Raw genomic sequence first — 252,975 nt, 5'->3', positions numbered from 1 at the left:
AAGATGGTTAAAATTGATGGGAAGATGGATGGAGCCAAATACAGGACCATTCTGGAAGAAAACCTGATGGAGTCCGCAAAAGACCTGAGACTGGGACGGAGATTTGTCTTCCAACAAGACAATGATCCAAAACATAAAGCAAAAGCTACAATGGAATGGTTCACCAAAAAACATATCAAGGTGTTAGAATGGCCAAGTCAAAGTCCAGACCTCAATCCAATTGAGAATCTGTGGAAAGAACTGAAAACTGCTGTTCACAAACGCTCTCCATCCAACCTCACTGAGCTCGAGCTGTTTTGCAAGGAGGAATGGGCAAAAATATCAGTTTCTCGATGTGCAAAACTGATAGAGACATACCCCAAGCGACTTGCAGCTGTAATCGCAGCAAAAGGTGGCGCTACAAAGTATTAACTCAATGGGGCTGAATGATTTTGCACACCCAATTTTTCATTTTTTATTTGTTAAAAAAGTTAAAAATATCCAATAAATTTTGTTCCACTTCATGATTGTGTCCCACTTGTTGTTGTTTCTTCACAAAAAATTACAGTTTTATATCTTTATGTTTGAAGCCTGAAATGTGTCAAAAGGTCACAAAGTTCAAGGGGGCCAAATAGTTTCGCAAGCCACTGTATATGAGTGAGTATAGCTGATGGGGATCGATAGGTGAAAAGCAGTCAAGATGAATATCTGTTTCTACTGTTGGTTCTAAGACACTAATGTTTGATGTTACATCAGGATCAGCTGAGGTCAGTAGGTGCTGAATTTTGTCTCTGATGTTTAAGATCTTGTCGTTAAAAAAGGTTATGAAGTCATCGCTGCTAAGGGTCACAGGGATACAAGGCTCGATAGCACTGTGGCTCTCTGTCAGCCTGGCTACAGTGCTGAAGAGAAACCTGGGATTATGCTTGTTATCCTCAATTAATTTGGAGTAATAGGCTGCTCTGGCAGTTCGTAGGGCCTTCCTATATGATCTAAGACTGTCTTGCCAGATTGAGCGAGATTCAATAAGTTTGGAGGAACGCCATTTCCTCTCAAGTTTTTGCACATTTTGTTTTAATTTGCGAACCTCTGTATTATACCAGGGTGCAAGTTTCTTTTGCTTTATGAGTTTCTTTTTTAGCGGAGCAACAGAGTCTAGAGTTGTCCTTAGTAAACTTGCAGCACTGTTCACGAAATGGTCGATTTCAGAGGGATTATTATATTGTTCACTCATATGGGGACATGATACTGAAGTTAATGACAATAGAACTGTTTCTTTAAATTTAGCCACAGCACTATCAGACAGGTATCTAGTGTAGGAGTTTTTTCTTGGTGGTATGAAGTCAAATAGTATAAATTCAAAAGTTATTAAACAATGGTCAGACAGAAGAGGATTTTGTTCAGAGACAGTTAAATGTTCTACATCTATACCATATGTCAGAACAAGGTCAAGAGTGTGATTGAAGCAATGAGTGGGTTCATGTACACACTGACAGAAGCCAATTGAATCTAAGAGAGAGATAAATGCTGCGCGAAGGCTATCATTACTATCGTCCACGTGGATGTTGAAATCACCCATAATAATAACTTTATTAGTTTTAAGGACCAGACTCGATAGGAACTCTGGAAATTCCAGTAAAAATTCAGAGTATGGGCCAGGAGCGCGGTACACTACAACAATAAAAATTGGTTGTATTGTTTTCCAGGTAGGGTGTGAGAGAGTAAGAATAAGGCTTTCAAATCTCCTGAATCATTTTCCTCTGAGGGATGCACTTTCGTGCCGACCATTGTTCCCCTTTGTTTTAACAGATTTTGTTTCCAGATAAACAAACTTAAGATGTTAGGCTGGCAGTAATGAGAAGAGAGTGAGACTCATCTGTAGCAGGCGCTAGACAGGAGTGAAGGAGGGAGACAGAGGTGTGTTGTGTTCAAGTGTACCTCGGAGAAAACCAACTTTTTTTCTTTTTTAATTCTGCTAAATTGCCACAGCAACAACTCACTTACAGCAGAATACAGCATGTAACAAGGAGTGTATAAAACCCACAGTCTGAGAAAATGCATGACTCTCATTGCGACAGTTTGTGAGGGAACAGTGCATGTTCGGTGTGCCCTCACTGAATGTACTGTGGGGTATACGTTCAGCGAACGGATCACTCACCGAGTCTAATTTGCAGAGTAGACCAGTTAAATAGCATACCATAGGACAGGACACTTAAAACATCATGCTTTATGAACGAGTTCATTTTTACAAATGTGTTTGTCAAAGCAACACAGCCACAACACTTTTGTCTCCCGGAAGCCGTAAACTGAATTGAAACCTGAACCGTTCAGCCGCGTGTCATTTCGGGAAGTCGGAGTTGCAGACTCCTCCCACCAAGCACTGAATGATTCGGTGAACAAATCCTTTGAAAAGATGGCGCTGGTGAGGTCGGCCGCTGTCGTACCTGCTCCCGAGATTTGCATTCAATACCATAGTCCCCTCCAGGCTGATAACTAAGCTGTGTGATCTTGGACTGAACTCCTCCCTGTGCAGGTGGATCCACAGCTTCCTTACTGGCAGACAACAGGTGGTACGCGTGGGCCCCTATAACTCATCCCCCCTCACCCTCAACACTGGATTCCCCCAAGGCTGCGTGCTGAGTCCCCTGCTGTACTCCCTGTACACACATGACTGTGTGTCCACATCAGACAGTAACACCATCATAAAGTTTGCTGACGACACAGCCATCGTGGGGTTAATCTCCCACAACAAGGAGGAGGCCTACAGGAATGAGGTCACCCACCTGGAGAGCTGGTGCCAGGAGAATAACCTCCTGCTGAACGTCAGCAAAACTAAGGAGCTGATTGTGGACTACAGGAAGGAAGGGGAACATCCGTCCACTCTGCATCGGCGGGTCTGAGGTGGAGAGGCCGTCGGTTCCGCTGCCTGAGAACCAACACTGAGAGGATGAGGAAAAGCTTCTTCCCCCAGGCCATCCGTCTGTTCAACAGTGAGCATTAAACTGGACAATCTCACTCACTTTTTATGATCTCACCTTATGGCACTTTTAAATAAGGAATATATTTGATAATTTTGCACCCTGGCCTGTGGGATGATTTCATCCAGTCATTCAAACATGGGTTTGTCAACATTGTTATGTTGTAAAACAGAACTCCTTCATTCTCATAAGCAATAGGAATGAAGGAGTTCTGTTGTTGTCTTCTTATTGCTTATTAGCCTTAAGGACCATCTTTCCACAGACTGCCCTTGCTGTAGCCACCAAAATTTTCTAAATATTTACAAAAAGTCTCAAAGGCATGTCAGCGGGATAGTTTCACAAACAACCCACCCCCATTTCGTGAGAACTCTATTTAGCATTTCCTGTAATCTGGCATAGCTGTCATAGCAGGATCTGTTTTTCCAGATGTTTGATTACAGTAAGATGTGAGACAATGTTGAAAACTGTGCCCTGAGAGTTCAGACATCGTCTAGGTCGTCCAGGGCTCGTCTGAATAGTTCTGTGGTGCTTTGAAAGAATCAGATGCAAAATGGTCCAGAAAATCTGATGATCACTATTCTTGTGCTTTGATCTTAATCAACACATTTAAGTGCTTCACTGAAAATTGCAGTTCAGTCAGGGCCCTGAGCCACAGCCAAGTCCAGTCTCAAGTTTTACATCTTCATGGTTTTTCTGCCCTCCCAGAACTGTCGGTCTTGTCCGTTTTCTGACTTTAAGACTCTGTGATATTGATAAAGCGATGAGGTCTCTTTCTTAATTTGGATCTGACTGGATACAAACTTTGGAAAAATGTTTGTTTTTTTAAAATAGGACCACAACGTAATACCAGTCTTCCTTCAGAAATATTATATGGTTGATGATTATGAAAAAGAAAATGTTTTTTTTAAACTTTCCACTTGTCAACACCTGAACATTTCAGATCCTTGTGTGGCTTTGGCACAAGCTTATTCCTTAAAATTCTACTGTTTCTAAAAGATTTATACATGTCATATCATCACAAGCGGACACCTCTAAGCACATCATAATCTTGTTTCAGCTTTTTAATTTAATCTTCACTATATGGCTATCCTTTACTTTGTGCCAGACATTAACAAATTCCTCTGCTTCCACCTGCTGATCCAGTCCTCTACTAGATGTCCTACTGTCCACAAATACTTGGATACTGGATTGTCCACCAGGAATTTTCCACTGTCTTGGTTGCAAGTGTGGCGAACTGGTCCAGACAACGCCATCTGGGCGGTCTCCCCCCAGGAAATACTATATCCCATATCAATCTAAGACCTCAATTACCTGACGGACAACCCAAGCTCGTTCACTGAGACCGAACAGAGACGTGGTTTCAAAATCAAACCAAGTTTATTAATATCAATTAAAATGAACTAATAAATTTAAATATCTGCAAAGAAAGAGAACAACAACAACAACAAGGGTGAACCAAATTATGAAAAGGTAACAATTTTAATCAACAAAGGATTCTTTTATAAGAGAAACACAAATGATTTATTTTTAAACACAAAATTAACAAAAGTGAGTGGACAGACACCAGTTAAAGGGAGGCAGCCTACTGTAGGATGTGTTCCAGGAGTGCAACCACTTACCCACCATGCGTGCTCACTGCAATCACTGCAAACTGTGTCTCGGTGAACTTTAACACTACAAACAGTGAAGGAAACCACACTACAGGGCCTAGCCTCCACTGTAAGCCCACTAATGCCACAAAAGAAAGGAAAAAAGAACAAAACAAACAACACTACAACCAATTAAAAACACCAGCAGACCAACATGTAAGGATCAATAAAGGGCAACACTAGTACCAATGCAAAACAGCAGCTGACAACAACCGATAAGTTCAGGAAAGATGAATTAATAAAAAACATGTACTTACATTTATGATATCCTGCCTACAGATCAAAATCACATACCTTAATGAAAAGGTACACCGGCTAACCCAGCTTAACCAGTGCCCACAACACTGGAGAACTACAGTGTAAAAGGACTGAAGTTCATGTTCGTTAAAGCCACTTCACATCACATCATAAAACAGTAGTTCACACAAACCTTGAGTCACTAGTGAATGCAGACACCAATACGACCAAGCAACAAGAGGAGAGCTCAGAGTCAGATGAAGCCCACACAACAGCCAGAGAAGGACAAAGAGGCAGCCATGAGGCCACAGGTGGCTTAAATGCCCTCAGTCTAATCAGGAAGCAGTAGGAGGGGTTTGGCCTGAACACAAGGGTGTGTTCAAGAACCACCCACTTAATGAAAGTAGCACTGGTTTCCCCATCACACAAGTAGTAACAATTCAATTCAATTCAATTCAGTTTATTTATATAGCACCAATTCACAACAAAAGTTATCTCATGACACTTTCCATTTAGAGCAGGTCTAGGCCAAACTTTAATTAAATTGTAATATATAGAACCCAACATTCCCCCTTGAGTAACAGTGGTGACTTCTGTTGCATTAATTTTCATCCTTCTTGTTGTGATGCGATCTCACTTCTTTCAGTTTGTATTGAAAGCACTGCCAGAAATCTCTGAATGTACCAGACTAGCAGCAATAAAAGCAGACCCTGTGACAGTGGAAATATGTCATATCATGTTTCATTGAGTCCCCGCGACCCTGACGGATAAGCGGTATAGAAAATGGATGGATGGATGTTTCATTGAGTTTTTACAGTACAGAAAAGCTTACTGAAAAATTAAAACAATGAAAATGCAACAATCTGCCTCATAGAACTGCAGAACAGTCTGACATGAATGTCAACGAAGATGGCTGGTACACAAACTCAGCAGACATCGTTACTATTACTAAATCAGGAAAGGTATATAAGTCAAATCAAGAGTCAAGAGGTTTTGGGGGTTTTTATTGTCATTTATTTCAACTGTGAAACAGTGAACAGTAAAACGAGACAGCATTCCTCCAGGGACCACGTGCTACACTTGAATTGAAATACATCTATAATACTGTACATAGTGCTAACCAATGCAAGACCATACATGAAGCACAGGAGTATACATAGTTCACAAGGACTGTGCAGACTATACACACAGCACAGAGAAATTAGCAAACATTTTTTTTATTTTGTTTCATGTATATTTTAGGGCTGTGCAATTTAACATATTATTATCGCGTATGCGTTAACACGATAATTAATTAACACCGAAAATTATTTTATCGCACTGTTGTTTTCATTATAATAATTCATTTTAAAGTCTGTTGCTCACTAGTTATCTAAATGTTGCTCACTAAAAAACTGAGTTAGTGCGCAAAAAAATAAAAAATAATAATTGTCTACATTGACTTGCCCAGCCCTAATGCGTTAGCGTGCGAATGATGATTGGTCAGCTAAGCTTCAATGGATCAATCACCAGCACAACCTGACTACACAGGTGGATCCACTATAGGAGCTCGCTGTGGAACACGAGAGAACACACATGCACACACACCTGCCTGCACGTAACACTGCCAATGCAGACTTTCTGAGGTCCCTCAGTTAGAAAGTCCAGGATCCAGTTGCAGAGGGAGATGTTCAGGCCTAGCAGGCTCAGCTTTTCAACCAGGTGCTGAGGGATAATGGTGTTGAATGCTGAACTGAAGTCTACAAACAGCAATCGAACAAAAATGTCCTTGTCGTCCCAATGAGTGAGGATGATACTCAAACGATGTCTGTGACGACATCAACTAGCTGGTCTGCACATCCCCTGAGCACTTTCCCAGGAATGTTGTCTGGCCCAGAAGCCTTCCATGGATTTACTCTGCATAGAGTCCTCCACACATCTTCTGTAGCGAAACATAACACATGGTCGTTTGGAAAAGGAGGAGGTGGACTTCCTCACTGCCACGTTGTTCTGTGCCTCAAACCATGCGTAGAAGTTGTTCAGCTCCTCTGGGAGGGAAACATCACTGTTACAGGTAGGTGTGGTCATCCTGTGGTTGGTAATGGCTTGGATTCCCTGCCATAGGCACCAAGTATTCCCACTGTCTTTTAAGTGGCCATGGATTCTCGCTTTGCCTCCCTGATGGCCTGGGACAGTTTGGCTCTCGCAGTACTCCTGTACTACTCCTCCAAGTTGGTGTGATCACTGTTGGTTGCAGCCTGTCTAAAAGAATTTCCCTTTGGGGATAAATAAAGGAATTATGATTCTGATTCTGAAATATGTACCAGCATATATATATTTGGAATATGCCTAGTCTTATTTGTTTGAGATGTAGGTCCTGGTAAATTTAACGTATGTCCAGTCTTTGTTTAAATAGTCTTGATTCTTCAGTTTTTGCCCTTTTTTTGCACTGCCTATGTAATGCAGTTGATTGTGACCACTGAGTGTACTGTCCAATATACTGAGCAGTATAAAAAGAAAAGAAAATGAATGAGATAATTTGAGTAAAAGGAATTTATTGTGAAGAACAAAACAGACATGCGCTTAGACCCCGGCAGGAAGTAGATCACCACTTGAAACTCTCTGACAAATGAGGTGCTTCCATGTGAAGAAGACTTCCCCCCCAGAGCCTAAACACTGGTGGTGGTAACAAGGAGCGACGCTGACTGCGTGGAAGGGTAACTTAAAAACGGAGGATTTAATTGAAGAAGGTCAAACATCACAGTAGCGGTGGTGAAGGGGTGGAGGTGAGATGTTCTCGGGGCTGAACAGACAGCTGAGTGACAGTGGAGAGAGAGAATGGGCTGTAGGAGAAATGTGACAGGCTGTGATTGGAAGAGGGAAGAATAACATAGCGGAACTAAAGGATCGCGGGAGAACGCTTGTGACTTAAAGGGCATGCGCAAAGGGATAATCTTCCTGATTGAATTTTTTACACGAATAGTAGAAATGTCACACACAGCCTGTGATCTTTTTTTTAAAGAAGATTAGTCACCATTTGATCCCAATGAAAACACTTGATTTCATATTTAGTTTATGACATGTATCCTACAAAATCTAAATCCTGTGTGTCTCTGTGATTCTTATCTCTCTGCAGACTGAGAGAAGATACTGTTTTTGTTAGTAGGAGGAAAACATGAAAGCAGTTCCACATTCACTGTTGGCAGCCTAACCTTCTGGCAACATTGCTGCATTCTTTAGAAACTTGGTGACTAGCACCAGCAACACAAAAGTGAAAGACATACTTTGTGCAGCTAACAGGGGACCTGGGATCGAGCAAAGCTACTTTAATCAGTGCTTTGGACAGACTTCCCAGAAGGTACTGGGTTTGGGTCATGAAAAAAACAGTTTGAAGGAAGTGGGAGAGGTATAAAAAGTTATGACTGTAACATTATTACTGTCTTTACAATGTTTATGTAGTTACTCAATTATTATGACACTGATGTTGGCCATGGCTCACAAAATGCCCCCCATCAATACTCTGACTGTGTCCAACAGTTAATGGCATGTTCAATGTGTCATGACTTTGTGAAATACAGGAGTTGACTCTGTACTGAGTCAGTATCACAAGTTGAAGTGATTCAAGCTTCTGATACATATTGTGCACTGTACCTCTCAGTGTGGGAAGGCTCCTTCTACCTCCATCACTGTCCTGTCACCACCTGTCCTGTCATATTTGAATGAATATATCACGAGTGATGTCAGGTACAGATGGCAATAGTAACATGAATTAACGGGGCATAAATGTGTGCAGAAGGAGAGGGAGTGGAAGAGAGAGCTCAGTGCATCATGGGAGATCCCCTGGCAGTCTCAGTCTATAGCAGCATAACTAGGGGCCGGCCTAGGCCAGCCCTAACTATAAGCTTTATCAAAGACGAAAGTTTATAAAGTTTGCTGGCGACACAGCGATCGTGGGGTTAATCTCCCACAACAAGGAGGAGGCCTACAGGAAGGAGGTCACCCACCTGGAGAGCTGGTGCTGGGAGAATAACCTCCTGCTGAATGTCAGCAAAACTAAGGAGCTGATTGTGGACTACAGGTAGAAGCAGCAGAGGGACATCTGTCCACTCTGCATCAGTGGGTCTGTAGAGGGTGGACACTTTTAAATACCTCGGTGTGACCATCACACGGGACCTGTCCTGGTCATTACACATTAAAAGGACAGTCAAGAAGACTAGGCAGTGTCTGTTCCACCTCAGGCGCCTCAGAGACTTCAGGCTTCCCCTCAAGGTGCTCAAGAACTTTTACACCTGCACCACTGAGAGCATCTTGAGTGGAAGCATCACCACATGGATGGGCAGCTGCACAAAGCAGGACCTCTTGGGCCTTAGGAGGGTAGTCCACTCAGCTGAGGAGCAACTCTACCCGACCTGCAGGACATTTACACCAAACGATGCAGGTCGAGAGCTGAGAAGATCCTCAGGCAGCCTCATCATCCCAGACACTCACTCCTCTGAGGGAGGATGAGTAAAAGTTTCTTCCCCCAGGCCATCCGTCTGCTCAACAGTGAGCGTTAAACTGGACAATCCTACTCCCACCTGCACTAGATGTAAATACTGTACTTTTATCATGTTTAATTTTACTCATTTTACTTTTTGGTAGCAGGGACAAAGAGAATTTCACTGCACACTGTACTGTGTATGACTGTGTGTATGACAAATAAATTTATCTTGATCTTGATCTTTAAGTCTACTCTTAAACGTAGAGAGGATGTCCATTTCCGGGACCGAAACCGAAAGATGGTTCCATAGTAGAGAAGCTTGAGAACTAAAGGTGGCCCAGTCTACTTTTGAGGACTTTAGGAACCACAAGTACCCAGAGTACGTAAAGCTCTGGTGGGATAATAGGGTACTATCAACTCTTTATTATATGATGGTGCCTGGCTGTTCGGGGCTATATGTGAGGAGAAGAATTTTCTCCAGGTTAGAGAAGAACTCTAACCTGGATTTTACAGGCAGGCAATGTAGAGAAGCCAATACTGAAGAAATATGATCTCTAGCGCTGGTTCTTGTGGGTAATCATGCAGCAGCGTTCTGGATTAGCTGGAGAGTCTTTAGAGATTTAGAGAACCTGATAAAAAGGAGTTACAATAATGCAGCCTGGAGGTAATAAATGCATGGACTATTTTTTCTGCATCTTTCTGACTCAGAATGTGCCTAATTTTTGCAATATCGGCAAGATCGAAGAATCTTTCATTTCAGTCTTTGAAATGAAACTCCCAGATTCCAAGATTCTTGAGGAAAGGTTAAGCCATCCAGAGGTGCTATATCATTGGACAATTTGTTTCTAAGGTGTTTAGGACCCAGAACAATAACTTCAGTTCTGTTTGAACTCAGAAGTAGGAAATTACAAGTTACCTTGGTTTTTATGTCTTTAAGACATGCCTGAAGTTTGGCTAGCTGATTTATTTCATCTGGTTTCACTGACAAGTACAATTGTGTGTCATCTGCATAACAAATTAAAATGTATGTAGTGTTTCTTAATAATGTCACCAATAGGGAACATATAAAGGGTGAACGGTATTGGTATCCTGTAATTCCAGTTAAGTGTTCCAATCAGTGTAATAAGATATCGTGTCAAATGCAGCACTGAAGTCTCACAGTACAAGGGCAGATATGAGTCCCTCGTCTGATGCAAGTATAAGGTCATTTGTGACTTTGAAAAATGCCAAAAATGGCTGCAACTCCACTTCCTTGGCCGGTGTCTCAAGGAATGTGAGTATTAATATGACTGGGGGGAGTGGATTCACTTACACCAGTCCTTCTCAAATAGTGGGGCGCTGCCAGGAGGGGCGCGTGGGGAACATGCTTTTTTGCCGTACTAGAATAAAGTGTAATTGCACAACCACTACAGTAGTTGGCAGTGGCGCTCTCATTGTCAGAGTGTGCGCAGGGAGTATTAGCTCTGTGGTGTAGCGGGTTTTTTGCACTGAGCAAGCGATATGAAGTGCAGTAAACGAAACCTTAAGAGACAACAGGAAGAAATTTTTAACAGGGATGAAAAGAAAGGCGGAGAGAGACGAAGATAATGAGACTAAAGTAACTCACCCGAAAGCTAAGACAAGGAAATATGACAAAGCATATGTAGCGCTTGGCTTCACTGTGACTACAGTGGGAGACGAAAGACCGGTGTGTTTACTGTGTCTAAAAATGCTGGCAGCCGACAGCATGGAGGCAAATAAATTAAGGCGTCATCCCAATCATGCTGATAAGCCGCTGGAGTTTTTTCAGCGAAAACGTGTCGAATATTGCCAACAATCATCCCACTTTGTGAATGCGACTTCAGTAAACCAGCGAGCACTGTTAGCATCATATTATTACATATTATTATTACTATTATTTATAGTCGCGGCGGAGAGTGGGTGGTGGGGTGGGGGGGCGCGAATTGTTTTCTTCTTGCTGGGGGGGGGCGCAACAGAAAATAATTGAGAAGCACTGACTTACACTGACATATTCATCTGGATATAAAGCCAGGTTTCGGTTAGACAGAATAAATCTACCACATTTAATTTTCCCTTTTGTTGGAACTGTGGAGCTGTTGGTGTTAATCTTTTTTAGATTTTTAAGTACAACTTCTCTTTTTGTATTTGATGTAATTAATTTACGTGTGCGGGGGACAGACAGAGCGTGTCTAGAATTTTATTCTTGAGGGGGCAAGCCAGGGGCACAGACTGTGGAAGGGTGGCACACTGAAATGACATTTTTTATTTTATTTTTTTAAATGTTCCACAGTCTTAAATCATAATAAACAGTAGGCTGAGGTAGTAATAATAGAACTATTGTGTTTACCCAAATAATACACAGAAGAGTGTAGCATCCAGCATTTAGAAATTTTATCTGAGAAAAATGTTTTTTGTTTGTTTGAGTGGGTTGATCTGTGTATACTGGTTTCAGCTTGTGTTTAATAGGCATCTAAGCCTACCTCTTTGTTACCTTACAGAGACAAAAACAATCAGTTTAGTTTAGTTATGAACAACTTTATTACAACTCTAACAACATGTTAGGAAACCATGCAGAACACATCACAAGCGTCGTCAAGAGCTGAACCCCAATGCAGAGTGAGAAAGAAAAACAATAGTCTTTATTTAGTAAAGCTAAACTAAAAAAACACACTTACTGTGGCAAGAGATGAACAAAAAGACTGTTGCAAAAAGTCCTGGGCAAACATGGCATGGCAAGACTAAACAAGGCAAGGCAAGAAAAAAACAAATGATCCTGGCATGGACACTGAAGACAACATAACACTCAGACAAAGGCGGCTGGGAAGACAAGGACTAAATAGACATGACAACGAGACATGGGTGACACTCATCAGGAGGGAGAAAGCAATCAGGAAAACCAAAGCAAAGTTAGGACATGACAAAAACCTTGAACATAATACATGGAAACAAGACACACATGGAACATGACACGAGGACTCAAAAACCAAAAGACAGAGAGCCAAGACGTGACAGAAACCTTGAACATAATACATGAAAAACACATGAGAGACAAACATGGAACATGGCACGCGGACTATCAAAAAACAAAGCATAACCAAAAAACCAGGCATGACATATACACTTAAACAAATCAGTCTAATACACCAAAGCACTAGGATTATGAAAGCTGAATACGCCTGTTTTGGTGTTGATGGGCGAAGCATTCAATAAAAGCATCCAAGTTCAACAACCTTGCCTCTCAATACTAAGCAGTTCAATATTGCTAAGCCTGTCATCATTCATTGTTGTTCTCAAATGACTTTTTATCAACTTAAGTGCTGAGAAGTTGCGCTCGCACCTGGCACTGCTAACGGGCAAAGCTATAGCTATCCAACACAAGTGAAAAAGCTGATGAATAACCTCTTTGAATGGTTCAAGAAAAGACGTGAAATCCAGGATACTGGATAGTTCAGTCCCACACTCTGCCTTTCTCTGAATGACCTTCTTTGCTTGATACAGCTCATGTCCTCAACATCACAGTCAAAAAGACAATCAAGACATAAAACTGTTTTCTCTTCTAAAAAGCTTTCACCCTTGGGGTTAATTGCCTGTATGCCCCTCATTATATCACGGTTGTTTTGCTGAATCGTCTCTGAAGTTCTGCATTCAAACGATCCAGGATGGGGTAAAATACACCAATCCTGAACTTGTCTTTGTCCCCTTCCTTGCATCTACGTTTACCAACAGTATATTCTACAAGACACTCAGTAAGTCTAGAGGTTTGTGTCCTTTTCTCAATAGCCTCAGCTGCAACATTACATTTATTTGTAGTCTCCACAGTTTGCTGCCAAAGATCATCAAAACAAGATCCAGCACTACAGTCCTCTAAAGTCTCCTGCAGGGCATGGATTAAGTCCACAGGCCTTGCAAGGTCAAGCGATGGTACCTGAAGCATGTCAGAGGCACACTTAGCATCACCAAGAATCTTTCTGAATACTGCCAATGTTGCAATAAATGTCAAGTCTATCTGGATGAGTAGGCCTCATGCTTCCACAGATCTCTCACCACTGTTCTCTACATCTATCTCATGCAGAACACACAAGACAGCTGGCAGTCTGTCCATGAGATTTTTGCAGGGATTGAACCGACATGCCCACCTCATGTCACTCAGTCGCTGTAGCTCTCTGGGTGCATGTCCTTCTGAACTGACAACAACTTTTCATGAACATGAGATCCAGGCATATACACATACAATTGTTCACTGCTGCCCCATCATAACCTTGACCTACAAGATTAGACTTGTAATCAAGGCCATATATTTCCAGACACTGTATTATTTTCTCACTGAGTTCTTCTGCATCCAATTCACTGGCTCTCTGGATTTGCTGTGTGTGTGCACGTCACTTGGGTGGGTTAAATGCAGAGCACGAATTTCGTTGGAGTGAGTTCCCTCCAATGACAAAATATGTCACTTTCTTTCTTTCATAAATTTCATTGTGGATTGTGTTACTGAGATACTTGCCTGATGCATTCATTTTTTTTATTTTTTTTTTTGCAATCAGTGTCTTGCAATTAACTCAATCAGTTCTAGGAAATTTCCTTTGTTTTGTGAGCCTTCAGTTTCGATGTGTCCCCTTTGAGCAACGTTCTGCATGGCTGTAAGACAAAGCACTTCAGCAACTGTTTTTGTGTATGTCGGGTTCTCCTCAACTTTTTTTTGTAAACATGGTCCAAAGCGTCTTGTATAGAAGAATGTGTGAGAATATTTTTTTTAATTCACTCCAAGCAAACATTGCATAAACATGCCTTTCTGATTTCTCATGCCATTCAAACCCCCCGTCTTTGTACATGGTCTTTTTCCAATTGGAGTAACCTCCCTGTGCTGTAAAGGTTGTTTCAGGGGTGTTGGGCAAGCTAAAGTGTCTACATGCAAAGCAATAGGCAGAGTCACAATTTTGTGAGTACTCCAACCATGTGAAGTGCGTTAGCCATGAATTGTTGAAGGCTCTCTTTCTATCCCCTGGCTGTGTTGCTCCATCTGCTGGACACTGGGATATGTCTTGGAAAGAAGGGGAACAAGAAATACCATGCATAATATATGACTTTTTATTTATAATATACAATGTAGAAGTCAGCGAAACTGAATTTGAGGATTTGAAGGATTGCTGCTGGACTTCCTGTTGCAGTAAGCGTCCTACGTCATTTCCTGTTGTTGTGTGTTACGAGCAGCTCCTTCTGCGCTTTAATTTACAATTCTTAACAATTGTTAAAACATTTTTTGAATCCTCCTGTCCTTTTCTTAGAATTCTAAAAACAAAACTTTTTGCTCAAACTACATTCACTAAACCTCTGATTCTTTTTGCACAATCATATCACCAGCTCAAAATAGTTTTACATGTGTTCAGAACTGAATAACTTCTGAGCAGTCATTAAACACTACACCAAAAAGATTGAAAACACAGTGGTCAAGGCATGTTGCTTATGGAGAAATGTTTATTGGTCACAATGATGTATAGCACATTCATTTTGTATCTCCAAAAGTAAAAGATTTCACAACTCAGATTTAGCATTTACTCTGCATTCAAACAAACTATAGTATAATAGGTACTGTGGAAAAACATCATCCTGAAATTGTACAGCCTACGTTCAAAGGGCACTCTGTAGACTTGTTTCATTCGTATCCTGTTGCGATGGAGGATACGGTCAGTGGTGGAAAGGCCCACACTATTGATTCCCTCAAAGTCTGTATGGTTCTCAATAATTTGTTGCTGTATTTCCTGTAGTGTAATGGCATTGTTTTGACGGACAATGTCAGCTACAATGGACTCCTGCTGTGGTGTGAACATGGGTGTCCTCCCACCCCCGTATGGCAGTCTTGCAATTCTGCAAAAAGAGAATGTGCAAAATATATGTAATGTAATGTTCTGAAATATATATATACAGTATACAGTAGTACTTCAAAGTTTCAATGATAAAACAGTAAAGTAGACTGTATCTGTTCTCATGTCTGAATCTCCTGATTATGGTGGACACAGAGAATTGGCTGATGTTTGGCTGGATTCTTTGGCCTGCCTCCCTCATGGTCATGTCATGCACCAGTACATGGTCTATGACTGCAGCCTAAATTTCATCAGAAATTGGCACTCTTCCTCTTCCTTTTCCTCTTTCTTGTCCTCCACCTCTACCTCCTCTTACACTCACTCGTCCTCTGTGTCTCTGATCCATTGCTGTCATGAGCTTGAAGGACCAACCTGCTTGTACTCCGAACTGGCTTATATTGGTTGTCATGACATGATGAGAAATAAGTGTGATCAATTTTGAATTGTTGTGTTCAATGAATGACACATGTTTTATTTGTGTTCATATTTTGCCACTTGTTGTTACCATTATGCATCACAAGTGCATCACAGTGAGAACTGTGTTTTATTGCATGAGAATGTGTTCAGAGTTTTGCAAACGGAAGGACTGAGATCTGCAAATAGTGTTTTACGAGGTGAAGATAGTTTATGGTTTTGTCAAAATGATGCTCAATTCAGCAACTGAGTTTAGACAACTGAGCAATTGATTCACACAACAGAAATTAGTGTTTTAGCAATATAATATAGCTTAAGTTGTTCTACTATTCACTATAGCTAGTAATTTCACTGCTGCTGTGTCTGCTTGTAAATTGGCTATACAAATAAATAAAGTTGTCTTTAATATTGTTACTTTTAACGCCTGTTCGTCTATGGGTGCCACCATAGACATAATAAAGAGTAGACGTCGCATCCACCGCTACTGCCCATTGCCGCTGACGAGCCGTGCGGCTGCCATCTTGGACCGGTCACCCGCTCAAGTCAGTGTAAGCTGTTTGTGTCACCATATTTAATCAGTAATAACTCGCTGAATACTTCACTGATTTTCACAAGGTTTTTTTTGCTGCAGACGTCATATATGTAGCTATGATACAGGAAACATGGAGAGAGAATCAAAATGTAGACTCTCAAGTTAAACACAAGAAATTGACACCCCCTCGCCCCAAACCATATTTACACATGCACAAAGTTGCTAATGAAAGTTTTAATTTTTTTAAACATGAAAGTTTTTTTTTGTTTGTTTTTTTTTAATTTCCCTCAAATCCCCCAAAGGAATCTTTGCTGTGGTCTTTGCTTACTTTACTGTGGTCGAGGCATAGCCATGATCCTGGTAGAAAGACGGATGGACATGGTTTGATTGTCTCACTTCACACACATCAGTTTGACACCACTAGAGTGTGACCCACATTCTTTATTATAGTCATCACCTGTCAAAGCCACTGCCAGCACTGTGTGTGTGTGTGTGTGTGTGTCATGGATAGAATAGCACCATCTCTGCGTCAGACAATCTGACCTGTCCTATCAAAATCTCCCTGCTTAACATGTTGACCGCAAAGCACGGATGAGTCACTTGCAGTGAATCTTTCCCTCCTAAAGCCACTTCCCACTTCTTCCTAATGTCTTGTCTTCAAAATTAAAACGGGACATTTGGGAGAAACATTTTACAAAGGAAGTCAAGCTTATTTTTCCACTTTCTTCTTCCTATTTTTCTATACCCTATCTTCCAATTTTCTATTATTTACATTTACTTCTTCTTCCTATTTTCTTCCTTCAAATGTCTTAGAACCTTTCTTCAACAGAACTCCTATCTTGATGTTGATAATGAACCAAAGCTGCTGAAATTGTGAGTAAGCTAGATTGCATTTGATTTCTACAGTCAGATGTTCTGTTGTCTGATTTTGCTGGTGGACATAAATAAAGTACAGTAATATTCTATAATAATACGGCGCACAGTGTTCAGGCATTTGCTTCGTTGGTAGTTTTCGGTAGAATAACCGGTCAGCCAGTGACTGAATGATGACGTGTTTAGTCGCATGTCAGACTGGTCATTGATTGGTCCAGAGAAAACTACGGCTGCTCAGGAGCTACACTAGATAGGTCCGTAGCGGCTACTGAGGGCTGGCTAACTACAGCAGCTTAAGACTTTGTTTCCATGGTGCGGAGCCGCGCTGCAAATAAACTGCATTTATCACATTTGCCCTTTCACTGAAGGAGGCAGGGGAACAGCTAAAGATGTGACACTGCGCGGGACAGTGACAGGTAGACAGATAAGCCATCGTAAGTACACAGGCTAAGCTAGCTAGCGGAGTTTAACGAACGCCAAACGATTTTAACGTTAGCGTAAAAATCGCTATAGTGAATGAATAAGTGTTTGAATCGAACAGCTGTTCAAAGTAATAATGTGAAATTATTAGCTGTAGAGGAGGGTAAAACAACTTTAGCGTGGTTAAACTAAGGAGCAGCATAGAGCTAGTAGTAACACCAATAACACACAAGAACAGGAAGTGACGTAGGACGCTTACGTTGCACCGCAGCCAATCTGGACACTGATCACTGTTATTGCCACGAAATATTTCTGCACTATTATAATTATTAATATTACTATCATTATTATTTCTATTAATCTTTTCCTTTCGGCTGTCCACTAAAGGGCCCTATCATTATTATTACTGTTAATCTTATTATATTTTTCACTCTGTTACAGGGCTCTCAAGTTTTGAACTGAGTTCAGAGTGAGATTTTGGTGGCGGCAGTGGTGGGGCTTTAGTTGGGGTGAGGATGGGCATCTGATCTAACAAATTACACAAAAATTCATACAAATAAAAATATTTATTCAAGTCAGTTTTAAAGGTGGTGGGATCTTGAGGCATGGGGATATCCATGTCCTCTTCCTGTGGCTCATGGAGAGGAAGTAGTTCCTGAAATCTAAAAAGAGCACCATGTGTAAAGAACTGTTTAAGGATTTGTTTTGTGACCACGATCAAAATTAAACTTAACAAGATATTCAATATGTTGAAATCCTGGAAAATGTGGAAACCCTTGCCTGTCTCCAAAGTACAGGGCATCTTCCACCCCACACTCAGCCCTCTGCTGCACATCAACAAATCTTCAGCTTCAGAAGAGCCTCCTTCAGGGGGAGGTTGCAGAGTCCATAGTCAGTAGCCCTGACCAGAAATGGCAGTGCTGCCTGCTGGAATAGCTGCATCTCCTGAGCTGTGATTTCTCCATCCTCAAGGAACCTGTGGAGGGTAGCTCTGGTGGTGAAGCCAACATTTAGCTTTTCTCCTACCATACAGAAAACAGAAAGAGATAAAGCAAATTAAGTACATGTAGTTTAAACAATATGTCAGAATCACAGCCACTTTTTATTCACTAAATGTGAAGAGACACAGGAATTTGACTGAGCAATCAGCACTTTAACTCAAAGCTAGACAAACAGTAAGTGCACATAGATTCAGCAAGTTATGCACAATAAGTGCAAGTGATTGAAGTATTTCTCTGTAAGCATGCCATTTTATCCATAGACTACATGTATAAGCCTACATACATTTTATGCCTGTTCCATCCAATCAAAGATATCACCCAACTCAAAACAACAAAAAGTATATTTGAGGTCAATGAGCACACAGGTTTATCTCCTCCTTATGTGACACTTGAAAGTATTACCTGGCATTTGGTTTAGTGGGTCCTTGTAGGGGATGTCCTGGACTTCCTGGCCTAGCTGTCTCCTCCTCTAACCTGGCCACCTTGTTTAGGGAGCTGATCCTTCTGAGCGAAGCATGAAAGAATGGTCATTTGCCTTCCCTGACATCTTTGAAGACAAATGCAATAATTAATACCATGCATTGTCTGGATAAAATATAATTAAATAGCCATCAAGCAAAGCAGAACTTTGCCGACTACGGGCGAGGGGCGGGGTACACCCTGGACTGGTCGCCAGTCAATCGCAGGGCTGACACACAAAGACAGACAACCACACACTCTCACACTCACACCTAGGGGCAATTTAGAGTAGCCAATTAACCTAATGTGCATGTTTTTGATATTGTGGGAGGAAGCCGGAGTACCCGGAGAAAACCCACGTAGTTTTCAATATCAAAAATAAAAGTATTCATTATGCAGAATAGTCCATTAATACTGTTACTGGTATTATTTAATAATTAATAATTACTAATACAGTCCATTAATGGTCCAGTGTTAATACTATTCTGTTCGTCATCCATTTAATGTTGTAGCTGAGGGTATTGGAGGTAATTTTAAAGCTAGGTTTGGTAATTTATTTTAGAAGCATTTTTACATATTTATTTACATTTATATTTGTGGAAAACCTGTTACCATCCAGACAACAATCCACGGGTCAAATGTTCTAGTGAAATCCAAATGTAATCCAGTGCCATTTGAGCTGAATGAAATTATTGAATAGGCTGGATGAATGGATGGCCTCCTTGCCTGTCAACCTACATGACTGGATACCCACGCACAATGCCAGTGCACAAATTGTGCATAGAGCCTATTAGTGAACTAGCTGCACAAGCCGCCACAATTTCCCAGTTAAAGGCTGAACTGGCTTTAATGGACCTCCGATACATGCACATCTGGGATATGTGACAATAAGTACTGCACTGTTTACAAAGTGGGTCAGACATTGTATTTTTGCTTAAAACTTTGCCTAAACTTAACCAAAGTTTTTTGTGTTAATTGTTTGTTGGAGAGGCCTCGTGACGGGGAGGGTTAGAGCAATCGAATATCATATTCAGCTTTTTCATATTTAATTACTTCAACCAGATCTTCAAAGACAAATCTGAAATATTCTTTTAGTCATTATAAACTTACTACATTTTAATCAGAATCAGAATCAGAATCAGAAAAGACTTTATTGCCATGTAAGTGAAGAGGTTTCACATTACTAGGAATTTGTCTTGGTTCTGGCACCTTATTTTTAGCCAAGTGTCAATCATGTAGGTATTATTTATCATTCCAGTTTTGCTGTTGATTATCATTTTACTGTAACAAAGCACAATATGTTTCTTATCAACTTCATATTGTTTCAAAAATGAGAGCTTTTGAAACGTTAATATAAATATATGAATTATTTCAGGTTGATTAAGCTTAAAATTTAGATCTTTGACTGAATTGCGTGAATGTACTGACTTTAGTACATTTTAACCTAACTCATGGTTGTTTGTTTTCACAGTGATGAAAACACTGTGAACTACAACAAGTTATATTGAATCCAGGCTCTACCCCCTTACACTCCACAGCTATTTCCCCCAATCTCAGTTGAGAAAGAAAAGAAAAGATGCGAAGGTTTGAGGATTTGTGCTCTCAGTTCACAAAGCTGTGTTTTTTTTCATTTTGGCTACAGGCTAACAAACTGTTTCCTCAATTTTAGCAATCTGTTCCCTTAATTTGGTAAATTGTTCCCCCAGTTTAGCAATAATGTATGACTAGAAATCAGTCATGGTGTCAGTACACAAACATTATCAGTGACATAACATTCATTATTTATTTGTTCATCCAAGTAAATAGTGAACACTTTGTAAATTCTTCATTTGTCTGTAATAATCATTACCGAATGAAAAATTTTGTTATACATGTAGGCCTAAAAAAACAAAGTAAATATTTGGATCTTCAAATAAAAATATACAAAACAAAAAAAATAAATAAAAAATACTTACCAAAATTATTTTCTCAGCATTTTTTGAAAATACTGGCAGGATGTTTTTGGGTCTAGATACTTAAAAACAGGAGTGAGGAGTGTTAATGCGTTAGCAAAGGTACAGTCAAATATAATTCTGCAGAAAAACCACAAGAGGCCAGTATCATCACAGACTAAACGCTGAACCTGCAATCTAACCACTAGATGGTCTCACTGGATGGCCGTTGTGCATGAACTGTTTAAATCTTTCATTCACAATGAGTTGTGCTTTCCTATAACTTACCAGTATTATCTTAAATGTCTACAAAACCAAAAGAAAAAGCCACATTTTCAAGAAACATCACAACATAACTAATATTATGATGTTTATCCCTCCCATGATCTGCATTGTTCAGATTTCCTGCAACAATGTGTGCATGGGCACACTTTAGGCTGCAGGCAATTCTGCTGATGCTTTTAAATATCCAATATTAAATATCTATAAAATTGCTAGTTTATTTATACATTAAAATTCATACATTGATTAAAGCATCAGTCAAATCCACTCATGTTGATCCTCAGGAGCTTTATAGCTCCACATAGATAACTTGGAATTCACTGCCAGTTAGTTAACACATGTTCATAAAAGTTGTAATGATCTCTTGGAGAACATCAACCTGTGTTCAAGATCAGTTCTGATGTTCTACTCGCCTCCAGGAAACAGACGAGATCATGCCATTGTGCTGCTGTTCTGAACTTCACCTCCTGCCTCACAAACTGGATTAGCCACTGCGATGCTATTGGGAGTCACACAGCTGTTAAGAGCACACTCTCATTGTTTCTCTTCGGTCTGTAGATCAGCATACAAGTCTACACGTTGACTGCTTTCCTGCAAATCACCATATTATCCTGAACTTTTGTGTGTGTGAGAGAGAGAGATAGAGAGAGAGAGACCTTTTGGATGAGTAACTTTAACTTCAAACTTCAGTATATTTTTATACATGTAATTACTGATTGAACACATACATGCAACATGCTGTGAAACACACAGGAACTGTGGGCTGCCATGTCAGGCCCAGGGAGCAAGTGGGGGAGGGGCTTGCTCAAGGGCACCTCAGCCTTTACTAATGGAGGGGGAAAGGGTTGATTAATCAGTAACTCCCCCCCATCCAAGTTTTTTCCTGCAGGTCAGGTGACCCTCCGGTCCCACGCGGCTTCTCCAACCTCTAGGCCACGGCTGCCCAGTTGTAGAAGCTGTTGAAGAACATAAAACATCAACTAACATTATATCATGACCGACTGTGTGACCAAGTCAATGAGGTTAAGGCTGCTGTGCCTCATGCATAATGACACAGTGTCTCTCTCACTGGGGAAAACTTCTTATCTTTTCTGCAGGTGATGTAATTAATATTTTTCTCATTCAAGATGTATCATCTCACTCACCCAGACCCATTAATCAGAATGATGATTTTTATGGTCCTGCCCTGTCCTCTTATGCTATGGGGGAGTATACCCTCAGGTGAGTGAAACAGTAAATGGACTGAACTAGAGGCACCCTTCTAGTCTGACTGACCACTCAAAGCTTTACAACACAAGCCAGCATTCACCCATTCATACACTGGTGGGATTCCATGCAAGGTGCCACCTGCTCATCAAGAGCAATAGCCATGTCAGCATCTTCAATGTCTTGCCCAAGTACACTTCAACATCTACACCTCCTCCCCTTCCGATTGGTGGATGACAGCTCTACCTCCTGAGCCGCAGCCACGCTCTGAGTACTTCTGTCGGGAGTGAACTCTTGCCAACAGTTGATCAGTTTGATACTTATGAATGCATGTTATTAAGATTGTGAACATTGTTAAGCAAACATGCAGGTCTTCTCAACAGTTCACAGCCATGAAGCCCTACAATTCTGAATGCTTCCAGTTTATGTTTTGAGAACAAACAACATGCTAAATTGCCTAGTTTTGCATTTTGTAGTAATGGAAACTAGATTTTTTATGTTCAGAACTTACTGTAAGAAAATCTGTTATTAGGAATCAACACACAATTCTATTTTGAATATAAAACTGAATGGATAAATACTCTACTATATACTCTATACTATTTCTATTTTTAAAATGTTTAAAAAGTGTTTCAAATGAATCTTCAGCGTGTTGCTCCTACATGATGATGGAAAATCGAGGGTGGCCCAGCTATTTACAGGAGGACTGTAGAACTGTTGTTGAGGTGATGTCAGAGAAGCTTTGGTCATTCTTACTTACACTATCTGAAGGATTGGACATGGCAACCATGTGTTCGTCAGAGAGGTCAGCTGTGTAGAGCCTTCCAAGACTTTGCACACATGTTCCACAAAATGTGGTATTGTCTCGTTATCAACTGAAAAGGAGATGTCGTTCCAGACTCCCTTGTGGTTTGAGAGACTGCGGAGCTCCTAATCTGGAGGTGCATATTCTTCTTTAAGTTAGAATGATGATGTCATCCATGTCTCTGACCTGTCTGGGATCTGACTCCTGAGATCGTCTTTATCCCTCCAATCAGAATGACCTCAAATGCTGCTATGAAATAGATGGAAAGATAGAGCAAACCATGTGTACCAGTCATGAAAGTTGTTGAAGTAATTTGCTGCTAGGCTGTGGATGCATAATTGCAGGGGGCTAATGCTGAACAGAGGTGTGATCTGCATCTCATTTCCACGTTTAGCAGGATGATGCCCCTGAATTGGCTTATGTTATAAGAATCTTTCTCTTTGGGATCAAGTTACCAGAGACCACTCTGCTCCATAGTGATGGGACAGACTGGGTATACTAGACTGTCCCATCGATTATATTCAATTTTCAGTTCAGTTTATTTATATAGCACCAATTCACAACAAAAGTTATCTCATAACACTTTCCAATTAGAGCAGATCTACATCATACTCTTTAATTAAATTTTGTAATACAGAGAACCCTACATTTCCCCATGAGCAAGCACTTGGCGACAGTGGTTAAGAAAAACTGCCTTTTAGAAGGTGGAAACCTCAGAACAGACCCCAGCTCCTCAGAGCAGACCTCAAGAGAAGGGGCACACAAACAGAGATGCGTAGCAGCAATAACAGCAATAATACCAGAAGTACTGGAACTGTAGATAATGATAATGATGAAGTATACAGAAGGTACTATGGTGATTATGATAACAATAGTAGTAACAATAATGGTAGTGGCTGTAGTCATAGTAGCAATACATAAATTAGGACTAAACAGTAGTAATCACAGTAGGTTTCAAGTAGGACCACAGCAGGAGGTCCAACCACGATCCATGAGAACCTGTGAGATGAGAAAGCACAAAGACCCTGGGGAAGAAGTTGGGTTAGTAACATGCATTAATGGGACATAAATGTGTGCAGAAGGAGAAGGAGTGGAAGAGAGAGCTCAGTGCAACTGCAAGGAGAGAAATGGAAGAGAGAGCTCAGTGCATCGTGGGGGATCCCCCAGCAGTCTAAGCCTATAAGAGCTATATAGCAGCATAACTAGGGGCTAGCCTTTTAAAGACTCTAGGAACCACAAGTAACCTCAGACGCCTCAGAGACTTCAGGCTCCCCCTCAAGGTGCTCAGGAACTTTTACACCTGCACCACTGAGAGCATCTTGAGTGGGAGCATCACCACATGGATGGGCAGCTGCACAAAGCAGGACCTCTCGGCCCTTAGGAGGGTAGTCCGCTCAGCTGAGCGGACAATCAGAACAACCTTACCCGACCTGCAGGACATTTACATCAAACGATGCAGGTCAAGAGCCGAGAAGATCCTCAGGCAGCCCCATCACCCCAGACACTCACTCTTCTCCCTGTTGCCATCAGGCCGTCGTTTCCGCTGCCTGAGAACCAACACTGAGAGGATGAGGAAAAGCTTCTTCCCCCAGGCCATCCGTCTGCTCAACAATGAGCGTTAATCTGGACAATCTCACTCCCACCTGCACTACATGCACTAGTTGTAAATACCACTGATGTAAATAATGCACATTTTCACTTTTTTTTTTAAATTTAATTTTAATTTTATTTATTTATTTATTTTTTTTTCTTTAAATTAAAATTTTTTTATTTACCTATTTTTTGGTAGCAGGGACACAAAGAATTTCACTGCACATTGTACCGTGTATGATTGTGTATGTGACAAATAAACCTATCTTGTATCTTGTATCTGGCCCTGCGATTGACTGGCGACCAGTCCAGGGTGAACCCCGCCTCTCGCCCGTAGTCAGCTGGGATAGGCTCCAGCTCCCCCGCGACCCTGACGGATACGCGGTATAGAAAATGGATGGATGGATGTATCTTGTATCTTGTAAGCCTGCACCTTGCCAATGTAAAGCTCTGGTGGGATAATAGGGTACTATCAACTCTTTAATATATGTTGTTGCCTGGCCATTCAGGGCTTTATGTGTGAGAAGAAGAATTTATCCTGGATTTTACAGGCAGGCAATGTAGAGAAGCCAGTATGGGAGAAATACAGTATGATCTCTCATGCTGGTTCTTGTGGGTAATCATGCAGCAGCGTTCTGGATTAGCTGGAGAGTCTTTAGAGACTTATTAGGGCAACCTGATAAAAAGGAGTTACAATAATCCAGCCTGGAAGTAATGAATGCATGGACTAATTTTTCTGCATCTTTCTGACTCAGAATGCGCCTAATTTTTGCAATATTGGTGAGGTGAAAGAATGCAGTCTTTGAAAAATATATATTATGTGTGAGTTAAAGGACATGTCCTGATCAAAGATAACTTACAGTGGAGCTTGAGGCCAAGGCTAAGCCATCTAGTGTTGCCATATCACTGGATAATTTGTTTCTACTTGTGTTTAGGGCCCAGAACAATAACCTCAGTTGTGTCTGAATTTAGAAGGAGAAAATTGCAAGTCATCCAGGTTTTAATGTCTTTAAGACACACCTGTTTGGCTAGCTGATTTGTTTCAGTACAATTGTGTGTCATCTGCATAACAGTGAAAATGTATGTACTGTTTCCCAAGAATATCACAGATGGGGAGCATATAAAGGGTGAATGGTATTTGCCCGAGCACAGAACCTTGGGGAACTAACTAACTTTTGTGAGTATGAATGATGCATCATTAACATGAAAAAATTTAGATCGATCTGATAAATAGGACTGAAACCAGCTTAATGCAGTTCCTTTGATGCCAGTTAAGAGTTCCAAGCTATATCATAAAATAGAATGGTCAGTGGTGTCAAAGGCAGCACTGAGGTCTAACAGTACAAGGACAGAGATAAGTCCCACGTCTGATGTAAGTAGAAGGTAATTTGTGACCAGTGGCGTCGATGTTATGATGAGCTCTAAAGCCAGATTGAAAATCCTCAAATATACTATTACAATGTAGAAAGTCATGCAGCTGATTGGTGGATCATGGAGAGAAATGGAAGATTAGATATTGGTCTATAGTGTGTGCTTTTTAAAGAGAGGTTTGACTGCAGCTACTTTAAAGGACTGGGGTACATAGCCTGTTATTAGGGACAGATTGATCATGTCTAATAGACAGGTGCTAAGTAAGGGTAAAACTATTTTGAGAAGTTTAGTTAGGATGGGGTCTAAGAGGCATGTTGTTGGTTTAGATGAAAATATGAATGAATTTAGCTGATTAAGGTCAATGGGAGAAAAGCAGTCAAGATTATTATCTTGGTTCTATTGCTGTTTCTAAGGTTCCAGTGTTTGAAGGTATAGATCAGTACCAGCTGTTTTACTTTAGACCATTTTAATGTAGTGGCATTGAACTGCAAGGATAACTCAGGTGGGCGGGCTATGTGCCCCAGTGATCTGAAGACGTTCTCCTTTGACCGCCACTGCACTGGTCTTAAATGTATTCCTCCAGCTTCTGCTTATTGTTCTGCAATGTTGCAGATTTCTTTTACTTCAGCAGGCCTCTGCCATTCTTGTAGAAGCTCGCTCTTGCTTTTTTCTTGCAGTTTCTGTGTTTTCTGATTATTTCAGATCATCTCAGGTGTGTGAGTCTGTAATAGAGACAGGAATGTGTTTCTTGTGGAAGTTATTAACAGCATGTTCATTATACTAATGTATATTAAAATATATGGTATTTATTCTAAATCTGTATTTTGAGGGACATGTTTTGTCTCTCAAAAATATTCGAATATTTGAAAACTGAACTAAAGTCAATACCCTGAACAATTTCTTCCAGTCAGCTCAAGAGGCTTAAGGGATTAACTACAACTCCCTTTACATTATACTTTGCAACACCGCTACTATTTTGCAGTGCTTAGTTTTAAGAATTATGGTATAATATGGAGATCCATAAGCACACTCAAACTTAGAGTGGCAATTACAACTGTATCTAAAGGTTACATTTTTACCTCATATGTAAATGCAAATGCAGTGTAAATATTTCAAATCAATCAAAATCAAAAAAGTCGAAACTTACAGCATGCCTTCAGTAATAGACAGTGGTTCCCTCCACGGTTCTTATTAGAATCAAGACTCAAAGGATAGAGGATGTCTTATACTATACAGATGGTAAAGCCCCTTGAGACAACTTTTTTGTGTGGTATTGAGCTACATATTTATAATTTACTGAAGTTCATTAGCCAATATTTAACATTCTGAAGAAGTACATAAAATAGAATACAATTTGCCGATCAGAGCTGGAGGGGCCAGAGTGTTCTCTGAGAATAGATGTTGAAAAATACAGAGAGGACATTCAGCTGGCTGTTAAAGCTGCTACATTTAAGACTTTTTAAGTTATTGTGTTGCACTCACACAGACAGAACAAGAAAAAGGAATGCTTCAGAGCTCACATTTGTTCTATCAAACACTACTACAGATTTCTCTTGACAACTTCCCCAGTCTTTCGTTGCCCCCTTTTGTTGCACTATATGTTGCCATATATTTCCAAAAATCAAGAAGTCAGATCATCAAATTGCTAGAGGACATCATCCAATCCAGCTGGGGCAGAGATCAACCCTCCAAAGTTCTATCTTTAGATAAAGAGCCCTGTAAACTTGGAACAGAGTTTTACACGCCAGACATCATTCTCATTATCTCAACGGAATTTTTGTTTCTCATTTTGTTTTACTTCAAATTGCATCTGGTGTATTAAACTACTACTACAAGGAGTTTTTAGCTGATACTGATGCCTCTATAGGATCTACATACGCAAAGGAGACCATCAGCAATAAATTTTTTTCTATATAGTTATTCTTAGAAATAATAATAATAATAATATAAAAATTGTTTTTATGGTTAAGTGTGTATTTCCTTCTTTCCAGGGTTTCCTTCTAATTGTGTTGCTGCCATTCACATACACTATATTGCCAAAAGTATTCACTCACCCATTCCAAATAATTCAATTCCGGTGTTCCATTCACTTCCATGGCCACAGGTGTATAAAATCAAACACCTAGGCATGCAGACTGCTCCTACAAACATTTGTGAAAGAGTGGGCCGCTCTCAGTGAGCTCAGTGAATTCCAGTGTGGTACTGTGATAGGATGCAACCTGTGCACCAAGTCCAGTCATGAAATTTCCTCGCTACTAAATATTCCACAGTCAACTGTCAGTGGAAGTGATTGGGAATAACAGCAACTCAGCCACGAAGTGTTAGGCCATGTAAAATGACAAAGCGGGATTGCTACAGACCTCCAAACTACATATGGTCTTCAGATTAGCTCAAGAACAGTGTGTAAAAAGCTTCATGGAATAGGTTTCCATGGCCGAGCAGCTGCTTGCAACTCATACATCACCAAGTGCGATGCAAAGCGTCAGATTCAGTGGTGTAAAGCATGCCACCACTGGACTCTAGAGCAGTGGAGAACAGTGGAGGTTATCTGGAGTGACGAATCACGCTTCTCCATCTGGCAATCTGATGAATGAGTCTGGGTTTGGCGGTTGCCAGGAGAACGGTACTTGTCTGACTGCATTGTACCAAGTGTGAAGTTTGGTGGAGGGGGGATTATGGTGTGGGCTTGTTTTTCAGGAGCTGGGCTTGGCCCCTTAGTTTCAGTGAAAGGAACTCTGAATGCTTCAGCATACCAGGAGATTTTGGACAATTCCATGCTCCCAACTTTGTGGGAACATTTTAGGGATGGCCCCTTTCTGTTCCAACATGACTGCACACCAGTGTACAAAGCAAGGTCCATAAAGACATGGATTAGTGAGTTTGGTATGGAAGAACTTGACTGGCCTGCACAGTCCTGACCTCAACCCGACAGAACACCTTTGGGATAAATTAAAGCAAAGACTGTGAGCGAGGCCTTCTTGTCCAACATCAGTGTCTGACCTCACAAATGCACTTCTGGAAGAATGGTCAAAAATTCCCATAAACACACTCCTAAACCTTGTGGAAAGCCTTCCCAGAAGAGTTGAAGCTGTTATAGCTGCATGGGGTGGGCCAGCGTTATATTAAACCCTATGGATTAAGAATGGGATGTCACTTAAGTTCATATGTGTGTAAAGGCAGGTGAGTAAATACTTTTGGCAATATAGTGTATTTGTAACCTGGTGTTTGGTACAGGAAAAAAAGACTTCTAACCTACTGAGTCATTTCTTCTCTTACAATGTCAGTGTGCAAAAAAAGAAGCCTGGAGTACAGCACAGTTTGATAGACTTCAGGCCTATTCTCTCTTCATTTCATTCCTTCATTAAACCTCTGTCACAGGTGATGAGGTGGAAGAGTGACATCCTTTCTTCTTAGAAAGGATGTGGCAGACCACACATCCATCCATCCATCCATTTTCTATACCGCTTATCCGTCAGGGTCGCGGGGGAGCTGGAGCCTATCCCAGCTGACTACGGGCGAGAGGCGGGGTACACCCTGGACTGGTCGCCAGTCAATCGCAGGGCCAACACACAAAGACAGACAACCACACACTCTCACACTCACACCTAGGGGCAATTTAGAGTAGCCAATTAACCTAATGTGCATGTTTTTGGTATTGTGGGAGGAAGCCGGAGTACCCGGAGAAAACCCACACAGGGACAGGGAGAACATGCAAACTCCACATAGAAGGGCCCAGACCGGGATTCGAACCTGGAACCCTCTTGCTATGAGGCGACAGTGCTAACCACTGCACCACCGTGCTGCCCCAGACCACACATGACAGGCTTATTATATTTTGTCCACAGCCCCAGAAGCCAATCAGTACTAGATTTATCAATCTGTCTTTATAGACCATGTACACATATCAACTAAAATAATAAAAGTAGTAAAACTTAATTTTGACACACAAGTCCTGTGCAAGACAGTGCCTTAAAAACTGCAGCAGCAACTTTATCATTTCACTTTTCGAGTGGTACTTAACTCATTAGAATACAACTAGTTTATATGACAGTAAACTATCTGTTACCCTAATTACCTATAAATCATACACCTAAATATTGCTATAATTACAAACTGCATATGCCATATTAGAACCAGAATATACAACTTAGACACTATTATATCAGATTATACACTGTTTAGAAACTAAATAGGTGATTGTACTACAGTATTAGACACCATTTTACAAGATCATAGTCTAATTAGAGCATGTTCTCCCTGTGTCTGTGTGGGTTTTCTCCACGTTCTCCGGCTTCCTCCCACAATACCAAAAACATGCATTAGGTTAATTGGCTACTCTACATGCCCCTAGGTGTCAGTGTGAGAGTGTGTGGTTGTCTGTCTTTGCGTGTCGGCCTGCAACCCTGATGGATAAGTGGTATAGAAAATGGATGGATGGATAGTTTAATTAGAAATCAAAGTGCCATACCAGAGCCAAAATATGCTACACTTAGACATTATTCTACCCTTTTTACTAAATAATGCTGTAATCATACAAACACATTTACTGCTACCAAAATGATAATTTAATTAGAAAACACAAGCTAATTGGACAAATGTGATGCCATATTAATATTCATAGTCAAACAAAACACAAAGCTCAGATTGCTTTACATTTATTTGGCATTTATTGACCTAATTTCACTTTCTTTTAGACTTATTTGTTGTTCTTGCTCTGTCAGCCTTGACCACATCTCTGAGTCCAGATAACTAGGTCAAAAGGTTTCATCAGTCAGGTTTCATCAGTGTATTTCTGTATTTCCTGTGTTTTCCTTTGGTTTTCTCTTCATGAAATACGCATTCTCCTCCAGAGAAGTTTAAGGGATTGAAGCAACGTTATGGACTAAAAGTCTAAAGCAACAGTTATGGCTCTGTAAGGCTTCAATGCTCTCTATCACACTCTCTCTCTCTTTTTCATAAAAAATTACATCTTTGTAGGCACCTGCGGGCCTTGTGGCACTAGTGTCAGGTGGAACTGCTCTTCCAGAACTGTGGGTACTCAGCCTGGCCAGTACAAGGTGCAGCTTAGGACAGTAGCTCATGATGATCAGCAGCTTGTCAGTTAAAAACATATGTGTGTCTCTGCCTTCTCATGGTCTCAGTAACCAATGTGCAAAAAGACCCGGAACTCCCAGGGTAACAGTGCTCAAACCATCCAAGCTGAAAGTGTTTGTACTTCCAGGACAGGCAGCATTCATCATGTGTACTGCATTCTATGATAGTCATTGTCCCACTGAAAACCAGGAACAAGCAAAACATCAGCGAATGAGTTCGAACAGAATGCTAACATGGTACCAACTTCACACAATGTCAAAATATTCATACTCAATGGCCACTGGAAATGATACTTTGCACCATTTCATCTAATTTTGAGCAAAAACTATTGGTGTGTTGTTGGCCCTTATAAGCATGTGAGCAGTAGGAGGGTATCAAAGGGTTGTTTTTTACTTTCAATAAGTCAGGCCTGTAGGACTGGTTGTGCTTTTATGCTTTAAAGGCCCTCTGTGGTTGCTGCTTTTTTGGACTTTCTCTTGCGTTTTCACCCAGGATTCCGCAGTCCTACACAAAGCAGTGATTATTCCTGAGCAGTGGATAAATTTGGGGGAAGGGGGTTGGAGTTGAATGAATCCCATTACATTCTCATGAAGCCCATTAGCTGCTTACTCTTTTTCTTCAGCTTTCTGACTGAAGTCACAGAACAGACACAAGCTTGTTCGATTCACTCATCACACAACTCATTGTGATGACTGAATTCAAACAGGAAGAAGGCAGCATAGCAGATCAATACACCATCATAAGAGGAAAAAAAAATAATTCTTCAGGGCTCTTCAACCAGTCGTTATTTTATTTGACAGCAGCAAACATGCATGTAGCAGAAAAACTATGAGATGGGGCGAATGATCATCAGAATTTGGGTCACTGCAACATGTTTTGCATTTACTGACGGTCAAAAAGGCCACAAAAAAGAATGATTTTTAATCTCTCGAACAAGTAACTGAAGAATTTACTAATTGTTTCAGCTCCACTTTATTACTGAAATTATGGGGGCACTCTTAACAATAGCTTATGAGGGAAAAAAAACATTTGGAAATAATTACCCAATATTAAAGATGCAAATATGGGAAGGGTTAAAAAAACTCTCTAATAATTTTCAGTATTAAAAGGTGATACTATAACTGGATATGAAACAGGCATCCTCTAAAGGCCCAGTTGTTCGCAAACAAAAACGGGCTTGTGAAACACAGTTAAATAAAAGATATTAATCACTACATGGGCTCAGCAACATTTGTACAACCACTATTGCTGAAAATAGTTATGTGCATGGTATTTCTAAATAATGTCCCTAATAACCTCAGACATTTTGGCCTGATGTGAAAGTGAGTCAAATTAAACTACAGTATGTGTTAATGAAGGAACAACAACAATGGAGCGCTACATACCAAGGACAAATGCTTACCTGTTTTTATACACTGATAAATTACATTAATTTATTGCATCATAATACATTACAGATTCAACGGTTGTTTATCTTTCTTACATTGTCATAGCAGAGCTCTTGTACTTTTCTTGTACTTTGTTTAAAATAGTCATGACATACATTTGATTCATATCAGTATGATTGCTATAGACAGTTTTTTTGGGTTTTGTTTTTTTCATTTGTTTTTTGCAAATCAGCCCCCATGTTACTATAACTTACTAGGGTCAGTCTTTCCAAAGTATAAAATGCAGCATGAACTGACTTTGTTAACATGTTGAGGAATGTAGCACCTTCTTCCAGTACAGACATGTAATATGTTTGTAACAATAGTGCGCAGACAGGCTTTGAGCATTTAAGAATTTAAGGCTTTATTTATAATCCAACTTTTTCTACACCAACCATACAACAGTGGACTTGTGTAGTAATTCTAATAAATACAGTTTGGGATACAAAGGGAACAATATGAAAATATATGTCTTGAGACGGAAAACAGAAGCCTAGTTTTTAAAATCGAGTCAATGTGAGTTTGGTCATCTGCACTATATTAGTCATTGTGCTCAACATCATAAGAATTGAAAAAAGCAAAAACTAGTGATTAAATGGAGCAAAAAAAAAAGTGTACAGAATACAAACTGTGGCTGGGTTTATGATTACAGAAAGGGGAGGTGTAAGACTACACATGGGAATTCCTTTCACATGGACCATTAGCACAGTTTCAGTCCAGAAATACCAACACCGGAATGCAGCAGTTTCACCTGATGCTACACCATTGGTCCACAAAGTACTCACTACTTCAGTGTTCCATCATAAAGACATCTTTTTTTAAAAAAGTAGGTATTAAAAAGAATGCTCTTATGCTTTTTTTAAAAAAAACATTTCCATTACTGTATCTCATTATTCTATGGCACTACAACTTCTTACAACCTTTGCTTTTCAGAACAAAGAGTCTAGGTAAGGAAGAAAAGCACTCAAGGCATTTCATTTTATGCTTCAAGAGAAAAAACAGACTAGTGAGGATAGCAAAAGACTTGATCTGTTCTGCAGTTTATAATATACCCTTGTTAATACTGCTCTCTAGGTGGAGGATTCCACTAAAAGTTGATGCCCTGATCGCTGTAATGGGAGCTGTAGTCGTCATGATAACCTCTGTGGTAATCATCATCCTGGAATTCGGCCTGATAGTCACTGTCGCTGATCTCTGAGCCATTGGTGCCGGTGCCTTGGCTGCCATTTGTGTGGATGACCGGCTCTGTTGGGGGGGCGCAGTATTTGGGGTCATAGACCTGTCGACCCAGGCCGTACACACTCATACCCCTCTGAGACGCGACTTTGTTGGTGCCCATCTGGAGGGAGATGGTGGAGTTGTCCACCGGCTGCAGCGCAACCTTCTGGTCAAAGATGTCCCTGCGGGTACCAGGGGCTGACATGCCTGCCTGCAGCAAACCACATTGCAGCACAGTCTTTACAACATGATAAAGACAGTATTATATATATATATATATTTATCTTTTTTATGGAATATATATATATATATATATATATCTATATATAGATATATTTATCTTTTAATGGAATTCTGTTATTTTTGCTTTTTTTTTTATACAGAGCAAAAACACTAATTCACAACAAAAACTAATTCTAAAGATTTTTTTTAGGATTTTAATATGAAATTTAATTGATGTAAAATATGTCTTACTTGGCTTATTAATATTTTAGTATTTTATTCAGTCATGTTGTGATAATTATTATCAAAAATAATAACTGGAGACCTAGAGAGTTTACTTAAGAACTTGAAACTCTTAAAACTTGAAATGGTTATGACATTGATTCACTGAGTCAGTGCAGTAAGATGCAGTTAAGGTATCAGAATTTACAGGCTGTAATAAGAGTCAGTCAGTAAGATCAGTTTAAGCCATTTTCTCACCCATAAGTAGTAATTATAATACACAGAAAATGCAAAGTGGTTAAATAATGTTAGACAATGTTAGAATGTTAGGTGCAGAAATTACTTTTAACATGGGATAAATAAAGAATTTAAAAAATACATTTTAAATTACTACTACTAAACACTTTCTCTGTGTTGACAACCCTAATATATTATGCCTGGGTCGGGGCAAAAAGTAAACAGGATGACGCTGTCTCGCTGTTGCTCCTGTCATCATGACAAAGCAGTCTGGGATCTTTTGTGTCAAGTGTAAGTACACCGCGGTTGTACTGCTGTGATAAGTTATTTCCATTTGGCAGAGCTTACAGAGCACCACGTTGTTGAGTCTACGTCTAGAATACATCCATACATCACACTACACTAATCAGCAAAGCACCTGTCAAATGTGAAAGGCTGTCAAAAAAACTGAAGGACACACAGACAGAGTGGTTCCTTCCTTCCTTCCTTCCTTCCTAGATAACACTTCCTCACTTCCCTCTGCTGGTTATCTGTCTCTAAAACAACAGAGTTTTTGTACAGGGGCCAGATGCATACTTATGAAAAGATTCCCAATTAAAAATCTGTTTAAGCACAAAGACCAAACACAAAACAATATTAAGTAATGGGAAGAAAGCTGCTGTGTATGCTAGTGGTACACAGCAGATACTTTTGTATATTTTGAAAGACTGCAGCAGGATGAACATGCTGTGGCTGGTGGGTGTTGTCTTTTAATATCCTTTGGGCTTTGTGCAGGCGGTTCATCTCATAAATATTACAGATGCTCAGCACCCATGATGTTCTCGGTGGTTTTAATCCCATGATGCGGAACCTTCCCTGTCCTTGTTCGTGCACATCTCATGCTAGTTTGCAGAGATTCCAGTCAGGATGTTTTCTATTACTCTTCTGTGAAACCTGAGAAGAACTTGGCACAGGAATTTAGCCTTACGTTTATGTGTGGGAAAGGCCCATGCATGGTTTTGGTATACATACATGGTTTATACATTTTGCTCCAGGTTTTGAGATATGTGACTGAGATTTCTGCCTTTAATCTAATAAATTTTAATCTTTAATCCAATATAATTATCTTTGTACTGCTCATAGCTTTGAGAAACAACATTAAAAAATGTACACAGAGGGGGTTCTAGAGGGATGGCAGCAGTGTAGAATAACAGCAAGCTAAAAGTGGAAAGAAAAAAAAAACACAACTTGATTTTTTTTCCCTGTAAATTGTTAAGACAATTGTTCTACCTGTGGACCGAAAATGCCTAAAAACAGAACGAAAAGTTTGGTGCACAGAAAAGAATATTTCCACAATGAAGACAGCCAGCTGTCACAAGCTAGCGGCAACACGGAGGACGACATGTCGCCTAGTGCTGAGACGGAGGAACGAATTAACATGGCAGAGTCTTGAATCCAAACGTATGATGTGGATGGAGGCTAAGCTAACCGACCTGGAAGGGCGCTTTGAGATGTGACAATATCAGAGTACATGGAGTAAAAGAAGGGCGGAAGAATAGAAAAAGCAGTCAATGAGGGTGGGATGGGAATCACAATAACAAAAGAGCTATTTTTATAAGTAAATATGTATTCAACTTATTTAAAAAAACAAGCTGAATAATTAAAATGAATCATTTTTCCTATAGGAGTTGAGACTGTGTATTGTGGCTACTGCAAAACAGGAGCAACACCAGCAGGAAACTGTGTTCCCAGGCTACATCTGCTTTTGAATATATAAAAAAATATTAGTAATATTAGTCATATTAAGTACTAGATTTCAAATTTAACATCCAAATAAGGCAGCATTAGACAAGTGGATCTTAACCTGGCTAGCTCCTTTGTTGGTTCCCATCTGCAGGCTGATGGTGGTTTGGTCATAGGGTTTGTCCGTCTGAGTCTTTGGATCATACAGATGTCTTCTGGTTCCATAAGCAGTCATTCCAGCCTGACTTGCACACTTGTTTGTTCCCATCTGAGGACATAAAACCAGCAATAGGATCTCAGAAAATTCCATCGCATTCCAGTCTAACTTGTTTAAAATAACCATAAATTGAACCATAGATATTTTAAATGAAGGTTACTGAAACCAGCATCAGTTCCAGTGAATCGGTTCTGGAGGAACTATTTCTTGATTTCAATGCAGTAATTCAAGATATCTATGTTTCAAAAATATGTGTGTCTTTCTACAGCATACACGGCCCAAAAGTCCTCACTCTAGGGAAAATGCTGAATCTATACATTTCTCTAGCAGTGCACCAAATAAATTTAAAGCTATAAAAAACAAAACAAAACAAAAAAACATTAACCTAAAGATATCAGTTCACATATTGGCCTTCAGAACCACATCAACAGTCAGAATTTTTTCCAGTTGGGTGACTGCTGCTGCTAAGTCAAACCCTCATTTGTGTTCACTGAATACTCGATCTAAACTGAAATCATGGTCAACCTCAAAATGGTGTTGTGGATCACACTTTCTATCATTCTATTACCCATCAATGGATGAACTTAACTATGAAGACATTCCTCTCCAGCCTCCAAGGCACTTGGTCACTTCATCACAGACCACAAACTTGACTCTTTAAGTCTCATGGAAACCTGAAAAGCCACAGAATGCTGTTCCATAGCTAAATTCAGCAGCCCAACCTCTGTTTGTTTTCATATGAAACTCTGTTTTTCAGGCATATGAGGCTACCTCATTTTGATTTACCTTGAGAGTATCATCACTCTTTCTACTTCATACCTATCAGTCTTCTCTCTGTCCAAGTTGCTCAGCTGCTCTGTCCAAGTACACTCATATAGACCACCCAAGTCATCAGTTATTTTTAAAACACTGATCTTGACGGTTTTATCCACCCTTAGTACAATGTCTCCTCACATCATAAAGGATGATTTATTGTTCATTTTGATAACACAGATGCTATGTTCATTAAAGCTTTGTTAGATTACTTCAATCTAGCACAATACATCAGCTTTGCAGCCCACACTGAGAGCAATATCCTTGTAAGTTTGCTGTGTGTGGATCATAACACACATAACATCACCTCTGCTGAATTACCCATCTAAGACCATAAAGATGTTTTTCAACACCAAACCTACTGCTCAGTTTATCAGAGGTGAGTTGTATTAGTACCACACTGTACCAAGTGATATGTTTAAGCAAAACAAGTTTATATTGACTTGCTCACTTTAACTGAATCAACTACAATATAAATTTCAAAACACTGCTGAGCTAAATTCTGCTTTAAACTGCTTACTCCATTACCTTAACATTGATTGTATTGATGTTTTATTACTGATGTTCTTGTTGTGGTGGATGTGATGTTGACTCTTGATAATTTTTGGGACTCCAGGAACTTTTTACCTTCGCAGCAGTTAATTGTTGGGGAGGAGGTTCAGACTTAAACTCTGGCCTGGACCCAAAAATCTCTACTCCTACACTTTATTGTTACTGCTAATTTTATGTGTAAGGTGACCCAGAAGGTCATCATAAAATTAAATAAAATGTATTTTTTGTTGGTGTTATTAATATATATATTTACCTGCAGTCCAATGACACACTGACCAGCCTTGATCTTCTCATCGTCAAAATGTCGAGCTTGTTTGTCTGCATATTTCACCCCGATATCAATTTTTGTGTCCATACCTTTGGTCTTGGCCTAACAGAGAGGACATCCTGGTCAAAGTACTGATGTGACATTAGATTTAACAACAGAAACTGTGTTCCTCAGTAGACAACGACCCTGTGTACTGTGTGTTCATTCACCATGCTGGCCAATGCAAGCAGTGTGGTCTGGACTTGAGTCATGTTCCCATTTTCAAACAGGTCATTGGCCTCAAAGATGTCATTGGGCTTTAGGCCATAAGCCAAGATAGCTTTGATGAAATTCCCAAGGTTTTCCAGCTGCGGGAAAAAAAAACATGAAAAAAAGAGAAAAAAGAAGTGATGGGCTCTGGGACTCAAACAAAAGGAGGAAGCAATGACACCACACAAAGCGGTTAGTAAAAAGCAATAAAAACGTCATGAATAAGCCCACCTTTCCTCAAAGTCTAATGTGCTGTGACTGGAGTGAAAGGAGCTGAATGTCACTTTCTTGATGCTTACTTTTAAATTGCTTTCTTTCATTGACTTTTTATGATCAGCAGGCAATGAGGAAACCCTGCACTGTTTCCAGTTCAGAACTTACCTTGTGCCAGTTCGGTTGTGAAAGGTTGATTTTCTTTACTGAACCAGGTTGCAGCTTATTAACCAGTCTAAGAGAGCAAAGAAAACACAAAATATATCAGAACATAATGTGACCCATCAACCATGGAAGACACCTTTACGAATACTAAGTTTTGCCTTGTCAGTATCCCTTTTAGCAATAAAGGTTTGGGTTTTCTGAAGGAGGGTTGCATGAGCGACCTTTGACAGGAACAGTAATTCTACCTTGCAGAACGTTGAAGTAGCTGGTCTACTGGTGCCTTGATCAGTTAGTTTGTTTGTGTTGTTGTATAACTTTGGAGTTTCTTTCAGTTGAGGTTCACCAAAGGGACACAATGACATAAGCAAACTAACTGACTGAGGCTGTGTCGTTTTACAATTTAAAATTACTGTTTATGTCAAAACCACAGGGAAACTCTCCCTCTCTCTCCTTGTCTGTCTGTCTGTCTGTCTGTCTCTCTCTCTCTCTCTCTCTCTCTCTCTCTCTCTCTCTCTCAACCCAACCGGTCAAGGCTGATGGCCGCCCATCTTGAGCCATCATCTGGTCGACAATTCAGCAACACAGCCTCTGACTGGTCGACAGACTCATCCTAAGCCATCATAGACATTGACACTAACAACCATGCTGACAACAACAATAATAACTGAGAACAATCAGTGTTGGATTTATGATTATGGGTTTATATTACAAAGTAATGCCCTATTCCTTTAAGGAACTACTCTTTGAGCTACTCTTTCTACAGTATCCTTTGGTTCAATATCCATAATTATTTTCAGTTTTTTTTTTTAGGTCCGCTTTTGATGAAGGCTAAAATGTGTTTTTCTGCTGCCCCTTCCACAGGAGTAGCTTAGGTTGCGTAGTAGTATTCTTGCTCACAAAAATCAGGCACATCCTATCTCAATAAGAGTTTAAGAGATCATATTTCTCCCATATTAGCTTCTCTACAGCATTTAAAATACATGTTTTCACCAACAAAGCATTTAATGGTCTGACACCTTCATATATCAACAAGCTCAAAGTACCCTGTTATTTGACGAGAATGCTAAGCTCCCACGGTGCAGGGTTCCTCATCTAGTCTCCAAAAGTAGAAAGGGAACCAGAACCTTCAGTTATCAAGGTCCCCTTCTGTGGGACCATCTTGCAGTTTCTTTTCCAGGAGGCAGACACCCTATCCGTGTTTAAGAGCAGGCTTAAAACTTTCCTTTTTAATAAAGTTTAAAGTTGGAACTGACTTAGACTGCCAGGGGACTTCCCATGATACGCTGGCCATCTGAATCCTTCTCCTCCCCCTCTCTTTCTACACACATTCATGTCCCTTAAAAGCATGTTACTAACTTGGCATCTTCGCTAGAGTTTTGGTGCAGGTCTCATTTTTGTGAGATTCCAATGGATTGTGGCTGGACTATTTGGAGAAGTCATAAGATAACTATTAAAATTGAAATGAACTGAATTCTTTACACTGGGGGCGTCCCAACCGCCATCTACTACAGGTAATACGGTGAATACAGATAAGGACTTACAAAAATCTAAGTTCACACATCTGCAACACACATGCACGCATGCACACAAACACACGACTTACTCGCAGAGTATGACTCCATCTTTCAAGCCCTTCTGGAAGTTCTCTCCAATAGACATTCCTGTTACCTCCTCAATCCAGAAGCGGAGTTCCTCCTCCTTCTGTGGGTCATATTTCTGAGCAATCTGAAAGACAAAATGTCATGTTAATTCTGTATTCCATTTTGGAAAAGAAATATAATAATTTGAACCAATAAGTTCAAGTTGCATTTGGTCACTATGGTAGTCACAGCCCTATACGATAATGAGAAGCAACAAGTTTTAAAATAATGTGCATTTGTACTCTGTTCTACTTTTCCATCAGAAACCCAGCTGGTATAATCCAACTATGACCTTCAGTGACAAGAGTAGGATTAAGACTAGGACTGAAAGAAAGTCCCTTTTTTTATTTATTAATCTTTTTTTGTTTTACTAAACTGAGAAAAAGACTGATGATACAGAGATGAGTAGCTGTTCGGATTGCACATATTGACACACAGACTAGAAATGTGCAATAGTAACAACAGGACCAGGACCGGGACCGGGACCAGGACCAGGACCAAGTCCTGGTTTGAGTCTCTGTGGCCAAGAACAGAGATCATTCAGGATTTTTTTCCGGCCACATTTCTTCCTCGGTGACGATGGGTCCCCACTATCCTTCCAGTTTATAATGGAACAGTTCTTAAACCAATATTAGTAGTTTCTGCAGTGTCCTTATATGCTTTCTCTGGTTGATGCATACCAATGATTTGACCCTTCTCAAACAGACTAACATCTTTTCCACGACCACGGGATGTGTCTTTTGACATGGTTGTGTAAGAAATGAGAAGCAACTCTTTGCAGCAGTTGGGGTTAAATAACTTGTTGCCAGCTGAAAGATAGGAGGCTCGTACCTATTTTCTGAGTTAAATCCAGGTGGCGACTTTTCTTTTGGCCAGGCAGGGTATGTGTGTCACAGGAGCGGCACAGCAGTGCAGTGGTTAGCACTGTCAGTTCATAGCAAGAGAATTCCAGGTTTGAATCCCAGTCCGGCATTGACTGTCAACCAGTCCAGGGTGTACCCCACTTCTCACCCTTAGTCAGCTGGGATAGATCCCAGCCCCCCCCCCCCCGACCGTGACAGATAAGCAGTATAGAAAATGGATGGAAATGTGACACACAAGAGATTGGAAATTTTCATTTGGAATTTGCAGAAGTACCACAGGACACCTGGAAGGGCATGATTGGGAGGAACGGCCTCCCCGATCTGAACCTGAGTAGTGTTTTGTGAACTTCTGTGTTAGTCACAGTATGTCTATAACAAACACCATGTTCAAGCATAAGGATGTCCATAAGTGCACGTGGCACCAGGACATCCTAGGTTGGAGGTCAATGATCGACTTTGTGGTCATGCCATCTGACCTTTGGCCGTATGTTTTATGCAAGGCAAAGTGCTGGTGGGGGCATGTTGTTTCAGGCACCGGTGAGACATTAAACACTATGAGAAGGGATTGTACCCTGTAAAGTTACTACATGGGTAATAATTTTACCTTTCACACCTTTTCATGATCATGAGGTAAACAGCAAAGATACAGACACAGCAAAGATCGTTCATTTTACAAAGTAATCCACCAAGAATGTGTGCTTGCAGATGTTTAAATGGCCATCACCTGGTATTGTTAGGTTAAGTGTGGCTATGACAAAGTTTGAGAAATGTTCAACATCTTTATTCCTCAGTTGGTAGAACTACTCCATCACCAAGCGGATTCCATTCAATAAAGCTATATGGACTATTTTTACATTTTACATTTTTTCATGTTGGTCTGAACATGAAACAGACAAGCCAACATTTAACGCCACTTCACAAAAAAAAAAAAAAAAAAAATAGATGGAAAGAGATAACGACTCACAGATTTAAAAAGGTAGTGTGTATCGCATCAGGTCATAGCTTAATCTTAGATCATGCTAAGGAGTTACAGCATTCACTGTTTACAAAAGCAGTGGTCTGAAATCTTCAATCTACCCTATCTGTTTCACAAGAAGATGTGAACCACATGCAATCTAGTTAATATATTTTGATGATGACACATTTTTTTGATGAGTACCACATGCTTCTCCTTCTGGGAAGATCTGGCAAAGGCCAATGGGTCAGTCACCACTTGAGGTCATGACCCTGGTGAAAAGATGTGGGCTGAGCAGAAGACATCATGGGGAAAAAAAAACACGAGACGATAAGAAGAAGAAGAGATAGACCTGAAGTGACCTGAAGTTAGGGAGCTTAAGTTTAAGGTTTCACTCTTCGACACAACTGGTTACTTCACTTTATGAGTGTTATGAGGATGTAATGATACAAGAAAGAGTTGGCTATAATAAGGAATGTTTTAAAATGTTCCAGGCAAGTTACTTTCTACAACCAGTAGTGTTTCTCCAAACACTGCCTCAGTAGAGTAGTGGACTGGGATTCACTTTAAGATTTATTGAGTTCTTTAGGTTCCTTGGCCCATGCTATGACCTTCAGGCCTGCAGTTTATCCATTATCCTGCTGACAAACTGCCAAACCAAACCTAAAACATGTACTCCTTGGTGGAGAACCATCGCCCTGACCTCTGTGCTCATGAAGACTTTTGAGCACTTTGTTTTGTTCCATTGCAAGACCCTCACAGAAGCCTTCCTGAATCCCCTGCACTTTGCCTACAGAGCCAACAGGTCTGCAGACAGTGCTGTGAATATGACCCTCCACTTCATCCCTGTGCACCTAGATTCCTTAGGATCCTATGCCAGGTTCCTGTTTGTGGACTTTTGCTCTGCTTTCAGCATGATCATCCCAGCTCTGTTGAAGGACAAGCTTTCCCAGCAAGTGGATCATTTGAGTGCATCCACACCACTTCCATCACAGTCTGCTATGCTGAGGACGAGAGCAGCCTGCGCATGGTTCGCACCACTGAGAATGTGATTGGCTGCAATCTGCCTTCCGTGCAGGGCCTGTACACCACCCGGACCCTGAAGTGGGCAGGGAAGTTTGTGGTTACACTGCACATTACATTAACGTGTATTCGTATTCATTTATGCATTATTCATTAAACTCATTCCTGGTTCTCCTGGTTTTTTTTCTTTCAATGCTGTGAACACTGCAGGATCTTAACTTAAAATTCAAGTCATTTGACTGTAAGCACTTTTTTTTCTGATAACCTGAAAACACATGTGTGCTACCCAGACTGTACTGTAATGCCATTGTCAAGGGTGAAAAGAGAATGGGGGTAGGCTACAGGCCTGGAGGATGAGGTCTTCATCAAAATGTTTTTTGCTGAAGAATTTCAGGAATGTGATGTATGCAGCTTGGAGAAGAGCATGAACATACTTGATGCAATGGTACGCAGTTGGGCCCCCTGCCTGTCGTGTTCATATTGTGTTCACTCTGTGACAGAGGAGGTTTTACTGCAAAAAACTACACCACTGCAGATGTAGAAGAAAACCAGATACATCGTATGTAAAGTGGAGGAACTGTAATGTCAAAACAGAATTCTGCCAGGTGAATGTAGCTGTCTGTGATATTTTGTCTGGAAGAATCATGAAAGACACAAGTGGACAGAATGGATACTAATACTTTTAAGGGACACTTGTGTTTCTATTTCATTCTTCCTGACCGCCAGAGACGGTATGTAATACCTGGATGACATTGTCGCACATGTGCTGAAGTGCGAGACCTAATGCCAACAAAGTCACTTGTGACCTGGCTGATGTAGGCACGTAAATACCTTAAATACTTTTTATTTTCCTGGTGGATGCACCCTGCTACCACTGAGCGTCTCCACTCACTGCTGGTTGATTACCTTGTGTACAGTTTAAAGTTTACTCCACCCATCATGCAGAGGTGCCTGATGACTGGAACTGCAGCTGAGTATTTCTTGCTCTATAGCTACTTTGTCAGCTTGGCATATCTGCGAAATGATTGCATGCTAGTATGCAATGAGGTGTGGCCGCATTACAGCTATTGGTTTGCTGGATATTAGCCAGCACCGCTGTAAATGCTATTGGTATGGAACTCCTGTTTGGGTCCCCTCAGCCCTGAGGATGGCCATGACAGGTGACCACCGTGTCTTGGCATTGAACACCTAAGACAGGAACTAATCGAACAAGCCGTTCAGTTGGCCATATCACGTCTCAGTCTGGACGCTGCCCTCAAGTGCCTTTTTCAAATGCACTCCATAGCCATTTTGCCTTCAATATGTCAGGTGTACCAGTTTCAAGTGCTCCCAATTGGGCTCTTGCTCAATCCTCGGATCTTCTCGAGGTGCACTGCAGCACTGTCTGCTTTGCAGTCAAAGAGTACGCAAATTCTTCTTTACCTGGATGACTGATTGATATGTGCCCCGACTCAGGAGCAGAAAATCAGTGACACAAAATTTCTTTTGGTACATGTGACTCAGCTGGGGCTCACTGTTAACCTTCTAGTTCCCAAACAACGAGTTATGTTCACCTGTGTTTTCCTTGACGCCATGTTGATGAGGGCGTGTACCTCTCCCCAGAGGACTGCAGACATTCTCGCTGTTCTAAAAAAGCCTATTCCTCAGGCTGCTTGGTAAACTGATGACAGCAGTGCTGGTCCCTCAAGAGCTTCTTTCATTGCATTGCATTTCATTGCATCCCTTACAGATCTGGATCAAAAACAGATGGTGATGGTTTCAGGCTGGTGTCTTCTGTCTCTGAAACCCTGGAGAAACAAAGCTTTTCTGTGTTGTAGCATTCACCTTGGCTCACTCTCCTCCCACAGAGAGGGAGTGGCAACAGACTCTTCCCTTTCAGGATGGGGGTTGTGTGGGACCACAGAGCAGTCAGGGACGAACTGGAGTTCTCAACAGAGACTACTGCACATAAATGTCCCGGACCTGCGTTCAGTACACCTAGCACTCAGACATTTTCTTCCCCTTTAGGACAGGAAAGTTCTTGACCGATTGGACAAAATTTTAATGGTCTATCATGTAAGCAATCGGGGGGCACGAGACGCACCCAATCCCTGTGGGAGGCTCAGAGACGCCTTCAGTGGGCCTCACCTGCTTTGCAGGTCTCAGGGCAATGCATTTCCCAGGTGTGCAAAACAAGGCTGCAGATATGCTTGCAAACTGTGCTTCAGATGATCTGGGAGAAGTACGGCAAAGCAGAAGTCGACCTGTTTGCTTCGGAAGAAACAACACACTGTGGTTTCCCTGTCAGAATCAAATAGCCCACTGGGACAAGATGTGCTGGCTCACCCTTGGCTATACTGTCTTCTGTATGCCTTACCCCAATTCCACTGCTCATGCTGAGGCTACACTGGATAGTATGGGCCAGCCACAGTAAGGAAATGGTTGGATGGGTTTGGTGAGGAAGAATTTGACTGGTCCACACAAAACCCTTACCTCAACCCCTCCGAACACTTTTTGGGATGAACTGGAACGAAGACTGCAAGTCAGTGCCTGACCTTACAAATTATCTACTGCATGAATGGGCAAAAATTCACATAAAAAATCTTATGCAAAGCCTTTCCAGAAAGCTGTCATAGATTCAAAGTGGGGACCAACTCCTTATTAATTCTCTGTTGGTGTAATGGTCAGGTGGGCCAATACTTTTGTCTATATAGTGTATTTGAGTTAACATGCATCTGACTCACCTCATTTTTCACTACTAGAGCTAATTGATCAAAGATCTGAAAGTTCGGATTAAAAATTATTGAAGTGGTCATCTTAAATTAAGCTTAACTGGGAGAATGTGACTCCTGAGTTGTTAGAAACCTTCAGTCCACTCTGATTGTACAGTAACAGGGTCAAGCTTCTTTCCACAAAAATGATCACAAACGGACAACAGACATGTTTCATTTTGGCCTGCGATAAGATTACATGGTCAGCATTAATTACTGACTCAAGATACAAACTGCTGCTGGTGACATTTGCCATTTAACCAGTGCAAGCAATGGTAGTGGGGACTGAAAATGAGAGGCTCCTGGCTGAATGTTTTGTACACACAGTTTCAACGACGGATTCTTTAGCAACAGAGCTTAGTAAATGTGTATTTTGTCAATCCAGGTATCAGAACCCAGTCACTTGCATCACTGTGGCTAAATAATTTTGCAAATTAGCACACATGTGCAGTGAAATGTGGCACTACAGAGCCCCACTGTCATAAAAAATAGCAGCTTTGCAGGACTAGCAGAGTGAAGAGAAAAAACATAGTAAGATACAATCAAGAAATGAATGGCATTAGATCAGATATATTCAGACCCACACTGATCCGTTAAAATATGCCCTGATCAGCTCAAATACTGATGTTTAGGATACTCAGGTTCAGCTTGGGACATCTTCAGTGATGTGATGCTCATGCTATGAACAATGATTTCTACAATTAGCAAAGGATTTCAAAACAGTAGGTTTACCAACTATATTAAAGATGACTGGTAACATCTGCCTGACTCTCCACATTTTGGGGCAGGACATCCCAAGGCTACTTCCTTGGGAATAACAACATTCTCTTGTTATCATTTGTTGCCTGCAAAATATCTCACTGGGGCACCAAGTGTCTTGGTGTATATTCGTATTGTGCTTTATGACGTCACCATGCATTGTAATGGGAGGCATTGATATCTCTGACGGCAGAGGAATGTAATGTTAGTATGCGACTAATGTAAAAAGTTTGGTATATACTGTATGTACCTCAACTGGGAGAGCAGACTTCAGACCTGGCATGGCAATACACTGATTAACATCAGTCCCATGTTCACAATATTTCTTCTCAGTCTCTAAAATGAAATGGGAGGTTTTGTTTTAAAATAATTGCAGGAGAAAAGCAGCAAAAATCTTGAATTAGACAAAAGAATATTTGCACATAACTAATGTTCCAAGTTCTACAAGCATATTCTTCACTCTCTAAAGCTATTGGGCCCTGCATACATTAGGGATAAACTGATTGGATGATTACTGGATCCAATATTCAGTAATCAGCCATATTCACTTTTCCAATAAGTGGTATCTTGAAAATATTCCATTTGCATTGCATGTCACTATGTAGAATATTGTAAAGGAGAAAGACGGTGGCAGAGCTGGGGATTTGGGGGAAATAAACTACCAGCAGTTTACCAGCTGGAAGAGAGCACAGAAAATTAAACATCTGAGGTATAAAAGCAGACTGCACTCTCATTTCTCAACTTGTCTGCAGCACCAAGCTGAAATGTAACTGTAATTAGTATCTGTATCTTGACTGCAGAGTGATGGGTAAATCTACTTGGAAATAGAGGTTGGAGAAAGAAGACTGTGGAGTGAAATTAGTCCTTGGTGTACAGTAAGATTAAGATTAAGATGAACTTTATCGATTCCACAGTGGGGAAATTCACTTGTCGTGGCAGCTCACAAGAACAGAAAAAGAGTGCAAAAACAGTTACAAAAATATAGAGATGATAAATAAACAATTTACAAGTAAACACAGTACAATATACAGTACAAGTCCGCATAAGGGAGGAAAAGGGGACTAGACTGTTGAGTTGTACAGTCTAACAGTAGTGGGAATGAAGGTATGTGGGCTGTTTGTGGCAAAGAAATACAAATGATCTTGCTGTCAATACACGGCAAGCAACACAAGTCAAAAACAGAGTTGTTTTCTGTGTGAGCACAAGTGCATGCTGAATTGTACTAAAAGTTGAAGCAACTGTGAAGAAAGACGTCTGATTGCCAACTCTAATTCCTATGTCCTCAAAAAGAGATTCTGAGTTGATGATGCACATGAAATGACAAATAGTTGGCTGAAGCAGCGGAAAGAGAAATGATATTTTCTCATCTCATTTAGGGGGAGTGGCTATCTGTGACAGTGGAACAGTGAGTTCTCACATTTTTGATGATCTCCAGAGGAGAAGATCATCAAAATGAAGTGACTGCTTGTCTGTGGTGATAAACAAGCACACATTATCGGTTCATTATCTATTAGTTCAACCAACTTAATTACCTATATCTGCACCTGGAATGGGCAGGCTTTAATAAGAACTGGGCTGATCTACCTGGAAGTTGTTCATTCAAGCCTTTCTATTCAAGAATTCAGCATCAGATTTATGTTTTTGATCACACAAGTAAGAGAACTACTTACAGAACAAAAACAATAAACTTCAGTAAGCTCCTCGATGAGGATTTTCTTTCATCACTGACACATTATACTATGATGATATTCTTAAAAGGTACATTAGATGTAACTGATACTTCAGCTAAGTATGCCCAAACCTCGAATGCGAGCACAACATGGGCATGATGCCTGAGGTATGTGCAGTCTGAGTGTGCATCACACCCAGGTAAGATTCACATCTGCCATGCAGATCAAGTACAGCCAGTTTTATCACACTGGAAAATTCCAGACACTGCTAGCTAAACAGGTTTTTTGCTCTTTTAAGTTGTTTTATTCTTGCTCTTTAGGTTTTGTTTCCCAAAGCACTTGTAGCAGTAGCTGAATAAAAAGAAACTGGGGTCAATTGCAAGCTCTCAATGCAATTTATGAGAAATTGTGTGCTGACCCATGCCACAGGTGGATATGGAAAATGTTTAAGTGCTGCAGAGATGTGCAAAGTAGGTTGACAGCTTGCCTATTGGAGACATCCCTGCTAGCCCAGCACACGTCCACGAATGTAATAAAATAATTTAGTCACCCAACTAAATACTCCATAAATGTTAGTGGTAAATTGCCTCTCTGCTTCCTGGGTGGAGCTCCAGTTTCAGCCAACTCACCAGTGACTTTTTGAAAATAAAGAAGCTGGCTGGCCTGATTTGGATAACCATAACCATCAGAGTGAAAAACAAGGGCATGCTAAAAAGACATGTTGCTCCTGAAAGACACTACTAAACATTTCAATTCAGAGTGTGACTACAAACAGAATTTACTGCATGGTGGAATGTGAATGTGGATGGTTTGGTTTGACCACTGTCGTGGTTAGGGAATTTTTCGATTCAAAGGGATACATACAAGCCAGTTCTGAGCAAAAACAGCAGCCGCTACACATGCGTATTATTGAAAAAAAACATTCTGCTAATATAATTAAATCACTTCATTATAGCAGTGAAAGCAGACATGGTAAATAAATGGTAAATGGACTAGCACTTTTTCCTACTCTGACAGTTCAATCAAAGCACAAAGCAACACAAGTCAGCATTTACATACACTTAAACACACAGATGGCAGAGGCTACAATCCAAAGTGCTGTCTGCTCATTAGGAGAGGTAACCATTCACACAGACAGACACACGGATAATAGCAACTTTGTGCCATCTTCAGTTCCTCAGTTTTGCATAAAAAGAAAAAAATAATAATATTATCTAGCAGTTAAGTCTTGCTTCAATATGTAGTTCTCATATATATTCAATGTAGTTTATTTCTATAGAGCCAATTCACACATCACACACACAGTGGCTAAGATAAGTAGGCCCATGGATATATACATGAGTGGGGCTCAGAAGGATTTGGTAGCAATATAGCAATACCAGGGGAGCTAAGCACTAACTACTCGTCGACAGAGCAGTCACTCACGACTGCAAGACTAGGGGCACAAGTAGGGTCTCTACTTGTGCCCCACGTGGACTGACTGCCTCAGACTCAATGCCACACACATGGCTACTGGAATGCCTAGAAATGTACAACATCAACAGGACACTAAAAGTCTTCATAAAGAACTCCATGGGACTGTGGAAGACAACTCTAAAGGCCATCAAGTGCGGCATATACCAAGGTGTTGCACTATCCCCGTTGCTGTTCTGCATAGGAATGAACCCCCTCAGCGAGATCATCACAAAGAGTGGTTACAGATACCAGTTCTGAATGGGGCAACCATCAGCCACCCCCTCTACATGGATCAAGCTGTACACCAAGGATCTACAGCGATGACATTGGAATGTCATTCCGACTAGATAAGTGGTCGCATTGTTAACAAAGAGAGGGAAGATGATCAGAATGGAGGTGGTTGAGCTACCAGAAAGCAACATTACAGATGTTCAGGATAGTTACAAATACCTTGGGATCCCACAGGCAAATGGAAACCATGAGGGGGCTGCAAGGAAGTCAGCTGCAGTCAAATCCCTACACAGAGTGAGGTAGGTCCTGAAAAGTCAGCTAAATGGCAAGAACAAGGTCCAGGCCATCAACACATACACCTTGTCAGTCATCAGATACCCCACTGACACAATAAGCTGGCCAAAGGAGGAGATATGGGCCACTGACATCAAGACAAGAAAGCTTCTCATGATGCATGCAGGGTTTCACCCCAATTCAAGCACAATGAGACTGTACACTACGAGGGAGGCTGAGGACTTCTGAGTGTCAGAGTCACTGTCCAGGATGAAACAACAAAGATCCAGGAATACATCAGGAAGATGGCCCCCAGAGATGAACTGCAAAGCGAATACCTCAGGCAGCAGAAACCTGGTAATGATGAGGAGGAAAAGGACAAACCATCATCAAATAGAAGAAGCGGCTGATATCAAGAAATCCTGCCAATGGCAGGACAGGTACTTAGTACGAGATCAATGGAGGATGGGGTCCACCACACCAGGCAGGACCCCAGGTGCAGGTTGAGCAAAGATGCCCCTGAGACAATTAAGCACATAACAGCAGGGTCTAAGATGATGGCAGGAACAGTGTACATGGAACGCCATAATGAAGTGGTTGGCACAGTATACAGGAACGTCAGCATTTAGTATGTCTGAATAGAAGACATCTGATTGAGAATGTGGTTGAGAATGACCAGGCCAAGATCCTGTGGGACTTCCAGAGCCAGAATGACATAATGCTGATGTCGAACCGGCTTTTTCTGAGTTGCTAAAACACTAATTCCTGTTGTGTGAATCAATTGCTCAGTTGTCTAAACTCATTTGCTGAATTGAGCATCATTTTGACAAAACCATAAACTATCTTCACCTCGTAAAACACTATTTGCAGATCTCAGTCCTTCCTTTTGCAAAACTCTAAACACATTCACATTCAAACACACAGTTGTCACTGTGATGCACTTGTTGATTCCAGCTGATTCTCTGTGTCCACAATAATCCGGAGATTCAGACATGAGAACAGGTACAGTCTACTTTACTGTACTGTTTTATCATTGGAAATATAAAGCACTACTGTATACAGTATTTATATTTCATGATTCAGAATCAGAATCAGAATCAGAATCAGAATCAGCTTTATTTGCCAAGTATGTGTGACCATACAAGGAATTTGACTCCGGATTTTTCTCTGTCCTGTGCACCATACAAAATACAAAAAAGCAATAATAATAATAAAAGAAGAATAAATATTTACAAGAAAAAAAAAAATATATATATATATATATATACATGTAGTGCAAACAGTGGAATGAGGTAGTGCAATCAGTGTGATGGTTCACACAATGGCAGGTGGTTTATGGGGAGATCAGGGAGACAGCCTGGGGGAAGAAACTGTTTTTGTGTCTGGTGGTCTTGGCATACAGAGCTCTGTAACGCCTACCAGAGGGAAGCAGATCAAACAGTTTGTGTGCAGGGTGTGAGGGGTCTGCAGTGATGCTTCCTGCCCGTTTTTTGACCCTGGACTGGTATAAGTCCTGGATGGAGGGCAGGTCGGCCCCGATGATTTTTTCTGCAGACCTGATTGTCCGTTGCAGTCTGTTTCTGTCCTGTTTGGTGGCCGATCCAAACCAGACAGTGATGGAAGTGCAGAGAACAGACTGGACGATGGAGGTGTAGAAGATGGTCAGCAGCTCCTGAGGCAGGTTGAACTTTTTCAGCTGTCGCAGAAAATACAACCTCTGCTGGGCCTTTTTTCTGATTAGGTCTACGTGGGACTTCCACTTGAGATCCCGGGCGATTGTAGTTCCCAGGAACTTAAAGGAGTCCACAGTAGACACTGTGTTGTTGAGAATGGTAAGAGGAGGTACGGTGGGTGGGTTCTTCCTAAAGTCCACTGTCATCTCCACAGTCTTGAGCGGGTTAAGCTCCAGGTTGTTCTGACCACACCAGAGGACCAGCTGGTCTACTTCACGTCTGTAGGCAGCCTCATCACCATCCTTGATGAGGCCGACTACAGTTGTGTCGTCCGCAAACTTAAGTAGTTTTACGGACGGGTCCCCTGAGGAGCAGTCGTTAGTGTATAGGGAGAAGAGCAGCGGGGAAAGAACACACCCCTGGGGGGCGCCAGTACTGATGGTTCTGGTGCTGGAGGTGATGCTCCCCAGCCTCACCTGCTGCCTCCTGTCAGTGAGGAAGTTGTAGATCCACTGATTCAAGATTACATTATATATATTTTGCACATTCTCTTTTTTGCAGAATTGCACACGGGGGTGGGAGGACACCCATGTTCACACCTCAGCAGGAGGCCATTGTAGCTGACATTGTCCATCAAAACGATGCCATTACACTACGGAAAACAAAGCAACAAATTATTGAGAACCATACAGACTTCGAGGGAATCAATAGTGTGCGCCTTTCCACCACTGACTGTATTCTCCATCGCAACAGGATACGAATGAAACAAATTTACAGAGTGTCCTTTGAACGTAATTCTGAAAGGGTAAAGGAGCTGCGATTTCAGTACAGGTAAGTGTACAGTTAGCTATGGTACTGTACTATACTACTGTCATGTTCAGTGGCATCACATTACAATGTATGTTAGTTAAGAATGCACACATTGTACTCCACAGCATAGGCCTGTTTCTTTGAAGCACTTACAAAACTATATCCGTCTAATTGCAGAGAATGTTTGAACTGGATGCCATGGAGAGACCCCATGAACTCATTTTTGCTGATGAAACTGGCTTCAATCTCACCAAGAGAAGAAGGAGAGGCAGGAATATAATTGGCCAATGAGCCACTGTTGACGTCCCTGGCCAGCGTGGTGGTAATGTAACACTGTGTGCTGCTACAAGCAACTGGGGTGTTCTTCACCATCATGCCACTCTGGGGCCATATAACACCCAGCACCTTGTCACCTTTCTTGGTGGTCTTAAGAGACATGCAAGTAAACAGCAGGAACAGGAGATGATTGAGCGACCTATTTATGTTATAGTTTGGGACAATGTCAGTTTTCACTGTGCTGTCCAAGTCAGAGAACGGTTCAATCAGAATTTCATTAACCTATACTTGCCACCATACTCTCCCTTCCACTGCCCGAGTCCAGAAGAAGGCAAGACGCATTGCCACAGACCCCACCCACCCGGGCAACAAACTGTTTGTACCGCTTCCATCAGGAAAGCGGTACAGGAACATTAAAACCAGCACCAACAGACTCAGGGACAGCTTCTTCCCCAGAGCTGTTAAAGCAATAACCCCCCTACAGTGAAACACTCATACACATAGTCTGGCACTAGTGCACTTTGTTTTATCTACCTCACTCTGTATTCTGCATTTTGTACTTTGTATTTTATATTTTTATATTTTCTTCTAAGGTGTGCAATTTTTTTATTTTCCTATTTATAAGTGTGTTTTGAAGCTGAGAATCTGCACAAAATTTCGTTATGCTTGCATAATGACAATAAAGACTCTTGAATCTTGAATCTTGAATCAATGCAATAGAGGAGTTTTTCTCCACTTGGAGATGGAAGGTGTATGAGCGACAGCCCTACACCAGGCTTAACCTTCTTGAGGTCATGGAACTAGCCTGTGATGACATTGGCGAGGAGATGTGTCAGAGCTGGGTACGGCACTCTAGGGGTTCTTTCCCCCCGTTTCTTGGCAAGGGCAAACATAGCGAGTGATGTGGATGAAGTGCTGTGGCCTGACCCAACCCAAAGACAGCATGATGCTCAATGAAGCTCAATGATCGCCGTTTGAGGTTTTGTTTGTTTGTTTGTTTTAACCTTTTACAGTACATTATAGTTTGTACACTTTCATTTGTATTCGTCAATTTCAGGATGATTTTTTTCCCCATAGTACCTACTATACTATAGTTTATGTTGTATGCAGAGTAAATGCTAAATCCACCGAGTTGTGAAATCTTTTACTTTTGGAGATACAAAAATGCATATGTTATACTTTATTGTGACCAATAAACATTTCTCCATAAGCAACATGCCTTGACCACTGTGTTTTCATTTATTTGGTGTAGTGTTTAATGCCTGCTCAGAAGTTTTTCTATTTTGTCCGATTTCTGCAAGATCTGACAACATTGTTCGGTTTTGAGCACATGTAAAACTATTTTGAGGTCATAGTATGAGTTTGCAAAAAGAATCAGAGGTTTTGTGAATGTAGTTCGAGCAAAAAGTTTTGTGTTTAGAATTCTGAGAAAAGGTCAGGAGGATTCAAAAAATGTGTTTTAACAAGTGTGAAAAACTTTAAGACCTCATATCATTAAAATGTATTTACAGAGATCAATAAACACAAAAAACATTTCAGATTTAAACCAGATTTTTAAAATTTAATAGAATTTTGACAGCATGAAAATCTGTCTTGTAGCAAAAACTGACATGGAGTTTGTGGTCACATGATTACATTCTCTTCATTCTTTCATGAATGGAGATAAAATGATTTAATCATGCAGCTCTTCTCAGCTTTCGTAATGTTATTGTCTTGAATGGTTCACAGGGATGTTGACACTGAAAAATGCAACTACTTTTTAACAGGCACTTCTTTCACAGTGTAAGCTCATGGTAAAAAGTCTTTGTGGGACCAGCATGTGCCCCATGAAACAGGAAACAGAACAGTAATAGTAATAGAAAATGGTACCACGGTGATTTACATTTGACTCTGAGTCTTGCAAAGACATGGTGAATTCAGACAGGACAGGACTGAAAGGGAGGGTAGGCACCAGTGAGATCTACAGCCAGATGCCTGAATCACGGTTATGGCCTAAACCAAAGCAAACAAGAAAACCACCTCAGTACTGTTGGACTGAGGACAGATTGGACACTGCAGTGATTCATTATGACTTCTAGGGTGAAATGTCATATTATAAGAAAGGGAGACAGGACCAGCCAAGGCTTGATGGTTATCATGCTGACTTCAGCAGATATCTCTATACATACAGACATAACAAGATACATAAATGTCTTTACATAATGTCAGTACACAATATTTCTCCTCATTTTGTTGATAATTTTAGTTCACTTCTGAATAGAAAATTCATAAAATATTGCTTCTTTAAATCATTTAACACCACGGTGAAACCGGTGGCAAACCGTAGCATGTGCATGTGATGGAAAAACATTCAGAATCCTCTTCAAATAAGGTTCCCTATGCCGAGCCGTATCAATATAATGAAATGTATGTGTGGAGCATGCACTCCTCCCTCAGGATCAATAAAGTATCTATCTATCTATCTTTGCAATAAGTGCACTCTGAGCAGAAGATAGGAAGGATGTGAACTTTATGGAGGCTGTGCTTGTGTAGTGCTGCTCGTTCTGATGATGTCATCCTTCAGACATTTCCTACAACAGTCAGCATTTGTCTCTAAGTAGCCTAATGCTGTTAAAACACCCTTCATTTGTGTTTATTTCAAAGAAGGAAAAATGATTTTGTCGTGCGGCCTCATGATACACAGTTTGCATTAGTTGTCATTTTAATACCAGAAGGCACCTACAGTCACAATACGCCTTGTCTGCGTGGCAATGCTGCTATAAATCGGTGGAACGTATGCAAGCAGGGAATCAATAACCCACGTCCATATGCCAGGAGGCTGCCTCACATTCCCAGCTGGGGCACGGCTCCTCCCTACACAAACACTAATTTCGACTTGGATTTTTTTTTTTTTTTTTAAATCGTCCATTCACCCCTATTTACAATACAAGCAACCTACAAGCATCATAAAATAAGTTCGGTTCCATATTCGTTTGAAAACTCCTCCTGTGATCCGGTCCATAAACAGGGGCGAACAAAAGGAAAAGTTGCTTCCCCATCATCGGGGGGGAAAAAATCATGGTGCCTATTCGCGTTACACCCGGCTTACTTGTTGGCAGCATAGGCACAACGTTTGGACAACCTCCGTCAAAGCTTTCGTTTTGAACATTTATTTATTTGTTGCAGGTTACATCCAATCCTCCGCGGGAGATAGGCCTAACTCCGCTAAAAGTGTTAACTTAGTCTCACGTTACTTTCCTCTGTATTTGTTGATGCAAGGTTATACTTAAAAGTTTATTTTACCCAAAGAAGAGCGTTCAGATTGTAATTTCATTTAACACCCAGCTGAAAAGAAGCTCCATTCGGTGAACTCTGGAAAGTCTGGCCAGCTTTTGATGGAAAGCCAATGGACCTAAAAGTGCCAATTTGATGGATAATCTTGTAAAGCGTGTGCTTTTCATTGGCAAAATGAACGAGGGGTGACGGGCTTGTGGCTTTATGAACACAATTCAAATACAAATGCGTTGGCTAAACGTCAACGTTAATTTTTGAAACTGCCTGAAAGATGTTTTCCCTCTCGGACACAAAACGTAAAGACACGGTTGGAACACTTACTTTGCTTCGCACTTCAGCAGACAATCCGTAGGCTGGCCCCTTATTGAAATGTGTCATTTTCTTGCTTTTGGACGTAAATCCAAACGAATATCTTCAGCTACAGTGTAAATAAGCACGGAGCATTCAGTGGAAAAACTCCTATGAGGCTGCGGTCGCTTCGACCCCCTTGAACCCCCACACCAGAAGAAAAGTATTCCGTCGGTATTCCCTGCACTGCTTCACAGAGCCCCACAGCCTCACTCCACTATCTGCAGGACAGGCTCACACCGCAAAAAACGTCGTGAAATGGTTGACGTAGCCTCAACAGCCAATCGGAGCAACCACAGCGCAGTCCTCCTAATGCTCTTTAACTGTGTGTCATGCTACAACTTTTGATCTTGGATGTTTATTCACGTTAAGCTAACAGTAGGTTTGTTCGGGATAAACTCCGCCTCGCCTGGAAAGCGGACGAGAGAAGAACAGTTGGTAGATACAACAAAAAAAACTGCAGCCAAGTCAAACATTTTCGACCAGCCATCAGTCTGAACAACAGGGGCGTTCCTGAGAATTGGCAGGGTCGGAGGGAGGGGGGCTAGGCAGTGGTTACATCCCATTCTTAAACTGCAATCAATGTTTCCTTCACTTGTGTCCCTTGCATCTTAGTCTCCTCCAGATGCATGAAGAGACACAAGAAAACCATTTGAGGAGAGAGGAAACAATGAAAGTTGTTTAAGAGATACATTCTTTCCTTCCTCTGAAACTTCTCAAGCAGTGTCCAGCAGAATAATAAGTTTCTGGTGAGGAGCTGTGAGAATTATACTGTCTTTGAATTCTGGAAACTATTTATGAGGCTATATGTTTCACAGAAAACATTAATTATGTAACATATCAAGCTTAACTCTAAGGAATTATCAGCCTTGCGTGTGACTAATTGGAAATTAGAATAAATGATGTAAAAAGCATTTCTTGCTGACACACAGACTGTCCCATTCTCTCTGACTTTAATTGTATCATAAAAAACTAATGGAGGAAATAATGTATCATAAAAAGAAAAAGTTGTTTGTGGCCACAACTAAAACAGATTTTTCACGAGGTAAATCAGAAAGAAAATATAAAACTTGCAAGTACACTTCAGTTTAATCTGCCATCTGTATTTGTATGAAATTCCACTAATGTTGGAGATAAGATGTACCTCATCTTGGGCTTGGTCCGCAAGGACACCACATTTTGTTTAACACCGTTGCCAAAGTTATATTTAATTTTACACGTGTATACTGCAAACATTACATTTCATATGAAATTTAATTTTTAATCATATATTAAGATCTGGACTTAATAGACATCTGCAGAGCAGTTGAGATTTTGTGTTTGTATTCATACTTTTTATTTTTAGATTTTCCATGATTGTACAGTCATAGTCTGACACAGTAACAATGATTTTTGTGATCTGCAGTTTAAGCTGATGGTTTAGGTTTAAACTGATGAAACATGATTTGATAACTACCACGGGAGTGTTCCATCAATGCGACCAATCACAACATCATTTGTTCATTGATCAGTATCTTACGCGCTAAAGCTTCAGACAGATTTGTTTAATTCAAGCAGTTGTTATTACAGTAATGTAGGGTAACTGTATCAGTGCAAGGGAACTGGTCAACCACCTGACTGCAGCCTTAGTGTCTACAGAGCTGAAGTGTTATGAAGAAGAATATAGATGAAAAACACAGATTTTATTCTGAGCTGAGTTCACAATGTCTACAGATCACTGTCTCTGATCTTACATACACCAATAAGCAAGACATGGTACCAGGATACACTATGGGAAGAAGACAAGCCGGCAGAGGCAGTGCGATGCTTTGAGCAATGCTTTGCTGGGTAACCTTGGATCCTGCCATTCATGTGGATGTTACTTTGACCACTTATCTATCATTTTTGAAGACCAAACACACCCCTTCATAGACATGATATTCCCTGATGGCAATGACCTCTTTCAGCATGATAACGTGTCCTGCCACACTGCAAAACAATGGTTCAAGAATGGTTTGAGGAACACAACAAGTTTGAGGTGTTGACTTGGCCTCTAAATTCTCCTGATCTCAATCCAATCAATCATCAATGTTATGCTGGAAAAACAAGTCTGATCAATAGAGGCACCACCTCATGACTTACGGGACTTAAAGGATCTGCTACTAACAGCTTGGTGGCAAATACTACAGTATACCATCAGAGGTCTAGTGTCCATGCCTCAACGGGTCAACGCTGTTTTGGCGGCAAAAGGGGGACCTACTCAATATTTGACGGGTCTTCTAATGTTATGGCTGATCGGTGTAGATGACAGATGGATTATAAAAGTAAAGTTAGTCCTTGTACAATGAACTATTTCTAAAGATGTAAACTTCTACAAAATAATTTCTGATATGTGCTGTGCTATTGAATGAGGAAATGAGACGGTGTGTCAGACAGCTGCTTCAGGCTTAGCAGGTTGTTTGGAAATAGAGTACATTGTGTTTCATTACCAGGACAATACATTTAGGATAATAATACCACAAATAGACCAAAAGCTATTGTCTGTCTCACATGCAACTGACAGGCTTCTGTTTCAATCAGACCAGCTGTTTACATACATTGCATTAAGCAGCTTGTTACATGTACATAAACATAACCTGAGACATCCATCCATCCATCCATTTTCTATACCGCTTATCTGTCAGGGTCGCGGGGGAGCTGGAGCCTATCCCAGCTGACTGCGGGCGAGAGGCGGGGTACACCCTGGACTGGTCGCCAGTCAATCGCAGGGCCGACACACAAAGACAGACAACCACACAATTACACCTAGGGGCATGTAGAGTAGCCAATTAACCTAATGTGCATGTTTTTGGGATTATGGGAGGAAGCCGGAGTACCTGGAGAAAACCCACACAGGCACAGGGAGAACATGCAAACTCCACACAAAAGGGCCCAGACCGGAATTAGAAAATGGAACCCTCTTGCTGTGAGGCGACAGTGCTAACCACTGCACCGCCGTGCCGCCCTTAACCCGAGACATGCATTTTTATGCTTAATATCTATTTTCTTCCATTTTATACACATAGTTACAGCAATCGTGTTGCTGCTGCCCTGCTACTGTGCAAACACTATACCTTCTGCCTCTTACATTTTGCACACTAAATGCCGGCTCTCAGTAACATTCCGGAATGCCTACTACAACTGCTAAAGCCTAAAAATCTTTTTAATGAAGTCCCTGTGACCAACTTATATTGGAACCAAGGATGCTGGAAGTAGGTGGGCCTTGACTTGCCCTCTACACACTTGGTTAATAATCATGTTTGTTTATTTTCATATACCTTACCTCTCAGGTTGATGGATTATATTGGCAAAGTCTCCAAATTTTTGCTTAAAAGAGAAATCAGGAACATGCATTATTTTTTGGGTGTTCTCTCTGTCAAGCTTGCCTTCATCCACCCCCAGGATGAACAGTATACTGATCCTAATGTATCTGCTGTGTTTTTACTAAAATTCACTTGTGCCATGTAAACTTGCCATCTGTCTCTCTCCTGTGCATGTGTGTGTGAGGAGTATGTGTCACGCATACTGTATAATACGCAAGGGGTTTGTAGTAGATGGGTATGCCTGACAACCTGAACAAGTTGAAATAAGATGAAAAGTGTTACTCAGTGGTAATGACCGTGAAAAAAAAGTCAGTGCAATAACCTAACCAAGTGTTTCCTATCCAGGGACACTGGTACTGCAGGGGATACTTATACTGTACCTGGAGAGATGAGTAACTCAACAAATTTGAAGAAGTGAAATAAGACTTCATCAAAAAAAAAAAGAAAAAAAAAATCACATCCACATGTCGAGTTGGTTGCAACAATTAAATATAAATATAGATTAAATAATCTCCTTCTCCTCCTTTATGTCCCATTAACACATATCACTAACCCAACTTCTTCCCTGGAGTCCTTGTGTTTTATCATCTTGCAGGTTCCCATGGATCGTGGTTGGACCTCCTGCTGCGGTCCTGCTCGAAACTTACTGCGATTATTACTGTTTAGTCATAAACTATTTTAATTCTATTACTACTCTGCTGCAGCTGCTGCCATTATTACTGTTACTAATATTGCTATCATAATCACCACAGTACCTCCTGTATACTTCATTGTCATCATTATCTACAGTTCCAATACTTTTGGTATTATTGTTGCTGCTATGCTTCTCTGCTTGCATCATGCCCCACCCCCCTCTCCCTCTCTCTCCTTGTCTCTCTCTCTGTCTCTCAACCCAACCGGTCAAGGCAGATGACCGCCCATCTTGAGCCGGGGTCTGCTCCGAGGTTTCTGCCTTCTAAAAGGCAGTTTTTCCTCATGGATTTATATCCTAGAACTATCATGAATATCCATAGCAATGTCAATGCAAGTTGGCCAGTAGGTGTTGAAAAGCTTGCTGTGGATCACAAGTTGGACATGCAGATTGACATCACTGTCACTGCAGTAAACCTCACTGCTAATGAAGACACAAAAGTAACAAAATCACTAGTTGTCTTAATTATTGTTTCACCACAGCTTTTTAAAAATAGTGTCAGCTAAGTAGCATACACTGCAATTTCATTTTCAGGCCTTCAATTCTTCTTACTCAACCAGCAGCAGAAAGAAACCTGTCAGTGCAGAATGGACTATATTTCCCCCCTCTTTGGTACTGTACTTTTTGATTTAACAGTACCATCAATTTAAAATCAAGCATCCTGTGGTATTAGACCTCACACTGAATGAAATGTCACACCCACAAAACTGTTCAATTAATACTGTGTTATCATTTAGAAATAAAAAGTATTTATTCACAAACATCAATGCAAACATTGCAACATAAAACTGTGTTTCTAAAAAGCTGGCAAACTTTGTAAAACATACATACTGATATGATAATTTATCAAAACAGTATAGAAGACAAATTATTATTGTTTTACCTCCTCAATTTCCTTGATTTTTGTAAATATATGCTTATTCTGGATTTGATGCCAGTAACACCTTTCAAATGTCTTTCAAACAATTTGGTCCTGTCCCAAATTGTTTGGGGAAACAAACAAAAGACTGAGAAAGTTGTTGAAAGCTCAGAAAATACTTGTTTGCAAGATCCCACAGCATAAGTAACTTTGGAATCCGGGTGGTATAATTGTGCGGGTATTTTGCGCTCATCTGTAATAAAAGTTTTCAAACTATTCTTCCAAGGAAAATAGATTTGGGGTAACTGTCCCTCAGAGAGGACCACTGCACAAAGAAATAGTCTGATATCGGGTACAGAATCTTCCCTGTGAGCGACAGCGTCTGCACCCGGCAAATACTTTCAGCATAAACTATCAGGACTTTCTTCAATCCAAGAATTCCAAGCATGAGTCCTGCCACACACACAGGAATGCAGGTCCCTGGACCATTACACAGCACCTGAAAAAACACACACACAGAAAGGACGGGGGGTGAGTACATTTCCTGGAAGCGACATGCACTGTTAGCTTCTGAGGTTGCTCAGGACATCTATGACAAGACTCCCACGTCACATGGCAGAAACTGGTCAAACAAACAATTTGGGGCAATGTGCATTTGTCATCTTAAAATGATCAAGATCTGTTTAATCCCTGTGTCCACCAGATTGCAAACTGAATTGTTTTTCATGCAGATGTCTAGTTTTACCTGTTTTATATGACACAGTGGATTTTAATTTCCAGCAGGGATATGTTTGAGTCAAAAACAGACAAACAAACAATGCAAACTATGGTAACAGCACAAGTCTGTCACCGAATATTTTTTTAAAATATGTAAAATCACTTAACATCTATATTTCCACATGTCTTCCCTCAAATGCTACCAAAATCAACAGACACTGTTTCCACATTAGATATCACATTTCTAATAGTATTCAGATACGCTATATAGAAAAAAGTACTGCGACACTTGACCATTATACCAACAGGGACTTTGATGACATTCTAAATATATACACATTAATATGGAGTTGGTTCCCCCACTGCAGCAATAACAGCTTGCACTCATCTGGGAAGGCTTTCTACAACATTTTGGTGTGTTTCTGTGGGAATTTGCTTTGTGCACTGGAATAGAAAAGGGCCTTCCCCAAACTGCTGTCCCAAAGTTGGAAGCATAGCAATGTCCAAAATGTCTTGGTATGACATAGTATTAAGTTTTCCCTTCATTGGAAGTAAGGGGCCTACCCCTCCCCCGAAAGACCCCAAACCTGAATTCAACAATAACGAGGTGTGTCCCAATACTTTTGGACCAAATTCTCGATCAAACTTCACTTCAGATCCCAGTTATTCTAATGTGATTTCATCGTCTCAGCTTGTGAGCCGTCTCTCAGAGGGTGCAATCAGAAAGTCGTCTTAAAGGGGTACAAAGTTCCAGTGTCCAAGTCCCGCTTGACAATTATGTGGCAACTCATGTATAAGCTTGTGGTGTGTCTTCAAGCATTTCCCCCAATTTCCCCCAATTAAATAAGCAGCAAACATTCATATGCTCACAATCTGCTTAGAGCCAATTATTGATTATGCACTGTGATGATGAAATAAGTGTTAATGGTCTCCTTCTTTAAATAGAATTGAACTAGATGAAGTGACACGCGCTCAAACAGTGGGTAGATTCACCTCTTCTAGGGCTCTTAAATGCGTCTACTGATATGACACAGTACAAATAACTCAACAATAATAATATTCCCACTGTGGTTGAGGGCTCATGGGAAGACTTTGACTCCTTCTATTCGAAAAGGTTAAAGGTACAGAATAGTACAGGAAATGATTCACTGTGTGCTTGCTGTTGGGATCTTGGGACTCAGAAGAGGCACATGGAATGTTTCAAGCCAAACCAGAGCGAACTGTCCTTCAACAGTCAGAGTGAAGAAACATGGTAAATACATAGGTCTAAATATTAAAAAGGCAAAAAGTACAGAAACTGAAGTTATGTTTATGACTCAGTGGCAGCAGTGAAGGCAGCTCAGTGAGACTAAGACAGAGAAAAGGGGAGGGGACTGGGATGGAAAAATGGCCTGAGGGCTGAGGGAGGCTGAGGGAGTTTGGGTTTACAGGAAACAGAGCTGCTGTGGAGTCTGGAGAAGTCATCATACGGCTCAACAGTACAGACGCAGTACTGTAAGATCCACTCCACACTGCTGGAAACTGCACAGATCTGCTCTGCACTCTTTCGCATTCACAAAGCATAGATACAATACACACAGAACAGTTACTTTACCCTCTTAAAATGAAATGGTTTATATAGCAGCAGATGTTAGCATCAAGATTTAGAAACCCTTAACTTGTTCACTTGTGTTCAGGTGGTCTGTTAACAAATTCTCACTGTGCAGTGCATAGAACTAACATAAAGCCATAAACATCAATGGATTTCAACACTCAGGCTTAACCTCCCTCCAGCTGCAGGGAATAGAAGTCAGAGGATGGAAATCTCATTTCACAGAGATTTCCAGGCACTGGACTCACATACACTTACATAATCTGAATACTTTTAGCTTTCTTCGAGCAACTTTATTTCTCACACCCTAAAACGAGAAACCCAAGTAACATAGTTAGATTTCTGCTGGAGAAACCTGATTTCAGAGTTTCAACATGTATACCTATGTATGACCCCCCCCCCCCAAAAAAAAAAGGGGGGGCGCAGTGACAGCAGTGTGAAGACAGGTATGAACCTAGTTTCCCATGGATCGTGGTTGGACCTCCTGCTGTGGTCCTGCTTGAAACTCACTGCGATTACTACTGTTTAGTCATAAACTATTTTAATTCTGTTACTACTCTGTACAGCTACTACCATTATTACTGTTACTAATACTGCTATCATAATCGCCGTAGTACCTCCTGTATACTTCATTATCATTATCTACAGTTCCAATATTTCTAGTATTATTACTGCTGTTATGCATCTCTGATTGTGTGCTCCTTCTCTCATGCCCCACCCCCCTCTCCCTCTCTCTCCTTGTCTCTCTCTCTCTCTCTCTCTCTCTCTCTCTCTCTCTCTCTCTCTCTCCCTCCCTCTCTCTCAACCCAACCGGTCAAGGCAGATGGCCGCCCATCTTGAGCCGGGGTCTGCTCCAAGGTTTCTGCCTTCTAAAAGGCAGTTTTTCCTCGCCACTGTCGCCAAGTGCTTGCTCAAGGGGGAATGTTGGGTTCTCGATTACAATTCAATTAAAAAGTTTGGTGTAGACCTTCTCTAATTGGAAAGTGTCATGAGATAACTTTTGTTCTGAATTGGCGCTATATAAATAAACTGAATTGAACTGAATTGAAACTAGTTATGGAGAAATCTGGTTCATGAGTTGCTGCATGGTAACACAGTAAGCTGGTTATTATAGTGCACAGTGAAGCTTTAATGATATCCTTCCTTCACCTGATTTGTCCTGGCAAACTGTTTCTATGCAGCCTTGACTACAGTATTTAACTGTAATCAATTAATGCATTCATAAATTAAACTTAAGGTATGATAGCTTGTAACTGCATTTTCACTGATGAACAATTTTTTTTTCTTTAAATGATAAATATTTCTTCAATGTTTGCTCTTACCTAATACTGTCACTTTTACTACTGCCATTTACATTCAGTCTACACATAAAACATCATGACATCAATTCAAAAAAGAGAGATGCCTCCGCTGTTGCTCTTTTCATATTTTTAAATATTCAACATATATTTAAATACATATGTATTCTTCATTTTTCCTGTTTTATTTTTTCTTTCTCAACTTAACTTCTCAACTAAAATTTAAGGTTGTAGGTAGAGTATGTTGTGCAGGTAGTAAAGCCATTTGTGGTAAATTTATTTCTTATTTTTTTTATTTGTTTTTGGGTTAATGTGAGGGTAATCTGACAATTAAAAAAAAAATTAAAAGGGAACTGGAGAATACCCATTTGCCACATGAAATTAAATGTCCATGATCATACACGGAGCTGAAAAAAAATACTCTCATGAGTAACAAGCATAAATTTAGCACAAAATGGTAGATTACTATGAAAATCCCTGGGGGACAGGATACATTCCTAACTACAAGTTACGTTTGTAGATAAACCTACAAATTAACCTACATTGTAGATAAATATAGCAAGATAGCAAGGCACAAAGTCTTGATATGACAAATCCGATTTCTGTTTTCTAATACCTGTATACACTGATGAAGTGTCGGCCCATTGAGCGGCTCCTTCAGCGATACACTCCTTCACCCCAAGTGTGTGAAGGAGAGATATCGTAGGTCCTTCCTTCCTGCCGCTGTCACACACACACACACACACACACACACACACAAACTTAAGGACTCATTCACTTAATAATAATAATGTACAATAACTAATGTGTAATAATTTTTTTCACTATTCCACTGCGGTATTTATTTATTAGCCATGTGCAACTGCTGCTTTCTCTTCTAGATAGTGTTTACATGTTATATTATATTACAATTCTCTCCTTACTTATGTAGGTGAATTTGACAAGGTGAATTTCCCCATTGTGGGACAATAAAGGAAATCTTATCTTATCTAAAGTGCTGAAATTGCGGAGTCCACAGCTGGCTATAGATGATCTGGTTCAGCAGTTCTCAGTAAAATCACCTTATAGCAGAATTAGTACCATTCTCATGAAAGTGGCTAGAGGCTTATTCCTGTTCCTCTGCCGTCATAAGCATGACTGGAACATTCCTGGCATGATTGCTCTGGCACTAAGTCCCCATTTTTGCTTCCAACCAGCCACCAACAACTAGAGGATTCTGCTGGACAGACATCCAGCGGGACCTGTCACAGGTCTGGAATTTGCTCTCCCTACCTTCATCAGCTCAACTGAAGCTCTCACTGACAAAGAGTTCTTACTGTTATGTTCCATTATCTAGATTATTTAGGTTCCACACAAACTGTGCTCTGGCATCAACTTTTACTTTTTACAACCAAAGAAGTAGTTCCTTTCCCCAGTGTGTTCTGGTTAATGGTTTCAAGTGGTTCTTATATGCATTATTTTTTGGACATTGTTTAAACATCTTATATTTAGATTAAATTGTGCTCAATTTGACTGTTTTCTGTGTGCTTTGTTACTTTTTGACAAGTCTACTAGTCAAAACTTAAAATCCTGTTTAAATGTGAGGGACATTAGGTACATCTTTAAATTCAACAATTAATATCTGTATGATTAACACTTGAGGGAAAAGAAAACAGAAAATAGACTTCATAGTAATATTCCAAACAGGTGTTTTTTTCCAGCATGCCTCAACTTTCTCAGTCCTGCATTGCCCCTGTCCAGAGACATTATAAGAGAGGAAAGAAACAGTCCAAGCATTCTGAATAGGAAAGTCTGTAACAGCAGATACAAAGCACACAGCTGAGATTCACGAGACATTCAACCAGTTTTGTGGCAGGTAGCAGCGGGGTGGGGGCAGGCTTTGAATGAGCATGGAAGAGGAGGATATTGCTCTAAGGATTACCAAGAAAGGTGAGCAATTGCAAAATGGCCATAAAGATGTTACCCACGTCATCTTATAAGCTTGAGCTGATGGCGTTAAGCCACAGCACTCTGGATTGGGCATCACCGAGATGACTGCTGACTGATGAGACTATAAAGGACATTGCCCTGTCCCAACTTGTTTAAAACATACCGCTAGCAATTCAGAATAAGCAAAAAATCTTGGGTTAATGTAATAATTAGCTGGCCAGCCCATTTACTATCCAGTAAATTTTCAGACATACTCATAAATTTATTCACATTTTTGTTTATCTATGTGTTCAGCAACTTGCTGACAATGATGTCATTTCAATAATACAACCAGATTTTTAATAAGCTTCTCTTATTCAGAGGCCAAGGAATGTACATTATTATTGCTCTCTGAATCCAGAGTACAGAGCTCATTGAGATGAATTAATTTGTGCTGTACTCAGGACATCGTCACCCCTTTTCAAGATTTATTTGCTCATTCATATTTTCAGAGAGAAGCTCTGTTCAAACCATAAATGTTCCACATATTTAATATATCTGACTGATAGTCAACTTTCAAATCACAATAGTGAAGCCAGTAGCCAAGCAATGCAAGTTCCTATCTTACACAATATTTTTGAATTTATCGTCCCTTTGCCACCTTTCCAACCACTGATAATCTTCAGCTTTCATTAACTCATTCATTCTTAACACCGCAGACTCCATTCAAGCCCACTTACATCATACATCTTTGATATTAGTTTTATTGGATCTTAAAATCCCATTTATTCGAAACAGACATTTCTTCACTTTTCCATTACTTTATAGCCCTTTGTGTGCTTCATACAAATTCAAGCCAGCAATGCGGGTTAGCTCCTGGCTATTAATGAAGCTCTGCACTTTAGCTCCCAGCTTATAGTATACTTTGCATCCTTCAACCTCTTTCAAACATTATTTTTAACATTTCACTTTTAAAGCCAGCATTGCAGTCTATCATCAGCTCTTCAACAACAAAATTCATACCCTCAGTTTCTTCAAAAATTGCCTTCTCTAATTTTTTTAAGGTGTTAAACTGATTTTAGTGGATACAAGAGAAATTCAACAAAGACGAACATGATTTTGATGGAAAGTAAGGCTGCACGATATCAGGAAAACTTGCGATATGCGATAACACATTTAAATATTGCGATGGCGATATGATTTGCGATATATAAACAAATGTTGAAGTTTAGTTTAAATGTATTTCTGCTTTAGGTTTGCTCTGTTGACAGGTGAAAAGTGAATGAACACTGAGCAAAAAAATGGCTAACGCTAGCTTTCTTGAACTCCTCCATCTATTTCAATTCAATTCAAAAATCTTTATTAGTCACCAGGGGGCAATTAAAGTAAATGCGTTGAACATGAAATTATCCCAGTTCAAAGACTCTTTTGCGGTATCATTATCGCACGTTATGTCGCGATGAAGATAAATTTTCGATATACCGAGCAGCTAATGCAAAGGATCCAGCATGTCGCCTCCACACTGACTATCTCTCAGGTGTTGAGTGGCTACTGGTTTGCACAGCTGCACAAAACAAACACCTGTCTGGAAATGTGTAACTTCTTGTCTAAATCACAGCTGACAGCTGGTATAAGGTTTCAGTTTCAGTTCTCTCTGAGGCTCCAAACCTACAAATACACAAATACTGTGATACAATTTTAACCTCATGTATGGTATATTTCCATTCAGTTCAACACATTTTAAGTATGTTAAGCCAAACTACCTTTATTAACTAAATAACACAACAAAAACATAGGTAATGGGTTTGAATTCACTCTAAGATAATAAAAGTCTGAAACTGAGATTTCAAACATTATTAGCAGCAAACAACTATCAGCTATGCATAGATACAGCGTTGAATAATAGAGAATGGTGTCACACTCACTCTGTGTATGTTGTAATTTGGGCTTTGTTTGTTTTGTTTTTTCACTGGGCTGCTTGTATATTAGTACATGAGAGTATGCATGTGAATGAATCCTTGCCAGCTAAACAATACACTAAAACATGTATCTGCAAATATATGAGGCAAGAAATAGGCAATGCAGTAAGAGAATCTTGATCCATATTTGATCAGCTCTGCCTAGTTTGTCGGTTTGTCTGTTTGTAAGGTTTGATGAAAAAGGAGGAGTCACATAAAGAAATGCAAAACATAGTGAAAATGTTCAGGTAACACGGAGGTTATAAACCCACAATTTACGATACATATTTATACTTAATACTACCACACACACATTATGCACTGTCTAAGAAGCTGCCAGTACACCAGCTTTTACAAATGTATACTTGTAAAGACTATCACTAGTCACCAGTTGCACTATCAAAGAAAAGTCTCTCGATTGTGGGACAGTTTTTGAACTATTATCAGATTACTCGCAAATAAAAAAAACCCAACCTTTTTTCTGGTTCACATTTATCTATTTTTAGGGGCAAACATGAATGAAATACTCCCACTGTCAAGCCCTAGTTTGATCTGAGTTTAGTGAGCCACGAGCAGTAAATATCTTGAATATGTTATTGGAATAAGAATCTATTTTTAAACAGTTTTGCTTGGGAAAGACTTTTTTTGTGCTCACGAGGGACTCAATTGTCTCTGATTTTAAGCACATTTTTTTTTAAATCTGTTTTTGTGAGCACTTCTTGTTAGCAAAGATAATCCATCCACCTGTCAGATGTGGCATATCAATATGGCCACAAATAGCCCAAAGAACAAGGGGAGTATGGATCAGAAAACGAGTGTGTATCTGGGTGAGACCACCATTTGCCACATGCAGTTTGCCACATCTCCTTCACATATTGTTGACTGTGTTGTTGACTGCGTCCTGTGGAATGTTGAACCACTTCTCTTTAATGGCTGCGCAAAGTTGGTGGATATTGGAAGGAACACACTGTCTTGCATGTTCTTTCAGAGCATTCCAAACATGTTCATTGGGTGACATGTTTAAAAAAAAAAGTGTGAAATAGTTTGATTCAACTTGTGAAAAAATGGGAAGAAAAATTAAAGTTGATTTGTATTGTGTTATTCGTTAAGTGTATTAATTAGACAAAGGTTGTGCAATTCGACGAGCCTGATCAACCCAAGTTAAATGTCAGTACTGTACATCTTACAAGGAAGAAAATTTCAGTGTTCACATTTGTATCTGCAACATGGACCTTTGCACATGCAGGATGGAGTTGGATGGATCTGTGCTCTTCCAAAGTGCAGGATGGAGACTCACGTTATAGATATGATGAAAAAAAATACTAACTTTCTGTGCAGTAGAGGCTGAGATATCCTGTCTCTTGGACTCAAAAACCCCGGGGATGCTGCATTTTCGATAAAACAACCAATAACATTACTTAAATAGACACCCCCCCCGTCGTACAGGGTGTGTGTGTAAATATCTGGTCTCTGGGTGCACTCACCATGTCAGGTCTGATTCTGAACACTAGAGGAAGAGCGTAGCATAGGGCATTCAGGGTGCTGATAACAGAAGAACCCCAAGACTGATGCACCTCCCGACTCCGTGGGATCCGGCAAATGGTGAACTGGGGAACAAGATCACATGTCTATCAGACACCATCAAAGATGTTTCAATACATACTGCAAAAAATACAGATTAATCAGTTGTTTTATATGCTTATTTATCTTTAATCTCTCATGTCTCAGATTTCAGAGGCACTCACCTCTGTCTGCTCTTACTCTAAATGCCACAAAGGTTCAGTCCAGTTCAAACAAAATACGAAAAACATTTTCACATTTGCATCTTGCCATGCAAATACATTTAGTGAAATTTATGTCTCCAGTTCAGTACAATGAATATGGGTGAATTTTCAGCCCCCACTGCATAATCAGTAGTAAGACGTCCTTGGTTTGGTTCTGGCTGGGAACTTTTATTGCATCATCGCTATATCTGCACTGGCTGTTCAATGAAGGCAAAATGTCAAGAAAAGGAATCTTTGAAAAAAAAAAAAAGAAAAGAGGATTAGTCTGGCTCTCAGCTCAGTTTTTATCAACTTTGTATGTCTTCATCCAGATATCAAAACAGAAATACATTTGTACAAAACACATATAGAGCTGCAGACACTTAGTTTGCTAATCAATTAGCTAAGAGAAAATAAGTCTGCAATAAAATCTTTCAAACAAATGCACAATGACAATAACTTTGAGATAAAACAAAAGTACCAGAGAAGCACATATGAAAGGTGTGCTCATGCCACCTGCTGGTAAAGATTAGCACCGCACCACAGACATTTACAGTATATTACTCATTTCAATAGCTTTGTAAACTTTGTTACTTTTTTCTCAGAAGTTGAATATGTGCCTGTACAGACAGGCATGGATTGGCTTGCTGCTGCTAGGGACAAAGAGAGACAGAGAGGGAGAGAGGAGAGATGGGGAGTCAGCTCAGAGGAGCAACACCAGGTAAATTAATCAATTTCATTTTTTAATTTATTTATTTATATAGCACCTTATACAATCAAAATTGTCTCTAGATGCTTTACAGAGACCCAGAGCCTGAACCCCTGAGCAAGCAGACAGTGGCAAGGAAAAACTCCCTTTTAACAGGAAGAAACCTTGAGCAGGACCCAGCTTGCAAGGGCGAACTATCCTGCTGATAGTCGGCAGTGTTGTTTTGTGTTGCATAGTCACTCTCTCTCCTTTTATTGCAGTAGCTGGCTGGAACTTGGTGTCACTCACACACTAAAGCCCGGCAACCAAAATGGCTTGGAGCAAGCCAAGTTTTGAAAAGCTGGACTGTTTTTCGAAATGTGTCTGCAAGGAATCACAGGGGTATACATTAGGCCAGGGTGGAGTCAGGCTGTATGCAGTCTATAATCCACCAGAACCTGGTTAGGCCCACAGCTTTGGTAGAGGCGGATATTAAATGTGTGTGTGGGGAAGTTCACAGTTCTTTATCTCAAGACAATTTACTCAGGTGCCCGAAAATATCAGCAGTGCCTGTCAGAAAAACTAGATGAAGATAGTTTGCACTGGGAGGCAAAGTGTTTGTATTACTCCTTTTAACTAGTTTTAGATTATTCAAGCGACAAAGGTGGAATGGGTGAGGTTGTGTGTTCTGACAGGGGTGGGCAACACAGGTTCACCATCTCAGCTTCCTTAAAGCATGGAGACAGGCAGACCCTGTTTCTCTGGTGAGCATGGTTATGAAGGGAGATGAGTTGGGGCCTGAGGTGACTCCTTTATGATGACCATCTCCCGCCACTGCAGAAAGCAGATGCTGTCAGGCTGCAGCAGTATTTAGCTCGATCACAAAACAACATCACAATGTCAAGATTAACCCAGGCATGACAATGCCTTCATGGCCATATTGGATAAAAGTGCTTAGATTTTCACCACATTTGGTGGGATCATTGAACTCATCGTCACTCAGCGTGTCTTTATGTATTCCCTCTCTGTCTCTCTCTCTTAGTCCAACCAGTCAAGGCAGATGGCTGCCCGCCAAGAGCCAGTGCCTGCTCTGCAGTTTCTGCCTTCTTTCCTCACCACTGCCAGCAAGAGCTTGCTTATAGAGGGATGTTGGCTCTCTCTATATTAAAGCCTAAATTAAAGTATGTGGTGTAGAGCTGTTCTATTTCAAAAGTGTCACAGAATTTTTTTTTGTTTGAAATTAAATTAATAAATTGTACTGAATTTAATTGTACTTAAAACATCTTTAACAGATATTTTTATTTTTTGATGTCTGTCCCCATGCATCTGTTTTGTCAATAACCAAGCTGTTGTCAAGATCACTTGTATTCGCAGATATGCTTCTCCTTTCCTGCATCAATGTAACTCATATTATGGGTCCAAATCTCTCAAAACACTAATTTTCTAAATTAAGATAGAAAGTCTCTTAGAGCATACGATCAATCCAAGAGGAAATGTGGCACTACGAATTTAGAGTTCTGTTTTTATTTTTGTTTTGTTTTTGCAAATGAAAGATACTGCAATACTAACAAACTCCCCCAAGAGAATTAACCAGGTCCAATCCAAAAACCACTGAGATGCTAAACTGCAAAACGATTGTTAAGTCTTCATTTAAAGACGATGTGTCTGTGGTGATGTGTCAAATGTCAAGTTTTTCCTTCAAACAGTAAGTTAATGAAACTTAAGTGCTGCACTGATCACAAATTAGCAAACATCTGATGCTTAAATTTGAATCAGTTGACAGTGTTTGAATGTTTAAACTGTAATAGTAACCATTTCAAGCAGCCATTCAATAATTACCACTCAGAGTCAGCTTCAACTAGCTGACAAAGTGCAGCACAGAGGTTTGCCAGACCATTAGGTCAGGTATCCCCAATATCTTGCTTTTGAGTTTTCGCTAAACTATTTCAATTCAATTCAATTCAGTTTATTTACATAGCGCCAATTCACAACAACAAGTCAAACTCGTTTTCACGAGCCAGGAACGCGAGCGCCTTGCTCCTTTATTTTCTTACTTGACAGGTAGGTGAAGCGAGTAGAGGCGAGTAAGAAGCGAGTAAAACTGCAACAACAAAGATAGAAAAGAAACTTAAGAGTGTGCCTCATAAGTTCAAGAGATCGCTGGCTTAAACCAGTCTGATACAGTTATGTTAGCTTAGTGCTAGCAAATACCACTGAGACTAGCAAGCTAACGGAGAATCAAAATTATGTCAATTTGCCCGGATGTAAATCAGCATCTTATTGTGGTTGCTAACATGGATTTACGAGTGAATAAACGAGCCGTGTTGATGGAGATTACATCTAAAGCAAGTATACATCTTAACTAAAGTTACAAGCAACTCATACACTTACAAACATTGCTGTCGTGGGGGTGAGATAAACTTAAGAGACTCGGGAGGTTCACCTTTTTTCCTTTACAAAATACTGTGTCTTCCTTTCTGTTACTGAATATCATTTAGCATGAATTAATTTCATACAAAACAATTCACAAACATTTTTTTTTAAATGCACTTAATAAACCTGAGGACGGAACACTTTCCAATTAGAGCAGGTCTAGACCAAACTCTTTACTTTAATTAAATTTTGTATTACAGGGAACCCAACATTCTCCCTTGAGCAAGCACTTGGTGACAGTTGCGAGGAAAAACTGCCTTTTAGAAGGCAGAAACCTCGGAGCAGACCCCGGCTCAAGATGGGCGGCCATCTGCCTTGACCGGTTGGGTTGAGAAAGAGAGGGAGAGACAGAAAGAGAGAGAGTCCACCTTTTACAGAAAACAAACAAACCTGTCAACTCTCTATGGGTCTTACCATTAATGTGTGGAGGTAAAATGACAAGACTGTTTGAAATCTCAAAAAATGGAAATTAAACATATTGGTGGAGACAATTCAACAGCACCTTGACATTGTTAAGGACATGGCCGTTACCACACCCAAACATACACCTATGGACACCTGTGTACCTGTGACTCCGAGTGTTCTTTAGAGCTTTCAAAGGTGCTGATTTTCTCCTCACTCATCCTGTCAGTGTCAGCAATAACATAATGTCGAGGTGTGTAGGCTGCAGATAGGCACTCCATCAACCGCAAGATCTCTGTGGTGTGCCCACCTGGAAAGCACAAGACACACAGACCACACAGTGAATAACACACGATAAACACATGATGAAAATGAAAGTGAAACACAGACCAATTTTGGCCATATTGTGTCTCATAATAACATTCAAAACAGGCATGTTTGCAATAAGACAATTTCTTGGCCTCCAGTATTGCTGCTTGCAGCATTCTTCTTCCTTATCCAAATTACTTGAAAATCAGCACAGACAGTGTAGGCAGGGCCGCACAATGACTGCACGCTTTAGATCTGGGGCCTCATTTATAAAGCTCTGGAAAATTCACACTAAACTTGCATACACACAAATAAGGAAATGAGCATACAGCAAAAAAATATTTTGATTCATAAAACCTCATTTACAAGTAGACAATTTTTTAAAATAAATCCAGAATCAACCAGCATGCAGAGCAGAGGAGCCACATTGATGATAACAAGTAACGCTACAGCACTGCAGACTCCTGCTCAGCCTCTTATGTACCAGATGAGTTAACGGATACTTTAAAATGTCATGAACATTATTCATGCTCTGTTTCACTGCTATATTAACGAGGCAAGTCCTAAGTTCATAAGATAAGATAAGATGAACTTCACTGATCCCACAGCGGGGAAATTCACTTGTCTTGGCACCTCACAAGAACAGAATAGAGTGCAAAAAGTGTGCAAAACAGTTTCAAAAGTAAAAAGAGTTAAAGAAATTAACAGTTTTAAAACACACACTGTACAATATACTGTTATACAGGCTATCAGCATAGTAGTGGACGGTGATGATTGTGGGTAAGTATTGCACAGTTCTGTAAGGATAGGGAGGAAATGAGGACTAGACTGTTGAGTTGTACAGTCTAACAGCAGTGGGAATGAAGGACCTGCTGTAGCTCCTTCCTACACTGAGGGTGTAGCAGTCAGAGCTGCTCAGAGCCTCCACTGTGTGATGCAGAGGGTGAGAGGTGTTGTCCATGATGGATGTCAGCTTGGCTAACATCCTCCTCTCATCCACCTCCTCCACGGAGTCCAGTGGGCAGAGCTCCACTCTGTCCATGTCCTGAGATGGTCTTCAGGCCCCTCCACACATCTCGTGTGTTGTTCTGCTCCAGCCGCTCCTACAGCTTCTTCCTGATTGTGTACGTGAGTCCACACTGAACTCTCTTCTCCTCCACTCTGTCCCCTGAAATGAAAGCCCTCTTCTTCTGGTTCAACAGGGCTTTCAGCTCAGGGGTCACCCAGGGCTTGTTGTTGGAGAAACACCGCACCCTCCAGGTTGGCAAGGTGTTCTCCACACAGAAGCTGATGTAGTCTGTGATACAGTCAGTCAGGCCATTGATGTCATCACCATGAGAGCTGTGTCTCGCAGTCTGTGGTCAGTCTCTCAGTCTCTCACTGGTCTCATCAGTCCACACTTTCACAGACTTCTTCTGTGCAGGCTCTCTTCTCACCCTGGGTGTGTATTCAGGGAGCACAGCAAGTAACTCAGTGTCTTTAGTGCAGACTTGTTCCTTAACAGAGACATGCACCGGGTTGCACCATCTCTCATTAATAAACACTGCCAGCCCCCTGCCTTTCCACTTACCACAGTCCTCCACTCTCCGGTCAGCACGCACAAGTTTAAAACCATCCAGTCCATTCAGCCAGGTCTCAGTGAAACACATAAGGCTGCACTCCCTGTACTTCCTCTGCAGCTGGATCAGCGCTGTAAGCTTGTCTGTCTTATTGGAGAGGGTATGGATATTTCCCATAATAATGGAGGGTAAATATGGTCTGTACCTCCGTTTCCTCTCCTGGATCTTTAGTCCCACTCTGCAGCCTCTCCTTCTCCTCCGTATCTCTGTAGGAATCTCTGGTTTCTCCTTGTAGAGAAGAGCAGGGCCGCATAGAGCTAACAGCTGAAGAATCTAATCTATGGTCCTGTTAGGCGTGAAATACCACGTAATGTAGTATTTATCAAGCTGCTTGTAACCAGTCGATGTTGATATAACAACAATGGCTGAATAACGTTGCAAACGAGCTGTCTTGTGTTGTGGCAAATAGAGCACATCCACTTCATTTTTAAAGGATGTGATGTCACTCCGAGTCCAGAGTTAGGACTTGCAGTCCAATATAACAACTCGTCAACTCGGTCGACCTCAGAGGAACACAGAGTTTGCGAAACCAAGATGGCTGCCCATAGCATAGACTGCAGTTAAAGCTGTAGTGTTTCCACATTTTTTAGCACTTGAGTCCAATGTAGTAAGTCATATACACACAATATTGTCTTAGTGTTGCCTATGTAGCTATGGTCTTGCTATGCATAAAATACCACTTTATGTGTTGTTTATCAACTGACGCTGCTAACTTGGCTTGTTCAAGTTGAACTTCGCCTTACCTGGAAAGGGTATGAGAGCAGGAGGCAGCAGCAGGGGGGGGGGGGGGACAAAAAGCTCCAGTCATGTCCACAGTTTCTAACAGCCTTCAGTCTGTAAAGTTTCTTGTACAGGAAGTCACAGAAATGCTCACATCCCGTTAGGTCTGATTCTGATTTAGTAAAATGTTATATTAGTCCCTAGCCTCCTAAAATAGTGTATCGATCTGTGACATTAAAGTTCATGGTTAAACTACTTACATGAGTTTATGCAAATCAGAAACTTAACAGATTACTGCTGTATGTAAATCAAATGAGTACACTCTATTCTCATTTGTGTATTACAGTCATTATGCATTTTCCTACCGATGGCTACAGCAGATGTTAGGAGCGTGGTTAAAACAAAACACAAACTTAGAAAGCTGCAACACTTTAATCTAATAGAACTGTATCTGTTGTCTCTACCTCTTATATCAAAAAACATAAAGAAAATTAACAGAAAAAAATGTACACCCTAAAAGTTACATTTTGGGGCTACAACTCCATTAGTCCCTCATTTTGGACCATTTCGTGAGCGCCTAATATACACCCGGTAGTGTACGAGAGTGGGAGTTCTTCCTTTATTACAGTTTGTTTGGATTCTGCGGAGATCTGGCTCATCTCGAACAAATCTCTTATCTCTTATGTTGTAGCAAATGGACCGCATCCAACTTTGTTTTGAACGGACGTGACGTCGCTCCGAGTCCCGAGTCACAACTTACGAGTATAAATGGAATGCACCACATGTTAGTCGCTTTGTTGTTCAGACGCTAAGGAGGTCAGCTAATGGAGGAACTTGAAAACTTTTCTGCTTGATCGCCCTTGTGCTCTAGAATTTTAAATACTGTCTTACGACTTGTAAAGTAACTTACAATATGTAGCTTAGTCAACATGGTCCATAACCAGTCAACGTTAAGCGGTAATGCGGGAGAGCAGAGCACGTATGAAAGGTTCTGTGGTAAACAGCTGTAACGTTACCTGATCCCGCAACGACGAGAACAGAGATCGAACCCTTGGCTCCAGGTTGATAATTTGAACCAGTCTTCACGACAATATATAGTCGGATAATAAATAATATACATGTAAATAAAATGGCAAGCGCAGCTAGTACTACGAACGCCATGATGGATACGGCAACTCCGTAGGACCAAATCAGATACAGCGTTAAGGCGAGTTTTGATCCCTGAGTCCAGGCTTAAAGGCAGATGTTCTTTTTTTTAACGTGTGAGTAAATCTCCCCGTTCATCAGGAGACTGCCGCGACATGGTAAGGGAAATAGACAGTTTGCTTGGTAAATTCACTATCTGGTATTTATACCCGAAACCTTAGGCGAAACATTGCAAAACTCTAACGGAAGGCTTGTTCGAGATAAACCGTGCATCGCCTGGAAAGCGTACCAGAGCAGGTGGGCGCCAAAATATGGTTATGGTGTCCTTCCAGCACTGGAAGCTGTTAGGCTATATGTTTTGGAAAAATAAAATTATATAACATATCAGGAATCGCCAGCCTCACATGTGACTCAGTGGAAATGACATTGACTGATATAAAAAGTGTTTCTTGCTGACAGACTGCCCTACTCTTCCGACTTTAATTGCAGGCACGTGCAGATAAGGGGGGCTACAGGGGCTCAGGCACCTGCCCTTTTCCTGATGGACATTCAAAGTGCCCTTTTGACAGGGCTGTTTTTTTTTTAATAAATAAATGAGTTCCAACAGCTAAGTTCTCCACAATGTCTCCTAAATCATATGCGTGATATGACACAGTGTTGTCATAGACATTTACAAGAACATGGCAAGCCGAAAACTGCTGCTTTGAGGACCAATATTCAGCATCAAAAGAGGGACATCACACAGACACACACACACACACACACACAGGCAGAAATTAAGTTGTTATTGAAATTCAGTTTTAAATAAAGTTCAATTGCTTGAAATGTTTTGTGCCCTTTTTTATAAACTGAGCCCCTGCCCCACCAGAGGTCTCTGCACGTCCCTGTTTAATTGTATATAATAAAACTTGGGGAAATAACAAAGCATGAAAAGCAATTTACATCTTCTGTTTGTAAAACCAGCCTAGGTGCTAAATATGAAAATGATCCACTACAGACATTAACGATTTAAGACAAATTATGTTTGAGGCTTGAGGCTTTTCCACATATAAACACAGTTTTATGGCTTTCAAATTTGATCATATCTAGGCTAGATTAGGGATGTCTGTCCAAAACGTTTAACTGTTTTAAAAAAGCGCTTTTAGAATGTCTAAAACATTAAAACATTTTCAGTGGGAAACATCTGAACATGATCTTAAATTTCTTACATTACTTTTTATCATGGTTATCTAACAACCAAGACCATTTCCAAATAACTTTTCAGACTAATCAGGAAGCAAGAAAACAGATGATTAGAAAACCTGTTCAAGGCAACAATACATCACCATCACAAGCCCCCTTTTTTATTCTTCTCTTTAGTCACAACAGTGTTCATTGTTGTCTGTATAGTGCATGTGTGTTTGGATCATGGCTGACTGTACTCCTGCACGTGAAAACGTATTGCCCTCATGATTGTTACACTTCACACACTGTAGTTTCCCATTTTTGAGCAGACCTTGTGTCCGTTAATACAATTACCCCATGGGTTTTTATTCCAAATAAATGTGTGAATGTTGTTTAAATTACCTACAAAGTACCTTCAAGTAAAACCTGGAAGACGTATTTTCTACACCTATGATTGTATCAGATCATTTTAAAATAGATTATAGGCTATGAATGACTGATTAACAAATACGTAAGTCATTTTTGTCATGTTTGTAAGTCAGATTTGTCTTAAAAATTTGAAATACATCTCTTAGATTATGTAACCTGCTAACAATGTATAATGAATATCTTCCATTTTCATTTGTGATATTTTTTGTCTTTTTTATCTTATGTTGTTCAAATTTTATGTCCATTTTTTTAACTGTATCTTATGTGTACTGTATATAGTATATGTATCTTTATGTTTTTGCTGGTCAGACCTGCGGTGATGTGTTTTTCTAAACTCTCTCTGACTGTATTTCGGAATTTTTTTGCTTTTTTTTGTACCGGTAGTTGATTTAAAAAAAAAAACAAAAAAACAAAAAAAAAAACAGCCTGGTGCAAAAATCACAGACGCGTTAATATTAAACCAAAGCTGGTATGTCCGATCTTCTCTACACGTCTTGAATGCAGCGTTTGTTCCGACAGCGGAGGATGGGCAGGATCAGGATCAGGATGGGCAGCTACAAGCTTGTCTGCGTCTCTGCATTAACAGCAGCATTCTTGTGATGCTCGATGACAGGTGTGTAACATGCTATCACACTCATACAGTGTGAGGTTTAACTACGGACGTCCATTTCTACTTTGGTGTATATGTGCTAGCGGTGTCGCACCTCGCTGTCTTGTACTGTGTGTGGCTCCATGGAATGGGAGCAGCTGTGTGCAGTGCTGCAGCGCCACAGGTGCACACAGGCTGTCCGCACACACACACACACACACACACACGGCCGCGTCCTTCACAAGACGCCTGTCTTTGCAGACAGAAGGTCGGAAGAAGACGCAGCCTCTCCCGGTGGAGGGATGTCCTCTGACTGCCGTTACAGAACTGCTGCAGTAGATCATTGATAGCTGAAGCTCGTTTTATGCGTACCTTAGTGTCACCTGCGTGAGGTGCGCGCGCCATGTCGGTATGACAGACGTGACATGATAGACATGCACGCACGGACACACTAACATTTCAAGGATAAAAAATATCTGGGCAAAGTGAGATTATCACTCATTGCATTTCCGCTGTAATGTACCCAGCCGACTATCAGCAGGATGGTTCTCCCTTGTGAGTCGGGTCCTGCTCAAGGTTTCTTCCTGTTAAAAGGGAGTTTTTCCTTGCCACTGTCTGCTTGCTCAGGGGTTCAGGCTCTGGGTCTCTGTAAAGCATCTAGAGACAATTTTGATTGTATAAGGTGCTATATAAATAAATTGAAATTGAGAATAAATTCTTAAGAAACCTAATCAGTTTTATACCAGTCTTTTCCTTTTCTCTTACCTTCTTTAGACTTTTTGAAATTCTCCTGAGCTAAAAAACCACAGAGGAAGAAGTGACAGGGAGAAAGGATGGACTCCATCTCCATGATGGGCAGCAGCAGAAGCCCTGTGTTCCTCACAGCCTCCTGCTCCCACCACCACCACCATGCCCAGGCCCGTTTCTTGCCCAATGGCATGAAGAACGGAGTTGGAGTTGCTGATGCAGGGACCTCCTGTTTGCTTGGTCAGCCCACAGTGGCCATCCTGGGCTCAGGTGACTTCTCCAAGTGTCTGACCATACGCTTGCTGCGCTGTGGCTTCCACGTGGTGGTAGGCAGCCGCCATCCCAAACTGGCAGCCCAGTCATTTCCTCATGTGGTGGATGTGACCCATCATGAAGATGCTGTGGGGAAGGCCAGCATTGTGTTCATGGCAATCCGCCGTGAGCACTACTCCATCCTCTGGGACATCAAACATCTACTGGAAGGTAGATAATAACACACATAAACTCACTGTCAGTTTAAAGGAAGAAGTCTTTTTTTTTTTCATTTCTTCAAGCTCATCTTTATATTGCACTAAACAGGAAAGCAATGGCTGATTGAAGAAAAGCAGATGGGAGAAAGCAAAGTAAGAAACAAGGGACAAAATCCACGTTCTTTGTGAAATACTTAGCCCAATGTTAAGCTGAAGATAATATGAAGCTCCACCATTCTGAGTCAGACAAATCACTGAGGACCCTAAAACAAAAGGTCTTATTTATTGATTTATTTTCCACAGACTGTTTTGCTACTGATCTGCAATGGAGGGATAGTAACACACAGAGGGAGTAAGAGAAAATGACTGTACATTTGGAGGATATCCATTTAGATTTATGTGTTAGAGTCAGAGCCGCTCCATCGGCTAACGGGTAAAACTGTTAGCAAGCGATGCACCAGCTAAAACATTAGCTTCAACAAGCACAAGCTAACCTAGCTTAGCAGGCCAAATATCCATCTACTCAGCAGCTACCATCAGTTTTAGGCAACATCCACAGAATAAAAACAAAACAAAAACAATATGTTAGCTATTTGGCAAAGTCAGATCTTATAACAATTTCCTGTGGGATGAAAAAAGTTTTTATCTTATCTTAGATTTATCTGACTCAGACTGCTGAAGCACTATATAAGATGCGCTACCAAAGGCTTTCTTAGGAGGTATAAAAGGTCAGTATAGAAAGAAGTAGTTGTGTGTGTGATGAAGCTGAGTGTTGTACTAGAATAGACTTGAAACATTCTGAACTTATCCAACAATTTGGCAAATGTTATGCTGTCTGTGAGATGCATAACACAACAGAAATAGAAATTTATTACACTTAGACTTGTGTTACAATGTGTACAAAGTGTTATAGCTAGAATTTGTCTTTAACTTTAATGTAGATAGTCATAGAAATGCAAAAATAACACTTATGATGAAAGCATTTGTACTGAACCAAGTAATACAGGTGCAGTGATGTGAAATCATCACCAAATAGCCTGAAGAGGTATGTTATGTCTATGTAGTTGTAGTTACAGCCCAAGTTTTGCATATGTTACTAAAGTCTTTAACAACAGAGGTTATGCGTGTTTATCTTTTTGTCCTGCAGGTAAGATCCTTGTGGATGTGAGTAACAACAGGAGGGTGAACCAGTATCCAGAGTCTAATGCTGAATATCTGGCATCACTGCTGCCAGATTCCATTGTTGTAAAAGGCTTCAATGTGGTCTCAGCCTGGACCTTGCAGCAGAGCTGCCCCAAAGATGCCAGCACACAGGTACAGTCAGTCATGTTCTATTCTTTGAAAAATCAAACTAAATAAAGCTTTGTCTAGAGATTTCAATGGCTTTTCACAGCTTTTGACCACAAATAAGATTTTTTATTTTGTCACCAAGATGGCCCAATTATCATCCAGTGTCAGGAACCTGGCTAGGTGTAAGGAGGACTCAAATGCACAACTCGATTCAGTGGAGCAGTAGACGAGGTTTATTCCAGGCAGAGGTCGGTACACAGTGAAACAGTCAAACCAGGCAAAGGTATCCAAATCGTAAAGCAAAAGGCGAAGTCAAAAAACAGGCAGGGATCAAGCACAAAGAAACTATGACTATGATTATGAAGAATGCTGGTACGTGAAGCTATGACCAACGACGAACTGGCAACGAGACAAGATACAAGAGGGTCTATATGCAGGACTAATGGGGAGAGACAGGTGCGGGAGAAACAATCAGGGATCAGGTGCACACAGACGGGGAGGGCAGACAGGAACCTGGAACAGAGGCAGAGGTGAGTGATCGTAAAATAAAACAGGAAGACAAGACATGAAACATGAGGGAAAAAATAAAACACTTAACAGACAAGGAACATGACATCCAGTCACTGAAGTATGGACCTCCAGTCACAGGTCTGAATCACCGAATATGGGGAGGTGGATGTCTCTGTTCAAAAATAGTCTCTAATGTGGGTGTGAATCTCCTCCATGATCTTTCTCTGGCCATCCACTGACTTCCAGAATAGGGAAGGAGGCAAGACCTGGAGAGACTGAATAAAAACAGACAACATCAGCTGCTTGTGAACACCAAACCAAAATCACATCATGTACTGGAAAAAGAAAGATCATAAAAGACATTCGCATCAGACACCAAGACCATCTTTGAACAGATGCAGGGATTACCATCTCAACACCGTGAACACACCACCCACAAATATGTTATACAGATGATACATCGGTTATAATACAAACCAGCTTGTCTTCACAAATTCTATAGCGATAACTGAATGTTGAATGAAGGAAATAAAGTGTGTGGTGTTGCAGTTTGGTTGCAGGATCCAAAAGCACATTCAGAAACAGGGGAAAGGATATGAGTGAAGAATTTCATGTAATAAATGGAGATGATGGCTGAGCATGGGAAGGTGGAGGTAAGTGGAGAATAACCAAGGGCAGAAAGGTGGCGAGGAGTGGAGAATGGCTCGGGCAGTCAGGAGCAGTGATTGTGGGCTGGAAGTGGAGTGGGCAACGGAGGCAACCACTGTCGCTTTCCTGGCAAAAAATAAAAGTTAGCAAAAACACTTTAAGATCACAAGGAACAACAACACAAGTACAAAGTACTGAAAGCTGCCACATAGCTGACAGAATAATTGAAGATGGAGGTTGAGCCTGGGTTAAAGTAGCAGAAGCTTATGAGCTGAGGTATGGAGAACACACAACATTCATACACAGAGAGACAGACCATGGAGGACGAGACACACAAGAGACAGGGAAACAAAGGAAACACAAGGATAAAAGTCACTGCTGGTTCCATGATACATCTAGTCTATTTTGGAAAAAAAAAACATTTTGAGAATTGCTGAGAGGCTTTTAAAACAAATGTTCTAAATTGTGTTGTCAGTAACCAACAAACAAACCAATCAACAAGCAATTCTATTCTGTCCCATCACACATTCCTACCCTGTCTGAGAGAATCGGTCCCAAGCCCATCTGTTGCTACTGAAGATGTAGGTCGGTGTAGATACACTACAGTGACCTGTAATTTAATTTTCAAAAAGACTCGTGGAGTTTGCATGTTCTCCCTGTGCCTGCGTGGGTTTTCTCCAGGTACTCCGGCTTCCTCCCACAATACCAAAAACATGCACATTAGGTTAACTGGCTACTCTACATTGTGTGTCGGCCCTGTGATTGACTGGCGACCAGTCCAGGGTGAACCCCGCCTTTTGCCTGTCGTCAGCTGGGATAGGCTCCAGTCCCCCCGCGACCCTGATGGATAAGCGGTATAGAAAATGGATGGATGAAAGACTCGGTTATTTTCCTAAAACAGCGGCTTACTGTGGTTTTTGGCAAACATTACTCAAACTTTAGTGTATTTGGTGCATTTGGTGGAGAGTACAGCATTTCCAGTGACATATTAATCCACTTTTGGTGTTGTACTCATGAGTATTTCTGGCAGTAGGTCAGTGTATGTGGGTTCATGGTAATGAAGGAACTTGTCACTCAGTGCAACAGTGTGGCTCACTGATGTATTTTAATAGTCTTTGAATGAAGAATGAAGGACTGAGGTACAGAGGAATATGTCAGAAATTGTATGTTACATGCCATCTTGTTCAGTAATTCCTGGTTGTCTTCACTGCACCTCTAACCAGTTCTTCTCTTTCTTCTCTTCTCTTGACTCTGAGTAGGTGTTCATTTGCAGTGACTCAGTGGAAGCTAGACAGCAGATCATGGAACTAGCCCGTCAACTCAATTTCCAGCCAGTGGATATGGGCACTCTGTCTTCTTCACGGGACATTGAGAACCTGCCCATACAATTATTTCCTGGCTGGAAGGGACCTGTCCTCGCTACCGTGGCCCTCTCCATCTTCTTTTTTGCCTACTCTTTTATACGAGATATCATCCACCCATACGTGAAATACAAGCAGAGTGACTTTTACAAGATTCCCATAGAGATGGTGAACCGAACACTGCCCACTGTTGCCATCACTCTTTTGGCCCTAGTATACCTGGCAGGCCAGCTGGCAGCCGCCCACCAGCTCTACTATGGTACCAAGTACAGACATTTCCCACACTGGCTGGAGGGCTGGCTGCAGAGCCGGAAACAGCTGGGCCTCCTCAGCTTCTTCCTGGCTGCTGTCCATGTTCTCTACAGCCTCTGTCTGCCTATGAGGAGGTCTGAGAGGTACCTGCTGCTCAACACTGCATACCAACAGGTCAGTGGGACAGAGGGCTCTGACATCATGTCCACATAAATTTCAGCAGTCGGAATGTCCAACAAAATTACACCCATTAAAACCTCTACCTAACCTTATCCCTGTACAAATCCAGGAGACTAAAACCAAAATCTGTGCTCAGGAACTTATATCCGGCCAACCGCACTAGATGCAGAGATGCTGCACAGAAGTGGTAGATGGATGGGTAAACTGTTGTATATCAAGAAATAGGTTCAGCACATAACCATAACTCTCCTTAAAACCACAAATTTTCATTTTTGTTTGTGTACAGGATAAAGAAAATGTTAATGGTGATTACTAATGTAAAGATGTGTCAGATTAAAAGGTGTTGGAAGGTGTATTTATGTATCTGTTTCTCCCTGCCTCAGTTCATTATCAAATAGTCTGTGACCTCTAACACACAAAACTGATAACCACCATCCCATCTCTTGTAAGTGATTTGAGGAGGAATAAAAGGCGAAAGCCATCCTCCTAGTTAGTAAAACGGCCAATATGTATCTCGCCTGCCATGCCCCTTCTCCATCCCTTATTAGCAGAGAGAGTGTAGAGAAGTGGCTTTTTATTTGAATATGTTAGTCTAGTCTGATTCAGTGATCCTTTATGTGACCGAGGTATAGGCAAGTTAGAATATACGGTTCCAACCATGGCTATCCGATATCAGCACTGTATATTGATAAAGCCATGGTTCAGTCTTTGGGGTAATAAAAAATTTGTTTTAAGAATGTACAAATAGGCAAAACTGAAACTCTAACCTTAGTGTTTCAGTTTTGCCTATTTGTACATTCTTGTGTTTAATTAAGTTACTGCACAGCAAATGTGGGGCAGGCTAATCTCATAATGTACAAAAAAAACATTCTTTGTTTTGGCAGATCCATGCTAATGTGGAAAATGCATGGAATGAGGAGGAGGTGTGGAGAGGGGAGATGTACCTATCCTTTGGGATTATGAGCCTTGGGCTCCTGTCGCTCCTGGCAATCACCTCCATCCCTTCTGTTAACAGCACGCTTAACTGGAGGGAGTTCAGCTTCATACAGGTACAAATATATGAACTACTATATAAACTTTTCAAACACTGGATTACTTGATTCTGAGAAAACAGTATGGGAGGAAAGTGTAAGTTACACAGAACTGAAAAGGATCAGTTCTAATCCGTCATATCAGTGACTTCAGATTTGAAAGAGCTATGGCTCAGGCAGTTTTTGATGCAAATTGCAGCAGCTGGGCACTAAGGGTTTTAAATACCATGACTGTATGTCACAGCCACTGCTGCTTTTGACTAGTGACTGTGTTGGTGAATGGGCTAAATCAGTAGCCAAACTGCAATAACAAAGTTCTGGTTCTAGTTGCATTTCTCCTGTTCCCCTGGGGAGCCGTGTCTCATGGTTTGAAAACACTTAAATTAGAATCAGAAAAGACTTTATTGCCATGTAAGTGAAGAGGTTTCACATTACTAGGAATTTGTCTTGGTGATTGGTGCATACATAGAACGTAACAGTAACATATAATTGAAGAATAAAATAAAATAAAAATAAAATAGAATAAGGTAACACAAAATAAAATAAGTGAAATAAATATTTTTCTAAGTGGGAAAGGCTAAGTAAGCAGCAGAAATAACTTAAAAAGACTGCCAAACTGCACTGGGCACGTTGGATGTGCATTATACAGAGTGAACTGTTACATTTGAATGCTACAGTGTAAGTGTGTAACTTTAGTGTGTCTGAGGTGGGTCGTCAGCTTTGCTATATGATCACAGGAATTTGGCCCTTATGTTCCATTATGTGTGTTCCTGTCTTTGTTGCAGTCCACTCTGGGCTACATTGCCCTGCTCATTGCCATCTTCCACGGTCTGCTGTTTGGCTGGAAGCGAGCTTTTGAGGAGGATGCCTACCGTTTCTACCTGCCTCCCAGTTTTGTGGTGGCCCTGGCCTTGCCAGTGTGTGTTATAATGGGAAAGGTGTTGATCCTACTCCCCTGTGTGGCCCGCAAGCTCCACCAGATCCGTCGGGGCCTGGACAGTAGTCAGTGCCGGTGCCAGCGCCTGGAACCTTTGGGTTCAGCTGTCCAAGTGTCACCTGAGCGAGTTACCATCATGTAATTGCTGCGGCTCAGAGCTGTTTGCTTTGCGTTTATTGGAATTTTCACATGTACTGCTATAATTAGCTGATTGATTGAAGCAAATGAACACTATTTATTCATGTGATTGTTTGTGATTGAACAGTTATTGCTGTGGCTCTCAACCCTGGACTGCTGTGTTTCCATTATGGTTCTCTGTCTCATAGATAAACCTATAGAAAATGTTATTGATCTGTTTTCTGATGTATGCGTAAGAAAATTCTGTTTGATGTATGCCTTCTCTGTGTTGGGTGGTGGGGGGTGCGGACGTGAACTAAAAGATGTGGCTGTTTACCATGCAGACAGGTCAAATAAAAGTGACTAGTGAAGTGCATTATGGGATTTGTAGGATTTGATGTTTTTTTTGTGGTTTTTTTTTTTTGGAGCTTAATACTGAGTTGCATTATGGGAAGAGTAGGGTCCAATATTGCCCAGAGGGATACTAGTTGTCTTTATGGGGATTATTTAAGGAAGTTTAGGGATCAGATATACAAAAGTAGATGTCATTACTTTCTAAACCAAAACACACAAAGGCAATATACAAGTGACCCCCACCCCCCAAAAAAAACAAACAAACAAAAAAAAAATACAAAAAGAGAAAAATGTGATTATCTTTGATGAGTGATATATTTGACATCTAAACTGATATCTCTTTACAGTGCTCGTGCAGTCTATAGCTCTGGTCTAATAGTGCCTATGTGATTATGTGATCGTGCCATCTGTCAATACTGAACATAATCTATCATAAACATGAAATCCCCATTGAAATGACAAAGCTGCATTGACAGTGACATTGACAGCTTTTTAGCTCTGCATGGTCCTGCGGGTTGTGGCCAATTGTTGTGCATTTGAAAAAAAAAAATCAAAAATTCATCACATTTTGATGATACAAATAACTTCATGACTCACAAGCCATGGCAACAACAAACATGTCTAAGCCACATATATCCCTTTGGAAGTCCTTTGGAAGCAATTTCTATATTTGGTTGTGTTTTCTGTTCTTACAGTGTGCTTCTGTATTTGCAGTATGTTTCCTAAATGCAACATATGTTTTTATTCTTACAGCTCACAACAAAGTATCACTGAACTGCCAAATGACTACAGGGACTGTCAGTAAAGCTGTCACTGATTTACACAATAATCAGTTTGTCAGTCTCATTGAACATACATGCCAGATGACTGCTTCTTTTTAGTGTAGCGTACCATTTCCATCAGTTTCATAGTGGGCTGAGTGCTCCTGTACTTATCTGACTCTTCTTCCATGAATGCACAAGCACTTTGAAAGCAATCCATCCTTCCATTGCATTACAGTCCAGCAATATGTAACTGTAACAAAAAATAAAGCAAAATGTGTTGTTCATTGTGATCCATAATCTACCTAAAGCATGTTTCACGTCTCTCTTTATTTTCAGACTGTGATGAAATGTACAAACTTAACATGGTTTGCGAAACGCACAATGCAAACTTTTGATTCTGGCGACTGGGCTGTGCTAGTTACAGTGATTCATTGGGGAATATATTTTCATTCACATTACAGTGCCCTCGTGTTTGATCAAATCCAGCTTTGGCAAACTGTAGTGATTGAGAAGAAAATAATTATTGATGTTTGCAACAGAGAAAGATAGAAAGGGATAGAATCTCACAGAGTTCAGTCTCTGGTCGTGGAGAAGAAGAGTCTGAAGTGCATCGTGGAGGTCACAGTGGTGATGGAAATGTGGTGGGTTGTTTACACGAATGACAGAATAGCGGTGACATTAATGGACAGCATTCAGGGACTCGTTAGTGTATGGTGACATAAAATGTAGGGACCTTGACAGCATTTGAAAACACACAAATAAATTAACTTGTAATCACAAGAGGGTGATTAAAATATAACTTAACTTTAATCATACCACAGCCAGCTCAGAGACTAGACCAATAATATCAATTTCAGTTTATTTATATAGCACCTTATACAGTCAAAATTGTCTCTAGATGCTTTACAGAGACCCAGAGCCTGAACTCCCAAGCAAGCAGACAGTGGCAAGGAAAAACTCCCTTTTAACAGGAAGAAACCTTGAGGAGGACCCGGCTTGCGAGGGAGAACTATCCTGCTGATAGTCGGCCGGGTGAATCCAACCAGCTCAGAAAAAAATCTACATCATAAACTTCAACTCCACACAAACTCAGATTATCTACTGGATGTCAACTCAGGCAAAGGTACTGCAGTGATAGAAAAGTGAGAATTATAACATATTGACCTGTCCTTGCACTCATTCTCCACATAATACTTAAATGCACTGTTCCATACCTGTGTACATACTGTATCCTATAGAACTGTATAACAGTCTGTAAAATGCACTCAATAATTAAAAACTGTCACTTAAAATCTGCTGTAAAATCAGTGTCTAATTTTCTGCTTTGATTTTTTTTAAGCAGCAGTGACCTCTGCTGTCTGTCAGTGGAAGCTGGAACTAGTATACTATTGGTAATCATGAATCTGCGCTTGCTTGAGTGTCTATCTATGTGTGTGTGTCTACTGAGCGTATTTTGTTGAGGCAGTCAAAGTGTTGTATAAAAGATGAAGAATATGCTAATTTAGTGTTTGAAAGGCTAGTGCAGCATCTAGTTCTCTGTCTGAATGGTTAAGATGACACATTCCTGAAGCGAATGTCTCAGTTGATAATTAATATTTGTTCAAATAAATTACAAAATGTTTTGTTTGATATGTACTACATTGTTACAAATGTGAATCTGAGCCAGTATTTCTTGTCTCAAGAGTGGTCCGAGAGTTTGACTTATACGAAGAAAAATGTTAGCAGTCTAATGAATTTTGAAATCGCTCAGTTAAAAATGATTTCAGTTGGGTCTAACCATAATTCGTCGTACGGGAGTGAGTGTAATAACAAAACATAACAGAACATGAAAATGTTCATATGTTGAAACTTTCTCTCTAAGGTTAAGGCGTATATGCAGAAACTTACAAAGCTATGACAATATGTAACTTTCTGTATTAAATGAAATTTATCACTCGTTCAAGGAGCTCTTGGGTATCTTCACCTGTATGTTGTTATCGAATATGCATTTTTCTCCAATTTTTAATAATTAATTAAATTTATTAAAAACTCAATTGACAGTAGGCTAAAGCAAATTAGAGCTCTCTATGTACACACTACATATTTAATAAACAGAATGCACTTACATGCAGTGTTATCAGTGCTGAAAATGCATCTGCATGTGAATGCTTTGTAAAAATTGCAAATGAGGATCAGATGATGTGAAAATATTGCGTTTTGTGTGCGAGAGTGAAACAGATTTTGTTTTACTCAAATTTACACAAAGCAAAGTCAGAAAGTCAAAACTGTTTGAAACCAAAGCTAAAAAGACGAAAATGTGGATCGACGTACCCAAAGTATGGTCAAATGTTTTTTATTTTGATATTATAAACACACGCCTCTGCCTTCTCGATAAAGCCACAAAACTTTCTTCTAACCTTCTTTCTTCTAAGTCTTTTCTATTAATCATGACTTCAAAGAAGAGACATTTGCATTTGGTGTTTTTTTTCTTAATGAGGATATGCATGTACTTGGTTGTAAAAAAAAAAATAAATAAATAACCCCAGTTAAACCTGGACTCCCATAATCTATTTTATCAAAAATAAACAATGTGACTATACTCAGGTGAACTATTTATGTAATCTATTACATGTCTTACTCTTATTTTTTTTTTACACATTGTACCCAAATTGTATGACTGAGCTGGTTTTGTTCTGTAAATCGTAAATTTACCAGTCAGCATTGCCATTTTACGTTTTGGCATTAGTTTTTGAATGCGTGACTGATCCTTTGCCTTTGATTATAATTGTTAAACCAGTTCTTTAATGAAGGTGCAGAGTGGCACAAGGTATCATTACGTAATTTGTTATCCGTCAGTTTAAAAACAAAAAAAACCCAGAAATACCAAGTTTCTTTTTTCTTTTTGCATTTTATATATTTTGTTGTGTCAAAAAATGAAGACAACCACATGCAAATTATGGGAGCCAAGTTATGCTTGTATGTCAAGTACAATAAACAAGTGTAGTCTGTGTTTTTAAGTATTTCACGTAAAGTGAGACTAATAAATGATTTCATAGATATGTTAAAATGTAATAATTTGGTTAAATCAGGTAGCAATGACTCGATTTTATTCATGGATGCTTTACATAGATTCATGTAATAAGCTAGAACAGCAATGTAGGTTACCTCACTTTAAGAGAAATAGGTCTCTTGTGTCTTGAGCTTGTCCAGTCCAACACAAGAGCTACTGAAGTTCAGATTGCTGAAAAAGTCAATGCTGGCTCTGACAGAAAGGCGTCGGGACACAAAGTGCATTTGAGCATCAGAACTGGATCATGAGACATGTACCTCTTCATGAAAGAGGCCCTGATGTTAGTGACCTCTTTCAGAAGAATAATGTGCCCCACATTGTCACACTGCAAAAATAATTCAAAAATGGTTTGAGGAACAAGTTTGAGGTGTTGATTTGGCCTCCAGATTTTCCAGATCTTCATAATGCATCCCACTCACCAATAAAATGCTGCCATTGTGTGTTTTTTGTAAACCACATATATGTTTCAGTTGTGTGTTTTATACATATCTCAAGCAGCAGACCATTGTTTGGTTAACACACAGATGACCATATATGTTTTTATGTTTTTAAGGAGAGATCAGAAGATTTCCGACCGTGTTTGTGGCAACAAACCTAGGTATTTTAAGCCCAAACATCATTTTTTCCTAATCCTAACCAAGTGGTTTTGCATGTAAACGTAAGCAGACCTTACCCAAAGCGTGGTTCACAACATAAAAAAACCCTGAAAGTAATGAAAAGTCAAGGTAAACACTACAGATTAAATGTACAAATGTAACATGTGGAATATACAAATGTGATATACCAACGATGGCAGAAAGGTCTAATGCCAGCATTTATCCGGGCAATTCAGTTGTTTTACCCCTCATGGAGAAGAATTCTGTGGGGCTCTTCCTTAACATAATTAACATAATTGTTATCTGGAAAACTTTGCTGACAGAAAGCCAGGTTAGGCTGTGTTTTTCTGTGCAAAGTTTATCCAAACAGCTCGACATAAACTGCTTCTTGGAACTGTAAGAGAGAAAGATGCTCCTGGGTTTGAAGACACCCTACCAGCTAGGTTCCCTCCGTGTGGAACGTTTATGTTCTTCACATACTAAAGAGTGTTTTCTCATTACAGTCCGAATGCACGTCAGCTTAACTAAGAAAGCTAAAATGTACCTGTCTTCTGTGCATGTTAGCTCTGTGAAAAGCAAGTACCCTGTCAATGTGATGTGAGTAAGAACTGACTGATCGAAGCTAATTCATAAATCATATAAAAATAATACTTTTTAATGAAGTAAAGAAATGGAACAATGAAAAACCCATCACACTTAAATCGCTTTACATTTCATCACAGCACATAAAACTCGTTTCAACAACACAATGACGACACAATTAAAGAAAAAAGTCAGAACTCTCGATGATTCGATAACTCGATGGTTTGAGTCGACACGTAAAATTATATGTTAACGGACTGAATAACAATAAGAATTTTTTAATGAGTAATAGATCTGCATTGTATTTGCAAATTGCATACTTTAAACAGTGGATCTGGAATGTGCTTTATATAAAGTTTTAACAACTATACAGTGTTATTACCTGTTTTCTAATCAGGCAACACTCTGGACAGCACACGATGAATGTAACTTTCAATCAACCAAACAATCTCGCGATCAAAACCTCAGGCAGGGTGAGCACTGGAAAGCGATATAAAATAAGGACTTTGTCGTGGTGCCGAATTCCTAAGTAGGCCAGCTACATCGCGTGCATGTCACGACAGTCAAAATTTCGTGAGGCACAGCCTGATTTCGGCGATAAATAATAAGGCACTTAATTACGCACTTTAACAGGATTAGACATGAATGTTATAAGAAAATGTTAAGTCCACTGCTTCAGTAAAACTGACCAGAGGAGAGCACCTTCTAAAACGTTCCTAAAACGTGTCCAGCAGCTATAAAACAAAGTCATATGTGGGAGCGTAGCTGTTCCAAGCACGACAGCAGCTCCTGGGCCGTCGGTCTGCAGCGGCCATCCCCGCTCCAGCAGCGCTTCAGCAGAGTGCTGCACAGGCGGCCCTGCTCCGACAAAAACACCGGCTGATTCTGAGTAGACGGCCTCAGGTTGTGCGCCACAACCGCGTACAGTACGTGCTGCCTGTCGCCGGTGTACGGCTGCTCTCTGGTGATCAGCTGCCACAAGGTAATCCCGAAAGAGAAGATGTCCGCTTTGGGCGACACCGCTTCGCCTTTCAGTAACTCCGGGGATCTGTGCGTGTACGTGCCGCCTACGTGGCTTACATGGGGGCTTACAGAGCTCACTTCACATCCACGGTCCAGTTTCAAAGAACAGCCGAAATCGGCAATTTTGCAGACGTCTTCATTTGACACCAACACGTTTGCTGGTTTTATGTCCAGATGCACTACGTTGTGGGAGTGAAGGAATTGCAAGCCTTGTACAATGTCTGTGGAGTACCTGAGCCACCTGTTCTCCCCCAGCGGCTCGGCACAACCGTAAATAATCTGCTGCAGATTTCTGGTGCCCACGAACTCCATCAGTATGGTCCCGATGCTGCTTTCATCTCCAAACTCCGCCGGCACGCAGGTGGTCGCCGCGATAACACGCACGATATTTCTGTGGCGCAGGTGTGCCGCGTTTAGCTCGGCCCAGAAGCTCTGTCGGGAAGCCAGCTTGTTCTTGGTGCACTTCTTGACCCTCTTCAGCGCGACGGTTTCTCCGAGGTACTCCGCTTTGTACACGGAGCCGAACCCCCCGGAGCCCACTGGCTGAATGGAGCGCAGCTCCCTCCAGTGGATCACAGAAGACCACAGCCGACTGGCGACTCTGCTGTGGAACCGTTGTATGGGGACATGTAAGGTGGAGCCGTGGGAATGTTTCGTGAGCGGACTGCTGCACGCACCGGTGTGCAGAGAGGGGTAGATGTCTTTCGGCAGCAGGCGAGTCACGGGGATCGGGGAGGGCATTGTTCGTGCTGAAGGCTGTCCACGCAGCTCGGAGTCTGCAGCCGACTTAACTGCAGCTCTGCAGTCTCACTGCTTTTCAGCTCAGACTCAGACAGACACACAAACGCTACTACACCGCCCCCTAGTGTTGTGGAGTGTTTAATGCTTTTCTGTTTGGGTTCAACGGGTTCATCCCGATGGTTCAACTCGGTTTACTCTACAGTCAGGGAGGCTGGGGAAAATGAGCAACTTTTTGCATTCTGTGGTAGGAGCACAATAACATTTATGTGTGTCAAAAAGTAACGACACTGTGTGTGTTTGCCACAGGGCTAACTAATCAGCTGCAGCTAAACAGCTGAACGATTTTATGTGTGTACAGTTTTAGAAGGGCACATGATAAATTTGAATTGGTAGGCCTAGATTTGGCAGGAGGCGGGGGGTGTCAAGATCCAATGAAAGACATTTTATATATCTCAGAGCCTGAGTTTGTTCTTTCCAGTCTCTCCAGTGAGAGTTTCAGATGATCACACTCTGCTTCAGTGTGATGATAACATAGGACGGCACACGGTGAACTGCATTCCATCCTCTGTCATGGTAAACAATCAGTTTTTTGTCAGCTGATGAATTTGACCTCCTTGGCTGATTTTTAGAACTTCAAAATAGGCTTTTAAGATCATCATAACTGAATGATGAAAACCAGTACTCATGTCCTGTTGTCCTGTTTGTAATTTATGATGTTCATTGCATGTGTGTTTCTTTCTCTCTCTCTCTCTTTCATCCTCTCTGTCCTGTCTACCTCTTCTTCCCCCCCTTCACCCAGCCGACTATCAGCAGGATGGTTCTCCCTTGTGAGTCGGGTCCTGCTCAAGGTTTCTTCCTGTTAAAAGGGAGTTTTTCCTTGCCACTGTCTGCTTGCTCAGGGGTTCAGGCTCTGGGTCTCTGTAAAGCATCTAGAGACAATTTTGATTGTATAAGGTGCTATATAAAATAAAATGAATTGAATTGAATTGTCATAAATGACCATAAATTCTGGATTTTCCACAAAAAAATAGTGATTTCATGCAAACAGATCTGTGATTAAGTGAGAGATGCATGAAAGTGAAGGTACGTATTCAACACACAGTGAACCATAGCTTAACTTAGTTGAAAGCTAAGCTCTGTACATGTTATGTGACAGATAGAATGGTGACTTGTCATCTTGTCAGGACAGCACACCGCAACAGCAAAAACAAAGTTTAGAAATAAAAAACTGAAATTTTAAGGACAAACTGGAGCACGAATTTGGCAACATAAAGATTGGAGAATCTATCCAGATGGTGAAAACACAAAACTTCTCACCATTGAACTGAAGTTCTTTAGCAGCTTCATGTAACCCTATACATAATACCAACAACATTAACAACCATGGTAATAATAAAAAATAATCAGGAAAAAAAGAGCTCTGACATTGTATTGGCAGATAATAAAATTCAGGTGCATCTCAACTTTGGAGAATAGTTGTCATTTCAGTGGGTTTGTTTATCAATACCAACAGATTAAAGAAACTATTGACATCTCACATTCTGTCATAACATCATATCTGAGCATTCTGAACACTTTTCCAGCACCATAAATCTGGCATTTAAATGTACACTATGACTCAAAGATGAAGCTGTTCTCTCTTGTAAAATAATAAACCAAATTTAAGATAAGTATCCCAAGTTAAAGTTACCGCTCTGCTAGGTATGCATATTTTACACCAGCTATATTTTCTTGGATACATGCAGCTTACATATTTCTGAACCATCGACTTTAGGTTTAGTTCACTTGTATATATGTGAAAACCTCTTCCACTGAAGATCAGAATGGAGTGAAACAAGAACATCTATCAACAACAGCAGTTTGTGTGAGTTCAAAAATGTAGAATAGGTAAGATTTAAGTTGTAGAAAGTTGAGATTCCCAATTCCAAAAAAAAAAAAAGTTAGGAAATAAATAAATAAATTAGAATAAAACAGAATGCGATAATTTTTCACCTAATTACCTTATTGATTTTTGTAAATATATACTTACTCTATAGCAGCAACACATTTCAGCTGCCATCTTCAACTTCCTTGGAATCAGGGTTATAATATTGTATTGGTAAACAGGATCCCATATGCAAACCAAAACCACCCATGAATGTATCCTAAAACAGGTATACAGCACCACTGTTGTCAAAAAGCTATTAAAAACACATCAGTGATACACGCTCTTGCATTACCATGAACACACACTGTCATGCAGTCTGAAATACTAAGTAGAGCACAAAATATGGATTAATCCACCACTGAACATAGTCCCGCCCCCCCCCCCCCAAAAAAAAATTCACGTCTTTCTACCGTTTCAGTTGTGTTTACAAAAATATTGCAACCGTGGGCATGTCCGGCTGATTTAGTAAATTACTGCACCTTTCTAAAATATGTGACTATAATTAACAACAATTACAAAGAAAATGCTTGGAAGAACCATGGTTTACACAGAAGAACATCTGAAGACAAAATCATAGAGAGTGACACATTTTTAGCAATGACCAAACAGACGCAGTTGGATCCTTCACTTATGTTTACTGAACTTTCATTACATTTTGTAAAAACACTGGAGTTGACAACTGCAGCTCTTCTCTCTCATAGCAGCAAGGTATGTAAATCAAATCAGGTTATTCTGCCAGACAATAAATAATCTGCCTCTTTGGATGATGTCAATCTTTAAAGAACAACGGATAAAAGCTGGAGCATTCATTTTTATTTAGCACAACCTATAAACCTATATATATGTATGTACATATATACATATACATATATATGTATATGTATATATATATATGAATTACTTTTCCTATATTTATAAAAAATACAACAGTAGTTTGTAAAATAGATTTGAAGTAAGATATTGAGAATTAGCAATGAGTCCATCATTGTCACAGGATGGCATTGTTGAAATGCAACAAATAACAAAACCAACATGGCTGGAATGCAGTTCATCTCTGAACGTCCTCTGCTCATTTTGAATGGCGTCACATGGAGTCGTGTTTCTCAGTGTCAGCACTGATGTCTTCACCTCTGCCGAGTGACTTCGCTCGGCAGAGGTGAAGACTCTCACACAGTGACTCAGTTTCCCAATATAACAACACTCAGGTGTCGAGGGGGTAGGGGGTTGTGTGTGATATTAAAGGCAAGTCTGTCAAAAGACTACAAAAGTCACAGTACAATAAAATATATGTAGCTATATAGTACAACCAGGCATATTGCCAACTGTTCAGCTAAACTGGATACTTTGTACAAACGATACATTTAAGAACTAGAAAAGAGGTCTGTAGCACCTTAAGGAGCTTTAGAAGTATGTTAGCAGCTTGATCCAATACCAAAATATATTGCAGTATTGCAGTGTTTTTTACATACACATTCAATAGAGTTCACTGGTACCACTGAAGCTTATAAAGAAGTTTGACATGAACTGCTGAAGTTCTGTGCCTCTCACTGAAGAGCATCTCCTGTCTGGTCACCACTCAGCTTTAGGAGACATTCTGTTTTTCCTATTTCTTCTTCCTAGTACAGTTCACATTCACTTCAGAATTGTGAATGTAATCTGATACTAGACTTTAATGTGTAGAGCTTTTCTACCTTTCAGCTTTGATCCACAGCTTGTTGCTTTTACCCTCCCACGTCAAATCCCTGGATCATGTCATGTTATTCATAAAGTTGATACTGCAGTTAGCTGATTTGAAAACTTTGCATTCGTGCAACACCTTTCTTACAGAAACCACTAAGAAGTCTTTTTTTTTTTTTTTATCATTTGTCATAATATGTCACACTGAGGTCAGAGGATGATGGACAAAATCATCCTAGGAGTTACTGAACATATATCTGGTTTGTTTTTTTAACAACTAATTAAACAAACTATGAAAAGATGATACAATTAAGTGCTATCTAATTAAGCTTCATTATCCCTTGTGCTCTCACCTAAACCAGCGGTTGAATAGTCAGAGAAGGCCTGAAAAACTAGGCCTACAAAAATCTGTGTTAAAGGTACACTGTTTGTTAAAAGACCCCCTCAATGAGATACACAGAACACTTGTGCAAGTAAAGCAAAATGACACTTTGATAGGAAAAAACACTGTCAAAATTGTACCTGTAAAAATAAAACATTTTATATTGTATTTACATGATACTGTTCTCTAAAAGAGCTAAATATATCATCTATACATTTGTAATAAAGACTTTAAACAAAAAAAAAAGTATTGGAGGAAATAAAAGCATTCAAATTTACAAAAAAAGTGCTATGAAAAAAAAAAGAATAGCGGTTTACTAATATCTCTTGTAAAACCACAAATCTTCACAAGAAACAAATAGCAAACTTCTATAAATGCTTTGAAACATTACACATTCAATTCTTCACACAACCCAGAAAAATATTGTCTCCTTACATGTCTCATCAAGTCCTATTATTCAGGAAGGAAAAAGGGGGCATTTAACTTTTCTAGTTTATCATTTTTCAATCTTTGAGCATGAAAAAACAAGATGAGTATGTGAGGTAAATGATAACGCTATTGGGTTATATATGCATTAAATATTTCATGAAAATAAGATGCACCATCTCTTAACTGCTGAGGTGAAAAGAAGTTTGAAAGGTGGAAGCTGATGTTTGCCTGTAAAGTTCACATTTCTGACACATAGCGTGCAGTCCAACGCCTCCGGAAAGTAGAAAAAGTGTCTGTTTTACAGGTAAAATATGTAATCTTTATCAACAATTAACATTAACTTTCTGACTTTTCCACCTTCAGTTGCATTGTTACAGGGCTGAGTATTGACTGAATTTTTTGTGGGTCACATGTATATGATAGCAGAGTTTTGATACAGACACCAAAACAATATATGAAGTATAAACTGTGTTCTACAAAATCTCTTTTTCCTTTTACAGAAGAAGCAACAGCACTCAAACGATGAGCATCAAAGTTTGCTCTTGAACTTGGGTAGAGGAGTTTGACAAACTAATTTTAGGTTGAGTGGCAAAAACATGAATATAATATTGATTGAATTATGATTTGATTAACAAACAAGCACCTGAAACTAACGATCATTGTGTTTTTGTTACTTTGAAATGAGCCTTTCATAGCTGTACATGGAGCGGCTCCTCTTTTCTCCATGTTGTATATTAATCACGCCAAATGTTTTATGAACATAAGCATTCAGGCAAGAACTACTGAAGTAAAATACAGTAATAATTAGTAAGTAGTAACATGTGATAGTGGCTGAAGAAGGCATTTGTAGGCAATTGTATGCATGTAGCCAGGCACCTGGATCAGTGATTGTTATCCTCCAGTTTTAATTTAAATTGTGGCTTAAATCATGATTATATTATATTCTTATATTCAAGACTATGAATAAGGAATCTGTCAGTTGTTTGGCATTCAGTATTATACACATTTCAGTCAATATCCAGCCCTACTTTGATAGCTAGTAATTGCTAGCATGAGATTAAATATATGAGAAAGGAGGCTACAGTCATAAGACCATAGCTAGTAATAGATGGAAAGGACATTTGTGACCTCACTATGCTGTATGCTACTCCATGATTTGGATTAATCTCCACAAGCCTTAGTGGGAAAAATTGAACAAAAAAAGAAGTTGCATCTTAAAAATGTTTGCAAACTTACAGATGTTTACTGTCAGCCCAGAATGGCACCAGGTACTATTGGCTTTTCCCATAGGGTTTGCATAAGGAATGCTGTGCCACCGCAGTGGGGTGCTGAGGTCATAAATGGGACTGACCCAAACTAAGCAACTTTATATGGCCAACAACAGCTGCAGTGGCTATTCAATGCAACAGTACGCATCTATAAAATCTAAACGTACAACACAGAGGCAGTTGCTGACAACATGTCAAAGCAATGTATAGCAAACACTGGCTTTTTAGTCACAGCCCGCTAACTGTTTGCTATGATTCTGTTTAGACTGAAGCAAACATGTTTTCTTTAATGTGCCAGTTGATGGCCCAACTTATTATCACTGATACATTCTGCATGTGTTTGCTCCAGCACTTGGGTGAATGTATTGTTTACACAGTCCAAGATTCAAACCTAAAACTCCACGTTTTTTGATGGCCATTCAAAAATCCTGCGTCTTGTTCACCATTCCAGCATATATCTTTGGAAATCAAATGATTAATAATTGGGGGTTTAAAGTGAAAGGTGATGTTAGTATATGTTTGTGTACGTGGCATGCATCTGTTCCAACACAGCCCTTATTTGTGCCATTTCTATTTAAGAAAGGCCTTTTTCCCATTGATTTTATATGACAGCTGATATGTTAAAGTACGGCATGGAAAAATGAGGCACAACCTCTGAAATGTATTATATCTGTGTTGATGGCTGAACAGTGGAGCTGCTGTATGTGACGTCATGTTGATAGGCAACATGGTGGAAATGTGCACTTGTGCCTGTCTGAACCGACCGACTTCACTGACTGTCCCATCTGAGATGAAATGTAGCACTTCCTATTGCAATTGCTAGGGATACCGGGCTGAATTTTTCAGATATCTCAAAAACAGCACTTAACTATTCACAACAGTTGAAACTTTCTTCCAACACATTTAGCCGCAACCTTTCAAGTTTGAAGTAGGAAGGACTACTTGCTTTTACGGTCTAAATCTAGCACGCTTTTTGTTTGTGTTTTAGGAGGTGAATTGCGCTTTAATTTAAACATAAGGTGAAGTGGAGCCATGCCAGAAGAAGTCAGAGCAAGCTATTTATTTTCACCATCAAGATGCTGAACTTATTCTGGACTTGAAGTATTTTGGAAGAGTGAAGCATACAGTGTATTTGTATTATTTGTAAACACGGCTTATGAGACTTGCATGCTGAGTTTTAATGGGAGCAGAATATATTAAAGCATGTTTTACACACCTCACGAACCTCTGAAAAAATATTCGTGTTTGACAAAAACACTTAAAGAGTAAGGCTTTAAAAAAAAGGAAGGAATGCCAAGCTGAGGCACAGTCACGTGTAAAATATTTCCTTTTAGGATTCGAAATGTTTGTTTTACAGTTTAACATCTCATTCTTTTGGATTAATTACCAAAATAGCAGAAAAATTCATTAAAAAAGGGTGTATATGATTTATTACTTGTCAGATATTGGGTTGATGTTTTTTTCAAAGGCAAAGGGGTTGTGGTGGCACAACTAAGCTATAGGTTCTTGCTTTTTTAAAAAAGCAAAGTGCAAAGTTCATCCTCATGCCCACGCCAACATTTTTGTAGTCCACAATTTACATTTTTATGGTTCACATTTTGCAAACCAGTCTTGCAAAGACCTTTTATGATACACACCTACTACAACCCTGCTTTGAAAAAAGCTGGGTCACTGTGTGAAATGTAAATTAAACAGAATATGATAATCAGGTAATCCTGATTAAGGACTTTTTGACATATATTTAACTGAAAACAGTACAAAGACAGAACGTTTAATGTTATACCTCATCAGCGTCATTACTTTTGTGTAAATACTGACTTATTCTGAATTTGATGCCACCAAACAACTCAGGACAACAAAAGACTGGAATATTTGGAGCATTCCACAGGTAAACAGGTTCATTGGTAACAGGCGATAGCATCATGATGAGGTATGAAAAGAGCATTTTTGAAAGGCTCAGCTGGTCACAAGCACAGATGGGCATGGGGTCCAATACTCTGACAGTTTAAGAACAATGTTTCTCACTTTACTGAAAAGATAAGAAAATTTAATGCAAGACATGCCTCTCTCCCAACAGTTTTGGAACATGTTGCAGGTATCAAGTTAAGTATCGTTTTACAACAAATAAAGTTTATGAGTTTGAATATTAAATATGTTGTGTTTGTACTGTATTCAGTTGAATATGCGTTTAAAGGAATTTGGAGATCATTGCATTGTGTTTTATTTGTGTTTTACATTGTGTATTAAACTTTTTTTCAGAATCAGGATTGTACAGCGGTAAGAGGTATCACATATAAACAACTAAAAGGTGCATTTTTTTTTTCATCTGGTCTAAAACTGAAAAGTTTAGTTTTAGTCCAGCAGTCCCAAACAAAGAATATCTAATTCCACTTGGAGGCACAGGTGCTTGACTTTAAGCGGGAAAGCAACGAAGAGGCGTCACGCCTGTGATAATTCGTTTTTGTATTTGCTTTGTGCTCTTTGATAAAAACAGTTTGCTTGTAACCTTTGAAAAAGTAAGGCATAATGACATTAACAAAGGGAGAGTGGAACAGCTTATCAGCCACGACATATTAAGTCTGTAGTCTTAGGAAAAGATAACTGCTGGGGTGGTTGATATGGATCCTTTCAGACAGATACATGGGCAAGGCTCATCCATCCATCCATCCATTTTCTATACCGCTTATCCGTCAGGGTCGCGGGGGAGCTGGAGCCTATCCCAGCTGACTACAGGCGAGAGGCGGGGTTCACCCTGGACTGGTCGCCAGTCAATCGCAGGGCCAACACACAAAGACAGACAACCTCACACTCTCACACTCACACCTAGGGGCAATTTAGAGTAGCCAATTAACCTAATGTGCATGTTTTTGGTATTGTGGGAGGAAGCCGGAGAACCCGGAGAAAACCCACGCAGGCACAGGGAGAACATGCAAACTCCACATAGAAGGGCCCAGACCGGGATTCGAACCTGGAACCCTCTTGCTATGAGGCGACAGTGCTAGGCAAGGCTCATAAGCAGTAAATTCATCATAAAAGAGGAAACTGGTGCCTGTCAATCCAGGCACATCACTGATCTTAACTCTCCGAACTGAGGATGGCTGAAATACTCTGATGACATCTTTTGTCCACTTGTACAGTATCTTGTACAGTATATGGAAATGTTGCAGCAGGCACTTCTGTCTGTGTTTGGTTGACTGTTTGGCTTGGGGGTTGGAGGATTGCTAAGAAACGCTACAGAAGAAACATTTCAGCTTTTAGGAAAATGTCCACACTGTTAGAATTAAGACAGAACTTGACCAGATGTAAAATTTAAATCAATTAAAACTGTAATACTAATGTTTTTGCATGTTTTAGACTATTTATGACTAACCACATACGTTTTATGCTAAAAATCATTTGTAGCATGTTTGAGATGTTGATTGAGCTCTTCCCACTTCAGGGCGCCACGGGTTTCCTATGATTTCATTAGATATTGGAAATAACCTTGCAGAGATGGGTTGTGTAATCCAGCATATTGAACATCAGATCTGCTTTTACTGCTGACAAGATGAAGTTACTGTTCTGCATATTAATGCAGTTTTAAGCACATACATTACAGTGTTGTTTTTGACAAAAATGCAAGCAGATATAATCACTATAATGGATTACCTGGTTACCAAGTAAGTTGATTTCTATGCAGCAGAGAAATTCATGAAAGGCGATAGCTGCCTGGACATTGCCAAAAAAAAAAAAGGAATCCAAAATGTGGTGCGGTTTGGAATATGGTCAGCAGTCATTTATAGTACATGATGTATTAAATAGATGTAAATGGACAAAAACATCCCAAAGCTACAGATCGGTCCCTAATAAGAAAGATGCAAAATAAAGGTTGTGTGATGACATACGACTAAGGTAAATCTATTCTAAGGCATGGGGGTTAGGTAAAGAAAGTAAAATGTCACTGCAATCAAATTTCTATTATCATTCAACTAAGTGAAAAATCTCCAACTCTCAAATGACTCATTCCTCTTTTACAACTGACACAGCTCTCACTGTCACAATTAATCTGTTTCCACGTTATTGCAGAAAAACAGTTTTCGCTTCATTAGGAGAAATCCTTTGTGTGTGTACACTTGTGGCGCAATGCGCAGAGCAGTACTACGCCCTGCACAGTGTGCACTGTGCTGACCACCGTGCACTGCTTCTGTGGTGATTGTGCATACTGTAGCCTGAAGCTCTTTTCAATCAGAACTGAATGATTAGTTTATCAACCTGCAAATAGCAAGAAACCAAAAAAATTGGAAACTGTATTTGCATTAACAATCAATTAACAATCTAGCTTTTTAGCTATTATGTGAACACATAATTAGAGGATGGTGGTGGTGAATATCTGCAATTTGATTTGTGTGTGTGCTGCTGTGTGTGTAGGTGTCTGCCCATGTTGTGATATTAAATGGACAGAGGTGCTATCTTCAAACATGGATTACTGGGATCTTGTTTTAGTGTCGGTTTGTGTGCTTGTTTAGCGCTACATGTGTGTGTCACCGTGTGTGTTTGAGTACATGTGTGCCATGTGCAGTACATACTTGATCACTGAAAAGCTTGGTGGAAGCGGGGCAGTGTAGTAGGTGTGCTCAGGTTGGATATGAAAGAGGAGGAGAGCCCCTGAAGCAGATTGTCTGTGGCCTCTGGGCCATCAGGGGGATGGGGGCCCAGCTGGACAAGAGGTGTGGGCTCTTCATTGGGTGGATAGGCAACGCCCTGCCCCCCACTGCCCCCTGTCTGGTTGTATGGTGGTCCATTGAGTGGCAGGAAGTTGAAAAGCTGTGAGAAGTCCATCAGGGAGGAGGTTGAAGCCAGAGAGTCACCTGCAGAGGCTGCAACCACCGGTGTGGACATTTTGGACAGGGACACGTCCTGGCTTGTTTCCCCCAGCACGCCCACTTGAGTCTCCAACTCAAGTTTGGAGGAGGAGAGTTGGGGTTCTTGAGCTGCAGAGGATGAGGAGGGCATGCTGCTTTGCAACTCCATCAGGTAGGTCTCCAGTTCTCCCTTTAAATTCTGCTCCCGCTCCTGTGAGGAGAAGGTGTATGAGGTAAAGTTGGAGGCCAGCGGGTACTTTAGAGAAAAGGGGTGTGGTGGGGTGGGAAAGGGCTCCGCGTCCAGGACAGGGCCTGCGTACATGCTGAGCTGATGAGGCCTCGGTGTAAGCATTCCTGTGAGCTCGCCCTTGATGCCCCCAGATGCCAAGTCATAAACGACTGGCTCCAGTGAATCAGCTGGCTCAGTTTTTACCCTGAGCAGCTCCCGGGCATGGCTCTTTTTCACATGACGTGTCAGGTGGTCCTTCCTACCGAAACGCTGGGCACAGTACTGGCAAAGGAAATCCTTGCGTCCGGTGTGCACCACCATGTGGCGTCGTACGTCTTTCCGGGTGTAAAATCGGCGCTCACAGTGCTCGCAGTGATGCTTTTTCTCTTTGGTCCCACCAGAAGATTTACCGGCATGCGTTTTGAGGTGCTCCAGAAGAACCCCTGTGCTGGGGAAAGGCTGCAGGCACACTTGGCAGGTGAGATCTCCACTGTTGGCAGCATGGAGAGCAAGGTGGCGTTTAAAACCCAGCTTGGTGTTGTAGCTCTTGCCACACTCCTGACAGGTGAATGCCTCCTTGTACGGGTCGTGAGTGTGTAGGTGATTCTTTAAGTGATCCTTGCGGTGGAACATTTTCTCACAGTATGAACACTTGTGGTTTTTTTCTGGCGAGTGAGTTGCCATATGCCTTGGAACACAGACACATTGTATGAGCACTCAGAATTGTTGCAATCAATGTTTTTAGTAGGCATGCGTTACATTACACATTAACACAAGACCTGAAAACTAATACTTATCAACACATCATTCTGACTAATACTGGGCACAATGTTACCAAAAAGAGAAAAGCAACATGCTGCAGCCTGCTATGTACTGCTGCTTGTCTGTACCGTAGCAGCTTGTATTTGGAGACGAAAGCCTTGGTGCAGTCAGGGTGGGAGCAGCGGTAGGGTCTTTCTCCTGTGTGAGAGTATGAGTGCACCTTCAACTTCTCCAGACTGTTGAAAGCTTTCTGACACTCCTGGCAGGGGAAATTTTTCTTCAGCTTCCCCTCTGCTCCCCTGCGCCTCCCCATGGGTGGTGCTTGCTTGGCTTTCTCCAAGGTGTGGTCACGGTGGCCCTGGGTTCCCGTGGCCATGGCACACTAAGGCAGGCCAGCTACATGGACAGGGGCGCAGTGGGCAGTTAGTACTGATACAGTTATTCTATCCAGTTTTATGTGCTCAACACCGCCTGGACTCAGGGGCCTAAGAGAGAGGGTGAGAGGGTGAGAGAGAGAGAGAGAGTGAGAAACATCTCAATGGTTCATTTTCAGTCTGAGTGAGTTGCTGGCAGTATCAAAGACACTAACATCTACATGAAAAGAAAATAAACAGAAATACTGATCTGAGGTCTGTTTGATTTAATCTGGCTTTCTCTGGGTTCCCTGTCCTCCCTGAGACTAACATCCTGGATTAGTGGCATCATGAAGAGTTGCTCAGCAAATGAGTTCAAAAGATGATACCTGCAGGTAAATACAATTGAAGAGATAGCTCAGGTGTTTTGAAGTGGGGTTGTATAAAATAAAAATAGGGAGGATAAGTGATTCAGTTTCAATTTATTTATATTGCACCTTATACAATCAAAACTGTCTCTAGATGCTTTACAGAGACCCAGAGCCTGAACCCCTGAGCAAGCAGACAGTGGCAAGGAAAAACTCCCTTTTAACAGGAAGAAACCTTGAGCAGGACCCGACTCACAAGGGAGAACCATCCTGCTGATAGTCGGCTGGGTGAAGGGGGGGAAGAAGAGGTAGACAGGACAGAGAGGATGAAAGAGAGAGAGAGAGAAAGAAACATACATGCAATAAAAATCATAAATTACAAAGGACAAACATTCTTAGTCATTCATAGTTAGCATATTAGCTCAGCACATCAAAGAAGCAGCAGGAGCAGCACTGTAGGAAGCTAAGCAATGTACTGCTGTGGATGGGGACAGTAGCAAAATGGGTGTTAATAAGAAAAAACCAAAACAAATCAATATTAGTTTAAGTATATGCTATTTAGAATGTTTTCATCACTTAACCTGTCTGTCAGACAGTCAGAGGCGGTGACATCACTCTCCCTAAAGCCACCAGAAATAGCCCGGATTGATTAGTTTGTGCTATTGTGAGACTTCAGTGAATCTGAACTAACACAATCAACTGCTGTTATGTAAAGCAAAAGTATGTAGCAATTGAGTCTGGTGGCTTTGGACAAATCATAAACAGATACAATGTCTTCCATTCTCTATCAGAAATGAATGTCTGACGGCAGGGTTAAGTTGTGAAAATATTCAAAATATAACATATTCTTAAACTTATATTAATATTTTAAGCCTGGTCTGTTTTTTGGGTGGCCAAAATCCATTTTGCTGTGGCCCACGTCCACAGCAGTACATTGCTTTGCTTCCTACACCAGTACTCCTGTTGCTTCTCCAAACTGGCAGTGTACAGACTGCTACCTACTGTAGACGACACACTGTCTGTGGATAAATATCTCATACAAGCCCACTTCAAAAATTCTACAGGGTGGATACAGATTATTAGCATTAACAACAGAGCATTTGGACTTGAACATGTTTTCAGACACTACTAGTGCTGAACGCCGCTTGGACACACTTGATGCTGCTATGGTTTGTGAATCATGAAGTTACTGAAGTTGGTTTATGTTATTTATGTTGCCTTACTGACATATTGCTACCGACTATTGTTACTAACTTCATGAGTCAGAAACCTCAGAAGCATCAAGTGTGCTTTGGCATCAGGGGTGTAACATGCTGTGCTGTGTGAGTTTGCAGTGTTTTCTTAAGCTGCAGTGCACTTGAGCTCTCTCTGCCACCATCCAGCTGTAGACTCCACCTTCACAGGGACCTAATCTGCTAGGGTAGCTTATGCATATAGTTGCTCAAACTTAATACAGAAATCAGTTGCCAAGAAACACTTTGGGACAACGGTTTCATGAGAGAACCTGTATGATTGTTCCATCACCACAAAATCTCTCTCTTTTTTTTTTTTTTTTTTTTTGCTATAGTCAAGTGTAAAATTGTTTTTTTCCCCTAACATATTGTTATGAAGTAAATGTTCATTGCATATATAATAGCTAATAGCTTTAGACTTGTTAACAGTAAATATCACTTTCATGATGCGGTTTTGTCTGCCGCCAGGCGAATAATCTACTGGGAAGATTAAGGCTGACTGGTGATCCAATTAAGCTGGCAGCCTGGCATAGTTTCTACATGCTTTAATGTCTCTGATTTGACTTTGTCTCAAATTAAAAATATCTTTCTTGCAAAAGGAGGGTTTTTCAAAACTGCCATATTCATTTTGTTTCAGTCTAAGCATTTGATATTTGTACACATGTACACCTTAATAAGGCGTTTTTTGCTAATCACAAATATATGTGAAATATTTCTAATGAGATGAGATGATGATGATGAGACTTCAGGCACAATGATTTGCATATCACAGTGTAGTGGATAGATTTCTTTACTCTCAGCTGATTTAGTTAAGTTTTGTCCTCCAATTTGAGTCAACAGCTGGAAGCAGATATACACAGACAGACAGATCAGTCTGGCATTCTGAGATCAGCAGATGATTTTGCTCATTTCAATTTATTTCAATTTATTTATATAGCACCTTATACAATCAAAATTGTCTCTAGATGCTTTACAGAGACCCAGAGCCTGAACCCCTGAGCAAGCAGACAGTGACAAGGAAAAACTCCCTTTTAACAGGAAGAAACCTTGAGCAGGACCCGGCTCACAAGGGAGAACTATCCTGCTGATAGTCGGCCGGGTGTCATGAAGGCCGATGAACAAGAAACGTCGGCAGCCACATCTGCAGGCGGCCGTCAATGTGGCTACTGTGGTACAATGTTAGCGCTCCCCCTTGTGAGTTTTTGGAAGGTGGTGAAAAAGTTTTGAGCCCTGTACTATAACTCTCATGCAGCCTACTGTAAACATGTGCCTGGATTCCTTCAGATACCACACATTCCTCCCATCCTATATGACAGCAGATCTAATCTACGAGCATTACTGCGTAGTGTTAAATGTATGATATAAAATAATGCAAATGAATCTCGCTTCTCACATATGTACTCCACTCTCCCTTGAATGCCACTCATGTTCTGAAGTCTACAGCGTAGTAATGGATTTTTCTATCCCATTAATTATTAATTATTCCATCTAAAACAGCACATTACTGTACATAATATTGTGATGTTGACATTATATATGTACCTTCTTCTGCCCTGTCGACATCAACCATAAACCCACACTGGTTGACAGCTATCATTTATTTCAATCTGTCTCATCTGATTGAATCAAAATCTGTGGCTGACCATGATGTAGACAAAATGCACCCAAACTGTACAGACTGATGTCTGTGGCTGACTGACAGACGGACGAGAAAAGGATGCTCAAGGAGGTTGATAAATAAAATACAGTTAAACCCTACATATAACCAAATAAAATTTAAAATTCCAAACATACCAAAAAATAGAACCATACTAAATATGTGCAAAAATATAGTATACTTCATATACTGTATAATGATAATACCCCGTACAGTGTAGTGTAGTTCACACTGATGTTGTGCACTGGTACGGCACAGTAGAATGAATATAAACATTAACTTTACATTTCAAATAGACTACAGACAGGTAATACCCGCACATGCCTGCATATGTAACAATTATAGAGGAATAGCAATTAAGTATAGTAATACTACAGATATAACTACAAATACCAAAGATGTAAAGCATTCAGAATTTGAAGTAAATTAACTACAACAGTGCTTCTCAAACCTTTTCACGTCAAAGAGATGTGAACTGAAACAAATCAGTCCTCAGAAAGATTTTTGGGATTTTCAGAAAGATTTTCATAAGATTTAGTGTCATGGTTACCCCCTATCGGACAAGAATTTTGCTTTTAGGTATTTTATTATATTTCTGCGCATTTTATGATATATTATACAGAAAGTTTATGAAACACATGACCAGAATAGTCACATTCTCCAAAAACCAGTGGACTATAACGTACAAAAAATACAAGTATGGTCTGTGTAGTTTAGTTATAGCAATATAATTTAATACTATGGCACAGCTGATTTGTATTTTGAACTGTGATACACTTGATCATAATGCAGAAATTCTCTTATTTCTTATTCCCTAATTACCCTGCTGGGGTACCCAGTTTAACCCTGCAGCAGACGGGTCAGCACGGTGATGATCACATGGACGCCTCTACTACACACTGATGTGAGCGATCACTTCACCGGAACACGCCACGTCCCTGAACGCTCCATCCCACTGCTGCCACATAGTGAATGTTAGAAAAATGGTTGCCAGGTGTCCTTTATGCAAAATGTGCAACACCCATATAGACGAAACCATATCAACGCACTTGTGTGTGTGTTTGGACAAAAACCCCAAACACCTTAGCTCCTCCGTGGGTAACCAGTTTCCACTTTTTACAGACTGAAAAATCTTTGCTGATCAGCTTTGTTTTACGCTATTGAGTCCCGTGTTAACTTCTATTTGCGATTCCATATAAGGATGAAGGAATAAAAATGTTATCACAGTAAGTTAGAATCAAACAAAGAACTTCACAAAATTTTAGCCTTAACCCAAACGAGATTTTAAAGAAACATTTAATTTAATCGAATAAAAAAGAAAAAAACCCAAATGAGTGCAAACGTGCAGAACAAACGCAGGAGAAAATCAGCAGAGAGAAACCAAAACGTCTGTCACCTGTCATATTATTATTGAACATTCACACAATACTAAAGATATGGGGAGTATTAAGCATTTACACAATCTGCATTATTTCTGGGATATTCATGATTTGAGAAACACACATCGTTCCCTCGGCCTCACTTTAGAAGAGTAAAAACCGAAATTAAATTCACTTTCAAATTTTCTGTAACTTAATAGCGTGAGAGTTGTTTGGAGGCATCATCTCCTTAAATAAAGGCAGCTACACAATCAGGTTTGTACATTTCTAACTGAAATCAACTAAATTACTGCAGATAATCAGAATGATCATAGCCAGCTATGTTGCAGTTAATTAAGACTTCTCAGTGCTTGAAATATTTAAAGAACCTATAATCTTCACATCATTTAAAATTGTATGTACTGTTTAGCAAAAAAATTCTACATCACTTAATTCTCATTGCTGACCCTTAATTTAAAGGCAACAGTTTCTTATGGCATGAATATACGTTTTGTGATTCATATTTTTTCCTCAGGAAAAAGTTCCCGCTTTTTGTTTGGTTCTGTTATTCATTTTGAATGACATTAATGACAGTAATAACACCAGATCCTTTCTGTATCTTTACTCACCGCTGCTTGTCTTAATGTCATGTCCTAAATTCACTTAGTTATGAATAAATTAAATTTTCCAAATTCTAAATATTTTTTGAAATTCTTACAAGGAAAAAAAACATGTACAATAAATGAAATAATTAATTTCTAGTATTTGGTATTTTTATAAGACCAAGATTTTTTTGTTTTTGGGGGGTGGGGGGGTTGTTGCCTGAAAACACATGTTCACAATGCAGATCATATTACACATGAAAAGAATTCTATCTATTCATGGCTGCAATCAGGATGAGGAATAAAACTGCTTCAAACTAGCTGCATTTAGCTGAAAACAAGCAAAGGAAAAAGGAAGAGTGGTGCAGGCTTTTAAAAAGGGAATGCTTACATTCCAAACAGCAGGAGCAACTGATTTTAAAACATTAAAAAAATTTGTATAATGTTCACATTTTACTAAACGAAGCTCAGAGGATCAAAGTTCAATTTCTATGAGAATGGATGGACCCATACATGCAGGACTTGCACACAGCCAACATCCTCCACAGCCTTTTCACGTCAACATATTTCCCTCCTGTCATTTCAATCAACATGAAACATACAGAACATTTCCTGTTGGGCTGAGAAGCATTGAAACTGTGGATCAAATAAAGAACAACCTCCATTTCCATTATCATTATGAATTAGGACCACATAGTCTATTGCATTGATGGAACACAAACACAAGCAATCAGCAAACGTTAAAATCATGCCATGAGATTTCCAGAACAATTTCTGGCCTATCAGACTTACAGGTAAGCTATGGACAGGTGTGAACAGAGAGCAGCAGTGATGATACACCCCCTCCAATCAGGAGCTATTTCAGTATCAGCAATATTTGCTGTTTGTGACGGTAAAACAGTTTCAAAAAGTGTCTCCAAACTTACAGGAGCAGCAGCAGATTGTGTTACGTACACTGTAACGTCGGATGTTATCACAGCTTAGAAATGACAAACCTGCCACAGCAAGCGAACTGAACGCAAGTTGACTTTTGGATCTTAAAAAAGAAGTTTCGTCGGGACGCAGGCTACACAAACAAATGTTCGGCATTGCCTAATTAGTCTGCCTTAACTTCTCCCTCCATTTTGCCTCTTTATTGACAAGCAATTTCTTGTTTATTACCATTACGGCCGGTCGTGGCCATGCTGTCATCTTGCGTGACACCGTGATCGATACCTGCAAGAGGTTGAAAATGCGGTATAGCACATAGCCTCGTGGAGGGGGGGTAGCATGATAAACGTCAGTGTAGCCGCTACATGGTTGCATTTGACGTTATGGACGGGAGATGCTTGCATCGATAAGGGCATGTTAACACCGCTTTGGATGAAGAGCGAAAACGAGGCAAAGAAACGTGAATGCAGATAGCAGGATAATTCACACTATTGCTGAATCTAAGCGTGCTTGTTCCTGTCGGTGCACGTCGCGCTACCGTTGTTATTATATTTAAAAAAATAAACAAAGTGAGGGGGGCTATGTTCAACTTTACTCAACTTTCCTTCATTTTTTTTTTTGCCCGTTCCTGTGATCTTTAAAGTTCGCGAACACGCACCGTGACACTAACATCACCAGTGACATAATTTACTTTAATAAATTTCAATACTCGTGCCTTGCCTTGGTTTTCCCTGTGGTCCCAAACTGAGTACTGATTAACACAAACTTTTCCCCAGCTCACCCCTCTCTCATAATTTAAATAACCCCGATATTTTAATTCAAAAACTGAGTAGCCGTTTACTTAATTTACATCAAACTTACCCCGGACGCTTTAGCATCCTTTCTGTTGAGTTTTTCTTGACTTTCAACTATATTCCGAATTTTTAATAATTTTTTTCTCATATTTTTTGCTAGACGCGGCGGGCCTGAAAATTGTTTGCTTTCCCGTCTTTCGAGCAGCCATTGTGTATGCGCTGCGATGCAACCGCACTATAATTTAGCCACGCCCATTTAAAGTTCCGCCTCCTTGTGTTTTTGATTTGTGTAAGGCGCTGCCATTTTCACTTCACTGTCAGTTACAGTCCCTTTAAATAAGGCTCAATTTTTGGACTTGCTAGATGTAATGTCAATCGTTTAAACTTAATTTAGTCTAGTTTACAACGATAGGAAGACCAACGTACCAACTATTAAATTCCATTGGCTCATTGTAATGTCAGTCGAAGTGGTTAATTTCCGTGGCTTCTTATTGGCTGATGTTGCTGTCAGTTTAAGGTGACGCTTGTGCGTGAATTTCCTGGTGCGCTGTTGCTGCAACGACTCTGGCGTTGTCTTGAGCATGACGGAGGGGTTATAGTCCTTGGCTTGTGTAGCTTTATTAGTTAGCCACATGTAGTGTGTAGCTGTCAGTTGACTTTTTGGAGCAAGCGCTTCATTCCCAGGGATGTAAATACCAACTTTAGTTTTGAGAAGTTGCAGGGTGCGTATATATTTTTGCAAGTTATTTTCGTTTTTTTAAAAAAAAAATGGATAACCTTCACTGGTGTGGATGTTAGCACAAGTGGTTTCGTAAAAGGTAGGTTTTAACGTTGTGTAACTCTGTCTCTGCTCACCGCTAACGATAGTCATTCCACCTGTGTTGAATGAAAGGCTAGCTAACAAGTGTCCCCGTTCGGTAACATTAGTGAAGGTCAGTTTGTTGTCTATTTAGGAACGTCACATGTCGTTGTGGTGGTTGGGGATTGGGGGGGGGGGTGTAGCGTTCAGCTGCACCAAACCCCATTGAGAAATCCTGCAGTTAAGTAAGACGTGTTTACTTTAAAATTTACACAGCTCGACGATAAAAAAATAAAGATACTGTGTGCAGAAAGGAAGTCCACTTTTTAATTCGGCATACCTTTTACACCCCTAACTGAAATAACGCTAATAGGAATAATTAAAACACACACACACACACAATTTCCCTGCAAAACACAGTGTGGTTAGAGTAAGCAAAAAATGTAAACCTAAGGTAGAAGGTTGAACTGTAGTTCAAACTGAGTGTGGCTTTTTGAGATTTGTTTGAGGGATATTCTGTCATCTTTCAGGAAGCTCTAGAAATATGAGAAATATGATTATTTGAAAACTTATTTGAAACTGTAGGATATGTTGTTTAGGGTTATTAGAGATAGATAAGATTACATTTAAATGTATGGCTTATTTTGTTATATTCCATTTGTCTTATTTAAACGTGTTCTCTGAAAATTTTGAAAGCTTATAAAGGCTAACTTTTTCTGCTTGGAAATGCGGACTGGTTCATTTTAATAGACTGGAAAAACAAAACTAAGTTCTGACTGATACTGGCTTACCACAGATAGGCCCACTTCAGTATTTCAAAAGCTAAGACATTTTTCAGGAAACAAAAGAGTACTGTTAAAGATAAATGAATAGGTAAAAATTAAATTATCAGTCTTGACACAAGTAATATCATTTTGAAGGTTATTGTTCAAAATATCTGTGTCGCAACTGTTCGATAATTAAATTAAAAGGATTTTTGTAAAAGAAAAAAAATACTGGTTTGTATCAAAAAATGAATATGTCTAACAAGTAGTTATCAGATTGTTTTTATTCTCAAATCTCAAGATTGGTATTGTCCTCGGTCAGAGTCCACGTCTTGCGAAAGATATTCATATTCAATTCATGTTCATATTCAAAAGGTGATGAACATGACATTTCTATTATTCAACAGATTAAGCTTTTAAATGAATATCTTGTTGTTCATCCATTTGGTCCTACAATAAAAATAGCACAATTTGTAAGTCATCCATATAGTCTGCTTTTACTTTTAATAAAGTTACAAAACCTCTGGTGTTCATATTGTTGTGACTTTTCGAAGTGGCTTCAGTTTGTCTGATAATCAGTCACATTTTCTCTAGTTTATAAACAGACAAATTATAGTATTACAGTTGGTTCACACTTCTGAAAGTTGCCTTGATAACAAATCTGTTCATAGAGACTTAGATATATTAAAATGAAATGAGCTGTAGATATCAGTTCTTGGATGAATGATCATGGAATCAATAATTTGTAACACACACACACTGAAAAGGTAAAATTGCAACAACTGAACCTTTTGTCCATCTGTTCACAGATCCAAATGGATAAAAATACGAGAAAAGTTCGGAATCGGGACATTAACCCATGCATTGAAGTAAGCTTATTGACCATTTACATTGTGACAAACATCTGCTTGGTGTCTCAGATTTTCTAATCCTGTTCTGTTGCTGGCACTTCTCTTTATCAGGAAAGTGATGCTTCTCAGAAGTGCTTGGATGTGTACAACTATGAGAAGAAAATGTGTTCAGAGTATTTCCAGAGATATAGGAATTGCAGGAAATACTGGGTGAGTGTTTTGTTTTTTTCAGTAACAACGTGAACATACTGAGAAAACTGATCGGTCAGTGAAGTGAACATTACGCGTGTTATTTGGACGTGAGAGATCATAAAAAGATGACAGGTGGATGCAGGGAAGGCACGTTCATCACCACAGGGACCCAGGCTTCGATTCCCTGTGGCCCCTGTGGCTTCTCGCCTGTGAAGTTACAGTAGTGCCACCTGCTGTCTGCTCAGGGCGCCTGCCACTGAGGGATAGAAGTGGGTGGCAAGAAGCAGTATTGGCGCCCTGAGTCGTGGAGGTGTTGCATGCAGTAATACTATGAATTAAAAATGGTTATAATTTATTGGTAGATACAAACAAGGACACCTGCATCTGCTTCCATTGTGAGCAGAGACTCGTGCTAGTAATGGAAGACAGTGGTAGCAGCTGGTCATTTGTAAAATCTTTGGAAATGTAACTAACTTGGTGGCAGCCGTGGCCTAGAAGTTGGAGAGATCGGAGGGTCACCGGTTCGATTCCCCCACCGGACGGGCATGAAAAGTTTGGATGTGGTGGAGTGATTAATGCGACAAATACCGCCCTCCTCCATTAGCCGGCTGATGTGCCCTTGAGCAAGGCACTTAACCCCCAATTTGCTCCCTGGGAGCTTGATACAGCCCACTGCTCCTGTGTGTGTGCTGGGTGTTGCATGTGTGTTCAACTCAGGATGGGTCAAATGCAGAAGACAAATTCAGTGTGTGTATGTAAAAATATATATACTGCCAATAACGTGATTCTTAATTCTTAAAGCGTGTTTGTTTTTCTTGTAGCACAATATAATGTTACAGAGGAGAAGAGATGGCGTCAAACCTGACATGCCCACTGCTGCAGAGAGACAGGAGCTGCTTGCTGCCATGGGAGGCAAACCATACTGATAGCTGGCAGGATCACGCAGGGACTCTGTGAAGACCAGCAGGCCCGGGAAATGAAGCACAGTCCAGCACGTTCTGGTGATACTGCTACACTGCATTGACTGGGTGTATACTGTGATCCAAGGCCTGACCTGCCCTCAAGCTCAGGCCGTGTGGAAGTGATCATCTGTGGATGGTTTGTGCTAATAAAAAAGAAGGGGAAAAAAAGAAGGTGGTATCAGACAGATGAGATATAAGATCGATAATGTATTGAGGTTTATTAATAGTGTGACATGAGATGACACAATATGAAAAGAATTACATAGTTTTCCAAGCATTTTTGTATTTCTTTGAGTTGTTATGGTATTGTGTGGTATATTATAAAAGCAGTTTACGTCTGCTGAGATCCGTAGACTTCATCATGAATACACAAGGTTCTGAAAAAGCCGTGTGTTCAGCTATTATTACTCAATCTGTGTCGATGACTATTTCAGCTGTGAAATCTCAAGCAAATTGGACAGTAACCAAACAGAAGTGGATTTCAACTCGCCAACACGGTTAAGTGTACACCCAGATGGACGGACATCCATCACCTGTCTGTCTTTAATAAAATAAACATGACAAGAATTGTAGTTCTGTCACTGTTTTATCATGTTGATTTACAAGTTCTTTTTTTTTTTTTTGCAGATCATATTTCTTGTGATGTTTTTTTTTTCAACATACACAAAAAAATAATTCTGTTGTATTGAAGCTGATCTCAGAGGAAGTGTTTATTCTATTGCAGATAACTTTCAGTACCAGAAATTTGAAACCCTGTGATTAGGCCTGCAGCTGATTTCCCAGAGCGCAAAGTTAACACCTTCAAACTGCTTTTTTTTTGTCCTACAAACAGTCCAAAACCCAACCCTTTTTTATTTCTTTTTCATAAATATCAAAGAAAAACAGCAAGTTCTTCCACTCAAGGAGCTGCAACGGCAGATGTGTGATTTTTGCTTGGAAAAATGACTGATTACCACATAACCACATGATTTGTGTAACTCATAGCCTCAAATGAACTATTGAATGTTTTGTTTTTTACACAGACCAAGCACTGGATCTTTTTTCCCATCACTTAGTTAATTGCTGACAATGATTTACAAAAGTCAGGTTTGTTCAGTGGTTAAATGTGACTATACATTTACTAAAATCCTGTACTTAAGTCTGAATGATTTGTACTTTGAGTATTAATGTTTTATGCAACTTTATACTTCTACCCGACTTCATGTGTCTGACAGCTTTAGTTAATAGTTAATTTCCAGATTACGATTTTAATTCCATTCCTGTCCGGTGAAAACAATGTATCTCTGAATTTGGTGAGTTTGAACGATTGTGTGAAAGTAAGTGAATTCTCATACTTCTTTAGCTAAATAAACAATTTAATTGGCTTAGCTGTATAATACACCGTCACAAAGCCGAAACAGGCTGAAAAGTGTTGTTCTTCTATCAGGATGGTTCTCCCTTGCAAGCCGGGTCCTGCTCAAGGTTTCTTCCTGTTAAAAGGGAGTTTTTCCTTGCCACTGTCTGCTTGCTCGGGGGTTCAGGCTCTGGGTCTCTGTAAAGCATCTAGAGACAATTTTGATTGTATAAGGTGATATATAAATAGATTGAAAATGAAAATTGAAAAGTTAACTGTTTAGAGCTATGGATAGGACAGGACAGCCACACTACAAACATATAATATCAAATATGATGCATTGCTATGGATTAAACTAGGCAGCGGTATACAATGAGCTCAAATGTGCCATCTACAACAGCTAAATACAACACACATTAATACAGCAGTAACACAAAACCAAAAACATCAAATATAATAGTGAAATATTGACAGGGAAAATTTTACTGTGCAGTGAGTATTTCTTTTTTTCACAATTTAAGTAAATTTAGCCAATAATGCATACATTTACCACCACTGGCACCATGGATTTTATTGATGAGATGGAGATTTCAGATCCATTGTAATAAATAAAAATGTTGTTATGTCTCTGCCCAAAGCTGTGGTGACTTTTTGGACACAAAATTTTAACCTCAGAATAAATGACCCAACAGTATTAGAAAGACTCAGCTCCATCTGGGCAAGAGGCCTACTGCCCGATAGCCTACATTAATAACTGAATGTAAGATTTGTCTTCATGAATGCTTGAATAAATAATTTTTCTTTTCGTTTCGTTCATTCATAATGAATTCCAGCAGCGTTTCATTGACGGATTTGTTGTCATCGGACCACGCCCACAACCTGATGACGTCTCCGCAAAAGCACACCGAACCGGTGTTACGTCCATGTCCGTCCATGCATTCCAGATAAGTCCACTTGAACCTTTACCCCGTCCACTAGGGGGCGCTACGGGGAAAACTATTCAAACTGTAAGGAAAGACTTGTGATGCTACTTCGCTATTCGAGGGTGGAGAACAATCTGCAAGACAGATCCGTATTCAGGTGGGCTGCCGCCAAACTTCTGCACTTATTTGTAATTAAAAGCACGCTTCAGGGTTGACTTTGCTGATGATGATAGTACTCTTTAAACTAACAAAGAACTAAGAATTAAAAAAAAGCTTAAGGAAATATTTCGTAGGGGGAGAGCTAAAGCATGAATTATTGAAGTGACCTAAAATAAAGTGTGCATGATAGACGTGAATAAATGAATTTATCAAAGTAACTAAACAGTTAGTATATTTAACGGATAAAATAATGTGATGGTAATTGTATTTACGTGGTGACGATTGTCATTGTCAGGAGCAGCTCGGGGTTCTCACAGAGATCATTCATGTAACAGTTTAATGGAACGCGAATTAAACTAAAGGACGATGTACTTAGGCTTGAAAAAATAGTCAATTAATCAGTAGGTTTAAATAGTCATTAGTTCAACAATTTAGAATTTTGTTAAATTGGGTAACTATGGAATCTATATTTAAGAGTATATAAAGTAAGAATATAGTAAAGAAAAGTAAGTTCTAAATAACTGTGAATCAGCATTACAGATAGTCATATGAAACATTCAGCTCAGAGATAAAAAAATTCACAGGAAAAATCTGCCAGAAATATCCAGTTTCATATTAATTTTTAGAAAAGTTACTTGAAAGTGATAAATGGTAATAATAAATAATAATAATATTTCTTTACTAACAGTTTCTCTGTCTGATTTTTTTTTTTTTTACAATATCATTTAAATGTGGTGAATAGAATTACTTTTACATTTACACTTCATTTAGCAGACTACTTTGAACTGCTATCTCTGCTGTATAGTGAAATAGTGTTTTAAACAGCATGTCTCTCTCTTTCAATTTCAATTTCAATTTTATTTATATAGCTTTATGCCATCCATTACAATTTCCCAACACATTAGATTTAGTGAAGTTTTTTTTTTTTTTTTTACCAAAAAAGTCATATTCATATGTGCCTCTGATTTTTTTTTGTTTGTTTGTTTGTTTATATGTACTAATACTGTATTGAAGTAATATCCTGACAACCTTATCTTACCATAAAACTCAGTGTGACAGGAGAAAATGTGTGTATTGTACCAGTTCATCAAGTTATATTGTTTTTGTCAGGATCGGCCTATGCGATAAAATGTACGGCATAGACAACAGAATAGTTTGTAAAATATTTGATTAAATTTATCAATAATGAATCAATATTGACTGAAATTTTATCATGATAAATTTTTCAACCATATTGCCCAGCACTAGGTTAGGACGACATCCTGTCCCCCATCAACATTCTCATGGATGCGTATGTTGATCTCTGCTATTCATTTGGGTAAGCAAAAATTTTCCTTCAACTTCCCAAGACTTCTATTTAGGAAGGACATATTTGTATGTATTTAAAAAGGTATTACAAACACAGAGCTGGCTATGAAAAGTTTTAGAGCTGATCTGAAAAGATATCTAAAAAGCTAAAAGATGTAATTGTTAATTCATTCAAAGCAAGTTAAACATTGAGGTGGACCTGTTAAAAAATGTACTGTGACTGAGAGCCCTGCCGCAACAGTGGGATTTTCAAAGTTGAATGCAATGAGGTGGTATGGGATGTTAAGGATTTTGATGGGTGAAAGGAAGGGGATGAACTTGAAGGAGGAAGTTGCCCGCTCAGGCCAGTCTGGGATGCATGTATTGAAGGCCTTGGAGGAGGAGACTAAGTGGAAGGGATCTGTATCTGGAGTCACCCGAGCCAATTATGGGCAAATAGGATAGATAGGGCTTGTGTAAAGGTGTACAGAATTTTACCAGTAGGTGTCACTCTTGGCTCAGCATCTGTTCCTGTTGAGTCCATAAATAAGCGTAGCAGCTCCACAGTCCAGGATTTCTGTTCACTAAAATGCTAGAGGGGGTTTAATTTGAAATGGGTACGGGAAGTGTTGTAACAGTGTATTGCCACAACTTCAACAGGACAAACGGAGCAGATCCAAACGAAGGTTTGTACTGAAGTTTTCTCGTGTATAACATTTAGACTGCATAGCCTACACAAACTAATTACTGAAAAGAGTTGTTTATTTTAAATATTGTTCAAAGTAGTTTAGTGACATTGTATACACATTTTTCAACTCTTGTAGCCTACATCACAAGACAGGGAAAGCACCAGCCTGTGAAGCTGAGTTTATCAGTTGAGTGTAGATGCATGCCTCCACTGAAGAACCTGGGACCACCTCGATGTGGTTGGGAGTGCTGAGCCTCCGGGATGAGGATTTCAACCCCCATGTCGCTGCCGCCACCGCACAAGGAGAGAGAATGGTCTCTGGTTGGGAGATAGTCTCTGAGGTGTGCAGGAGGGTGGGAGCAAGGGTGGTAAGAGAGGGAAACCTTCCAAGGAAAAGTGCCCACTTAGCCTGTCAGGACTTAAAAGGCTTGGCAGAGGAAGGAGACGTTTTTATGATCGGTCCAGACCACACACGGTTATTCAGCCCCTTCCAGTCAGCACCTCCAATTCTAGAGTGCCAGCAACACAGCTCATAGTTTCCAGTGTTGTAGTTGCACAAACAGTTGTGTTTGCTCAGGGGAAATTGTGTGGATAGTTTATATTTAAATAAAAGTTGATTTTAAATAAGACAGGTTTATTCATAAATTGTGAGCATGATAAGGTTGTTGGCCATTAATATTTTCATTGTATTAGACTGAGCTACTTCTTTGGCGAAAGTGTGTTGTCTCTGTTTTATCAGTGTAACACTGGATGACCAGGTTTTACACTGGCAGAGTTTAGCTTATAATGTCTTAAGTTTTGATGAACTAGGCAAAAAGCACTGAAAGAGGCCGTACTATGCAGAGTAACATGTAATCAACTTCAGCATGCGACAGTCCTATGCAGACAAGCTAACAAGTGGCATTCCAGCATGACAGTTTGTGAAGACAGCAGAGAAAACCTATGTCCACTGTGCTGGTCTCTTTTACTCTCATATGTCATCCTCTGTTGTTGTCTCGATGATTAAATGAGTGTGAGCTTGTAGCAGCAGTCCAAGGTGGGAAGAGAAAAAAGAACACAAAGTCAAAGTCATATTAGCCTGATAATTTCAGTCATCGTGGACTTTGTGGACTGGTGTGAGCGCAACCACCTGTGCTTAAACACCAGTAAAACAAAGGAGATGGTGATTGACTTCCGGAGAAGGACATTACCACATACACCAGTGAACATCCAGGCCTAGCCTCTGCTATTCACTACGCTGTGGTGTGGAACCAGTGCTAGTGGAACCTGAACTACTTCTAAAAGCTTGACAGATACAGCTAGCCCCTCAGCTGTGCTCCTCAGCTCAGCCAGTTGTGGATCAGCTCAATTGTGTTACCATATCAACTAAATCTGCTTTTGTAAACTGAGTGCTATGAGAAGGTTTTTTAAGAAACTCAGAAACCTGCTCAGTATACATGTTTAACAGCTTCACTTTGACTACACAACCAGAGCTAAATACATTAAAAGTAAATAAAAAGATGTCAGCAACGGCTCCTTATGAGATTGCTGCTGAAATAATGAAAAATGACTACGGCTGATGACCAGTGACCAATGAACAAAACCAAATATCAATGTGTCTGTTTCAGAGAGCAGACTGAAGGTTGCGGCAATTTTGGAAGCGCTATGAATGACTTCTATGATGGGATGAAAACTATGTCCGAAACTGTTGTTGACAGTGAACAAGTCGCTTTTGGAGAGCAGTGGCTTGAGCGTACCTTAACACGTGTACAGAGATGCTTTGCTAATCAGTCTGCAGGTCTGTCTGGGTTGTTGGGGCAGCTGTTCCTGGTGTGGCTGTCTCTGCAGAATGAGTGGGTGTACAGAAAGCAGCAGTTGGAAAGGGGGTTGTTGAGGCGGTTAAAATCGTTGCACACCTTCTCGCCTCTTTGGTAAAGGTGTTTGCCTGCTGTATTGGCTGAAGGAATTCTACTGAGAAGAACAAAGAATCATGTCTATCTACATAAATCGAAACATGTGATATGTCAATCAGTAGGTCATTAGTGTTAGTGAGTGGATGTATTATATAATGATGTAAGTATGGTGTTGTGTGGTGTAAGGTAAAGAGGACAACCTAACCGAACCAATGAAACCAAGAGCCAGAACCAGAGCCAGCAATGGAGGGACAAGCTGACAACATGATCATGTATAATGTAACAATATTCAACCCAGAACCTTAGATAATGTGACATGACAAAGTTCAACAGTGTAATACACATATTCAAAAAACATTCCCTATATGGCCTTTCAGTGAATTGAAGCAGTCATTGTACCTCTCTTCCTCATTATTTCTCCTTTCTTTGTCTGATCTTTTGAAGTTTGGTGTGTTCTTGCTCCACAACAGACTTCTTTTAACCTCACCTCAGCAGACCTTAACACCTTAACACTTGTCAAGTGTTGGCTGTAGCACATGCTGAACACTCCACCTTTAAAGGAGAAGCACATGAATGATTGTGGTGCAATTGCTGCAGTTTTGTGCGGTACTTAGGTTGCAAAATTATTTTCAAATTTTTGTCCACCAGCCAAATGGCTAGCGAATTTTCAAAGTTTACCAGCCAAACAACAGATTACCATTGCTACCCACCACTTGCATATTTTACCAACGGTTGGCATGTGATTGGTATAATTATGTGCCCTTGTTGGATTTCACATTAAAACGACCCAAAAACTGGGGCGTTTGGATAGGCATCATACACTGCTGGCTACAGCACCTTATAAAACAGAACATTTTGTCTTACAGAAAATGAATAAGGCAAACTGATAAAACACCAGTGTGACTGAGCCAAACATAGTAAATGTTAGTTCACTTGATGGATCTGTTGTTTTTGACAAGGTAACTTGACTATCTCTTAGTTAAGCACCAGCGTAAGCATACCAACATACCAGCACAAAACATAGAAACATAAATATTTTACTTCAGTCCAGCAAACTATGGTCCATGTTTTGTATAACCTACAAGTAAACATGACATCTTCTGCTTGCCTCAGACTTCCTGTGTGGATAGCATCCCTGCTCCATGCTGCCAAATGCCTGAGGAGTGACTGTGCCCGTCGGAAGAAGTTTTACAGGCTACTGCAGAGGAAACTGGTCAGTACTCATGTAATAAAATTCAAATAAAATATGTGTTACAATGATTTCTTTCGTCTTCATACACAGGTTTTGACCATATCTTTAAAAAATACCCCCGTCTCACACCCTCTGGGGTGTGTGTGTCTGTTTCAAGCTTGGATCCCCTACCAGAGGCCTGGGAGTTTGAGGGTTGTGCTCAGTATCTTAGCTGTTCCCTGGACTGTGTTCTTCTAATCTAGACAAAGATCATAGATGTTGTACCTGGAATCTGCTGGAGCCACTCTTTCAGATTGGGGGTTACAGTCCCCAGAGCCCTGATTACCACTGGCACCACTGTAACTTTTACTTGCCACATCCTTTCTTGCTCCTCTTTCAACCCTTGGTGTTTTTATCGAGCGTCTCATGTTCCTTCTTCTTGATGTTGCTGTTGCCTGGGATCACTACATCTATCACCACTGCCTTCTTCCGTTGTTTCTTGACCACCACAATGTCCGGCTGGTTCACCATCACAATTTTGTCGGTCTTGAGCCCTGGACTTCAGCTGGATGTCAGCCTGTAGTGTCAATATCTCATCCTCCACTGCAGATGAGTTCAGGTGAAACAGTGTTACAATTTTTGATGTCAGTGAATCAACCTCAATGTCTTCCCTAAATGGGTAGCACATAAATGTAACAACTGGCTTGAGTAACGCAAAGTCTTGAAAGTGTCTGTCAAACTCCGACAGTTGTCAGTCTGCTCTGTGTAGCGTGCAATGTTGAGGTGCAAATATGTTTTTTGCGTTGCGTCTCCAGCTCTGAAATGAGGTTATGGAAGTTCCCCAAACTGTGGCGTTGCAGCTTTGAGGACAGATTTTGCAGTTTTTGTTTGAAAGCATTAACTGAGCTGATCATATTGACCACAGTTTTGTCCCTCCAAAGCCGCTGAGTCAAATCCTCAGCCATGATAGTTGGACAGCTTTGATTGAAGATAATATTTCCAGTTTGTTTTTAAAGTCCCGAAAAAATGAGCCTGCTGCTTTTACAAATACCGCTTTTATCATTTCTCCATCTTGGAAAGACTTATTGTCCTTAACGATGGAGAGACTCACCCACAATGAAGCTTTGGTAGCTGCCTTCGCTTTTGAAGTCAGCCCTGAGAAAAATGACTGCATGTCCGGACAACCGTGATTTTAGTTCCTTCACCTTTCTTTTTCTCAGCTCGCTTCTCGGAGGGAAGTTCGTGTCGTAGCTTTTATGAACAGTCCGAAAGTGGCGCTCCACATTTCCATTCTTCGGAATAGCAATGGTAGATTGACAGACCATGCAAACGCACTTTGAATGTGACATTGTGGGAAAAAAAAGTCTTCCTCCCATTTCGCATGGAAGTGATAAGTTTTCGGTTTCTTTTTTGATTCGGCTCCCGCACTCATTTTTTACCCTTTCGTTAGAAGAAATAATTTGTAAGGCTAACTCGCTAGATAGTTCGCTGCAATAGCTTGCGTGGTTGACTGCACATGCTTGGACTCGTCTTTCAGATAAAAAACGAGATCTCAGACTGGCTGCCCTGTATTTCAGTCAACTGGCAAGTGCTGGATGACAGACTTTGATTGGCCTGCGATCTACCAACACTACCTTTGCGACTGACCGGTCGATCGTGATCGACGTCGTGGGCACCCCCAATATATCCCATCTGGGTGAGGTGGCTGGGGAGAAGAATGTCTGGACTAGCAGAAGAATTTCACCTGATTCTTCTGATTACCAGGTCTGGACTGTCCTATTTTACTTCCACCCAAGCATCAATGAGAAAAACAGTAATAGAAATACAGTAGGTCTTCACAGGGCCACCAGAACAACCACCAGCAGTCATGAAATATTAACCCTTTTACATAGAAATACCGGGTTTTGGTCTTTTACACTGAACAGAAAAATGCCAGCATACAGTTCTGGAAGCAAAAGATGTAACGCAACAACTGTGTGCCCTGTCCTTTTTACATAGACGCTGATTCTGCTCTGTCAGTACCTCCTCTACGAGCTTAAACGTGGAACAAAAATCAATGTCCCCCATTCTGTGGTTGTGCCTTTCATACAGACCAGTTAGGTGGAATAGTGATGCAACATTCCTGTATGGAATAACCTGTGTAAAATATACTATTGTCTCAGCTCTTCCTCTTTTATTCCTTTATCCTCCTCTTATCTTTATTTCAGATGTTTCATGGGGTTGGTGTGATGGAGGGGAATCTGTGCCAGCCCACCTATGTTTACCCTGAAGAGGTGAAAATGTTGGCACGTTCTGTCTTCTCAGAGAACATCTGTGAATACCCTGATCCCTGCCATGATAAGGTGAATATGAGCTTCTTTAGCAGTTCCCAATATATACTAATTAGGTTTGTGATAAATGCTTCTTTTGTCATTGTTACATTTATCCAATAGTCAAAATGGACATAATATAATGATGTGTAACTGTGTCTGTATTTCAGGTAGTGTATGTCACTGTAGAGGATCTGCATGAAGTTCAAAGCAACTAAAGTGCGGGTCTATTCACTGTACAAGTTACAGTCATGGTTATGGGCAGTTATGGACCAGTACCAGTTTTGTATTGTGGGAGGATCACTTCTGAGCAGTATTAGGTTTACTTTCATCTGGTGTGATACCATTGAATATGAGAAAACTGTGAAAAAAAAGGTGATTGTTATGTTTTAGCTACTCTATGCACTATGTTGAATCTATTTTTTTTTTGAGTTGGTTATCTTTGTGTACGCTGTAAGGGGACAGAAATCATGGAGATGAATAAATGGTAGTTCTCATTCTTTATGCCACTTTAACTCTCAGATTTCAGCTGAATGTTTTAGTTGCAGCAACCCTACTGGCCTTGATGTTTACCAACAGCAATTTTACAAAGTGTTCCCTATGTAGTAATACATTTCACAAAGTAGTGAACCTCACCCAATCCATCCGAACAACTGAGCCTTTTGAAAATGCTTCTTTCATACCCACACATGATGCTATCAGCTGTTGCCAATGAGCCTGTTTACCTCTTGAATGTTCCAAACAGGTGTTTTTTGAGCATTCCAGAACTTTCCAGTCTTTTGCTGTTCTTGTCACAACTTGTATAAATATTGTATGTGTATAAATAACATAGTATTATGTTAAAAAAGATTAGCAAATTATCACATTCAGTTTTATTTGTTTGTCTGTTCTAACTACAGCCACAAACCACCAGGAAACATGAGTTGCAGTGTGCAAATCACAGATCCAGTCGTTAAATTTATGTTATATGTTTATAAATTAAAGCACAGTGAATATTTTAAATAATGATTAGTTAAACAGGTGGCACAGTGGTGCAGTGGTTAGCACTGTCGCCTCATAGCAAGAGGGTTCCAGGTTCGAATCCCGGTCTGGGCCCTTCTATGTGGAGTTTGCATGTTCTCCCTGTGCCTGCGTGGGTTTTCTCCGGGTACTCCGGCTTCCTCCCACAATACCAAAAACATGCACATTAGGTTAATTGGCTACTCTAAATTGCCCCTAGGTGTGAGTGTGAGAGTGTGTGGTTGTCTGTCTTTGTGTGTTGGCCCTGTGATTGACTGGCGACCAGTCCAGGGTGTACCCTGCCTCTCGCCCGTAGTCAGCTGGGATAGGCTCCAGCTCCCCCGCGGCCCTGACGGATAAGCGGCATAGAAAATGGATGGATGGATTAGTTAAACACATACATCATGATTATCATTAATATTCATGTTCATCAAATCAGAGATCGCTCATTAAAGTTTTACTTCTATTTACATGGAAGATTACGCAAAAGACACATGGCAAACTCTCGCAACACTCCTTCAAGTTGAAGGTCTTGGGAGACAAAGAAAAGGAGGCCTCTGTCCATCCCTGCATTTACAAAGTGTAAGGTGAAGTGGGACATACCACCACTATGTTGAACCTATGTTGAACTTTCTCTCTGAATCTTTCTCAGTTTTTTTGGGAACTCATCACACATATATACCGTCCCTGAGAACGAGATGCCTCCGTTCAGCCACCTGCCAGTGAAAGCACGGTCAATCAGAGGATCTCTTCTTGTGGCCTCATTTGTTGTGCCAAATGATGACAATCTGGGTCAGTTCCTCACCTTAACAAAACAGACAGCGCCATTGTCTTTGGCTTAGGAATCAATATGCCAACTTGGTACATTGTATGATATGTTGTATGCTTTGATGGTATGGCTGTGGTCCAAACACTGAATCCTTGAAAAATCAATGTCTTTGATTCAAGATTTAAGATTCGAGATCTTTACTGTCATTGAACAGTTACCTGTACAACAAAATTAGACAGCAAAGTCACAAAGGGGCAAGGTGAAAGTGTCGAGTGAAGAAGCATTGTAAGAGCAAAGGAAAGAGGGGAGCATATGCAAGGGCATGATAAATAATAAACACCAAACAACAATAAATGGGCTACATGCAGAGGCCGTGAATAACAGTGCATCATGCGTAGTGGAGGTAGCGGAGCAAACCCGCATTGACATCAATCAACAGCAGCGGTGAGGCGACAGACTGGGGGACAGTCGTGGCCTAGAGGTCGCTGGTTCGATTCCCCCACCGGACGGGCAGGAAAAATTTGAGTGTGGTGGAGTGATAATGTCCCCACCCCCCCATTAGCTGGCTGATAACCCCATTAACCCCCAATATGCTCCCCAGGCGCTTGATGCAGCCCACTGCTCCTGTGCGTTGCGTGTGTGTGTTTCAATCAGTGATGGGTTAAATGCAGAGAAGTAATTTCTTTAGTAATTTCCCAGCTTGGGATTAATAAAGTAACTGGATCTAAAGATCCTCCCAGAGTGCAGCATGTTGAACAGGTGGTGGTTAGGATGAAGGTGATCTTTTACGATTGCCCAGACTCTGGTGAGACACCTAGAGCTGGTGATGGCATCCAGGTAGTGGAGTGGGCAACCGATCACCTTCTCTGCAGATCTGCTAACCCTCTGCAGTGTCTTCCTATCGGCACTGTACAGCCAGCGTACCACACAGGGATGGCGTGCACCAGCACGCTCTCGATTGTGGCCCGATAGGAGGAGGAAGGCGATGATGCAGTATCTCAGATCTGAGATGTCTACATTCCAGACAGTCTGAAAGGCATCACCTGACTGAAGAGCGGGAAGGGAGACAGGAGACGGGTGGTTCTAACCTGTACTGCTGAAGCACTGGAAACATGTTGGTGAGACAAAACAGAATAATTTGGGTCAGATTAAGGGGTCCTTGGTGTGAAATTGTTCATAAACCACTGCAGAACCGCTGCAGTGACTACAGATAATTCCCTTTTAAAGCAGTAAAGTTCATAAACTGCTTGTATACAGGTTTCATAGGCTGCATGTAATGTAACATCTAAATGTTTTTGGTGAAAATTGCACATATTTTTTAATTCAGTTGCATTTATTCAAAACAAGAAATATTTATGTGTGCGTCAAATATACACTGTCAGACTTCTTTTTATTAGGATTAATTTACATTCACATATATGATCACTTATCACTTATCTGATTCCACTGAAGAATGGATAACAACATTGTTTAAACATCTAACCTCGAGTCATCACTTAAACAACCAAAACCATCTTCTGAAAACCTCTTTGAAATTAAATTTTCATCGAAAAGAAAATGAAACTTTAGAATGTAGACCAGGATGATAAGAAATAAATAAATAAAAATACATTGCTCATGGAGTCACTTTGGTTGCTTTTTGTGAGGTGTGATGATTCATTTTAGAAGATGTTTGTGGTGTTTTTGTTATGAAGCTTATCCCCATTAACATTAACATTATTAATAATAATAATAATAATAATAGAAACGCATCAGTACAATACATTTCAACAGCACCATAAACTATATCATCCAAATGGTCATAGATGACGAGTTCGTGGTTTACTGCAGGACGGTTTGATCATACGGCATTAGTGTGGTTTTTTTTTCCAGGTAAACGTGTAATTTACTCATTTGGAAAAAGAGGGGGCAGAGAAATCAGGTTCAAACGTGTTAAATAATTCTACCAACAGGGGGCGCTGTAACCCAGTTCTGAGGTTGTTGTGCGCTGGACAACAGCTTCAGGTGTCTGGAAAAGAAAAGTTGTTCTGGATATGTGTGTGTGTGTGTGTGTGTGTGTGACAGTATGGGAGACGTTCTTCACAGTATTACACAGTGCTCCAACACAACGAGGCCGAGGTACTTTTCGGTGAGCTGTGAACCTTTCCTGAGTCGCAAACAGCCTCACAGCAGCGGGTAGTAATGGATGGCTCGGGTTGTGGTCGAGACTCGGCCGCGGACAGCAGAGAGGAGCCGAGCAGAGGAACACGGCCGGATCTGCTCATTACCTGTCTGCCGGAGAGATACCGCACTGCCAAGTTCGTCCTGGCGGCATACCTGTTCTGCTGGGCTGTGCTCAGATGGTACCAGGTGAGATTCTTTCCTACACGCTTGGCTGTTAAATTCTAAGCAGTTTGCAGACAAGGTGCAGACAAACTAACAAACAAACAGGGCGCATTACTTTACACAGGGACTTTACGGAATTGTGAGAATGTTGGCCACAGTTACAGTCTAATATCCATCGCTGAGTGCAGCATTTCAAGAAAATGAATTATCTTAGTGATTGTCCCCGCACATTTTGACAACAAATTTTACTGTAATGAACAAGGCTGCGGCTTTGCAGTGGCGGAGCTAAGGAATTCTCAATGTGGTGGCCTGGATGGGCCCAGTGGCCATTTTGTTGTGGCAGAGAAGTTCTTTATTATACTCAAATAAAAATGCTTCTAGTTTGCATCTGCAGTTTGGATGTTCACCCTGTGCCTGCGTGGGTTTTCTCCGGGTTCTCCGGCTTCCTCCAAAAACATACACATTAGGTTAATTGGCTACTCTACATTGCCCCTAGGTGTGAGTGTGAGAGTGTGTGGTTGTTTGTCTTTGTGTGTCAGCCCTGCGATTGACTGGTGACCAGTCCAGGGTGAACCCCGCCTCTCGCCCGTAGTCAGCTGGGATAGGCTCCAGCTCCCCCGCGACCCTGATGGATAAGCGGTATAGAAAATGGATGGATGGATGGATGGCTGCTCTACATTGTCCCTAGGTGTGTGTGTGACTGTGACTGACTGGTGACCAGTCCAGGGTGTACCCCGCCTCTTGCCCCACGACTCTGATGGATAAGCGATATAGAAAATGGATGGATGCCTGGATGTTTGGAATTTAGACAGTAGTGAAATAAATCAAATAATATTTGGTGCAACATTATTTTATTCCCTTCAAGTGAAATACACTGCTTACACTAGAGTACAACTGTGATTGTTTGGTGATGCTGGTGTTTGGTGGTGGTTGGTGATGTAGGCTGCTATCAAATGCGTCACATTCCTCCAGATCAGCCACTCACAAAATTCAATCACTTCAGTAGCTGGGTTTCAGTCTGTGGAGGGCAGTCATTATGCATATAACACAAGATGTAACGTTTGCACAAAAATGTCAAGATTTTAACCCGAATTGATCAGTAACACTGCTAAGATCCATCCATCCATCCATTTTCAATACCGCTTATCCGTCAGGGTCGCAGGGGAGCTGGAGCCTATCCCAGCTGACTACGGGCGAGAGGCGGGGTACACCCTGGACTGGTCGCCAGCCAATCACAGAGCCAGACAACAACAGACAACCACACACTCTCACACTCACACCTAGGGGCAATGTAGAGTAGCCAATTAACCTAATGTGCATGTGTTTGGTATTGTGGGAGGAAGCCGGAGTACCCGGAGAAAACCCACGCAGGCACAGGGAGAACATGCAAACTCCACATGCAAACTCCACACAGAAGAACCCAGACCAGAATTCGAACCTGGAACCCTTTTGCTATGAGGCCACTGCACCACCGTGCCGCCCTGCTAAGATCTATTTAAACTGATTTTCAGCAGAAAAGCAGTGGTTAAGGGGTTTAGTTACTCTTGTGATTTATTTCTACAAGTATTTATACAATCTTAAAAGGTATTGGACTACTGCAGTGAAATGTGTAAATATCTTCTATTCTCAAGAACGGGATTAGGAAGATATATTCATCACCATGTTGTAGAAGAAGGAATAATTGCATATTTTGGGCACTAACATTCTGCTACAAGTAAAAACATTTGATATACACCAGGCCTCGGGCACCAGACTCCTCAATGAAATAAAACCAAGAGCCATGTTAATATATCATATCAGTGTTTATCTGCAGTTTCAGTGTCTGTATCTGCAGAATATACCACAGACATGAAAAAATAACCAGATGAGCCTGTATTGACACGAACACGTGTGAGCTTCGGCACTGCCCAACATTAAACAGGGGTGTGAAGCTAAAAGGTTAACTATGTGTGAATGCACAGAGATTATATTACCTGAAGTTTTGTCACAGTAGGCCTTCATGCAAATACTAGATAGTGCTAACTGTTATTTTTTTCTTTGTGGCATACTAGGAGCTTTAAACTTCATCAAATAGATACACCCATAGAGTATGTTCTTTTTTCTGTCTGAGAAAAAACATGCCTGAAAGGCAATTGCAACTGGGTGCCCAATAGGGTTGCTGCATGGTGAAGTAGGCTTGACGCTGATATCAAATCTAAAATGGGCTCTTAGTGATCACCGAATGAAGTTATTAATGTTGTGTTGGTGCCAAAGTGACATTAAACACACAAATCACTCTGATTTTAGACAAATAAGATTGTCAAATAAGTTTTTTTTTTTTTTTTTTTTTTTTAACTCGCTTACTTTTGGACTGCACCTTTAGATAAGTACATCCCTAAATATTTATTTTTGATTGTTGAATCAGAGTCATATAGCATAATTCTACGATTCTGTAGGATTATGATAATTCAGCATTGCAGGCTATGGACTATGGATGTAGTGGTATGGATTGTGCTCTGTTAAAACTAAAACATTGAGTTATCCTAGTTTTTATTACGACTTGCTATAATTTTGACTGATTGTTCTGAAGGTTCTGTTTCACAGTTTACTGCATATCATTTAGTTAACAGCTATCAAATGAGCAAAGTGATTTTGCTGTGGTGTCTCTGTCCACATTGCAGTTGTTGAAGAGGAGCATGATATGAATCTTGCCTGACTGTTTGCACCAAAAAACATACATCATTGTTCTTATTATTATTTTGTATAATGTGGCTATAAAATAACATTTTTGCACTTCTAAGTTTGCATCTTTCAGTACAAACTAAAGATAAACTGAAACAAGAGTTTGCATGAACTGTACATTGCTAATCTGTGATACTTTACACCAAATAACGCCAAGGGACAAATCTAAAGAGCAAAATCTGATATGTTTGTGAGACTGCCTTTCTTTTGCAGGATCTTCACACGCTGCTGTTTGAGGGATAGTTGGAAAAGACTGAGATTTTGGGTTATTGGTTTCCTGTCGTGTACATATCTGATTGCAGAATTTGTACATATGTAGTGTGATTCTGCATCAGTTCAATCTGTGAGGATGCTGTTGCACCCTGTTAAGGCTGATAAACCCTGACCCTTTACCAGCTGGGCCTGATAACGGCTAAATTTGAATTAGGTAATTTACATTACATTAGATAATGGACAATAAATAGACACATTTATCCATATATGGCAAATTTACATTAACATCCCAGATTTACTTGTTTGCTTGCCGCAGTGGTCTGGCACAAACAACCCAAAAATCATCACTTCATACTCCAGGACCTGAATGAACATTGCTCCTTCCAGAAAGAACCATAGCAGGATTAGCTGCTAAAAGGTCTTGCAGGTGGTTGGAACAGTTGACCAGGCACAGACTAGCATGGATCAATATGGTTGGGCTTTTCTGTGGAGAGACCTGTTTAGAGCAGGTCAGCCTCATCATGACACACCAGCTTTAGAGGAGAAATTATATGAGCAATGTGACTATCTTATAACAGTGTGCCATTTAGAGTGTGTCTCTTAGTCTACAGTACACTGAATACAAGGAGTCAAAAAAAAAAAAATGAATGCGATAGGTGGCCAAAACATGGAGCATATTCCAGTTGTTAAGTGAATTGGTTTTCATTATATTCACCTCAAACCACAACTTTCTTATTGCTTTTGAGGATCGTATGTTGCTGTTGTTTTATCCCATAGGTCTACTGTGCTCACATTATATTATCTCCATAATCACTTGTATGGACAATTTTAAAAAAATATACATATATGGCTATGGGCTGTCTGGAACTCAGTGAGTCTTTATCCACCTATGTAGAAGCTAATGAAAACCGCTCAAAGCTTTTATTAAGCTGGTACTGCTGTGGTATTACTTGCATACGGTGTGTGTTAGTACACACTATGAGAAGTGTGTAATAGTGTTCCCTAAAAATAAATCATTGTTTACTTGTTAGCCATCACATCAGATTTTTTCCTTAATGTGTTCAAGGCACTTTATTAGTGAGTAAGTCAGGGCTATGGTGCATCATGAAACTTTGTTGTGAGATTCTGCACAAGGGTGTGTTAGGAGAAGGGTTGATCCACTAGGTGGAAAATGTCCATTAACTTGGTTCATATTCTTTTATTTGGGACAAGCAAAGTCATGTCTTAAATCTGCTTGCAGACTCAAATTTGCTTAGTAGTTAAGGAGTTCGATTGGCTCACACCTACTAAACACTGCTGGATTTCGAGCCTCAATTTATGGAAGTCTGTAGACATGCAGTGTGTATGTTTGTCTTCACTGATATCTCAGATAAGGTTTTGCTTTCAGTCTTATGCTTTTAGTCTTGGTAACTTTGAGATAATCACGGCTGCCCCCCATGCTCTATCTATGATATAAAGATTCCTGATGTCAATTGTGTCAGTACTTTTATCTTTGACCACCAAAGACATGTTGCCTTGTGTTACCTGTGGCCTTGTCCTCATTATGAAATATAGATTTTTTTTTTTTTTTTTTTAAATCATCTCACCTCTGCTGCCAACTTACCCATTAGTTTCTCTGGCTCTCCCTTCTGTAAGCGATTTGCTGAATAATTTTAATAATTAATGTTCTGACTGCTTAGATGAAATTGCTTCTTTCAAAACCAAAAGATCTAGTTCCCTAACAGTGCTTTGGATAAATGGAAATAATTATAGGATAAGGCATGAATTTCACAAGGTGTTGGAAGTGATTGTGGAAAGCACCCAAACTCATTGTCCCCCCTGGCAATGCTTTGTCTTCTGAAGAAGAAGACACATTCTGGAGCTGCATATTTGGCTGCTAACAATCAGTCCAACCCCAAGAACATTGTTCAACAGTGGGAGCTGTGTTATTGAACCTCCCCCAGGTCAGATATTAGATGCCACCCCTGAGAAATGCAAAGAATTCTTTCACTTTTTAACTTAAAGATCTTCAATGTCAGAAGTTGTATTTTGTCCCCAGTTTCTTCAATAACTGTTGATAAGCCATGTGCATGTTCCCTCAGCTCTTTTAACCCAGTTTCTCCAACTACCCTGATGGATTTGGCAATGAAAATGAAACCCTTGCAATATCCTTCTGATGTGCTTGTTGTAAAATCTTTAAAAGGCGTTTTTTAACAGTGTCCCCCGCTATGCCATAAATTTTAAAGTGCTCTCTGGTGACGGATTATTTTCCTGATTTTTGTTTTTTTTTAAATTGCTCTGGTTCAGGTTCTTTTAAAAGGGCTGTTATTCTACTCCTCTGATCTTAACAGTTTTAAGCTCCCGTATAATTGACAGTTGTCAGGGCATAAAACCAATGATCTATTGATTTTTATAAATCTAGATGTGATAGCCTAACAATGTCAATTGAAACAAGAAGAAGAAGATTCAGCTTTATTGACAGTATATATATTTTTACATACACACACTGAATTTGTCCTCTGCATTTGACCCATCCTTAGTTGAACACACACATGCAACACCCGGCAAATTACATGCAGTGAAACACACACAGGAGCAGTGGGCAGCATCAAGGGGTTAAGTGCCTTGCTCAAGGGCACATCAGCCGGCTAATGGCGGAGGGGAGCATTTTTTGCATCGATCACTCCACCACACCTAAATTTTTCCTGCCCGTCCGGTGGGGGAATCGAACCGGTGACCCTCCGATCACAAGCCGCTTCTCCAACCTCTAGGCCACGGCTGCCCCCACAAGAATCTAAACAACAATGTTTAGATCAAAAATCTAATTGAATTGTAGCCTTAAAATCAAGATTCATGACACCCCTATACGGGACGTTCAAAAGAGTTAATCTGTGAATGTCTTTCATAAATATTGTATTCATCATTGTGTCATTTTTTCGTTTCCTTTCCCCAGAAGCTAAGATGCCAGTCTGCACCTCCACAGGTAAGAAGCCAACAGAAAATTCATCTTTTTAACCTTTCTTTTCTTTTTGACATCTGTTGTGGCTGTGCTCCATTAGCACGTAGCACACGTTAAGCATATGTTTTTCTTTGAAACTCCCAAACCAATTCACAGAGCATGGTCCCCTCTTGTGAACCTGATCGAAAAATATATACAAATATAATTAAAATAGAAATACAACTTAAAGCAAAAAGTTGTTTCCTTAGGATAAATAAAAAGAAAATGAGAAATTTTGCTTTCTGAAGTTAACAGGATAAATTCGCCGTTATCATGAGAAAACAAGCTTTGTCATCTTGAGATAACAAAATAATTAGCTTGTGATCTTGAGGTAATGGCTCTTGGCTTCCATATTAAACATCTCCAACCTCTAGTGGGTGGCTGTTACTCTTACTGCTATAGAAAATGCAACGTCACTGAGTTAGCAGAAAACTGTCAGCTGCTGTCAGCTCATATGTTTAGTATTATTTGGTCAGTTGCAGTTTTTGCAGGGCATTGCAATTTCTTCTTAAGTTCCACCCACTTGGTTTTCTATGAAATATGTGTTCTCTGTTATTGTAGCTTTGAGAAGATTCTGTTTTTAGTTGGTTGGAACTTTTTCCATCAGCGGTGGTCATCAGGCTTAACCAGCCAAGTTTACGGTTATCATATTTTAAATGAACCGTCAGAATGTCAGTTGAATGTGTGTGATAACTCAGGCTCTGTTTTCTGTTCTAGCTTGTGGCAGAAGGGCTGGGTAATGGTTTCCATATTTAGATGAAATAATTACACGCTGAGACTTGTTTACTGCCTTTGGACATAAACCATATCTGTTTGAACACAAATACTAATGCAGCACTTCAGAGTAATTTCTTCCGGCATTTGTGCAGGTCTTCTGCACTGAATGTTTTAGAAGCACTAGCATAAAATATTGAAACACACAAAAGGTCGACACACAAAACAACACATCTGTATTTTTTCCATCTAAACTGTATTACTGATAAATGGACATTTACAGAAATAACAATGTGCTCTTATATTTTAAAGTAGGAAGTCGCAAAGTGAAGCAGTGCTTTAGGAGAAAGTAATTTTCCATTTTAAAGGGGAACCACAGCAACTTTTAAAACTTGATTTCACAAATACCATTAATTGATCAAAAAAAGTTTAAACTGTGGCAAAACTTGTTGGCAATTTGTATGACATGATGTATAATTTTTTTTTATAGCTGGTGATTCCAAAATAGGTCTGGCAACTATGTTAATAATGTACATGTTTATAGTTGTATAGCTAATATGTAATATTTTGAGATAAAAATGTCAAAACAAAAAAAAAACAGAAATCCATCATTTTCATTTTTAGACATTGAAAGTAATCATGTGTTTCACCTCTCGACACAGGTGAAAAAAGTAGGTAGCACACAATCAACTCTTTTTGTATGGAGGAAGAGCGAAATGCTGCACCTTTTAATGTGATGGCCTGCTGTGAGGCCAGTTAGATATACTGTCAGATTTTCTGAAACAACATTGGATAGTAGTGAAATGAAAATTCAGTTCACAAGCAGCAGTTCTGATGGACATTCCTGCAGTCAGCATGCATGTTACATACTTCATCAAAATTACATATCTGTGGCAATGTGTTCACAACAAAAGTTATCTCATGACACTTTCCAATTAGAGCAGGTCTAGACCAAACTCTTTAATTAAATTGTAATATAGAGAACCAAACATTCCCCCTTGAGCAAGCACTTGGCGACAGTGGCGAGGAAAAACTGCCTTTTAGAAGGCAGAAACCTCGGAGCAGACCCCGGCTCAAGATGGGCGGCCATCTGCCTTGACTGGTTGGGTTGAGAGAGAGAGAGGGAGAGAGAGAGAGAGAGAGAGAGAGAGTATTGGAGTAAGTGGAACTGTAGATAATGATATTGACAATGAAGTATACAGAAGGTACTATGGTGATTATGATAGCAATATTAGTAACAATAATAATGGTAGCATCTGCAGCAGAGGAGTAACAGAATTAAAACAGATTATGACTAAACAGTAGTAATCGCAGTAAGTTTCGAGCAGGACCACAGCAGGAGGTCCAACCACGATCCATGGGAACCTGCGAGACGAGAAAGCACAAGGACTCCAGGGAAGAAGTTGGGTTAGTGATATGCATTAATGGGACATAAATGTGTGCAGAAGGACAGGGAGAGGAAGAAAGAGAAGAAACTGAAACTAGAAACTGTGCTACTGATCCAGGAGTCAGCACAGGCTATTTTCTCCGAGTGACTATGTCTTCTTTTGAGTGGCAGTGGCTCACAGTGCTGTAGTCAGTGCATTTGTGTTTGAAGGTGTCTCAAAGGGCATTGGGCATTCAAAGCTGCCAGGACGACACTGGTGCCAAGTGCTAACTGCTACTTTCTTTGTGGGTTGTTTTAATAGCATGAAGGAGCACATAGGTTTGTGTGTGTTTCAGTCGGTCTACAGCATATTATCAATGTCAGCGCCAGTCTGGAGCTTTTTAAAAGAAGATCAAGATTCACATCATTCATTCTAGTCGATGAGCTCAAGCTTTTTTGGTGCAAACGACTTAAGCACAGTATTGCATGATTGCAACCATAGTATCTCAACCCAGGTGGTTAGACACTGTTGCTTTGTCATGTGTCATGTGTCCCTTACATCTCATCTAGATGCACAAGTTACCTCTTAGCATCTCAAACATCATGAAATTCAGAGAGACAGTCGAGATATTGTGCTGCATAAATCTTGTGAACAGTTACATTAGGACTTACAGAGTGACATCTGCACTACTAACAATGTCAGAAACACAGAGAGGATGAGCAGAAAGAAGAAAATGTCAATATGCATGCAAAAGAAAAATAAAATTTCAGAATAAAGGATGGAATGGTTATTTTACACTGTTTTTGGCAGTTACAAAAAGATTCTCTGGCAGGGGTTTCTGTTAACCTGGCAGTCTGCCAGGGCTGTATATTTATAGGGTGAACACTGCTGTGACATCATAATATTTCAATTTCAATTTCAATTTATTTATGTAGCACTTTATACAATCAAAATTGTCTCTAGGTGCTTTACAGAGACCCACAGCCTGAACCCCTGAGCAAGCAGACAGTGGCAAGGAAAAACTCCCTTTTAACAGGAAGAAACCTTGAGCAGGACCCGACTCACAAGGGAGAACTATCCTGCTGATAGTCGGCTGGGTGAAGGGGGGGGAGAAGAGGTAGACAGGACAGAGAGGATGAAAGAGAGAGAGAGAGAGAGAAACATACATGCAATAAACATCATAAATTACAAAGGACAGACATGACAGGTTGTTAAAATTGGAATTCTGAAGACTATGTGTTGTATGTATTTGTTTTTTAGCTGATATGTTGTTTAAGTTAGTTATAATAGCACTACATAGAAGAACAACATGGGCAGATGTTGATAGTAAACATTGGGTTTGTCAGAGAGCCGGATGCAGTTCCGGATGCAGAAAGAAAGGGAGGGAGGGACACAAAACAAAACTACTGCAAAAACACTTCTCTGTCCATAACTCAGGACTCAGTGACTACATTTTACATTTGGTCAGATACTGAATTGGTGACATTAAAAAATTGAAACTGAAATGATTGTATAGATCTTCTGTGCTGCTGGGTTGAAGACGTGTGTGAAGCATCCACACTGTACAATTTGTAGCTTCTTCATATTCTGCTTTACTGACCCACCATGTGAACACATATATGTTTCTCTCAGTGAACTTAAATAAACACAAAGCAGTCCTTTACCACAAAGAGGGCTTGTGTTCACCATGTTCTATAAAACTGTTTATAAATGCTTCCTGGGTGAGGTTCCTCTGTGTTTCTGATGGGATTCCAATCCACTTGTAATGCATCACCATGTACCTCAAGTAAAGTGCTAGCCAAAATGAAAAACACAGCTTTTAAAACGGCTTGGGTTGCTGAACAGCACTCCCTCCCTCTGGCACTCCTCCCCTCCCTCTCATCAGCCTCTCTTGTGTGGTTGGACTGCATGAGTCCAGGCTACTGTGGAGAGAGACAGATACTTGTATGAAGAGCAAGTTGTTTCTGCATGTCTGCGTCAGCCAACACAAGCCACCTCACATTGTTTCTTCAGCTCTGCTATGGCACAGGTGAGGCAGTTTCTCCATATGTGAACTTGAGGAAAAGCTGTAAATAAGCAGGAGGAAGAGTTCAGGTCCACAGAGTCTTTTTATATGACAACAGTAGGATTTTGTTATGTAATGACCAGCCTCATTAGTTCCACTGCATTTGGTTTGTGTTGGCTTTGTTTGGTAGGAGCTTCACTGGGTTGTACATACTCTGTGATGGGCAACAGAGCTCTGACAAATGAAAACCATACATATATTCTTCTTCTCTTATGATGCCACACACTTGAGACCACTTCTGTGGGTCGTTTTGCATTTTTTTGAGCATGAAAGAATTAGGCCATAAGCTTATGCCTACAGTAAGCCACTCTAGCTTGAACTGAGATCCTAGGTGTACCTCAGTGGAGCTGTGAAGTGAGAAGTTCCACGGGTTTGGGGTGTATAACACAGGAGTGTAAGATAACTTAACAAAAGTACAGCATAGCTTTATGTTATAACCATCAATTAACGTCAGTCATGAACTATTTACTACATTACACTTTTGCTCATTTTGCAGCATTTGTCCTCAGTTTGGTTTGGTGGATGGCTCTGTATACTTCAGTACCCGTTACCCTCACCTACTGTTGCTATACAGAAGAAGTGTATCAGCTATTCAGAATACACTGTCACTGTATAAAAACAGTCAAAGTCAACTTTATTATCAGTTCTGCTATATATACAGGGACATATAGAGGACTGAAATTGTGTTTCTCTCAGGCCCATGGTAAGGTAAAGTTCTACTTTGATCTGACTAGACATGTTCCACGCCGACTGTTTTTTTACTTCCCAGTATGTTATACTTAATGTTATTGTTTTCATAGTTGCATGGCCTGGTACTGGTTAAACCCTTTGTCAAACAACCAGAGGAATGAATGCCACAGAACTTTCTTTGATTATCTCGCCGTCCAGTTGACCCTCCCGTTTGTCATGTTTTTTCATCAGTGCCTTAGTGAACTCAATTCTGCTCCTTAGCATTACACATAAACATTTTCTGAGCAAACATTGTTTGTTGACCCCGCCCCCCCCCCCCTTCCCCTTCTGTGTGTTTCTAGTAGTGTGACAACTCTGCACACACACACACTCATGTATGCACAGTCATCAGTAAATCAGTATCTAGAGGCAAATCCATCACATTCCTGTCAGAGGCTTAGGGCTTGAGTAGGGTTGGTGTGGTGACAGAGTGATGGGCTGCTGTCCAGACATTAACACACAGTTGCAAAGTTGACACAAGAGAGATACTCAGGAATTTGTCTCTTTTCACATCCAGCCAAGCTGAGGGGAATGGATGGCAAGGAAACACTCAACTGTCCCATTTCCCATGGCCCCTCTTTGCTTCCATGGCTATGAGAAAGGCTGTAGTGTTCTCATTTGACTTACAGTGTCTCAGCTTTGTCCTGGCATGTGCATAATTTCTTTTCTTAGTGACCTCTGACTTCCTAAATATTGGAGGACAGTTGTTATAATGAACAATCATTCACCGAAAGGAGTCTGTAAACTAAGTAAGTTAATGTAGCCATAAAAGCAGCATAATTATGTTATCCTGAAAAGTTTACAGTAACATCTCCTCCTTTTATAAAAAATAATGATGGTCCCTGAGATATATAACAACAGTTCTTAACCGAATGTCAGTCTGAAGATGTGGTATTTTAATTCAGGATAATAAAAAACAAAGGAAATAAATTAATGAGCACATGGAATGACGTGACTGCTGACTGAATACATAAAGCACTAGGATTAATGAATACTGGCCGTTATCCTGGTTTGTAGCAGGCTACCTGTGCAGAATAAATATTCATGGTAACTTAAGTACAACTGCTGTCATAAAACCAAGTTGCAGCTAAATTCAGCAAGAATAACTGAACAGCTTAATTTGCCATTTAGGTTTTGTGCAACAGCCTGCACTCTGTGTGTGTGTACAGTGTACATGCATGTGAGAGAGCGAGTTCTTCAGAGTTAAATTATTTATGTAAAGAAGAAATCTGAACAGGAAATGGATCCTCTAAGCTGAACGCCATACACAGAAGCCAGGAGAAAAGTTTAAACAGTTTAATCACACAGTTCAGAGTTCAAGTACGAAAGATCATGAAAGATTTTCCAAAGGGCAGAAACACTGATGAGTGTTTGGACAGAACAGTTAGCATTCCTGGTGTTTTGGTTTATCCATGTTTGTTTTTTTCCTTGTATGTGTATGTGTGTCTAAAGCTGGGTATGGTGAACTAGTTTCCCTTCCCACATCTTCTCCTGCACACCTGTAGATCATTCCCCTTTCACCATTCATTTAAAAAGACCGGTTCATTCACTCCATCTACAGTTTTGCAGTTTTTCTGTCTGTCCTCTGTATTTTTTTTTTTTTTGGTAGACCACACAGACTCACCTGCCACACCAACAATCTGATTGACTTTGTTTTTTCTCTACTTTTGAACACACAGTTAAGTCTGTATGTATTGGGACAAGTATACGTTTTTTGGCATTTGGCCTCCGTGCACCACCACATTGAATTTGAAATGAAACACTCAAGATGTGGGAGATGTCAAGACTTTGAGCTTTAATTCAATTCAATTCCGTTTAGGATTTTTATATAGCGCCAATTCACAACAAAAGTGATATCATGACACTTTCCAATTAGAGCAGGTCTAGACCAAACTCTTTAATTAAATTTTGTAATACAGAGAACCCAACATTCCCCCATAAGCAAGCACTTGGCGACAGTGGCGAGGAAAAACTGCCTTTTAGAAGGCAGAAACCTCAGAGCAGACCCCGGCTTGAGGTAGGCAGCCATCTGCCTTGACCAGTTGGGTTGAGAGAGAGAGGGAGAGAGAGAGAGAGAGAGAGAGAGAGAGAGCAAGAGTGAGGGGGGGAGATAGGGAGAGAAGGAGCACACAAACAGAGATGCGTAACAACAGCAATAATACCAGAAGTATTGGAACTGTAGATACAGAAGGTACTATGGTGATTATAATAACAATAGTAGTTACAATAATAATGGTAGTAGCAGAGCAGAGTAGTAATAGAATTAAAATAGATTATGAGGTTTATTTATTATGAGATTATGAGAAGGTTTCAAGCAGGACCGCGGCAGGAGATTCAACCATGATCCATGGGAACCTGTGAGACGAGAAAGCACAAGGACTCCAGGGAAGAAGTTAAGTTAGTGATATGCATTAATGGGACATAAATGTGTGCAGAAGGAGAGGAAGAAAGAGCTCAGTGCGTCATGGGAGGACCCCTGGCAGTCTATAGCAGCATAACTAGGGTCTAGCTATAAGCTTTATCAAAAAGGAAAGTTTTAAGTCTACTCTTAAATATAGAGAGGGTGTCCGCCTAACGGGCTGAAACTGGAAGATAGTTCCACAGTAGAGGAGCTTGATAACTAAAGGATCTGGTTTCCGATCTACTTTAGAAGACTCTAGGAACCACAAGTAACCCTGCATCTCAGGAACGTAAACCTCTGGTGTGATAATAGTGTACTATGAACTCTTTAAGATATGATGGTGCCTGACTGTTCAGGGTTTTATATGTGAAGAGAAGAATTTTCTCTGTCCTGGATGTTATGTAGAGAGGCCAGAATGGGAGAAATATGATCTCTAACGCTGGTTCTTGTGAGTAATTGTGCAGAAGCATTCTGGATTAGCTGGAGAGTCTTTAGAAACTTATTGGGGCAACTTGATAAAATGGAGTTACAATAATCCATCTTCACTCATAGGGTTGATGCAAGGCGCCTGGACTAGTGAAGATTAGGCTTGAAGACGTTTCGCTGCTAATCCAAGCAGCTTCATCAGTTCTCAAAAAAAAACTGACTGGTGGGGAACAAATATATACACCTCAGTGGGAGTGACTAGGTGAAACTAACTAAAACAAAGGATCTGATAGTCCTGCAAATTTTCTATGTAGTTTGACTGCCAGTGATGGCCCTCTGAGTCTAACGACTGGCCAGTCGGCTGAAATTTGCTTCCTCCGCAGGGTGGTGGGGCACTCCCTTAGACATATGGTGAGGAGCTCTGTCACCCGGGAGGAGCTCGGAAAATGTATGGAGTATTTTCCTAATAATATCACCAGTGGGGAGGATATAAAAGGTGAATGGTATTGGTCTGGCCACAGAACCTCGGGGACTTTTGTGAGTATGGACGATGCATCATTAACATGAACAAACTGAGATTGTTCTGATAAATAGGAAACCAGCTTAATGCAGTTCCTTTAATGCCGATTAAATGTTCCAATCTGTGTAATAAGATAGAATGGTCAATGGTGACAAGTGCAGCACTAAGGTCTAACAGTACAAGGACAGAGATAAGTCCCTCGTCTGATGCAAGCAGAAAGTCATTTGTGACTTTGACCAATGCCGTCTCTGTTCTATGATGAGCTCTAAAGCCAGATTACTATGTAGAAAGTCATGCAGCTGATTGACGACTGTTCTCTGGAGGATCTTGGAGAGAAACGGAAGGTTAGATATTGGTCTATAGTTGCTTAAAACCAGATTGATCATGTCCAGGTGCTAAGTAAGGGTAAAACTACTTTGAGAAGTTTAGTTAGGATGGGGTCTAAGAGGCATGTTGTTGGTTTAGATATTAGATATATTTAGATATTAATGAATTTACTTGATGAAGGTCAATGGGAGAAAAGCAGTCAAGATAATTATCTGGTTCTACTGCTGTTTCTAAGGCACCAGTGTTTGATGTTACATCAGTACCAGCTGAGGTCAGTAGGTGTTGAATTTTGTCTCTAATGATTAAAATCTTGTCATTAAAAAAGGTCATAAAGTCATTGCTGCTGAGGGTCACAGGGATACAAAGTTTGATAGCACTATGGCTCTCTGTCAGCCTGGCTACAGTGCTGAAGAGAAACCTGGAATTATGCTTGTTATCCTCAAATAATTTCGAGTAATAGGCTGCTCTGGCAGTCCGTAGGGCCTTCCTATATAATCTAAGACTGTCTTGCCAGTTTGAGCAAGATTCTGTGAGTTTGGAGGAACGCCATTTCCTTTCAAGTTTTTGCAGCATTTGTTTTAATATGCAAACCTCACTGTTATACCATGGCACTAGTCTTTTTGCAGTCTTTTGAACTTGCAGCACTGTTCACAAAATGGTCAATTTGAGAGGGACTCCAATTGATATAAGACTTTCCTTTAGTATTGTAATGTTCTGCGGTACCAGGACATGATAAATGACAATAGAATCGCTTCCTTAAATTTAGTCACAGCACTATCAGACAGGTATGTACTATAGGAGTTTTTTTCTTGGTTGTATGTAGTCAAGTAATACAAACTCAGAAGTTACTAAACAATGGTTAGATAAAAGAGGATTTTGTTCAAAGACTATTAAATGTTCTATTTCAATGCCAGAGTGTGATTAAAACAGTGAGTGGGTTTATGTACACACTGACAGAAGCCGATTGAATCTAATATGTATTGACATGTATTACTATTTTACTGTATTTACACTTTTCCTTAGCCAGCAGTTTTAGAATGGAACTCAAATTTCCCCACTGTGGAACAAATAAAAGAAATTCTTAATTCTTAATTCCTCTGTTCGGCATCTCCCGCAAGTTCCTCTCACGTCACCTATCACCTTTCAATAGCATTACCCCTATCCTGGCCTCCCTCCACTGGCTGCTTGTCCATTTTAGAATTGATTTTAAGATTTTCCTGATCACTTTCAAAGCATGTCGGCGTCTGGCCCCAACATACACAGCAGAGTTGTTGACCCCACATGAGCCATCCTATCATTTATGAGCCACCAAAATGAGGATGGGTATATAAAAACGACTATGATTCTTAAATGGTTAGTGCCACACTTGTGTCAGACCCCCGGGATTAAAGCTAAAAGTCTTCGCTCATGTTTCAAATTCACTGTGGTGGTGGGTCCAAATGCCAAAACCGTTATACTTGTTGCAGTATATATGTACTTAACTGTATATTCAAAAATGCAGAGAAAAAACAAAGTCAATCAGAATGTGTGGCAGGTGTGTTTGTGTGATCTACCTAAAAAAACCAAAAGCTGTGGATGTAGTACAGGAACGGAGCCAGCTTAGGTAAATGAGAGTAAGTTACTGTGTGTGTGTGTGTGTATAGTTTCCAAGCTGAACTGGCTCCTCTGCTTCCTTCCCATGGCTGACCACTAATTTTGGACTCGATAGCCTCCAGGCCCGGAAAAAAAAAAAACAGTGTTTCCAATTCGAGAAGACCAAATGTTAAAGGTAAAGCCAGACTGGAAACAGAGTTAGCTCACTGTGGCCGAGTTCTACATGCATGGTCTGGCCCTTTACTTCCTTTTATTCTTATTTTGTGCGCCTTCCATTGCAGTGCTATGCTAATGGAATCCAACCAGTACCAGTCTGACCACAGACTCAGACTTTTCCTCTGTTTATTTTCTTTCTATTTGACTTTAGCATGCACACAAATTTTATGACATTCCTGCTTATTTAGAGAGGTATCCAAATGGTAGCCAACAAGACCAATAGTACTTTGAAATCAACATCATAGAATTCTGCATTTAGCGGACATAACCATTTTTTTTTTCTTAAAAGATTATGTTTTTGTCCATATGGAGCAGCTTTTGACTGAAAAATGTTTAGTGAAAAAGCAAAAGAGAAGGTAACATGATAAAACAAGACCCAGAGACTGCATGGAGTGATGTCAAGATTTGGAAACAATGACGGGTGATGGACAGCAGCAAACAGATTTCATAAAATCAAACACTGAGAAACTGCTCACCAGTCATTCTCAGTTTTGAGTTTTCTAATTTAAACACTGCTTGTTGCCTTATTGTTTTCAGTTTATGGTGAAGCAGAACCTGTTCTAATAAGAAGAGATGGGAGTAAGCTTGATCTTTTGGTTGTGCCCGTCGGAGTAAACCCGCACTGAAGTTTTTGAAGTTTCTGTGCTTGTGTGGTTCTGTGTGTGTTTTCCTATTCCTGGTCTAGTTTCGTAGAAAACAAACGGATGTGGCAATCTGCCTGAGAGAAACCTCCAGCGTCCGTTTCAGCCACACCCATTGTTTTCAGTTACAATTAACACATAGCCATGATATCCTAAAAGACAAAGATTTAGAATTTGGAATGGGTCATAAAGAGGTCAGTGACTTTCAACATGGCACTGTTAGAAGATGCCAGATGCTTTGAAGCACTTAGGGGTAACGACGCTCACATTCCAAGTGGTTGACCACCAAACACATTGAACTTGACCCAAGAGTGCTGAAGCTTAGTTTCATTTTTAGTCTGACTCACATTCACATGTCAGAAAACTTCATTGTTTACCATCAGTTCTTGTGATGCAGACAAAAGTATTGAGTATTTTTTTGTGTTTAATGTAGCTCTTGTGGAGTGGTGCTCCTGTGGACAAGAGAAAGGGTATGTGAGAGTACAGTTCTCTGGTTTATCTGTACTGTACTATATGAACTACGCTGCAGGCTGTATTCTCAATTAACATACACAGCTGACTCACGTGAAGCAACAAAAGCCTACTGTGGAAGTGGATCACATGATTGAAAGTGGAATGTTCTGTTTTCTTTTGTGATAGTTTTTTTGTTTTGTTTTTTTGCTGTGGTGATCTCCCATGGAAAACCATTAGCAGTAAGATTCCTGCTCCTGGTGTTTCACATGATATACAATGATAATGAAAAAAAATGTGGGTCATATTTGTAAGTCACACAGATACTCTTTGCTATACAATTCAGTTGAACTGTCTCCAAAAATGGTCGCCAAATGTGATTAAATGGGCTCTGTCCAGAACCCTAACTCTGTGAAGGCAGAGAGCATCTAACAGTCTGCTATCATACTGTATAGTCATCCAGCATGTCCATAACATCACTTATTTGTGTGAGTGTGAGCCAGGGCTTTAGAGTAGAACCGGGTTACCTTGATCCATCTCTCGAGCAAGTTCTTTCAGCAGTTATAAATATAGAGAGGAAGAGAAAGCGGGTCAGAAAGGCTGGTAGACCAAAGAGCCAAAGAAAGCATTCTTCACACAGGAGAATGAAATGAGCCAGAGGGAGCGTAATGACTGACTTTTCTTTTTCAGGACCTGTGGTTTCTCTGCCTGGTCATTAGGTTTTCTTGCACAGCAGATCTCTCTCTCTTTGAATGAGTGTGTGTGTGAGACAGAGAGACAAAGAAAGAGAGAGAGAGAGAATTCTAGATAAGCAATATATGCATGTATTTTGTCATTTTAAGTGAAAGTGTGACAAGATCTACCTGCAGCTTGTTGCTAGGAATGCCTAACAGGAACCTGTTGTTAGGAGAGAGAAAGGAAAATCAAACAACAGATACTCAAAAGGGAGTATTAGAAAGTGTTAGTTAAATAGTTGTTGTTCAACTTATATTGAGATTGAAAACTAATTAACTAATTGGGACATAATATTGTTAAACATGTGAAACATAAGGAATTTGTTAATAATAGAAGCATCAAAAATATTTCTGCATGCTCTGATTTTTTCACATCTTCATTCTTGTGTATCTTGCTTGTCTCTGGCCAGTAAGACTGTGTTGAAACCACTTTAGATTCTCCTCAGACAAGATTTGAAAGCTTTTGACAGGAATTTGTTAAATCACCGTCATTGTATTATTCTGTCCAAATACAATCTCCTCCATTTTGAAAATCTTATTCTGCTTTCAGAAATTTTACTGGTATTTAAGATTATTTACAATGCAGCCTCTTCACCTTTGAAGAGCTTTATTCAGCTCCGCAATGAACAAATGAAGAGAACCTCTTACTCTGCTCTAAATTCAGAATGAATAATTATAACAAAAACACAAACAACTCTTGTAGCTGTTGGGAACCGATAGGAGCAGGTTTTGGTTGTTGGCAGTCTATAAAATTACCATTATTGACATCTGTAAATTATTAGTGTAGTAACAGTAAAGCAGTGAATTCAAGCACTGACTGTCATACCCGGCTGTTACCACAGCACATATAACAGACAGACACTTACCCAGCATATAGAGTTTATTTGCATTAAGCAATACTGATTCATAATCAATAATACTTCTGTCAAAACACAGAACCAGACCCTGTTCATGGGTCCAAATGAGAGGATGTGGTGGCACATTTTCAACCTCATTAACATGCTTTGTACAACTGATTTACATGTCCCTACTTATCATTCAGTGTGAGGAAGCAAAGCACATTGTTAAGTGGCCACTTGTGGAGAACGAAATGGGTGGAGCGGCTCTTTGCACAAGCAGTGACCCTCTCTTAGGTTCACAGAGTTGGCCCAGGCCTCTGCAAGGCTTGTTATGCAAATGAAGGAGCGAATGCATGATGACTTCCTTCTGTAACTGTTGGTTACCCAGGAGATATACAGAACCCATTGGCTTTCACTCCAAGTGAGTGAAAGCCAATGGCCAACTCGAGAAAAAAAGAGAATGGTGCTGTTCTTATTTTCTTCGTACTGAATTTTTATCACCATGGTGGTCTGGTGATTAGATTTTGTCTTAATGGTTATGATGTAAAAAAATACACCATTTTATGATCATAATGCATTGTTTAGTACTTGTATAAAAATTTCCATGGTTATTACTACTCTGATTATTTTTTTGATGTATTTCTTTGATCAGTTGAAAACAGCACAAAGACAATATTAATGTTTCACCTCTGCGCGTTACTGATTTTAGTAAATATGTACTTTTAATTCGATGGCAACATGTTTCAAACAAGTTGGGGCAGGGTCAACAAAAGAAAGTTACGCAATGCTCAAAAAACAGCTGTTTGGAACATTCCACAGACAAACAGATTCACTGGCAACAGGTGACAGGGTATGAAAGGGGTATTCTCGAAAGGCTGAGTCTCTCTAAGGCAAGGATAGGCTGAGGTTCACCGCTTTGTAAAACACATGATTGAATCAAGGATATTACCTCACAGGCTTAGGAACACTTTGTCGATAAATGCAGTTTGTTTGCAAATTATTGCATTCTGTTTTTGTCTATGTTTTACACAGCATCCCAACTAAAAGTATATCTGAGTAACTAGATCATAATTAATAATTATGTCCAACAAAATGAATGTATAAATAAAAGTTGTCTAGTGTTGGAAATGGTTTCTGATTCAGATCAGAAAAATCATCATCAAAGATAAAATTTAATTTATTTTTGATACTGCTCAACTTTCAATGACCCAGCTCTTCAAGTCAACTGAACAGTCATTGTAAACAGCATCAGGTTTAAAGTGGTGATATGCACTGTTGTGTAGTGAATGGGGTTCCAGCCTCTGAGAATTTAGGCTTGGGGAAAGAAGCTGTTGCACAGTCTGGCCGTACCAACCTGATGGCTTCTGTATCTTTTGCCAGACGGCAGAAGAGTGAACAGTTTCTGTGAGGGGTGTGCATGGTCATCCACAGTGTTGATGGCTTTGCGGATGCACAAATCCCCTTCTGTGCGTGTCTTCCTCAAGTTCAGGTCCTCTGCCAGAGCCCTTGGAATTTGAGGGTTCTGCGCAGTATCTTAGCTGTTCGTAAGACTGCATGACATTACGCGTGACATTACGCATTCCTGATTTTGTTGCACATGCATACCTGCGTACCAGTTATGTGCACCCCTGTATATATATATATAAATATATATTATGGAGGAATGGCTGCATATGTGTACTTTATGACTGTGTCAGAGTTATGGAGTTGCCACTTTTTTGTCTCTTTTGCTTTGTCTCTTAGGTTGATAAATTTTGCATGTACCATTGGTCGCCAGTTTAGGTCACTGACGTGAATAAAGTGGGATGACCCAGCCCCACTTCCTCCCCCTATACAAAAATGTCAGAATATCCTGGCTATGAGCACTACCATCTTGGCACTGGTGAAGTCACTTGGAGCCAGAGTCAGCACAGTAGTAATCTGGCACTGGAGCTGCAACATCAAGTTCTCACCCACATACCTACACAACTCGATCACAAGCTGTCAAAGCTGAGGTTTCACCCCTTTATATAGCATCAAATAATTAATTAATTGACATTTAGATCAAAGATTGAACATAGATTAACATAGATAGGGTAATAAGCATGGCCTAAAATGACATAAACAGTTTATTTTTTATTTTATGTGTAATTTTGAGTTTTTAGTTGGCTCATCTGCTAACATGGGGTGGGAGGAATTTATGACCTATACTGCAGCCAGGTTTAGCACCTGTACACAGCAGCTAAACTAATAAAATCTAATAAAACAATTCACCAATAAATCCTACCTTCATGAAGGTTCTACTGTTTAAGAGGTGTTGACTGAACTGTATGATCATTTAGGATTATGTAGTTTGTGGTGCTGATGAAAAGTATCACATGATATAGTGAGTTGTTACTTTGTCTACCTACATTTTTACCAGAATGCCATATTAGACTGAACTGGTTTTTAGCTGGGTGTACCTAAAAAAACTGAACATATATTTTTTTCATACTCTTGTGTTAGTACTGCATTTCTCATCATGACATGTTATATTACAGGTGCAACATTATTATTTATTATTCATTCATTAATAATTATTATTATTTCACATAATAACATAACTTTGTAACTCAAAACTTATGTGCTCCCACTAGTTATACTGGAGACAAATGGCCACTGAGCTCATGCATGTTTGCTAGTCCGCACAGGGCTCAGTGTCATGTATACTGCTGACTGGATACTCTCTGGAAAGGAGGAAACAGTCTTTCATCATTAGCTTGATAATTCTGGTTAAACCACACTTCTTCTCTTCTTTCAATGAAGGAAGAGTCTATGGCAGGGGTGTCCAAACTTTTTTCACTGAGGGCCACATGCATAAAAATATAGAAGGGGCTGGGCCACGTACTAGAAATTAGGTATATAGCCTTAACTTTAGTGTATTAAAGTTTGAAAAATCAATTAAAAGTGGACAAATATGTTATATTGTTGAATATAATTAAAAACAAAACTGCCTTCATCACAGCTTTCCATACATGGATCTTAACTGATTTATTCAGAAAAAGCTTTGGTAGCTCATTCTCAGAACAGCAGCCTCAGATTTAGACAGAAGATTTACAGTACAGAGAAAAAACAATAAAGTGGAAAATGGAACGCCTAAGTTTCAAGCTTGTTATTTAAGTTATTAGGGTTAGCAACACACCTATTAACGTTCGTCTGAAACGGAAACAACATTAACAGACTGAACTGGACTTAATAACAGGAGTGCATATAATTTTGGTAAATTATTCTGGTGAGTATCAGCTGCGCTGGGTATGTAAATCGGGCCATCCAGCTGCGGTGCTGATCCGACGCCACTCGTCCCAAAAATCCGGGCAAATTCACTTGATCAAGGAGCAAATCTTCATCAGATGAGATCAGCTGACTTTGTGTGTGCAGTGTGTGCGCTGTGCGCAGCGGTGAGTGTGTTAAGAAAAACGCATATAATAAAGTGGTGCGCAAAAGCAGGGTAGCGACAGAATTGATGCGCATTATTGATATTTGTTGCACATTTGTTGGGAACGGCATTGCACTCAGTGGGAGCAGTGATGCTGCGCTTTGGATCGAAGGATGGCTGGCAGGTCTGGAGTAAACTTAGTGGTTGAGATGCGAAGGACATCATGGACATGGCTGTCGGTCACTTTTGTTCTCATTCTGCTTTTGTTCAGTGATGACAGCGAAAATGTTTGCTCACATATGTATGTTGAGCCAAACAGACTGATCATTCCTTTCGCGTGGCGTCTCATCAGAGGAAACTTTTCCTTTTCCAAGCTCCGGTAGAACTCGGGGAGGGAAAGCTGCTGATGTCGATTCTTCAGAGAATCAAATTCTTTGAAGAAATACTCACTCTCCCACCGTTTCTGAAATTTTCTGCACTCACTCTCTACCTTTCGCTTCTTTCGTTCTGCCATGTTGAGTAATTTGTGGTAAATTTCTTCTTTGATTATTGTCCTTTTTGCTGGAGCAACTGCCTTGAAGGCCCTTGATCAACAGTAGCTCCCCCTAGTGTTAAAACGGAGAAGTGCAATACACTCAGGCAAAGGTTGAAGTGTGGGCCATATTCTATTCTATTTAAAAGAATTCTTGCGGGCCAATTAAAAATGGCCGTAGTTTGGACACCCCTGCTCTATGGCCTTCATTTTCTGTTTGTGACAGGGGACAAAGATGGTTCAAGGGTTTTTATCAATGGTTTACAGTCTATTAGAAGTCTTGGTTTTTGCTAGACACCAGCCGATAGCAGTGAAAGTTCTCTGTACACCATCCTCAGCCTCTTTGCTGTGGCAGCATGTGCTATTATTTGATCGTTTTCAGCACAGCGTTCCTCTTTTTCGATTGGATAGCCGGACCCTTGAGTTTGGCATAGTGCAGCTGTACACGTATTGTCATGTATATACAAGGGCTGCCATCTTGTGAATTGAGAAATTGAGTGGGTAGATCACATGGCATTAAAAAAAAATTGCTGTTAGCCTATCATCCATCCTCACTAAGGCATTTGCGATTTGATCGACATACAGTGCAGCCAGTCTGAGATCTCATCTTGTCCAACACACAGGGTCACCATGCATGTGCGGCTAAAACGCGCAAGCTACTGTAAAACCAGGGCAAGCTAATTACCAAGTTAGCAACTTCCAATTCATTTCTACTAAAGAAAGGGTATCAACAGCTACCGTTCGTACTATGCAACCCTGGCTGATTCCATGCAGTGCAAGTCATCAGAATAAGGTAATGGCCAAAAATGTACAGAATTGTATTGGGCCAGGTTGTGGTTAGCACTGACGCCTCACAGAAAGAAAAAGAAAAGAAAAGACATGACAACTTTATTTGTATAGCCCATTTTTACAAGCAGTTTGTCTCAAAGGGCTTTACATAACATCATAGCAACATCCTCTGGCCTTCGACCCTCAGATCGACTAAGGAAAAACTCACAGAAAAAACCTTTAACAAGCAAGAGGGTTCCAGGTTCAAATCCCGGTCTGGGCCCTTCTGTGTGGAGTTTACATGTGTCTGTATGGGTTTTCTCCGGTACAATCCCAAAAACATGCACATTAGGTTAATTGGATACTCCACATTGCCCCTAGGTGTGAGTTTGTGGTGATTTTTTAGGGATAGTGAGACATGTTCTGATGTTTGATCAGGTCTGTCACACTGGAAGGGAATCTTAGGTCATGTTTAGTCAGGTGCAGGTTCTCTGTTGACATAGCATTTGGTCTTTAAACATAATATTGTTGCTGTGTTAAGTATATCATGCATCCCTTTAAGCCTAACCCTGCACTGCTGACTGGTTACATATGATTCTCAGACACACTCTGTAAGATCTGTCCAAACCTTTTTTGTTTGGGTTTTCTAATGTTCCAAATGTCTAAATGGGACATCTTGGACCACAGTGATGCTACTCTCCCTCTGTAATCCTGACAGGCAGTCGGCTGCTTGGCAAGAACACTGCCATTTATTTGAAGCCTTCTGGGAATAGAAAGTGTACCCAGTGCTTGTTACCTATAAGCTGTAAGCAGATTCAGAGGAATTTAGGAATGGCAGGAGCCAAGAAGATGAGTAACCACAGTGAAACAGGGACACAGGACATGGATGTACAGTATATTTTAAAGTTATATTAACAATTAATTAAATAAATAAATAAATAAATAATACAATGTGTACCTGTCCACCAATTTAGGTACAAATTACCAAACAAGCAAACTAACAAAAACAGGCTTTCTGTCTGTGCGCATTGAAAAAGAAAATTTCTGATCACAGGATAAGTTTGTGATATAAACCACATTCTTCAGTTCACATTATCTGTTGTACAACATAGTTAATACTTACAGTAAAGACTTACTCTAATTAAGATGCATGACAGGAAGCAGATGTCCTAAATTTAGTAACTTGGTTGGTCATGTGCGATCTTCAGTAGTGTAGTAATACACTGAATTTCTTAAACCCTGCAGAAATTATTCTATCTCTCTGCCTCACAACGCAACCAGTCAAGTCAGATGGCCGCCCACCTAAAGCCAGGGTCTTCGAGGTTTCTGCCCTCTAAAAAGAGGCTTTTCCTAACCATTGTTGCCAAGTGCTTGTTGATGGGGGTTTTGTTGATTCTCTTTGTACCAAAAATTTTTACATAGCACAACAGAGGTTCCAGCAAGATGGCGGACCAGACAAGCTGTGCATTGTAAGCTCTCGCTCAACTGTCCTGAAATTAATCTTTTAAAGTTAGTGTTAACAGTCAAACAAGATCAAAATAGTTAAAAAGTGGAACATTGGAAAAGTGTACGAGCCACCATGAAGTACGAGCAGCACCCTCAAAGAATTTTGACCGAACATGCCAAGGGGGAGGCTAACAGCTGCTCTTGCTCTGCACTGTTCTCTCTATCCTCCCTGTCTCTCCTCTGTCCCTCTCCTTTTTCTCTCTATCTCCCCCTCTCCTGTCTTTCTCCATCTCCCTGTTTCTCCTCTCCCGCCTCTCCCTCCCAGGCGGTCACAGCAGAAGGCTGTCTACACTGAGTCTGGTTCTGCTCGAGGTTTCTGCCTGTTAAATGGAAGTTTTTCCTCGCCACTGTCGCCATATGCTTACTCAGTGTGGGGGTTTGCCCTGGGACCAGTTTTTCTCTGATTCTCTTCTTTTTGGTTGTTTTTTTTTTTTTGTAAAGTGTTTCGAGACAACTGTGTTATGAATTGGCACTTCAAATAAAACTGTACTGAATTGAGAGCTGAAGCTCAGCTAACCGCAGCCTTGAGCCAAACAAACACAACTGACCACAACTATATGCCGATGGAAAACTTTAACCTACATTGCTGCTAAGAGGAAAAACTCCACTTACCCCAGAAAAAGGTCAGCAGGTGTTGCCATACTCTTAAATAACTTTCCTGGGAGGGTGGTAACCACTAAGAAGGAAGAAATCAAAATAGATAAAGTAGAAAAAGCTGTGAAATGTCTGTCCTTAGACAGATCTCCAGACGGTCTAACAAGTAACTTCTACAGGCACTTCTGGAAACATCTGAAACACCTTGTTTTCAATATGCTAAGAGAAATTTCTGAAACCCTCATTCTACCGACTACAATGAAGGAATCATCAAGGAATCATCACCCTCATTCCCAAACCCCCAAAACCCAAGATTAATTAACATTTTAACTTATATCTATGCAGACAGATTAAAAACTTATCACACAGATTATCTCATACACACAATTGGGCTTCATAAAAGGACCATCAATTCACAACAACTTATCCTAATACTTGATTTACTTGACTTGAATTACTTAGTTGAAGATGAATTCTTTATTTTATCTACAGATTTCTTCAAAGCATTTGGTATGATCGAGTACAAATTTTTGTTTTATACCTTAGAACTATTTGGATTTGGTGAAAATGCTTTAAATAGAATTAAATTACTTTATAAGAATACTATGAAATAACAACTTTATTACCACAAGGTGCATCTCCAAGATTTTGGAATTGACAGAGGTATTAAGCAAGGCTGTCCCATTTCCGCCTTGCTCTTTATCGCTGCAACAAAAATGCTTTCCATTCTTCTAAAAAACAAACAAAAAAACAAACAAACAGATTTTGAAAAGTTATAAATAAAAAATAAGAACCAAATTCCAAAAATCCTTGAAACAGCAGATTTCTTTTCTAAGGCATCTGGTTTAAAATTAAATCTTTCAAAATGTTGTTACCTATTCATAATGTCGCTCTTACAAGAATTCATAACATCCCTGTTAAATCAGCTGTTAGGTTCACACATTACGCAGGATAATGTTAATAATAATGGAATAATGCGTGGTTTAAAAAATATGAGGAAGGTGGTCTTAATTCTATTGATATTCACTGCATTAATGGCACTAATAAGAGGAATTGGTTTTTGATTTCATATTCCCAGTGAGATTTTTCTGAAATTAGGAGGCATCAGTTTCCGTCTTAGATGTGATATGGCCTAAAAAAACAAGCTCCCTATCAAATTATCTTTGATTCATCAACAGGTGTTACTATACTGGAAAATGATATACAAGCATAATTTTAGCCACTGTAACACCCCAATATGGAATTCCAGGTTACTTAAAAATAAGTTATTTTGTTCTAAAGTTAACCTAGTTGACAGGGCTGTGGTTATGATGGCATATAATTTATCTCAAAATAATGTAAACCCTATTCTCTTTGCTTTTAGTGAATGGTCACAATTTGTTAACTCAAAACTGCCTAACTTGTCACAAGTCTCACTTTATCCATTTCCTTCGAGTCTGAGAGTGAAACTCTACAAATTTCCTGTTGCATCAACAGTGAAGGAAGTTTACTTGAAGATTACTAATGGAACATACCTCTCTGCTGAATTCTTAAGAAGCTGTTTTGGTTTTAATAACAACAACCGCTCTTTCTGTGATGAACATATTGAATCCACAGAGCATCTTTTTTTATACATATCAATGATATATAATTGATTAATAATCATCTCCAGTAATCAGTACATTAATTTGAATTTAATTAATGCGATGAATTAAATCTAAATATTCTTCTTTCTTAGGAATAACTAGTCTATGGCCCGAAATAAGCCTGTGAATATTCTCATTCATCCAGGTCATGGTTATCTCAAGGAAATTCAATCGAATGCGAGTGGACTTAGTTATTTGTCTTTGAAGACGTTTTACCTCTCATCCAAGAGGCTTCATCAGTTCCTGCTCGCTTGACTAGGCTGGGACTAGTCTATGGCCCACAAAGTAACTACACAAATACTCAAATAAGACTTTCATTAACAATTAACTTTTGTGCTTTCGACACATTGTAGCACAACAGTGTACACTGCAACCACAGTCTCATTTCAAGCCAGAAGTTAGATCTTGCATTTCAAACCAGAAATTTGAAGGACAGAATGCTGACTTCAAACTATTTCATAAAAACCACCATCCATAAACATGTGTTTACATGCTTTCTCACCTCACTTAGTCACTAAATTGGATCAATAAGTAAAAAAACATTTGTACTTTGAACTAACCACAATAGAAATACCACTGACATTCATGGGATAAGACTCCAAATGAGTGCTAACTTACAAACATAGCACTTTCAAATGTGCAATTCTCAAGCTCTGTAGAAGCTGAACATTGTGCAGCCCTGCAACTACAGTCTCATTCAAAACTCATCTCAAGCCAGAAGCTTGCTTTTGAGGGACTGGACTTTGTTTAAGTTTTTGGAATACCTCAAAGGTGTACTTCAGCTGTCTGGGACAAGATTCAGCGCGTAGGTCAAGCCAAGGAGGACCGAGCAAGCCCTTGCAATATCTCCAAGTCCTGTGATGACTTCCACGCCCTCTATGACAATTCCAATGTTCTTTGGACTGTTGCTTGTAGAACCTCCGGGCTTTGGGGTCACAGTAATTGACATTATGAGCCGTTTCAGTTTCCTTCAAGTTCTCAGTGTCCTGCAACATGAAATTGTAAGTGTCTTAGTATAAAACTGTCAGAAATATATTGCAAGCATATCGCATTACTAGACAATACATTCATTATTGTTTTCATACCTTTTAAATCTATTTTATTACATTCTATTTTCTTGCGGACCTTGGTTTCAAACTGTTCTTTATTTTGTTTTCTTCTCTATTTTGATGTTTTTATAGCCTAGAAGAATAGTGTTCATCCCTCTAGTTGAGTTCAGAGATTTGAAGAATCTATGACAAGGAGCACTGAAGCTGTTAAAAAAAGATACTACAAAAAAGCAAAGGTCACAGAACTGTGTCAGTCTACACTGAAAAAGTGATACTTTGGATTAACTTAAAAAAATTGATGTAATTTGTTACACCTAAATGTATTAGTTTCTCTCAAGTTAAATTTATGACTTGGTTGACACCATAAAGTTCGATTTAATATCAAGCAAAAATATTAATTCCACCAAAGCAAAAATTTACATTCACTCAAAGTGAAAATATTAGTTATTCTAATGACCACACAGAATTTTTTACTTTGCTCTGACTCAATATTTTTACTTTGGTTAAACTTAATATTTACTATTACATAAAAGTATGCTTTTACTTCAGATAAAACTAATTAAATTGATGTAATTTTGTTACATGCAATTTCATTAAGTTCTCTCAAGTTAAAATCTTTGATTCAGTACTGTAAACTATTATTTTACTTCCACATTAATCAATATGTTTTCTTTAGTCACAAGTCAAAATGTCACTTAATGCAGGTCATTACATTCCATTAGATAATTTTTTGTTTAGTTTTACTTTGGTTAACTTGCAATAAATTAAGACAGAAAATATCTTCAAAATAACTTTATTGTGGTATCTTAAAACATGCATCACATATAAAATAAAAATAAATATAGCAAAATAAAATAAAAGCCTCCAATTACTGACTTTTTATTGTTTCCTTTTCCTTCTGTAACAACTTTTTGTAACCTTAACCACGTGTGAAACAAATCGAAAGTATTTTTTACATAGAGATCTTGTGTACAAATAGAAGTTTTCATCAATCTTGTATGTTGAGCTTGGAAGTCAGACTGAACACTCTGCGTATCATTGTATTTGGTTCTATCTCCATGAACATTTTCTGCAGTGCATCAAAAGTGTGCTTTAACTCACGTGGATAGCTGAGGTTTAGAGCATAGATGAGTCCAAATAACAGGGCACAACCATGTGTGAGTGATGGCTTCCACACCATCGATAACAATCCCAATGGTACATGGGGGGTGGAGAGGATCCTCCACCTCTGCCATGGTACACCTCTCCAGGTCTTGTTCATCCTTCTGACCAACCTGATAAAAGAGATGGCAGATCAGTATCTGATTTAACAATTTAAAAACCTAGACAAACTATTCTCCCAATCATATCTAAACAAAAAAAAAAATAAAACACACACACAAACATGTTCATTATAAGACCACTGCAGGACAGAGTACTCCACAATAAACAGGAACAGGCAAACGTATATGAATGTACTGTAAGCCTTTTCATAGTCTGACACCATGAGTATGAGATACTTACCAGATACTCCTTGAAGAGTTTGTCCACGTCTTCCCCTAGGAATACAATAAGGGCCTTCAAGAGACACTCTCGTTTCAAAATCACCTCGTGGCTCTGTAGGTGAGAGAACACATCTAATTTTGCAACTTAACTTTAAACAATGAACATTAATTACACAATGCACATACATAAATAAACACTTAAACTAATTGTGATTTACAAAAGCTTACAGAAAACCAGCTAAATGGGCTGTCAAACACACAAGACTACAACTACAAAACAAGGATCATAAGGACGATTTGTTAACAATAAAAACACAGCTTCTATTGCCATTTATGTGATTTAAACCCAAATGATGTACTGCCTTACCTGATCAAGAACTTTTAGTATGTCCTGAGTCTTCTCTCTGACAGCTCCTCCCTTGTTTCTGATGATCTCAATCAGCTTACAGTACTGGTTGTCCAAGGAAGCCATGAATTGTGGTTGAAGTGGAGCAGTTGTTCTCACGAATTCTGCACTGATCTTCAAAAAAAAAATCAAAGGAGTAAAAGAAAATGTTATTGCACTACTTATGGCACAACTACGGGGTGTATACAATCTTTTTTTTAATTTGACATCAGGGGCCATTATATGCGCTTTGACTGTTCAATTTATGCTCAATAGGCTCAATTTCTTAGTAGATAGGACCAACAGTCCACAATCAGTTCTGCTGGTCAAACCCTGGAACTACACAGAAATGAACCATAAATATTTGTTCTGTATCAACACTCCTGAAAAACACAAACAATTGTTTCACTGTTTTTCAGATGTTGTGCTATATGTTGAAAATAGTGCTTTATATTTGAATGCTGAGTGCTATTTCATACAAAACGTTTCAATGTGGCCACTACCCTTTGTGAGGATGGCTGATGAAATCTTGACAAGTGGGTCAAAGGTGCCTTCCAAGTCTTCCAAGGTACAAGAACAGTTTAAGTCTTTGCAATTCCACATTCATTGAAGGACTAGGAAAGAAAGAAAAAGAACAACTTATCCATTTACCACTTAATTCAATTGACAAAATGCTGCATGGACATTTGCATTTATTTTATAGAAACAGTTGTTTGCTGTCAGTTAAGTCTTCAGCAGGAGTTTCTTTTAAAGGGAGTATTTATCAATTTCAATTTCAGTAATTGAATTTCAATTATTAAAATTGCATTTACATACTAGTTTAGTAAGTATGCATCTGTGGTTAAGCTCAAAGCTATTGTTTAAATAATGCATTTCTATTTTGGGTTCGGGTCTTATTTCAACATAGATTAAATAAACTTAACAGTTTATTTCAGGACTTACCAAATTCAGCAATGTGGCTATAACAGTCAAAAGACCCAGGCTCGACAAACCTGTAGACACAAAGGAAAACGTGAGATTTCACATTTATTTTGGTTGGACAGTGTGCACTATTCGTAACCGTCACTACAGACTGAAAATAATACGTTAGAACGTAGAACTTAATTAGAACACGTTCTGCTCTGTAGCGCGCACACACGGCAATACGCGCGCGCGCTCGCACTGACTGCACTCATTCAAATTCTTACCTTGTTCACAATCACAGTATCTCTGTAAGATGGTGGGAGGTAGCAACCTTTCAAATGACGGTTCATGAAATGCACCAGCGGGCAGGTGATGTGACGATTTGTCATGTGACACGAAAACCTCTGGTTTGAAGTAAAATAACTACTTTAATCCAAATGTTATTTTCAGTTTACTGCAAATTGTGTACTATTTGCATTGAACAAAACTGAAAAAAACAATTTTTAAAAAAGAAACCACAATTTTAGATTACTCCAGTATAAAAATGTGATTTAAACCAATGAGACAGTAGTTGCACTTTTTTCAGTGTACTTGACAACAGCACCTACTTGAGGAATTAAGGAATTATCGTCCTTGAATTAAGTTAACGCAAATTAAGTTCACCTACATTGAATTCTTTGATGAGATGTCTCCCTTGTTCTCCAAGGTATTCTATAACACCCTGATGGACAGCCTCTCTGGTCTTCTCAACCGAAGAGTGCACTGAGAATGTACAAGTCAATCACCAATCACAAATAACCACCAAATGTTTCATGTTCAATATTGAATTGAACACTGAATAGTTATTCATTGTATTAGGGCAGCACCTAATTTCTGGAGGACGACAGTCTATCGTTCAGTTTGATGTCCTTATTTATATCATTTGGAAATCTTATGGAACAAAGCTACTTTTAATTTTGAAAAGTATTGTACCTCCAGCAGTTCCATTATGATCTCCAGTCTTCTTCCAAGTGCTCGGCTCCAGATGTACAGTAGTAATTCTGCATTGATCTGAAACATAAAGGCAACAAAAGAGACAAAGGTATCATCAGTTCTTAGCCCCTTAAACCTCTTTCGTATAAATTGTCTAACATTCAATACTTTTTGCCACTGTCAGAGTACTTGAAGTCCCCCTCCACAATATATGCATATTTATACATTCTGGGTTTTTTAATGAGGGAGTTAGATATAATTTAAAGGATTTTAATAACATAATTGAAACTTTTTTTGTGGAAAACCATGTTAGACAAATTAGAATGAGTAAATGTAATTTCAAGCATTTTAATGAGATAATTAAAATTTAACAGAAAATGTGCTATTAACCACTAAGCAAACGTTTAACGATTTAAAAAAAAAAATCTTAAAAGTACATAAAGTTATGTTTCAAAATCGTGTAAAAAAAGAAAATGAATAAATAAATCTGCTTGCAGACACTGGGGGAGTGTCCGCTGAAGGCGCCAAAAGCATACTACAGCCTGAAAGCCTAAAGTCATGCAGAACTCCCCCATAGTAAGAACTCCCCAAGTAAGTCTTCAAGACGAGCAACATGATGATATTTAAAAAAATAAAGTAACTGTATGAGTCATTGTTTGATTTGGCAACTATTTTGTGGGTAATTGTGGGCGTATTTCAGTAAAAATATAACTTAAATGACGAGTTAACTAGCCATTCATCACCAGTCATTTTTTCAATGGAGTTTGGCAGCCGACTCACGAAACTCCAACTATCAAACTAAACACGGCTAATCAGATATGAAACAGTATTCTGTTCCTAAAATGTTTTCAGAAACTTCTTTAGTGTACCGTTTAGCTGTAAAATGAGAAAGTTTGTGCCCTGTTAAGCCTCCTCCCCTAACGTTAAGTGCTAACCGTTGTGTACCAGACATTGCCGCGCAAAAATTAACAGTTAGGCATGAAAAGAAATAAAATTGCAGCTCTAAAATGTAACACTGTTAATAGACTGACATAACAAGCTCCACACATAAGAAAATGTCTTGTGGGTAGATGATAGCCTGCTGCATTCAAAAAAAGCGCAATTTGACAGGAAGTGCTTTTCAATTAAAATTTGCCTGATTACATTAATTAATTTAACATGAATTAACTCAGTATTCGCTCTATTTGGAATTAGATTAACATAATGCTTATGTTTTATTTAACTACAATGGGTGGATTTTATTCCAAACATTTTTATTTGAAATTTAATCAAATATTTGCCTCAAAATCAAAAACACAATTATATTGAATATATTTTACCTAACACATTAATTCAATTCAATTCAATTCAGTTTATTTATATAGCGCCAATTCACAACAAACGTTGATCTCATGACACTTTCCAGTTAGAGCAGGTCTAGACCAAACTCTTTAATTAAATTGTAATACAGAGAGCCCAACATTCCCCCTTGAGCAAGCACTTGGAAAAACTACCTTTTAGAAGGCAGAAACCTCGGAGCAGACCCCGGGTCAAGATGGGCGGTCATCTGCCTTGACCTGCTTCTATGTTTTTCAGGTGGATAATGTTTTAGCATAATTCAGTGGAGATAAACAACAAAAAATTAGCATCTAGGCTAGCAGACATTAAGCTACATGCCAACAATTAGCTTGACTCACCAGCACAATGAATCGATAATGTAAATGTAGCATGGTGTCAAGCCTCAGTGCGCACATAGGGACAGATATTGTTCTTTCTGTTTTTATCCGCACTGTGATTTTATATCACCAACATAAAACCATGAATTAATACAGGAAACATCAACTCAAAATGATTTTCTCCGTTTTTTTCAGCTAAATAAAATTGAATAAAATATCTTGCAAAATAATCATATAAAGATATGTTTATAAGGGATTAAATGGTAACTCCATCCGTTATTTTCTGGGTTTTTAACATGTAAACTTGGACATTTCAAGAAGATATTATTATTATTATTATTATAAAACCTTAATTTAAGGATGTGTTGGTTGTTGTTTGTAAAAAAAAAAAACAGTTTGTTGTTACTCAGTAACAGCTCAACAAATGAGACAGAGCGAGACAGCAGCAATGATTGAGTGAGCTAAAAAAAGCAGCTTCACCAGTTTGGTTATTGCACTTGGCCATATATTGATTTGGATATTCCAGTTAATTGTTCAGCACCAGTCCTTATGCTGTGCTGGTTGAACTCGTCAGCCTTCACATGAGCACAGGTGTCTTGGAACATCCTTACCCCTTCCTGTTGAACTTGGTGTGTGGGTTAATGTTTTTCATGTTGTTGATGATGCTGTTGATACTTCATGCTGGAATGCAGTTATGTTAACTTCATCTATAAACCAGTAGCAGATTCCAAGTTACAAACCTTCAACAAGAATTTGTTCAGAATGTTTCATGTACACAGGGGGGGATGGGTGATTCCAGAGTGATCATTAAAGGCCTAGTGTGTATTATTTAGGGGCAGAAATGGATTCTAAGATTCATAATCACGTTTTCATTAGTGTATAATCACCTGAAACTAGCAAACCTTCTTCACTATCAGCATGCCTTAGAATTATTAAGTATGGAAGTAGTCAGTCCTTCTCCACAGAGTTCTCAATGTTGCACCAGCATGTTTCTACAGTTGCAGTTACAGGGATATAAAGCTGGTTGTAATTTAATGCTGTGCACCGACTCTCCTCCTCATTGAAGTGTTTGAACGAATTGCGGTTTAGTCTTCGTGGTTTATCACAAACCATTTTGTTTCAATACACTTATTTACCTGTTACTGTTGCTGGTATGTTATCATAAGTAATCAGTTTATTTGTGGAATGTTTCAGACAGGTGTTTTTTGAGCAGTTATATGAAGTGGTGGAACTAAGGAAATATTCATGTAGCAAGAGGAGGGCATGGAGACTTGGAATAAATATATTCTGATTTGATAGCAAACAATCACAGGTATTAATGTTTCCCTGGAAAGATATTTTAACTCACAACATACTATTACTTATTGCTGTAATAATCAGTTCAAAAGTTGAGGAACACAAATGCAGATGCAGGACACAAGGGGATGTATAATGAGTTCTCAGTAAGTTTAATAAACTAACTGAGAGGGAACTGAAGCAAGCAGGGCAAACACAAAGAACTAAAATCAGCTGGAGACCCGAGCATAAAACAGTCCAAACAAAGAACAGTCCAAACGAAGCAAATCCAAAATCAACAAAAAGAGTCCAAAAAAAGATATCACAAGGATACCACAAAGATACCACAGATGAACTGACAATCTGAGGAGGTAGCACAAATACTAAACCAAACCATTGTGGAACATGCATAAAATGTTCAATGAAAATATCTAGAGGTTACCTTAGAATTCAATAAATTCATTCAAATGTGTTTTAAATGTATTAAAATATCTGTTTTTTATTTCTTCTCATTTCCTCATGTCACGTCTTTCGTTATTGAACATAAGCTCATCACTTAGGCCAGAACAGTTTTTTCAACAATTTACTTTACACTTTACACCTATTACTAAGCTTAAAATGTGGCAATAACAGATAGTTAAGTTCAGGGACGTGCAGAGACCTCTGGTGGGGCAGGGGCTCACAACCCAATGCAAAAAACAGCCCTAAACAATGTATTAACTTGTCCTTCCTTTCACGAATCATACAACATGAATGGTCAGAAAAGGAATGAACACTGTGATTCACTGCGACCTTACCATGCGCCTCTCCTTCTTGCATCGTCTCACTTGATGGCCGCATGCACACGCTTTCGATGGGTTCGCTGACCATGTGACGTCATGAATCGTGGCCGCAAGGTATTTAGGTTTAAAACGTTTTTCCCCCCAAATGTATAACTTCGCATATGATTTAGGAGACATTGTGGAGAACTTAGCTGTTGGAACTCATTTATTTATTAAAATAATAATAATAATAAAAAAAACCCAAAAAACAAACAAAAAAAAACAGCCTTGTCAAAAGGGCACTTTGAATGTCCATCAGGAAAAGGGCAGGTGCCTGAGCCCCCGTAGCCCCCCTTATCTGCACGTGCCTGGTTAAGTTATGTGTTAATATATATTTTTACTGTGTTATTATTAAAATTAATCTGAATTTGACAACTGGAAGGGGGTTAAAATCAAATGGAACAGTTTTTTTTGTTGTTGTTAGCTTTTTTTTTTTTCATTAAATTGGCTCCCAGGTAGGAAATATATATCTAAAGTTGATATTCACCAACTGTGTCACTTACACTCTGTGAGGGCAGACATTTAGTGTTGCCAGCAATCAAACTGAAAATCTGGTGAAAGTGAAAACTCTTTGATCCAAAACTCACTGCACTGCTGACTAATTTAGCACATTTCGGAGTGAGTGATTTTGGTGTTTTTTTTAAGTTGGTTCAGAATCAGAATCAGAATCAGAATTCCTTTATTAATCCCTGGAGGGAAATTCTTGAATTCTTTTGGTGCGTTGCGCTTGCATGAATTGTCTTAAAACCGGATGCAGAACGGACTGTTGCATAGGTGTTGGTAGCTGCAGGCAATCTGGGGATGTTTTATTTTGTTGTTACAGCAGGTGTTCAATAGGCAGATAATGAAAAATAATTTGTAGTTCTGTATTTAATACAGAAGGGGGCGTGCTTTGTGTCTTGCTTGTTTTTACACATTCTGTGTAAAAAGTAGTAGTTGTATTTGTGTTTTCTTTTGGTTTTTTTTACAGTGGATTTAAATCCCCTCACTGTTCAGCTGTCCAGCATATTTAGGAACTATTCAGAATGTAGTTCAAACAGCAGACATAATCTGGTACCAGTTCTGCCTGGCTTTACCTCACTCTGTTTGCGCTCACTGATGACAGTACATTTGTCATTGGTTCCTAAAATATTTGTGACTGTATAATCAATGTGTTGGCCTACATGTTGCGACATAAAACACATTATTTATTATTCTATGATGCTGTTGACTTTAAATGGAAGGCTTTTTTATTTCCCATGTCCTCCTTTGTTTCATAATAGAGATCTGCAGGTTTCTGGTTTTGCCAGTTCAGTTGGCTGTGCAAGCTTCAACCAGTTTAATTTTCTGCATTCATGAAATGTGTTGTGGAAGACTCATTGTAGCTGCTGCCATCTTTTCTTAAGTTGCAATAGGCTGATGTCTTATCTTAGCATTATCTTGTTATTATTTTCAAGTCTTATTAATATTTTGATGTTAAAGTTAAGAAGAAAAGTTCAGATTTGCTTATGTGAGAAATACAAACTTGAATGCAAATCACTGTTGTCTTGATGGATTGTTGTGCCATTCGACTTCTATTTATGAGTTCATTTGCAGTGGCTGCTAGGTAAAGTGTACTCATACTGGTACCATGAGTAGTAATGCCAGTATACTACTCATACTGGTAAAATTTGGTACACTGGTCCAGTATTTTGACTTATATTATACTGGTTTGAAAACTTTTACACTGCTCCAGTCCTGTTTGTACCCATGTAAGACGGTTCCTCTTCATTCCTGTGGAATAAAAAAGGAGTACAAGGATTCTTTATTAACAAGGAAAACCTTTGAGAGGATTTCACTTTAATGAACCACATTGTTGCATATTGGTGTGATGGAGCAGCAAAGGCCCCACTGGCCTTTTGTTTTCATTCTAAGCCCTTGGTTAGAGAACAGTGAAGTCATTGTTCTCTCTTCTTAACTGATGCATAATGATGTGTAAGGAGCATACTTGTGTTTTGTTTACTGTATGCTTACACACATTTTAAAAGACTATTTATGCATTCAGTGGTTGTTATACATTCATACATATGCTTGCCAGGCTTGAGATTTACTGCAGAGTAGATGATGCTACCATCTTGTGTTGTTATCTTTTCACTACAGTTCACTGCAGATAACCTTTAAACATTAAATCTGATATTTTTTTTGACTAGACCTGCCTGTAGACATGAATGTTGTGAAATGTGTGAAGGCAAAGCTCCTGACAGCGTTATGAGCTGAAGGAGCGATTGCACTGGATGACTATAGAGCAAGAGGTATCAGAATTTGGTTAAAAAGTATTGCCAACTCTGAGCAAGTATTCAGCTGTAGAGCTGAGCATATCGGAGCATGTAACAAAAAGAAGAAACAGGGTAAGCTTTCCCATCAACTTTATCTATTTCTATAACATTAATGTCTGGATTCAGAGCATTTTAAGACTATGTTTGTAAAACTTTGTTGCCTTCCATGTTTTCAGTTCTGTGTTGCTCTGAGAACAGTGACATGCAGTAAAAAACAATCAGGCAGATGCTTTGAGTGACAAAATGACAAAGGAATTGTAGGCTTCTCTGCAAAAAACTCAAATTAGAAGCCTGTATTGAAAGTGAAGAAGAATCAGAAGAAGAAGAAACACCTTTACTGGCAGTATATATACACCCAGCGAATTATATGCAGTGGAACACACAGGAACAGTGGGCTGCATCAAGCACCCAGGGAGCAAATTGGGGGTTAAGTGCCTTGCTCAAGGGAACATCAGCCAGCTAATGGAGATGGGGGGGTCACTTTCTCATTAATCACTCCACCACACCCAAATTTTTCCTGCCCCTCTGGTGGGGTGACCCTCCGATCACAAGCCGCTTCTCCAACCTCTAGGCCACGGCTGCCCCCAGCCCTAGTTTTCTTAGTTTTAATTTTCCCTTGCATGAAGGGGTAGTAGAGATGGAGGATTACTTGGAACGATTTACAAACTCAGAATAGCTCAAAAATAAAAATGGCCCCATCCAGTAGTCTTATCTGTTGCTTGTTTGTTTATTAATAACTTTCAGTTTGAGGTTCAGTTTCAGATTTATAGAGTTCATATTTATTACTTAGAAGTCTGATGTTGGCCAGTCCAGTTTTATTTATTTAGACATTTATTACTTTAACGTAGCAATTGAAGGTTGTGGGGATGTGGGGGTGTTTTGGTGATATCAGCTGATTGATCTGCTATGTGCTATAAACTATTATTCATACATAGGCCTTTAACAAACAAAATCAACCTCTAGGGATTAGTAGTTAAAAGCTGCTCTATGCTCGCATGAGGACACTGAGATTGATTTGAGTCAAAATGTGAGCTCACACTATTTACAAAAAAAGAAGTATTAGTGAACACCAGTGTAAAGTCTGCACAAATGCCTCTGGACATGTGCTTGCAGCACAATTTTAATTTTTCAAGAGAAAACTGTATTGCTCCCAGTGGGTTACGGCAGCACAGGAAATATGCTAAGGGAGCGTATGTGCAATGATTAAATATAAAGAATTATATATAATAATGTGCTTGTTGCAAAGTTGTAGAGTGCTTCAGTCCACTGATGGACCTCAGAGCGCCACCTAGAGGGCCGTGGAGGCAGTAGTGCTGCCACATGGTTAGATTATTTACAAACCTATTTAATTGTATATTTAAGTGTGTTCACAATTTCAGACAAATAAAAACATACATACAAAACAACATAAAATTAAGATGCACAATTTAAATGACCAGTTATGTTTGAATATCACCATCCCGATCAAAAGCGTTGTGGGCGACCATTCTGCTCTAGAAAAAGCTCAAGCACAGTGATGAAATATGACCCAAATACATACATAATGACAGGGCCTTTAATGACTTATTCTTTTATTGTATTCAGTTACATTTTTTTATATAAAGGCTCTTATGTAATTTTAGAATGAATTTCCGTTTCCATCAGGGTCGCGGGGGGCTGGAGCCTATCCCAGCTGACTGAGTTTTTTTTTTTGGCCATTAAACTAGATGTTGTGTTTGGCAGACTGTACCTGACCCATTGAACTTACAGTTAGCGTTAATCTAACAGTCAGTACAAACACCAAATCAGAGATCACTCTTGGGGTTGTGGGATGTACAAACCGTTCAGATCAGTCGCAGCCATATAATGGGGCTACAGAGTGGCTAAATTATCTAGAGAGCACACAAACCTCAGATGGAATTGTTGTTAATGACCTTATATGATTTGTACTGGTTATATCAGCCGCTCAGAGTGATGGTCAATGATTCAAATCAATAATTTTACAGTCTTACACTATATGCAGCAGAATGTTCACAATGTCAAGCATGACTGTGGTGATGGTCAGCAGCACTCCAACATCAGCAAACTGAGGTAGCTAACTCATTAGCATGCTAAATTCAGTAGATATCTATACAAAACAATACAAAGATATTTCTGACATGGGCGGGCACAATGGTGCAGTGGTTAGCACGGCAAAAGGGTTCCAGATTCCAATCCCAATCTGAGCCCTGTGACTTCCTCCCAAAATCCCATAAACATGCAGGTTAATTGGTTAATTAGGTTAATTGGCAACCCTACATTGCCCCTAGGTGTAAGTGTATGTGTGTGTGGTTGTCTGTCTTTGTGTGTAGGCTCCAGCCCCCCCCCCCCCGCCCCCCCCGGTGACCCTGACAGATGAGCGGTATAGAAAAAGGATGCATGGATGGATATTTTTGACATAATGACATCAAGATCAGAGTGCACATGTATGAACTTGCATGAACAGCAAAGTCCTCCACTTCTGTGTTCTACTTCTTAAGCGCTCACTGTTATGTAACTAATATGGCAGGATTTTCTCCGCCCTCCTTGCTTCCCTCCCTCCTTCTCTTTCTCTCTGTGATCAGGGCTAAGTCTGTTTAAAATAGTAAGAGGTTGTGAAGCTGGAGCTCCCACAGACTCCAGAGACCTGGTACAGAAGCAGACTACTGGGGAGGGCAGGGGAGAAGATAGGGAAGAATGTTATATGTCTGTCCCTCTTTGACAGAACTGAATTCCTCAAGAATGCTGAGTGTTATGTATTTCCTTCGCACTATCTTCCAGGTAAGCCTTCTCGCTTTGAATGCAGTGTGCTGAATGGAGAGTAGCAGATCTTGGTTGTTCTTTGTACAGTGTGACTAAGAGACATGATTCATTTTGCCAAGTGTTCCTCAATGAAATTCTAACTGATGACACTGCTCCAGGATGCCTGTTGGACACCTCCCCAACCCAACCTCAGCTGTTGTTGTGCACTTGCAGCTTGTTGAAATAATGCTTCCACATGGTGGAGGTGGAGAGGGCACGTCAAATGAACATGAGGGTATTATCAGCTTTTCTTTCCTGGGAGGCTTTGTCTGACAGCAGTGTGAGTGCCTTCAGCTGCTAGAGCATCTGCCACTTCCGATCTGCTGCACACTGTAGTCTTACAGGAAAACTACATCAACATTACCTTTACAGTACATTTAATCAAGCACACTACAAAAGTACAATTGTGAGGCATTTGCACTTTATTTGACTGTTTGTTCTATCTTCTACTTTACTACACACATATTTCAGACAGAAATAGGGTACTTTATATGAACTCCATTTATTTGACAGAGCAGTAACTGGTAACTAAATTAAGATTGAACACTGTGACGGTGATGGATGTACTGATCTCAAAACAGTGGGACACAGCAGCTTGTAATGCTGCATAAAGCTATCAAATGACATCAGATCTAAAATAATACACATGCTTCCGTTTTGTTATATATATTAAAGAAAATTGGGATGTGATGTGGAAGGTATGCTAATGCCTGTGCTGTGGCATTGTCTAACTTTAATGCATTTTTGATATATATATCAAATCTTATCTAGTGGTGTATCAGCCCTCTAAGGCTTGGATGATGGGCTCAATCGATTTAGTGAGGTCCTGTTTGGGAAATGGTCTGTATAGCTCATCATAGGTCTGTAATCATGTGGAGTTTTGTTTTGTTTTGCTGAATTGATTAATTCTCCTTATTATATCACAATGTGATGTCATGGGATGGCAGATAGGTAGCTCACCACCTTGAAGAACATTTCATGTGTTATTTCAGGCATTTTAAGCTTTTCACATGGCGTGTAATAACATTTCTTATGTTTTGGATGCAGGAAAATTGGAGAATGACATAAAGGAAGAAGCAATACATTGACATGTGCCAGGCAGGGAGGGCCTGCATTGTTCATATGATTATACATTTTGGCTGCATCTTTACCGATGGGCAGATGAGGAATTTTACATCAAGTGGACCCTCTTGGCTTTGTGGACATAAAAGTTTTATGTGAGTTTACAGGAAGATGTTATCAACATGCATTACATAGGAGCAACTTTTTTTTTGTGATTGATGATGGATGATAACTTCATCCCTCACGTATGTTAGTTTAGTATTGTGTGTTTAATTGACTACTGTCCACAGTTAACTAACTAGTCAGTGAAGGTATTCAGTGTATGCTGCGGTTTGTTAGTAGTTTAAACCCCAGTAGTACCTGTACTCATGCTAGGGACTAAAATTCAGGATACCTCGGCCTCTGCTGCTTTAACCAATTGTATTTTAATCTATTGTATTTGTATTTTAATCTATTGTATTTGTATTTTAATCTATTGTGTCTATTATCTATTGTGAGACTTAATGGAACAGCAGTACTACATCAAATGAGCATCCAGTATAAGTAGTAAAGGTAATTACATATTCTGGAGCATAAAACACATAAAGTGCATAAATTCACTTCAAAGAGACAAAGGTTTCTTGAAGCCAGTAACATTCATTTCAGCTGTGGTCTCAGTTAAATTTTCTGTTGATAATTTATTACAGGAAATCAAGGCACCATTGGTGCACATACAGAAAGGCCTAAAACTAAACCCACATTTACACTGTTATCAAATTCCACTGTAGAGGAGGCAGACCTCAACAGACCGTAATGCTTGCATCTTTATGACTATGTCACATGGTGCAGCGGTTGTTTTGTGATTTGCATTGGATTTATTTGTTTTTCAACTTATTTTTGAAGATACTGTTTAGCTGGCGGTTGCTACAGTGTAATAATGTGGCAAAATTTTAAGGTGGCTTTTATTATAGTGAAGTCCATCAATTAAATCTATCAAACTGAACTTCCTGCTGAGAAAGTAAAGAGACAAAACTGGCCTCATTAGACTCCTGTGGTGAGTTCCCACAGTTTCAATATTTAGGTGGCATCTCTGCATTACCAGTCACTTTGTGTTTAGTTTTTGGTTGTGAGAGTAGGTCATGAGGGCATGACTCTCTCAGGCCAATGAACAGCTCGTTTGTCATTGTGAGTGATTTTCTTGCAGGACATACTGATCACACAATAGTTATTAAATCTTTTTGTCATTGTCAGTGTCTGGGGGAGCATAACAAAACCATCTGTGGTTCACACCATCCCTGTTGTGAACACAGACTGATTAAAAATTTTAAGAGGCTCCACTGTGTCTGACAACTTCTGGCAGACTTTATCCCCTTTCAGGCAGGCACCCTTTATGTTAAGCTGAGGTCATTTTAATAAGCTGCATGAGCACACTGGCCACTTTTACATTAAACACTTATGATGGTAGTTGTACTAGGACAGACTTCTGCACATTTCTGAATGCTGTCAGATTGTGATGTGATGCGATGCTGTCACTATCCCTGCAAGCTACAATAAAGATTTTAACAGCTATCTAATATACTGATAAAAACATGATGTTTTTATTATCTTTGTAAATATACACTCAGCTTCCACTCAGGTTTCTACCTAGCTTGAAGATACATACTGTGTTGACATGAAGAGCAACCTACAGCCACGGAATCTACAGTTCCATGTGTTTTGGGCACTGAGCTAACACATTCCATGTACCGTAACTTCCTGTCTACACTATGCGGCACTAGAGAACACCTGGTGATTATTGGTTATTAGAATATCAAGTCTAGACCACACCATGCAGATTTCTTGTAAATCAAATGATGATTTGTCACACACAGCTTCATTCTTCTTTCCTGTAGATGATAGAACTGTAACTGAATATTGGTATGTAGATTTCCTCAGACAGATTAGACCATGTAGACTTTCATCTTTCATGAAATCTAATTAATTCTCTAGTAGTATTTGATTAAAGTACAGTACCTGGAAAAGGGAAAACAACAGTTTTTGTTACACTGATCATTTTTAAGAAGTATGTAGAATGACAGTCTATGTAAGAATTTGTGTTTTGTGTGCATTTGAATCAGTAGGTCTGTGTTCCGATCTGTAGGATAAGTTCGCTTTGAATGTCTAAACACACATTATTTGTATGTTGTTTTTTTTGTTGCCACCACTGGCAGGCGCTAAACTCGACAATTTTCAAATCGTACCGATAACGGCTTTAATAAATTAGTGCAAGCCTGTTAGCTCTCTTTTCAGACACCTAATCTCCTGGTACAGCCAGGGCTCATTCAAAGTAGTTGCTCTCTGGGATCATATAACCCAGACTGCTGGAGAGCTGACCTGGGTCAGTAAAGGGCCAAACAAACATACACTAAGGCCATATGATGTGGAAAACAGAATGAAGGGGAAAGAGCATAATTGATGCCATTTCTTCTATCATTATTGTTTTCTATTTTAAAAAAAGACTGCTCTGATTTACAGCAGGCTATGGACACTTAACAAATCAAATGTGCTCAGACAAACTCAGTGGTACATATTGACCTTTTCACTTAATAATATTGACTGACATCTGTTCTACTTGCAAATCATGGAAAAGCTTTATTGTTTGTTATATATGAAAAAAAAGAAAAAATGTGGACCAGTTAGATATGCCAAGAGTGCCGATCAGGCTTCTTCAAGTCAAGTCAAGTCAAGTCAACTTTATTTGTATAGCCCATTTTTACAAGCAGTTTGTCTCAAAGGGCTTAACATAACATCAGCAACATCCTCTGCCCTTCGACCCTCACATCGACTAAGGAAAAACTCCCAGAAAAACCTTTAACAGGAAAAAATGGAAGACACCTCAGGGTGAGCAACAGAGGAGGGATCCCTCACCCAGGACGGGCAGACGTGCAATGGATGTTGTACAGGCAGGAAAGCAGTTAACAACATGAGAAATGACATTACTAAAAAGACAAGTAAAACAAAATCTCAGCTGTTTAGTTTCACTTTTTGCTACTACCTCAATATGATTTTAACATTTCACAAGTTATAAGAAAATTATAGTAATGAAAATTATAATGAACTGCTGTAACATTCATGTATTCTTTTTTTTTATGTGATGTTGAGAATCACTATCCTATCAGTTCGATTTTGGCCCGTAGGGAGAACCACCCCGCCGATAGTCGGTACATAGAGGAATGACAGGCAGATGTCAACAATACACATTGCGTTGGTCATAGAGCCGGCTACAGTTCAACTTGAAGATCTGGATGGAGAGATACCTGCAGAAAGATACAGAGAGAGAGAGAGAGAGAGAGGGAGGGAGAGACACAAGACTACGAGGAGCACTGGACACACAGTTAGTGACATAAAATAATGAACTGCATGTTAATCTGACGAGGGGAGAGGATAGAAGAGGAAAAGGAGGAGGGGAAACTGCTTGGTGGATCATGTTTGTGTCCCCCGGCAGCGTAGGCCTATAGCAGCTTAGCTATGATAGAGATTTAAAGATTAACAGTTAGTCAGACCTATTCTACCTGTGGCTATATATCATGAGGTGAGTGAAACTATGCCTACCAGCCCTACACACTTTATTTGGTGCTAACTATATGCTTTACTAAACAGAAAGGTTTTAAGTTTAGTCTTAAAAGTGGAGGTGGTGTCTGCCTGTCGAACCCAGATTGGCAACTGGTTCCAATACGAAAACTAACCTTGCAACAACAAGCGCATGCAGCAGCAGTACACAAATCTTCCCATTACTATTAGCGAAAAGGGGGGACATAGTGGTCCCTAGTTCCACAGTATCTGCTTGATCTGCTGGGGGACTTCAGTGCTCATATGGGCAATGACGGTGTGGCCTGGCCTTGCCTGAGTGGTGTTCATTTACTGGACTTCTGTGCTGGTCACAGATTGTCTACAACTAGCACCATGTTAGAACATATGGATGTCTACAAGTGTGCACCCCAGGGTCACAGGTTGATGAATGCCCTACCAGCAGATCTGGGGCTGTATCTTTTTGACCCTCGGGTAAAGGAAGGAGCAGAGCTGTGAGATGATCACCACCTGGTGGTGAGTTGGATCTGGTGGTGGGGAGGATGCTGTGAGTCACAGTGTTTTTGTTCGTCTCTGTTGCATCTACCTGTCTTAAAGCACACATGCAGCCATGAGTCTCTGTTCGTCATTGGCAGAACCACATTCACAGAGTTCTGCTCTGGAGGCCTACACCATCACCAGCCCTCACTCCTGCTTCTCACCCACAGTGGAGGTGCCACAAGCAGTACGAGAGGAAGCAAATGAGGGGTAAGCATGGAGGTATCCGGGCTAGGCTAGCTGCTAACCCACACAAGCCGGCTATCCCTATCATTGTACTGGCCAACGTACGCTCTTTGGATAACAAGCTGGACTACACCCGATTACTCCACTCAACTCTGAGGACTGTGAGAGAGTGCTGTGTTTTTGTGTTTGTGGAAACATGGCTCAACAACAACGTCCCAGACTCTGCCATTCAGCTAGACCAGCTAACATGCCACCGAGCGGACAGACCTCTCGTCGAGAGAGGTAAGACCAGCGGCGACGTGCTTTGTGTTTATAGCAATGACGCCTGGTGTTGGGACCCTGTTGTGCTCTGCAAATACTGATCACCATTGGTGGAGCTCACAGTTATCAAGGGAATACCAAGTACCAAGGGAATTTACGGCCATATTGCTTGTAGCTGTTTACATCCCTCCCAGCTCCAATAACAGCAAAAGGAGTGAGGTACTGAATGAGCTGTATCAGCACATCAGGGAGCAGCTGACAGCACACCCAGATGCTTTTCTCATCCTGGCTGGGGGTTTCAGCCACATGGACCCAAAGACTGTGTTTCCATAAATACACCAACACATTAACTTACCTTTCATGGGGAAATAACTCACTGGACCATGTTTTTACCAAAGACTGTTTCACCACCACAGACTGGAACATGCTTAAGCAGACTGCCACCTACAACAACACCACGGACCTCCAGGAGTACACAAAGACTGTCACTTCCTACATCACGAGGTGCACTGATGATGTCATGGACACCAAGACCATCATTGTTTGGGCCAGTCAGAAGCCGTGGCTGACAGGGGAGGTCCACAGGCTCCTGAAGGCTTGGAACACTAACAGAGCTGAGGATAAGTTGGGCCTGAAGACAGCGAGGGCCAACCTGTCCCCCAGAGAGGCCAAGAGGCAGTACTGCAGGAAGATAACCCATCACTCCAGCAGCAGCAGAGACACTTGGAGTCTGTGGTGGGGGATATAGACCATTACGGACTACAAGCCCACACGGCAGACCTGCGAGAACTCAACGAACTGAACGACTTCTTTATGCAGCTTATCAGGTCCTGACCCCTTCCAGTTAGCAGATTGGTCCAGCTGCTTGAACGATGATGCGATGATGCCATCTCCACTGCCCTCCAGTCAGTCCTCACACGTCTGGACTCAAAGGACTCATTTGTTAAAATGCTGTTCACAGACAGTTCATTCACAAACTGGACCAGCTGGGGTTCAACACCTCGCTGTGCAACTGGCTGCTGGACTTCCTGACGGGGAAACCACAGGTCGGCAGCAACACGACTAGCACCATCACTCTGAACACAGGAGCTCCCCAAGGATGTGTGCTGAGCCTTCTCCTGCTGACTCACGACTGCACACCAACACACAACTCCAACCTCTTCATCAAGTTTGCAGATAACATAACTCATCAGCAATGGAGATGAGACAAACTATACAAGTGAGGTGAGCCTCTTCTGGACCAGCAACCTCATCGCTGGCCAAGAAAGCACAACAGCGTCTCTACTTCCTCCGCAAACTTGAGAAGAGCCAGAGCCCTGGCCCCCATCATGTGCACCTTCTACAGAGGCACCATTGAGAGCATCCTAACCAACTGCACTGTGTGGTATAGTGCCTGCATCGTGTCTTGCCACAAGACCCTCCAGTGCATATAGAGAGCAGCTGAGAAGATTGCTGGTATCTCTCTCACAGCACCCGCCTCACCCACAAAGCTCTCTGTATTGCGGATGAACCCACCCACCCATTACACAGCTTCTTCAGTCTGCTGCCATCAGGCAGGAGACTGCAAAGTCTCTGAGCCAGGACCAGCAGACTCAAGGACAACTTCATCCAAAAGGCTGTCAGGAAGCTCATCTCCCTCCCTGCTCTGTCCCTTCTCCCTCTTCTGTCCCCTGTACACTCTGAACTCTGGACTCTGACACTATCCCAGTCCTCCCTTGAACTACTGACCCAGGTCAGCCCCAGAAACCTTTCATTCCCCCCCCCACACACACACATCATTGAACTCAGGAGCTGTACCAGCCACTTTATACAGCATTGGACTTTTCTCTCCGCGCTGCATGTCACTTTAGCCTGTTATGTGCCTTAAGTTTTCTATTTATATTTATTGACTTTTATCTTACTTAGATTACTTTGCATCCCATTAGCTTTTTTTTATATTTTGTATGTTTACATTTTTTTTTAAGTGTTCTACTACTGTACTGTGGGTCTTCAAGTAACGCAGTTTCAATGTTTCAAGTCTGTATTTGACTTGACTTTGACTAAACAAACAGTGAGGGTTTGCTGGTAACGTCTGACTGAGGACACTGTCAGGATGATCTTCAACTCCCACTTAGGGCAGAGCTTCGACTGCATCCCAGGGGTGGTGGGGGACATGGAGTCCAAGTGGGCCATGTTCTACACCATCATTCCTCAGGTGGCAGTCCGGAGCTACGGTCGGAAGGTCACCAGTGGTAGTCACGCCAGCAGTTCCTGAGCCTGCTGGTGGACACCAGAGGTAAAGGGTGCCATCAAGCTCAAGAACGAGTCCTATAGGTCATCACTGGTTTGTGGAACTCCAGAGGCAGCTGATACTACCGACTGGCCAAACAATATGCAGCTCGGCCAACAGCTGAAAAACTCAGATGTGGGAGGAGTTCGGTGAGGCCATGGAGCAACACTTTTGGTCTGCTCTGAAGAAATTCTGGCAAACAGTCTGATGATCCAGGAAGGGGAAGCAGTGGGGAGCTGCTGACATCGTCCAAGGGCATAGTTGGGTTGTTAAAGAAATACTTCGAGGATCACCTTAATCCCACCAGTACGTATTCCATGGAGGACACAGAGTTCTCGGGGGGTGGGGGTAGGCCCTCCCATCGCTGGGGGTGGAAGTTGTTGAGGCAATGAAACAACTTCACAGTGTGTCCAACCAGTCTATATGTGTTTTGTGGATATGAAAAAGGCTTATGTTTGTGTCTCTCAGAGTATCCTGTTGGGGGCTGTATTAAGTCAGACCCACTCTAAGTTAAGGTTGGACACCACCAATGCCATGGCTGCCATTTCTCTCCCTTTCTGTACATAATCTTTATGGACATAATTTTTAGGTGGTGGGCGGAAAGTGACTACTGTACTGTGGTGTTATAATGGGTATTGCACTTGGAGGTAAGGTCATGAGCTGTGGTGTGGTGCACAGGTAGCAGCAGATTTGGTTATTGTTGATTATTTATTGTTGATTGTTATTATTATTGAAGGTAATCATCAATAGTCATAAAATTATTAACAAGTACTGTTAAGCATGGAGCACCACTCTGTTGCCAGGGACCAGTAACCCAACTGGAAAGGCAGTCTTGATCTGGTGTTCACTGAGAAGTAAAGTGAACAGTGAAGGGTTGAGTCCCAGCACCAGCTATCAGAATCCAGCAGTAGTCACACCAACATGTATATAGTCACAAACATCAACCAACTTAACTATAACAGAATTTACTAATAAAAGCAAAATTAATTTACAGTCAACACTACTGCTCATCAATAAAGGCTGTTATAAGCTATTAATAAACAACAAGCAACTGTCAATGCTGCAAAACAAACAAACAGATGACACATATAAACAACAAGCAAAGGCAAGTGTTATAGGCATTCAGTAATAATGGACTTGGTGGTCATACAACAAATGCATAGTTAAAACAATACACAGCAACTTTGAGTTGCTCCTCGGTGATTGGAGTGTTTAAGTGGAGTCTGCTCTTGTGGCTTCAGCGTGGTTCTTGGCTGGAGGCTGGCGGGGCCATTGTGCACTCTTCTGGCGGCTATGACATGCAACGTCTGCCAGAAGATAATTTTGTGCATTGGTGGGTGCACGACCAACATGAGGAAACATTTCTACTCATGGGATAGAAATAACCGAGTGCCCCGTCTTCAACGTCCTGCGCCGGCCGTCCTCCTCCTCCTCGGCTGCCTCCTCCCCTGCCTCCGCTTCCGACCCCCAGGCGGGCACCGCATTGAGTTCACTACAGTCCCAATCCGGAAAGTAAAGAAATGCGTATTTTTATGCCATTATTGAAGCAGCTAACAAGTTAGCCCACGTATATTTTCATAATAAGGATGGCTTACAGCCATACCACCCTGAACACGCCCGATCTGGTCCGATCTCGGAAGCTAAGCATGGTCGGGCCTGGTTAGTACTTGGATGGGAGACCGCCTGGGAATACCAGGTGCCGTAAGCTTTGGGGCAGTTGTGGATCAGCGGTTAGGGTGTCGGACCCGTAACCGGTGGATCGCTGGTTCGAGTCCCCGTACCGGTGTCCATGGCTGAGGTACCCTTGAGCAAGGTACCTAACCCCCACTGCTCCCCGGGCGCTGCACACGGTCGCCCACTGCCCCGGGTTTGCTGTGTGTGTGTGCACGTCACTTGGGTGGGTTAAATGCAGAGCACAAATTTCGTTGGAGTGAGTTCCCTCCAATGACAAAATATGTCACTTTCACTTTCATCATAGTTTATTGTAATTTCATTATTTTGAAAAGAAAGTAAACCCACAATTACTCCACTGGTTAGATATTGATGAAAAGAATAATAGGGATCAATTAATTTAGCTACTTTCTTGTATGTATTCACACTTTGGTTGCCACCATGTGAGAAGTGTGTGTTCTGTTCCGCTCATGAATAATTGAGTGGCTGATGTAAATGGAGACAGCTGCTGTAACTATAGACCACCATTAAGTCAAGTCTTTTTTGTTTTTTCTGTTTTTCCTTCTCTAGTTTTTAGATATTACTTAAGTCACCTGAACTGATTGCTACATTACATATGCTACAAAAACTGGGTTTAATTTTGTAAACTTGCATATGTAAAATTATTTTATTTATAACAATGCACAGTGTTAGTAGTATACACCCTGGACCTGGACCTCACTCTCGCTGATCTGTGTGAGTGGGTGTCCTGTAAACTATCATTTATGCTCTGTCATAATCACTGTTTCATTTAAGATTCCATGTGCTAGAGCACAAGGCCAAAACAGCAAAAAATTATTTCTAATAGTAATAATCTAGTTTCTCTAGTTTCTGACTGTCCTCTATTTGGGTCATTATTGTGACCTTAAGGCAGTTGTTGCTTTTGAAATGGATGTGCATGGAAGAATGTCTTTTAGGGCCAAAGGGTGTCATGTGATCTGCGGTTCTGCCTCCATGCCAAAGTCACCTAACAGCTTTGTGCTGTCCCTTGGGTCTTGGCAAAGACGTTTCTGTTTGCCTTGCATTTCTATTTCAGATTATCTTCTTAGCATAGCAGAATGATTTTGATCGAGAATGAAATATGAGTGGAGCTTATGGTACACTAAGGAAAAACATTCAACTCCAGCCACTACCCCCCCCCTCCACTCCTCCTTTACTCCAAGTAGCCTTCACAATGGAGATCAGATTGCTACTCCTCTCCTACTGAGATGCCAGACAGTAGGCGACAGTCTTAGGGGTGACCTCAGAGAGAGGATGGGCAATGATTTGGATGAGGGTATGGTGAACAGTGGCAGATTGAGGTGAGACAGACAGAAAGGAAAGCAAGAAGCAAAGAGTAGTTCTTGGTTTGCTATCACCTGCTACAACCACTGCTAAAGGTAAGTTCTGAGTGTGTGGCTCAATTTACAACTTTGCAGAATATCACCACGAATAGTTGATGTTGCCCTGATGTCGGTCACTTGCTGTTGTGTTGGTTACCCAAAGAAAACATCAGAGTTTGCAGTGTTTAACTGTATGTGAATGGGTGCAATTAAAGTCCGGTAGAGCTCCGGGTGTGGTGAGGTGAAGGTTCAGGTACGGCTAGTACAACACGATGAGGCATATTGTGTCGTGGAGGAAAGAAATACGAGCTTTGTTCCCATGTGTGGGTATGTGTGTCCATTTAAACTGTGTGTGTATGCAGGTGTGACGTGTGTATACGTGAACTTATATATAAACGAGCTTATGACACCACTGGTCATGTGAATGCCTCCACAGAGGTTAAATACCTGGGTCTCCACACCAGCTAGTTGGACTAGTCCCAGCCTAGTCAAGCGAGCATGAACTGATGAAGCCTCTTGGATGAGAGGTGAAACGTCTTCAAAGACAAATAACTAAGTCCAGTTGCATTCGATTGAATTTCCTTGAGATAACCATGACCTGGATGAATGAGAATATTCACAGGCTATACGTGAACTTAGTGGATTCCTGTTGGCACAATAGCTAGCTGTCCCCAGTGTGGCTTCAGCACCCACGGCCACATTCCCTCCATGCTGAGTGTGGGTGGTGTCTCCAGGCTCTGTGGAGAGTTAGGATCCCAAGGCAACAGTTGGTTCTGAGAACAGAGAGACGAAGAGGACAAAGACAAGGGGGTGAAAGATGAAAACCTATGTTAAAGACTCATCTAAAGACAGGTATCCTGTGTGTATTTGTGTTATATATCGCAGGTTGTTTCTGAGAGGAGTTAAACCAGTCTGCATGTTTTGTCCCATGTGAATTGTGTGAATAATGGCATGTCTGTAGAGGAAGGGGAAACTGTGTTGAAGTTCTCCCTCACCACTTTGTGTCATACAGTGTGGATGTGAAATGCTCAGTCTACCATGTATGATCTGTTTTTTTTAATATGGTCATTAAATGTTTTGAAATGGCCCCTTTTGGAATCATGATTCCAATGTGATCCAACATCTTACTACGACTGCCTTTGCTCCTGGCAGACAGCAGCCATATTTCACACTGCTGCTTGAGGTCTTCATCAGTTAAATGTAAATATAACTCTTACAATTTGTTAGGATAGTTCCATAGATGCTAAATTGGTATACTTGGTTATTTTTATAAACCTACATGCTATTACTTATTTATTGTGTGTATGTGTAGTGTGTGTGAGGTCACACATAGTTCATCTTCAGTGGAAGTACTACTCAATGTTTGGCTGGTTTCTGTTATCACAGTTCAGTTGACATGCTCCACAGAAGTGCTGGGTGGATAACATTGGGTCCATGAATACAATAATGTATTTCCACAGTAATTGATGAATGGCCAATTTAGCTTGCAGCAATCTGTGATCAGCCCCAAAAATCCTGATAGAGACCCCAGTGAATCAATGCAGTAAAAAATGAATGAAAAAAAAAATACATCTGCACATGGGATCAGAAAATTGAACAAAATAACAGAATCTGATTTTTGGTGCAAGGAGACCCATTCTCAATGAGTCAGTGGCAGTATGAAGTCAACAAAGGGGAGAGAGATAATCTATTACTCTGCTGAATTGTCCAGTTTTCTCGACAACCACATTAAAAAGCCTTGTAGACTAGAAGTTCATACTGAGGGCATCTAAGCCCAGAACATTTTGCTTTTAAATCATGTAGTTTTTCTATACTTTTGATACTTTTCATCCTATCTTTTGGTGTACAGATCACGTTTTCCACCCTGGCATTTTTTTTTCCAGCCAGCAGCTGAAGGCGGACTTGATGATAATGAAGCACCTCTGTGTAAAATCCAGTCCAGGGTGAACCCCGCCTCTCGCCCGTAGTCAGCTGGGATAGGCTCCAGCCCCCCCGTGACCCTGTCAGATAAGTGGCATAGAAAATGGATGGATGATGCTTTCAGTGTCTCAGTAAGAAAATGTTAGGAACTAAGGAAAATCACTAGTTTTCAAGCGGACTGTTTTTTCTGAGACACTTGATTTATTTTCCAACTCAGGGAGTTGTTGTTTCTGTACAGTGTGAGTCAGGTGGGAGCTCAGTCACTCAGTCAGAAGTATGGGAATAATAACACATGCAAGCGTGGATAACTGTGGTGAAGAGCCAGAGTGTTGTGCCTTAAACAGCCCCTCCATTATCTGCTGGAAAGGGAGCTCTCTGTTAAGCCTTTAAGCTTCTTTAAAACACTAAACTCTAATTAATTATCAGAAAATAACACCAGGCATGCTGTGAAAGGAGCATGTCTGAATTAACAAATGACTGGAGTTTTTTGTTTGGTTCCGGCTCCTCCTGCTGAGGGGAGTCGTGGTTGGATGGGCGGGAGGGGTCAAAGAGTGGTCATCAGCGATGACGATCATCGATGGAAAACATAACATTTGTCTGCCACATATCCAGATGAATTTGGTCTTAAATAGACTTTGCTAATGTCATACTGCAGTTGTCTGTAAACATTTTTAATCAATATAAGTCACTGTTCCTTGTTGTGTTCAGGAACACCCTTAATGCTACATTAGCCCAAAAAGCAGTGGGATTGCTTTTCTGTCATTTTGCCAGGATGAAACATTCCATGCGGTCCCATAGTTGTCAAAAGCGTCGCTGACGCAGAGGGCTGAACTCCGATGCGGAATCTCAAAAGGAGTGGTCCAAAAATAATATTCTTTTACTTATAACAAAAAAAGCTCAAAACAGACACACTTACTGTGGCAGAGGAGCTACAAAAACTGTGGCCAAAAAATTCCTGACTTGGTGAAACAAGAAATTCATGGCATGAAGACTGAATACGAATGTGACAAGGAGTGACTGGGAAGACAAGGACTAAATAGACAAGACAACGAGACACAGGTGACACACATAAGGGGAGGAGAAAGCAATCAAGATAAACCAAAGTAAAGTTACATGAAACAGGGACACACAGGGGAAGTGACGCTTTCAAAATAAAACAGGACGTGACAAAAACCTTGAACATAACACATGGAAACACAAGACACACATGGAACATGACACAAAAAAGCCAAAAGACGGAAACCCAGGGCGTGACAATAGTTAATATCACTCATTAAAATCTAAAAAGTGATGCAGGTGCTAAGTCAGTCTTCAGTCTGATAGCAGTATTTAGTTTACCCTTGACTGTAAAAACAGAAAACACGGTTTTATAGTTCAACATTCCATTCGTGGTGGTGATGCTGCATTCTTCAGTCAAAGTGAAGGAAACTCCACACTGACTGAGGAAGTAGATCTTGGAGATAGCTTTAAATGTCTTTTGTTTGTTTGTTTTGTTTTTGATTTTTTTTCTTAAGAAGGTGGCCCACAGCTTTACAATCTCAGTTCTTTACTAAGCCCCTACCTTTCATGTTTTGCATCATTAAAATCCTGCAGGATTTACATTCGAATGTAGCATGGATTTGAGTAATGCCTTTTTCTCTTCTCGTATTTCACGTATGGTTTGTGGTAGAGGTAAAAGATGTGAGATGTGATTAAGTGCCACACGAAACATTATGATCAAGAACTGCAGTGCAGACAAACAATACAGTTTGCTTGTTATCATACAACCCATGGAGCTATTTGCTTCCTGGAGTGAGCTTGCATGACGGTTGTTTGTCCTTCAGTTCAGTTGTCATGCACCTTGTGCTGCAGCTCTTTATTTATAGCAGGGGTTCTTAATGTCTTTGCTTGTTACTGAGACGCGGAGATCACCGTGTTCTCGCTGTTTTGAGGTTGGATTAAGACGTAAGGAACAGAAGGAACACATGTTTAACAGGCAGTGAAAGTGGAAGATCTGCTTTTTTCCTGTGTATACAGTTATCTTCCTGCAGGGCTTTATGTAAATAAATTAATTTAAGACTCTTAGCAAGCATGATTGATGGTCATGGAAGCTAAACCCAGAGACAAAGGAAGCTGAGTTCAAAGGGAAGCTACACAGTTGAAGACTCTGCAAGTGTGTGTGAATGAGCTGTGTAGTTATGTCTATGAGCATTTGTGCGAGGGACGCCATGGGAGCAGTGCTTAGCTGGTTTGCTGTTCACCTGTGTGCTCTGATGCTGGATACAGCTGAGGCATTAAAACGCTGGAGAGTAAGTATTTTTTTTTTTTTTAGGATTTGATGAAAGGATTGTGCAGTGTGGATGTATTTGTCTGTGTGTGCACATTGTAAGAAAGAGAGCAACCTGTTGCTTGAGATCATAAAGTTGCACGAAGCAGCAACACCATGGAGAGCATTTGTGAAGTTTCTGTCTAGAACTGGTGGTAGATTCTAGAACTTTTCTACAGTTTTGTTTGATTTTAATTATGATGCGTATTTACTTAGAAGTCAGTGTGCATCTCCTTGTTTTGACTTGTGTAATTATTTGGTCAAAATTATTATTACGAAAAAGAAAAAAAAATGTCATTTACCTTTTTCATTTTTATTTAGTGAATTTATTTGGCTCCAATTATGTTGTTGCTATATTTGGATGAGTGCAATATCTGTGCTGGTAGGTGGTTGATTGTATCACTTAACTTCACCAACTTAACAAGGAATTAGCTGTGAGGTCAATGTGACTCCTCGTTTGTGATTTTAGAACTCAGTACTCTTCTCAGTGACTTCTTACTCGATTTGAATCACAGAGAAATATCCTGAGTTAAAATTGTAGCTAGGTTAACTAGCTTCCACTTTTTGAGTCTACTATTAGCAGTTCATGCTAAGTTAAGCCTAACTTAGCATGAATTGCTAATAGTAGATGTGGAAACCTTGTATCAGTCCTCACTGACTGTACAGTATGACATTCCCCATTTGTCAGTCAGCCAATGCCATTGGAAACAGACACCTGAAGGTTTGAGGCTAAGCTTTTTCAAAAAAAAAAAAAATATATATATATATATATACATATACATATATATGTATACACATATGTATGTGTCAAAAAAATTATGCATTTTTGAAAAATGAAAAACAAAGTGCACAGTAGTTATAGTATGATATTTCCTGACAAGTGTGAGCAGACTTCACGTTTTAGCTTGACTTTCAAATAATTTGATTTGCTTCACAAATTAAATTAGACATTAGATATTAGATTAGATATTTCACCTGACCACTAGTATATTTGTATTTTACCTTTAATAGAGGACACACTATATCCAACTGTCACCAACACAACACACGGCAACAATGTGCTTTTATTTTGTCCAGTGCTCGCACACTTATAGCAAAAATAGACAACTTTTTTATTGTGCCTCTCTGGTTGCCTGGCTTCTCTGGCTCACTCGGTCCACATATGGTTCACAAACAATGTTTCCAATATTTCTTTAAAATCAGTGCTTTACATGACATGCCTTCTAAATTGCTGCTCCTTATGTAGCCTATCAATAACTATATGGGGATCAGGATTAAAATTCTTGCAAGCATTGTGCTAAACCTCCTGTTGTTACTGCACAATTTTCTAACTCATCCTCATCTACTTTACTTTCTCCGCAGCCCCAGGAAGCCATTGAAGACTCCTCCCACCTCTCTGAAGGATTAGGTTTAGAGGAGGGACATTTGGGTGCTGACTCCCTGGAATGGTGTGAAAGAGGCATAGAAGGTGGTGACACATCTGATGAGTATTTTGATTCCCGCTCTTGGCACAGCGACACCCTGTCAGATTTGAGTCCAGATGTGGAGGACCCTCTGGATGCCCTTCTGGAACTGGAGAGCACCTGCGTTGGTTGGCGAACAACAGGAAGCAGCTGCCACACTAGGCAGAGTAAAGCCTTGCAGAGAGAGTCAGTGACAGCCAAGGATAGCCACAGAGATTTAACAGAATCTTATGCTGGACAATCCACATGTAGCAGGAGGAAAAGCCCAGAGAACTACGTGGACACTGATAATTCCTTGAAGCTGTATACAGTGGAAAACCAACCACATCCACAGACAAACAATACAGAGAAACTTGAACTCAGCTTGCACCAAGAAAAGCCCAGTTCACAAGCCGTTTGCACAGAAACTCAAGTCAAGGGAGGCACAGAGCTATACAGTTTAAATTTAACAAGTCAACAATATACAAACACCTCCGGCACAAAGGTAAATAGTCAACCTCATACTCAGGAAGTGAAGTCACATTTGCACCCCGAAGGAAGAAATCCCAACAGGCTGATTAAATCTACAGACTCAGAAACATGCATGATACATACAGGAAACACAGATAGAAAAAATGTAGAGAACAAAGGCACAGAAAGTTTAGAAATCTGTAATATTCAGGATGTAGAAGAAGAGAATATTGAACTGCTCTCTGTCAAAAAAAACAAAGGTTTGAATAGACACAACAGTGACCGTAATGATAGATATCAAAGACATACAGAAAATTTAGAACAGGGTAAACTCAATACTATAAAAGTGCACAGTGAGGACCCTGAGAGGTTTCGGACATACTGTAATGGAGTACATCGCAAAATAGAAAGTAAATCCACAGACAACACATGCATAGCAGATGCACGTTTTACTGATGTACCAAATGTTCAGACATTTCATAGTACTTGTACACGAGCACACTCTAAATCTGAGTTAACTAAAGAAATTGTTGTAGCACATCCAAACATCACAGAGGCACATGGTACAAAGACAAATAGTGCATCACATAACATAAATTCAGAGCTGAGAGACATACCTGATACACAAATCAATGTTGTGTCAAACAAAGGTGATATTTGCTACTCACAAGCTCAATTTGGAGACAGCCCAAGCAGACGACTGTCAGAGATCCACCCTCAGTTTTGCTCAAGCATAACAAAGCTGCAAGATAAGGCATGTATGTCAGGTGTCTGCATCCAGGCGGAGCAGTCTGGGTGTGTTGGCACTACAGCAGAGGAGACTAAACCACCTGGAACAGTAAATGAAATCTGTTCCTCCATCACATTTTCCACACAGACCACAGTGTGTTTTCCGCTGGATACCTGTTCTGCTGTGATTCCGAAGGTTTCTGCTCTGGCCTCACCCGTTCCGTTGGCAGACTCATACAGGGAGGAGCTCACTGAGATGAAACCAGATCAAAAACAACCTGAAAGACTACAACCATTGCAAGTTCCAGGTCAAACCCAGGATTTAATCCCTGACTGCTTGGATCAGGATGGTGCTACAGTAGAAATACCCGCTCACATGCAGCTCCATTCTGTCAAAAAGCTCCAGCACTCAGGTCAGGCCCTGGTTCCAGTTGACTCAACTCAAATCCAATTTGACATTGGTAAGGGGTATGACGAATGTCTTTCTCATCACCCATTTTCCAGTAATCTGTTTTTTTCTGGCAACCAAGGAAAGGATATCTCTTTTCTGTCACCACAGTACTTTGAAGGAGAGAGGGCAGGATCACCCTGTTCTTCTCGACAGCAAAACAAGGAGCAGGAGGTGGGGGGCAGTCATGTTTATCTTGACCAAGAACAAACTGTGGAAGCTGTAAGCAATGCCAGTCTTTCACAGTCACAGTTTGGCACAACAGAGCTGTCTAAGCACAGTGAGGTGAAAGTACTTTCTGGAGAAACTGTGAGCGATCATACTCAGCATTTGCCTGGTGAGGTAGGAGAAACATGTCTTGACTCTACAGAGTTAATTCCAAATAGTAGCACAGAACATCCAGGTGTGACTCAGAAGGCTGTCACCCTGACAAACATACAAAATACTGTTAGTACAATTTCTAGTCATTGTCAGGAAGTTCAGCTGGAATTGAAGATACCTGAACCTCCCTGTAGCCTGCAAACCTGTTTTTCTCTGTCCTCAGACTCAAACAATAACACTAAGGCCAGTATAAAAGGGATGGTAAGAGCGGAGGGTGTAGGATGTTTCTCAGGGGGAGCCCAGAACAACCAGGAAAGTAATGAGAGAATAATTTTCTCCCTGACTGAACCATCAACAAATGTTACCTTAAACCCTTTAGAAGAAGTAGAAAAGCAGCAGGAAGATTCTGAGATGTTTCTGTCTTCACTGGACTATGGACCTACCTGGAGCAGTGAGGACTCTAAATATGTTCAAATGAAAGACCTTGGTAACCACAGCCATTTAAACCTGGCACATACAAATGAACTAGAACAACTAAAGACAGAGACAAGTATTAAGAATAACAATGTTGAAAAAGGTGTAGAATATTATAAGAAAGAAGAAAGAAATGAAGGCCTTAAACCCTTAGTGTCAAGTTCAGAGAGCAGAGGCATATTAGTGAGCAGGGAATTAAAGGAAAAGGGTCATTATTGTAGCCAACCAGGGGTCCACAGCTTACCCAATAAAAGAAGAAGCAGCTTATCTAAATCAGATGAGAAACCTACCTTGGGTAAGGAGCGCTTACCAGTTCCACAGCGAGAGGCGGATGTAAGCAAGGGAGCGTACTCACACCCTGATGTCAGCCTCAGTCTTATTGCTGTTAGTAGTTTAGAGCCAACTGTGGAGGCTGAGCATTCACTAGAAAATAGTGGCACAACAGAGGATAATTTAAAAATGGAAACGAAGAAAAAATCTGAAGTCAAGAGGTCTTTTGAGGAGGTTGGGGATAATGTTAAACCTCCAGGGGACATCTCCAGTCCCAAGGGTATACACCACCAGTCTGAGCAGGAAGAAGAATCTTTAACCAGTGCTGACTTAGACCATGAAGTGAACCCAGCAACACCTGTTTTGCATGGTACTTGTGAAAAGCGGTGTAGACCTGCGACTATTGCCTATGATGTTGTGTCTTACACCTCAACTAGCAGCAGCTGCGATGAGTTTGAGGCTACTCACTTTTCTGTTTTGGCCAGAAATGCAAACCCTGACAAAATGACCAAGAGAAGCATAACAAAAGGCAACCAGGTGGGAAATAAAGGCTCTAAGTTTTCTGTCTTTTCTAAAATGCCTTCATTTAGGAAGGCTAGGGGCTCAAAGGGTACCAAAAATGAAGAGGTACTCCAGGAGTCATCAGATGTAGGAGGTGAGGGCCTTCTGCCTGTGCAAGGGCCACAGAACTTGGTAACTAACAACTTAGCTGATGAGCTTTTAGTCAAAGACAACATCCTCAATCAAACAGACCACCAAGCATTTTCCTCATTGCATTATGAGGTAGAGGAAGAGGCCTGTGGCTTTCTCCCCTCTACTCGCCATGTTCCTCATCTAGCCAGCCAAGGGAGTAGTAGTGAGGGTAACACAGGCCCAGATAACCTCTTCCTCAGGCAAGTCCAGTCACCTAATGGGCAGACCTACAAGAGGAGCAGGAGCAATGACAGTTTAAACATCCGCATGCGCTTTGCACAAGCACACAAATCCCTTTCCAGCCTGTTTGAGTCCCGTTCCATGGATAAAGAAAATGAAGAGCAGGCCACTATGGGCGCTGATGTGGATTTGGGTAAAGCTAAACAATCCTGGAGGAAACCTAAAAAATCCAAGGAGGCTGAACTGCTGAAAAGGACTCTTTCAATGCCAGAAGGGGAATATAGTAGCGTGCCTTGTGAGCAAAACTTCAGGGACTTAACATCATCTCCACTCATGGACCGGCACAGTAGTCCAGGATCACGGTCCTCCCTCGGGGCCCTTCGCCACACTGATCCCATTTCTAAGAGAGGTGTTCCTCAAGGGATTGGAATGGAAAACTCCTACGGATGCAAATCTGAGGGCCAAAGAAGAAAATGTTCACCGAATGGTCTACCTACTACACGGTGTGTGTCTGGCCTACCTCCATTTCTAGTTGACTCTACAGTCTCACTGCCCAGTTACATTAGCCCAGTCTCACCTTTGAGCCCCTCCTCACTAGCCACCCTTACTCAACAAATTTCACCATCCTGGACCACTGAAGGCTTACCTGAGAGCCCCTTACGGCCATTGAGCCCTAAACCTAACAGCCCTAGGCCAACAGCTCAGCGAAAATTTTTTCGTTATCATCACTCAGCAAGGGTCAGTTCTGTCTCTCCTATCCACCTGGGCCAGTCAGTCAGTGTGGAGGGATTGTCAGATCCCCCCAGGAGACCTAAAACTCTCAAACCCTACCCAGCTAGCCCTCTGGATTTTCTTGAAGGCAGAACAGATAGCCTGTACGCCACTGGCTCCATCAATGAATTTGAGGTAAGAAAAAAAAGTTGTCACATGCAGACTATATGTTTGTAAACTGTAAGAAAATGTATAACAGCTGCATAAAGGAAATATAATCTTAATCATGAGCACCAGCATTTCACTGGGATCTTAATCTGATGTGTATTTGTAAATGTCATAAGCGCCCTTCCTTTTTGGATGTTGAACAAAACTTAATCGACAAATCTCAAATGCCTCAATTAAAATGCCACTGGATTTCAGCTCCCTGGGAAAAGTATTTAATGTCAACGTCACATACAAACTCTGGCTATGAATGAGAAGAAAAAAACACCCAGAACAGGTAATCTCTTGCTCTACTTTCGGTGGTGTTTGTGTGTGTCTCAGGGTGAACAAAGACCAAGTCCCTTTTTCTTCGTGACTCTCTGCGAGCTAGATGAAGCAGAGGAGGAAACAGCAGAAACAGAAACAGCAAAGTCAGCTACTACTGCCACTTAGTACAGTAGTCCTGTAAATACATAGCTGGGGGAAGATGACACACACACACGGCTTCCCCTTATTAGGAAGCAAATTATAAAGCAGCTATTTCTAGCCAGTGTACAATACACTTAAGGCTTGCTAACTGCAGACTAATTACATATTCAGAACAATTAGTGTAGATACAAATACGTTCACTTTGTCTTTTTATTTTTTTTTTCTGGTTCATTTTCACACTAATGAACTATTAAATTAACTTAGCTGTGTGAACACACTCAGCGTTGGGGCTGACTAGCTAGAGTTGCAATCACAATATAGAGTTATAGGTAGCCACAGTAATGCAGTGACCCGAGGAACTTAAACTGGGAGTGGAGTTGGTGTTTAAAAGGTGACTGTGACTAACCAGTTAACTGTGCACTCCAAAGGGCCCACACAACAGTGGTCTACTCACCAGCCAGTCCAGATCAAGAATACTGTTGGAAGTGAAGGGCAATGGGAAGGCCTCTGTGGTTTCTGGTAGACTGAGGTCTGACTGCTGGATGGATGTGGGCTGTGATGGAGGTGGCCAGCAGCAATGGCGAAGGTATTCAGATGATCTCTGGATTGAAGAGCAAAAGAAATACAAACGCAAACTAGCCAGAGCCATGAGGGGGAGTCTGGGCCATCTCAACACACTGTTATCTGAAGACATGGACAAAGTAAGATGTGGCCACAGAGTGGTGAGATGCAAACACAAAGATCCAAGCCTTGGAAGTCTTAGTAGTCCTCATCTTATTCCTTCTCTGCCTTACTTCTGAGTTTCCATTCGTCCTGGACAGTCTGTTTCTCTGGTGGCTTCTGACACTTTTTCTTGGATATGAAGCTTGGACATCTCTGTCATCGCTTTACTTTCTGTTCGTCGCCCTTTTAGTCCATTTTCTCCATTCATCTGCACTTTAATTCATGCATGCTTTGTCATCTTGTATTCTTTTCACTGTGTATCACTAAGTTGTATGAGTGACTGTCTTTTACGGGTTCATGTCTAGTTCAGTTCATTATCAGTGCTATGAACTTTTTCTTTTCCATTTACACAGGCTGATGCTGGGGTCACCTTTGGGCCCATCAAGGCCCATTGCTTTTCTCAGAGCACCCCAATTGGTCTCGACTGTCTGGGCTGGAGTAGGCGCATCTCCTACTGTAAGTACTAACTCGGATTCAGTTTTTCACATGTTAGATTATTAATAGATGATGTTTCTGTGATTAGTTCACTCGCCCCACATGCAGAAGGTTGATATCCCTTCATGGTAGCAACTCAGGTTCAAGTCTGGCCTGTAGTTCTTTGCTGCATGTCTTCCCCCTTTTCTCTCACCCCTCATTTCCTGTCATTCTCTCTTTGACTGTCCTATTCATTAAAGGCAGATGGCATATGGTAAATGGTCTGCAATGTTTAGGTCGGCGGTGACGTGATTGCCAAGGTTTCCCTGCAGAACATTACATTGTCAAAAGATAATTAATGTTATTCATTTCACCTGTCGGTGGCGTTATGTTGTTGCTCTGTGTAGTATTGTGCACATTACCTCAATGTTTACATTTTAAAAAAGTGTGATTACAATGCATTAAAATCTATTTTTTCTGTAAGACAGAAATCAGTATGCAATACACTTAAAACAATCCACTTGAATTTCCCATCCCATCAATTATCTATCTATCTATCTATCTATCTATCTATCTATCTATCTATCTATCTATCTGTCTGTCTGTCTGTCTGTCTGTCTGTCTGTCTATCTATCTATCTCTACTTTGTCAGGGTTTTCATAATTTGTGTGTCCAGTCTAGAGCTAGTCTAGTGTAGTCTCACTGTAAGAGACTAGACAGGAGCCATTATGCAACCCACGAAAAGATAATAAACAGACAAATGCAAATTACCTGACATGACATATTTATATAAAACCATGTAAAACATAAAATCAGCAGTTTAACAGAAGCAGAAAAACTATGCAATGTAACAGTGTATATTAGAATGTTGCTCAACTATTACAGCTGCAGAAGCTGAAAATCTGTAGTTCATTGCATAAGCATAGATTTGATTTGATTGGATCATTACTTTATTGTGTTTAAATGGTACAGATTATCTTTGCATTCTGTCGCTGGAATATCAAAGTGCGAATTTTAACTCAGTGCAGAAATCATGAATTTTTTTATTTATTTGTTTATTTTTTTTAACTGTACAGTATCATAATTTGCTGTAAAAGAACAGTGTCTTTCCATGTCTGTTTGAGGATAGCATTAACACAGAACCAGTGCAGTTCCTTATTTGACCTGCTGGCTGCAGTAAGAGCTCACTCAAAGTCTAACATCTAACATTTTCAATGAGACATTTTCAGTTTTAAGCATTTTGTTGTAGGGCTGTTGTTCTAAAGGCAAAAGGCATTTCTTTATTTTTCACACTTGCTAAAACAAACAAACCAACACAGTATTTTAATCCATCTCACTGAAATATATCAGTGTTTTGGGAATTTCTTTATAATGCTGCCTTATATGGTCCTGAGTTTTAGTGCAACTACTAAAACAATATTTTTGTATTCTTTGTCATGAGAAAAAACTTTTTTCAACACAAAGACAGTTTCTGGAATACAGAAAGTTTTTTAATATTGCCTGTTTAATCTTGTCTCACCGGTCAGGAACTTTATAGATAGCATAGTAATATCAGGAAGTATCTGGCCTAACATTCTTTTACTAAGAAAATTAGATCTGCAGCACTTGTTAAGGTGGGCTCTTTACATATTATTTCTATCAACATAAAAAAAAAAATAGATAGATTTGTAGTAGTAGTCAGCTTCCATGTCCAGCCCTAAAAATAATGACATTACTGCTCAAATGTGTCTTTTATGGTCAATCAACATGGCACAACTTAATTATACCTAATAAACTGATTTCTGTATTTCCTCAAATAGTAAGGTTATGGGCTTAATCTGATCTCAACTCTTCAAAGTCTTGTTTCACTCTTTTATACTGTTCTTATTCCTGACTTGGTCTCAGTTGAGATCTTAACTGCAACACCACTTGGAACATTTACTTACCAAATAATCTGACACAAGAAAAACAAAATAATTCTGATCTACCATTACTGTAAATATTAATGTTAGTAGTCATTACTACAGCATTTACAGCACAGTCGAAAATCTGACCAGGATCAGGTTCAGCTTCAAGCAAAATTAGTGTGCTCTGCTCATCATCCTTACTGAACTCAGCCCCCAACTAACACCCTCACCCTACACCACACTCCACTACACCACCCTATCCTAACTGAGTACTACGTACTGAGTGTTGCACTAGTTCCTCTACCTCACTGTTAATATAGTTAGCCTACTGCCTATCGCTGTACACTCCATACTGTCCATTGCACTAGTCATTTATAGCTTAATTTAACATCTGTAAATATAATAATCTGTAAATACAATTGTGTTATAGTTTCCGCCTACACTGGATGCACATTAAAGCACATATCCATCTGTATAGGATGTTCATAGTACTTAGAATCGTTGTACTCGTTGTGTATCGTTGTACTTGTACATGTGTAATGACAATAAAGTTGAATCTAATCTAATCTAATCAGGGACCAGCAGCTCAACCTTCTGCCTCTTCTAGAACCCAGTTCTTCTCTAGTCACTACTTTAAAGCCAAAACAACCAAGTGTTGTGATAAATGATGTGCGTGCAACTATTGTCAGCTAGTGTCACCTGTACATCACAACAAACTACAACTGGCTGAGTCATTAAAAACCCAATCTGACTGAAAGAGGATAGGAATACTTTAGATGAATAATCCAGAACAACAGAGTGTTGGAAACACCATAATTCTAATGTTGAATTTGAGTTCATGTACCCTTGTTTTTCCTGGACCTGCACTTGCCTGTCTTGTTTGTGTCAGCCGCCCCTGGTCATTATCAGAGACTGGCCATTTGACTGATGGCAGGTTTTTATTTGAGGAGATGTAGAAGTACCTGGCTAACATGTATACAGCACTGACACTGTTGCAGTGTCAGTAACTTATCCTAATTATTCAGTGCACACACCTGGGTTGTGGTTCCTGAATGTGTCTGTGACACTCATGTACATTAGGCCGTGCCTGAATGCACACACACACGCACAGGCTGAGTTCACACACATAGTGAGGCAATAGATTATATGGTGAGGTCAGTTGTCTTAATACGGATGTTCTCAGTATAATTAGATTTATTGGACTAAATTGATTTGTGAGCTGACAAAATAAAGCCAAATCAATCTTTTTTCCCCAAGCAGAGCAGAGTTAGCCTGTACGGTGATATTTCTCTTTTCTCATGTTATCTTTTTTTAAGGCACTTTTAATAGGCCAAAATCCCTTAGTAATGGTACCCTGATACTGGCAGTTCAGGCAACTGTTAAGTCACACAGTGTTAGCAGCAGGCGTGTGTGGCTTTACCGTCGCTTGATGGCCGTGGCTCAGCCAAGACAGAGGTTCATAGGCAACGCCAGCTTTGGAGTACATTTGAAGTATGGCACAATTAAAACTGTATAGAGGGGAAATTAAATGTATGCAGTGTGAAATATTTGATTTAATGAGGTGTAAAGGAAGTTATGAAATCTAATAATTGGTTTTCTTTTGCTGCATAATAAGTATCATCACTTCAGTTCTGCATGTTTCCCAGAATTTCAGTTTTTGATTTAAGGGCAGAAGGATTTCTTAGTGTGTGGACATGCATGTTTTTTCATTTGTGTGTGTGTGCTGTGCCACAGCTCATTTCTAATATCTCTGTCATGGTGCCACAGTCTGCCTTTTTGGCTTCACTCCATCTGCTGCTGTTCCTATCACTGTGACATTTTCATCCCAGGCAATCTGTATTATGTGTTTGGGCTGACCGAGGAAAAAAAATACTGTACTGCATTGTTGTAGGCAAAGTGTAACACACAGTTAAAATAGGACTAAACACAAGGAACTGAGGGATCATCCAGTAATAAGATTTACTTTAGTCTTGTTTTGAAGTGGTAAATTTAGGATTGTTTGTATTGTGTGATAAGTATTTCTTGCAAGAAAGCATATTTGTAAGAAAGTAGTCCCAGAGAAAATGTGTGGATGATCCAGGTACTGTAAAGTAATGTTGCTCTTATTTTTTTTAATGTCATGTTTCAATGCTGTGGGCAACACAGACTTTCCTTTGCCTCCATCGTATTTGGGTGGAGGCAAGTCGTAGCTCAGAGCTGATCCTTTAAAAGGTGACTGAATAGCAGCTGAAAATTTTCATAGCCTTCTATGACATTAAACTCTATGGACTCTGGCTCCTGCCCAGTGCAAAGTGCTGCACACTCAGCATAAGTGTCATTACTAGTTTCCAGTTGACACAGTCAGTTGGACAGTCATTTTCATGCCCATGTTATGTAAGTAGCACTTGTGCCTTTTTATGTATTCCAATAAGGTGTGGTCAGGCTGATTGTTGATGCTATCCCAGATTATGTCCCTTTAAATAAGCAAAAAGAATTTGGACAGGCCCAAATGGCACAATTTTTCACTCTTTTGATATGACATTTGACCAAACATTGAATAGATTAGATAGTAACTAAATGACAGATAACTGATGATAAATATTCATCAGTTGCATCCTTATATTTAACTTCTCCTCTCCCTCAGAAATGATGTCATCACTGTCTGGTGTGGTCAGGAGGGCCGTAAAAAAAAAAAGGTTTTTTACTGTGTTAATTTATTCCTTAAAAATGAATAAGGATATGGCATTATACAACCCAGAATCCAAAAAAAAAGTTGTGATGCTGTGTAAAATGTAAATGAAACTTAAATTGATCACTTTTTTTCCCATATGCTTAAAGGACAACAGACAATACATTTAATTTGCATTTGATTGACAGCAATACATTTGAAACGAGCACAGGAGCAACAGTTATTTCTTTATTTGTCATTTAAATTTGAATCATTAATGGTGTTTGTGAATATGTTAAACATTAGCTAAAAGATGCTGAATGTTGCTAACCACTGATGATTTGATTTTGCAAGAACTTTGGGACCAGCCTCCATAGTGGATTCCTGTGAAACCATAATAAGCCATATTATATGAATTATATAGATTCTAGATATTGGACATTATATAATTATATAATTCTATACCTCATTTATTACAATCACAGACCTGAAATTACCCACAATTTAATCTGAAAATCTGCTCTTTAACTTACTGTGTGTGTGTGTGTGTGTGTGTGTGTGTGTGTGTGTGTCCATGTGTGGGCGTGTGTGCATGTGTGTGTGTGTGTTTGTTGTGTTGGGAGGGCAGAGGGGGTGGACTGAGGGAGGGATTGCTGTTTTCAGTCTCCACCTAAATGCATCCTGCAACGAGCTGTCCACTCTGTAGCTAGCGGGCAAATGACAAGGTCGATGCTTACAAACCCCCCTGCAGGACCCCCACTGATGTCAGCCAAGAGGGAGAGAGAGAGAGAGAGAGAGAGGGAGAGAATGTGAGTTAATATGAGGAAATGAAGCAGTGTGCAAATGGGTAGAGAGACTCAGAGAAACAGGAGCAGAGAGAGAGTAGGCTTCCACTGTATGAGAAGGCAGAGAGGTGAAGAGGGAAGAGGAGCGCTGCTACAGCTCTCCTTTTTCGTGTATGGAAGACGGAAGAAGCAAGTTGACAGCTGAAGCTTACCTCAGCAAATAGTGCAGCAGATAAGAGCCAGGAGGCCACCTCCTTCTTCCCTTCCTCCTCCTCTTCTGTGCTCTCTCTCTCTCTCCCTGCTGGGGGAATAAACCACCTGCTCAGCCACCTCGCCTCCTCTACATTGACACTTGCCTCCTCACTGCTCCCTCCCTTGTTGTTGTGCATCCAAATTGGGATGCGGACCCAGCAGGGCTCAGAGGGGGGCGTGCCCCTGCCTGGGGGCAGCTGTGGCAGCAGTGGCAGTGGCAGTTCGGGGCTGTCGCCTGGGTCTGACTCGGACGGAGGAAGCCCGATAGTCGGAGGGGTGGACAGCATGGTGGACGGAGGTCTAGGGGTGGGTGGATGTATGGGTGGAGGTGGAGGAGGAGGTAGCTTGGGCGGCACTCTGAGAGGGGTCCTGTCTCGCTATTGGAGCTTGGAGAGTCTGCATTCCACCACAGGTAAGTGCCCCGCACACACGATGCAGGTCTGTGCAGAGCTCAGCTTCATGTAATCACAATTGCAGTATGTAATTTGCAGCCTGCCAGTATAAAGTCTTTGTTTTTATGCATGTGAGCGTGCACAATGCTCTGTATGTGGCTACAAATGCACACCAGCATGCTGACACACTGCCAGAAGGTTAGTGTTATTCAGGGTTGGGTTATAAGTACAGTGTATGCGTGTGTGTGTGCGTCACGCCAGCCGTTTAGCTGACACCCGCTGACAGGGTAGGTGCTGTGTTGATGTGTTTGGGTGGACTGGTTGCTTGGTTTTCTCGACAAGCAGAAAGAGCCAGAAAATACCACTGGTTTCGCCTTTGACAGCACGCTCTTCTTTTTACTGATTTGTCGGTGCGTTTATCTGCTACACACATGAGTTATACGCTACACAATGGACACACGTATGCTGCTTTGCTAAAGTTGTGCTCGTGAGCCTCAAAAGAATCTGACTGACCAACTCTCAGGACCTGAACTAGATATCATTTGAATTTTTTTTTCAAGTCAGTGCTTCCAAATGATATGATATGTGATATTTTCAGGCTGATAATTTGAAAGTGAGAGCACAGAGATGACAGAAAGAGAAGAGAATTACATGGCCAGTGAAACTATAAATATCTGTATACACCAGCAGCCGTTTAACAACTTAAAGCTAAAATAAAAGTCAGATACTAACACATTTGATTTTAACTGGGAAATTGTTCACATGTCTTTCACATGTTTGGATTAGAGTTGCAACTAGCAATTATTGTCAATACTTATTGGTCTATAAGTTGTTTGAAAACAGTGAAAAAACTATTTTAGAGATTTAGAGAGGTATTAAAAAATAAATTCTTACATTCATAAATATATATGTTTGCTAAGCTGATGAATAAGGCCTGATACGTACACCTCAGGTCAGTAGACATAGTCACTGTGACTCTTGGCTGTGGGGACATTTCAGCGTCATCATCAGCAGTTCTTTTTATGGACACCAGCTGCGCTCCTGGTAGTCTTTTATTGTCTTATAGAGGCATCTTTTGGTTAGCATCCAGGTTGTTTGTTTATATACCTGCATAGTAATATTCATTTGCATCTCATAATTGATATACAAGTGCTTTCCTCTTGCCAGCATTACTTGTCACCCAGTTTTTCTGTTGTTGTCGTGGGACTGCATTCACTGCAACGTTGTGCACCAGGAAGAAGAGAAAGTGGACGTCTGCTCAGGACTTAGTACAGCTGTAAAATGTGAAGCTTGAAGCAGCAAAGTCAGCGTAGGTGAGACATGTTTGTTCTTAACGCTGTGGCATTTAGCCAGGATCTGCCTTATTGAAATGGCACCACATTAGCTTTAGCCCGAATCCCTGTTGTTGTTGTTGCAGGCTTCGTCAGTCAGGCTGTGTGTGTGTGTTTGTGTGTGATGAGCTGTCGTTTTTTAACTTGTAAAGGATGGAGTGTGTACATTTCAGAGAGGAGGGGTGGATGGGGGAGGAAGGATGAACAGTACAGTACAGTAGAGTGGGAGGAAGGTTGGATAAAACACTGAATATTCCCATTGGAACGTTAAGCAGTGTTTGTTGCTCAGAGGGAGGAGGATGAACAAGCATATGTGCTAACATGCTAAGTATGAACAATATTACACACACTTGGAAGGATTCTGGAGCCTACATGTAAAGAAATGTGTGAAGTCACATACGGTATGCAGTGTGTATATAGATGTGTCCTTGGCCTAATGCTGCCTCTTTCTCACTTTCTCTCTGAGTAGCAACTTTCTCTTTTTTCTTACATATACACTCACAAAACACTATTGTGGGCACATAGTGCACACACACACACACACACACACCACACTGGTTGACTGTTGGTGTCCCTGATCCTGACCAAGTGTTTTTAATGGTTGAGTAGGTATTAAACAAATGGAAGATGTATCATACAACAGTGTTCAAAGGCAAGTGTCTACACCTGTTTCAAACAGCCATGCTCAAAGCTACGAAAATAACTGAATGCAGCCAATTCCTTCTTCAGAAAGATGTGGGGGAAGGCTTCTCAGGCTTTGTTAGATTTTCCATCGAACACTTTCTCTGAAGTAGACTGTGACCCATAGCTGCCTAAATTAACTAAACGGTACTCATAGTGATGGCGGAGCAGAAAAATCTCATATGAATAAATACTGCCAAATGACATCTTCCTGCTGATGAGGGCATTAGAAAAGGATACATCCATTATGGGTCATTTTGGAAGACCCTTAGTTTGGAAGACTTGTTGGTCCAGATACACTTAACTAATGCTCTTTTTTTCTTGCTTTTTGCCCTTGACAGATAGGAGAGGGAGTGAAGGGCAGTTAGGAGGTGAAATTTCCACTGATGGAGATTAGAAGAGAAGTTTAATCTGATTTAGGTCGGAGGATTTTTTTTTTTTTTTTTGTGAGGGAGCTGGAGAAAATGAGAAGTCCCTCTATTGGTGTTGGCAAAGTGACAAGAGGATGTCTGTCTCCTGCACAACACTGTGGCAGATAGGAACATACATACACACAATGCTTGGCTCAGTGGGTGCAAGTGTTTTTTAGTTTTTAACTATTTTCTATCACTCCTGGGTTATCAGAAAATACTATTTCCCTTTAGCCTTTCAGATCTTTGTTGTTAGTCCCATGTTGGATTATGATGAGCACTAAATAATGTTTCAGTGGTATTTATTCCATTGGCAACAAGGGGTTGCAAAATGATCAACACAGCTTCTGTTCTGCTAGCCCTGCCTCTGGATTCAACAGCCAACACATAAATCCTGGCTGCCCTACCGCAAATGTTGTGCTCAGTCACATGAGAAGCTGGAACACCAAAATTAATTTGCAAGAAGCTTTAAGAAGAAGAAAGTTCTCTTGGCACTGCTGCTTCTTTGGTAAAGCATTGTTATAACAAAAATAATAATGCAAAGCTAATATGATAAGGCAGTTGGCCAAAGGTTTGAGTGTCAAATACTACTTAAAGTTCGAGTTGAACTTTTTGCAAACTACTCGTTATAAATCCACTCATTATTAAGATTTACTAAAATCAAATTATTTAGCAGCATTTAAAAAAAAACTTTACCATGTGACAGTCCCAGCAGAAAAGTTCATAATCAACACTTCAACCCAAAACAGCATGAAAAGGCACAAAGAGAGAAGGAAGGAGTTATGTCCACTAGGGCTGCACGATATCGGGAAAACCTGCGATATGCGATAACACATTTAAATATTGCGATGGCGATATGATTTACGATATATAAACAAATGTTGAAGTTTAGTTCAACTGTATTTCTGCTTTAGGTTTACTCTGTTGACAGGTGAAGAGTGAATGAACACTGAGCAAAAAAAAAAATGAAAAGGCTTATTTACATTCTAACAAGCCAATTTTATTGAAATAAAGCACAACTGACCCAGAAATCCCACCAGTTTTGTGCATTAGCAGTTCATTAAATGAAATGACTCATTAGTTTATCAGTTCTCAACTTGACTCAGCTCATCTTTCACCGTCTTCTGACACGTATCGTACATTTTTGGAATGGCGACTTGGGAAAAATAATTCCGTGTTGGAATTTGGTATCTTGGGTCCAACTTGTTTATCAGACTTACAAAGCCCTCTTTACTCACTGTGTTCTTGTCCTTTACCAAATAACGTGTGATGGCCTCCCTTATTTCTTTGTAGCACTTGGATGTTTTTCATAAGGTGTAACGCTTGCAAAACTCACAAGGGAGAAGAAATGGATGTCTGTTGGACTGTTAGCTGCTACTGATCCCGATGTTAACTTTTTTTTTGCAGTGGCTAATGCTAGCTTTCTTGAACTCCTCTGTCTAATTCAATTCAAATAAAAAAACTTTATTAGTCCCCAGGGGCTTGCTTTGAACGTGAAATTATCGCAGTTCAGTCACTCTTTTGCGATATCACTATCACATATGTTAATATCGAGATGAAGATAAATTTTTGATATATTGTGCAGCCCTAATGTCCACTAATCCAGTCTCTGTTAGTTACATATGTTGTTTTTATAGTTGCGATAATGATGATGAAATGTCTGACACAGTCGGTTTTATTCCACCAATACTGAGTCACTAGCATGATGTTAGTTTGCAGCTTTAGCAGTAAGCAGTGAGGGGAGAAAAACAGGCACCATCATAGGACAGGCTATGGAGAGCGGTTTTATTCAAATCATTCAAATAAATGAATAAATGCATTTATTATATTATTAAATGATGTTTTTCATAAGGCTACATTTATTTCACAGCAATTGCCATATTCATGCACTTTTATTTCATAATGCTAGATTTATCCCTGTTCGGGCGTTAACATTTGTGGGGCAGTCGTGGATCAGCGGTTAGGGTGTCGGACCCGTAACCGGTGGATCGCTGGTTCGATTCCCCGTCCCGGTGTCCATGGCTGAGGTACCCTTGAGCAAGGTACCTAACCCCCACTGCCCCCCGGGCGCTGCACGCGGTCGCCCACTGCCCCGGGTTTGCTGTGTGTGTGTGCACGTCACTTGGGTGGGTTAAATGCAGAGCACGAATTTTGTTGGATGACAAAATATGTCAAAATAAATATGTCACTTATTTCATGGCTCTATTAACAGGCAGTTACTTGGCACAATTTAGCATTCCACGAACCCAGTCTCATCAGTGTAATGCTGGTTACTCCTGTCTATAACCTTTATTATTTCTGAATGAAAACTACTTTTGGGCAATGGATAAACAAGAGCACAGTGACAGCTTGATCTGGGATTTGCTCCCATTCAGAAACAAGAGTATTAGTGAGGTCTAGCATCAATGTTGGATGATATGATCTGGCTCTCAGTGTTCCAGTTTATTCCAAATGCGTTGGATGGGAATGAATGAGGACTCTGTGAAGGTCAGTCAGATTCTTCCACAACAGAGTGGGAAAGCAATGTGTGAGGACACATGTCATGTGAAAAAGAGGAAAGAGACAAATGCAGACTGTTGACTCAAAGCTGGGAGTGCACCGTTATCTGAAATATCACTGTACGACACAGTTTTGAAATTTCTCTTCACTGAAACCAAGCCTAAACCAAACAGGACTAACAGGCCCAGACCACAAATGCTGTTAAGTAAGTATCTAGACAGGCATTCCTGCTCACTTTTCACCTTATATTGTGAGTAGATTTCTATCCTGAACTTTGACTCCTCACCCCTTGTTAGAATTTATTCTCATCATTTTACCATCATACAGGATGACTCTGCTTTCTCCCACCATTGGTGCTTCCTGTCACCTATAGGGCTTTGTCATGTCTGACCACAAACCACCATTATTCATACCACTTCCACCTCTTGCACGACCTCAATGAAAATACGGTTTGATGTCACGTAGGTCAAATATTTAAACACGTCTATGAGTGAGCCATGCTTGTCTTAATGCTTGTCTCTGTGTGGGCCGTTGAATTAAAGCAAGGCCTGCCAGCAACTGTGCAGCACACTGTGTAACCCAAACACATACACTCAAACACACACAAACACACACACACACTGCCAGTTGTCCTCATCTGTGGGGCAGTAAATGGTGAGTGGAGGAGGGAAGGATGTCTGAAAGCATCCATCACAAAAAAATGGGAGACACGGGGCTCTCTGGGAAATAGGTCGCTGTGGAACAACCACACAGCCTGAGGCATCTTCATGTTCTACCTATACTCAAGTTTCTTAGTTGAGATAGGGACAGAGGAAATAAAGAACATAACTACTGCAATGATTTCCTTAGTTTTATCTATTTTGAAATACTTTTTCATCTAGTCCTTTACTGCAGCTCAGCCACAGTCTGTATTGGTAGAGAATAACCAAAAAAAAAAATAATAATAAAAGGTTAAAATAAAAGCTTTCATGTCACTGTTTGGGGAAAGAAGCTTGTTCACTGCTTGCAAATAAATGTATAATTCAGAAAACTTGGATAATATCAAAATTAGCAAAACAATTGTTTGTTTGTGTGGTCACACTATGTTGAGTGAAGTTGATAAAAATAGCAAAGCCATCATCCATCAGCTTTTATTATATTAGTGCTGGAAACAATTGAAGTGCCAGACATAGTATTCAATTTCAATTTATTTATATAGCACCTTATACAATCAAAATTGTCTCTAGATGCTTTACAGAGACCCACAGCCTGAACCCCTGAGCAAGCAGACAGTGGCAAGGAAAAACTCCCTTTTAACAGGAAGAAACCTTGAGCAGGACCCGGCTCGCAAGGGAGAACTATCCTGCTGATAGTCGGCTGGGTGAAGGGGGGGGAGAAGAGGTAGACAGGACAGAGAGGATGAAAGAGAGAGAGAGAGAGAGACATACATGCAATAAACATCATAAATTACAAACATGACAGGTTGTTATAAAGTATGTCAATGACAGCAATAAAATGTATCAAAAATATTTGAGGTTTTTTTACATTTTTGACATTTTGCTGTTCTTTTTTTTTTCAACATTTTTTGGTTTCATTTTGTTGATTTGCCAATTCAAATCCCATGATAACATCAGTCAGGACGCAGAATTCAAGGTAATCAAATCTAAAATCCACACTAACACCCAACCATATTTAGGACAGGCTTATGGTTTGGTTCAGAGATCTGCTTTCATTTGGATCCAGTTCCCATTGGGGAAAATACATAGATGCTAACTCATCTCTTAGTAAACCTTTGATCCCATGCTGCTTGAGGCAAAAAAATATCATGAAACAATGAAACTTTTGTCTGGTTAATGTACTCTCTGTGAGCTGGTGTCTGTACTCAGCCTTACCTTATTTGTGAGGAGAAGAAACATCACTCTGTAACCCCCTCCATTAATGGAATGTTTGACACTATCATCTACATGCATAATCACCTGGAATCTTCCAATTAAACACTGCAAATTTCCCTTCAGGATGAGTACAGTATCTATCTATCTGTCTATCTATTTATCAAAATAATGATTTCTGATAATGAGCTTAATAGTTTTTAATAGTACCTCTGCCAAGCAGCTTGAGAAAAAGAGAATGTTGGTTATTCAAAATTTAGTTGTGCTTTTGAAGCTCAAACATTGACAGACTTCACACAGGGAATCACTCTGAAGACCTGAATGAAGAAATGAGAAACACTGCACAACATTTTCTTCCAGTGTCCAAATGATCTGCACAAAACAGCGTTGAATTGTTCATGCAGTGAGCCTGAGTATCAAAATGGAAGGACTGTCTAAAGTACTGGGAGCAATTAACTCTGCTTAATGGCATTGTTGTCTCCAGAAACCCCATTACATCATGTCAGAGGAGCATGGTGTGTTCCATAAAAGAGATCAACTACTGTGGTGGTTGTTGTTCAGGGTCATGGGATGTCATTTAGTAACTGTAGTGAGAGGCTTTTGCACAAATCAATAGTCTCCAGTGGTTGTTCTTTCAGTGATGATTGATTAAACAGTGAATTAGAACTGAAACATTGGTGTGTTTGTTCTTCCTTTTCAAATTTATGAGTACTTTGTTGAAAGTGGATTGTTGCAACACAAGGGTGAACTGCCATTTCATATTGTCATGTGTAATTTAATTGATAATGTTAATCAGTGCGGTGTTCATGTTTTTCGCCCCTTCTGAGTGTGTGTCATTAACATGTAGGTACTCATGTGCTTGGTAGTGTAATTTCAGTGATCGTGCATTGTTTTACGCCATTAGCCAGCCTTGGTTTGCTGAGGCTATGTTGCTGTAAAGTGCAGAATGTAGCTTGGCATCGTCATGATGGAATAAGCATTTGTGTTCTTGAATATGAATCATCTGGATGTCAGCAAATGTTGCTGTCAAACCTGCATGTAACTTTCAGGATTAATGCCTTCATAGATGTGTAAGTTATCCATGTCATGGCCATTAACACACCCTTGTACCATTATACTGTTGATGCTAGCCGTTGAACTTGGTAATAATCTGGATGTTTCGCTTCCTTTTTGGTCCAGAGAACACATGATTTCCAAAATGAATTTAAAACACAGATGTGTCTTATCACAGTATACTTCTCCATTTCCATCAGCCCATCTCAGATGAGCACGGGCCCTGAAAGGTCTGCAGTGTTTCTGGATGTTGTTGATACTGAATATGGCTTTCACTTTCAGTAGTAGATTCTTAACTTATGGTATGAATATGGTAGATTGTTTACTTGCATTTGTAGATAACAAGACAAATTCCTTGTATGTAAAACTGATTCTGAGTCTAATAGGTGTAACGACAAACTGTTCACTGACAATGTTTTTCCAAAGTGTTCCCAAGCCTATCTAGTGATATCCTTTATACTTGCAGTTTTCCCTGAGGCATCAAAAGTCACAGGCAATCAGTGTTGGTTTTTGGCATTGAAAACTTTTGTTCTTGAACAATGTTGGACTACCCATGCATATTTTAAGGGTGTTCACACTTGGTCCCTTCCAGCTGTCCAAATGAATTCAGAGTGATTAGTCAGCATTTTATGCGCATATGTGAACACAGAAAACAAACTCTGAAATGACAGTTCACCTCAAGTATGTAGAGCAGTTCATTTAACCTGTGCATTGTGAACAAAACGCACCTCAGGTTTACTTCATGTTCTTTCTACTGTATTTTAGTCCTTTAGGGTGTAAAGTTGACTTGACTTGACTTGACTTGTAGGTAAATCACATCACATTGCCCTTTCAAACACCAGAAGCATGGCTGATGAAAAGATGGCAAGTGGATGAGGTGTCGTGCGGATCGAGGAGGAAACAGACAAGACAAGACAAGACAACTTTATTTGAGTAGCCCATTTTTACAAGCAGTTTGTCTCAAAGGGCTTAACATAACATCAGCAACATCCTCTGCCCTTCGACCCTCACATCGACTAAGGAAAAACTCCCAGAAAAACCTTTAACAGGAAAAAATGGAAGAAACCTCAGGGTGATCAACAGAGGAGGGATCCCTCACCCAGGACGGGCAGACGTGCAATGGATGTTGTACAGGCAGGAAAGCAGTTACCAACATGAGAGTGACATTACTAAAAAGACAAAACAAAATCTCAACTAAAACAAAATTTTAAATTTTCATGTCATTCATCCATTCAGTTTCACTTTCCATACCACCTCAATATGATTTTAACATTTCACAAGACTCAAATTATAATAATTAAATTATAATGAAATGCTGTATGGTGAAATGCTGAGGAGACCCCGAGCAGGACCCAGCCCGCAAGGGAGAACCACCCCGCCGATAGTCGGTGCACAGAAGATATTCTTTCATATTGTGTCCCCCAGCAGCATAGGCCTATAGCAGCATAGCTATGATAGAGATTTAAAGATTAAGTTTAGATTAGATTTAGATTAGTCAGACCTATTCTACCTGTGGCTATATATCAAGAAGTGACTGTAACTATGCCTACCAGCCCTACACACTTTGTTTGAGGCTAACTATATGCTTTACTAAACAGAAAGGTTTTAAGTCTGGCCTTAAAAGTGGAGGTGGTGTCTGCCAGTCGAACCCAGATTGGCAACTGGTTCCACAGCAGGGGTGCCTCATAGCTAAAGGCTCGTCCTCCCGTTCTACTTTTAGGAATTCTGGGAACTGCAAGTAAACCTGCACTCTGTGATCTGAGTGATCTATTGGGAATATATGGGACTATTAGATCCTGCAGGTATGATGGGGCTAGTCCATTTAGGGCCTTATATGTAAGTAGGAGAATTTTAAAGTCTATTCTGAATTTTACCGGAAGCCAGAGAAGAGAAGCTACGATGGGGGAGATGTGATCCCTTTTACTGATTCCTGTTAAAACTCTAGCTGCTGCATTTTGGATCAGCTGCATGCTATTAATAGAGTAATTTGGACATCCTGACAATAGTGAGTTGCAGTAGTCCAGCCTAGAAGTAACGAAAGCATGGACAAGTTTTTCAGCATCACTCTGAGAGAGGACGCTCCTAATCTTAGCGATATTACGGAGGTGAAAGAAGGCGGTCTTAGAGATCTGTTTAATGTGATGAATAAATGACACGTCCTGATTGAAGATAACGCCGAGGTTCCTCGCAGTCGTACTGGGGGAAAATAGAAAATAATTGAGAAGCACTGCATTAGAGGGACAGCTCATGGGAAATGTTTCAGAGATAAAGTTAGAGGGGCCAGGTTGAGAAGGTTTGGACATGTTCAGAGGAGGGATAGTGAATATATTGATCGAAGGATGCTGATGTTAGAGCTGCCAGGCAGGAGGTCTAGAGGAAAACCAAAGAGGAGGTTTATGGATGTAGTGAAGGAGGACATGAAGGTAGTTGGTGTGAGGGAAGAGGATACAGAGGATAGGGCGAGATGGAAGCAGATGATTCACTGTGGCGACTCCTGAAAGGAACAGTCGAAAGGAAAAGAAGAAGACAGTGTGAGGACCAGACTTTTATTTTTAATTTAAAATAAATGTTTTTGTTGGCCTGTAGCAGTATGAACAGCCTCCTGAAAACATGGCAAAGTCATGACTATAATTAGATACTTCACTTAAATGCTCTCAGACCTTCAGTGATGAAGCAGTCAGTGCTCAACACAAAACTGACAGTTCAACTAATAAAAAACAACTGGCTAATGAAAGTGAACCCAAGTGATGCCTCTAGCATCTAATAGACGAGTTCACTTTATCTCCGACAACGCCACAGTTACCTCCTGCTGTCCAGCCAGTGCGCTGCTGTTAGCTTCAGGGAATGGCCAATGAAAATTGGACTTTCTGGCTCATTACCAGCAGTTAGCACGCTAACTGACGGAGTTAATGCTGTTCCAGCAGGTCTGCACGTCTTGCTGGAGTCTTGACAGTTTAGCAGTGTATAGATGGCAGTCTGTTTTACTTTTTTCATTGTCACTTATCCTAAAAGGTCTGACATTGCCTCTTCTCTGGCAACCTCGGCTCAACTGATGAGAGGCTAACATTACGCTGCCATAAAGCGGTCTTGGGTGTGGAGTCGTTTTAAGATTACAAGTATGGCTACATGGGTACAGTACTGGACCAGTACCTGGACTGTGTAGGATACCAACCCTAGTTTCCATGCTCATAACATAACTAGCATTCAGAAGTTGAACTTTAATTATGTACTTTATCAAATCAAATCACAGGTAGACTACTAGCTTGTACTAGACAAAACACCAATTACTGTCCAAGAGATAGTGTCTTTTGACTAACGCTGTCTTAACACTTTGTAGATTTTCTTTTGTATGTTTATGATGTTTGGGTCTCCTTGTATCATTAAGGCCACTAAGAGACACAGTCATTGTATATGTAACACAGCTTTAAAACACTTCATTTAACATACCATGTGTAATCAACTCCTCTGCGGTTGGCTTGGCAGCACCTCAATTACACAGAAAGCTAAAATTATTTCTCTTTGTGTTTGTTGGAGACAAAGGAGAGGAGCAAGAAGCAATACCCTCCCTGTCTCTGCTTTCTCATTGGCAGGCAGATAGTGAGAAGTCTTTCTCCTTTAAATAGATTTTCTCTGATGGCGAGGCATGCCAGTCCCCCCGGGCTTAAAACAGCTATAGCTGATACTTTCTGATTCTTTCTCTTTCTGTGACCCTCTTCATTGCATCCATTACTCTGTTGCTTTGTTGCCACTTCGCCTGTCACCACTGGGATGGGCAGAGGAGGGTGAGCAGGTTTCATGTGAGGCTTGATGGTACAGCTCCCTGCATGCTGGCTGCTCACACTGGTGTTGATTGACAGTCAGGCAGAGACACACAGACAGAATCAAGGGGGTGTCAGGGAAGATGGAGAGAGGCTGGCAATTAAATAACAGGTTGACAAATGTTTCCAACTGCCACCGCATCACCTCAAATCAGATGGTGCTTCTGCAGGCCACACCTGAACTACAGGTGTGGAAGAATAACGGATAGAAGAACATATCTTTTATTATAGATGCATAGACATAATAGTATGCTGAAGTATCTTTCTATGCATCATTTCAGTTTGTCTAACTCTTTGTGCATAAAGAGAAGAAATGCTTCATGGCTAATCACATTAACTAGCCAAGAGCAGCTAGCTACAGTTAGCAGTTGCCCGCTCTTTGCTTAAATTAGCAATAAGTAAGTCACCTGCATACTTAATCCCTGCCATCAAACTGGCCTCATAATATTTCATGACATTAATTTACAAGTCCAAATTGTACCACTGTAATTGAGGTTAAGAAATATAATCATGACAATGATAATTATCCCACCATGTTAACATTTATGCTAAATAGTTCTAATAGTTTAAGTTTGTTAGGACTGTAATGACATGTTTTTTGTTGCCGTTGACTGACGACCAGTCCAGGGTGTAGCCGGTGCATCCCAGATTCTCGATCTCAGAGGGCATTATCCCTCGTATACATGGTCACTTACCAAAGAAAAACAATTAAAACTGTAAATTTATATTTTCATGTGTTTTCCAATTGAAATTTTAATATGTTGTTAAACCACAACTCTTTTTGCCAGGCGGTTGCACGGGACCTACTCATTTGCCCACTTCCCCCTTCTTCACTCCTTTCCTTCCCAGCCTTTCTCTGATAATAATTCAGGCGAAGGTGTGCAGCAGCAGCAGCAGGAGGAGGAGGAAAGTTGTTGTTGTGTGTGTGTGTGTGTGTGTGTGTGTGTGTGTGACATTCCATTTAGTGACAGTCAGTGTGTTTCTGTCCTTGTATTGTATATGTACTGGATTTCTTACACTGCCCATGTAAGGCTATAAACACAGAGCCAGAGGATAACTCGGCTCAGCCTGGCACTTCCTTGCACTCACTCTGTACCCTCCCCCCCTTCCCTTCCCAGACCCTTCCTCCCTCTATCATCCACTCTTTCTTTCACTATGTCATTCCTCTTCACTTCACTTGGTCAGAGCCTGGAAGTCCTCATCAGAAAAGATCAGAAGTCCACATTTCTCTGTGTGTGGCACGATGAAGCCTTAAACAGTCTATTTGTGTGGAAAATCTCCAGATATGTTGGAGCAGCCACAAAAGTGGGACACTGAAAAAAAGGCTGAAAAGTATATGTGTTTTCCTCACTGGGTGCAACTGGGGGGGAAAAAACACGTTGTATAGCAAGAGAGGATCATTTGCAGTATTTTATGATAATGTCACTAACCAGATGTAATTACTCTTCTCTGGCCTCTTAATCCCAGTGAACGTGACTATACACACACAAACACACACTCATCAGAGAGGTTAAGTTGAATGTGGATGAAATCTGCTCCATTTAGATAATCCAGCCAGTGTTGTCAGCAGGTCAGAAACTCCAACCTGCCTTATGCTCTATTCATTCACTTCACCATCCAGAAACATAAGAGCACACATAATCCTCACATGAGACTAACACATGAAAGTTGTTTTACCTCCAGGCTTCTGCCCTAATCCATTTTGTCCCTTTTGAAAACAACACATTAAAGTAGCTATTTTGGGACCCACATAGAACCTGAAAATGATAACTCCACTTTATTAAAATTATACCCTGTAACCCAACATTTCTCTCAGTTTTTTTTTTAACATTTTTGAAACTAGCTGCTGAAATCTGAGAACAGGACATCATCACTACAACACAGTACAACTAGGCAAGAAAACAACAGGAGGAAATAAAGTAGTATGAGAGGGGAAAAAATGCTTGTAGTTTATCACTGACGAAAGAAAGGGAAATAAATATTTTTGTGAATGGGCAACCAGGTGGTAACTCAATGCACATTTGGAGTGGAAATTAACATGACTATTTTACTTGGCTATACATCAATAATGTGCTCTGAATATATATGAAAAACTTCCAAAATATAATAATAATGTAAATAATATAATGCTCAAAAACACCTGTTTGGAATATCCCATTTATGAACACATTCAGTGGTAGCAGGTGATAGTGTCATGATTGGGATTGAAAGGGGCATCCTCAAAAGGCTCAGTCATTTAATTTCAATTTCAATTTATTTATTTATATTGCACCTTATACAATCAAAATTGTCTCTAGATGCTTTACAGAGACCCACAGCCTGAACCCCCAAGCAAGCAGACAGTGGCAAGGAAAAACTCCCTTTTAACAGGAAGAAACCTTGAGCAGGACCCGACTCACAAGGGAGAACCATCCTGCTGATAGTCGGCTGGGTGAAGGGGGGGGAGAAGAGGTAGACAGGACAGAGAGGATGAAAGAGAGAGAGAGAGAGAGAAACATACATGCAATAAACATCATAAATTACAAAGGACAAACATGACAGGTTGTTATAATTGGAATTTTGAAGACTATGTATTGTATGTCTTTGTTTTTTAGCTGATATGTTGTTTAAGTTAGTTATAATAGCACTACATAGAAGAACAACATGGGCAGATGTTGATAGTAGACATTGGGTTTGTCACTGGGTTTGTCAGAGGGCCGGATGCAGTTCAACATGTAGATCTGGATGGAGAGAGACCTGCAGAAAGATACAGAGAGAGAAAGAAAGGGAGGGAGAGACACAAAACTACGAGGAGAACTGGACACACAGTTAGTGACATAAAAAAGCAAGAATGGGACAAGGTTCACCACCTTGTCAAGCATATCATATGAAGGAGATTATTACATGGCTTCAGGAACAATCCTCTCAGTAAACACAATTCTTTTTTCAAATGATTGAATTTTTATTTATTTATTTATTTACTTTTAGGGTTGTAACATTAATATAGGAGTTTATTGTGTAAATTGCAAAACTTGCTGAAAATAAAGTCTGGTGCCAATCAAGTCCCCTAATTTCCATACCCTATTACTTCCTAGCACCCTGTTCTATTCTATTTCATGCATAAAGCATGTGTTCTGCGTGATGTACTCATTTCATGATATCCCAAAAGACCACCACTGCAGTCATCTAAAAGTGGGTTGGATGATCTGGGGCCCTGGGGGAAAGGAGCAGTTAAGGGGTCATCCCAGACTCCTCTTTCCCACCAGTCTTCTGCCTCTGGATGGAATTTTCAGGGCTGACAGGATGGGGGTCTCTCCAGTTCTGGGGCACAACAGGGACTGCTACCTTCCCAGCAGCATGCATCTGTGTCCTCTGTGCTTAGTTACTGCTTCACCCTGTTTTTCTGCACTGTGTGAATGTGTGAACATTATAAGAACCGTATACATGCTTTCTGATTTTCATTCTTCAGACCCTGTTTCTGAAAAGGGTTCAAATGAAAATCCAAAAATTACAGTACCTGTAAAAAGTATTCACCCACTTGGATGTCCCTTTTAGTTGCAATCAATATAATTTGGCTTTTGGCAAAAAAATGTCAAAGTGAAAACAGATTTCTGCAAATAATGTCAATTAATTGAAAATATACAATGTAAAATTTTTGTGCAATAACTTAGATTGCATAAATATTCACCCCTTTCAAGTCAGTCCTTTGGGCACAATCACAGCATTCTGTGTGGATAGGTCTCAGTCAGGCTTGCACATCTGGACACTGCCCAGGCTCTGTCAGGTTGCACAGGGATTGAGTGAGAACGAACCACTTCAAGTCCAGCCACAAATTCTCCATTGGATTGAGGTCTGATCTTTGACTAGACCGCTCCAGAACATTGACTTTGTTGTCTTTAAACGGCTTCTGTGTAGCTTTCACGTTATGCTTTGGGTCATTGTCTTGCTGAAAAATAATCCTCTCCCAAGTTGCAGTTCTCTTGCAGAATGAATAAGATTGTCCTAAAGGACTTCTCTGTGTTTTGCTGCATTTATTTTACCCTCAACCTTTAGAGTCCTTCTAGGACTTGCTGCAATGCCACCACCGCGCTTCACAGTGGGAAAGGTGTGTTTGTGATGATTTAATATGGGTTTTCTTCAACAGTGGCATTCTGTTGACTGGTGAAGAACCTGGACAACAGTTGCTGTGGGTTGAGTCTTTCCCATCTCAGCCTCTGAAGCATAGCTATGTTGGTGGCCCCTCATTGGTCTCCTTTCTGCAGGGTCACTCAGTTTGTGAGAATGGCCTGCTCTAGGCAGATTTACACGTGCCATTTTCCTTCCATTTCTTAATGATGGATTTAACTGAGCTCCAACAGATGTTCAGTGACTTGGACTTTTTTTTTTTGGTATCCATCCCTCTCACTTATACTTTTCAATGGCATTTTCTCTGAGTTGCTTGGAGAGTTCTTTTGTTTTCATGATGTAATTTGTAGCCAGGAACACTGATGAACCAGGAATTCCTCACAGGTGTCTTTATACTACAATCACTTGAGACACATTCACTACACTCAGGTGATTTCCATTTCATGAACTGTGAGACTACTAGTACCAATTGAATTAGGTCAGTCACTTTAAAGGGGATGAATATTTATGCAGTCACTCAATATGCATTATATATTATTAATTAATTGACAGTACTTTGTAGAAATCTGTTTTTATATTGACATTAAAGAGTGTGTGTGTGTGTGTGTGTGTGTGTGTGATTTTTGTCAAAAAAGTCCAATTATGTCGACTATGATTCCATTTATAAAACCAATAAAAGAGGAAAACATCCAAGGAGTGAATACTTTTTATAGGTATTGTACATGGTATGGTCTTATTTATTGTTTGACCTTTATTGTGTGGTTTATTGATTTGAAGGATGGTAGCTTGTTTTTTTCCTAGTAGTATTGTGGATGTTCACTGGATTATTGAGCTGTTTATGCAATAGATGAGAATTCATGTTTTCTAATTGTATTGCGTGGTTGCATTATTCAGAAACATTTTAGTTCTTCATGTTTATGATGTTCTTGAGTTGTTCTCTGGTGTTCACTTATTTGTGGATGATCATTGTTAAAGCAGTTAAACAAATGTTGTTGCTTGGTTCCTGTGCAAACTCTTCAAGATAGGTTACATTTGATTAAACTGTGGACAGTATACGTGAGCTGATTTTTTTACAATCACCAGATATATTTGTAGCACAGACTGGGATAATCCTATGAAATGAGTTTATTTTGTTTTTCCTTCCTTCTTTCACTTGCCTTTGATTTAGGATTAGGATTTGGATTGAGAGTTAAGAATGAAATTAGAATTTTGTATGGTTTAGGTTAAGGGTCTAAGAATGAAATAATTCAAGGATTCAAGCTCTCAAGTAGACGATCGGTGTAATCAGTGTTCTTCCAGTTAGTTAAAGAGATCCTCCCTTTCCTCCTGTGTTTATATATGTATGCTTCTGACTCATCATGCAAGGCATGCACTGAGACCTGGAAATCCTCACTTGTCAGCCTTATCATTCATTTACTGGAATGTTTCCCGTGACGTATGGACTGTCAGGAGATAAACCTGCAACAAAACCTCCAAGCACCAATGATTGAGACAACTGAGGACTCTCTCTCTCTCTCTCTCTCTCTCTCTCTCTCTCTCTCTCTCTCTCTCTCTCTCTCTCTCTCTCTCTCTCTCTCTCTCTCTCTCTCTCTCTCTCCTATCTTCATGAGATATGATCCAAGGTCTGGAAATAGGGAGATGGGACTGTGTGTTGTAGGTCTGGAGAAGTGCCTTGCTCTAAAGTTGAAGTCGAGGAGACTAACCTGAGGTACCTGGAAACAGGGGATTAGCATGGAGAAAGAAACAACAGAAATTCAGTCACTAGATACTCTGCCTGAATCATTGGCCACAGTCAGTAACTGCACATTGTGACAGAGAGTGGATGAAATGAACTGATCCTTATAAGGAGCAAGAAGGAGGTGGAGTTGACGAGTTCATCAGAAGCAGATGTGCAGGTGAGCTCACATCGACTAAGGAAAAACTCCTAAAAAAACCTTTAACAGGGCAGAAGATAGATAGATAGATGACTTTATTCATCCCTGAGGGGAAATTAGGTTGACATAGCAGTCCGGTGTACTTCAATACAGTAAAACACACAATGACATGAATTACTGGGAATAAAAATAGAATAAAATACACTAAAGGGCACTTGTATGAAAATAAATAATAGTAAAACAGTATCAGAATATACCATTTTTTCAGAGTGCAAAAGGCGAGAGGTAGATTTAGTCCAGGTGTGTAATCGTGGCTCTGACAGAGGTAGGTGAGTTATAAAGTCTGATGGCAGTAGGTAGGAACGATTTCCTGTATGGTTCTTTAGAGCAGCGGGGTTGAATGAGTCTGTTGCTGAAGCTGCTCTTTAGCTCGTCCAGTGTTTTGTGGAGGGGGTGAGAGGGACTGTCCATGATACCATCCTCTCCTCCACCACCTCCTCCACGGTGACAAGTCTCCAGCCAACAACAGACTCTGCCTTCCTGATCAGTTTGTTCAGTCTGTTGGCATCCTTTGCCTTGATGCCCGCATCCCAGGACACTGCAGCAGAGAAGATGGTGCTCGCCACAACAGACTGATAAAACATCTGCAGCATCTTGTTGCAGACATAAAAACACACAGAACCAGATTTAAAGAACCAATACAAGGTCTTTATTTGAATAGACTTTATATAAACTCTAAAGACGTATAGATTATATAGACATATACAATAGGGACACGTTAGAGACAGGTCATTGGTCATTAGTCCTCATGTGTCCTGTCAGTTTGTTATGAGTATATCATATTTTAGTAAGAAGCCTTCCTGTTTTCTGATATACCCCTGTTTCAATTTGCTGATTTATTGCAATTTGTTAATTTAGTCTATAGTGTCCTGCGACAGACATGTTGGAGAAAGAAGTAATGCGATACATAAGTAGGCCAGCTAATACCACCTCATGAGCAGGTTAGCTGTCTGGCAAAGACAGCCATGAATCAAGTGAGGATGACATTGCAGGAGTGCAGTAAACCTTCCGCCTATACCCTTGAGCCTATGGACTAGGATCATTTCTGCATCCGGTTTAATGTTCATTTCCATGTTGGTGTCCATCAGTTGTCAGAAGGACACACTAATGAGGCAGAGAAAACGCTGACACAGATGCTCGTCTGCTGCTTCCATTTGTCATTCTTTTTGTTATTGACAGAAAAGAGACCATCTCTCCATCTTAAAGCTGCCACCCAGATTTTCTTAATCATATTTTACTGTCAGAATTTTCATAGTGTGTCTGCTGCACCAGTGCCTTCTGCAGTTGTCCCATCCCATGTCCCTGTGCGACATGTTAAATGGTTATCCATCTTTTTCCATTCTTCAGTCACAATCTGAACCTTGCAGCTGTGTTTTTTGTTTTTGGTTTTTTTTTTCATTCAGTGAACATCTATGGGGAATCAGAAATTTGTCTTGGCCACTGTCTCAGGCTAAAAACACAAATCAAAAGAATAGCCAAATATAGAACTTTATTTCCCACACACACATGGATATTTGAAGACTCTTAAGGCAGAGAACATATTGTAGCCGCAAAGGCTTCTCCGGTTCTGACTGACTGGCGGGGAGGCCCAGGCCTTTGTCAGAGTGGTTGAGATCTCATGTAGGTTGTTAATTTACCTGGTTGTCATGTGACATCAAAATGTGAGGGAAACTTAAGCTCAGAAGGAATGTTGGGTTATGGATGTTATTGTGTGATAGATAGTTAAGTAAGCTGTCAAGAATGAGTCCATATTGTCATCTTATTAAAGCATAGGCAGTCCGTGTACTTTTCTGGCTATCCTTTCATATTTCCTCAAGATTCCAAAATTGTTTATCCCAAACTGTCCACAATATGTCCACGAAGCTTTTCCGTCATCCTTATAGAAGCGCAATATCTCCATCAGTCCCTGAGTTAAAGATGTTATTGGCAGGCTATTGCATCACTTTGTATACCAAAGCCAAAAACCATTTTTGGCTTGTTATATTTCTTGTGTGCATACTTGAAACAATAAAGTTTAAAGTTTGCTATAATGTTTTTCATAGAGCTCATATTCAGCGGTCTGAACAAATTCTTCTCCGGCTGTGCTAAGTGTGATGATGATGTTTGTAGTGTTGTAAAAGCTCAGAAGACGCACAGCCACACTCCATTGTGTGACTTGCTCTCACTGATGTTCACTTTGACAGTAGGACAAATAAATAAGTACATGTGCTTACAAATATTTACACAGATTTGTTTCTGTTTCAGAATTCTTTTTCTCTAAAGTTTTCAAGGTATTACAGAAACGTAATGTATATTTTCCTCCAGTAGCACCTTCATACCTGTCAGCACTGCAGAGTGTGTGTTTTATCTCCTCACACCTCTTGTCTGTCATCCTCCCTCAGCCCTAGCAGGCTGAATTCTTTCACACACAGTTTATAAAAGGTCCACCTTGAATTTCAGCAAGCGCTGGGATACATTCAGTCAGGCTCCTGAACTGCACCATATGGCACAGAGCTGTAACTATAAGACTGTATGTAATCTCATTGTTTCTACAAAGGAACAAACCCATATCTGAACCATTGTTCATTTAGTGCACACAGTAACAGTCAAGTCAGGTAACCCCAATGTGATATCCATCCTGTGTTTATGTGGCTCCACGACCAAAAAGTCATTTTGGCACACATCAATACACATAGAGAAATGGGTAATGATCCACATTGATCCCCCTTTCTCTGAATCAGGACTTGGCCAGCTACAGCAGACAAGCTCTTAACTGTCTTCCAGCCAGTCACACATCTCCCCAAAAACATAATGAATGAAGTAGCACATCTTCATAAACCATGTATGAGGCCCTCTGTTTCTTTCGTATTACCATCTCTGCAAGGACCCTTTCCAGATAGATGTAAGTGGCGAAAACTCTTACACTGTAGCCTGTGTCATGTCAAAATGTCAACATAGGGCCCAGGTTTAACACTGTTCCTGTAAAGCAGAGTAGGTTTTCACCGATACAATAATTAAAAAGCAAAAGCAGCACACAAAATATATATTTAGTTGCATATTTTAGCCTTGCATAAGTGTGTTAGTCAAGGATTGATTTAATGAATATAAAACAACAACAACAACACTCCTCAACTTTTCTGAGCATTGACCTTCACCATTACTGAACATTTAACCACAAGTAGCTTGAAATCCACAAAACCAGCCTGAAAATGAAGAAAACCTGAAATGATCACCATATGGCACAGAGCTGTAGACTGTATGTAATCTCATTGTTTCTACAAAGGAACAAACCCATATCTGAACCATTGTTCATTTAGTGCACACAGTGACAGTCAGGTCAGGTAACGCTAATGTGATATCCGTCCTGTGTTTATGTGGCTCCACGACCAAAAAGCCATTTAGCTTGAAATCCACAAAACCAGCCTGAAAATGAAAAAAAGCTGAAATGATCACGAGAGGCTGTCTAGCACAGCTGTATAGTCGTCAAACCCTGATCGGAGCAGGCCACTGCTATGATTGGCCACTATGCATTCAAGCATGGCAAAGGGCCATTTTGACACTGAAGAATCTCGTTAAGGTTTCTCTGTGTGTGCAGTTTCTGCTGAAGGTTTGAGTTTTCTTTCTGTCCTCTGTCAACTCACTCTCTTAGTAAACATATTTTCTTCATATTTACACTCTTCATGAAAATTTTCTGTATTGTATTTCAATTCAGTTCAGTTCAATTCAGTTTATTTATATAGCGCCATTTCACAACAAAAGTTATCTCATGGCACTTTCCAATTAGAGCAGGTCTAGACCAAACTCTTTGATTAAATTGTAATACAAAGAGCCCAACATTCCCCTTTGAGCAAGCACTTGGCGACAGTGGCGAGGAAAAACTGCCTTTTAGAAGGCAGAAACCTCGGAGCAGACCCCGGCTCAAGATGGGCGACCATCTGCCTTAACCAGTTTTCAGCCACCTTATTTTCCAGTTCCAAACTGTTTCGTTCCAGTGCACATAGAATAACGGAGAGTTGATCTTGTAACCAGTGGATGTAAAGAAAAAAAAAAAATTCTAATTCCCCTCCATTGGCTGAGGCTTGACGTTAAAGCCCAAAGATATCAAACAGGCTCCTTACCGTTTTCCTCCTTTCCTCCTTACCCGAAGAGCAAGTCCATCTATTGAGAGAGAGGAAAGTGTATGAATGTGTGTGAGTCTATATGTAGCCTGCACCCAGCTATAGTGAAGTGGCAGCTGAGGCACTGGCTTCTGGGCATCTGTCACCTTGAAGGAGCATTTGGCAAGGTGCCCGACTCAAATCTGTCACTTTCCATGATAAAGGATAGGGACAATGGTACTGTAACACCGTGCTGCAGAGAGACACATGTAATGTATTTTACCCAGCTCCCTACCAAACTATTTCCTAAAGAACTAATATTTAATGTTTTCCCTACAATAAACCATTGTACCTCATGGTGAGAAAGGCTACAGAGATTTGAATAGTCCACATTAACATATGGAGCAACAGGACTTTATGTACAAGAAAAGATACAAGAACAGGAAACAGTTCTGAAAGTACTTTAGTCTAATGTGTAGCCCACTCCATCCATCTCAAACCAACCTCCCACACCACCCTCCTCTCTCTCTCTCTCGCTCGTCCCAGTTAGCAGGCCAAGTAGTTGAGGGCAGCCAGTTGTATGAGGCTGTCCAGTCACGTGCTACTAATAGCCACGTGCCACGCTGATGCCAGCAGCACACACATCTAATGAAAATGCAACCATTACGCTTGAGTTCCTCAACCAACCACAAACCCTCACACACATTCACATAAACACAAAGCTATACACACACTCGTTGCTGGTGAGTATTGAATATTCTCTATGCAGTCAAATCTAATCCACTAATATGGCTAACCCACATCCAGAGGCTCAGGATGATTAAATGCTGCAGTCCAAACTCACACACTAACAGCTAGCTTTGCCCCAGCTTCAGCTTCTCATGGTTCCACAAAAAAAAGGACACAACCTTTTTTTAGTGTTCTCTTTTGTGATCTCATCGGCATCTTAGTCATAACACACAGAGACACACAGAAATTTTTTTCAAGGACAGACTGAGCAGCCAAGTAAAAGGCAAACATTACACAATGCAATGTGGTTTGTACTCGCTGCTTTGGGTGGGATGCTGGCCTGTATGGAGCTGCTGCTGTAGGTGATGTTGATTGTGTGTGTTTCCTGTGAATGATAGGGGGACTGAGGAAGAATCCATTTGTCACTGCGACATCCCACAGTCTTTATCAGTTTTACATTCATTGTCCAAGCTACATGGCAGGCCATAACTGAATACATAATAATAAGAAATAAAGTATTTGACATACACTATATAGACAAACGTATTCAAGCTCTTCACTGCATGAATAGGCAAAAAAACAAACAAAACACAGTAACACTCCGAAGTCTTGTGGAAAGCCCTCCCAGAAGAAGAAGAACGGAAACTGACACAGCTGCAGAGGGTGGACAAACTCCACACAAATGTCCATGCACTTAGAATGTGACACCACCATGTCCTTGTTGTTGTAATGGTCAGGTGTCTCAGTACTTTTGTTTATACAGTGTACCTTGGTGTTTTAACCCTGTCAGGATGGAGAGCAGCCAAAAATATGTGTTTCTTTAAATAAATAATACTAGAGAAAATATCCTTCTGTACAGTTTATTAATATTAATGAATTCAGAATTATTATTATAATTAGTTATTTTTCAGACCTTACCTAAAAGGTCAGAATGACACACAGAAAAATTTGAACCAATTACAATATTAGCACAACCGAGCTATGAATGTGTACTGAGTACCAGGTAGTCTCGGGACATATTATGAAGCTACCATGTATGCCTGCTGTGTCCATTCTACTCGACAGGAACTTGGAGGCGACGTTGTGCTTACACAATGCATAGGAGTAAAATTCTGGAGGTGGTCAGTAGGGACCCAATAGCAACTTTTCATCTACGGTTTAGTCCAGCCCTCGCAGTGAGCCGCTGTTGTCCGGACTGACTGTGATGACTGCTGATTGTTTCAAGAATCTCTGAATTTCTTTGGATGGACTGGATAAATTTTGCTTTTGTCTGAGCTGTAAGACAGTCTTGCATTTTTATTTTATTGAAAGCATGAGCTTGTTCATTACAATATTTCAGTGTAAAGGATGATTTTTTGTGTTCATATGCAGCAGAGTGTTTGTTGTTAAGGTGCAGAGCAGTGTCTTGTTGGAGAACGTGGTACAGCTCCTTTTACCCCTTCACATGCTGCTGTAAGACACACTGCAGGAGCTCTCTGCACATAAATAAAGGCCAGTCAATACCTGGAGCTTCTCCATCTTTCTCCAGCATCACACATCAGCAGTCAGGGTGTCCTGCACTGCCCCCACGAGGACAGCATCTGCAACTTCCACAGTCCCAATAATGGAAGTGATGACGATGTGAGAATGTAGTATTTTGTGATGTGTATGATGCTGCTTTTGGTCCATGCCTTTCGTTGCTTATTGCTCCTACTTGATATGGCAGAACAAAAACCTCACAAAATTTTAATGTCCTCCCCGACTACATCTTATGTGCTCTTTAATCATCTTGTTTCCAGGGACATCTTTTCCATAATGCCCATAGGGCTATATGTGCTTTTTCATTTCATTCATCTCCCTCTGTCTCCACGGTGACTTGTCACCACGGATACATCCTCCGTGGCAACAGCTGTCTGCGAAACAGTCGAGGGGACGCCTATGATAAGGTGTGGCAGCAAGTGTATTTTAAGCTCATCAGCCAGGTAGCCGCATGCTGAGTTCAGACACTTCACTTAAAAGGATGTTTCTGTGATGGTAGAAAACACTGACTACTCTTAAGCAGACTGCCATTTTTTTGGTTTTTTTTTTGCCATCACAGACTGCTTTGTAAAAGCCTTTTATTACAGTAATACGGTATGAGGCTGCTTATATGGAATACTTTATGTTCCTATTATTATTGATTTTGAACAATCTTGTGTGTTAAAATTATTTTCATCCCCAAGATCATATCAGGTATGTATGATCAATATGATATTTGTCAAAAACATGCCAGTAAGAGCAGAACGTCATCAAATCATAATGGTTATGCACCTTGTTTGCTGCTATTGATAGCAGTGCTTTAATGTGGGATGGAAGGTGACGATGAGAGTGATCTCAGTGTTACTTACAAGCTCTCTAACAAATTTCTAAGACTGTACATGTAAGCAGTCCTTGGGAGTGGAGATTTCTACATCACTTCACATCACATTAAAAACAGTTCCATGCAAACTAATTCATACACAGATGTGGCCAACCAGCAGGTTGGAACTGTTGTATATCTGGCTGAATCAACTGAAAAAAATAGACTAAAACAGGTTCTATGGAATGTAACTTTTTACATCTGTATCATGTAAAAAGTGTTGAATTTACTAACACCAGAAACTCAATCTGAGCTTTGAATCTGTCAAATTGATTGTTTAAGGTAAATTCAGTTATAGAACCAAATCACAACAAAAGTTACACTTTCCAGACAGACCAGATATAGACTAACTTCTTTACTTAGGATAGGAAATTGATTCGGTCTAAGGTACACAATTCCTAACACATGAAGTTTAATTAACGAGGTGATTGGTTTCAACAGTTTTCACTGACAAGTATAATTACATCATTTGCATAGCAATGGAAATTTATGGTGTTTCCTAATAGTATTAACCAGAGGAAGCATATTAAGTAAATAGTATTGGTCTAAGCACAGAGTTGTGGAACTTTGTGTCAAATTTTGGCATATGGATAATTCAGAAGGTTATTTGTAACTTTGACCATTCCAGTCTCTGTGCTATGATGAGCTGTAAAACCAGAATAGAAATCCTCAAAAGCACTATTGTTAAAGTATAGGAGCTGATTGATGACTGCTTTCACAGTGATCTTAGAGAGAAAGGGAAGGATAGATATAGGTCCTGCCCAAAACCTCTGGATCAAGAGTGGGTTTTTTAAGGAGAGGTTTTGTTACAGCTACTTAAAAAGACTATGAGACATACATTAATGGGAATAGATTGATCATATTGCGTACAGAAGTGCTAACTTGGTGTAAAACTTCTTTAAGCAGCTTATTTGGAGTGCATCTAAGAGAATGTTGAAGGTTTAGATGAAACCCTTGAAGTTAGAAGGTGAGGGTCAACGGGAGAAAAGCAGTCCAGATAAATATGTTGTCGTACAGCTGTTTCTAAGGTTCATGTGTTTGAAAATAGACTGGCACCAGTTGAAGGCAAGAGGATTTTGTCTCTAATATGTAAAATTTTATAATTACAAATGTCGTAAAGTCATTCCCGCTGAAGGTTATTTGTGCTATGGCTCCCTGCCAGTTTTGGCTATGGTGCTGAAAAGAAAACTGATGTTGTTCTTATCTTCCTCTAATAGTGCCGAAGCAATAGGCTACTCTGCCATCGCGTAGGGCCTTTTTTTGTGATTTAAGGCTACCTTTACCACCCCATTATCATCCACAGTTTCAGGCTGGATTAAAAAGTCAACCACTCACACACAACTCAGTTAATTAGACTAATATGTTGTCTTTGTCTCTCCTCTGTTCTCCCCTTCCCCCCTTGTTTCAGCGCTGATTGTTCCTGATGGGGCATCAGAAAAGGTGGGACTCGGGGATGAACTGGGCAGCGAGGAGGAGCTACTGTATGAAGAGTTTCGCAGTTCTGGACATCGTTTTGGACACCCAGGAGGCGGGGGAGGAGAGCAGCTTGCCATCAATGAGGTAGGCAAAATCTACCACCAATGATCTCACTGGGGTTATGGTTAGAAACAGTGATTGTTCCAGAACAAGTGGATCCAGATTTAAGATTAAAACAGCTATATGTAGAATTATTTTGGGACTGTATCATCTTAAAAATAATTCTCATGTCATATGTGTGTTGTTTTTGCCACAGTGTCTTGGCGCAGTGGTTAAATGCAACAGTAATTGCTTTAAAATTGTTATGGTTTATGCTTTGATATGATTAAACATATACATACATTATACATACATTGAAATAGTTATTCGTAGGTTAAGAGATTTACATCAAGTGATATTCCAGCACTAATGATAAGAAAGAAGCAATCTTCATGTTCAGTTTCTCTCAGTGTCTATAAATAGGATTCCATTGTATTGTGTGCACTTTTGATTCCAGTTTCTCCAGACTATTTCCTCCTTTTCCTTCTGGTTGTTTGGCAAATTGCTTTGAGAAATTAGCAAAAAGTTGAGGCTGTGCAAAATTTTTCAGTCTCTTCAGGGAATGAGAGAAATTGGTTGTGACTAAATGTTATTAGTTCTACAACTACTATCCAGCTTTAGGGGGAACAAAGTGTTTATAAATGTTTTTGAAGGGAAGTGCATAACACTGACTGTCATAAGCATTCATAAAGACTCCTTCATGTTCATGGTTATGACAGTGCCATGTCATAATCATGTGTCTAATGCACACCCCTTCAAACAAAGTGTCTATATCCAAATGACAGCCTGACAGTGTTAAAAAGAATAACTCATATAAACATGCTTATCTTTGAACCACAGCTACAATCTTTTAGTCTTCCTTTAATGGCACGAGTTTTACTGTTGCTCTGAGGGGAATTGAACTGACAGGAGATTTCAAATATAATAACAATAATAATAACAATAACAATAACTACCTATAAAAGCACCTTTCAAAAAACACATTTCCAAAGTGCTTAACAATAATTTAAAAACAAAACCAACAAATTGTATATAAATAGAAGGCAATAAACAAAATATAAATAGACAATTGCTCAGCAAGGTTGAAGATATAAGATTAAAGGTAAAAGAACAGCAAATGAAATAAGAAAAAATAAAGATTGACAATAAATATAGGAATTATATAATTTAAAACCAATAAGCTAAAAGGGACGGTCAAAAGACAGTAAAAAGACAACATCACATAAAAGCTGATCTTTAAAACTGGGCTTTGAGAAGTGATTTAAAAGAGGTCACTGATGTAAATATAAGTGTTAGGATGGTAGCAAGTGAAATAGAGCCTTACCTCAGCAAGAGGAATGCCTGTCATTGCCTTTAGGCTAAGAGGGGTGGCAAAAACAAGCTCCAAGGTTGCTGGGCTATTTGGTTGCCATGGATACCTGCTTTGGATTCTGCTGATTCACAACCTCAATACAGTGCGATTTACTAGAAGTAGATAGATACACTCTTATAGCATGTGTCACAGAGTGACACTGTAAATGGTAGTTGATCTTTGTATGTATTTATATTGAGGGAGCAAGGGTGTATTTTCTGATGCTGGAAGGGGAATTCCTCTCTCACTTTTAAAAATGCTGTTTTTGTCCCTGTCATTATAATAGTTTCAGGTTGATTTTCTTACAAAAGCTTATCTTAACATTGTTCTCTTACTGTTCAGCCACAACCGTTTAGAGTAGAGAACATCTCAATTGATAAAAATGTGTTGAGTCTGAAAGGAACTCCCTTGCAGACACCACTTTGGGCTGAAAAAGGGTACTGTACTGTACTGTTATTTTTTTTTTTTTTTGTCCGAAATCATGCAAAGACTATTTTATTTAGTTTGTCTACATGCAAATAAAATTTCTATTTTTTGTTGTATTTGTTGTTCTCTTTTGTTGCACTTGTTGATACTGACTCCAATAAAATACCAGGACAGTGTTTCCCTTGGTGCTGGAAAGAAATCTCTGATTGATTTGTTAATGCAGAGTAAGGAGTAGCAATACAAATTCTGTCCTTACAGGGTTGTTGAAGGAGTCATGGGACTTGAGGCCTTCCAATCTGCATGCTTTTCGTGAACTTGGAGAAGGCTTATGACTGTGTACCCCAGGGAATCCTGTAGGGGATACTGTGGGAATGAGGGGTACTGGGGCCCTGCCCCAAGCCTTCCATTCTTTCTATAACTAAAATAAAAGCTGTTGCTGTATTCACAGCACAAATCAAACACATTTTCAGTGGGTATTGGAGTTCACCAAAGTTGCCCCTTGTCACTGATTTTTGTGACATTGAGGATGTCAAGGGTGAATGTCTATGTTTCAAGAATTTCCCTCCAGGGATAAATAAAGGAATTCTGATTCTGATTCTGATTCTGATTCTACTCTGGGGACCTCGGAATTGCTTAGAGAAATGGTGACTTGCTTGCACATCCAGAATGAGCTTGGACTAGAGCTGGTGTTCCTTTGTGTAGAAAGGAGCCAGTTTAGGTGGTTTTGTGTATCTGATTATGATGCCTCCTGGTGCCTTCTAGGAGGAGGGTTTTTAGTGAGGCCAGTCTACAGAATTATTCTCAAACTCCATCATTTCCATCACCAAACACACGCTGCCCACAGCAGAGCACTAGCAGTACTACGGAAGGTAACTGGACAATCACTAAGCTTGTCTATCAGATATAGAGGAGTCACTGTTGTGTTGAGTCTAAAACTAGCATTTTCATTTGCTTCCTGAGATCCCGAAGTGGTGTTTTGCTGAAAGGACTCATTAATTAGTTGAACTTTCGGTTCTGTACTGAGGAGTGTCTCCTCTTGATATATACAAAAAAATAGCATTCATTTTATGCAGAAGTGATATACAACATAATAGATATTTCACAAGATATTCTGCAATAATAGGCTAAATAGGCCTCCTATTGGACATCACACTGTTTGCTTAGAAACATTCTAGCCCTTGGAAAGAGAGTGTTTAAGTCGTCTGCTACTTCTCCCTCATACTGCTGCATTGGTTTACCGTCATAGCCAGTCAACAGCCAGTCGATCAGCTGCACCAATTTTCTTCTTCTCTCTAAGTATCAGACAGACTCAGCACTTTGCTGCCATCGTGTGGGTCACTGATGTCTGTTATTTCAGAGCATAAGGAGTTCCAATGTGTATATCTCAACAAAATGGTGCTGGTTCTTCTGGCAGACTGTCTCTGCTGCTCAGAAATGCGAGGTTTACTTAAAGGTTTGGTGAAATTTGAGATGGAAAATGTTTAACAGAGTCAGTGTAATTTCCTGTATTCTAATGCCTTTTAACAGTTGGCTTTTACCCTTGTTGTATTATCTTGAGAAATCCAGAGGAAGTAGTTGACCCAGATCACATATTTGTAGATATTAAAAAGCTGCACATACAGATTCCTTGGAGTTCTTCTTGGCTTTGTTTACATACACATTTTTTACACACATGAAGCACCCCACAAAAATATTTGGGAAAGGCTTCAGAATAACAACCATCTGCCACTTTTCATGTGAAGTAATGGTCCGGAATTCATAATAGGATGATGAGTGTGGGTCATCATATTGATTAAGATAGCTGGATGACATCATAATAGCTTAGTTGCACAGGCCCCTCATATATGCTCTTTTGGCTAAAAAATGTTGCTAATATAGAACCCTGAATTTCATGAAATATTAAAATATGATACAGTTAAACTCCAATAATGACTTAACGCAGCTACCTGGGCAATTGAGAGATTGTATTTCATTATTTTACGACATTTACCTGTCGATTTCTGGCTTTGTGTACACATGAGTGAGAAAAGCGTGTTGTAGGTTTGTTGAAATTATTCCACCTGCATATTGAGGTCAGGTCTGTGGAGAGATTAAATCATGGAAAACAATGGTTCACTTACTTCAACAGGTCAGTTGCTACAAGCTAGTTAGCTAAAACACAAGTAGGATAATCATGGGAAATGTTAATCCTCTGTTGGCTTTCCTGGGAATTAAGGAAAAATATGAGAAACACTAGTAAATTTAAAGGAAATATTGTATATTCATTCAGTTATGTTTTATTTCTAGAATTTCCTTGCGAGATAAGGATGAGTTGATGAGAATGTTCATACCAGTATTCAACTCAAGATCACGTTTTCACACAGGTATCAGAAAATAAACCCTATTGCACTTGGAACTTAAACATAAATACGCAGCATCTCATTTCAAGGCACCAGGCCTTTCTTTCACTAATATTAGACACTATGTAATATATATAATAGCAATATAGCAATAAACTCATACAAAGTAAAATCTGTGCAACAGTGCACCCTTCATTCATGCTACCAGAATTACTTGACTAAAGCACCAAATGTCGATGAATCAGCTAGTGAAAGTAGAATAGAAATTCACTGTTTCCTCTCATTTAAGTAACATTTGATAAAATAGGAACAAGTGGACTTGAGAACCACAGACAGGGTGGACAAGTCGGAAAGTATTAAGGACGGTTGGTTTTGATCTAGTCGTAGGATTTGTTAAAAAAATGTAGCATAACACGAACTGACAAAAGCAACATTTTAAGTTAAGTTGGTGTATCCATAATTAATTAATTTATTTGTCTCTTTTTCCACTACTTTTAAGTTCAGTATCCATTTGCTACTCCTAGTCACTTCAATGCAAATGTATATGAATGCAGCAAGTAGCACTCAACATTAAACTCAACTACAAACTGCACTTGTATACACACACACTCTCTCACACACACACTCTTCCCTTGAGATTTGTCCATTATTCTGCATGGCCTCCACCATACCCCTCCCTCTGTCACTCTTGTTCCAACACCCACCCCCCTCCCTCACCCTCTTAGTGGTTGCTATGGCCCTGCCTCAGCTACTCTGGTATCCAGGATACGGTGACGCATTGTGCTTCCTTATTGGCTGCCAGCTATGCAAGGGTGGGCACACAAAAAAGGAAGGGAAGGAAGGGGAAAAAAAAAGAAAAGGGTAATTCTGGTAGTCATATGGATGGCTGAGGCAGCGCAGCTCCAGGCAGAGCACTGAGCACCATTTTAGCAGAAGCTCTTAACAGATAGAAAAGGTGGGCAGGGACGGAGGGATAAGAGAGGAAGAAAACAAGCTAGAGAGGGAACAAATGGCTGTTTGGCTTGCAAAAACGAAACAACTGAACGTATGTAGGCTACTGTGAGAGAAGAACAAGCCACAATACAAGGAAAGAGAGAAGGATATAAAGAAGAGCAAGGAAAAGACATGGAGGCATGAACATGAACTGGAGAGATGCAGCATCCCTTCGTCTGTCTTTTATTCTGACATCCTGACCGAGGGAGAGACAAGAGGAACCAAAAGGCGAAGACTAAACTGGTGGAAGAAGAAAGAGGGGAGGTGCCTATTCCTCAAGGAGGAGAAAGGGAGTAAAAGGGGGGGATGCTCAGCACGTAATACACAAATAGCTTTCTAGAGCACAGATTCACACACGTTGACACAGATAGGCACCCAGCCTCCACTGGCAGGCCGGGGCAACGCTGGGTATCAGCAAAGTGGCAGGAGAAGCAGAGGAGGCGACCGCCAGAGCCGAGCGGAGGAGGGGAGCAGCAACAGTGGACAGTGACAGAGATAGCCCGGGAGGACAAGGTGACGCGGTGTGGTGTGGAGGCTCGACGCTGAGGGAAAGGCGACAGGGGAGGGGCGGTGGTGCTGAGGAGGAGGAAGAGGAGGTCAGGGGACTGATGGCTCGTGGCAGCGGCTCAGGGAAGTGGAGCAGGCAGCGAATGGGATTCTTCAGCACCATGCTGCGCTGCAACCTCCCCCCAGAGACTCAGAAGGTTGTGGTGTTCCTCATTATGATGCTGCTCATCATCATCAATGTGGTGCTCATGTTCCTGCTGGCCTTCCAGTAGGGCACGAACACACAGACCACCACTCTTTCAGACGAACACACTCACACACACACACACACACACACACACACACGCACACACATACTTCTACGTGGAGGAAAAGACAGGCTAAACTGAAACGCAGAGGCACCAAGGAGCACAGGAGGACTGCCGTGTTGATGAGGGGGACTGCTGGGATTTATGGGTGTCCTACATGGGAGCAGAACACAGGTACAACCAGCAAGAGAGGGAAGATCATTTAGTGTGAGAATAGATTATGTGTGTACATTTATGTCATCAGGAGCATGAAATTTGTTTGTATAAGAGGCATGTAGAGGGTGGTGATTTTCTCTCATATCTCTAGTTATAATTGTGCTTTGTCTAGGCTTTGAGATGATTTCTTTATGTTTTTAATCTCCACCCCAATACAATAGAGGTAATGAAAAACTCATTATAGATAAGACTTATGCTATTCTGTAATTGACAAATTCCATAAAATAATCCAAACTAGCAATGTGTTAGTCTGACTCTCCCTACCCTGTCTGTGGCTGTTAGCTCCAAGCCCATTAGTTCCTATGAAATGAACCTTTAAAACATCTCACTAATATATAGTTTCCAAAAGTTACACTAATTTCTCTAAAACAACTGACAACTTACCACAGAATTGGAATTTGTTGACTAAAAAAAAAATGGCAACATCCAACAGTGTCCAATGTTATCATGGATAAGCGACAGAAGACGCTGTTTTCATATGGCGTATTTCTTTGGTATTAAATAGTTTAAGAAGATGTTCCTTTTTTTCCAGGTTTGGACGAAACCAATCGTTACAAAGCCACAGAAGTATAACTGAGTACTTTTAGGTGATGTAACACACTATGCAGTGACCCTGTTACTCCTCAGCTCTTAGATAACCATGGCTGATTGTGTCCTGAACATACAACTTGGCAATTTCTACAGAACTGAATAGACAAGGTTCATGTGTGTGCTGATCTGCCCATCTATTATTGATTTGGTGCCATATATTATAATATACAATGTATTATAATAACATATCAGTCTGTTAATCTGTTAATGATGTAATTAGTACCTAGACAGCTGATAATTTCTGTTGTTTTGTAAACACTGATAGAAGCTAGTGGTTACACTGCTGTGCACTAGCACTTGAACGTTGGCTGCTGTTGCCATATTGTGAATTAGCCTGTTGTATAGCAGCTTGCCCAGGTAAACAGAGCTGACATCTCAGGATTCAGTATTTGAAGTGAGCCACTAGGACTAAAGCAAAACAGTTTCCTGTCACAGTGGAAATAGAGATAAGGGTATTAAAAGAGTGTGAGTGTTAAATAAATTTCACATAAACAATATATTTCTTGTTATATAATTCTGTGCTGTTGCAACCTAGCACAACCAAAAATGCTTCCATGTGTAAAAAAAAAAAAAAAAAAAGACAAAACTTTTTATACATCACATAAATAATGAAAAGAAAATTGTTTCATAGTCATTGTGAACTGCCAGCTTGTCTGCAGCACTGACGATGTATCACTGAGCAAAATGACACTATTAGGTTTCAGCAACACTAGATTTAAAGTGCATTGTAAAGCAGCAAAGTAGGATTTGGAAGACATCATAGTAACCCCCCAGCTGTTTACTTACCAACTAGCATTTATTGCTTTTTGTACTAAAGCAATTACCTAAATAGCAGATTTTATTTCATCTTGTATTTTTATCTCCATCAGGAGATAAAAAAAAGCCTCCATCATGATGACTTTCAAAAATTTGTTTACTTGTTATGTTTTCTATTAGTATTGAACACTTTGTCATGTTGCAATTTGAATTTTAAATCAGTATTCAAATGCTGTGCAGCTTTTTTCTGCATGTCTTTTTGTTCAGTTTAAACCAAAATGTAGATAAACATTAGACGACTGTACTATCAGCATTATACTATTCGTAGATAACATAGTATTGTTTCCATGTGATTCAAACATTTCCAACTCCAGCTCAGATCATGCTAAAGTAATAATTTATCAAGAATAGAGAGAAATTTTATCTAATCAAATATTCTGCTTCAGTCTAAACTCCTTGGCACTTGGATTTTCAAAAACAACATTTTTACTGTGGTCAAAATTGTTTGCTCACCTACTTGTCTTAAACACGACACAAAATGATGCATGAACCTTATTGGCTAGGCAGTCTAGTAGCAATCCACCAGCACCATAATTTACAGAATTCTTCATCTTGATAGACCACCCAGTGTCCTCTTTTTCCTGTAATATAAACTAAAACTGTACAACTTACAGGTGACAGAGGTGTATATTGTTCTAAATGAATTTGCCAAGATTTTTTTTTTTATATATAACACAGATTTTATGTATATATACACTGTAAAGCTGAGCTAGTCATCTTTCCCCTCTCTTATTTTTCATACCTGTCATGCTGCTCCACCTGTTCAGTGTAGTAATGCCACTTGAGATTGTATTCCTGAGAACAGCAGCTTTCTTCTAAAACAGGAAGCAGTCTTAACTTAAAATCCACAATAAAGAATCTACTATCCTAAATAGGCTATATTATGCTTATTTTTAGGTTCATACTTTTATTTGTGGGTTCTGCTCTAGTATGTTTCAAAAAACACACTATTTTTCACAAACTAGTCTTGCAGACTAATTCGCTCTTTGTTAGAAATGCTTCATTTTAGCTCCTGTCTCTTTAAGGCCACCTCCCAGTCTGATCTGATTGTCGAAGTGCTAAAAGCGAAGGCAACCGGATATCTTTTAGGTTGTTGAAGACCTTTCACCTCTCGTCCAAAAGCCTTCTTCAGTTCTAAGACTGATGGGGAGTCCCAGGTATTTAACCTCTAGTGAGGATATCACCTTGAGGGTGGTCCTGAGCGTTGTTGACCACCTTCATGCCATCATGTCAGTCATTATGGACACATGAGCCAAGGTGCAACTCATCAATCATCATGTGACATGATGGAGTTGGATGATGGTTAAATACCTGGGACTCCCCATCAGTCTCAGAACATCTTCAACAGTGTTGTATAATTAATGACAGTTAATAATCACCTTTAATTTAACCGTTTCTCTAAATGCTCAAACCCAGTGTATTGGCAATCTGATAAAACTAACTTGGTCATTCTCTGAGTTTAACATTAGGCAGCAGATGGTGGCATCAGAATCTGGATGGCCAAGAGAGATTAAGAGGGCTGTCAAAGACTTTGAGGGGGGTGGACAGTCAACACATGTCAGTTACTATCCTGCGGGTGAGCATCTCTGAGTTGGGAGCTGTCTTATATGTCTTTGACTTCGAGAGACAATTGAAGATAGAGGGTCAATGAAAATTACTCACCTCTGTAATAGTTTTCACTGTATAATATTCTAGCTCTCAATAAATTACATTTTGAAAATTGATTACATTAAATATAGTGCAATGAACCAGTTCAAGTTCTGTAATTTTTAAAATAAATTTGAATTATTCTATAAGTATTACTTTAACAGCAGCGAGAAGTAGCTTACAACAGGCTTCAGAGTCTTTACTGGCCCACTGTGGTTGATTTATTTTCATGAATAAAACGTTTCAAAAACTCGGTGCCTCATTACGTTGATGATGTGGTCGATCCAGAATCCTTTATTTGACAGAGCAGATGTTGCATTTAGTGATTCTGTTGCTTTGGCCTTGAGTGAATTTTGTTGGCCGTGTCGAGTGAGACCATTCCATGCTGATTTGCATTTCCATTGCCATTTCAGTCACTAGTTTGAGTTGCGTGTGAGGTGGGACCTTCTCTAGAGTTTTCAGCTACACCTTGTGGTCTGTGGCCAATCCACAATGACCCCGCTTCAGGGAACTTTTATTGAGATCACTGTTCAGCATTGCTATTTTAGCTGCTTCTTCAATGTAGGGAGGAAAGAAGACTATAACTGGAAGCAGCCACAGTAGGATTTTAAAATAGGAGCTGCAATATGTCATCAAAGACACACCTTCAAACAGGTAGCCTGTTGCAATGGAGACTCCAAACCTTACCATGCTGGACTAATCCGCCAAGCCAAACCAAGGTCAGCCAACTCAGCATGTGTATGGGAAAGCCCCACCACACAGACATACGCGCCACCAAACAGGCTTTTGTATAATTACAATTTAGCTGAACTAGCGACGCTAGCTATAGGAACTTGGAAACTATACTCTATTCAAACTTATTTTGTTGTTTGTTTGTCACATATTTTGGTGTTTAAATGCCTAACAGGCAGAAAATGTTTTGGAATTGGTGGACTGCTTTTGCCACTTACGGTCTCAAATTATCTTCTGACAACATTATGAAAAGGATCCTTACAGAGAACCTTTTCTTAAAGACTAAGGTTGTTTTGTTTAATCAGAAACAGCTGTCATATTGTTTGCCTGAAAGCCACCGAACTCCATTTATACAGCCAATAATTTTACTTTGCAGATCATCAGGAAACACATTCAGCTCATTCAAACGTGACAGAAAGAAAGAAAGAAAAAGAAAAGAAAACTTCACTGTACTCATCTTGGTTAGTCTTTCCACAGGTCTGTGAGTCTGCGAGATAGACACAGTTTGTTGAATGTTAAATGTGAAATAATGCGGATTTATATGCTTTGTAGCCTTGGTATAAAATAAATAAATGATAATAAATGCTTATCTTAAAATCATAATCCCAAGTGGGGAAAAAAATAATTAAAATAATGACCTTCAGAATATGATAGGCCAGTAATATCTCAGACTGTGTCTCTGTGACTTTGTTCTGGAATCTCCTTGTATTAAATTCACTTGAAGTAGCTTTAAAAGTGGATGAAAATGTATCGCTTTGTCTGTTCTGTTCTTCATGTTCTTTTACCTTTATTGACCCTTGCTTCCCGTCTCTCTAACACATATTGGCCGATCATAGCATAGTATCAGTATCAGGATCTATAGCTGTGCTCCGTAGACTCTCATGCAATCGTTTCAGATTTTCTGCATTTTCAGAGTGGTTTTGTGGGTTGTGGAAATGATCAATGGATATAAAATTTTAGTACTGCAATGTAATTCTTGTGGGCAACTTTGACCAAAAATGGGGATTTTTTTTGCCATTGACAAGCTCGCCTTGTTACACTGTGTCTGATAACATTATGGAAATGACGCCTCAGAGATAGATTGTTGAAAAGTAATGCTATGTTGCTATTGCAAAATACACCAAATTTCATTGAATATATATATAAAAAAATGCATGTCATGCATGTTTTACAGACATTCAAACTCAAAAGAAACAAATGAAGCTCACCAAATCCACATAAACCCTTAATTCACACAGGTGGATCTTGTAAATAAAATAAAATATTGGGAGAGGAATGAGAGGAAGGATGGTTATCAGAGATGCAGTGGGGGCAGACAATGTACAGAGCCGGAACATGTTCACAACTGAGTGAAAACTGTACAACTGTAGATGAAAGGTTTATTTCAACCAAACCAGAGTAGGTGATTATTAGTAAGAATAACAAAGACAATAGTTCAAATCAGTTTGATATTCAGGATATATCCTTGAGAACAAATGCATATTGTAGACCCTCCTGTCTGCTTCTGTCTGAAACTGCTTTTTCATTTTTTTCCAAAAATTACATAATATTAATTTAGAGAGCGCAGTTAGTGTCAGTGTGGGCCCAACACTTTGACAGAGTAGCAACAGCTAACAACAAAGGGGTGGGGCTTAGTTAAGGGTCAATTGAAAAACTTGGCACACCTGGTTATACATTTGTCAGTTGTTTATTTAAAGGAGATTTTTGAGACAGATTGTTTTCACTTTGTGACATAGAATGAATTTAATTCAGTACAGATCATTTTAGTTTCAGCTATTATTTAGGTCTCACTTACACTGTATGGACAAAAGTACTGGGACACTTGACCATTATACCAACAGGGACTTCAATAGCATTACATTCTAAATACATAGACAGCTTCGCTGCTTTAATGGCTTCCACTCTTCTGAGAAGCCTTTCCACAAGAGTGTTTCTGTGGGAATTTTTGCCCATCCGTGCGGTAGAGCATTTGTGATGTCGGGCACTGATGTTGGATGAAAAGGCCTGGCTCGCAATCTCCATTGCGGTTCATCCCAAAGATGTTCAGTGGAGTTGAGATCAGGGCCAGTTAAGTTCTTCCACGCCAGACTCATCCAGCGATGTCTTGCACTGGGGCACAGTCATGTTGGAGTAAAAAAGGGCCTTTCCCACAAAGTTGGAAGCATTGCATTGATAAAACATTGAGATTTCCCTTCACTGGAAGCAAGGGGCCCAGCCCAACCCCTGAAACACTGCCCCATTATAATACTTTTGTCTGTATTATGGTGTTTGTATGTAAATGTGCTCAGTAAAACCTAATATCTGAGCCTCACGCCACCACAGATTCCGAAAAACATCTCTTCATGCCACTCTTATATCCTTATATTAGGGAAGGTTGATGGGCTTGCTTTTGTCTGTGTGTGTTATCATTCTCTATTGCCATAGTGACCTTTAGACCAGCATTGTGATGTTTGGCCTGTTCTGAAAAAGCAGAATGTAGCTGTTTACTATCATAACATTTAATAAGAGGATATTGTGGTGTCATGTACTCAAAAAGGAATCTGGCGAGAAAGGCAGCAGAGGGGCAAGGTGGTGTGGGTGTGTTGCTTAGCAACAACCACATCGTCTGTTTTCCTCATCGGCAAGACAAATCAGTCGAGCTAAGAAAATAACTATGTGACTATGTCTTTAACAATACCAGTGATGTATTGTGAAATGCTACCCCTGGAAGAAAGGAGTCTGCAGAGAGGAGGGATTGTGGGCTGAAGTGGTCCAGTAGGATTTGTGTTGCCACTGCAGGAATTAGAGGTTGAGCAGCATAATGGATGGCCTCTGTGGAGCCTGGGGCCATGTTGACGCAGTAACACTGGTGGCGTGTTTGAGGCAGTGTGAAATATGACCCCTGCAGTGCCTTCATCAATAACATTTGCTCCATCTCTTTCTGGTATCACTTTGTTTCTGCCCCTTCTTCCTCTGTCTCACACTTCCCCTTTCCTCTGCTGTAGTCTACCTCCAGCTTGGCTCTTCATTGATTTCTCATGGTGCACTCAGACTTCAGCAGCAGTTAATGTCTGCTGACGACTGCCCTATGTGTATATCAAAGCTGAATGATAACTTTGGAAGGCATATACAATAGGAGGTTACAGTGCCACAGAGTGACCTGTGTGTGCTGAATCATGGGCCTACCTTTAACGTCATGATATCAAAACAGACTACAAGAAGCACACCATAATTTTGTCTCAAATCTATATTTGATAAGTGTTCTATCTGTCATTTATAGCAGTTAGTTGGCTGACAGATATTAGCAACACAAATGCTTCTATCCTGACCCGATAGTCTGAAGAACCAACACTGTCTACTGTCAGCATCTGCCCATGTTGTTCTTCTATGTAGTGCTATTATAACTAATTTAAACAACATATCAGCTAAAAATCAAATACATACAGTACATAGTCTTCAGCATTCCAATGAAAACAACCTGTCATGTCTGTCCTTTGTAATTTATGATGTTTATTGCATGTATGTTTCTCTCTCTCTCTCTCTCTCTCTCTCTCTCTCTCTCTCTCTCTCTTTCATCCTCTCTGTCCTGTCTACCTCTTCTTCCCCCCCTTCACCCAGCCGACTATCAGCAGGATAGTTGTCCCTTGTGAGTCGGGTCCTGCTCAAGGTTTCTTCCTGTTAAAAGGGAGTTTTTCCTTGCCACTGTCTGCTTGCTCAGGGGTTCAGGCTCTGGGTCTCTGTAAAGCATCTAGAGACAATTTTGATTGTATAAGGTGCTATTTAAATAAATTGAAATTGAACTGAATTAAATTTTCCGTTATTTTAGCGTCTAGTAGTTGTCCATCATAAAAGTGATACTTTTACAACCATGACAGTACAGCAGAGTTTGTGGTAAGAACTTACAACAATGTTGTACCACGTGATAAAACGAGAAATATGTCCCATCTGTGATGCTTCCTCTGCAGCTGATCAGTGATGGCAGCGTGGTGTATGCCGAGGCCCTCTGGGACCATGTTACCATGGATGACCAGGAGCTGGGCTTCAAGGCTGGTGATGTCATTGAAGTAGTAGATGCCACTAACAAAGAGTGGTGGTGGGGTCGCATCATGGACAGCGAGGGCTGGTTCCCTGCCAGCTTTGTACGGGTGAGACAAACTCTTTCCAGACTGCTGGAAGACAGAAATCACTGACCATACAGCTTTTAATTACACTTTAATGACTGCGGCGACTGCAATACTGCAATACTATGCCACCTTCATTGATCAATATTTCTGTAATCCATCCATCCATTTTTTATGCCACTTTATCCGTGCAGGGTTATTTCTGTAATTTATTTATTTATTTCTTTATTTTTGTGGATCTTTTTTGAGACGTGGTTCACAAAGGATCTACAAGAAAGAAAGAAACTTGATAGAAATATCTTGGCTGCATGTAGGTTTACAAATGTTTCTTTCCTTGTTCATCTCATTAAATCACTTGCACAACTGTAAACCTGAAGCTATAACAAAACTGAAACTACAATTCACATTCATCTGCGGATGTACAGAGTTAAGTGTTTGGGAAAATCTAAATTCTTCCTGGGGTTTAAGCTACCTCTGTCATTTTTAGCTGCGTGTGAACCAGGACGAACCCATGGAGGATTATCTGGCACATCTGGAGGAGGCTCAGGCTGGAGAGGAGGACCGGGCAGGTCTGGGCTTGTTGCTAGGACCTGGTTTACCCTGTAAAGAGCAGATGAGGACCAATGTTATCAATGAAATCATGACCACAGAGAGGGATTACATCAAGCACCTGAAAGACATCTGTGAGGTCTGGATTAGATTTTATGAAAACATAATGGAAAACATGTCATTTGTAGTCATGTTTACACACTGCTATCCGCCATACCCATGAAAAACACTCTTTACAGATTGAGTGTCAGGGCTCAAAGATATTTCTTGCCAATAGTATAACCACTGTTCTAAATACTTCCACTAAATGCCATATTAACTATTAGCTCACTGGTGAAAGTAACCTAACCATGCATTTTAGTTTTAGTTTAGTTTATTTGATGTTAGGGGGAAACAGAGGACCTCAAGCTACACATTCTTCAAGAAATATCAAGGATAACATTACATTTCAATAATGAGAATAGCAGATGGATACTTGTTTTCATATATTAAACAACAACCAAAAAAACAAAATGATTAAATACTTCCATACAGCTCATCTGCTGTAATCCAAGTGTTCAGATGCCCCGGAGATCCCAAACTGATTGGAGAATCTTCACAGTAACCTCTTAGCTAAAAGTGTTAGAGCACATTTTTGGGAGATTTTTGTCATTTGTTTTTTTAATGTTTAAGTCCCCAGTTGCTTCAGTTGTTTAGGAGATTGACCCAATGCTGTTATGCTGTGAAGGTCCAGTTTGTGAACAAAAAAGCTAACCTGACTTTCCATTAACATAGAGGAGTTGACCAGCTGCTCTAGGTTTTAAACTGACACATTAAAATGGATGATGTTATAAACACAGTCTCATTTTTGCCTTTGGTAAGTTGTAATGGATGGCAGTCTGAGGCAATGTACTACCATGTGGTGAGAACACCTAATTGTGCACTGCCACTCATATTTATAATCTCTTTGAGCCAGAATCATAACTGGACTTATTACCAGTGGATCAAGAAGTTTATATTCTCCAAAATCATGATGCATGTGTGTTACTATATATGCAATATGTGTGGTAGCTGTTCAAATGCAATTATCTGTGTCACTCAGGGTTACATCAAACAGTGCCGCAAGAGGACAGACATGTTCACTGAAGAGCAGCTCCGTACCATCTTTGGCAATATCGAAGATATCTACCGATTCCAGAGGAAGTTCTTGAAATGTCTCGAAAAGAAGTTCAACAAGGAGCGGCCACACCTCAGTGAGATAGGCTGCTGCTTCCTCGAACATGTAAGCTGAGTCACTAAAGACAATAAAAACTTTGCGTAGAACCTGCAGAAAAGCTTATGAAAATCTGAGGTAATATTTCAAAATGATGAATCAGAGAGGTGTTGGCACAGGAATGTTACTTTACAACCCTTTCTCTTGCTGTCTTCTGTGTGTAGCAAACAGATTTCCAGATCTATTCAGAGTATTGCAACAACCATCCCAATGCCTGCATCCAGCTCTCAAAGCTCATGAAGGCCAACAAATACGTGTTCTTCTTTGAGGCTTGCCGACTGCTCCAGAAGATGATCGACATTTCCTTGGATGGCTTTCTGCTCACCCCGGTTCAGAAGATCTGCAAGTACCCACTGCAGTTGGCAGAGCTGCTCAAGTACACCAATCCACAGCACAGGTGATTGGAAGCTCTCCATATGTTACACAGAAAGCATTTCATGAGATCCACTGGTGCATTCATAGTTAAAAAAAAAAGGAAAGCAAGAAAGGAAACTTTGAATGAATTTTAGATTTTCTTGCTGTGGTGCAGTGGTTAGCACTCTCGCCTCATAGCAAGAGGGTCCCAGGTTTGAATCCCGGTCTGGGCAATAGATAATTGCTTGGGGACTATTTTTAACTGTAGATCAGTACATAATTGGTGAAAATGAACTGCAGCAGGACAATGTATATGGGATTGAGCCAACATAAACTGTTCATGTTCTGTTTTTGGAGCTCTATTGCACTGAGGAATATCATATAACAGACTTTGTATAGAAACATATGAATGGTTGGTAGATAGATTAATTATTGGTTTTGGTGTTCTTATGGAATTTCTTGACATTAAGAAAAATCATCATCAACGTCACCATACTTTGAGCTTTGCCAACATGGACTGCATGTCACTATTTTATCTTTAGGGACTACAAAGACGTGGAAGCAGCCTTGACTGCCATGAAGAACGTGGCCAGGCTGATCAATGAGAGGAAACGTCGCCTCGAGAACATTGATAAGATTGCTCAGTGGCAGAGCTCAATTGAGGACTGGGAGGTAGTGCAACAAACATCTTTGTTCCGAAATGATCTCTTATTTCATGCTGTTCAGTGCAACTGCAACAGGGCTGGGTAGCAACAACTGTGTGTGTGTGTGTGTGTGTGTGTGTGTGTGTGTGTGTGTGTGTGTGTGTGTGTGTGTGTGTGTGTTTCGATCCATCCAGGGTGAAGACATCCTCAGCAGGAGCTCTGATCTCATCTTTTCAGGGGAGTTGACCAAGCTGTCGCAGCCTCAGGCCAAGAGTCACCAGAGAATGTTTTTCCTTTTTGATCATCAGATGGTGTACTGCAAAAAGGTGCCTCAGCATTTTACACAGTAGTTTCATGCTGATCCTAAAATGGTGGAAAAAGCGAACTTGTAGTATTTCTAACTGTGGATGGTGAGTTGATTTTAGTGACAGTCTTTCTCAGCTTGTGGCTGTTTTGGTTTCATTACAGTACATTGTGATGAGAGAAAACAATGGAAAAATAAAGTCTGAATTGAAAACAAGCAAAATAATAAAACAACCTGCTTTGTGGCGCACATGTAGAGCGCAAATAAAAAAGAAATTAAATGAAAAATATGTCATATGAAGTCAAAAGGCCTCTGGTGTTTACTCAACAAACCAAACCAAAACACTGAGAAGAACCTTTCATACTGTGCAACATGATCCAAATATGTATATATATATTTATATAGTATATTATTTGATGCTTTATGGTGCTTATACATCATACTTACCTGGCAGAGGAGATACCATGATGAAGAAGGTGGTTCACCCAGGGCGAGGCTCGGCCATTGTGCTGACCCCTGCGAATTCCCCAAATGTGGGAATCTCGACTGCATGATTTCTGGTAGCCGGGGACTGCGTTCGCGCTCTCCCCTGATTTTGGGGGCAGCCGTGGCCTAGAGGTTGGAGAAGCGACTTGTGATCGGAAGGTCGCTGGTTCGATTCCCCCACCGGATGGGCAGGAAAAATTTGAGTGTAATGTCCACACCATTAGCTGACTGATGTGCCCTTGAGCAAGGCAGTCAATTCCCAATATGCTCCCTTGCATGTGTGTGTGTTCCATTCAGTGATGGGTTAAATGCAGAGAAGTAATTTCCCAGTTTGGGATTAATAAAATAAATTAAAAAAAATAAATAAATAAGCCTGAAATTAACAATTTTCATGTCAACATTTGAGCCAAATAGGAGTAAAATAATGGCACTTACCAACATCCAAAGTTCTATCCTAAAATGTTGGAATAGCAGCACTAAAGAGGCATGTGTTGCCATTTTTTTTTTTTTTTTTTTTAAAAAAAGCAATGAAGCATTCTTTAGGCTTTATTAGCTGTGGGCCAAGAAAACTTTCACACTGACACACAATCCTGGTACATTCGATAATGGAATAACCCCGACTTTAGCCTAGAGCTCACTGGCCCTGCTCTGAGGCAGGGTTAACCGAACAGTGCCTTTGATATGCAGCTAAAGTACGCAAGAGTAGTCACACATCATTCTAGAATGTAAACATTAGTTACATGTTCTAATGGACATTTAGCCCAGGGTTACTGGAAGTGCAGTGTGAATTGTAGAGTCTCAGGATTAGATTAGCCCTAAGTTAACAATGTGTGTGTGAAAAGGGGGAAAAGTTATCCCAGGAACAGCGGGGTTAAGGATAGCCCTGGGTTAAGAATATGTGAAAAGCCCTTTAGGCTGCTTAGTAATTCATACATTTGGACGTATCATTATATGTAGCAAGATGCCCAAAGACCTTTGGTGAATTAGTGGTCTGCACCTCGCTGTGTTAATTGCTAAAGAAATTAATACTCAGTTGTTAGCTTAATCAGTTTCCTGCGTGTTAGTGTGTTAGCTAGTTGATATTGTTGATTGACTTGTTTTTGCAGCACCGGTTGGCAGTCAGGTGTTTAACATAAGAATAAGGGAGCCACCTCATTCAGCTGTCAGTTGGAGCTTCTATGCCTTCAGCTTATCATGTCTGTTAATAAACAGATAAATACAATGGATGGACACTAACCAGGGCGGAACGTTGGGGCAGTGGTTTGTTGCCTCACAGCAAGAGGGTTCCGGCTTAGCTTCTAAGGTGGTTCCCTTCTGTATGCAGTTTGCATGTTCTCTCTGTGCCTGGATGGGTTTTCCAGTACTCTGGCTTCCTCCCACAGTCCCCAAAACATGCACATTAGGTGAATTGGTGTCTCTGCATTGGCCCTAGTTGTGAATGTGTGTAGTTTTTTGTCTTTGTGTGTTGGCCCTGTGATTGACTGCCGACCAGTCCAGGGTGTACCCCATCTTTTGCCTATCCCAGGTGCACGTTGTCAGATGGGATAGGCACCACCACCCTGCAACCCTGCACAAATAAAGCAGTATAGAAAATGGATGGATGGAGGGAACACCATCCAGGGGAACAACATCTGCTGTATATCTTCTAATCAATGTAAATTAAAAAATGCACTAATTGAAATGCGCTAAAATTATCTGAGGACAAAGATTTTTTTTCTGGTTGTTCATACTTCCATGAAATAAACAGCTCTGTTGGTTCTTGTTGTTTCTGATGAATAGTGGAGTATTCTTCTAAAGGATTCTTGACTGAATCTGCCATTGTTAAAACTGCAGGACCTCCTGCGCCGTGACATGCTATACTACAAGGGCCGGATGGATATGGACCACATGGAAGTGATAGATGTGGACGATGGCAAGGAGAAAGACTTCAACATCAGCGTGAAGAATGCCTTGAAGCTGCGGTCACTGGCTGGTGATGAGGTCCACCTCCTCTGTGCCAAGAAACCTGAGCATAAACAGCGCTGGCTCAGAGCCTTCGCTGATGAGAGGATTCAGGTCCAGCATGACCGTGAGACAGGTCAGATACATGCACACTTCAGCACTATTATTAAAGATTGATCTGTTAGGTAACCAGAAAACAAGATTGTGGGGATGAAAGTAGTGATCTTCTTGTTAGCTCACATTGTCTTCATAGCCTGTTCACCGAGCATCTTTCTCTGGACCACAGAGCTGTTTCCATAAACGATCATATGAAGTACAATTTTTTAATTTTTTTGTTATTCCACACAGGTAACATTCACAACATCATTTATATATTTTATATGTGTTTTCCTCCAACAATCGGCACATTTTAATTATATACAAGAGCGAGTGAGTGCTATACAAGAATTAAGAAAAATCCACATTGGAGATGAAAAAAGAGACTGGGACAAAGAACAAGTGGTCAGCTGTTAAATGGCTTTCCAACATGTCCAGTTCTGTTTGCCATGCGCCTGCAATTGGACACTGAGCTCACTGAGATGAGAAACAGAAGTTTCACAGCCATCTTCTTGTCCTCATGTTCTGGATAGTCTTGGCCTTTTTCAACCAGGAAGGCCATTATGGCATCAAAGCAGTCTTCAAACCACTTCAAAACTTTGCCAAAGCTTAGCCATTTGACTGCTGAATAGAAAGGGATATCCGTTTCCTTGACAGGATTAGAACTCTCAGTGTATCAGAGCAGACTGTGTAACAAAGTTAAAAACCTCCACGACTGGAGCCATTACCTTCTATCTACTACATTCCACGCCCTTTGCCATCTTTTGTCAACCCTGCTAATGTCAGTCTCTCACTTTTCAAAATGCTCCACGAAAACACTGTGTGCTGACCTTTTGTTGTTTCAGGTATTGGTTTGGACTGCCAAACATGCAATTTCTATCCATGCTCTCATCTAGCACAACACCAAACACCAAGGTTTCTTTTAAACCAGCTGTCTGCTGCAGACATTTTTTTGTCATTTCTTTGATGGATTGCAACGGTTCTGGCAGCAGGAGAAGATGTTTTATACTTTATTTGATTTTCTCTTTACTTGGTAAGCCATCAAATGAAACCCAAGAGGAAAGCCACTTTAATGCTGTCAATGAATGGGCTTCCACATTTCACAATGCAATGAGCATTATGCCTCAAAGTTTTCTCATGTTTGGAGTCAAAGTGCCCTTTAACACTTGACAAACAACAAGCATGCTCCTTCAGAAACACAAAAACTACTCATCTATCCACGAGGGCTGGAATGCTTGAACTTTTACCTTTACCAAGCCCACTCCGGCAATGTTTTTTTTTTTCCCTACTAACAATTTGTGAAGAAGGCAACAAGGCCTGCCCAGCCAGTTTGGTTCTTATGTGCTTTGAATCACCTACATACACAAATCAGCATGCTGTTTAGTTTCAGTACCACGCAAAGAATGCAGAACACCACACACACGATTCAGGAAATTAACTGACGGTTCCTTTAATACAAAAAATGAGAGCTCTCAAAAATGATACAAAGAAACAAGAGTTAAGCAGTGCACAAGGAAAAAGAGCAACAATCTTCCAAAATATACAAAGCCTGAAGTGTTACCACAAAAAGGTGACCAAACAATGTGGCAAGGATGGAGTGAATAAGCCAGTCTCAGGTGTGCGGGTGCAGAGGCAGGGGGTAGAGGCAGCAGACCGCACCCAGCTCCAGACAGATGAAAACTAGTCAAGAAAGACAAGGACAAACCAACACACAAGGGAGGGGAAACCAGAGGAGAACACAAGGAGAAGACTGGCAGGCTGACACAGGCTGATGATACTTTTTGTCCTTAAGTCTTTAAGTGGCCAAGTTTTCTATTGTATTTCCAACTTTTCCCACTGCTAAAATAACACAGTTTTTTTTTGGTGTTGTTGTTGTTTAAAGAAAGTTTCATTTTGATACTATTTATTTTTCTCTCCTCAGGCTTCTCTCTCACAGAGGTTCAAAAGAAACAGGCCATGTTGAATGCCTGTAAAAGCCATCCAGCTGGGAAACCCAAAGGTATGCACCAAGGCAAATTAATGGAGTGTACTGGATTGTAATTACTGATCTGAACAGTGGGGCCTTAGACACTGCAGTGTTTCAGTGTGTTCAATTCAGTGTCTTTAAATCCTCTGTATTAAGTTTTTGCCAAAGAATATACATAATACCTCTTTGATCTACATATGTTAAAACTGTACATCCACTACATGGAACAATGGAACCATATAGGCACTTCATTCACCTCACATGCTCAAAGTGACAAAAAATGAAAACATTAAAGATTATTGACAGTTTCTTGCTCACAGCAGACACAGACTATTTGATGCTTTTGGTGGCTCAATTCCTCATAACCTCTTGATAAATTCACCGCAACATTCCACAAAACTAATATCATGCAATCATCCAATGCAAACTCACTCTTCTCAAACAAAAATACTCTTTTTTTTTATTTATTTGCATATTTTTACCCACTTCTACTTTGCCTTTTGTTAAATCAGAGTGTAGCTACTGTCAGTGAAACGTGCTGCACGGTTGTTGAACATATCCTCCCGTTTCCTGTTTAATAAGAACCATCTTCAGGAATAATTGGGTTTCATTGACAGCATAGCTTCATGGCAAATGAGAAATAGCACAACGGAAGAAAGAAAAGTAGCAAAAACTGACTGTTGCTGTGGAAATGTGAGGCAGAATAGTACAAGGAATGTTTTTTACTGGCCCTTAATAGCAACCCATCTCTTTTGCAGAATGCTGTATTCTTTATTCATGTTTATTTTAAAAGTTATGATATCCATTACCATGTGCTTTTTGATTTGAAATGAGATGTTAGAAGTAATCATATTTTCTGTTCATCCTTGCAGCTGTGACCAGGCCCTACTATGACTTCCTACTGCGACAGAAACACCCCTCTCTCCCTACCGCTTTGCCCCAGCAGCAGGTCTTCATGCTGGCTGAGCCCAAACGCAAAACCTCCACCTTCTGGCACAACATTGGCAGACTGACGCCCTTCAAAAAATAAAAGGAAAACAGAAATGCTGTGGAGAGAAGCAAGAGAGGAGGAAAAATAAAAGAGCTCTTAGCTCGTGCCTCAATAGACCCTTTTTCATTTTTCCTCGTTTTTCTTTGCTACTTGTAATGTTGTCCTAATTGACATTCTGATTTATTGTATAGATTTGGCTGATGATGAGAAGGAGATTATTTTTTGGAAGCACTTTATAGGTTGGCTAACAATCAGACTTGAGAATGGTCTCCTAGAGACTAAGTCCAACAAGGAGAGTGGCCTCTTGCTTAACTTTCTACACTTTCAATCAAAAGCAGACTGGTACTAATACTACTACTACTACTACTATTACTACTACTACTGTACTGCTGCGAGTGAGTGTGGGACTCTTGACTGTGCTGCCTCTGTGAAGACGTTGGCTGTCTACGAAACTGTGTTGTTTGTCTCCACTGTTTCGCTGTTTTATGATTTGACGCGTTCGGTTCTTATAGTGCCACATGATTTGTTTTTGTACTTGTTTGTTCTGTGTCTGCTTTTGAAAAAAAAAAGGGAAAATTGAGGAGGTTGTTGGGTTAGGTAAAGTTTTCACTACTAATCTCTGTGCAAATATATAATTTCGGGTTCATTTCAGCTAGTTTTTAAGTGTTTTACGACTTCCATCTGCCAAAATTTGGTTCTGTATGTCTACAGTGCATTTGTGGTATTGTGTAAAATTAGGAGCTTTTTATTCAAACAAACAGCAACAGCCCACACACTCCAGAAACACACATTCCTCGAGTCTGTTCCTCGACTCCTCCTTATACCTACCATGTCAGTGAAAGTAAACAACAATGTCTTTTTTCTTTCTTGTACTTATTTTAAGTGCCATTTGAAGTGTGTCATGGGTGATTTACAATGACATGCATGGATGTGATGAAAAAATACTGTGAAAAATATTTTTTTATCTCTGAAGAATCCTGCTATATTTAACCAGATTGAGAAACTGAGGTTTCATTGTGCTACTAGGCTGACGGCATCACACTCTCTTTTGTCTACCTGTACTTCTGATAACCAGTGTCCCTGCTCTGTGATCCTGGTCTACAGTATAATCTCATTTTAGATCAATGCAGCCGAATGATATTGCTCTGTAAGTGCATTCATTGAAATGTACTCTTTTCACCTTTATGTTGAAATGTTTTAGCTTCTGACAATATGGAATTATTAAACATTCCTAAGCTTGACAATTATGGTCATCAGTTGGGATTATTATTTTATTTTTCTATTGAAGTGTTGCACTGCTCAGTAGAAGTGAAAATAATAATCACTTTCATTATCGATGAATCTGCAGATGATTTTCATGATTAATCAGTTAAATGTTAGCTGTGAAAATGCTCTGTACAACTTCCCAGAGCCTAAAATGACATCAGGTTGCTTCTTTTCTCAGTGACTGAATGACTGAAATGATTAATCGATGATCAGTATAGTTGGAAACAGGTTTTTGTTCGATCGACTAATTGGTTGACATCACGAGAAGTTGTGTACATATTATGATGGTGCTTTGTCGGTAGCTCAGCCGCAGGTTTAACGTTAAGGTTCCACCAGCTTCTGTTGGTCTAAAGTGTTTTTTACAGGTTTAAACTCTAAGCTGCAGTTTGAAGGGCTTTTAGCAGACTTTAAACTTATTTTAATGTTGTCATCTATCACATCCATCCATCCATTTTCTATACCGCTTATCCGTCAGGGTCGCGGGGGAGCTGGAGCCTATCCCAGCTGACTACGGGCGAGAGGTGGGGTTCACCCTGGACTGGTCGCCAGTCAATCACAGGGCCAACACACAAAGACAAACAACCACACACTCTCACACTCACACCTAGGGGCAATTTAGAGTAGCCAATTAACCTAATGTGCATGTTTTTGGTATTGTGGGAGGAAGCCGGAGTACCTGGAGAACCCTCTTGCTTTGAGGCGACAGTGCTAACCACTGCACCACCGTGCCGCCCATCTATCACATTAAACATTAAATCTACATTCATTTACGGTTTATAGAGTCCCAAGTACACATTTATTTGAAAAGTATCACTCTCACGAGACACAGCATTGAAGAGTGGATGGATTATTTTTTTTGACAATAGTCATTTTCGGTAAAAAACAAAACAAAAAACTTCTGATTTCAGATCTGTGATACGATACAAATTCTAGTTTCCAACATGAGGACAGATATGCTGCTCACTATCCACCACCTTACATATGTCCATAGGACCTCACAACTACGCCCTAGGCATCAGTTTTACTGTTTGCATACTGACAAGTGCCCATAGCACTTATCAAAAGCTGGCAAATACTGAAAACTGGTATTAATTAAATATATATATAGGAAAACAGGGAAAATACAAAGTTTAAGCACAAAAAGCAAGTATTTATTAAGGTACAGATCACTACTAAACAATGCTTTTAAACAAACTTGCTCCCAAAGAAGGGAGTAAAGCGACTGATTGGTCACAACATTACAGGTGTGTACTGGAATTGAAGAAGGACCGTGTATTACTCGTCTCAGTTCAATTGGCAGATTGGCTGTGACAGACTGATATGTGGCTCACATTTGAAAAGTCATGAAATGGAAATAGAAGTAGTATTTCACAGAAGAGTCAAACAATTGTGCTGTTTGATATCAAAATTTGAGTTACAAACTATCTTCATTTCATTGTGTCTCTGATGCTGTACCAGAGAAAATGAACCTTGCTTTGTCTCTGCTTCAGCAGCTCTTGTGAGATCTGAAGATGTGTGGTAAGCATATTAAGCTAGTGATGTATTGTTTTGACATGGGCAAACAATAGCCCTCTATGTGGGGTACTGATTAAAATACCTGGTGGGGATTGGGGGGAGGTGAACACCCCCACTTAGGCGATAGTAAGTGCATACCATTTCATATCATTGGTGTTCTAATGGGTCATCTTTTGTTATAGAGAATCTTTGTTTGAAGCTTAGGACCACTAACCAGGACCACCCTATTTGGCAAGCCTAATGTATTTCCACTTCCAGATTCATATTCATACTCACAGTATTCACTCATTCATTCATATTCACACTCCCATCAGTCTCTCTGGGGACTTCCACACCTTCCAGCAAAGACAAAGACATGTCTTTACTCGTGTTGTGAAGCTGACTGGAGAGAAGTAGGCCAGTGTGGTGAGGCTTTGACAACTCTTTGATATGAGATATGTT

At 40.2% G+C, this 252,975-nt stretch overlaps 7 protein-coding genes, 2 long non-coding RNA genes, 1 other non-coding gene and 1 pseudogene across 16 annotated transcripts; 5 read left to right on the top strand and 6 right to left on the bottom strand.

Annotated features, from left to right (window-relative positions):
• Positions 1 to 31,906: 31,906 nt before the first annotated feature.
• cnn3a (calponin 3, acidic a) lies at positions 31,907 to 57,020 on the bottom strand. The gene is made up of 7 exons (XM_046371433.1): positions 56,636 to 57,020; positions 40,267 to 40,388; positions 38,667 to 38,733; positions 38,246 to 38,383; positions 38,022 to 38,138; positions 36,308 to 36,454; positions 31,907 to 33,994 (listed from the first exon to the last, which is right to left on the bottom strand). Exons 1-7 carry the CDS (start codon positions 56,690 to 56,692, stop codon positions 33,653 to 33,655), a joined length of 990 nt encoding a protein of 329 aa, XP_046227389.1. The 5' UTR covers positions 56,693 to 57,020; the 3' UTR covers positions 31,907 to 33,652.
• Positions 57,021 to 61,420: 4,400 nt separating this feature from the next.
• Positions 61,421 to 78,122, bottom strand: alg14 (ALG14 UDP-N-acetylglucosaminyltransferase subunit). Its single transcript, XM_046371515.1, has 4 exons — positions 77,976 to 78,122; positions 74,476 to 74,621; positions 70,510 to 70,632; positions 61,421 to 62,052 (listed from the first exon to the last, which is right to left on the bottom strand). Exons 1-4 carry the CDS (start codon positions 78,118 to 78,120, stop codon positions 61,822 to 61,824), a joined length of 645 nt encoding a protein of 214 aa, XP_046227471.1. The 5' UTR covers positions 78,121 to 78,122; the 3' UTR covers positions 61,421 to 61,821.
• A 103-nt stretch (positions 78,123 to 78,225) lies between these two features.
• Positions 78,226 to 89,255, top strand: steap2 (STEAP family member 2, metalloreductase). 2 transcript variants are annotated; one of them, XM_046371514.1, is made up of 6 exons: positions 78,226 to 78,263; positions 81,062 to 81,517; positions 82,652 to 82,818; positions 85,212 to 85,739; positions 86,630 to 86,794; positions 87,562 to 89,255. In XM_046371514.1, exons 2-6 carry the CDS (start codon positions 81,121 to 81,123, stop codon positions 87,853 to 87,855), a joined length of 1,551 nt encoding a protein of 516 aa, XP_046227470.1. In that variant the 5' UTR covers positions 78,226 to 78,263; positions 81,062 to 81,120; the 3' UTR covers positions 87,856 to 89,255. The 2 variants fall into 2 exon arrangements, with proteins under 2 accessions (XP_046227470.1, XP_046227468.1); XM_046371512.1 differs by lacking the exon at positions 78,226 to 78,263 and adding an exon at positions 80,135 to 80,311.
• Positions 89,256 to 93,222: 3,967 nt separating this feature from the next.
• On the bottom strand, positions 93,223 to 95,047 carry mos (v-mos Moloney murine sarcoma viral oncogene homolog). The gene has a single exon (XM_046371995.1). The coding sequence runs from the start codon at positions 94,937 to 94,939 to the stop codon at positions 93,923 to 93,925; it is 1,017 nt and encodes a 338-aa protein (XP_046227951.1). The 5' UTR covers positions 94,940 to 95,047; the 3' UTR covers positions 93,223 to 93,922.
• A 2,437-nt stretch (positions 95,048 to 97,484) lies between these two features.
• LOC124049490 lies at positions 97,485 to 103,271 on the bottom strand. Its single transcript, XR_006841411.1, has 2 exons — positions 98,037 to 103,271; positions 97,485 to 97,994 (listed from the first exon to the last, which is right to left on the bottom strand). It is a non-coding gene; the product is annotated as an uncharacterized LOC124049490 (long non-coding RNA).
• A 358-nt stretch (positions 103,272 to 103,629) lies between these two features.
• Positions 103,630 to 113,989, bottom strand: plag1 (pleiomorphic adenoma gene 1). 2 transcript variants are annotated; one of them, XM_046371186.1, is made up of 4 exons: positions 113,816 to 113,989; positions 106,583 to 106,939; positions 105,188 to 106,380; positions 103,630 to 104,873 (listed from the first exon to the last, which is right to left on the bottom strand). In XM_046371186.1, exons 2-3 carry the CDS (start codon positions 106,828 to 106,830, stop codon positions 105,192 to 105,194), a joined length of 1,437 nt encoding a protein of 478 aa, XP_046227142.1. In that variant the 5' UTR covers positions 106,831 to 106,939; positions 113,816 to 113,989; the 3' UTR covers positions 103,630 to 104,873; positions 105,188 to 105,191. The 2 variants fall into 2 exon arrangements, with proteins under 2 accessions (XP_046227142.1, XP_046227141.1); XM_046371185.1 differs by having other exon boundaries at positions 103,630 to 106,380.
• Positions 113,990 to 114,261: 272 nt separating this feature from the next.
• chchd7 (coiled-coil-helix-coiled-coil-helix domain containing 7) lies at positions 114,262 to 117,883 on the top strand. 2 transcript variants are annotated; one of them, XM_046371188.1, is made up of 4 exons: positions 114,262 to 114,470; positions 116,121 to 116,180; positions 116,274 to 116,372; positions 117,176 to 117,883. In XM_046371188.1, the coding sequence occupies exons 2-4, from the start codon at positions 116,127 to 116,129 to the stop codon at positions 117,278 to 117,280; spliced, it is 258 nt and encodes an 85-aa protein (XP_046227144.1). In that variant the 5' UTR covers positions 114,262 to 114,470; positions 116,121 to 116,126; the 3' UTR covers positions 117,281 to 117,883. The 2 variants fall into 2 exon arrangements, with proteins under 2 accessions (XP_046227144.1, XP_046227143.1); XM_046371187.1 differs by having other exon boundaries at positions 114,264 to 114,566.
• A 12,993-nt stretch (positions 117,884 to 130,876) lies between these two features.
• Positions 130,877 to 250,994, top strand: arhgef4 (Rho guanine nucleotide exchange factor (GEF) 4). 4 transcript variants are annotated; one of them, XM_046370638.1, is made up of 15 exons: positions 130,877 to 131,195; positions 137,038 to 137,067; positions 188,641 to 193,212; positions 194,079 to 194,351; positions 194,727 to 194,829; positions 227,038 to 227,189; positions 241,015 to 241,194; positions 241,658 to 241,858; positions 242,801 to 242,980; positions 243,136 to 243,368; positions 243,868 to 243,997; positions 244,164 to 244,295; positions 246,593 to 246,836; positions 248,718 to 248,795; positions 249,635 to 250,994. In XM_046370638.1, exons 1-15 carry the CDS (start codon positions 131,028 to 131,030, stop codon positions 249,790 to 249,792), a joined length of 6,834 nt encoding a protein of 2,277 aa, XP_046226594.1. In that variant the 5' UTR covers positions 130,877 to 131,027; the 3' UTR covers positions 249,793 to 250,994. The 4 variants fall into 4 exon arrangements, with proteins under 4 accessions (XP_046226594.1, XP_046226595.1, XP_046226597.1 ...); XM_046370639.1 differs by lacking the exon at positions 137,038 to 137,067; XM_046370641.1 differs by lacking the exons at positions 130,877 to 131,195; positions 137,038 to 137,067; positions 188,641 to 193,212; positions 194,079 to 194,351; positions 194,727 to 194,829 and adding an exon at positions 200,118 to 200,769.
• LOC124050020 lies at positions 181,611 to 181,729 on the top strand. The gene has a single exon (XR_006841529.1). It is a non-coding gene; the product is annotated as a 5S ribosomal RNA (ribosomal RNA).
• On the bottom strand, positions 184,856 to 185,985 carry LOC124049258. Its single transcript, XR_006841380.1, has 2 exons — positions 185,890 to 185,985; positions 184,856 to 185,053 (listed from the first exon to the last, which is right to left on the bottom strand). It is a non-coding gene; the product is annotated as an uncharacterized LOC124049258 (long non-coding RNA).
• Positions 244,713 to 244,865, top strand: LOC124050029 (annotated as a pseudogene).
• Positions 250,995 to 252,975: the final 1,981 nt, after the last annotated feature.

Source organism: Scatophagus argus, chromosome 18 (assembly GCF_020382885.2).
Source record: "Scatophagus argus isolate fScaArg1 chromosome 18, fScaArg1.pri, whole genome shotgun sequence".
NCBI classification, from domain to species: Eukaryota; Metazoa; Chordata; class Actinopteri; family Scatophagidae; genus Scatophagus; species Scatophagus argus.
The sequence above is the reverse complement of the archived record's forward strand: the minus strand, read 5'-3'. Positions and strand labels throughout refer to the sequence as shown.

What these genes read in the sequence shown, in the direction of transcription:
- alg14 (XM_046371515.1), bottom strand. Translation starts at nt 78,120, where the DNA reads ATGGCGTTCGTAGTACTAGCTGCGCTTGCCATTTTATTTACATGTATA. An exon ending in AAGAACACTCGGAGTCACAG is followed by an intron (nt 70,633 to 74,475) that starts GTACACAGGTGT and finishes CTTGTTCCCCAG; the next exon opens with TTCACCATTTGCCGGATCCC. An exon ending in TCAGAATCAGACCTGACATG is followed by an intron (nt 62,053 to 70,509) that starts GTGAGTGCACCC and finishes GTGTTTTTTCAG; the next exon opens with GTGCTGTGTAATGGTCCAGG.
- steap2 (XM_046371514.1), top strand. Translation starts at nt 81,121, where the DNA reads ATGGACTCCATCTCCATGATGGGCAGCAGCAGAAGCCCTGTGTTCCTC. An exon ending in CATCAAACATCTACTGGAAG is followed by an intron (nt 81,518 to 82,651) that starts GTAGATAATAAC and finishes TTTGTCCTGCAG; the next exon opens with GTAAGATCCTTGTGGATGTG. An exon ending in CCAAAGATGCCAGCACACAG is followed by an intron (nt 82,819 to 85,211) that starts GTACAGTCAGTC and finishes GACTCTGAGTAG; the next exon opens with GTGTTCATTTGCAGTGACTC.
- arhgef4 (XM_046370638.1), top strand. Translation starts at nt 131,028, where the DNA reads ATGGATGGCTCGGGTTGTGGTCGAGACTCGGCCGCGGACAGCAGAGAG. An exon ending in CTGTGCTCAGATGGTACCAG is followed by an intron (nt 131,196 to 137,037) that starts GTGAGATTCTTT and finishes TCCTTTCCCCAG; the next exon opens with AAGCTAAGATGCCAGTCTGC. An exon ending in AGATGGTGTACTGCAAAAAG is followed by an intron (nt 244,296 to 246,592) that starts GTGCCTCAGCAT and finishes TTAAAACTGCAG; the next exon opens with GACCTCCTGCGCCGTGACAT.
- cnn3a (XM_046371433.1), bottom strand. Translation starts at nt 56,692, where the DNA reads ATGACACATTTCAATAAGGGGCCAGCCTACGGATTGTCTGCTGAAGTG. An exon ending in GATGGAGTCATACTCTGCGA is followed by an intron (nt 38,734 to 40,266) that starts GTAAGTCGTGTG and finishes TTGCTCTCTTAG; the next exon opens with ACTGGTTAATAAGCTGCAAC. An exon ending in CACAACCGAACTGGCACAAG is followed by an intron (nt 38,384 to 38,666) that starts GTAAGTTCTGAA and finishes TTTTTCCCGCAG; the next exon opens with CTGGAAAACCTTGGGAATTT.
- mos (XM_046371995.1), bottom strand. Translation starts at nt 94,939, where the DNA reads ATGCCCTCCCCGATCCCCGTGACTCGCCTGCTGCCGAAAGACATCTAC.
- plag1 (XM_046371185.1), bottom strand. Translation starts at nt 106,830, where the DNA reads ATGGCCACGGGAACCCAGGGCCACCGTGACCACACCTTGGAGAAAGCC. An exon ending in TCCAAATACAAGCTGCTACG is followed by an intron (nt 106,381 to 106,582) that starts GTACAGACAAGC and finishes CTGTGTTCCAAG; the next exon opens with GCATATGGCAACTCACTCGC.
- chchd7 (XM_046371188.1), top strand. Translation starts at nt 116,127, where the DNA reads ATGGATAAAAATACGAGAAAAGTTCGGAATCGGGACATTAACCCATGC. An exon ending in ACATTAACCCATGCATTGAA is followed by an intron (nt 116,181 to 116,273) that starts GTAAGCTTATTG and finishes TCTCTTTATCAG; the next exon opens with GAAAGTGATGCTTCTCAGAA. An exon ending in GGAATTGCAGGAAATACTGG is followed by an intron (nt 116,373 to 117,175) that starts GTGAGTGTTTTG and finishes TTTTTCTTGTAG; the next exon opens with CACAATATAATGTTACAGAG.